The sequence below is a fragment of the Chiloscyllium plagiosum genome, unplaced genomic scaffold, assembly GCF_037043375.1.
Source record: "Chiloscyllium plagiosum isolate Xiang-an unplaced genomic scaffold, Cpla_swu_hap1 HiC_scaffold_7, whole genome shotgun sequence".
In the NCBI taxonomy this organism is placed as follows: domain Eukaryota; kingdom Metazoa; phylum Chordata; class Chondrichthyes; order Orectolobiformes; family Hemiscylliidae; genus Chiloscyllium; species Chiloscyllium plagiosum.
The window spans coordinates 96,549,178-96,765,644 of record NW_028270145.1 but is presented as its reverse complement, the minus strand read 5'-3'; the positions used below and the strand labels follow the sequence as shown (position 1 = coordinate 96,765,644).

General features: G+C 41.8%; 1 long non-coding RNA gene across 1 annotated transcript; it reads right to left on the bottom strand.

Moving 5' to 3' along the window:
- Positions 1-54,187: 54,187 nt before the first annotated feature.
- On the bottom strand, positions 54,188-216,196 carry LOC148149668 (uncharacterized). The gene is made up of 3 exons (XR_015757551.1): positions 216,110-216,196; positions 117,058-117,169; positions 54,188-54,333 (listed from the first exon to the last, which is right to left on the bottom strand). It is a non-coding gene; the product is annotated as an uncharacterized LOC148149668 (long non-coding RNA).
- Between the last annotated feature and the right edge of the window lie 271 nt (positions 216,197-216,467).

Below are 216,467 nucleotides of genomic sequence, written 5' to 3'. Positions count from 1 at the left end.
AAGGAGTAGGAAAATCGACATTTTGGGCAAAATCCCTTCATCAGGAATAGAGGCAGGGAGTCTGCAGGGTGGAGAGATCATCTTGAACTTGCTTGGTTAACTTTTTTGCTTACTTGGTTAACTTGAACTTCACACATAATACTTGTCTTTCAGTTAGGAGGCATGTCATTCATCACAGAGTATTCAAGCTCTGGTATCAATGATATTTTGTGGTATTCTACAAGCTGATATTTGAGGATTATGAGATTCTTGTATTCTACGCAATACCACCATCAACATTTTGTTGTATTTTCAGAAACCATATCACCAGCATGTCGTGATCTGGTTTCTGTAGTTTTTGTGGCTAATCCTTCTTACAATGGTAACAGAAGATGATTGTCGGAGTCTAAAAGTGTGGCGCTGGAAAAGTACAGGAGGTCAGGCAGCATTTGAGGAGCAGGACAGTTGATGTTTCAGGCATAAGCCCTTCATCAGGAATGAAACATCAACTCTCCTGCTCCTCAGTTGCTGCCTGACCTCCTGTGCTTTTCCAGTGCCACACTTTTTGACTCTGATGTCCAGCTTCTGCAGTCCTCAGTTTCTGATGATTAGCTGTTTGGAAGCTAAGAATTAAAATTGAAGCAGTATTCTAACCAAACAGTAACTTGAAGAAAACTTCAGAAAGTAGTTGATTCTAAGTAGGAAGTGTGGTCCGAGTCCGAGTATCTGTATGTCTTTTCTGAAAAATAAAGTTACGCTATGCGGAAGAATCAGGTGACCATGTGGACTATGCTTCTTATCGTACCAAAGAAGAAGAAACAAGGAATGGCCTTAGAACTTTTGCAACAAAAAAAAACAAGGTGAGATTTTTTTTCAGAATTGAAGCCTGATGATTTAGAACTAGGTGAAGATTTGGAATAAGATGTTAACTTTCATGGTTATAGTTCATCAATAAGATGATTTGCTAACTTGAAGATACTGATAAATTTAGATAGGTTATATACAAGATTGCAGAAACTCCAACTGCAGCCTCCTCAGTCCGAGCTGGCATTTAAATTATTAGACTGTATAAAAGTACTCAGCATATACTGACTTTTCCTTTCAATGGGAGTTATATTCACACGAAGACACGTGCTGCTTGAACTAATGTTAGCGATACAGAATAATTTCTTTGGAAAGTATTCCTTTCCAGCAGCGTTCATGGTGAAAATGAGGCAAAATTGCCATAAAACAGAGAAAGGAAGACACACAGTTAATGCGATGATGAGAGCATCTAGATACAATTTGAAGGTGACACAAAGAAAGAAGAAGTTTAACTGAACAGAACGAGAATAGAAATGTTCTTGACAATTTTGAGAAGCAGAGAGAATTTGGGGCTTACGATAAAAGACTGAACCCCAGAAGTACTCCATGTGTTGTTAATCAATTGTTTAGTTGAAATTCAAAACAACATTATGCCACGAACTGTCCAAGATAGTATAAATGAGTTTTCAAAACAAATCCAGTAAATAAATGAATTAGAAGAAGGTGGACGTATGGATCAAAGTCAGGGCATTGTATTGGTCACAAGATGGTGACGGCAGTTGGGGGATAAATGTGTAGGAGACAGAATTATTCAATGGTGCAGTATTAGACAGGAGATGCACATCTGCCGTAAGTGGCTAAAATGTGATCTAGATGTGAATTATTAAGGACTAGAACAAAATAAAGAAATTTGGAAGTTCCACTAATTTTAGGTCTGGGACTGAATTCCACCCAAATTCCTTAGAAAAAGGTCATTCCTTACAAAATAGCTGGAATCAATCATTTTATTAACACAGCTGTAGTATCCAGGGACATACCATTGTTATTAAGTAGGTCATTTGATGAAGAAAGTACAGATGAAACTAGAAACTAGAAAAACTACAAAACCTGTGTTTGAAAAACCTGCGTAATTGCAATTTACACAATTGGAGCAATAATATATTCCTTTAATGGAACACCATGCCAGTCTAGCAATTAAAGAAGTGCTGGAAAAGCACAGCAGGTCAGACAGCATCTGAGGAGCAGGAAAATTGACATTTCTGGCAAAAGCCCTTCATCAGGAGAGGAGGCACTCATTTGGTCAACATCATCCTGGAGAGAATGGTTTGTTTCATTAACACCCTCTTGTTTTATTCTGCTTTTATTCTGCTCTTATCACCCCTTCATTTCCAATCTCCTTTCCTTCCTCCTGCCATCTCTTGACTTGTTTGTATTCTTTGTTCCATGACAATTATCCTCTATGCTGTCTGGTCTTCCTTAACCTGAATATGAGACTTGGTCTGTGTGCCAATGGACCTGTTTAGGTATAATTGTATTTCACTGTGTTTGGACCTGAGTGTATGGTTGGGTTGGGTTGGCCAACAGGTTGCAGCAAATTCCTTGATATTGCTATGATCCTATCTAACTTTTTCTTCTGGTAACTAACATCTAATGTTAATTTTTTAGATTTATTAGAAAAGTCTGGGATTCTGCGTTAGGCTCATGACTCCATCAACGACAATTTCCACCTTCTCCCACCCCCAAACCCCACTCTCCCTCACATCCACAGCTGGTGAATCAATTTTAGGTAGAACAAGAGTCAGTATGGATTGGGATTACCTGCTGATTGGTCATCCTCAACTAAGAGGGAGTACAACCCTCTGACCTCGCAAAATGTACAAAACAAACTACCGGGAAGAAAAGTTTCCATCTGGAGGGAGAAACCATAGGTTGGAATTGTGAGGCCAAACTCTGCAGTCCTGTGTGAGAGCTAAATGGCTAGAGCTTGAGCAGCAAGGTCTGAGAGAAGATGTCTCCCAGAGAGGAATCACAATGTCAGTGCCCACTTAGTAGGGAACCACGGGAAACTGCTGGAGGTAAAGAACAGGTTACTGTGACTGGAACAATAGAAATCAAACCAAAAACCATTTTCAGCAAGGAGTCCTAGTATGAGCATCCAATTAGTAAGCTACTATGAAAAGACTCTCCGGAACAAGGAATCAACTCAACTCAGTAACTCTTTCAAAGTTTTACAGTCATCAAACTGTTATCTCAGAGGAGCTCAGAGGAGTTTGACACATTCAGAGGTCAGAATTGCTAGTCTGAAATTAATCTAGCCATAGGGCTTATCACTTTTCTCTCTTTCTATCTATAACCCAAATATCTAACCTCTACTATTAACCTTCTGTATATTAGGTTTCTGTATATTAGGTTTGGGGGGAAAAGGGGGGTTTGGGGGTAATAGGCTTGATAGTTAGTTAGTTATTTGCTTTAAGAGTTTGCATCATTGCTGTTCCTTGAATTTTATAATGTCCTTTTCATTAATAATGAATAGTTATTCCAGTGTTACATAAAATAAACGTTGTCAGAAGACTTTGTGATGACGTTAGTTCAGGGCCAGTTAATTTCTAGGGACCGATCGATTGGGAGGAGTTATTGTGATAACTTCACAAACGTTTCATCATATTACAGAGCCACAGTTCTCCAGTTTGTGTTTGTCTGTGTGCTTACTTCAGTGCCCGTGACAATGTAGTAATCGTTTAAGTGCAGTGATCTATGAATAAAGCACACCTATTGACATTTGTTTGCCGTATCTTTATTAAAGTAGATATGTGATATGAAAATAAATCCTGATCAATCAGTTTGGATTAGATTAGCTTCCTTTACAATGTGGAAACAGGCCCTTCGGCCCAACAAGTCCACACCAACCCTCCAAAGAATAATCCACCCAGACACATTTCTGTCTGACTAATGCACCTAACACTATGGGCAATTTCTTCCCATTTTAATTCCTTCCTATTTTACTTGAACAGATTATCAGTTTTCTGAAGGTCAATTTTCACTGAAGAACATGTAAGTTAGTTTCCTGCAATGTAAAGTGCTGATTAATTAGTTCTTCCTACATGAGCAGGTGATGCTTACACTTCAAAATGTATTTGGTTAGAGTCTGGCAAAGTATCTTTGCTTTGGCAGTGCCAGACTGCCTCGGTAAATATAATGAACTGATACACTCACTGCTTCATTTTATGCAGCATGTCACTCATGATGTCCCTTCTATTGACAAATGAAGACACAATCTCAAAGTATGAAAGATTTGTGAGATTTCCTATGACTTGTCCTATTACAATTTCTTTTGATTAGCCTTTTGAATCATGAATTTACTTTTTGAAAAAATGAAAGAAATCATGGGGGAGAGTCAGAGTTCTGAGGGGAGAACTTGTAGAAGAAATCTTGATGAGCACTGAGCAAAGGGATTTCTCAGAAATGTTCTCTTAGAACTTAATTCCCAGAAGTGTTTTGTTAAAACACGAGACCAGCTCAAAGACCTCCATAAGGAAGTTGGTGGAAAAGGCAACAGTGAAACAATTTAGAGGTGTGTAAATATTTCATTTAGAATCAGGCGTTAGAAGTTCTCATGCATAAATACTTCATTGAAATTCCAGTAACTGATTTTTTAAAAACATAGCTATGTGGATATCAATTAAAGAGAGATTGTACTTCAAGACTGAATCAATCAAATTGCACTGGGAGGGAATTTTAGGCCAATCAACACTGGATCCTGAATGCTCAAAGACAAATAAAAATAACAGAAGTGCATTTGACAAGGTCTGAATGGTTGTCCTTGTATCAGGAAGCTATACCTTTGAGTTATTTTGCTCAGAATCCAACCATCTCTGGGCTTTAGGCTGAAATCCATTCTATTCTGTTGAGATGAATATCTCCTCTGTCAGCTTAAGTTAGTTTAAAAGGAGTTAAGAGGTGTGAGACTACAAAACCACCAATAAAACCATCAATACTTAAAAAGCATTGCGTTGTCAAATATTGTCAGAGGTAGTGCAGTATTCCAAACCTGATTGAGACAATTTTGGCATACTTGACAAAATCTTCACGAGCTTTAAAACAGGGGGAATACCAGCTCTCTGAAAGTGACTGCAGCTAGTTAATGAGGTAGCTAGTTTAAAGTGATTTTCAGAAGCTTGAAGCATTCATTTTTGCAGGAGGTGGTGGAGAAGTAGCAATGTCATGAATCTAGTAAGCTAGAACACCAGGGCATGGGTTCAAATTCCATCACTTTAAAAAATAAAGGAGCCGAGTAGTGACCATATGAGCCATTTTGTCATAAAAAGCCCATCTGGTTCATTAAGGCCCTTCAGGGAGGGAAATCTGTCATCTTAGCCTGTGTTGGCAAACCTATCATGATGTGGGTGACTTTTAACTTGCCTCTGGGCAATTGGAAATGGCAATAAATGCTGGCCTCATCAGTGAAAATATACAGTGAGAATGAACAAACAAATCAGATTCTCAATGTCCAAAAAATATCAAGGTTTCTTATTAAGTTTTCAACATCGAAATGAGAATCCCGTTTGTATGCAGCGAGGATTGAATGTCCAGACATTTGTATCTCATTCATTGCTAATCTTACCTCATGATTAGTGCATGATTCTTAGAAACTGGACAAACACCAATCCCTAACTTGAAATTCAGAATGATTACCCAGTGGAAGAAATTCACCAATTACTTCTCCAGGCCTCCATGTTTACCTACATTCACCAATGTATTATGGTATTGGCAACGTCCATCCTTTGTCCACAGGACTTATACACTTAATGTGGACAAAGGATGGACGATGGAGTGTTGCCCAATGAAGAAACTTAGAGGTGCAGGTTCATAGCTCCTTGAATGTGGAGTCGCAGGAGACAGGGTGCTGAAGAAGGCGTTTGGTATGTTTGTCTTTATTAGTCAGTGCATTGAGTATAGGAGTTGGGAGGTCATTTTGTGGCTATACAGGATAGTGATTAGGTCACTTTTGGAATACTGCATTCGATTCTGCTCTCTCTGCTATAGGAAATAGGATGTTAAACCTGAGAAGGTTCAGAAAAGATTTACAAGGGTGTTGCCAGGGTTGGGGGATTTGAGCTATAGGGAGAGGCTGAATAGGCTGGGGCTGTTTTCTCTTGAGCGTCAGAGGCTGAGGGATAATCTTATAGTGGATTATAAAATCATGAGGGGCATGGATAGGATAAATAGATAAGGTCTTTTCCCTAGGGTGGGGGGGTCCAGAACTAGAGGGCATAGGTTTAAGTTGAGAGGGGAATGATTTAAAAGGGACCTAAGTGGCAACTTCTTCATGCAGAAGGTGGTGCATGTGTGGAATGAGTTGCCATAGGAAATGATTAGATTAGATTAGATTACTTACAGTGTGGAAACAGGCCCTTCGGCCCAACAAGTCCACACCGACCCGCCGAAGCGTAACCCACCCATTCCCCTACATTTACCCCTTTACCTAACACTACAGGCAATTTAGCATGGCCTAACTCACCTGACCTTTACATCTTTGGACTGTGGGAGGAAACCGGAGCACCCGGAGAAAACCCACACAGGCACAGGGAGAATGTGCAAACTCCACACAGTCAGTCGCCTGAGTCAGGAATTGAACCCGGGTCTCTAGCGCTGTGAGGCAGCAGTGCTAACCACTGTGCCACCGTGCCGCCCACTGCCACTGTGCCGCCCACTATGGTGGAGGCTGGTACAATTACAACATTTAAAAGGCATCTAGATGAGTATGTGAATAGGAAAGGTTTAGAGGGATATGGACCAAATGCTGGAAAATGGGACTACATGAATTTAGGATATCTGGTGGGCATGGACAAGCTGGATGGAAGGATCTGTTTCCATGCTGATTCTAAGTTGGCAATAGTCATACACCAGCCTCTGCCCATCATTATGGCTGATGCCAGACCAACACAGCAGGCATTTTCGCACTTCACTATTGCACTTTGAAGTTTGCAGATACCTTAAATGACAATTCCTTTGCCAGGTCATTCTTTGCACAGGAACATACTCATGTGTCTGAATAGGCTATTACGTTTCTTTCTGAATAATCATTCACTTTGTGCTTACTTGGAGGTTGACAGCATCTCTGCCTTGCCTTGCTTTTTAGCACAGTCGAAAATCTAGGCAATTAGTACTGCGCAGTCCATGGTGTGGATATGTTGCTATATTGTACCATGCTACGTCAGTGACACATTTACACTGCATGTATATCAACCAAATGGCCAGGTCTGAAAGTCAAAAGGGAGATGTCTGTCATTGAATGAATGGGCCTCAATTTCAGTCAATACATGTCCCTACAGCCCTGAACAATGATGTTTCTATGATCAGTCTGAGGGTGCCACTACACCCAGTCAAGGCATCATCCACTCTCAGTCCAGGGTCTTGGCCAAGATCAATTGGGAACTTGATGTGATCAGGGTTTGGGGATTCAAGCCTTTCCATTCTCAGGTTAGGCCACAGTCAGATCGAGTCTGTCCAGTCTGGAGAATGGTTGGGAACTGTACAGGCATCAGTTGGGAGGCTGAACTCTGCTCAGGTAAAAACAATGACTGCAGATGCTGGAAACCAGATTCTGGATTAGTGGTGCTGGAAGAGCACAGCAGTTCAGGCAGCATCTGAGGAGCAGTAAAATCAACGTTTCGGGCAAAAGCCCTTCATCAGGAATACAGGCAGAGAGCCTGAAAGGTGGAGAGAGAAGTGAGAGGAGGGTGGGGATGGGGAGAAAGTAGCATAGAGTACAATAGGTGAGTGGGGGAGGGGATGAAGGTGATAGGTCGGGGGCGGGGGGAGGATGGAGTGGATACGTGGAAAAGAAGATAGGCAGGTAGGAAAAGTCATGGGGACAGTGCTGAGCTGGAAGTTTGGAACTGGGGTGAGGTGGGGGAAGGGGAAATGAGGAAACTGTTGAAGTCCACATTGATGCCCTGGGGTTGAAGTGTTCCGAGGCGAAAGATGAGGCATTCTTCCTCCAGGTGTCTGGTGGTGAGGGAGCAGCGGTGAAGGAGGCCCTGGACCTCCATGTCATCGGCGGAGTGGGAGGGGGAGTTGAAATGTTGGGCCACAGGGCGGTGTGGTTGATTGGTGCGGGTGTCCTGGAGGTGTTCCCTAAAGCGCTCTGCTAGGAGGTGTCCAGTCTCCCCAATGTAGAGGAGATCGCATCGGAAGCAACAGATACAATAAATGATATTGGTGGATGTGCAAGTAAAACTTGGATGGATGTGGAAGGCTCCTTTAGGGCCTTTGATGGAGGTGAGGGAGGAGGTGTGGGTGCAGGTTTTGCAATTCCAGCGGTGGCAGTGAAAGGTGCCAGGATGGGAAGGTGGGTTGTAGGGGGGTGTGGACCTGACCAGGAAGTCACAGAGGGAATGGTCTTTGCGGAAGGCGGAAAGGGGTGGGGAGGGAAATATATTCCTGGTGGTGGGGTCTATTTGGAGGTGGCGGAAATGTCAGTGGATTATTTGGTTTATGCGAAGGTTGGTAGGGTGGAAGGTCAGCACCAGGGGCGTTCTGTCCTTGTTAGGGTTGGAGGGGTGGGGTCTGAGGGCAGAGGTGCAGGATGTGGACGAGATGCATTGGAGGGCATCTTTAACCACTTGGGAAGGGAAATTGCGATCTCTAAAGAAGGAGGGCATCTGGTGTGTTCTGTGGTGGAACTGGTCCTCCTGGGAGCAGATACGGCGGAGGCGGAGGAATTGGGAATACGGGATGGCATTTTTGCAGGAGGTAGGGTGGGAAGAGGTGTAATCCAGGCAGCTGTGGGAGTCGGTGGGTTTGTAAAAAATGTCAGTGTCAAGTCGGTCGTCATTAATTGAGACGGAGAGGTCCAGGAAGGGGAGGGAGGTATCAGACATGGTCCAGGTGAATTTAAGGTCAGGGTGGAATGTGTTGGTGAAGTTGATGAATTGCTCAACCTCCTTGCAGAGCATGAGGTGGCACTAATGCAGTCATAAATGTAGCGGAGGAAGAGGTGGGGAGTAGTGCCGGTGTAATTACGGAAGATCGACTGTTCTACGTAGCCAACAAAGAGACAGGCATAGCTGAGGCCCATACGAGTGCCCATGGCTACCCCTTTGGTCTGGAGGAAGTGGGAGGATTCAAAGGAGAAATTGTTAAAGGTAAGGACCAGTTCGGCCAAACAAATGAGTGTGTTGGTGGAAGGGTACTGTTGGGAACGTCGGGAGAGGAAGAAATGGAGGGCTTGGAGGCCCTGGTCATGGCGTTGGAGATGTAGAGGGATTGGATATCCATGGTGAAGATGAGGCGTTGGGGGCCAGGGAAACGGAAGTCTTGGAGGAGGCGAAGGGCGTGGGTGGTGTCTCGAACGCATGTGGGGAGTTCTTGGACTGGGGGGATAGGACAGTATCGAGGTAGGTAGAAATGAGTTCAGTGGGGCTGGAGCATGCTGAGACAATGTGTCGGCCAGGGTGGTCAGGCTTGTGGATCTTGGGAAGGAGGTAGAACCGGGCAGTGCGGAGTTCCCGGACTATGAGGTTGGAATCTGTGGGTGGGAGATCTCCTGAGGTGATGAGGTTCTGTATGTCTGGGTGATGATGGTTTGGTGATGGGGGGTGGGGTCATGGTCGAGGGGGTGGTAGGAAGAGGTGTCCTCGAGTTGGCGTTTGGCTTCAGCGGTGTAGAGGTCAGTGCGCCAGACTACCACTGCGCCCCCTTTATCTGCTGGTTTGATAGTGAGGTCGGGATTGGAGCAGAGGGATTGGAGGGCTGCGCGTTGCGAGGGTGAGAGGTTGGAGTGGGGGATCGACAGGTTGAGGCGGTTAATGTCCCGGCGGCAGTTGGAAATGAAGAGGTCGAGGGCGGGTAATAGGCAGCACGGGGTGTCCAGGTGGATGCAGTGTGTTAGAGTGGGCGAAGGGGTCTTCGGAAGGTGGGCGGGAGTCCTGACTGTGAAAGTAAGCTCGGAGGCGGCGGAAGAACTGTTCGACATCATGGCGTGTATTAAATTACTTGATGCGTGGACGGAGGGGGATGAAGGTGAGTCCTTTGCTGAGGACTGATCATTCGTCCTGGAGGAAGAACGCCTCATCTTCTGCCTCGGAACATTCCAACCCCAGGGCATCAATGTGGACTTCAACAGTTTCCTCATTTCCCCTTCCCCCACCTCACCCCAGTTCCAAACCTCCAGCTCAGCACTGTCCCCATGACTTGTCCTACCTGCCTATCTTCTTTTCCACCTATCCACTACACCCACCCCCCCCCGACCTTCATCCCCTCCCCCACTCACCTATTGTACTCTATGCTACTTCCTCCCCACCCCCACCCTCCTCTCACTTCACTCTCCACCTTTCAGGCTCTCTGCCTTTATTCCTGATGAAGGGCTTTTGCCCGAAACATCGATTTTACTGCTCCTCGGCTGCTGCCTGATTTGCTGTGCTCTTCCAGCACCACTAATCCATGAACTCTGCTCAATCAAGGCTACCCCCAAAAGTAGGTCTGGGGGTGTGGGCTGGGGATCAGTCCTGGACTTTGAGCAGTAAACATGAAGTGGGGTTATCAATGGGAAATCCACATTGTGCTGTGGATAGCGATCTTTAGAATGGCAATGCAACAGGCCACGGACTGACGGATGGAAATAGAAGATGATCATCAAATTAAAGGGTTAGATGGGAGTATTGGGAGCCACAAAGCTGATGGAGTCAACAGCAGCAGAAAAGGTTACAATGAAGATTGCAGACAGAGTCATGACTTTGGTGTGAGGAGCTTGGAACTCAATTTTAGCCGTGGGTCCCAGATACGAACATTTCTAATACTTTTCAACTTTGCAATAAGGATGAAAGATAGTTGTCAACACATTCACAGTGGGTGGAGTAAGTTTCTGCTTTTGTCTGTGGGGATGGGATGGACATGGACTGAATTTGGATGTTAGTGGATCATTGGATATCAATCATCCTGAAGTGAATGAGTGCTTCCTTGTAAGACAGATAATTGGAATGATTATTTGCCCCTGGAGAAGTGTGTAGGCAAAAATGATCAGGTAAATGATCATACACATAAAGTGGCTGTAAGTGTGAAACATGATGAAGTCAAGCACCTATTACTGTTAAAGACATTCCCATTTGCAATCAGGATCTCCTCACCAATGTCCAATGTCTTGATTGCACTCAAAATGTTACATTTGAAGGATTTCTGAAGTCTGTTGCTATCTCGGATGTTTTTCAGACATGTACTGTGCCTTGTCAATAGAACTTCTATCTCCCTTTGGTGTATGAAGAAGCTGTTTAACTCTGACATGATAGCCACTTACCAGTCCAATAGCTAAAATGACAGTTGATTAGATTCACAATGATTTGAAATGTATATGTATTTACAGATGCTGAGGTTTCAATAGAATGATATGTGTTCCACTCATTTGCCCTCAGAGCATTTTCTGTTTCCTTCTCTCACCACATCCAGGTGCTGTCCTGGGGTCCACATTCGGGATGGGGGGGGGGGGGGGGGGGGGGGTGGTTGTTGGTGGGGGGGGGGGGGGGGGGGGGGGGGGGGGGGTGGAGGGATGGATTCCATGCTCTGTACTGAAGTCTGCTGGTGTGGAAGATTTGGGCAGGGTCCCTCGAGCATTTGTGGCTGGGTTGGGGGGGGGGAGTGACCAGACATGCGAGATTGCCCGGCCCAGATGCAGGCTACACCTTTCACAGGGTTAGGGATTGCAGGCGCGATGAAGAAGGGAGGAGGTGGTTACTGACATCTTGGAGGTGCTCATGGGAGTGCAAGAGCAGGAATCAAGGTGATGTGTCTCCAGTGACTGAGTCGGTAGTGCAGAGGGAAGGAAGACTCAGTGGTTTGGGAGGATGCAGCAGATGAGAATCATTGTGGGAGGATTCTGCATGCAATAATGCGAGTGGTAGACCATTAGCCTTGGTGGGAGGTGGGTACAGTGGCAGAGGTAGCACAGAGAAGATGGTGGCACTTATTCTTGCATTGCGCAAACTTTCATTGACCATCTGCAGGGATTGCTGGGAGTTTCTCCACACAGTGGATACTGTACTGACCTGGCTGACAATCCTGTTTCACATAGGCAGGGTTTGGTACCAAGGCTTTCTTTGCCAGCCCTTCCCTCTGCCACCCCATCTACCAGGACCTCTCAGTCCCTATTCACAAACCAGGGTGCCAACTTCCCTTTTTCCATCTCCTGCAGTATAGCTGACTATGAATGGTAGTTCCTGGGGTCAGTGTTTGAAGTGCTGTGCAGCTGGGATTCCTGAAGAAGGGCTTATGCCCGAAACGTCGATTCTCCTGCTGCTTGGATGCTGCCTGACCTGCTGCACTTTTCCAGCAACACATTTTTCAGCTGGGACTTAAACATGACTACACTGGGAGGTCCCAGCAGCAGTAAAGTTATTCCTCCCCCCCACCTCCCCTCACCCCCCACAACTGCAACATTCAACAAGAAGGAGCCCAGGTGCAGACACCATCAGGTGAGCAGCAGACAACTGCATGAGAAAACTTGCATTGAATCATAGAATTTCTACCATGTGGAAAGAGGACGTTCAGCCTATCAAGTCTGCACTGGCCTTTCGAAGAGCATCCCAGAAACACACAGACACGGGGAGAATGTGCAAACTCCATACAGACAGTCATTCAAGGCTGGAATCGAACCTGGGTCCTTGGCACAGTGAGGCAGCAGTGCTGACCCTGAGAATACCTGAAAATAACACTTAGTCAAGCATGGTCTAACTGGGCTACATGTGTTGCAAACTTGCTTCACATGGATTAGCAACATCAGCCATTAGCAAATGTGCACTTTGTGAAGCTTCCCCATCCCTAATGAATTTGTTTTGCTTCACGGATGGAAGGATGGTGATGAGAAGAAGACATATTTCAAATGGTTTTCACAGCATCACAGGAAAAAGGCTGCAGCGTTGCTCACGGCAGTCTGGGATCATGGACGTGATTGAATGTCCATATCCACCACATCAACAGCATTACCTTCATCAACTCTCTCTGTTATCTTTTCAAAGAATAACAGCAACTTGTTTAAATATGATCTTCCCTTCAGAAATCCTCGTTGGCTCTCCTTAATGAATCCATATTTGTCTTTTTGTAATTATTAATTCAATCCTGAATTATTGTTTGTAGAAATTTCCACACCTTCGAAAGTTGATTTAAATTTTATCGACTGGTCTGTGATTTTTTAATTCTCCAGTCCTCAGGCATGACCCCTGAATCTAAGTTATAAGTTTAATTTAATTTATTTGATAATTAATTGCGGCACACTGTTGTAATTTTTCATTTTGAGTAAGTTATGCAAGGTAATTATAGATGCTTTTGAATTATTGAGATCCACCAGAGTGCTACAATGTATTGTTCCCACAAGTTATATCAGGCCAATCCGTACTAATGTGAATTTCCTGTTATATGCATTGAACAGTTTATATGGAATGGTATCATTTGTCCATGGAACTATTGGATGTTTTTTGTTGTGAACTGTCATCAACAGACAGCCAACAACACAGCTCACCCCGCCTCCTCATGGGCAAGTAGGAAAGGCCCAGCCAGCAATGCCCACATCCCACGAGTGATTAAAAAACATATTTTCAATGGGGAAATATTGAATGTGAGCAAGAGTTTTGAGTATCACGGTAACACATAAAAACCTTTTCTTGAACAAACGTTAAGAACCTAACTGAGACTAGAAAGCTGGCTGCTCACTCACTCATCAATCACCGTGTTCATTCTTTTTGCACACACCTCCAGTATTCATAAGCAAATATGATTTGGTATATGTTAGAACATGGAACATAGAACAGTACAGCACAGGAATGGGCCCTTTCATCCATGATGTTGTGCCGAGCATGACACCAAACCCAATCTGGCCCTTGGTCCATACCCCTCCATTCCTTGCATAATCATGCGTTAATCGAGAAGTCCCTTAAATGCCCCAATTGTAACTGCCTCCACCACCACCCCTGGCAGCACATTCCAGACTCCTATCACTCTCTGTTTAAAAAACTTGCACCTCACATTTCCTTTGACCTTTTCCCCTCTCAACTTAAATGCTTGCCCCCTAGTAATAGACATTTCAACTCTGGGAAAAGGATTCTGACCTGTCTATGCATCGTATAATTTAAGAAACTTCCATCCAGTCTCCCCTCAGCCTCCACTACAACAGAGAAAACAATGCCAGTTTTTCTCGCCTCTTCTTCTAGCTTATATCCTCTAATCCAGGCATCATCCTGGCAAACCTCCTCTACACCCTCTCCACAGACTCCACATCTTTCCTGTAATGTGGCAACCTGAATTGAATGCAATACCCTAAGTGTGGCCTAATTAAAGTCTTATAAAGCTGCAAAATGATGTCCTGACTCATGTACTCAATTCTCCAAACAATAAAGGCAAGCAGGCCATATGCCTTCTTTACCATCCTATCCACTTGAATAACTGGAGTGTACGAAAGTGAGAGGCGACCAGATATAAGTTTATAAAATAATGAGAAGTATAGATAGAGTTAATAATAGTTTTCTTTTCCCTAGGATGGGGGATTTTATGACAAGGGGCATGTTTTTAAGGCAGATTTAAAATATTCATGTGGGGCAAATTTGTTATATAGTTCATGTGTGGAATGAACTTTCTGAGGAAGTGGTGTATGCAGGTACAATTACAATGTTTAAAAGACATTTGGATAAGTACATGAATAGGAGAGGTTTAGAAGGATATGGGCCAGGAGCAGTTAAGTGGAACTCGTTTAGTTTGGGATAATGTTCAGCCTGGGCCAATTAGACCAAAGGGTCTGTTTCCATGCTGTATGACTCGATGACTCAATGACTCTATATATAATCACAAACAGCAGAGATCCCAGTAGAGACCCCTGTGGAACACCACTAATCACGGGCCTCCGGCCTAAGAAACACCCTTCCATCACCATCCTCTGTCTTCTATGGGCAAGCCAATTCTGAATCCAAGCGGCCAAGTCACCATGGATCCCATGTAACTTAACCTTGAGCCTACCATCAGGGACCTTGTCGAAAGCCTTACTATTATCCACGTAGACACCATCAATTGCTTCATTCTCATAGATCATCTTTGTCACCTCCTCGAAAAAGGTATTGTAAGTGTTTGTAGCTTATCAATGTGCGGACTGCTCACTGAGCTTCCCCTACTTGAAAGAACTTGCTGCTGCATCTTGGAGATAGTAATAATAGAGTCATAGAGTCATAGGGATGTACAGCATGGAAATAGACCCTTTGGTCCAACTGGTCCATGCCCACCAGATATCCCAACCCAATCTAGTCCCACTTGCTAGCACCATGCCCATATCCCTCTAAACCCTTCCTATTCATATACCCATCCAAATGTCTTTTAAATGTTGCAATTGTATTAGCCTCCACCACTTCCTCTGACAGTTAATTCCGTACATGTACCACCCTCTACATGAAAAGGTTGCCCCTTAGGTCTCTTTTATATCTTTCCCCTCTCACCCTAAACTATGCCTTCTAGTTCTGGACTGCCCCACCCCAGGGAAAAGACTTTGTCTATTTATCCTATCCATGCCCCTCACGATTTTGTAAACCTCTATAAGGTCACCCCTGAGCCTCTGACGCTCCAGGGAAAACAGCCCCAGCCTGTTCAGCCTCTCCCTATATCTCAAGTCCTCCAACCCTGGCAACATCCTTGCAAATCTTTTCTGAACCCTTTCAAATTTCAAACATCTTTTTGATAGGAAGGAGACCAGAATTGCATGCAATATTCCAACATTGGTTAATGTCCTGTACAGCTGCAACATGACCTCCCAGCTCCGTGTCAATACCCTGACCAATAAAGGAAAGCATACCAAACGCCTTCTTCACTATCCTATCTACCTGCGACTTCACTTTCAAGGAGTTATGAACCTGCACTCCAAGGTCTCTTTGTTAAACTTTGTCATTGACAAAGAATAGTTAATAATGATAATGGGATCTGGTATCCACGTTTTGTTCAATTTAAACTATTTGAATGAGAGCAATTTAACTAGTGGTGGTACTCTGGTGTATCATATATAGTAAAGTCCCTGTTATCTAGTTGCCAAGCATCCAGAATTCCTGTTCAATCAGAAAGGCACTTCCCTACTGCATGTGGTAGCTTTTTCACAATACTAATAATCTGAAAGGGGAATTAGATTTGTAACCGCCTAAAGACTTTATCAAGGCAGAGTGACTGACTTATTGGGACTGCAGAAGGTTTCCTCACCCAGGAAACTGCTCAATTGGTCATATCTCTCTCTCTCTCTCATTTTGTTCAAAACCTCACTGACGCTATTTATGAGCAGCCTTAGCCACTTGTTTTTAAAATGCACATTCATCTTGTGGCAGTGATGAGCTGAGCTCTCCCAGTCACCACTCGTATTTTTCATGGGACTGGCAGATTCATGTAACCGGGTTCTCCCCTGTTCCACGTGTGTGCCGAATGCTGGGGAGATTGCTGTGTATGCTGTGTGTTTTCTGGTAGAAAGAAATCAATGAAATGAAAGTGGAAGTGCATTTTAATTGCATTGATAGTTAAAAGCATTATGTTTTTCAAATAAACATTCCATTCACTAGCTGATATCAGCTGCTCCCTTATGATGCTCTCTGAAATACAACAAATGTGTGAGTTAATTTGTGTTCTTAATGTGTAGAAGTCAAAAAATTGGAAGAACAATCACTGTACAGACAATAAATAAATGCGACTGACATTTATAAAATACATTTCCCAATGTTAAAACTTGTCACTGAAACGTTTCCAATTAAATATATTGTACTCTTTACTCCCATATAGATTTGTTTATTGTAGCTATTCGATTAATTTAAATCTTAATTCAGGAGAACTTAATCTAAAGTGTTGGGTGTTTAAACTGAATTTTGAAGAGCTGTTTCTTTTGAAGATATTTTCTTCTCTTTTAGTTTTTGTTTTGTTTTAAGGTTATTCATTCATTTCAATTGAGAAACCAAGACGAAGGGCTGAGAGCAATGGTGCATGTTTCCTTATTTGGTCAGCTCGGAGCTGGCAAGAGCAGAAATTACAGAATGTTTATGAATCTCTAAATTGCGTTACTGAAAAGTCAAATTTCTGTTTGCCCAGTATGCAGCAAAGCTTCTTTTCCCAAAATGTTGGCTTGGATCAGTGGCCACACTTTCATCTGAATGAGAGGGACATGAGTTTGAGGACTACTCCAAAGGCTTGAGAATGATACTTCATTAGTGTATGCAGTGGAGTCCTGCATTGCTTTGTTAATGTCTTGTGATCTATTAAACGAAACCAAAAAGGTTCCGTAGCACAATTTGAATACAAGCTGGCAAAACCTCCCAGTGTACTGTTTAACTGTGACCAATTATTACTGATTCATCTATTAATCTAATTGATATTTCATTATTTATTTATTGATTGCTTAATGCTGTCTTTCTGATTTGGGCAAAGATATGTCCCCAGTGTTAAAGTTATAAAAGAATGAGGACAATGAAATCAATGGTCAATTAGTTGATGACAAACTTGTATTTTAACTGAAGCCATCAGAAAGGAAAAATGAGACAGCGCTCAGAAGTCCAACTGCTTTGAAAAGCTGGAAGGAAGAAAGTGTGTAACTCTACAATAACCTTGATTTTGGGGTTGTAGATGAAGAATGTGTAAGACAACTGATATGGAATCAGACAGGCAAGTCCTGAGAAGATCTGGTCATAGTTGTAATAGTAAACCAGAAAAGAATAGACTTGTGAACAGAGAGAACAAAGATTAAAGGTTGTAGATGAGACATCAAAACAAGTTATGCGCTAGAGATCAACGGATTGCAAGTGAATAAATATTCCTTGTGTCCAGTTCAGGAGTGGAATCGTTGTTAGAACAGACACCTAGAAATAAGAGTTCGATTTAAAGCTTGGGCAGGCTTCAGCTTTATACTTTGGACTAGGGTTAGGCTTTTAGTCGAGTTGTTGAAAGGAATGGAAGTGATTTTATTCTGTAGCATAAAGCATTCATTACTGTGCAAAACAACTTAACAAAGGAAGCAGTTTTATTTTGTGCTGGAAACAATCATGATGGTGACTATGTCACAGTAATGTATTTGATGAAATTTATAAAATGAGGAGCAATTTGAATCAGCAATATAGATGAAATAAAGACAAATTCACTGTCTTTAATTTTAGACAATTCAGGCTTGGTTTTAATGTTGTGATGAAGTTTAAGTAACTTAACATTGTGCACTAGTCTCTGAATAATCTGTGGTCTCATGTTCACTAGTTGTCTGTGAGACTCTACCAGAAGAGAGTTGACTGCTGTGCTTGCTTTCATAACAACAGTCATTTCATTTCAAAACTAATATTTTGACAGTGAGACTTTAAAATTTACCAAAGGTGTGAAATATGCAATAGAAGCTGTCTTTTCATCCTCTATATGAGTCATATTCCACAATGGGCAGCACACTTAATTTACTATAGAATATAGAACATTACAGCGCAGTACAGACCCTTCGGCCCTCAATGTTGCGCCAACCTGTGGAACCAATCTGAAGCCCAGCTAACCTACACTATCCCATTCTTGTCCATATGCCTATCCAATGACCATTTAAATGCCCTTAAGGATGGTGAGTCTACTACTGCTATTAGATTAGAATACCTACAGTGTGGAAACAGGCCCTTCAGCCCAACAAGTCAGCCCTAATTCCATTAACCGTGCCTCACGAATTGAAAAGTATCATCTTAAAAACAATTGCTAATTTCCCCAAATCTACATACCCAACTCTGTATAGGATCAACTCTAAAAGCAGTGATACAAGCAGGCAACAACTGCATGACTGCTTCTAATTCCTGATGCACTTTTGTGTCAATTCAAACCTGCTCTAAAATTAGTAAGTATATAAGAACATGGTCTTGTATTTGGATAGTGTATAATCAAAAACAAGTGGAAATACAACATTGAGTAATACATTTTTCTGGCTCTTCAGAACAAAGGCACATGCCTTTCTTTTCTTCATAGTGTCAATAATTGACAATTGCTCCCTACCTCAATAAGTGTATAGTAGCACAAGTATTTAAATACCTCAAATAAAATCTTCAAACAAAAATGCAGCAGAAATGACGTGTAGTGTTTAAGAAAGAATTGTTGCATAATTGCATGATTATGTCTGTTTTGTACACATATATATATTTATATATCTTGCATGTATATTGAAGGGTAATACTGCAAACACAGATGATGATGTCCTTTGTTCAATACAGTATTGGCCATTTTTCTTATCTTCCTGTTTGATAAATTAGAATGCCAACAAGCTTGTGGTTAAAGATATTTTCTGGGTCCAATAATTTCTTTGTTTCTAATTTGAAATTTTGTGCCAAAGCTAGCTACTGCAGCCTTTTCATTATTACAGTGACAAGCTGACAGTATAACGTTTGATTAAGTGCACTGTAAACATGCCTGGTGGTATAGTGATTAATTACTTAGAAAAACATATCATTGAACCAAGTTATTTAAAGTATTGTGTTGCCCTGCACCGAACCTACATGCTTTAAGCAGCTACTATCCGCTCACAAGACAGATTCAGACAGTTCACTTAATCAAATAATATTTACCGAAATGCATGACTTTTTTCCACCAAAGTTACTTTCTCTTTTTATTTTTTTCAAGAATCACACCTCCGTGTGACATCATGCAAAGAAAGGACTGGAAATTCTTCACCTATTAATTTTTCAGTGTATTTTATATTCATGCACAAATTCTTATTTCTATTAATTGCTGGACATAAATACTTCCAGATTTGAAAAATGTTAATCTTTTAATTTTTAAAAACTACCCAAATAAAAGATTTTGGCAATTAATTTAGAGGAAGTGTGTGGACTGAACAGCCCATGCAAAATATTAAAAGGCTTTTCTGTTAATAAGTCCTTCATTTTACTTTCTAGCTAACAATGAATAGCTAAAAGTCTTAATTAAGATTACTTTTGAAAGTCCAGTCATTGTGATAAGTGCCAACAGTTTCAGTTTAACCAGCTAAAAATTAATGTTTAAAGTGAAGCTGTTTAATTAGCTACTCTATTGTTTTTGATTCTGCTGTGTTCTTTCTAATTTACTTTTACCTATCTTATTAAAATATTTTCCTTTTTGACTTTTGACAAAGTCCATTTTGGAACACATCCCTTGAAGATCAGGTTTCTAAAGTTGGGTTCCAACTATTGTGTGGCCTTTGCATTGAACTGCATGTATCTGTGTTATGGCTACATCAGTCGATGGCACTTAAAAGCAGTTAAACCAAGAAAGGGCCAATTGGCTTGACAGCATGTGGATGAATATGCTTCCCTTGAGCACTATCAGGCTGTAGTACTTTATTGCTTAAATATATGCCAAATATTAAAACATTGAAGAGATTTCAAATAGCAGGGCTTTACCAGGGTGAGGAGACATGCTGAAACAGACCATCAACAAAATCTCAAAAGTATTCCTTTTTTAACAAAATTCATTCTATTATTAACCAACTTGAATGTGAACACCAATTAGCGTTTTGAAGTAAAGATTTTGAAATCTTTCCAAATCTTTAGCTGCAGATGTAGTTAACCTTTAGGTATAGATTTACAAGCATCTAGACTTGCAGTGGCAGCTAAGCCCCCATGCTGTGGACAAAACGAGTCTTTATCAAGGGGCACATGGAGACTCAGTTAAAAGTTTTCAAATCAACATCCTGAATACACTAGGGGTTTACTGATGCTTTGTTAAGCACTTTCCCCTAAAAAATGGAAAATAGATTAGTTCAATTTGTTCTTGTTGCTGCTTTCTGGCTCTCTTTGTTAAAAATTGCAAAAGGGGAAAACTGAACAACGATCAGAATCTCTGCAGTGTTTTGCTAATGAAAGCAAATACTGTTTGTGATGATCTGATGAGCTGTTAAAATCAAAATGAAATACACCCATTAAAGTTAGGATTTGACTCTGATTTCATGCTGCACTGCCTTATTTATATCCTGTAAAAGTTGTAGCACCTTTAATCCACTGACAAGGAAAGCTTTGATTCTTTAATTGTATCTGCTTTAGCACTATCTGGATGTCATACCTACCCTATTTCCAGCCTGCTCAAATATCATGGCATCAAGGAGTGACTTGTTGGAAATCTATGGGGTTGAGGGGTTTTGACAAGGTAGATGTAGGCAGGATCTTTCTTCATTTGGGATAATCTAGAGTAAGGGTCACTGTTTAAAAATTAGGGATCACCCATTTCATGTGGAGTTTAGGGGAATTTTTTTTCTCTTAGAGAGTCATAAGTCTTTAGAACTCTCTTGCTCAAAAGGTGGTGAAACAGAGATCTTAAAGAGGTAGATAGGTTCTTGTTTAGCAAGGGACAGTATGGTTATTGGGATAGGTAGGATGCAGAACTTGAGATTACATTCATTAAGATTACATTCATTCAGCCATGGTCTTGATGAATGCAGAGCAGATTTGAATGCCAAATGGCTTGTATATATACATATATAATATAAACTGTCCTCTGACAAAATTGTCCACTAATCTAGTATCCTACTAGAAGAAAAAGATAACTATTAGATAATTTTCTATGTCAGTGAAAGGCTCCTCACACATCCCCATCCAAATTCACTGAATTTCAAACAGAAAATCCAAAGGATTAGTGGAATCTTTTATCACCATCAAATTAAGAGCATTAGTGAACTCTTCTTTTCCTTGTCTTGTTACAAACAGGTCCAGAGAGGTGAAAAAATTCCTCTTATCTCATTCCTAATTTTGATTATAACAGAAGTTTTGTTTACTCAATTCACTACGTACTTAACCCCATGAAAAGCTAAACATACAAATAAGCCAGACCGATTTCTTGGGTTAAGTAAAGTTAGATTGCATAAATTCACTCAAGTAAAGCATAAAACTTCTTAAAAAGCCAATGCTGAATCCTGTGGCATATACACTCTAGTATACATCACTTCATCGGAGAGGTGGATTTTTAAAAAGTGAAATTCCATAAGTAAAACTAATTAAACATTCCAAGATTCCTTTGGTGGTCTTTAAGTTCCAGTGGAATTGTAGCCAACGTAAGCTGCTTTTCTGAGCCAGTCTCTCTTGCAGTCAGTTCTTTTCTGAAACGTGTTTGATGGATCTTCATACTCTTTTTCATTTTTCAGTTTTCTGTCTCCGTGGAGTTTTCCAACTTTAACAGAAGGAGGGCAGAAGCTTAAAAAGAAAACTTTTACAGAAAGAGTTACTGTTATTCCATCCTGCGGGCTTTCTTGATGTTACTCTCTTCTGAAAGCAAACAGACAAACTTATTGTTATAGCATTCCATAAGGCTTAATCATGTGACTCCTGACAAAAGGAACTATCCTTCTAAGCAGAGGAGTTTTGATATTCCAGTGTAACAGCTATCAGAATGCTACTGAAACAGCTAGGGGTTTCTTAAGCCTCTCTTTAGATAGTGGGCTTCACTGAGATATTATGAATCATCATTTGGTTGTACAGATCTTGGCTATTCCTGAATAAAGAAAAAGAGCACATTTTATCAATACTTTCCCTATCATCAGGACATTTGTAAGAATACCAAGATAACAGGGGATCAACATCTATGGGTGAAGAGTGCTGATTCGGACATTTTTAAAATTCATTCATTGGATGTGGGTGGCAATAGTTGTGTCAGCATTTATTGTCCATCTTTAACTGCCTTCTGAATAGTTAGGAGTCAATCATATTGCTGTGAGTCTGGAGTCAAATGTAGGCCAGACCAGGTAAAAATGGCAGTTTCGTTCTTTAAAGGACATTAGTGAACGAGATGAGTTTTTATTGACAATTGATTCAAGGCATCATTAAACTCTTAATGAGAATTTTTATTGAAATCAAACTCCACTATCTGCCACAACAGGATTCAAACCTAGGTCCTCAGGACATCAAATGTATTGCTAGCTTATCAGTTCAGTGATAATACCATTAGGCCATCACCTACACTGACTGGTAGAGGCATTTACCATAGAGAATACACTAGCTAGACAATGATTGAGAGCCTTGTTTATGTTTAACCCAAGCAGATTATCTATGATTGTTCAAAGCATTGCATTGAGGAATAGATAAGGGAATGGTTGTCACCTATTATATGCTAATGTACTTAGATACTTATCTCCCAGAGAGCCACACTGCCTGACTTACATTTTAAAATTGATTGCCAGATTAATTCTTAGCATATTCAAAACTATTGAGCAAACACTGTTCAATACCAGAATCACATTTCATGTTGGACTCTGCTGAGGATTTTGCACTTATTGGGTACAGTCAGCAACCTTCCTGTTGCAAACAGCCAAAGTGAACTTCCCCCTGTTTGATACAATTCACCAATTTTGGGGATTTGCCAATCAAGCTGTATTCATTTCTCATTCAATATAAAATGTTGTTCCCCTTTACATTGATAGTTCATGTGGCTATCCTCATGATTGTAAGAGGAAAGGCTTTAATAATGTGACCTTTTCAGCATACTGGGTATTATCACATAAACCTTGTTTTTGGAAGTTTCTGCAAACAAAATAGTTATTGCTGACAATCCTCCATTTATTTCCAGACAATTCAAAGACACGTGTGAATTTCTGCACAGGGACTCCTGTTAATCGATGTCAGATGTTTTTAGAAACTTGGCCATGTTTGGAGGTCAGGTGACTTTGGACCCTTTTTGAAAACAGCAACCCAGCTCATTTAAATGTGTTTTCTTTCAAATGAGAATTTCAGGAAGTCAATTAGTGAGTGGACTAAATAGTTAAGAGTTCACATTTGTAATACTTCTTGGCACTATACAAAACCAAACCTTTTCTGCTCCTTCATACAGCCTTACTCTTGTATCTTTATTTGTATCTTTGAATTATTTAACTCGCACACCCCACCAGGGTCTCTCTGACCCCACATATTGACTAAACTATCAACCTATTGCTTTTGATATGATTAGCAAAAAAAACCTGCCCTCCCAATTCCCTTTCATGGTCTAAATGTGGAATAGCACTACTGGCAGCCTGACTTTACATAGCATCTTCCTCTTTATCAAAACACCATCATCCTGCTGAATTGGAAACACAGTTGACTGTGGTTCCAAATTTGTTGCACATTACAAGTCTAAACAGAAACAGGTTGACAATAGTCATATTATAAATCTGGTGTATACATTCTGAAGTCGTTCTTTTTGCCTTTTTGGGCAAGAAAAGCAAGCAATTCACAGCCCTTTGTTATTGCCAGCTCCCTAGATATTTTAAGCCTTTCCTTTACGATGTTGTTGAAAGAGTGGTCATTATTTATCTCTGTGTGCATGCTGCTATCTCCCACAACTTCCTGTTCAAATCTTTCCAATCCTGTTTCCTGTCTATCCTTCAGAGTGATGCCAAACCAATTGGAAATGGTAGCTGTGGAAGCCTTAATGTGTTGTCTCTCTCCTCATCCTTCATTTCCTCTCTACCATCTTTCACATGGGTAATCAATTTATTCTCTTCCAATTTCTACTCATTTTTCCATCTCAGTTTGATTGTCATTGCTTCTGTTGCATTCTTGCCTATCGGATGTGGTTAGAGCATCTATAACAATGACTTATAGAATTACTGAGTCATAGCACAGAAACAGACCTTTCGGTCCAACCAGTCCATGACGGCCATGTTCGCACACTCACCTGCCTGCACTTGGCCCATATCCCTCCAAGACACAGGACATTGCAAAGGCTTTGAGCCCTGAAAACATTTCAGCAATAGGACTGACAACTTGTACTGATGAACTTGCCATGTCCCTGGCCAAGTTGTTTCAGTACTTCTCCAAGACTTGCATTTACCTGATAATGTGGGATATTTCCTGGATACGTTCTGTACACAAAAAAAGCAGACTAAATCTAACCCAGCCAGTTACTGCTCCATCATTCTATTGACAGTGCTATCAAGCTGCACTTACTCAACAATAACAAGCTCAGTTTAGTTTTAGGCTCACTGAGATCCTGACCTCATAACAGCCCTGAACCAAATACAAACAAACAAGCTGACCTCAATAAGGGAAGTGGGAGTGACTATCCCAGTGTCAAGGTTACAGTTGACCAAGTGGAGTGTCTAGTAGCCCGAGCAGAACCAGCATTAATGGGAGTTGGGGAAAAGCTCGCTGTTGGTTGGAATCGTAGCTGGCACATAGAAAGTTGTTTGTTATTGTCAGAGATCAGTCATCTCAGCTCCAGGACATCTTTGCAAGAACTCCTCAAAGTAGTGTCCTAAGCCTAATCATCTTCAGCTCCTTCAACAATGACCTTCCTCCATCATAAGGTCAGAAGCACATGTATAGTGCCATGTGTTTCTCATTAGATACTGAAGCAGTTGCTGCCCATATGCAGCAAGGCCTAGAGAACATGCAGGCTTGACTTGAAAATTGGCAAGTAACACTTGTGCCAGTCATATGTCAGGCTATGATCATCTCCATCAAGAAAAAAATCCAATCATCACTCCTTGGCATTCAACAGCAATACAATTGCTGAATTTCCCACTATCAACATTCCATCCCATAACCTCTTACAGCCCGAACCTGAAGCGCCATCTTCACCATTCATTCCCTCCACAATCGATGTATATTTTCAACTATGTGGGCCAGATGCATAACAGAAGCTCAGCAAGACTCCTTAGATAGCATGTTCCAAACCTGTAACCTCTACCACGTAGTGCGGAAGAACAATAGATGCATAGCAACACCTCCACCTGCAAATTCCCTCCAAGCCACACGCTATCTTCACTTGGAGTGATATTGCTATTCCTTCACTGTTGCTGTGTCAAAATCTCAGAATGCCCTTTCTACTAGAACTCTGGGTGTTGCTGAACTTCAGGTACTGCAAAAGTTCAAGAAGGCATCTCACCACCAGCGTCTGGGCAACAAGGGATAGAAAACAAATATTGACCTAGATGGTAATGTCCACATCCTATGATTAAATTTTAAAAATGAAACAGTGGGAAAACCAAAGCCAATATCTTTGGCACTCAGAACAACACCTACACCTCTAACTCTGATGTTATCACCCACCTAGCCAATGATTCAGACTGAAGCAGACTGTTCTCAACCTCAGAATCCTACCTGACTCCAAGAAAACCATCAGGTACCATACTTACTGCCAAGTTTTACATAACGTTACCCATCACAGTACATCTGTTGCTAAAACTATCATCAATGCCTTTGCATTCTGTTATGTTCTTCTGGCCACCCTTGACCTGGACTCCATTAATGTCAGCTCATTCAAACTCTGCTGTCCCTTCCAGCTCCAAGTCCCACTTGCTAATCTTCTTGTTGTCTAATATTGACTACCAGTGCTCCAACATTTCATTTAAAAGCATAATACTTGCATTTCAATTCTTACGTGACCATTTCGTTCCCTACCCCTCCAACACTACTCCCTGCCTTCCTCTGATTCTGGTCTCTTTTCTGTCCCTAAATCACAGTACACTAACATTACAATTACTTATTGAGGTAAAATAGTCTGGAATTTCCTTCCAAAATGCCAACTATCTCTTTAAACCTCCAGAGAGAATTCACTTTTTAAAAAATCATCACATAAACCAAGTTTTTGGCCATCCATCCTAATATCCCCTTCTTTGGTACAGCACGAAGTTTAAACTTATGTTTGCATGTAATTTTCATCTCATAAAGCCATTATATAAAGTTATTATTCTCGGTGATGTCCCTGCCAGATCTACATGCAACTAATCACCTTTTTTGAAAGAGGATAATTTCTATGTGGAGCAACTGAAAAATGGGAATGTGCTATTGTGAACTAGCATGTGACCAGAATTAATACTTCTGATGTTACAGCAATTTGTTTCCCGCTTCTGCTGTCATCTTACTAAGCTCTGTTTACATTAGTAATATGCACCAACATTCAGAGTCTCAAATGAATATGCTTTGTTTCAGAGGACTGAGCCTTTCCCAGACATTGAGGTCAGGAGCAATATGTTTTATTTCATCCGGTTATAAAAGTTTTTAAGATAAGGACATGTTGCAATTGGAACAATGGTCACTTGGGATTACTGTTTTGCATATGTTTAGTACCAAAATCCCTTTGGAGAACAGCATTTAAAAGAAAATTTGGAAATACACCAGGACAATATCTACAATGCAGTTGGGGAGAAGCAGGTTTGAAAATGATCGAACAGTAGGAGGATGGAAATATAAGGCCAGGGTAAAAAAAAAATTCTTTTCAAACCAACCATGCTATAACGCACGTCTGTGACAGGTAACTCTCAACACAGATAGTCGAACATGGATGTAGGGGCACTATCACAAGACCCTGAACAAGGAAATCTTTAACTGACTGTGAAAGCAAATATCAAAGTTAACCTACTTTCATTGGACTATATTTTATCAATCTGTTCAGATATGTTAGGACACAGGACCTTCGACTTGAACTTTCAATATTCCTCAAGCAATGTTCCCTGTAATATTATTTGTTGCTGAGCAGACCTTCGAGATCTATGATTGGCAGCAACTTCCAGAAAGCAGAAGCTGTTCATTGGCACAGCGATCGATGTGCATGGAGCTTCCCAACAGCTCCACAGCCCCGCAGAAGGAATATTGGCACGAAAACCTGGACAAAATCCAGGCTTAATCTGACATAAGGCAAATAATATTCACAGCACACAACTGCCCAAACAATGAACGTCATGAACAAGAGAGAATTTAACCTTCACTACTTGACATTCAATGGCATGACCATCACTGAACCGACAACTGCCCTCCCCCTCCCCCCACCTCACCAACACCATTATCCATATCCTGGGGGGTTACCATTGATGAGAAACTGAACTGTACCAGTGACATCAATATTCTGGCTTCACGATCAGGTCAGAGGCTAGAAATTATATAGAGTAACTCTCTGCAGTACCCATGTACTATGTACAAGGCACAAGTCAGGAGTGTGATAGAATACTCCTCACTTGTCTGGATAGACAACACTTAAGAAGCTTGATATTATACAGCACACTTCATTGGTACCACATTGATACCTTCAACATTCTCTCCCTTTACCTTTAACACACACACTGGCATCAGTATGTACCATCTATAATGTTCATTGCAACAACTCACCAGGTTCCTTCAACAGCACATTCCAAAATTGTGACCATATAATGGTGCAAGTTAAAACTAAAGGCTCTGTATTTGAATTCATTCAGTGTTTGCAACAAAATATGTGAGCTGATGGCATCGATAGATAAAAATGAAAACAACTTGATACTTGTAACGGCAGGTGCTTACAGTGGGACCAAGACTGGGAAAGCAATATTCACGAGGATTCAACATTCCAGAAGAATAGGCAGAAAGGAAAAGGAGGTAAGGTAGCTTTGTGAATAAAGGAAGGCATTAGTGCAATGGTGAGTCATGATGTTAAATGCAATTGATCATAGTTTAGAACCAATTTTGATGGAATTCAGGAATGGGAAGGGAAATAATTCATGAGTTGGGAGTTTTCATCTGTGAAGGATTACCTCTCTGAAATGGGACAAAAGTATAAATCGGGAACTAGTGGAGTCATGAATGATTTAAAAGTTGTGAGGATATCATACTGCAGTTACACAGGGCCATGCAGAGATGCACCAAGAATATTGCATGCAGTTTCAGTCCCCCTACTTTTGAAAGAATGCACTGGAACAGAGGTTCACTTGGCTGATATCAGGGATAGGAGGGCATTCTAATGAGAAGACATTGGTTCGATTCGGTCTATATTCATTCAAGTTTTGAAGATTATGAGGGGATCTGATTGAAACATTTAAACTTTTTAGGGATGAACAGCTTAGCATCAGGGAGGATTGGGAAGTCTAGAACAACAGGTCACAGTCTCAGGATTTGGGATAGATCATTTAGGATTGAGATGAGGAAAACTCTCTTCACTCAACGTGAAGTGAACCTATGGGATTCTCTCCCACAGTAGACTATGTAGGCCAGGTAACTGAACGTATTCAAGAATGAAATAAATAAATTACAGATTTTAAAGGCATCGAGGGCATAGAGAGAAACTAGGATATTGCAATGAGATTGAGAATCAATCAAGGTTGTAATGAACAGTTGAGCAGATTCAAAGGTTGAATGACTCACATCTATTTTGAGTTTCTATGTTTATGTTTCTATGTTAAATCTGCACATTGGCTGAATAAATCAGATGTGCAGGGATAACATGGGAGATGAATTTCTAGAATGCATCAGGGATTGCTTCTTACAGTAGTGTGGTATATAACCTACCCGAGAAACAGGATATTTTAGATCTAGCAATGTGTAATGAGATAGGATTAGTAAAAGATCTTATACTTAGGGATAATATAGCTGATAGCAATTCACAACACAGTCAAATTTCAAATTCAGTTTGAGGGAGAGCAATTCTGGTCTAGGGGCAGTACACCAGTAGACTAGTCTCATTTGAGAGTTATGTGTGCCACAAGGGAGACCCAAAGAATAGCAAGAAATGGAAGTATTTTAAAATAGATGGTCTCTTACATTAAATCATGATAACAATTCACCTTCAAATGAAAGTGGTATTTCTGTACTTTGGTAGTGTGGTCACATCAGTGTCAGACTTCCAAACAAAACTTAAACATAAAACCAGGGCAGTAGAAATCAGGCTGACCATTTTGAATCTTGTACATAATGAAAAACAAACTTCCAAGGAAGTTTTAAAATTGTTTTGCTATTGCTCCAATAAATCATAAATAGCTGACACTATTACAATCACAAAACAAGGGTGGCATGGTGGCTCACTGGTTAGCACTGCTGCTTCACAGCACCAGGGACCCAGGTTTGATTCCACCCTTGGGCATGGACGTCTCTGTGGGGTTTGTACATTCTCCCCATGTCTGCGCGAGTTTCTCGGTGCTCCAGTTTCTTCCCGCAGTCCAAACTTGTGTAGGTTAGGTGAATTAGCCAGGGAAATGTAAGGGGACAGGGGTAGGGGGTGTGGGCATGGGTGGGATGCTCTTTGATGTGGAGTTGATGGGCTGAAAGGCCTGCTTCCACACTGTAGGAGTTCTATGATTCATTAGCATGTGCAACAATTAATTAGGAAAAGAAAGAGAATGGTGGCTTTTATTACAAGGAGGTTGGAATATAATATTAGGGAAGTCTTGTCCAGTTCTCACTAGTGAGGCTTCACATGAGGCACTGTGTACAGCTTTAGTCTCATTATTCATGTTTGGATATACTGCATTGGAAGCAGTTCAGAGAAAATTCACCAGTTTGATTCCTGGGATGGAAAGGTTGTACTGTGAGGAAATGTTGAGCAAGCCTTTTTTTTTCTTTTTTGGAATTTAGAAGAATGAGTTATGACATAATTGAAACATATAAGATTCTGAAGAACCTTATCAAGAAAGACACTGAGAGGTCTTTTCCCCCACAGCCATATTATCGGTTACAATCAGCCACAATATTATTAAATGACAAAGTTTGAGGTGTCAAATGATCATTATATTTTGTATAATTTTTTGTACCTCCGAGTTACTTTAATGAGTGATAGACATGTACTCTCGTGTTACATGTTAATGATGCTCTGAATGGATCTCAGATCTGCACAATATTTCTGCCAAATATTTCATTCAGTTTGAATCATCAAAATGTTGACTAAATTTTGAAGTAAGCTCAGACTCATCACAGTTTTCAGTCTGAGTCTCAGACAGGTCTTAATCTTTACAGCTAAAATGATCACAAAAGCTTAATTTAGATGCTGAGAGGTCCTCTCCTCTTAAGAGACAGCGTAGGACCAGAGTTCATAATCTCAGAGTAAGGAATTGAACATTTAAAACTGATGTCGTGTGGATTTTCTTTCCTCCCAATGGGTTATTAATCTGTAGAATTATTTACAGCAGAGGGCTATTGAGGATAGGTCATTCAGTGCATTCATAGCTGAGAGGGACAGATTTTAATTAATAAGGGATTCAAAGGTTATGGCAATAAGGCAGGAAAATGGAGTGTATCATCATTAGATCAGCCATTATTTCAATGAAAGTTGAAGCTGACTTGATGTCCAAATAGCCTACTTCTGCTGTTTTATAATCTTAATACTGTGTATTTCCTTATTTCTGCAAAGTTGTAATAAAATCTTGCTGTGTCCGACATCGAAGTTGTTTTTTATTTGCATGCAACTACAAGTGATGTTGCTTGAATTAATGTTGAAATCTTTTAAAAAGGTTAAAGTGTCATATTTTGCAGCTGCAATGAACAAGTTAGTTAAGATGAGAAGAACAATGTGGGAGAATGAGCCAACTACAAATGTGCAGAACAACAGTCATTTTTGTAAACAAGTGGGATTTGGGAATGGAGCACATTGCAACAGTGTGATGTAAGTTGGTGGCAACTAACATTTTCTTTTCACATAACCTTCACATAAACAAGGTAGTTTCATAAAACAATCTGAGGACAGACATCAGATTTATTTGATGAATCCATTTTCCTTTAGTGTAGCATATGCAAGAAGAAGTGAAGTCCTGAAAAAACAGAGCTGAAGATTGATCTAGACTTAAAATGTTGGCTTGTTATCTCTCAATGGATGCTGCCTGACCCTTTGTGGTCTTCAGCATTTTTTTATTTTCAATACAGATTCCAACATCTGCACCTAGGAAGTGAGGTCTTACTGGCTTCCTGTTCTACCTGACATATAGCAGGAGGATCACTGGGAAAAGTAGATTGACAATGCTTTGGACAGCGAGGAATATTGTAGGAAGGGGAGGTGTCTACAATACAAGTGCCTATGCCCTGAACTTGTTCACTATTTCAGTAATTATGCTTTTATTGCACTGTCTTATTCTAAAAGAGTTAAGGATACTCATGTGAAATGTATTGGATGGCTCAGGAACTATTATTGCGCAGGAGGGATCTTTTTGACAACTTGAGGGAACTGTATTCATCATGTAGAGCTTAGCTCAAGAATTTCCTCCCTTTACACTACTGCTGCACTCCAGAAAAAATAGATTGAGCTTTAGGTGTTCTGTGATCAAGTGATTCTGATGTGAATGGCCAATTTCATTGCTTCAAAAAGCCCTTGAAGTATTATTGATTTCCAGCTTCAGAGATGCTTTTAAACTTAATTTCTTTCCACAGATTTTCCTCACTGAGAGTGGACTGGCCTGATCTCCAGTTTTAATGTCTCATCATACTGTGCTGGATTCTGTGAGAAAATCTTGTAGCTGTTGAGGCAGACCCTAATTGTATTGTAATGGGAAACTGTGAAAGCAAATCGACTCTTCCTGTTTCTGAGGAAGCTATCTCTGAAACAGAGAATTGGAAATCAAATCTTCTGGTTGAAATAATTGAAAAGGATACAGTGCCATTAAAACTTAATGGAGGTTTTTGATGTTAATTTAACAAGTAGTTAAGTTTAGAAGGGAAAAGAGGTGACTGTTGTTAATTGACTAATAGATATCTAGCTAAGGGAACAGCTAGGATTAGGTGAAAGATCTATTGGATTTGTATTTTAATAATTAACCTGTTCAGAGATGTTATTACACACCTCTGGAGATATAGAACGTGAAACTGGGCTACCTGGTCCAGGAGTAGGGACATCACTTTTTCTGAGTATTTAAATATCCTGCATTTATGAGAAAAGATATTCATGAAGGTTGAGGTTACAGTCAAAATTCAGTGAGTCTTTTGCCATTGTATAAGGTCATCCAAAATAAATTTTAATCCAAGTCATGGTATGTTACAAAAGAGAAGGCCAGAGGGAGAGGAAAGTTCTTGATAAAATTATGTATAATGATGGAAAAACAATAATTTTACAACATGGCAATCAGAAAGTTAATTGGCAAAGATTATACATATACAGAATTGGAACATAAAGTAAAGCATCATGTACTTTTCATACAGATATGTTGGACAATTATGAGGAGCAAATTACCGTAAATGCAGGGATGAGCATGGACAAATTAATAACTATGCACATAACCAGGCTACTTATCCTCATGAATAACTACCAAAAGTTAACACTAAAGTATGTCAGAAGGAGTGAGTGAGTTCTAGGTGGAGCAGGGAAAGCAACTCAATTACAAAAAAAATGGTGAAATATACAAGAAGAAGGCCAGGAAGCAATATGAATGGATTGGCAAAGTGAGGTAGAAAAAAATATGAAAGGTCAAAAAAACACATTCTGAAAATAAACCTGGAAATTAACTTAGGGGAGAAAGTGAGGACTGCAGATGCTGGAGATCAGAGCTGAAAATGTGTTGCTGGAAAAGCGCAGCAGGTCAGGCAGCATCCAAGGAGCAGGAGAATCGACGTTTCGGGCATGAGCCCTTCTTCTTTTGGGCTCATGCTCGAAACGTCGATTCTCCTGCTCCTTGGATGCTGCCTGACCTGCTGCGCTTTTCCAGCAACACATTTTCAGCTCTGGAAATTAACTTAGTCTTGGGAAAAATCACAGTCTTGACCATGGACCATGGGAAGACAAGATTTTGTAGTGGTAGACCAGAAAATGATAGGAGGGCGAATAGAAGTCAGAGTCTGACAAGCATAAGGATAATGGAAGAGGCTAGTAATACCATGAGAAAAAGCATGAAGCTCTAGAAGTTACAGGTAAATTAGAAGGCAAGTTACTGAAGGATGCTAAATGAAAAGAGATGGAAAGCAGGAGAGAATTTGATGTTTACACTGAATTGCAAAGGAGGGTATGCTTGGAAAAAGTGTTCCATAATGGTAAATGTAAAGCTAAGGCTTAATTAATGGCTTGGGGTCTCGATGAAAGACTTGTTGATTAAGGTATTAGAATTTATTGCCCTACCACCAGGAAAAATAATCATGAAGATTTTCTTACCTCTTTCAGCAACATATTCTGGGTATTATGCATCAATTGATATAAAGACATCGTTTTTACAAGGAGTGAAATTTTGAATGTAAGTCGTTTTGGAAGCTCGTGAACAGAAAGGGAATAAAAGCAAAAATACCATGAGAAACACATCAGGTCTGACAGCAAATGTAGTGAGAGAAGCAAAATTAATGTCTTGAGTTTTTTCGTATTCTTGAGAAAGAATAGCAAATGTTGTGCATTAGTCTAGGAAGCTAAGAAAATAAAGGGAGTAGCCAAAAACACCCCAGCTGCTGAAAATGTGGCGTGAGTGGAAGCAATACATGCAGGAGTGAATTTGTCTAATTCTTTTGAGGAAAATCCTGTACAAGATACAATCTGAGAAAGAAAAGTGCCCATAGAATGTTATTTGAATAATTGTTTTCTATGGAGCAATGTGCAATTGACAAAGTGTGTTACAAAGAGCAGGTTGAAAATCGATCTTGGTAGATTGAAGAAGATGTTGGAAGGAAAAGGTATTTATAAAATAAAATGATGATGCAAATTACAAATTGTCAGATTGTCCTACAAAGAGAAGTGCTTGTCCTAAGAAATTATTAGGTACCCTTGCTATATTAGAGGAAGAACATGGAAAACTAATTGTTTGGATAGTTTTGTAACTGATTCTTTTTAAAGAAAGAAGGACGAATATGGAAGTGAATTGTATTATAATGCAAGATATAAAACAGGATATATTTTCAATAGATTTTTAAAAGAATTATTTGTTCTGAAAAAATATATTAAAGAGAAATGAATCTGTTAGAATAACAAGTAATTAAGTCTAAAGGGAAATATGTCGTGATTGATAATTCGTTAACTGATCAATAACAGGGGAGCAGCTTTGACTGCACTACTGCACTTGAAGAGACAATAAAGTCCATGGATAATGTCTCTTAGTTTGAATCTATTAACAAATACATCCAGGGTGCAGGAGAGGCAAGCTGAAGATGCCAGAGGCTAGATCCAGGAGTTGAAAGTAAGAAAATACAGCTGCAGCAGCTGTCTCTGTTGCTTTTACACAACCTTATTGGAACTATGTAGTTTAGACAAAAATAAGGATGTTCAGCAAACAAGTGCCATTTTGGGGGAAAAACCTAACCATGATATTGGGTTGGTTATTTGTTACTGTCAGCTTGAAGTCAGACTACATCTTATAAGCAGAGGAACTGAAATGCAGTCATAAGGAAAGCAGAGTTTGGAAGGACTCTGTGACACAGTTTGATTACTTATTTGCTAAACAAACAGCTGAGCTGTTTAAGATGTGTCTTAATTGTATCTGCAATTTAATGTGTAATTTAACGAATAGACTTGAATGCCAGTTGTTCATAATTATTTCCCTGTAGCTAGAATCTATTCATTTGTAATAAAGAGCAATTCCTGTTAAGTACAGGGACTTGGCGCTTGCTTTCAGTCACCCTCGGTCTGGTATGTTGGGAATTTTGTGAACTTCTTGAAAATCTTTAATTTTTGTGACAATTCTGAATCAGACTTGGTTTCCAGTGAGCTACCCCAGTGGTTTAAATTTAGATTTAGGTTTAGATTTTATTGCCACGTGTACTCAAGAACTGAAGTACAGGATACAGTGAAAAGAGCATAATATTGCCACATGGCATCATCTTAGGCACAAAGGTACCGAGGTACAAACAATTTAGGTAGAAAGTAGTTAAAGAAATGAAGCTTAAAATGTTAAGCATTACCTTCCGAGAATAAGTAGAAAAATAAAGAAATAAGGTCCTCCTTAATATTAAAGTCCTCCTTAACATAAAGTGGAAAATAAAGGAATAAAGTTGGAAGTTCAACAATCTTTGATGGTGTAATAGTAGCCACAGAGATAGCAGATGAACTGGTAGCAATCTTGCAAGTTATTTTAAAGATTCCAGAAAAGTCCCAGAGAATTATAATACTGTCAATGTAACACTTTTATTCAAAAAGGGAGGGAGGCAAAAAACAGGTAACTATAAACCTGTGATCTTTCCTCCAGCATTTATAGTGGTTTGAATCTGCCGCTTCCAGTTGTCAGTTCCAGCTGTCCGTTGCAGTGGCCGATATATTGGGTCCAGGTCAATGTGCTTATTGATTGAATCTGTGGATGAGTGCCATGCCTCTAGGAATTCCCTGGCTGTTCTCTGTTTGGCTTGTCCTATAATAGTAGTGTTGTCCCAGTTGATAAGAACTTGATCATACTACCAGCAGACAAAGGCAGAATGACGGTCATCCTGGACAAAGCAGACTACATCCAAAAAGCGCAACAACTACTTGCAGATACCAACACTTACCAAAAGAGGGAGTTTGACCCCACCCACAGCTCACCAATAGGATAAACAACACACTGAGGAACCTATAAAAAAACAGACAGATAACCAGGTTTGACCTACAAAGAATGAAACCTGAAAGCAATATCACCCCCAGATTCTATGGACTACCTAAAGTGCACAAACCAGACATCCCACTCAGACCCATAGTATCACTACCAGGGACACCATCACACAAACTGGCTAAAGAACTACAGCAGAAACTGAAACACCTGATCAGCGGATCCAGACACTCTATACAATCAACACAGGAATTCTTGGACATCATCAGAAATATACACATAGACAAGGAAGAAACCATGGTCTCATTCGATGTAACGGCACTGTTCACCTCTATCGACAAAACCCTAGCCAGAGAAACAATAGCCAACTTGCTGGACAATTTATTGCTGGAACAGCACAGCAGGTTAGGCAGCATCCAGGGAACAGGAGATTCGACGTTTCGGGCACAGGCCCTTCTTCAGGAATCCTGAAGAAGGGCCTGTGCCCGAAACGTCGAATCTCCTGTTCCCTGGATGCTGCCTAACCTGCTGTGCTGTTCCAGCAATAAAGTTTCAACTTTGATCTCCAGCATCTGCAGACCTCACTTTCTCCTCAACCTGCTGGACATACAAAACAGACAACAGGACGTTGAACCTATCAACAAAGACTGCATTCTCAAACTACTGGACCTGTGCCTCACAACACACTTCACATTCAACAACCAAATATATGAACAAATCAATGGCACACTCATGGGCTCACCCATCTCTGTACTCATAGCAGAAGCGGTAATGCAAAGATTAGAACAAACAGTCTTACCGCAAATTCAACCCAAACTCTGGGTCAGATATGTGGATGACACCTTTATAATCATTAAAATCACAGATTTAGAGAACACATACCGGATCATCAACGCCACACTCACAGGAATCCGATTCACTAGAGAGGAAGAAAAGGACAACCAACTCCCATTCCTAGACGTGATGTTACAGAGAATACCTAACAGAGAATTCACTACAAAGGCATACAGGAAAGCCACACACACAGACCAAGTCCTGAACTACGAAAGCAACCACCCCAATACACACAAAAGAAGTTGCATCAAGGCACTATTCAAAAGGGCCACAACACATTGCAGTACACCAGAACTGCAAAAAGAGGAAGAAGAACACCTATACAATGTATTCGCCAAAAACGGATACCCGCGCAATTTCATCAACAGATGCCAAAGGGAAAGACAACGGAACAAGGACATGCCACAACCCAAAGGACTAGCCACACTACCATACATCAAGAGCATTTCCGAACTGACAGCCAGATTACTTCGACCACTAGGACTTATAACAGCACTGAAAATGTGTTGCTGGAAAAGCGCAGCAGGTCAGGCAGCATCCAGGGAACAGGAGAATCGACGTTTTGGGCATAAGCCCTTCTTCAGCCCTCCTGAAGAAGGGCTTATGCCCGAAACGTCGATTCTCCTGTTCCCTGGATGCTGCCTGATCTGCTGAGCTTTTCCAGCAACACATTTTCAGCTCTGATCTCCAGCATCTGCAGACCTCACTTTCTCCTTATAACAGCACACAAACCAACAGCCACTCTCAGACAACAACTCACCAGAACGAAGGACCCGATACCCAGCATGAGCAAAACCAATGTAGTGTACAAAATTCCATGCAAAAACTGCACAAAGCACTACATTGGACAAACAGGAAGACAGCTAACAATCCGCACCCATGAACACCAACTAGCCATGAAACGACATGACCAGCTATCCTTAGTAGCCACACACGCAGATGACAAGCAACATGAATTCGACTGGGACAACACTACTATTATAGGACAAGCCAAACAGAGAACAGCCAGGGAATTCCTAGAGGCATGGCACTCATCCACAGATTCAATCAATAAGCACATTGACCTGGACCCAATATACCGGCCACTGCAACGGACAGCTGGAACTGACAACCGGAAGCGGCAGATTCAAACCACTACAAATGCTGGAGGAAAGATCACAGAAGCACTTCACAGGAGGCTCCCAAGCACTGAGGATGTCACCTAGACAGGGGACGAAACGTCTGCAACACAAATTCCCGGCTCGGTGAACAGAACCACAACAACGAGTACCCGAGCTACAAATCTTCTCACAAACTTTGGGACAAGATGGCAACCACAGGGAGCAGTGTTGGGGCCACAATTATTTACAATATATATTAATGACCTGGAAGAGGGAAGTAAATATGGTATCACTAGGTTTATGGATGACACAAAAATAAATGGGAAGGCAAATGGTGATGATGCTACAAACAACCCACACAGAGATGTAGACAGGTTAAGTAACTGGGCAAAAACATAGCAGATAGAATATAACATAGAAAATTGTGAGGTTACACACTTTGGTCGGCTGAGCAGAGGAGTTGCGTATTATTTAAATGGAGAAAGCTGAAGCACAGAAGGATTTGAGTGTCCTGCATTATTCACAAAAAGCTAGCATCCAGGTTCAGCAGCAAGAAAGAAAGAAATCCAAACATATAAATAGAAAGCAAGAATTTTCAGCATTACTTCACCTGAGGCCCACTGAAGATGTTACCTAGTAGAGTAATGAAACGTCTGGAAATGAACCTTCCAGCTCAGCGAGCAAACCTACATCCAAAAGCAAGAAAGAAGGCAAGTGGAATATTGGCCTTTATTTTCAAAAGAATGGGATATAAAATAGTGAGGTCTTATGAAAATTATACAAGGCACTAGTTAGACCACAGCTAGAATATTGTGAACAGTTCTGATCCCCTTATCTACACTGGAGCCAGTCCACAGAAGGTTCACTAGGTTGATCCCGGGTATAAAGGGAATTATGTTAATGAGGAGAGGTTGAGAAATTTGACACTGTACTCATTGGAATTTAGACAAATGAGAAACCTTACTGAAACTGGGGAGGTGCAGAAAGATTACTGGTCTTGGGGGGGAGAGGTCAGATTAGAAAGCATAAATGCAATGTAATGGATCATTCAATTATGACAGAGCTGAGGAGGAATTTCTTCTCTCTGAGTGTGATGAATCTGTGGAATATTTTGCTGCAGAGGACTGTTGAGGGTTGTGTCATTAGATATACTCAAGGTTGAAATAGACAGATTTTTAATTAGGAGAAAGTGAGGACTGCAGATGCTGGAGATCAGAGCTTAAAAATGTGTTGCTGAAAAAGCGCAGCAGGCTTAGTAAAGAAATCAAGGATTGTGAGGAAAAGACAGGTATGCGAAGTTAAGGGTTATTATAAAAACACAATAACATAAAAGAAGAAGCAAGATTAGGCAAATCAGACCCTTATTTAATACAATCATGACTGATCTCACCTTGCGCTTAGCACCACCTTCCTGCTCACTCTCCATAACCCTTTAACCTGTTGCTAATTAAATATCTGTCTATACCCGCCTTAAATTCCATTATTGTTCACCACAGATTCAGTACAGAATGAATTCCTCCCTTCTCTGTTTTAAATATGCCACCCCCTAGCAAGAATCCATGACCTCTCAATCTAGATTGCCCCACAATATATATCTCAGTTAGATCTCCTTTCATTCTTCTCAACTCTAGCAAGTATAGACTCAAAACCACTCAATTTCTCCTTGTAAGAGGAGACTTTCATCTCTGGAGTTAAAATTAGTGAACGTCTTCTGAACTGTCGCCAATGCAATTACATCCTTTCTAAAGTTAAAAATCACACAACAACAGGTTATAGTCCAACAGGTTTATTTGGACTTCCAAATGTACTTCCAAATAAACCTATTGGACTTTAACCTGGTGATGTGTGATTTTTAACTTTGTCTACCCCAGTCCAACACCGGCATCTCCACATCATCTTTCCTAAATTAAGGCAACCAAAATTATAGACTCCAGATGCGGTCTCACCAATGTCTTGTATGGTTGCAACAATATTTCCCTATTTTTATACACCATTCCTTTAGTAATAATTGCCAAAATTCCATTTGTGTTCTTTCTTACCCGCTGTGCCTACATACGAATTTTTTGCAATTAATGCACAAGGGCTCCTAGATCCCTCTGCACTGAAGCGTTTTGAAGTTTTTCTACATTTAGATAAGAAGTTACTTTATTATTCTTCCCACCACCATGGATAACTTATCCACACTAAATTCCATTTGCCAACTTTTGGCCCATTCACCTAATCTATCCATCCCTTTTCTCTTCATTGCAACTTACTTTCCCACTCTACTTTTACATCTTCTGCAAATTTGGCTATGGTACCATCTATTCATTAATATGGATTGCATTCAACTCCAAGAAGAATGGAACAGATCCGATGAGCCTACTCTTGCAACTACGTCGCATGATTTTGTGGTCTAACATCGCTTATATGCAAATTAGTTTACTCAGGAAATTTGCATTCAGCACCCTCTGCTGGTGAGCAGTGTAATTTTCAACGGACAACCAACCACAATGGACAGTGCGAATGTTCAAGAAAATGTTAGACTCCAATCATTTAGGCAGTCAAATCTTCTTCCCCACATCAAAAATCAGAACCAAAAACCCTAGCTGAGAAGTTAGTGTTGATGATAAAAGCACAGGAGCTCTTGTTGGCATTTGTTTGGCGTTGTTCTGTTGCACTGTGTTAGTGAAGCAATTAACCCATTTATTTTAATGGCCTCACACTCCAACTAAAATAACAGTTGGACGAAAGCTACATACATGTTGAGAGTTTATTGGCAGAGGGTGCTAACAGTTGTTAGCAGATCTATGCAAACTAAGTAATTGAAGAATTATATACCTATCATTGCATTTTTTTACACTGCATTTTCATAATTAAATCTATTAACCAAGTAAGCATTCCAATTTATAAATGCACCCCTTTTTCCTCTTGTAAGTTGCATATTTTCTATTGAGGCTGAGTCTTGGAGTTATGAAAAGAACAGCAAGGATCTTTCTCCTTGACTGTTTTGTGTATTTGCAGTATGCAAGTGTACATTTATGACCCAAATGGCAGCAAAGAAATTCCATATTAAATATGGTCCTTTTAAAATGTGAGCAAGTTTTGTTTGTTATTATTTGACCTTTGATATTGTACAGATACAAGTATATTAAAACCTAGCATTTAATGGGTAACCTTAGAAACTGCCATTACAGATTAATGAATGGCTAGTAGTAGTGTTTTATATGAGTACATATCTATTAAAACAGTATGGCATGTTTTAGATGACTGAAACAACAGATTTATGACTGAATGAGGTCCGAGGAAGATGGAAATTGCACTTGCAAACATAATGACCTAACACTCCAGATACTCTGAATTTACAGAAAATCTTGTGTGTTGGGTTGCATATTTATTTCTCCCAGATGAGTAATGTTTTGTGTAAAAACAGCAAAGGTCCTGAATTATGTTCGTGCTGATGAATGGAGTCTGTTAGTCTGAGTGTTTTGTATGTACTGGCCAATTTGCCAACTCAATGAATAACTTTGACTTAAACAGAAACAGTAAATGTTCTACATTTATATGAGCAGAGCTGAAATTTATTATAAAAAATGTAAATTCTTTGTGTTATTTTATTTTATCCAGTCCTTCTGTAATGGTATATTTGAGTAACGTTCTTCACTTCACAACAGCAACTCCGTCGTTAGTGATGACCTAACACATTGTACTAACTGACAAATGTTACAAATAATATGAAAGGAAGTTGAGTCCCACAGCAAATACATAATAAGAGTTAACTTCAGAGACATTGGGAGTCATTTTGACTTTGGTCTTAGTAGAAGATGTATGGTATTAATTCAACCATCTGTTATATATCTCTCCTGATTCTTCTCTCCATTGGCTTCAATGAGCACATGGGACTCCTGCTTATTTAAAAGCAGGCAGTTGTTTCAATTTGAAATTGGAATATTAAGATCTGTGGGGCTTGTTTGCAATTCTGAAGTTTAAATTGACAGGAATTGCTCTGCAAATACTCTCGTCATTGGGATACTTAAGGACCCCTCCACAAAAGGGTTCCAGACTTCTTACTGTTTGATTTCTGCACTGCTTGGAGGAGTTGGTGAGCTCCCCATGCTTTCAAATTACATTTCTTCCTTCTCCTTAGTGTATTGTAGTGTAGAGTTTCGAATGCATCAGAATGTGCATACAGATTTTGAGAAATTTCATTAAAATGAGATGCATGATCTCTATACTGTCATCATTATGACTTTACAAACAGATGTTCTAACTACCACACAAATGAATAACATGGGACATGAATTTCATTGTCAGTGTGACATTAGGTATGTCACAAAGAATGCCTAATCATGGTGAATAACATATCCCTTCAACGGTTCGTAACAAGCAAGGTACTGACCACACCCACCCAGCCTGTCTTTGCAAAACTCCAAACAGTATCTTGCATCAGATGTGATATGGAAATTGGACAATATTTGTCAAATAATCCAAATGTGTGAAGCATTACATTGACAGCTAACTTTATATTGTCAGTTGGGCTCACAGTCTGACACACCTGTACACATTGCAGGTTACTTATATTAATACTTATGTTAATGCGTAGTGGCCAGTTCTTTGCAGACAGAAGGAATGTACACACATTGCACCTGTTTAAATTCATCAAAGTAGGTGACAACCTTTCTCTGGTTCATTTCTCAGTGCAGAGCCTTGAGGAATCATTTACATTTAAACAAAGGTCAGCAGTGAACTGTCATTCATCACTCAACTGGTGCAATCCCCATTGCAATGCCTTTACCAATCAAAGTACACTTGCCAACCAATCAGCAGTCTCCTTCTCATGCAGTATAAAAGGGGCCAATTTCCCTTTATAACAGTATTTATTATGAATTGTTCTGATGAGTGAAATAAAAATTAAAAACTTCAATAGGATGTGCAATACACATATTTTACTGCATTGCTGTTTTCTTGAAAAACATAAAGAAATAAAATGGACAGTCCAAAGTTCTTCAGTTTCCTCACGAATGACTGACCACTTTTGGTCAGGCTGGTTGCTAATGCCCATGAGACTATGTTACATGGAACTGTCAGCTGGATATGTTAAGTCTTTCATCTTTTAGAATGGGTTGCAGATTTTGGTTCATTAACGTGCAAGTAACAGTCAAATTCTGCTGCATTAATACCTTTCACTTTAGAGACAGGATACAACAGGATTGTTAAGTGCATTGTCTTTCAGACTTTTAGGGGCCACCAATTCTTTCCGTGCCAAAGTGGCGATTGAAAAAGTCTTGCTGCAACCTCTTATTTTATTTGTTCTTGGGATGTTGATGAGACATATCTTCCCTGCCTACTTACCCTCTAGTCTTTCAAATCAATCACAAAATGTCAGAAGAAAAATGCCACTTGTAGTCAGACCAGTTAGTGGGGTTCCCTGAGAGACCTGAGTGAACAGGTTGGGTTTTTCTGACAATGGTCAGTTCTTATGACGAAATTAAGTGAACAAAGTTTCCACAGCTTGCCCTGGTGGGGATTGAAGCCAAAAATTCTGGGTTTTTTTAATTTCATTCACAGGATGTGAGCATCATCATGGTGAGTTGCTGCAGTGCATCTTGTGATGGTACTTACTGGTAACACTGCACATCGGTGGTGGAAATAGGCAAGGTTTACGAGGGTGGATGGGGTACCAATCAAATGGGCTGCTTTGTCCTGGCTAGTTTTGAGCTTTTGAAATGTTGTTGGAGCTACACTCATTCAGGCAAGTGGAGAGGATTCCATCACACTGCTAACATGTTGCTAATAGGTGTAGCAGAACCAATAGATTGGACTGCCGCTAGAATTGACATCAATGAGATTGGGCTCTTTTTGCCTGAAGTTTCCAAATTATGACTTTTTGTTGCATATTATGACTATTAAAGTTCAGGAAATCTGGCTGTGACACACCAGTGTCATTGAAAGGCCAGTTTTGTGACTAAGTAATAATCAGCAGTGAGCCAAGTTTGATCTTACAGATCTGCATCCCAATAAATCAGGTCTGTAATGGACTAAACATTTCAGTCAGCGATTCCCAATTTCCTGACACTTGAAGCCAATGAGCAAGGCTGCAATGTGTAGTCAAACATTGACACTTTTAAATGTACTTCTATGTTTCTAATCCAAAAAATTAAATTTTGTTCAAGTATCCTCTGCCACTGGCCTGGTGATGTTTCAAGGAGTTCAGGATTGTTAGGTTTAAGATTTACTTATTAACGTAGGAATAGTGAATGGCAAAAACAATACTTATCCCTAAAAAGACTCCTCAATTCAATTAATACAAAAGTCAAAATACTGCAGTAGATGGAAATTAGAAACATGATCAGAAATACTCAGACATCCTGAGATGAATAGAATTAATATTTCAAGCCTGGAGTCTTAAATAAGCAGTGGAAAATGGATACCAATCTAACAGGTTTTAAACAAATGCAAGCACTGGGAATTTGAATTGAATTGTTTTGTTTTGATTTGTGATTGTTTATACTTGGCGTTTGTGTGCCATGGTACATAAAGAGGGTGTCCCATGTAGAGAGAATATTTGGAAGCCATTGCCCTGTGTAGTTAATGTTAATTCAGCCTGCATTTCTCCAAGGACACAAAGTCGTACTTAATCACGCAGTCAGGTGCCAAGTGAGAAAGAGAGGGGTGCAGACTCTCTAAGGAAATATTGTTTTGTATGTAATACATCAACACTGAACTCTGCAATCTATCGTCTCACCAGATTGTGAGCATATTTAATGTGAAATAGTGAGTTTCAGTAGCACAATTCCATGCAACTGTCTCATTACCTGAAAAGGTCATAGTTCCCAAGCCTCTTTCAGCGAAGAAAGACTTTTCTTTAAAAGCTGGAATTTCCATCCCAGCATTCGAAAAGATCCAGCAGTTCAACTGCTTCAAAAAAAATTATTGTTGCTCGTATTAGTTCAGAAAGGAAAGTTATTAATCACGAAGAACTATAGGCTCCTCACTCCATTAGAGAGAGACAATTGGTCATAGGTAGTTTAAGGGAAAACACTCTCTGTGGGTATGGGGCAAGGTGAGGTGTCAGGGCTTCATGAACTACCCCAATGGTTATTCCAACATTAGTCTACCTTTAGATTAGATTACTTTACAGTGTGGAAACAGGCCCTTCAGCCAACAAGTCCACACCGACCCGCCGAAGCGCAACCCACCCATACCCCTACATTTACCCCTTACCTAACACTACGGACAATTTAGCATGGCCAATTCACCTGACCTGCACATCTTTGGACTGTGGGAGGAAACCGGAGCACCCGGAGGAAACCCACGCAGACACGGGGAGGACGTACAAACTCCACACAGTCAGTCGCCTGAGGCGGGAATTGAACCCGGGTCTCTGGCGCTGTGAGGCAGCAGTGCTAACCACTGTGCCACCGTGCCGCCCGGCTTTACATTGCAGCAATTGTCTGGAAGATATGGCCATCTCAGTTAAGTACTTTTTGACAAACTGACTTTTTAAAATTCAATCACAGGCTAGGCCAGCAGTTATTGCCCATCCCTAATTGCCCAGAGGGCAGTTTAACAGTCAACCACATTGTTGTGGTTCTGGAGTCACATGTAGGCCAGACCAGGTAAGGATGGCAGTTTCCTTCTCAAGGAAATTAATGAACCAGATGGGCTTTTCCTGACAATCGCCAACAGATTAATTGTCATCATTGAACTTAAAATTCCAGATTTCTATTGGATTCAAAATCAACACTGCACTTGCTGCGGTGGGATTGAACCCAGGCTTTCAGAATATTACCTGGTTCGCTGGATTAGTAGCCCAGTGCCAATACCATGAGGCCATCACCTCCCCTCACTGTAGTGAAGAGTGACTTTCCATTTTAAAAAAATGACAAAGTAAATTTCTTTATACCACATCAGCACTGAGGTAATGTTGGTGACGTAGGACAGGAAATGTTGCACTGGCGTGTGTACCTGTTAGGGAAGGAACAATGCGAATCCCATGAATGGTGTAGATCTTGGTGTGCATTTTGTGTTTTTACCAAGTGTCATGTTCAGCCGTTCCCAGAATTTATCCTGCATCCCTGACACATCTTGGTTTTAATTTAAGATTGCAGCCCAGGAGTAACACCCCCTTTAAGTGCTTCTGACTGTGTACAGTTCTCCAGTTACTGTCATATTGCCTTAGGGAATGTTTGAGGACTGCAGACTAAGCAATAAAAGTATGCCATACTTCCCACCTAGGAGGTTAATTACATTTTCTGGTTAATATTTCTATAAAATTACAATACAATACTTTAAAATTTACGAACAAGGAACAAGGACAGGCCACTAGGCCTTCAAGCCCATTCTCTCATTTAAAAAGATCATGGCTGAGCTGTTTTTAACCTCAACTCATAATGCCTGCATACCTCCAATAAGTTTTCATCCCACTCATAATCACAAAACTAGGTTCTAGGGAAAGACCACTAGAGACGAAATGTTAATTCTGATGTCTCTTCATGGACGCTGCCAGACTGGCTGAGCTTTTCCAGCTACTTCTGTTTTTGTTTCTGATTTACAGCATCCGCAATTCTTGCGTTTTTTTAAGAAACTATTATAAAATAATCTATCGATCTCTGGTTTAAAAATATTAAAAGATTCTGCATGCCTGCCTTTTCAGGAAGACAATTCCAAAGACTTACAACCCTATGAGTGAATTTTATTTTCCTCATCTCAGTTTTAAAAGGATGACCCCATATTTTTAAACAGTGTCTAGATTCTCCCACAAGAGGAGACATCGTTTCAACATGCATCCAGACAAGTCCCCTTAGGATCTTACATGCTTCTATCAAGTTGCCTCTGACTCTTCTCCACTCAGATGATAGAGGCTGATTGGGCTCTAACTGATGACAGAAAAGGTTAAAAGGGTAATTCTAAAGGTTTTGTGCCTTAAAGCATGGAGTGTTCACAGTAAGGCAGATGAATTAGCAGTGCAAATGGATACAAATGGCTATGATTATAGAGACATGTCTGCAGGGTTACTAGGGATGGGAACTAAACACCCAGGGTAATTCTTTATTTAGGAAGGATAGACAAAAAGGGAAAGAGACTGGGTAGCGTTGTTCGCAAAGAGGGATATCAGTGGGGAAAGATATTGCCTTCAAAAATCATAATGTGATATCTATATAAGTAGAGATAAGAAACACCAAGGACAGGAAACAATGTTGGGGCTCTCTGTAAGCCCCAAATCATAGTAATATATTTTAAAAGAACACATTAAATAAGAAACCAGAGGTGCATTCAGTAAGGGTAGTACTGAAATCATGGATGGCTTCAATTTACAAACAGATTGACCAAACCAATTGAGCAATGATATTGTGGAGGAGGATTTCCTGGAGTGTGTCACTTGGGGAAGAGCGGCTATAATATGATAGAGTTCTTCACTAAGATGGAGAGTGAAATAGTCAAATCTGAAACTAAGGTCCTGAAACTAGCTAAAGGGAACAATGAGGGTATAAGATGCAAGTTGGTAAGGTAGACTGGGGACGCTTGCTAAAAAGATTGATAGTAGAAAGGCAATGGTTCTTATTTAAGGAACATATGCATGAATTACAACAACTTTTCACTCCTGACTGGTGTGAAAATGAAAGAGAAAAGGTGGCTCAACTATGCCTTACAAAAGAAATTAGGGATAATATTAGATCCAAAGAGGAGACTTTTGGAATGCCAGAAAAGCAGCAAACCTGAGGACTGGGTGTATTTTAGAATTTAACAAAAAGAGGAAGAATGTTTGATCAGAGGGTGAAAATAGAGCATGAGAATAAAATTGGAAGGAACATAGAAACAGACTGTAAAAACTTCTATAAATATATGAAGCGAAGAAGATTAGCAAATGGAGGTCCTGTATAGTCAGGAGCCAGGAGATCATTTTTATAATGGGAAACAAAGGAATGGCAGAAGAATTTGACACATTTTTTGTTCCTGTTTTCACAGAAGAACTCATGACTAACCTCCCAGACACATTATGGAACCAAGGGTATAGTGAGAGGACAGAATTGAAGGTAATCAGTAATCTGTTCATATCTGACCATCTTCCATTCTTATCATTTTGCATCAGATATTTGTTGAAAGAGCAGCATCCCTGGTTCCTGCATCCTATACAGTGCATGGGTCTGTGTGTAATGTTACTTTCTTTTAAAGGCCCTCCCATGGGTATGTCTGATTTCTCACAGAGGCAACTACCCCACCCACTCTGTGTCTGATCACAGCCATTTTCTTCCCATTATGTACCTTTGAATTCCAGCATGACGGAAGGTGAGCACTCTTGGACTAGTGGCTGGCAGCCTCAGACTATACATGTCATCAAGGACCTAGACATCCAGATCCCCTTCTTGGTAGCCCTCAACATGAACTTCATAGGGTTTTCATCTCGCCAAGTCCCCACCCAACCTGTACACACCCCACTATACACATCCACCTAGCCCCTGGCATATGAGGCGACCATGTGATTTACTTATTCCCCCACTTACAGATAAGCTGCCCTCATTCTCAATTATAATGACCCCTGCCCCCCTCACCACCAAACTCTGCAGTCCCCAATCTAAAATAGGAAAGGTTCCTGAATTCCCTTCTCGCAGTAACATTCCCTATTGCCACAACCATCTCCCTTTCCCTTTAGCTTCTGTGAACCAAACCAATGAACTGACTATGGCCTTACCCCCTTGAGGAACTGACTTGATTGTCCCAGACCAGAAGTGCCCAGATTGATGCCTGTGTTAGCTCTACTCCTGCAATTAGCCACTGTGCAGTCCCAGAACCAAAAAGCTTTCATTCCCAAGAGTACAGAAGACCCCGACTAGACCCCTGACTATGACCAGTCCTCCAGACTGATAGGTCCCTCATGGAATTCAATGAGGTATTAAGACATAGCTCCCTGCTTGCTGCACATGCTGTCTGTTTGCAGTCTAAGCTGCTGTGGAGTAGTGCAGGTGTGAGATTGATGTAGTACACTGCCGTGCAGCATGACATTGGCTCTCTCGACTCAGGACTGATGCCCAGTGAGGCAAGCTGCCTGCATGTGTGCCTGCATTAATTGACACAGCAGAGCTAGGTGAGGCAGGAATACTGTGAAAAGGGCTTTTGCCCAAAACGTCGATTTTCTTGCTCCTCGGATGCTGCCTGACTCCAGCATCACTCTAATCTAGACTCAGGAATACTGTGAGCCATCCAGGGAAGTGAGCATGAAGAAAGCAAATGAGCAGCTCTGAGACGCAGCCTGGTCCAGTCGTGAGCTGTCCCCACAGAGTACAAACTGTCCTTGCTGCAGCCTTTCAATGCTAGTTACTGATGCCCTGTGCAGTGTAGCTCTGTGGATCCCAAGCTGCCTGTAAGTGGATAAGGGATTGCCATGATGTTCATGAAGGGTTGCAAAACGTTGGATGGCAAAGTTGGTGGACGAGGGTTTCATGTGGCTAGTGCCCATGGATAGTGCCCTGACAATGCAGTTTGGTGCTGAAGCTGCCAGGTAGTTGCTCTGACCTCTGAGTGGAGAATACTCAACGTCTAGTTTGCTCGTTGTGTAGACAGGAGGATGAACAATGATCAGGCAAATTAGAGCATTAATAAGGCATTAAAACAGCTATAATCCCCCTTGATGCACCTCACTGCTGCCTTGTGAGTTGAACACCTCACTGTTCAACTAATATGTAAAAGATGCAGCAACTTCAGTAGGCCTTGTTGGATTTCTCCCACAATGCTGCAAGTCTCACCAAAGTTCACATCAATTTGGTTGCTGTAAGATTCTGCCCCAAATCTTTGGAATGGTTTAGCACCCCACCTTTCTGTTTTTGCTTTCAGCTGACCAAAGCTGACCCTAAAATCAAGGATTAGGAGTCTTGTAGGTTTAATATGGTGCATTCCTTTACATGATTTGCAATTTCTGAATCTGAATGAGTGAAAGCAACATTAGCAGACCATAAAGGTAGCGACTTACTTTCTGCCTTTGTATAAAATGAGTGACAATGAATGTGAAATCAGTGTGAAGACAATTGTGGCTGTTGGCAATAGCACTTTTGACATAAATGCCCAAAGTCAAGGTCCAATCTTTATCTTCTGTTTTACTTGTTCATGGGATGTGGACATTGTTGAGACAGCAATAATAGCCCAGCTCTAATTGCCCCTTGGACTGGGTGGCTTGGCAAGGACATTTCAGAAGGTAGGTAAGAGTCTGCCTCATCTATGTAGGCCAGACCTGGTAAAGAGAGAGATTTCCTTCCTTAAAGAACATTTGTGAACCAGATGGATATTTAATGACAATCAACAGTGGTTACATGGTCACCATTAAACCAGCATTTCTATTGAATTCAACTTTCATCGTCTACTATGATGGGATTCAAATGCACGTCCCAGGGCATTAGCCTGAGGTTCTGGATTATTAGTCTAATGACATTACCGCTATGCTACAGCCTCCCCTATTGCTACATTGCTTGCACTTTTAAGAACATTTGTACCTATTTGGACTTTGGATTGATTCAAGAATATTTCATTGTCATGTATTTTGTGTTTGTTTTCCTGCAAAATGCTTTGGGACACTTTCCAAAGTTAAGCACGCTACATAAATACAAATCTTTGACTCTACCAGTCATCTGCGCATTTCCCATGTCCTGATCTTTCTTCCCCCAAATCAACAACTGTTTGCCCTGCCTGCGTGTTTATTACATTTTATTTTGGCCACCAAAGGCCACCAGCATTCTCAAAGATCCATCCCATCCTGGCAATACTTTTCTCGAAGGGCCTTCATTGCTAATGAAGGGCTTTTGTCCAAAATGTTGATTTTCCTGCTCTCCGGATACTGCCTCACCTGCTGTGCTTTTCCAGCACCACTCTAATCTAGATTCTGACCTCCAGCATCTGCAGTCCTCACTTTTGCCTAATGCTTTTCTACAACCTCTACCATCAAGGAGAAGGTATACAAAGAACAATGAACAATGAACAAAGAACAAAGAAAATTTAAAGCCCAGGAACAAGCTCTTCGGCCCTTCAAGCCACAGCCAATCTAAATCTGCTGTCTAAACCTGTTGCCCAATTCCTAAGCATCTGTATCCCTCTGCTCCCCACCTACTCATGAATCTATCCAGACACATCTTAAATTAATCTACCATGCCTGCCTCTACCACCTCTGCTGGCAATGCGTTACAGACGCCCACCACCCTCTGTGTGAAGTATTTGCCACGTGTATCCCCCTTAAACTTTCCACCTCTCACCTTGAAAGTGTGACCTCTCATTATTGAATCCTTCACCCAGGGAAAAAGCTTGTCTCTATCCACCTTGTCTATACCCTTCATGATTTTGTAAACCTCAATCAGGTCCCCCCTCAATCTCCTTTTTTCTAATGAAAACAAACCTAACCTACTCAACCTCTCTACATAGCTAGTACCTCACATACCAAGCAACATCCTCATAAACCTTCTCTGCACCCTCTTCAAAGTGTCCACATCCTTTTGGTAATATGGCGACCAGAACTGTACACAGTATTCTAAATGTGGCCGAACCGATGTCTTGTACAATTTTGACATGACTTGCCAGCTCTTCTACTCAATAGCCCGTCCAATGAAGGCAGAGAGTAAGGACAAAAAGTCTTCTTCAGGTCTTCTTAATCACTCTATCCACCTGTGCAGCAAACTTCAGGGTACAATGGACCTGCACTCCCAGATCTCTCTGCCCATTAACTTTTCCCAAGGCTCTTCTGTTCACTGTATAATTCACTCTAGAATTAGTCTTGCCTAAATGTGTCACCACACATTTGTCTGGATTGAAATCCATTTGCCACTTTTCTGCCCAACTCTCCAGTCTATCTATATCCTCCTGTATTCTTTGACAGTCCCTTATGCTTTCTGCTACTCCACCAATCTTTGTGTCATCTGCAATCTTGCTGATCATACCAACAGTGCCCTCTTCCAGATCATTTATGTATATCACAAACAACAGTGGCCCCAATACTGACCCCTGTGGAACACCACTGGTCACCTTTCTCCATTTCGAGAAACTCCCTTAAACTACTACTGTCTGTCTCCTGTTGCTCAACCAGTTCTTTATCCACCTAGTTAGAACACCCTGCACACCAAATGACTTCACTTTCTCCATTAATCTACCATGGGCAACCTTATCAAACGCCTTCCTGAAGTACATGTATATGATATATATAAAAGGTACAGAAGAGACCAGCCAGTTTCGAAACAGTTTCTACCCTGCTGTTGTTTGAATACTGAATGGACTCACAAACTCTTAACATTCGCCTGTACCTGTGTTTTTGTTTTGCCACTATTTACCTATTACTTATTTATCCATGCTGTTTAACTCTGTGATCTGCCTGTATTGCTCGCAAAACAAAGCTTCTCACTGTGCCTCGGTACACGTGACAATAAATTCAATTCAATTCAATTCAATTCGCTTTCCACAGATTGGTTGAAGTCATTTTGTATTAAAATCAGTATGGGTGCAGCTGTCCGGCCCAACCCTCCCCAGCTCAACATCATCTTGTGGCCAACTTTTTTCTTGCTTCCCCAACCCTTTCCTTAAAACCTGCATGTGATTTCCATCAGATACAACCTGAACGATCACTTTCTTTGATGGTAAATTCTGAATACAGAAGAAACGATGTACACAACTATTTCAAATCATGGAGTTAGTGCTCCACTGCCCATGTCTCTAAATCTCAGGAAATATTACTTTTTTAGTTTTCTGGAACTATTATGTTGTAATTAGTTTCAACACTAGTTTTCACTGGCATCACGTTTATTCATTTTAATCAGTCATCAATTAATAGTTTCCATGAACAATTGAAGACAGGAATTTATAATCATTGTATTGCTGATAGGCTACAGAGTGAGTATGATTCCACTTATGAAGCCAGGGAGTTTATAATGTTGATCTTTGTTGTTTTATTTTCACAAGAAGATAGAGAAATGCTAATTACATTCTTATTCCACTGGATGGCCTTTCCACTATACAGTTTCATTGAAGTCAGAATTAGCAACAGTCATAGTCTGGGTTTACCTGCATTAGTACTTTTTTCCAGTGGTTTAACTGGTGCCAAACAAGTAAGTGAACTGTGCAGAGTACTCGACTTGTACATCATGGTTCACTGATATCGATCTCCTTTGTAGTTAAATGATTCATTTGGAAGTCCAATTCATCCACGTCCTATGAAGTTGAACAAAATATCCAACAGGAAGGACAACAATGAAATATGCAAAGAAACATTCTCATTGAAGGCTATATTTTAATAGTTTACTGCTCATCAGTTTAAATTGTTCCTGAGTGACTGTCATGAGACCATAAGATACAAGAGCAAATTAGGCCATTTGGCCCATTGAATCTACTCTGCCATTTGATCATCACTGACATGTTTCTTAACCCCATTCTCCTACCTTTTCCCCATAACCCTTGGTCCCCTTACTCATCAAGAACTATCTATCCCTGTCTTAAATGCACTTAATGACTCGGCTTCCACAGCTTTCTGCAACAATGAGTTCCACAGATTCACCAACCCACCCACTGAAGAAATTCCTCCTTACCTCAGTTCTAAATGGAGGTCCCTTCATTCTGAGGTTGTGCCCTCATGTCCTAATCTCTCCTACTGATGGAAATATTTTCTCCATGTTGATTAGACCCAGGCATTTCAGTATTCTGTATGCTTCAGTGAGATTCCCCCCTCATCTTTCTAAACTCTATTGAGTATAGGCTCGGAGTCCTCAACCGCTTCTCATATGGTAAGCTTTTCATCCCCGGGATCATTCTTGTAAGCCTCCTCTAGACCCCTCCTGCCAGCCCAAAATTGTCCACAATATACCAAATTTACTTTGATCAGACCCTTATACAGGCTCTGCGGTACTTCTGTGCTCCACTATTCTAGCTCTCTTGCAATGAAGGCTGGCATTGCATTTGCTTTCCCAATTGCCAACTGAACCTGCATGCTAACCTAAAGACAACCCTGAACCAGGACTGCTAATTCCCTTTGTGTTTTAGATTTACAAAGCCTTTCACCATTTTGAAAATTGTCTATGCCTCTATTCTTCCCACCAAAGTGCATAACATCACATTTACCCAGATTGTATTCCATCTGCCACTTCTTTGCTCACTCTCCTATCCCATTCAAGTACCTCTGCAGTGTTCCGACTTCCTCAACACTACCTGTCCCTCCACCCACCTTTTTGTCATCTGTAAACTTAACAACAACTCAGTCCCTTCATCCAGATTATTAATGTTTAACCGGAATAGTTGTGGACTGACCCCTGTGGAACTCCATTAGTCTTCAGCTGCTATCCTGAAGAAGACCCTTTGTCCTTACTGTCTGCCTTCTGATAATCAGCCAATCCTCTAACTATGCCAGTATCTTGCTTATAATACCATAGGCACTTATCTTATTTAGCAGCCTCCTGTGAAGTATCTCGTCAAAGGTCTTCCGGAAATTCAAATGGATCAGTTAGAAGACAGAGGGTGGTGGTAGAAGGTTGCTTTTCAGACTGGAGGCCTGTGATCAGTTGAGTGCCACAAGAATCAGTGCTGGGTCCCCTGCATTTTGTCATTTATATAAATGATTTGGATGTGAACATAAGAGGAATAGTTAGTAAGTTTGCAGGTGACACCAAAATTGGAGGTGTAGTATACAGCAAAGAAGGTTACTTCAGAGTACAATGGGATCTTGGTCAGATGGGCCAATGGGCTGAGAAGTGGCAGATGGAGTTTAATTTAGATAAATGTGAGGTGCTACATTTTGGAAAGACAAATCAGAGCACGATTTATACACTTAATGGTAAGGTCTTGGGGAGTGTTGCTGAACAAAGAGACCTTGGAGTGCAGGGTCATAGTTCCTTAAAAGTGGAGTTGTAGGTAAATAGGATAGTGAAGAAGGCATTTGGTATGCTTTCGTTCATTGGTCAGAGTATTGAGTACAGGAGTTGGGAGGTCATGTTGCAGCTGCACAGAGCATTGGTTAGGCTACTTTTGAAATAGTGTGTGCAATTCTGGTCTCCCTCCTATAGGAAGGATGTTGTGAAACATGAAAGGGTTCAGAAGAAATATACAAGGATGTTGCCATGGTTGGAGGATTTGAGCTATAGGGAGAGGATGGATTGGCTGGGGCTGTTTTGCCTGGAGTGTCAGAGGCTGAGGGGTGACCTTAGAGAGGTTTATATAATCATGAGTGGCATGGATAGGATAAATAGACACAGTCTCTTCCCTGAGGTGGGGGAGTCCAGAACTAGAGGGCATAGGTTTAAGGTGAGGGGAAAAATTTAATAGAAATGTAAGGGGGGAACTTTTCCACACAGAGGGTAGTGTGTGTATCGAATAAGCTGCCGGAGGAAATTATGGAGGCTGGTACAATTATAACATTGAAAAGGTATCTGGATGGGTATATGAGTAGGAAGGATTTAAAGGGATATGGGCCAAATGGTGGCAAATGGAGCTAGCTTAATTTAGGATACCAGGTCGGCATGGATGAGTTGGACCAAATGATTCAATGCTGTACATCTCTATAACTCTATGACTCTAAGAATGCCCAACAGTGAGCCATGTCCCCAGATGGAATCTTATAAGTTGAATTTTGCTGCGGGAAATAGTCTTATTGACTCAGCAGTTTATTTAAGATCTATCTGAATACAGTACATGCAGATCAGTTAGCACATTGCAAGCCATTTCTTTTATCCATTGATAAAAGGAAACTGAAAGGTCTGATACTATTGGAATATTGTTCAGAGGTATACAAGTTTGACTTCACTCTGATTGACCTTTTGACCTGGCAGCCTTTTGTTGGCCAGATTTGGCTAGTTCAACAAGGTTGGCAGATGGGTCAGCTCCTTCTCAGAGAGTGAGAAATGAAACAATGTGAAAGTCCTGTGACAATGAAAGCTACCTCCTCTGACATTGTAGGTGGCAAAGAAGTTCAAAATGAGGACCCTCAAGAATAAAATTTACCAAACGAAATCAGGCTGAATGGAACTTCAATGGGGCAAATAAAAGACTTTAAAATCAAGCAGAAGTGACCAAGGCTGTTTTTAGTCTGATAATATTATTGAAATACAGATCAACCATTAGTGCCTAAAACTGCACAACAGTTTTTTTATATAATTAGCAAATATAATGTTACAAAATTACAAAGGAATCATTATTGATTATAATAGTTATAATTTTATATTAGGTGGCATTTTTTTATAATTAGTAATAAAGGAGTACAGAAAACTGGGAAAACTTCAAACCCCAAGGTATCTTATGCCATCACCTTTTTAAGTGAAGCTGACTTTGTATAATTAATTAATTACTCCTAAAATAATACATTAAGGTGTGTTAATATTTTCGATAATGCCTATGTCACATTGTAATCTGATGGGGATCTGGGGAGAAAATTGGATTCCATGTTGCCATATGAACTGCCTCATTCATAATGAACAGTATTTGCAAGTGGTGCCAAGATTGATAGATCATGCTTTAAAAATTTGTGATAGGCCATTCATTTTTATTATTAGATGCGTAGCATTTTGTTCAAGAATTTCGCAGCTTGTATATCCAGAAAGACAAAATTAATTTATGAATCAATGTTAATCTTAATTCAAAATTGAAATTTCTAACAATGCAGTCAGAGTCCTGTCAATGTGTTATTGTCTATCAGATGTGCAGATTTGTAATCTAATGTGTTACAACTGAGTTTTATATAATGGTTTTTCTAATGCTGGATGTTAAAAATGAATTTCAGGGCTGTCTAAAATGGGCTCCCTTAACATTGTAGTGGTATAGTTTTGCTTTGCATTACTAGGCAATTTAAGGTGCATGTTAAATACTAAAACTCTCTAAATGAAAACTTAGTTCATGAGGAACTAGTTACTAATCATTTTGAGCAGCAACATCGGGTGCCACAACAGTGCAGGTCAGCAGTGTGCAATTTTGTTATGTTTTCCCTTTATTTTACACTCCAATTATATGCTGAAAGTTCTATTTCTTTATTAGATCCTTAACCTACCTGCTAGCACCTTGTGGTGGTCTGAAACTATGCTTAGTGTGTGGGAGAATATATACATGTGTTTAACTGTTCCCGTTGAAATACAAGTGTTCTACAAAGCAAGTTTGAGGTGTCGTTTGCACATTCCTATCTTCACTGCATTTGCTGTGGATCATTTTGACTTGTCAGTGTGCAACAGGCTTACCAGCCTGTTGGGTAGGTACCATGGACTCATTGCCAGCTTTATGATCAACCTTTCAGAAGGTCTGCCTTACCCTGAGTAGGAGGTTGGAGAAAATGCTGGAAATCACATTCTGGTTCTGGTAATTCATGGAAGAGAATTCTAGCAGTTTTGCCAATATTGAGCAAACATTGGCAGAATTTGACCAAGGCAATCAGACATTCCTTTAAAAAGAACCTCTGGGATCTGGATTGCACTGCCAGAGAATGCAATGGGGTTATTTTAGATTCTTGCTTTTCAAATGTAAATTGGATAATTATCCAAAGATAGCAGAGCCAGAGGGGAAAAAAGCAAGGTGGTGTATCTAACTGGTAGCTTTTACAGAGTGCCAGCACCAACATGATGGGCAAAGTGGTCTCCTTCTGTGCTGTGGCCATTTTATAATTCTATCATTCTATGGCCATTGCTGATTCCCAGAGTGAGTTAGAAAAACAAGAACACAACTTGGAAAGAATCAGATTGGAAATCAGATTAAAAAGGAATTATTAATTTGATAGGAAGACATTTTGAGGATTGACTGTAGATTTTTGGATACACCATTTCAAGGAAATAAGAATTGCCTCAAATGCCAAAGCAGTATCATTATGTTTGATTTTATCACTGGCTGTTGAACTTCAAACGGGATTGTGAGGTGGTTAAAATTGCGTGGCATGCTGCCTTCAGCATTCCCACTTGTCATTACTGTAACCATGGGGTCTTCCTGCAGTAGTGGAGTCTTCCCTACATGTTGACATAGGCAGCACTGATATTTAATGACAGGTTCCAATGAACGAAGTATGATCTTAATACCATTATTATTGTTAGCAATGATGTCCAGCATTGTACTTAATGGTGAATTCAATGGTTGAACCCCAGCTATTCATAATATATATGGCTGATTTGAATGAGAGAACTAAACGTAATATATAAAACCTTACATATGACACAAAGCTGGGTGGAAGAGTGAACTGTGTGGAGAAAGCAGTGATGCCAAGTTCAGTCAGTGGAAAAATGCATGACAGATAGAGTATAATATGTGATGTTACCCACTTTGATAGTAAAAACAGAAAGGCAGATTATTACCTGACGAGCGATTGCTTGGGAAAGGATGAGATGTAGCGAGACCCAGGTTTCCACGTCCACCAGTCTCTAACAGCAAGTATGTGCATGGTGTAGAAGGAAAATGGCATGTTGGGAAGGATGTACCCAATGACCAGGGAGTCCAGATCCAAGGTCACAGTCTAACAATTTGGGAGTGGCTATTTACGACTGGAACAAAGAGAAATTTCTTCACCCAGAGAGTGGTGAGCCTGTGAAATTCTCTGCCACAGAAAGCGGTTGAGGCCAAAACATTGAGTGTTTTCAATGAGTTGGATGTGGTTATTAGAGCTAAATAGATCAAAGGGTGTGTGAGTAAAGTGAGACCTGGGTACTGAGTTGGATGACCAGCCATGAACATATTGAATGGAGGGGTAGGCTCAAAGAGTCAAATATGCCTGCTCCTACTTACCATGTTTCAAAAACCCGACTGTCATGTTGCAGCAAGGCTTGGAAAATGTGTAAAATTAATATTTAGTTCCCTTGTCAGCAGGAAGAGTAGGAACGGAAGCAAAGGAAAGTCTTGGACCACATCCAGCTCGAGACTCTTACCCTTCAGAGACCACAAGCCCCTGAACCACCCCTTCCCCACCCAACTCAGGCATTTCCAACAGCCTCTGGTAGTGGCTTCTGCTGCCTGAAATCCTGTTTCTATCTGACCACATGGTAGCAGAACTGCTGGGTTTGGGCTTGAAAGTGAAACATCGGAGTTAAGTTTCTGAGGAAAAACTGGGGAGTGCTGAAAACTTTGACACCCTTCTTGGAACTCACCTGCACAAATCCAACAGCAATAAGTTTCTGAAATCCTGTGGCTTCAGATTGAACCTCAGGCATATTTCAAATTGTTGGGAAAGCTGTTTTTCTGGTTTCACTCTATTAGCAGCAGTTCCAGTTTTCTCCCGGGAGAGGCTGGCTGTTTGTGGCCTGCGTTCCGTGGGTGCCATTTCACATCCGGTGCCTTGGCTCACCATTTGACCATAGCCTGGAGTTCATCAAAACTGAGCCTAATGCTATCCTCATCTGACTTCTATGTGTGTCCTCTTCCAGCAAGAGTGGATTTGGATCAGACAGGACCTTTGGCCAACTTTTCCTTCCCTCATATAGAGGCCCTAAAACTAATAGTAGCTTCTTTATTAACACACAGCTTAAATCATACTAACTCGGCAGCAGTCCAGGACAGAGTCTGGAATTTTCTTGGTTTGCATAGCTCTATTTCACTCTAACCCACTGTCTTACCAAACAGCTATTCTGCACTACTAAATGACACAAATCTGTATAGGGCACAAAAGAAAGTGATTTTTTTATTTTACCTATTGCTATTTATATTTTGCTTAGCAACCATCTTATCTAACCTTATGGCTTCAACCTATATTAAGTGCTGGGCATTTAGACAGATGTAATACCTGTCGTTTAGAGAGATTCATTCTGCTGAGCTAACGTAGAGCCATTAATACTAGGGAGAGCTGGGGGAGGGGGATGCAGTAGTGGTTGGGGGGAGATGAGACATTGGAATTTGTCGGGAATATGGCAACAGTGTGTCGAACATGACCAATGCAATATTATCCTAGCCCATTGTGATTCTTTCTCTTAATTTTATTTTTGAAAGGTATTTGTCAATATAGAAGCTGTGAGCTCTCAAAACACAAGTCCGACAGAAAAAGAGTTGCAGTGGAGTGCTGATGCATGCCCCAATCTGCAAAGAGTTTCCTTCTCTCTCCCTAAGTATGTGTCTCTGCTGTGCTGTTCACAGCTGCAATTCACAACCTTGGCAGTAAATGAGGGACTGGGTCAGTGAAGGCAGCTGTAGCCTATCATCCAGGGAAGTGAGTGGTTGCTTGTGTTACCAGCCAAATCACCCACCACCAGCATGCAATCAGCACAAGCCAGCGATTGCTGTTTCTCTCGCCCTCTCCCTCTCTCCGTTAAATCAACATGTGCTTTTCTCAGCACACTGGAAGCATTCTCTGTTTGTTTAGCAGTTTGAAATAATATGAGCGGTAAGATGACGGCCATTTCCTCCTGAGTAAATTTACAAAGGGTGCGAGTGCATTTAATGGTTTATAATTGCAGTCAAAGGAGGCAATTCATGCAACATGGGTTTGTAAACAGCCTGAGCAAACAGATCCCAAAGTCCTTTGACAATGCTAACCCATCTGACATCGCTAAGTGCTAAGTAAAACATACCAGGAAGCAAAATACCAGTGCCTGATGCCTCACTCCGGTGTCTGATTACTGTAGTAATTATTCTGTTTGAACTTGAACTGGTCTTCTGGTCTAATCCAGATTTTGGGCCAAATCTCATGTTTTTCTGCTGAAGTGCAAGTTATAGAATCATTGAGATGCACAGCATGGAAATACACCCTTTTGTCCAACCAGTCCATGCCGACCAGAATCCTAAATTAATCTAGTCTCATTTGCCTGCATTTGGCCCACATCCTTCTAAGCCTTTCCTATTCATGTAACCACTCAGAGCATTTTAAATGTTGCAATTGTCATGTTCGAGTTGCTTGGAGGGATTCTCACCATGAGGCCGAGCAGGATTTCTCGCCACATCTTACCAAATCTCCCTCACTCACTGACTACCTACCCTACCTTATTGCATCCATCACTTTCGATTCTACCCCTATCTTGCCAAGCACCATTCCAAGAACAACTCATGACTCAACAGATATCCAACAGAAGACTGGCATCCACGATGCCTGTGCTATCTTTAAAAGGTTGTGGGGCACTCAGACAAACAATGGCATTCTGTAGCTGGCCTGCTCACTCAAGAACAGATTGTGAAGATATCGGAGAAGGGGAAACTGGCACTGCCATTCTCCACCAGGGACCTGGAAGACCTGATCAAGGGGATGGAACAAAGGAGGAGGGTCCTCTTCCAGGAGCACTGGCAGAAGAGATTGCAACAGCACGCCCCGGCAGTCTAGCCTGAGCTCGTCAACCACCTCAGTGCCATATTGACAGTGAGGGACAACAGCTAGTAGTACCATAGGATAGTCAATGAACTTCTCCACTCTGCCAGGGTAAGGGTCACATTCTCCTCTTTGCAAACTCTCATTCACTCTATCCCTGCTACCCGCTCTCGCTATCGCCTGAAACATCTTCCCTCACTCACTCTCACTCCACTCCAACGCCCAGGCCAGCCTGATGTCCATGCTGTCTACTCACTTCCTCAGGACATCTCACTACTTCTCCACCATCTGCACCCGCTCTAACCACCACGCCACTGATTTTTGTCTCACTCAATCCATCCCACAGTACAGCTGAAAGGGTTCAGCTGAGTAGGGAGGTGCCCAGCGACAGAGTCCTCGCTCCCAATAAGGAGAGAAATTTGGCCCTAGCAGGAGAATACTGGGACCACTTCTGTCGGGTTGCAGAGATATCCATATCCTCAGCCACTCTTCATTAACCCCTCTGTCGGTCCCATTCATTGTACTCCACTTCTAGCCTCTGGCTGCAATGCCTTCTCTTTCTCTGTCTGTCTCTCTCTCTGTCTCTCTCTCTCTCTCTCTCTGACTTTTGTCTTGCAGGTACCACCAGCATCTCAACTTCCACCTCCACCGTGAAACATCTGGCTCCCTGAGAAGCCATCTCCTCGATCTCTGAGGGAGAGAGTCCCAATGCCTCAGAGGAAGCATTGCCAAGGCTGCCTCCTGCACCCCTCACCAGCCCAAATAATGATACTTCAGTGGACCATTAGTTTTAAAAACTTTGGGTGCTCAAGCTGGTGAGTATCCTATTGGACAGCTCCATAGCTGGCTGAGGAGGAATCTCCTCAGCTCACTGGCATCCAGAGACCAGGCACCTACTCAGCCCCAGCAGGAGAGGACACCGTAGTACCAGCAATCACGGACTTCATCCACATACACAGGGAGGATATGGGATTCTATCTCCATGCTATGGAGAGCCATGCCCTGCTGGAGAGGTGCGTGTCCCCGCACTCCATTCGCTTCGAGATTGGTCCTCAGGACCAAAGACATGGAGACAAGGGCACAGGAACATGGAAAGCACTCCAGTGCCCCTTTCTCAAAAAGAGACTGGTTAGTGCCAGGAGACACTCAATTAGAGGAGGAACCACATGCACATCTCCCAGAATTCTCACTCAGGATACTCTGTAGAATCTCTACAGTGTAGAAAGAGGCGACTTGACTCATCAAGTCTGCATCTCACTTCGCAGAGCATCGTACACGGGCTAATCCACCTAACCTACGCATCCATGGACACTATGGGGAAATTTACCATTGGCAATCCACCTGTTGCACCTACCCAAACTTTATACGTCACTGGACCTGACCTTATGTTGACCATGTCTTTTACCCATGCAGGGCCATTCCCATGGTTCCCACACCAAACTTTGTCCCCTGAGGTAAACTGAATATCTCACTTAGCGGAGTGTTGAACATCTTTGGACTGTGGGAGGACACTGGAGGATCCAGGGGAAACCCAGACAGACATGGGAAGGATGTGCAAACGCCACCCAGACAGTTGCCCAAGGGTGTAATCAATCAATCCAGGGTACCTGGCACTGTGACACAGCAGCGATAACCACAGAGCTACCGTGCCCACTAGAGTTCACTAAGTCCTTCAATTCCACCTTATCTCCTCCCTCCAATTCTTGGAAGTTCACCCTGAGGAGGGTCCATTCCCCTCAGGCAAGAAGACTCTTGGCACCTCTATGTTTTATGACTTTGAATGAATTAATGAATGATTTTGTTGTAAGAGTATTGTACAGTAAGTGTACAACAAAATACAGTGAAAAGCTTTCATCTGTCACCGCAATTCAGCGCCATTTTGAATAATTTAAGAATAAATTAAAAAAGAAAGAGTCCATCAGTACTGAGCCAGCTAATCCCCTCAATGAAGCCTGCGCCACTATTCCTCATCCATCTCTTCACCACAGTCTATACCGGACCCAACCAACAGTGAAGTTGCCGATCCTCAGGTGCCATTTTCCACTGCTGGGACAATACTCCACCACCACTACTTCACTGACGCCTGTGCTAAACCAACCAACAGCAGAGTAGCATCTCTCACTGCTGGGCTCACCTTGTCGATGGCACTGTGATGTGACATCACTTCGTTGCTATCTGTGCTGGACCCAACCAACAACCACTGGGCCTACCTCTACAATGTTGGCTCCACCGATGCAGCAGCTACCAATTCTGATGCCAGGTCCTGTGCTCAACCTGGAAAGGTAAAGAAGGGCTTACTCGAGGTCCGTGCTGGGCCCACTGTCCTCCACTCTGGGCTTGCTCAAGATCTGCATTATGCTTGCTCGAGGTCTGCACGCTGGGCTTATGGTCATGCATCCTTTTGTACCAACCCTGTGTTCTCTTTACAATTTACTTTCCCACCTATCTTCATGTCGTCAGCAAATTTGAGACCTTGCCTTCCATTCGTTTATCAAAGTTGATTATATAAATTGTAAACAGTTGTGGTCCCAGCACTGATCCTTGTGGCACACCACTCATTACACCTTGCCAACCACGAAGTATTTAACCTACTCATTGATTTCTGTTAGCCAATCAATCTTCCATTCATGCCACTATATTACCCCCTACCCTGTGAATTTTTATTTCCCACAGTAATCATTGATACGGTATCTTATTGAAAACCTTTTGGAAATATAAGTATCAGGCATCCACTAGCACCCCTCTATCTAAAGCATGGATCACCTGCTCAAACTCTCAAATATTGGTCAAATATGATTTCATATTCACAAAACTATGTTGACTCTGCCTGATTGTCCTAAAATTCTCCAAGAACTCTGCTATGACTTCTTAAATAACTTCTAACTGTTTCTGTTTGAGCTTTGTTAAGCTAACTGTTGTGTAACTCCCTATGGGTGACATGGTGGCACAGTGGCACAGTGGTTAGCAGTGCTGCCTCACAGTGTCAGAGACCCAGGTTCAATTCCTGCTTCAGGCAACTGTCTGTGTGGAGTTTGCATGTTCTTCCTGTGACTGCGTGGGTTTCCTTCCACAGTCCAAAAATGGGCATTTTAGGTGAATTGGCCATGCTAAATTGCCCATAGTGTTAGGTGTGGGGTAATGGGTCTGGGTGGCTTGCTCTTTGGAAGGTTGTTTGGCCGAAGGGCCTGTTTCCACACTGTAAGCAAACTTTCTGTTCCTGTTTGAATAAAATAGTTACATTGACTATCTGCCAATGCAATGGGACTGTCTCTGACTAAGGAGAGTTTTGGAAAATTATAACCAATGCCTCAAGTACCTCACTAACCATTTCCTTTAAGACCCGCAGATGACCTCCATCATGACCCGTGGACTTGTCAGCTCCTCACAGAGTCTGACTAAATTCACATGCCCACACCACCTCGTGAGTGAACCTTTTCAGGTGATTTTGGTGAGTTGAGGTTAGGAGAGGCAAATTCACAGGTTATTTTGAGTATTGACTTACTAACATTCACTGTAAGCCCAGCCGCTCCCAAAGCCACCTCAATTTAATCTCTTCACACTCTATCCCTTCTAAGGATTCCATTCCAATTTCTCCAATTCTCCATCATTGTTCATCCTATTTTTTACAACAATGCATCCAATGTTTCTTCCTTTTTCTTCAACCAAAGATCCCATCCAAATATCAGGGTCCTTGACCATATCTGACCTAATTCCTGTACTTTGTCCTCACCCTCTTCCTTTCTTCCCAGAACTACAACAGGGTTCTTCTTCTTCTTCTCATTTTCCAGCCCACAAGCCTCAATAGTCAGAGGCTCATCCTCTGCCGTCTCTGTGTCCTCCAGTGGGATGGCACCACCAAACTCACCTTCCCCTGCCTTCCTCTCCTCTGTTAGCTTTCTGAAACACCCTGATCCACACCTCAATCAGCGGCCCAGTACCTTGGTCCCTTTACCACAGCATTCAAACACACAAGGTGTATCATTTGCCCTTTCACCATGATGGCTCAGTGGTTAGCACTGCTGCCTCACAGTGCCAGGGACCCGGATTCAATTCCAGTCTCAGATGACTGTCCATGTGAAGTTTGCGTATTCTCCTCGTGTCTGTGTGGGTTTCCTTTGGGTGCTCCGGTCCTCCCTCAGTCCAAAGATGCGCAGGTTAGGTGGATTGGCCTTGTTAAATTGCCCATGATGTGTCCAGGGATGTGAAGGCTAGGTGGGTTAGCCATGGGAAATGCAGAGTTAAAGGGATAGGGTGTGGGGATGGGTCTGGGTGAGGTACTCATCAGAGGGTCAGTGTGGACCCGATGGGCTGAATGGCCTACTTCCACACTGTAAGGATTTTATGATTTTGGAGACTCTGAAGCATTCCCTTTGGTTATGGATGTATTTGTACATTTTTCAATTCATTCTATTGTATTCACTGTACTCAATTTGGTCTCCCCTGCAGTGTGAAGACTAAACAAAGACAAGGCGACCATTTTGTAGAACATGTTCACTCAGGTCACAAGCAGGACACTGAGTTTCCATTGCAGTTGCTTGCTTCATTCATCACCTTGCTGTCACACTCACATTTCTGTTCATGGCCTTCTGTAGTGTTCCAGTGAAGCTCAGCATCAGTGTGAGGAACAGTACCCTTCACCAGCTTATGGAAGCACAATGGAGTTCAATAACTTCAGACCAGGAAATCTGGCTCCAGTTTGAATTCAGATTTTGTTGCCATTTATTAGTCCGCGTTTTGTTTTTATGTTTTTTGCTTTTGAACAGAGCTGTTCATTATTCTTCCAATCACACTCACTCTGGACAAATGTTTTGTTTCTTTCCTACAACTATTGCCATCCTCTTTGCTTTTTGTTTCATGAAGTCAGAAGTCACACGACACCAGATTATAGTCCAACAGGATTATTTGAAATTACAAGCTTTCGAAGCATAGACCCTTCGTCACCTGATGACCTTGTCCACCCCAGTCCAATACCGGCACCTCCACATTTTGCTTCATGACATCTTTTTATTTCTCCAAACTCCTTTTGTTCTTTCTCACCCTCCCCGTTTCAGTGGCCTAAGTTACTCCACATTTCTAGTATCTTTCATATACAAAAAGTCTCATGTTCAGCACATAGCATTGAGTAGAATCATGCCTTTTCTACATGAAATGTGGAGGGTGAGCCTTAGAGTGGGAGGTACATCTGCTGAGGGGATTGGCCCTTTACTCTTTTAAGCCCATTGTATATGCATTTATGGGATAAACCTCCTGGGCTCCAATGACTCACACCATATTTACTTAGCACCTGGACAGTCTTTGTAGGCCAAAACCATCACTCCACATGATGTTCAGCATTTTTTGCAACTCCCCAAATTCTGAAGCAAACACAACAAGGCTGAAACGTCGATTCTCCTGCTCCTTGGATGCTGCCTGACCTGCTATACTTTTCCAGCACCACACGCTCGACTCTGATCTCCAGCATGTGGAGTCCTCACTTTCTCCGCAACTAGAGCTAGGCAACATTCAGGCTTAGGTTGATAAGTGGCAAGTAATATTTGTTCCACACAAGTATCAGGTAATGGCCATCCCAACCAAGACAGAAACCAACTATGGCCATTCATTTGACATTCACTGGTATTACCATCACTGAATTTTCCACTGTCAATATCTTGGAGGTCACCATTGATTAGAAACTGAACTGGACTCACAATAAAAATACTGTGGCTACAAGAGCAGGTCAGGGGCTGAGAAAATAAGGTGAATAACTGTGACCTCGACCCCGTGGGCGGCACGGTGGCACAGTGGTTAGCACTGTTGCCTCACAGCGCCAGAGATCCGGGTTCAATTCCTGCCTCAGGGACTTACTGTGTGGAGTTTGCACATTCTCCCCGTGTCTGTGTGGGCTTCCTCCGGGTGCTCCAGTTTCCTCCCACAATCCAAAACAATGTGTAGATTAGGCGAATTGGCCATGCTAAATTGCCCGTAGTGTTAGGTGAAGGGGTAAATGTAGGGGAATGGGTCTGGGTGGGTTACGCTTCGGTGGGTCGGTGTGGACTTGTTGGGCCGAAGGGCCTGTTTCTACATTGTAAGTAATCTAATCTAATCTAAAACCCCCTAGAAGGAAAAAGGGTAGCAGACACATGGGAACACGACCAACCACAAGTACCCCTTCAAACCACACACAAAACTGACTTGGAAGTATATCACCATTTCCCCATTACTCTTGCAGGATCAAGAGCCTGAAACTCCCTTTCTTAATAGCATGTGGATTTCCCTACAGCATACAGACTGCATTAGTTCAAGAAGGCAGCTCACCATCACTTTGAACAAGCAACAAAAGCTGGCCTAACCAGTGACGCCCACATCCCAGAAAAGAATAAAGAAAGTGAACACATTGGCCTTTGATATCTTCCTCTGGGCTCACAGATGTCTTTACTTTTCTAAGTGTTTCTGAAACATGTAATTGGGAGTGATTTCTATTAATAAAATGGCTATAACTACTTTGCTTGATTGTGAAACACAAGTACATTTTTGAGTTGCTCATGTGGTTCATGAGCAATAATATTTCCATTGCATTTCCTGCCTAATCTTAACCTTGGGATATATGTGGCTGAGTTAGAAATCAGAGTAAAAGTGAGTAAATTCAGAAGCATCTGATTCAAATTTGCCCTACTTCCCTTGTGTAAACACAGCCAAGATTGAGTAATTCAATCCTCTTTACTAGATTCTTCTCTCATTCCTCCTACAGATATCAGTTGTCCCCATCAGCTGTGTGAGGGGGTGGATAATGGTTTGGGTCACAGACCTTTCTGCAGTCAATGCTGCTTTGTTAATAGACCCCTGAAGGCCTAAATCGAGCACTCTGAATCAGGTTCTCCCAGCTTCCCGTGCTCTGGGAGTCACACCTTACCCTATTAGATCATCAGTGGCAATGACTGGATCTCACCCAAACAAATTAGAGTGACTGGTGGTCTGCAATTTGAGTGTGTGATCTAGAAAGCAAACTGTCAACTTCTCAAACACTCAGGATGCCTGTGTAAAGTTGGAGTTAAAACTATGAAGTCGCCGAGACTAAGCTTGTATTATGAAAGATTCAGGGAGACTAATTGTGCTGTTTAAGATGATTGGATCTATTTCAACAGATTTGATCTATTAATCAGCTTGTAACTATATCTTCTGTTTTGACAGTCTAGAAAAAAAACATAAAATTAGAGCAAGATAGTTCAGGCACACTGTTAAGAATAATTTTCAGGGGCAAAAAATCTGCATATTGCTTTGCAAAAAGCTATTGAGGCAGAGGGAGTCAATTGCAAATTTCCAAATTAACGGTGATAGACTTTAGTTAGGCTAGGATTACAGAAAAATGGTGCAGACCAGTTATGATGCAATCGCATAATGAGACGGGTTTGAGGGGTGAGCGGCTAATTCCTGTTCCCATATAGCTCCAAAGTCTTTTTTAACTAAAACGAGGGCATTAAACAGAGAATTGCACAGGGCCATTAAGATCGTCTTCATAGATAAGCAATCTATGAAAAGTTGTGTAGAGGGATTAAGTTCTATGGACTAAGAAAGCCTTCGATAATATGGCACTTTAGAAACAAATGGAGCTATAGCTAAAGGTCAAATACATTCCACTTACAGCAACTTAAAAGGCCTCGAATATCAGCAAGCTCTTGTTTGCAAGAAGAAAAATCCCATTGTGAAGAATTGCTACACAATTATCTTTCCTGTGTCTATAACAATAACATTTCCTTTAACTTCAATGGCAATATGGAAACATAACTGCATGTGGCTTACAATAAAATGTTGTATCAGCATAATGTTGATTGTCAAATCAGATTGGATATTCCTTGCCAAATTGAGAAACCAAGTTGAAAGACTAGGAGAGAATATAACATGAGAAACATTTTTTAATGGCTAGGTGATGGTAAACTTGAACTTAAATTTGGTGGCTTATGAAGACTGAGGACTGTAAGGATTCAAAATCTCTATTCTGATATTAAAGTTACACTGCAATCTTACACAGGAAGAAATAAATGAGGCATGTAAGGAATATATGCAATAGTCTTAGGTGACTTTAACTATACTTAGATGAAGAAAGTCAGATTGGCAAAGATTGAAAGTGAATTCGTACAGTGAGTTTGAAGCAATTCCTAGGTATGCCTTCACACCTACCAGGAAGCAGCTAATCTGGACCTCATAATGTGCAGTGAGACAAGATTAATCAGTAATCTTGTAGTAAAGGAGCTTTGAGGTAACAGATCATGACATGATAGAATGTCATGTTCAGTTTGTGGGTGAGGAATGTGGGTCTAAAACTAGTATTTTAAAGTTAAATGATGGTAATTATAAGGGCGTGAAGCCAACTTTACTAAGGCAAACAGGGAAATTATGTTAAAGACAGGACAGTAGAAATGCAATAGCAAAACATTCAGAGATATTCAATAACTTTCAGCAAAGATTTATCCCAATGATTAAAAAAAGACTCTTTGAGAAGGATTCAGCATCCATGGCTAAATAAGGAATTTAAGGGTAGTACCAAATGAAAAAAATTTTTACAACTTTGCAAAGGTTCGTAACAGATCAGAAGATTACACAGATTTTAAAAACCTGCAATAATTGACTAAAAATTAATAGACTGGTAGAAATTAAAATATGAGTAAGATATCTAGACAGGTATAAAGGGCAGTAAGAGTTTCTTTGGCTTTTTAGAAAGGAAAGTTAACGAAAGTGAGAGTCTGGGGAATTAATAATGAAAACCAAGGAAATGGTGGATCCATTGAGCAGATGTTTGTGTTTGACTTTACTGTAGAAAACTTAGAAAACTCCATAAAAACTTGAAACTCGAGACAAAAGGGAAGGATGAAATTAAAAATAATCACTTTCACAGGAGAATAGGTATTCTTAAACCTAAAAGTTAACAGGCCCCCAGGACCAAGGCCCAAAGTCTTAAACAGATTGGCTGCAGAGATAATAGAGGCATCACTTATAGTCTTCCCGACTTCTTTAAGTTCTGGAAAGGTCCCAGCAGATAGGAAAGTTGTAAATGTAAATCTTTTATTTAAGAAAAGTGGGGCTTGAGTGGGGTGGGACGAGCAGAAAGGAAGAAAGTATGGGCTGAATTTCACACAGTTTTGTCCAAATCCAAGTTGTGTTGCATTTTTTAGAGAGATTTCCTCATGGGACCTAGCAAGTATTCTCACTGTATCTAACCAGACTCGCCTCATTAACGACCTAATGCCTCTTTGACACATCTGCAGTCATTGTTTTTACCCATCTTACTACGCACCATTCCCAAAACAACTCACCACTCAGCACATATCCCAGAATTCACTGTCATTGCTTGTACCTATGCCATCATAAAAAGCCTATTGTGCAACTAGACAAACACTGCCAGTCCAGAGCTGCCCTGCACCATTCCTGATATTTGCCCCAGACATGGTAGCCAGGTGGAAATTGGCACCTTGCTGTGCAGACAGGGACCTGGGGTTCCTACTGGTTGGGGTGGTGTACAAATGGCATTTCCTCTTCCTCTGGAATGAGCAAAGCTGATCCCAAATTGTCATCTGGATTAAAGCAGTCTCAGCCATCTGGGAAATATACAGCAATTTAAGAACCATTACTATCTCCACTCTACCACTGTAAGTGCCCCTTCTGATGCCTCACATTCACTTTATGTCCGGTACTGTAGCCACACTAAAGCTCACGCTCTACCACTCTAACTATTGCCCGCCACATCTTCCCTCACTCACCTCTCACCGAACCCAATCCCCGACTAATCCTGCATACCTTCTGCACTGCCCACTCACTCACTTGGGACACCTCCCTATCTACACAAACAGCTATGGATGTGCCACTCAATTTCCTCTCCCTTAATACCTGCCTCTCTCATTCCAGAAGGAAAGGGCAGAAAGAGTCAAGACAGATGTGGAGAGAGTCCTGAATCTAACTGCCTGAGTGGCTGACTGACTGTTCAAGTGCCTTCTGGATCAGTGGTGCTGGAAGAGCACAGCAATTCAGGCAGCATCCGAGGACAGGCAAAATCGACGTTTCGGGCAAAAGCCCTTCATCAGGAATAAAGGCAGAGAGCCTGAAGCATGGAGAGATAAGCTAGAGGAGGGTGGGGGTGGGAGAGAGTGGCATAGAGTACAATAGGTCAGTGGGGAAGGAGATGAAGGTGATAGGTCAGGGAGGAGAGGGTGGAGTGGATAGGTGGAAAAGGAGCTGGGCAGGTCTGACAAGTCCGGACAGGTCAGGGGATCGAGTTTCTGGAGGTTAGAAGCTAGGATGAGGTGGGGGAAGGGGAAATGAGGAAACTGTTAAAATCCACATTGATGCCCTGGAGTTGAAGTGTTCCGAGGCGGAAGATGAGGCGTTCTTCCTCCAGGCGTCTGGTGGTGAGGGAGCGGCGGTGGAGGAGGCCCAGCACCTCCATATCCTCGGCAGAGTGGGAGGGGGAGTTGAAATGTTGAGCCACTGGGCGATGTGGTTGATTGGTGCGGGTGTCTCGGAGATGTTCCCTAAAGCGCTCTGCTAGGAGGCGTCCAGTCTCCCCAATGTAGAGGAGACCGCATCGGGAGCAACGGATACAATAGATGATATTAGTGGATGTGCAGGTAAAACTTTGATGGATGTGGAAAGCTCCTTTGGGGCCTTGGATGGAGGTGAGGGAGGAGGTGTGGGCGCAGGTTTTACAGTTCCTGCGGTGGCAGGGGAAAGTGCCAGGATGGGAGGGTGGGTCGTAGGGGGGCGTGGACCTGACCAGGTAGTCACGGAGGGAACGGTCTTTGCGGAAGGCGGAGAGGGGTGGGGAGGGAAATATATCCCTGGTGGTGGGGTCTGTTTGGAGGTGGCGGAAATGTCGGCGGATGATTTGGTTTATGCGAAGGTTGGTAGGGTGGAAGGTGAGCACCAGGGGCGTTCTGTCCTTGTTGCGGTTGGAGGGGTTGGGTCTGAGGGCGGAGGTGCGGGATGTGGATGAGATGCGTTGGAGGGCATCTTTAACCACGTGGGAAGGGAAATTGCGGTCTCTAAAGAAGGAGGCCATCTGGTGTGTTCTATGGTGGAACCGCTCCTCCTGGGAGCAGATACGGCGGAGGCGGAGGAATTGGGAATACGGGATGGCATTTTTGCAAGAGGTAGGGTGGGAAGAGGTGTAATCCAGGTAGCTGTGGGAGTCGGTGGGTTTGTAGAAGATGTCAGTGTCAAGTCGGTCGTCACTGATGGAGATGGAGAGGTCCAGGAAGGGGAGGGAGGTGTCAGAGATGGTCCAGGTAAATTTAAGGTCAGGGTGGAATGTGTTGGTGAAGTTGATGAATTGCTCAACCTCCTCGCGGGAGCACGAGGTGGCGCCAATGCAGTCATCAATGTAGCGGAGGAAGAGGTGGGGAGTGGTGCCGGTGTAATTACGGAAGATCAACTGCTCTACGTAGCCAACAAAGAGACAGGCATAGCTGGGGCCCATACGTGTGCCCATGGCTACCCCTTTGGTCTGGAGGAAGTGGGAGGATTCAAAGGAGAAATTGTTAAGGGTGAGGACCAGTTCGGCCAAACGAATGAGAGTGTCGGTGGAGGGGTACTGTTGGGAACGTCTGGAGAGGAGAAAACGGAGGGCTTGGAGGCCCTGGTCATGGCGGATGGAGGTGTAGAGGGATTGGATATCCATGGTGAAGATGAGGTGTTGGGGGCCAGGGAAACGGAAGTCTTGGAGGAGGTGGAGGGCGTGGGTGGTGTCTCGAACGTATGTGGGGAGTTCCTGGACTAGGGGGGATAGGACAGTGTCGAGGTAGGTAGAGATGAGTTCAGTGGGGCAGGAGCATGCTGAGACAATGGGTCGGCCAGGGTGGCAGTCCTCGGATGCTGCCTGAATTGCTGTGCTCTTCCAGCACCACTGATCCAGAATCTGGTTTCCAGCATCTGCAGTCATTGTTTTTACCTTGTTCAAGTGGCTGACAGTTTCCAAACCCCTGGACTGGTATTAGAGGCTGCCCTTGACTTATAGTGCCAGGGCTCCCTGGGCAAAGGCTGTCTACCTTGACTGGGATCTGCTTACATCCATGACAACCTTCCTTCCTTTGTATTTGCATTAAATAGTAAGGCAAGATAGAGGAATGTGAGGCTTATATCTGTAATGGGGCAAAGAGCAAAAAAGACAAGCTATGCAAGGCAGAGATGCTGTGAGGATCCAGGTCGGCTCAGATTGAGTGAGTACTATGAAACTGGCAAAGAGCCCTGATAGGCAGCCTCGTCAAGTCCATGAGCAGGTTGCATGTCTCAGAAGACGCAATACCCTCATTATAGCATTACACTAACAGAGCTCAAGATCTAGCACTGAAGTATAGAAGCACTCTGGAGGTAGCTCAGAGATGTGCCATGATGCTTCTTAGAGGTTGGCACTTATCAGATGCCAATGTCTGTCAAGGTACATGAATAGGAATGATTTAGTGGGATGTGGGCCAAATGCAGGCAAATAGGACTAATTTAATTTGGGAAACCTGATTGGCATGGGCAAGTTGAACAGAAGGGTCATTTTCCATGTTGTATGACTTTTTGACTCTATGTGGGGTCCATTTGTCTGGTACCCATGGACTGTGCCCTGAGAAGTTGGTGCCTGGTTTCCAAAATGGTGGTCCTTAGGTGCAAGTTCGAATTTACCAGGTAAACTATCCAGCTTCCATGTTGAACTTATTCCACATCTAGCTTGATCAATGTATTTGTTAAGCAAGCTGAATATTAATAATGTGGATTTGGCATTTAACAAGCAATAATTTTCCTTACTTGGAACTCCTATGCTGCTTGTGAAACTCAAAAAGGTGGTGCTCCCGATATCGTGATAGGTTTCATTGGACATGTCTGATTCTGCCCTGAATGGTGTCATAGCCTGGGTTGCTGAGACCCCTATGAGCCAATTAGCAAATGTTTGTCATCGGAGAATTGTTAGAATCCATTATTGAAGAGATTAACACAGGATACTTAGAAAACCATAATGATATCAAACTGAGTCAGCCTGATTTTGTGGAAGTGAAATCATGTTTAAATATTTTTTAGAGTTCTTTGAGGAAGTAACAAGCAATGTGGATAAAGGGGAAGGTGTAAGTTTGCAGTATTTGGATTTCTAAAAGTCTTTTGGTAAGGCTTCATGTCAAAGGTTACTACACCAATAAGAGGTCATGGTATAACAGGTGATATATTACCATGAGTAGAAGACTGGTTAGATAACGTGAACCAGAGAGTAGGAATAAATGAATCGTTTGACATACCAAAGGCTGAAAAGATCAATCCAGAAAGGTCAGGTTGCTTGGGGAGAATGGACATTTCTTTGTTACTTTTTACAGGCATGGGCATCAATTATAACAGCAAAGAGTCAGACACTAATATTAAGGTATGGGCCACTTGTATATAAACAAAAGCTCTGGAGTTTTAGCTGCTGAGTTGTCCTCCATGATTATACAAGAGCGAATAATTACAATTTAACCCAATGGTTTTCATAGCTGGCATCTCAAGAAGCAAATCATTTGTGAGTTTTGATCACAACTCCAAAACAAGACATCTGTAAAGGGTGAGATAAAATAAATAGAGTAAGAGGAGACTTGTCCGGAATGTAGACTTGCCTCTTGGGAAATGCTGGTGAATGAAAAAGGCAACTTTTTTTATTCACTCATGGGACATCGCTGGTTGGGCCGATCGTTATTGCCTATCCCTGGTTACCCTTGAGAAGGTGCTGCTGAGTTACCTTCTTGAACTGCTGCCATCTATGTGCTGCAGGTAGATGCACACTACACTGAGGGAGTGAATTCCAGGATTTTAACCCAGTGATACTGATGCAAAACATTTCCAAGTCAGGATGGCGATAGGTTCAGGGGAACTTGCAGGTAGTAGTGTTCTCATGTATCCACTGTGTTTATCCTTCTGATGATTGTGGGGTGCTGTCTAAGGATCTTTGGTGAATTTCTGCAGTGCATCTTGTACATAGTACACACTGCTGCTACTGCGTGTCGGTGGTGGAGGGAGTGAATGTTTTTTTGGATGTGGTGCCAAAAAAGTGGGCTGCATTGTCCTGGGTCATTTAGGCTTCTTGAGTGTTGTTGGAGCTTCACTCATCCAGGCAAGTGGGGAGTATTCCATCACATTCCTATCTTGTGCTTTATATCTTTGGAGAGTCAGGAGGTAAATTACTCGTCACAGTATTCCTGGCCTCTGATCTGCTCTTAAAGCCACTGAGATTCTTTCACGACTGTGGACTTCAAAATGTCACAATCTTACCCCTGGCACAGACTCATGTAGCAACATAGATCTGAATTCTACTTTAAGCCGTTGCAAATTCAGTTAAGTTATTGAAGTTACTTCTTCATAAATGTTAACAATGGATAGAAAGCACTGTCGTCTTTGCAGTGTAGGCATGGAGTATAACGACTAAAATAAAGTAGTGGGCTACATGGTCAGCATCAGTGCTGTATATTTAGAATGAAATAAATGCATTTTGACAAATGCTCATGAATATTACTTTAGTCAAAGCAGCTATTGCTATATGAATACTGATTGTTTTATTTGTTTACAGGTTGCAGAGTGACATTAGATAGATACAATTAGTGGTCAACCATAATGAATCTCAGAAAATGGTGGGAGACCATATTACTGAATTCTTGTAGTCCTTTTGGTGATGTGGTTACTGCAATAGTAGAAAGGCAATTAGCTTAGAAACACCTCCATTATAATCACAAGGGCTGGTTCTCTGAACTTCGAGTTGCTGCGTCTCCTGAAAGAGCCTCATCATTGCCTGGAGTCCAAAGATTCAACACTACTTTAGTGGGCAGCACGGTGGCACAGTGGTTAGCACTGTTGCCTCACAGCGCCAGAGACCCGGGTTCAATTCCCGCCTCAGGCGACTGACTGTGTGGAGTTTGCACGTTCTCCCCGTGTCTGCGTGGGTTTCCTCCGGGTGCTCTGGTTTCCTCCCACAGTCCAAAGATGTGCAGCTCAGATGAATTGGCCATGCTAAATTGCCCGTAGTGTTAGGTAAGGGGTAAACGTAGGGGTATGGTGTGGGTTGCGCTTCGGCGGGTCGGTGTGGACTTGTTGGGCCGAAGGGCCTGTTTCCACACTGTAATGTAATCTAATCTAAAAACTATTGGTACCATCATAGAAATCCAAACCTGCCACCAACTGGAGGGGTTACTTGGTGGGTCTGCCATATCACGACCTCAACTCCACCTCCTTGAAATGAAAATATGCACCAGCTATGTGTAAAATTATGCCACCACAGAACACGATGATGAATTGAAGGGACTGTGTATTCTGCAATAAAAAGCATTTGTCCTATCTGACAGCAAAAGAATGGAGCCCCATTGAACTATAAAAATGTGTGAGATGATAAATCTGAGCAAGTGTTTAGATTAGATTAGATTACTTACAGTGTGGAAACAGGCCCTTCAGCCCAACAAGTCCACACCGACCCGCCACCCACCCATACCCCTACATTTACCCCTTGTTACCTAACACTAGGGGCAATTTAGCATGGCCAATTCACCTGACCTGCACATCTTTGGACTGTGGGAGGAAACCGGAGCACCCGGAGGAAGCCCACGCAGACACGGGGAGAATCTGCAAACTCCACACAGTCAGTCGCCTGAGGCGGGAATTGAACCCGGGTCTCTGGCGCTGTGAGGCAGCAGTGCTAACCACTGTGCCACCGTGCCGCCCACGAGCTGGGCAAAATCTGATTTTTAGCTGCTTCGAACAAAATCTGATTTTAGTTTGTATTTAAAGGTTGCAATTGTTGGGCGAAACAGCTATCAGGGTTTTGAAACTTGTCAGTGTTAATCTGACTTTGGTATATGAAACTGGGGAAGAAATGCTGAAAATATATTAATATGCATCCATTTAATCAGAATGGCTGGTCGGACTGAAAATTGGCTGCAGTAATTAATCAGGCATTATTTTAGCTGTTTTAATTGCCCTGAGAACAATATTTGGGGAGGCAATTCCTTAGTGGTACTGTATTGTCAGTGGGCTGGTAATCCAGAAACCCATATAATACTCTGGGGGCCCAGGTTTCAATGTTGCAATATCAGACAATGAGACTTGAATACAAAAATTAAGATTTTATAAAGTTCCATGGTGACTATGAAATGATTGTCGTAATAAAATCCAACTGCTTCACTAACGTCTTCAAGGAAGGGCATCTGCTGCCCTTACTTGGCTTGGTGTACATGTAACCTGACAACCACAGCTACTTAGTTGACTCTTACTTGCTCTTAAAAATGGCTAAGCAAGCCATTTAGCTGTTAAAAGCCTTGAACAAAGAATGAAACCAGACAGATCTCTGGACATTGTTCTAGACATCAATAATGGACAACTCAGCCCTGCTCACCCTGCAAAGTCCTCCTTATGAACATTTGGGATCTAGTGCCAATATTGGACCAGACACTTGTCAGATGAATCAAGCAACAGCCTGACATAATCATTTTAACAGAATCATAGCTTGCACGCAATATTGTCATCATCCCTGGGTGCCTCCTGTCCCACCAGTAGGAGAGACTCACTAGAAATATTGGCAAAGCGGTATGCAGTATACAAGGAGTTGTTATGGGAGTCCTCAACATTAACTTCAGGCCCTATCAGTTTCATGGCGTCAGGTCAAACATGGGCACAGAAACCTCCTACTGATTACCACGTACCACACGCTCCTCAGCTCTTGAATCAGTACTCCACCATATTGAACACTAACTGGAGAAATCACTTGGGATGGCAAAGACACAGAAAGTACTCTAGTTGGGTGACTTCAATGTCCACCACGGAGTGGTTTGGCAGACCCACGACTGACCAAGCTAAAGGACATAGCTGCTACACTGGGTTTATGGCAGGTGGTGAGGGAACCAACAAAGGAGAAAAACATACTTGAAACAAAATTAGAAATTTCTGGAAAAACTCAGCAGGTCTGGCAACATCTGTGGAGAGAAAGCAGGGCTAACATGTTGGGTCCAGTGACCCTTCTTCAGAAGAGAGCTTCAAAAATATACCTGATCTCATCCTGACCAAACTGTCAGCTGCTATCCATCACACATCTGTCCATTACAATATTGGTAAGAGTGACCATTGCATAGTCTTTGTGGAGACAAAGTTGGTTTTCATATTGGGGACTCCCTCCTTCCATTGAGGTGTGTGAAACTATGACGTTGGAATAAATTTTAAACAGTTGTGAAACTCTGAGGCACTGTGGGCCATCAGCAGCAGCAGAATTGCACTCAAATACAATATGCAATTTCATGGCCTGCCATACTCCCCACTCAATCATTACTAACAAGCCAGGGGTTCGATCCTGGTTCAATGCAAAGTGCAGGAGGGCATGCCAGGAGGAGAACCAGTCAGACCTAAAAATGTGGCGTCAGCCTGCTGAAGTTACAAAACAGCTCTGTATGCATGCCAAACAGCTTAAGCAACAGGGGATAGACAGAACTAAGCAATTACACAACCAACAGATGAGATCTAAGTTCTGCAGTCGAGTCACATCCAGTTGTCAATGGTGGTGGACAACTATACAGATCCCTGTTGGAGGCTCCACAAATATCTTTATCCTCAATAGGGAAGCATTGTACATCAGTGCAAAGGACAGGCAGAGATATTTATAATACTCTTCAGGCTGAAGTTCCAAGTAGATTGTTCATTTCAGCGAGGTAAAAACAATGACTGCAGATACTGGAAACCAGATTCTGGATTAGTGGTGCTGGAAGAGCACAGCAGTTCAGGCAGCATCCAAGCAGCGAAATCGACGTTTCAGGCAAAAGTCCTTCATCAGGAATAAAGGCAGAGAGCCTGAAGCGTGGAGAGATAAGCTAGGGGAGGGTGGGGGTGGGGAGAAAGTAGCATAGAGTACAATAGGTGAGTGGGGGAGCGGATGAAGGTGATAGATCAGGGAGGAGAGGGTAGAGTGGATAGGTGGAAAAGGAGATAGGCAGGTAGAACAAGTCTGGACAAGTCATGGGGACAGTGCTGAGCTGGAAGTTTGGAACTAGGGTGAGGTGGGGGAAGGGGAAATGAGGAAACTGTTGAAGTCCACATTGATGCCCTGGGGTTGAAGTGTTCCGAGGCGGAAGATGAGGCGTTCTTCCTCCAGGCGTCTGGTGGTGAGGGAGTGGCGTTGAAGGAGGCCCAGGACCACCATGTCCTCGGCAGAGTGGGAGGGGGAGTTGAAATGTTGGGCCACGGGGCGGTGTGGTTGATTGGTGCGGGTGTCCCGGAGATGTTCCCTAAAGCGCTCTGCTAGGAGGCGTCCAGTCTCCCCAATGTAGAGGAGAACGCATCGAGAGCAATGGATACAACAAATGATATTAGTGGATGTGCAGGTAAAACTTTGATGGATGTGGAAGGCTCCTTTAGGGCCTTGGATAGAGGTGAGGGAGGAGGTATGGAAGCAGGTCCACTTAAGGTCCCCAGCATCACCCCAAAGGCTCATTTTCAGCCAATTTGATTCATTCCATGTCAGATCAAGAAACAACTGGAGGCACTCCAAAGGCTGTAGACCCTAACAATATTCCAGCAACTGTGCAGAAACATGTGCTCCAGAACTTGATTTACCAAGGCAAGCTGTTCCAGTACAGCCACAACATTGGCATCTACCCGACAGTAAAGGACATTGTCCAAGAATATTCGGTGTATGAAAAACATGACAATTCAAACCTGTCCAGTTGCTGTCCCATCAGTTTACTCTCGAACATCAATAAAGAGATCAATGGTGTCATCAACTGCTCACTGATGCTCAGTTTGAGTTCAGCCAGGAGCACTCAGCTTATAATGTCATTGTAGCCTTGGCTCAGACATGGACAAAGTAGCTGAATTCCAGAGGTGAGGTGAGAGTCACTGACTTTGATATCAATTTGCATTGACCAAATGTAGCATCAAGGAACCCTAGCAAAACTGGAATCAATGAGATTCAGGAGGAAAACTCTCTGCTTGTTGGAGTCATACCTGGCATATTTGAAGATGGTTGTGGTTGTTGGAGGTCAGTCATCTCAGGGAAAAAGTAAGGACTACAGATGCTGGAGATCAGAGTTAAGAGCTCCAGGACATCTCTGCAAAAGTTCCTCAAGGTAGTGCCCTAGGCCCAACCATCTTCAGCTGCTTCATCAATGACCTTCCCTCCCATCATAAGGTCAGTAATGAGGATATCTGCTGAGGATTCCACAGTGTTCAGCACCATTTGTCACTCCTCAGGTACTGAAGCTGTCCATGTCCAAATGCAGCAAGACTTTGGACAACATCCAGGTTTGTGATGAAAAATAACTAGTAGTATTTACATCACTCAAGCATCAGGCAAAGACCACCTCCTAGGAGAGAACCTAATCGTTAGCCCATGATATTCAATAGCATTGCCATTGTTGTATCCCCCACCATCAACATATCGGGGATTACTATAACCAGAAACTGAGTTGAACTAGCCAAATAAAGACGGCAGCTAGAAGAGCAAATCAGAGATTCGCAATCCTGAAATGTGTAAATAATCCTGTGACTCCCCAAAGCTGTCTACCATCGATAAGGCACAATTCAGGATTGTAGTGGAATAGTCCCTACTTGTGTGGATAGGTGCAGCTCGAACAATGCTCAAGAAGTTTGATACCATTCAGACAAAGCAGCCCATTACGTTGGTACCACATCTGCAAACATTCAATCCCTCATCTACTGATATTCAGTAGCAATTTGTACCATCAAGAATTTCATCAAAGTTTTTTAGATAGTACCTTCCACATCCACAATCACTACCACTTAGAAGGACATTGGCAGCACATATATAGGAACACCAATACCAGAAAGTTCTTCTCCGAGCCACTCACCATCCTAACTTGGAAATATATACCGTTCCCTCAGTGTTGCTATATCAAAATCCTGGAACTGTCTTCCTAATGTGGGTCTACTTACAGCACATGGACTGCAACAATTCAAGCAGGCAGCTCACCACCATCTTCTTAAGGATAACTAAAATAACGGGGCATTAAATGCTGGCCAGCCAATGACACCCCATTCCTCAGATAACAATATAGTGACAACATCACAAAAGGGCGATCAAATAACTCTGTAATGCTTTAGGGTATCCTGAGAATTTTATAGCTTTAACTTCGACTCATTCCCTCCTTTCTGGCTATTTCCATCTGTCAATGCTTATAGAAGCTGTTCTCCCTTTTTTTCTAAAGTCACAGCAAGACGTGGCAGATGCTGGAAATCGGAACTAAAAACAAGAAAGCATTGGAAATTTTAAGCAGATTGTGGAGAGAAGACCTAGCCTTCTTCTGAAAAAGTGTCACTTTCGACCCAATATAGAACTCCTATGTCTCTCTGTGAAGTTCTTTCCCCATTATCCAAACCTTACCACTGACAGACGGACTGAAGTGGAGTTTAAAGAAAAATCGAGGCTTGTTTGACCAACTTCTAACTGCCCTAATCCATGCCAGCCCTTTCCTCAAAGAGAAATGAGGTCATGTACCAGTAGGTGTGCCAATGACTAAGATGTTCTGATCCATCAGTTGCATGTCTCTTTTGCCAACAGCAGAGGCAAGAAGAACCTTTTTAAAATGCTGGCAGCTCATCACTCAAGCATCAACTAATTCCTTTGCAAATTGAAAGTCTTATTTATTCAGAATTAGCCAATCCAGCAGAGTTAGACTTAAGTTTTAAACCTGATCAATATCTGGCCAAATTGTACCTCCAAAATGAATACTAAAGTTCTCACACACCCTGTGACAGCACTTTGGCAGCAATATTGGAATGTGTAGTCAGCAGTGGCTTACGTAAGTCATTTGGCGAGTGAGGGAAAACATTGTTGGGTCATTGAGCTACAAGCTGTTGCTGTTACTTTAGCACAACAGCATATAATTAGGCTTTTAGCTTTCTCTGGTGGTGGCTACCTGCTGCCCTCCATTGGAAACAATGGGGGATTATGTCAAGAGATCCAGTGCATTAAAGGCACTTTGTGATCTTTGGAATCGAGAGTTTGAAATCAACGTTTGCCTGAAGCAAAAGAAACAAATCTGGTCACTTTGCTTTTCTATCCACTAACACCAAACAATTAACAGCCAAACACTTGTTAAACATCTGTGTATTTCTTTGATTATTTGTTTGATGAATACAACACTTTTTTGTACTTAATGTAGTGAAACATCCCAAGGCACTTCACCAAGAAGTGATTATCAAATAAATTGGATTGTGGATAGCTCACTATCACTTTCTCAAGGGCAATTATGGATGACTATTAAATATTTACTCAGAAAACGACTCCCACAGCCCCTTGAAAGCTTTTTCTCTTAAAAGACAAATACATATGAATTTAGGAGTTAAAAGCAGTAATGGCTCACTTACCCCTCAAACCTCCTTCACCATTCGATAAGATCATGGCTGACTTGATCATTCTCACCAACCGTAAATATTTCAACCCCTTGCTCATCAAGAATCAATCCTAAAAATATCCAGGAATCCTCCTTCTCTGCCTTTTGGTGAGTATAAGCTTGATCAAAGAGGCAGTTTTAAAAAATAATTTGAAAAGAGGGAAGTCAGGTGGGAAGGCAGAATTATTGAGGGGGAGAATTTCAGAGCTTAGCACTGAAGGCACTGTAGACACATCTGGCAGTCACTTGCAATTGAATTGGTGGGGAAACACAAGAGGCCAGAATTGAAGGAGTGCGGAGGTCTGAGACTTGGAGGGCTGGAGCAAGTTACAGAGATAGCAAGAGATGAGACCAGAGGGAAGTTTGAACAGAAAGGTGAGAATTTTCATTTTTGGGAATTGTTGGACTGGGAGCCATTGTAAATCAATGAGAACAAGGAAGGTGGATGAAGGGGGTTTGATCTAAGTTTGTCTATGGCACCAGCATTTTGAAGTTCACAGACGATGGTAGGTGGGAAATTGTCAGGAGAACATTTCTGTAGGTAATAAAGATGTGAATAATAACTTTACAATTCAGCTTCTTCTATTCTGTGAAAGCAAACAAGACTTCTACAGAATCATGATTTGGAGATGCCGGTGTTGTACTGGGGTGTACAAAGTTAAAAATCACACAACACCAAGTTATAGTCCAATAGGTTTAATTGGAAACACTAGCTTTCAGAGCGCTGCTCCTTCATCAGGTGGTTGACAGCTAGTGTTTCCAAATAAACCTGTTGGACTACAACCTGGTGTTGTGTGATTTTTAATGTTCTAAGGCAAGAGTGATTGACTTCAGACTTGCCTTAGTGATTGACCAGGATTAATCTGAAAATTAGTGAGTTGGTTAAAAATAAAGATACTTTCAACAGAATGTGTGAAGGAACTGGAACCACACTGTGATGCAACTTAGTCACTCCTTCTATTCCAGGGACTGAATGCAGATCAGTGGCAGCAGAGATGTCTTGCTTAGCAGTTGACATATCTCTTAAATGAGACACATACAGGCAGTCTCAGTCCAGCTTTAAGCAGATGTTAGTCTGCTTCATGCAACTGCCCTCAAATTTGGCACCAATTGGTGTTCATTTTGGAAGCTCATTCAGAGTAGCCTCAGGATGGCAATGTGAGAAAGGGAAATTGGTGAACATTGTGGGGGGAGGCAACAGCATTGGAACTACAGGGGAGCAAATGGTAGCAACATTAAGGGATTTTTTTCCATCGAATTTGCCCGATGCCATACCAGAGTTGGCAGAGCTCAAAGCTGTCAGCAAGTATTTAAGTAAAATATTCCATTACTGACTCTCACCTTGAATTGCATACATATCCTCAAAAATGAAAACATAAAAGAAATGCTAAAATTTCCACAAACTTATACCTGTTCCCATTTATGAGGCATATTAACTTTCATGAGCTTAATACACATCGAGCCTACGCACACTTAAGTATGCAGTGTAACTCAACCATACATCCTGCAGAGTGATATAACCTGCCTTCATATCCTGACACCAGCTTTCTAATATATCTGCAAAATTAACAAGGCTTTCATGAGCAAAATTGAAATAAGCTGTCTCGTTGCTAATTGATATAATCTGCATGTTGAAATAATTGATATAAATATTCATAAATTATATTTATGCTAAAAGGACAGCTGTTCTCAAAAATGTACCATCTGTTTTGACAATTTTACAACAGTTTGCTTTAATTATTAATTCCTGATATCATAAACCTTTATTAAGGCTAATAGGGCTGAAAGTTGTCCATTAACAGTACCCGGTTTAATCCATTACTAGAGTGACACAATTTGGTATCTTTTGTTTAGTCATTGGTGCTGTTCAGTGCCGGTCTCCTTGGTTTCCTGGAATTCTAAGGATTAAAACTTGCGAAGTAAATGCAGGAAAATCTGGAAAACCATGAGGAGACTTGACCAATTTTCCATCCTTTAATTTAAATGGATGGACAAATGGGTAGGTTCGCTCTTGGTCGTGTGATCATTACCAGCTGATTTTGCAGCTTTCCCAGTATCCAAATGATTCAATCGGCCCAGGAACAGAAGCAAGTACGTGTGCCCAATGCTTCCTCGGCATACAGTTCACTCTTACTGTGCATTTTTATATAAAATAGTAATATTTTTGCCTTTGATGGGCATGCTCCTATGTACTGCTGTACACTTAAACTCGTTGTATTTTAAGGGCAGCTTCTCTCATGAATTAAGCCAGCTGAAAGGCAGATGTGGACTTCTTTTGTACCTGTACTTTATGCAAGATAGACAATACATGTCGAGATCATTGCTTGCTTTGTGACCTTTCAACATCACTAGCCAATCAGCAAAGTACCAACAATGGAATCCATTAATATTCACACAAAGTCACTTTACCATAGCAATTCAGATGTGTGACCAGTTTCTGAATCGTTTTCCTCAAACTCAAAAAATTGGCAACACATTCAGGTACGTTTTTGCGCATCTAAATAAATGACATAGTCATCAGATCCCCGCTAGGCTCAGCTCTGAGCAATGTCTTTGTTGGTTACCATGACAACCTTGGCCTCAATGGAATGACCAATGGAATCTACCCCTTATATACTTCCAATATGTATATGGCACATGTAATTTTTGAATCCACAGCAGATTCAAAGAAATTCTTAACAGTTTAATAAAATCCATCATAGAGTCATATACTCATAGAACACAGTAAGAGATCCATCAGTCCAACACGTGTGTACTGATCAGACATCCCAATCTGATCTAGCCCCATTTGCCAGCATTTAGTCGATATTCCCTTGAACCCTTCCTATTCATTTACCCATCCAGATGCCTTGGGGTGGCACGGTGGCTCAGTGGTTAGCACTGCTGCCTCACACCACCAGGCCCAGGTACGACTGTCTGTGTGGAGTTTGCACATTCTCCCCGTGTCTGCGTGGGCTTCCTCCGGTTGCTCCGGTTTCCTCCCACAGTCCAAAGATGTGCAGGTCAGGTGAATTGGCCACGCTAAATTGCCTGTAGAGTTAGGTGCATTAGTCAGGGGGAGTGGGTCTGGGTGGGTTGCTCTTCAGAGGGTCGGTGTGGACTATTGGGCCAAAAGGCCTGTTTCCACACTGTAGGGAATCTAATCTAATCTAAATGTCATAATTGTAACACCCTCTACCACTTCCTCTGGCAGCTCATTCCATACACACGCCACCCTCTACGTGAAAAAGTTCCTCTCAGGTACCTTTTAACTCTTTCCCCTCTCACCTTAAACCTATGCCCTCTAGTTCTGGACTCTGCCACCCTGGCTATTCACTCTATCCAAGCCCTTCATGATTTTATAAACCTCTTTAAGATCACTCAAAGCTCCAGGGAAAATAATCGCAGCTGATTAGCTTCTCCCTGTAGCTCAAACCCTCCCACTCCAGCAACATCATTGTAAATCTTTTCTGTACCCTCTCAAGTTTAACAATATCTTTGCTATAGAAGGGCAACCAAAGAAGCCAGTTGCATTAGGAATGAAGTGAGGAGTAAAAGATAATGCGAAGTGAATCACTGTGAGACCTGGCAAGGCACCTGCCATGAAACTACCTGAAAATAAAAAGTAGCTGAGAAATGGGAGAATCCAGCTTGTGTGTTAATGATCCACTTGACAAGGATTTTGAACATGATCAACAATTGACTCAGCACAATGACAGTTTGAAAGGTACCTTCAGCACATTATAATTCCAGAAAAACTCAACCTAAAATCTATACACTAAAAACCCAAGCATAGTGATATGTCCATCATCAAGGTAGCTTCAAATCACTTCACTCCAGAATAAGATAGATCCCACTCCAAAAAGAAATTAAGAACCCACTTCAGAAATAAGGCAGGACTTCAATCCAGAACCAGTTTAAGACCCCCTCTGGTGTCCTCCCCAGGAGGCACTCCAGAGTCAGATTAGGATCTATTGAAAAATAAAATCAAGACACACTCAGAACAAGATTGAACCTAGTTCAGAACCCGACTAAGACCCTACTCCATAATTAGATCCTGAACCGCTCCAGAACCAGCTCAAGGTTCCACTCCAGATTTAGATCAGGACCCATTTCAGAATTTGATAAAGATTCACTCCTGAATCAGATGACTCACTCCAGAAATCAGTCAGGATCTGAACTGTACCCCACCTTTCAGGATATTGTGATGCAGCAATTCCAGTATAAGAGTTCTATGATTTTGCAGAACTTACTGCAGGACAGAGTGAAAAGACAGATTTTATGTAGACCTAATAATTGATTAGAAATGGTCAATCATATTCATTGACTGCAATGCAGAGCCTCAAGAAAAGAATTTACTTTCACCTGAAATGATGTACCAAATTTTGATATGAAAGGGCTACAAGCATAATGTACTATTAGTAATCTATGAGTTTAATAAATTAAAATATCAGATTCCCCTACAATGTGGAAACAGGCTCTATGGCCCAACAAGTCCACACTGACCCTCCAAAGAATAAGCCACCCAGACCCATTCCCCACTGACTAATGCACCTAGCACGATGGGCAATTTAGCATGGCCAATTCCCCTGACTTGCACATCTTTGGACAATGGGAGGAAACCCATACAGATACAGGGAGAATGTGCAAACTCCACACAGAAAGTCACCCGAGACTGGAATCGAACCTGGGTCCCTGGGGCAGCAGTGCTAACCACTGAGCCACCATGCCGCCCTAAACTGATTAGTATCTTTATTGATACAGCAAATAATTGGGATTTCATATAAGACTGTTAACATGTTCTACTAATTTTGCTCTGTCTGGATTGAACCCTGATGAAGGGCTTTTGCCCGAAATGTCGATTTTCCTGCTCCTCGGATGCTGCCTGACCTGCTGTACTTTTCCAGCACCACTCTGATCTAGTGTGAAGATACAAGTCTGGTGATGTTGATCACAGATGTCATCAAGTATACAACAATGCACAGAGTAATATTGATAAGGGAAAGGAATCTGAGGAGGAGTCATGGAAGTTTAGAGTCCGAGACAACAGAAGGAAACTAAATCAGTCCAATGGAGCTTGTACAGGCTGTTTAACCATGCTATCCAATCAGTCCCATTCCACACATCCCTGCAAATATTTCCTTATATATAAATCCAATTTCCCAGGAATCAAAATTAGGGAGTTAGTTTTATTGTTACTGTAGTGAATGTAATGAGGCCAGCCAGGTGGACCTCTTAGAACATGAATTCCCTGATTGGTCCATTATGGTCCAATGGGAACCCTGGCTGACAGATATAGGAGAATCAGAGGTTCTGTTCACTCTGAGAGCTGGCTCTGAGGGAGCTGTATCAGTGTCAAGGGCTCTCCATGTGTAAATAAATGGTGATTTGGTGATGGGATATTGGCCTTTGAAGTTATTTCAGTTATATCCCTTAGTTAAAAGTATCAAAAATGTAAAACCCTGCATGAGTTCTCTGATATATACAGGCATACACTAGCTTGTAAGTAAACAGAACAAGATACATGGTGAGGGAAGTGCAGATGAAGGAATTAGGTGCTGATCTGGCTCAGTTGTTCTCGAGGATGAGGTTGTATGGAGCAGAATTTACTGCTTTGTAAGAACTTGGTTCATAAGCAGTTTTATCTCAGAGCTGATCGTTTTTCAGAACCTTTAACTTGAAGAAGAGTTCTTCTCTTGCTGTTATTGGGTATAATTCTTTTCTTTTGTTAAAAAAAAAATGCAAGTTTTTAATCATTGTTTCTCACAGGAGGGAGAGGTGATACATAGTAGTAGGGTCACCGGACTAGCAAGCCAGAATCCAGGACAAGGTTCTGGGGACAAACAAAATTGCTCAAAAAACTCAACAGGTCTGGCAGCATCTGTGGAGAGAAAGCAGAGTGAGCATTTCAGATCCAGTGACCCTTCTTCAGAACAGGCATTCTTCAATGTTCTAGGCACATGAGTACAAATTTCAGCACGGCAGATGGCGAAATTTGAATTCAATGAAATCTGGAGCGAAGAGATGACCCAATGGTGATCATGTAACCAATGTCTTTTGTCATTAAAAACCCATCTTATCTCCTTTAGGGAAGGAAATCTGTCACCCTTACCTGGTCTGACCTAAATGTGACTCCAGACCCTCAGCAATGTGGTTAATCCTTAACTCCCCTCTGGTCAATAAATATTGGCTCAGCCAGCAGTGCCTACAACCTATAAACATATATATAAAAAGAGATGGAATTTGATGTTTAAAAAATGGCTACTGTGCCATCATGGGAACAATTTATTTATAAGAAAGAGTTTGATTGGCCATTTTTAGCATTCCTTTGACATAGATAGGGAGGGGAAGGAGTCCACTCCTCTGCTTTGAGATCCAGCTTTAAGCCTTTGTTCCAGTGATACCTGTCGTCTCGATGTTTCATAATACTTGAATATGTCATTCTGAGCTGCACTTTCTAGATGATGAGTTCTAATGTTCAAGTAATTATCCTTAAATAGCCTTTTCTGGATATGGTTGTCGCTTTCAGACATATGATGGTGGACATGGGAAGGGAGTCTAACACTAAAGAGCATTGTTTAAAAATTATGGGTATTGTCTTTTAGCTGAATGTGGAATTCAAAATGCAAACAGATCAGTCATGATCTTAATAAATGCAGTGTCAATGGGCTGAATTGCTGACTTCTCCAAACTTCAACAACCAAATATATGAACAAATCAACGGAACACCCATGGGCTCACCCATCTCTGTACTCATAGCAGAAACGGTAATGCAAAGATTAGAACAAACAGTCTTACCGCAAATTCAACCCAAACTCTGGGTCAGATATGTGGATGACACCTTTGTAATCATTAAAAACACAGAAATAGAGAACACACACCGGATCATCAACGCCACACTCACAGGAATTCGATTCACTAGAGAGGAAGAAAAGGACAACCAACTCCCATTCCTAGACATGATGTTACAGAGAACACCTAACAAAGAATTCACCACAAAGGTATACAGGAAAGCCACACACACAGACCAAGTCCTGAACTATGAAAGCAACCACCCCAACACACACAAACGAAGTTGCATCAAGACACTATTCAAAAGGGCCACAACACACTGCAGCACACCAGAACTGCAAAAAGAGGAAGAGGAACACCTGTACAAGGTATTCGCCAAAAACGGATACCCGCGCAATTTCATCAACAGATGCCTAAGAGAAAGACAACGGAACGAGGACATGCCGCAACCCAAAGGACTAGCCACACTACCATACATCAGGAGCATTTCAGAACTGACAGCCAGACTACTACGACCACTAGGACCACTAGGACCACTGCGACACAAACCAACAGCCACCCTCAGACAACAACTCACCAAAACGAAGGACCCGATACCCAGCATGAGCAAAATTAATGTAGTGTACAAAATCCCATGCTAGGACTGCACAAAACACTACATAGGACAAACAGGAAGACAGCTAACGATCCGCATCCATGAACATCAACTAGCCATGAAACGCCACGACCAGATATCCTTGGTAGCCACACACGCAGACGACAAGCAACATGAATTCGACTGGGACAATACTACCATTATAGGGCAAGCCAAACAAAGAACAGCCAGGGAATTCCTAGAAGCATGGCACTCATCCACAAACTCCATCAACAAACACATCGACCTGGACCCAATATACCGGCCACTAGAGCGGACAGTTGAAACTGACAACCGGAAGCGGCAGGGACAGGCCACTATAAATGCCGGAGGAAACACCACAGAAGCGCTTCACAGGAGGCTCCCAAGCACTGAGGATGTCACCTAGACAGGGGACGAAACATTTGCAACAAAAATTGCCAGCTCAGCGAACAGAACCACAACAACGAGCACCCGAGCTACACATCTTCACCCAAACTTTCAGTGTATTTCAACAACTCGGTATGTCAAAATCAACCTTCTCATCCTGTCTCTTTATACAACAATTTGAAACCTGGATTTTTAACCTTCCTGCCATTGCAATGACTTTCTCTCCAGAACAAAACCTTTCAAAATGTTCAACACCTCAAGTAAATCTTCTCCTCAAACTCGAAGGACAAAAATGCCAGGAAATGGTTGTTAAATTTTGTCCTGGTAGAATTTTGGTTGTGGTTAGGAAAATTAAATGTGTCATGAATATGAAGATTTCTGTGAAATCTCTTACATGTGCATAACATTGCAGATAAAAAAGTGTCTTTGCTTGTGAGTCACATCAAATGCAATGAACGTTAATTACAAAGCAAGATTTTAATGCCACTTAATATCAAGAATTTTGAAATAGAAGTTGTCTATGATAATTAATGGGTTGGATCTGAAGGACAAAGACAGGCAATCTAAATCATTGCCTTTCATTCTGAACTGTCTGAGTTCAAAGTTATTAAATGACCTAAATGATTTCACTGATTCAGGTTTACTGATAACTTGTGAAAGATTACATGGAAGTCACAAAGACCTTTGCAGTTTCTGGCTAGGTGTGAGTCACTGGTAAAGACCGAGAAGTAAGCAATGTTTTGTGATCTTGGATAGGGAATGATGCATGAAAAAGGAAGAACCACAGAGAGAAAGTCATGGCGCAATAAATAAATTCAAAAATTCAAATTCCAACAGGGCTAGACAAGGTGGTGCAGGAAAGATGTTACTGATGATCAGGGAGTCTAGAACCAGGGGTCATGGTTTAAGGATGAGGGGTAAACAATGTAGGACTGAGGTGAAGAGAAATTTCTTCACCCACAGAGAGGTGAGCCTGTGAAATTTGTTACCCACAGAAAACAATTGCAGGCAAAACATTGTATGATTTCAAGAAGGAATTGGTCATAGTACTTGAGGCTAAAGGGATCAAAGTATTTGAAGAAAAAGCAGGAATAGCCAGTTGAGTTGACTGATCAGACTGAACGACAGAGGCAGCTCAAAGGGCTGAATGGCCTACTCCTTCTCCTATTTTCTATGTTTCTATGCTTGCAAACTGATGGTAAACTGATTTTCAAACAAATTCAAAGCTGCAGAAATTGACTGATCAATATGTTGCACCTTGTTTTAACTACTAAATATATGCTGCCCGTGACATTCAAGGGAGCGTCAGCCATGACTGTTATAGAATTGGGAGTAGGGTATGTTAGAGTGAGCAGGGTACATTAGATACTTTGATGTTAATATTCACTCTGTCTCATATTTGCTCACATTAAGAAAGGTCTCCAATAGGAATGTATTTAAGAAGACAAGGAATTGTGGGTTAAGAAATATCATTCAGCTTTCCAAGCTCAGCCTTTTCATGTTCTGCACACCATCAGGGAATTATATAGTGTCACAGCACAAAAGAAAGAAGCCATCCATTTTAGATTAGATTAGATTAGGTTAGATTAGATTAGATTACTTACAGTGTGGAAACAGGCCCTACGCCCTGAAAAGTCCACACCGACCCGTCGAAGCGCAACTCACCCAGACCCATTCCCCTTCACCTAACACTATGGGTAATTTAGCATGGCCAATTCACCTAACCTGCACATTTTTGAACTATGGGAGGAAACCAGAGCACCCGGAGGAAACCCACGCAGACACGGGGAGAATGTGCAAACTCCACACAGTCGCCTGAGGCGGGAATTGAACCTGGGTCAGAGGTTTAAATCCTACCATGGAAGCCTGTGGAATTTATAATTAATTAATTTTTAAAATCTTGAATTGAAAGCAAACCTCTGTAATTATGCCCACAGGCTGAATCTGACACCTTTTTGGCTAAGTCCAAGTTGCAGTAAGTTATTTGGAGGGATTTCCACCTTGGGTCCTGGCGGGTTTTCTCACCATATCTTACCAAATGCACCTGACCAGCTACCTCCTCTGTCCCTAAGGCATCCCTCGCCTCCAATTCCAGCGTCACCTCCTCACATGCCGTTCCCAGAACATCTCACCACTCAGCAGTTATCCTGGAATTTATCAGCACTCCTTGCACCCAAGCCATCTTGAAAAGCCCATTGTGTACCTGGATGAGCACTGTCAATCTACAACAGTCCTGTATGGTTCCTGCCATTTACCGTGGACGTGACAGAAATGGGGAAATCCATGCACCGCTGTGTGGATGGGGCCAGGATTTCCTGCAGTATGGGGACTTCCTTTTCCCTCTGACCAGGAATGGAAACCATGGCACCAGATCATGCCAGCCTAGACCAATAAGCAGTCTCAGCCATCTGGAGGAATGCACAGCACTATATGAAGAAGTCAATAGCCTTGTCCACTTTGCCAGCTTAAGGGGAGATCCAGGAGATGGGAATGTGTTCAGTCCCTGAGCTGGGTGTGTGTCTCTGAGTGTCCCTGAATCTGCAGCATTATGATGATAACTGCCAGTGCCGCCTAAGGTGCAACTCTGACGTATAGAAATGTCCTGTAAATCAATTGGAGATCAGCCATGAGGGTTCTTAGAGGCTGCCACATATGTCTTTGGGGTGATGGAGCAGTGTGTTGGTGTCTCCTACCTCCATAGACAAAGAAGGTTGCAAAAATGAAATGATTTCACATAAATTAATAAGGGAAACATGAATGTTCATTCTTCCTTACATTTCCACTAGTCCACCTTGGCCTATCCTTCTCAAGATGACATCTTTCTGTTCTGCTGACTCCATGTTCTTGAGTATTCAACAAGCTCAAGTCAATAACTGGCCCCAAGACCAATAAATGTGAGTCCAACTCCTAACTAGGGACTTTTGTAGCTCATTATTACATTAAGGTATTTTTTCTGATGTCATTGAATGACTGCTAATAAGATTTCACAGTCATACTCAGGTATATGTATACCTGTTGATAAATTAAGGGTAACTTCTGCTGCTGCCATTGATTTTAAGCACCAAAATCAAAATGGCAGATGGCCACTCGTTTGGTGTGGGTGACTTTGTACAATATCAATCCATAGACAAGGACAGAAATAAACCAGTCAAATAATTAAATATCAACATAATTGGAATTAATGAATGTTCCTGTATCTAATTATGCAGCCTTATAAAGCGTGTACATAATCACTTCATAAATGTGCAGATAGCACCAATTTACCCACAAGGTCCAGCTTTTCAAAACTGAAATGTTAATGAGTAGGACTGATCTTCCTTTACCTTGCACCTGAGAATATTTATTTTTATATATTACTAAAATAAATATGTTATGGACACATGATTTTCAAGTTCCACTCCCTCTGTGTTGCCTTTCTGCCAGGGTTTCCTCAAAAAGATTGCACAGCTGGTCTTTGGTCTTGTTTTGGCTCCAACCATATTCGATTATTCTCCATTCACCAGCTATTAGGTGAATCAGCACTAAATTCTGTGTCAATCCCACACAGATTTAAGGATCATAGCAGGGACTGGAATGAATGCGATAGAACCCAATAAAAGTAAAAGTCTTTCCTTTCAGGTAGCAGGCACTGCCTTTGGAACTCATTGTTTTAACTTGCTTCCCTTAATTCCAAGCACTAAATTACTGCTGAGGAGCAAGTCATGCTTTGGAGATCTTTGGTACATTTAAATGATGTTGTGATTCACTTTAAGAGAGGATGTCCTAATGAGTGGATTACCAGGATGTAGAATGTGTGACCAGTACCTACTGTACTGTCTAACTTACAGCATGTAGTATGAGGGAGTTTTATAAATATGTTTTTTTTTTGTAACAACAATTGCTGAGGGATCATAGAGTCATAGAGATGTACAGCACAGAAACAGATCCTTTGGTCCAACTCGTCCATGCTGACCAGATATCCTAACTTAATCTAGTCCCATTTGCCAGCACTTGGCCCATACCCCTGTTAACCCTTCCAGTTGCCTTTTAAATGTTGCAATATATCTGCAAATAAATATCTAGTTCACCAATCCTGGTATGAGATTAGTCATCTTTTTGCTAGGGAAATATGAAATAACATAATAAGATTATAAGATAATCAGAGGGTTAGATACGGTGGACAGTGAGAGCTTTTTTTTCTCGGATGGTGATGGCTAGCATGACAGGACATAGCTTTAAATTGAAGAGTGATAGATATAGGACAGATGTCAGAGGTAGTTTCTTTACTCAGAGAGTAGTGGGGGCGTGGAAAGCACTGCCTGCAACAGTAGTAGACTTGCTAACTTTAAGGGCATTCTAATGGTCATTGGATAAGCATATGGATGAAAATGGAATAGTGTAGGATCAATGGGCTTCAGATTAGTTCTACAGGTTGGCGCAACATTGAGGGCCAAAGGGCCTGTACTGCGCTCTAATGTTTTTTGTTCTAAAACCACAACATATTAACTCAGGATTATTCGCTAATTATGGTCATGACAGGTGGAGAAAATTTTAGGTATACTGCCTAACTACTGTCCATTTGCAGGGAACCAGGGGAGGAGTTGGGAAATTGAAATGCCCGACCTATCACCCTACAGTTTAAGCAAATATTGTTAATCAGATAATCAAATGCTTGGGGAGTCAGTTCGCTCAGTTAGCTGGCTGGCTTGTGATTCATAGTGATGCCAATAACATGGGTTCCATTTCCACAATGCTTCAGATCACCATGAAAGTCATGCTTTCTCAACCTCGCCTGAGGCACGGTAATGCTCACGTTAAACAAGTTGTCTTTCTCTCTCTCTAATGAGACAGCAGCCCTGTGGTCCTCTGAGACTTTGGGAATGATTAAAATCCTTTGCAACTATCAAGGTAGCTTCACAAAATGTGTGATCCACAGGGTAGGTGTTGAAGCTCATTTAAATAATTAAGGCAATTCTCTTTAAACTGAGGACATCGATTACAACAGTAAGTGTACACATTGAAAAGTGATTAGGAATTAAAATGAGACTGAATCATGTATTAAACTATTCATAAGAGTCTAAGAATCATAAATTCTATTTTTGCTGTACTTCAATGCATGATATTTTATTGTCAGTACCAGCCTATCCCACACATTTATATTTGAGAAATGCTGCAAGGATAGGTTTGGGAAATAGATCATAGAGTACAGTGATTGTGACTGATTAAACACTTGCTATCCAATACGCTATTGATATGGAAAACAGTAGTGTTTAATCAATTTAAAAATAATTCCAATATTGGAAGAAAATCAATACAGTGTTAAAAATGTGTATAAAATCAAAGTGTGAAAATTTAAAACTAACTGTTGCATTTGTCACACAATCAATCCCGAATGATTTCTCATTTTTTTAGCAAGGGGGCAAATCTTGTTGGAAAACTGAGCATGTTAATGATACATACCATTATTAATCTGCAAATTGACCAGCAATCTTGAGGAATGAAGAGTTATGATGTATTATGATAGTGGTAAATATGGACTATTAAATACCATCTCCTGATTGCTATACCTAAGAACTTTTTCAAAAGTCTTTTGAAACAAAGAAACCTAAAATGGTTGCTGTTATCCCTTGACCATTGATTGAGACAAGTGTCATGAAACCTATGTAAGATAAACAAAGCAGTCTACACTGATATCATTTTCACCTAAAGACTCTGAAACTCAACAATTGAGTCAGCATCAAGAATATCACATCCCCCATTTTCATTCACTCCTGTAAGGTAATTTCATGTACTTAGAGATGAAAGGCTCTCCTTCCAGTTAGCCAGCTCAGAAAAACAATGGATCAAGACACGGGATTACACATATAACTATATTTCAACATCTGCTTTTGAGCAACATATCAGGGTGAAGGGAAAACGAATTTGTGAGAAGAACAGCTGGCTCTCTCTCTCTCTTTCTTCCTTTGTCTTTCATCATTTCAGGAGGTAGCAGCTGATGAAGTAGCAAATTGGAAAGTAACCATTCACTGAAAACTCAAAAATATCTGCTGATTCTGCTGTTGCTGAGTGTACATGTCAACTATTAAACAACTGTGGTTTCAGGTTAAAAATCTAATATCACAAGCACTCTAAGAAATTTTCAATTGCGTAACCTTTATTAGGTTATTGATTGGTAAATAATCTCAGACTGGGAGAGGCATTGCCATGGGGAATGCACCCAGTATTATAGATTAACAGTTTTTGTTAAATTTTGAATCAATTTGACTCTAATTTGTCAGGGCATTGCCCCGCAAAAAGAAATAGCAAAGAGCTGTGACCTACTTTATTGATGTGGAGGTGCCGGTGTTAGACTGGGGTGGACAAAGTTAAAAACCACACAACACCATGTTACAGTCCAACAGATTTATTTGGAAGCACTAGGTAGCTAGTGAGGAAGTATTATAGGACAAAAGATCATAGTGTCATACAGCTGATGCTTAGTATTGAACAAATCTACAGTTCCGTTAAGTCTTGAATCATTTAGAATGGGGTTGCAGACTTTGACTCATTAACATGCAAATCCCAGAACTATTTTCAAGTCACATTTCCAAGATAACTTAAGGTTTTATACAAAAAAGGTGACATCTCTGCTCAGACAATAAATTAAAGGTATGAGGTTAGAGTCTGTATCCCAACCTTGAGTCAGTCAAGCACTTCCAAATAAACTTGTTGGACTATAACCTGATGTGATGTGATTTGTAACCTATTTTGTTGTGCGCTGCATGTACAGGCTATTTCTGTCTGCAAAGTACAGGGCTCTGTGTATGAATATATGTAGTTCCCAGTATATTCACTGTGAACCTGACTGACAATCCTAAATTGGTTGTCAATGTAATTTTTCATTCATTCAGCATTATTCTGAATCACATCTGATGAAGGACGATGTGTTTTACAGCTAGTTAGGTATGGTCAATACCTTGCTTATTGTGAACAGCTGAATTATATACTGTTTGATATGATCTGCTAATCTTTACGGTGTACAGTCTACATACCTGGCAGCACACTGACATCAAAATTCCTACACCACTTTAGGCATTTATATGATAGACAGTTTGATCGGCAGCTGTGATAGGCAGTTGTAATACGCAACTGTGATAGGCAGCTGTGATAGGCAGCTGTAATAGGCAGCTGTGATAGGCAACTGTGAAAGACAGCTGTGCAACTGCTTCTGCTAGGTCTGATGGGATCAGACAGGACATATCCAAAGATGGGGATGGTGGTGTTTAAGGCTTCGGCTGTAAGGTACAAACTGCGAGTATGACCATATCAGGCTAACAACTCTGTGGGTCAACTTTACAAACTTTTGCAAAAGCCTTTATACTTTATAGGATGACCAAGGAGGGGTGTTGTTGCCTGAAGTTCTGAAGAAGAGTCACACTGGACTCAAAAAGTTAATTCTGTTTCTCTCTCCATGCTGCTGAGTTTCTCCTGCACTTTCTGTATTTGTTTCAGATTTCCAACATCTGCAGCATTTTGCTTTAACTAATTGGGATGTGCTGTTGTAATTTCTGGTACCTGAGTCAATGCCAGCTAGCTTGCCCTCTTTTAGCACTTTGACAACTGAGTGACTTGGTAACAAAAAACAGAAGCTGCTGGAAAAACTCAGCAGGCCTGGAAGCATCTCAGAGAGTCATAGAATCATGGAGTCCTACAGCATGCAGACAGGCCCTTTGGCCCAGTCTGGTCTGTGCCAACCAAAATGTCTGTCCACGTTAACCCAATTTCCCTACATTTGGCCCATATCCTTCTAATCCTTTCCTATCCATGCATTTGCCCAAATACCTTTTAAATGTTGTTAATGTACCTGCCTCAACCACTTCCACTGGCAACTCATTCCATATGCATACTATTCTCTGTGTAAAAAAAGTTGCCCTTCAGGTTCCCTTTTATTCTTTCCCCTCTAACCTTAATCTGATGCCTTCTAGTCCTTGATTCCCCAACCCCAGGAAAAAAACTGAGTGCATTCACCCTATCCGTGCCTCTCATGATCTTATACATCTCTATAAGGTTCCCCCTCAACCTTCTACGCTCTAAAGAAAAAAGTCCGAGTTTGTCCAAGCTCTCCCTATAACTCAGACTATTGAGTCCAGATAACAGGCTTATAAATTTCTTCTGCATTCTTTCCAGCTTAATAACATCCTTCCTATAGCAAGGTGACCAAAACTGAACACAATACTCCAACTGCGGCCTCAACAATATCCTGTATAACTGCAACGTAATTTGCCGACCTCTATTCTCAATGCCCTGACTGATGAAGGCCAGTGTGCCAAACGTCTTCTTCACTGCCCTCTCTACCTGTGACTCCACTTTCAGAGAACTGTGAACCTGAACTCCAAGGTCCCTCTGTTCTACTTACACTCCTGAAGACCCTATCATTCACCATGAAACTCCTACCTTAATTTGACTTCCAAAATGTAAGATCTCACACTTATCTACAGGGGAACCTCGATTATCTGAACGAGATGGGCAGGCACTATTTTGCTCGGATAATTGATTATTTGGTTAATTGATTCAATGTCTTTCCTCTGGGGCTCAGGGTTTTCTGTTAAGTCCGCTCCCTGTTCAGGAGAAGAGGCAACAGCACACCGAGCATGAGTCCTCACCCCCCAATCCCATCCAACACCGCCCCCACCCTTATCCCTCAGCCCCATCCAACACCATCCCACTCCTGTCCCCCCAACCCTGTCCAACACCACCCCCGTCCACCCCACCCCCACCCCCCAACTCGGTCCAACATTGCTTCCCATCCCCCTTCGCCCACCTCCCCAAGCCCATCCAACACCGTCCCGCCTGCCCCCAAACCCCATTCAACATCTCCCAGATCCACCCTCATTCCTGCCCCCCAAGCTCCATCCAACACCATCCCCATCCGCTCCCATTCCAGCCCCCCCAAACTCCATCCAACACCGCCCCCAAACCCCGTACAACACTGTCCCCCTTTCGCCCCAACCCTCGCCCCCACCCTGTCCAACACTCCCCCCCCGTCCCAACCCCGTCCCAATCCTGTCCAACACAGCCCCCATCTGCCCCCACCCCCGCTCCCATCAATCACTCTTTTGCCTCTATCAATCACTCTATGTTAGTATGAGCTGAATCTACCCAAACAAGAAGAGTAACTTTTGCTCTGACCTACAGAAAAGCCACATTCATGTGATGTTTGGATGAAATCTGGCTTGATTTTAGTGATGACAGAGCACAGCAGGGTCAGAGATGAGCTGCTTCCTTGAATCACTGCAGTTGTAGTTTAGGTATGTCCACAATTATATTTTTTAACAGTTCCAAATTATTGTCCTAATGCAAAGGATATATTTCTAAGTTAAAAATCACACAATGCCAGGTTATAGTCCAACGGTAGAAGTACAAACTTTCAGAGCGTTGCTCCTTCATCAATATATTTCTAAGTCAGCATGGTGTGTGACTTAGGCAGGAACTAGATTTGTAGTGTTCCTCTATATCTGCTAGCATTCCTCTTCTAGATATCAGAGGTCATAAGGTTGGAGTGTGCTACCAAAACTTAATATCTGCTTGAATAAGGGAAGCTGTGCTCCTGAAATCCATAAATCACATAAAAGTACAATATACTCACTTCTAATTTTGACACAACTCTAGTACAGGTAGCTGGGGAGAAATGTTGCAATATCCTTGGGATTTCATTTATCTTTAGGGCTAGTGAAGGCACTGCTTTATGGCCATGATACCCATAACTATTTTGCCTTGGATGTTTTGAGAATCTAACTAAGTATATTGTCTATTATTACCAGTCTTCTAAGTCTTTCTGACTGACCAGGTCCTTAAGCAGAAAAATTTTATATCTCATGCTTAACATCTCTTTTGACAAAAGGTTGTTGCTTTCTGTCTTCAGCCTTCTCCTGTCTTCTCAAAATTAAGATGCCTTTGTAGTGTAAAGTTTAATGGGATGCCACAGGCTTGGATAACTATTGGCACCTTACCTTCACTATAGTGTCAACTTCCTCTAACATGCTCTTTCTCCGTCAGAACCAGTAAGTAGAAAGTAGCTATTTTGCCCACAAGTGCTATGTAGCAAGAACATTATTACTTTTGTATGAATTTTCTAATTCCTACATACACTCGTTGAGATGCAACTTTAAGAAGGTGAGATAATATGACATTAAATCCAAGGCCTGCTTGAAATTAACAGTGAAATCTCAAAACAAATATGTAGGAACATCATGGGGTCATGGAATGAAGCAGCGCAGAAGGAGATCATTTGACCTATCATGCCTTTTCAGGGGCCATCTAATCTGTCCTACTTCCTTGCCCTGCAAAGATTTTTCTTTTGATGCAATATCTAGCTTTAAAGGACAGAAAACAATGAGCCAAGCAGTCAGTATCCATGTTAACAGGATGTTGAGCACATGTATGTTGCATTGTTCAGGCATTGAGAGTACAATGTGGAATGTGAGCCTTATTAGTGTCTTCCTTGTAGTCTAACAAGCTTACTGCCGACCTGTTGCCCGTTCTCCACTAAAGCGTATCTACCTTCAAACAACATGAAACTTGCCTCTTCACCTACCAACACAGGTCAATAAAGGTGTGGGATATTGCATTCTTAGTTCTTAAACTGGAGCAGTTTTGCAGAGGAAGAGCTGGAAAGTTTTAGCTATAAAAGAACACGAGATTGCTATATAGCCCTTCAAACCTGTTCTACTATTACAAGAAATCATGGTTAATTTGCAATAAAGCTCTCTCTGCACACCTTTTCTAAGTATTCCTTGATTTCACTCCTGAAAGTTCTGATTCCAATTTTTAGATTGTGTCGCCATTCCTAAACCCCACAATAAACAGCAGTGTTTACTCCCAATCTACCCTGTCTCGTCCCCTTAATATCCTGAAAACTTTGATCAAATCACACTTGAACCATCTAAATCGCAGGAAATATAAACCTTAGTTTGTATATTCTCTCTTCATGTCTTAATTCACAGAGATCAGGTAGAAAACCTAGTAAAACAAAAGATGGGTTAAAAAATTACTTCTCACCAAAATTGAAAAAAAGTGTCCTCATGAATAACAGCGAATGAAATACGAACAAAAAAATCAATAGGTATTTACTTTTATAAAACAGCCTTCTACAAATAAACTCTAGAGGCAAAATGTGATGCTTGCAATTTCCAGGATTTTGTGTTTGCTAATGCAGTACTAAGAACTGTGAGAAGCCTATAGGGATGGCTCAAAACTCCATCAGGACTTGCAGCACGCAGTGAATTGTATGAATTGGTACAATGTCTTCTTCACAACAATCTCCGAGCTTTTAGCACTCTCAGTGTGCTGTCTGCTTGTGTTAGTGGATTAGACAACTGATGGTAGCAGATGAGACAAGTAAGCAATACAGTGGCAGAATAGGAAGCTGGGTTGCCCTTTTTGGCTGGTGCTAAACATAAGCGGGGAAAGGTGTGATAAGTCTTCCTTTCTCTTGTAATTTCCAAACTGTAAGATGAAAAATTGTGAGTCCTTAGGCCATTGCCATGTAATGAATTATTGCAAGAATTAAGCCTCCAAAATGACAAACTGCAAAGTAATTAATTTCTGTTTCCTTTTAAGAGAGGAAGATTATTGTTTCCACTACTTTTTTTCTGAGTCCAGAAGGGAGTTTACATATTGATTCTAACCACCATCTTGTTATATACGTTTCCCGATAGCTAAGAGTCAACATTTAATATGTGCAAAATTTGAAACTATATTATAATGACTGTAGCCTTAGGTGTTTCAATACACATTACCATTTACTCAAAATCCTTACTGTCATTGGACTTTAAAGCTTTTCAGATGTAATATAACAGCACTGAGTGCACAGGCATCTTTTTGTGGTCAACTGTGGAATTATTTTCATAGTTTATGAAAAGTTTCCATTTTTATAGCAATTTCTGCAAATGCAGAGAGCAACATAGGCAACTTGTGAAGCACTGGATTTATCAGCCAAATGAGGTGGACATGTTGGTGTGCATCTCCATCGTAAGTCAACATCAAAGCATGTTTCTGCAGCTTACACTGCAAAGGTGTTACATGTGTTTTAAACACATGGTCATGATATTTACAAAATACCATGCAAGGACTGTAACAAACACTACATTGGACAAAGAGGAAGAAAACTAGCCACCAGGATACATGAACATCAACTAGCCCCAAAACAACATGACCCTCTCTCAGTACTATCCTTACATACAGAAAAGGAAGGACACCACTTCGACTGGGACAATACACCCATCCTTGGACAAGCCAAACAGAGACACCCACAAGAATTCCTAGAAGCATGGCATTCCAATCGGAACTCTATCAACAAACACATCGAGTTAGACCCCATCTACCGCCCTCTGAGAAAAAGAACCGGAAATGACATCACAACCGGAAATAATGCCACTACTGGAAATGACATCAGCAACCCAAAGAAACCCAAACATATACATAGAAAGCAGGAATTATCAACAGTGCTTCACTTGAAGGCCCACTGAAGATGTTACCTAGTAGGGTGATGAAATGTCTGGAAATGAACCTTCCAGCTCAGCGAGCAAACCTACATCCAGGACTTGATATGTGTGATACTGAGAGTTATAGTCCACTAGCCTTGGTGAGAAGGGTGCACAGTGGCAGATTTAGAGTGAAGTTTGGCTCTGTGATTGTGCTATAGTAGAGAGAGGAAGGCAGCACTTAGCCTTGTGGAACACAGATAATCATTCACCTTTCTCCAAGTTGGCTGGGTGGCCTGTTTTATAAAGGACACTGCTCTGATTCGTGCTGTTATTGGGTTCCAGGCTGGTTGTGTATGATGCTGAAAATGTGTTGCTGGAAAAGCGCAACAGGTCAGGCAGCATCCAAGGAACTGGAGAATCGACGTTTCGGGCATAAGCCCTCCTGAAGAAGGGCTTATGCCCGAAACGTCGATTCTCCTGTTCCTTGGATGCTGCCTGACCTGCTGCGCTTTTCCAGCAATACATTTTCAGCTCTGATCTCCAGCATCTGCAGCCCTCACTTTCTCCTCCTGGTTGTGTATGATGGCATGACTGTAGTGGCAGTGAAACTGGGGAGAAAACTGACCTCTTCTACATCACCCCATCCATCAAAACTTCCTAACCTCTGTCTGTGAAGGAGGGAACAATCTTGCCTTTCCTTCTTTGGTGTTTATGATCAAGCAGCACAGTGTAAGTCCCAGTTCTTGGCTTACCAAATATGTAGAGTTGTATAGCTGGACTTTAAATGTGACTAGAATTCTGAGGACTCCTGGCTGTAGTGACTGCTTCCTCCCAAAAGCACACCCAACATCTCAGGTGCAGAATTAATGCTGGTAACAGCAAATGAGAAAACCTGTTGTTTCTAATTATGCATTACTTCTAAGATCCCAAGAATGAGAGGTTAATAAATGTGGCTGTCGCTCAGCATTCTCAAGCATATTAACCTTCATTCAGAGGATGTAATGAGTCCCCACAGAGCAAGGCAAAGCAAATCTTTTTAAACCTGTGGCTCATTGGTCAGGTCGAAAAATTTGTGGCTTTCAAGTGGGGTTTGGATTATTGTCCAATAATGAAGTGTGGCAGGGTTCATGGGAAAAGGCAGAGGGCTGGGACTAACTGACTGACTCTCAGAGAGATAGGCTGAAAGGCCTGTTGCCTTGATTTTCTGATTCTCTAAATCTATGAAATATTATTGACTTCCCCTTATCTTTCCAAACATTAGTATAAAATAGTGGGGTAGTCAAAATTGATGGTACTGGAATAGAGGAGTGAGGTTGCATTGCTGGGCAGAATATTTCAAATGGTGCATTAGAGAAACATAGCTAAATTGTTATTTGTCATATTTTGCCCTTATTCTTTGACAACAACAAAGTCTCAACAAAGTATATCATTAATACAAATCAAAAATTTTCTCTTTTGTGTTGCAGCGTAGCTCATTCTATAATAATAAAAATAATTACAATATTGCTGTACTAAATGATCAAAAACATTGATTATCTCTGACTAAAGTAAATTAATTCCTTCTCCTGAGTACCATGGTTGTAGATATTGCAAGCAAACTAATGGTTTGATTCAATTATCACATTGTAAGGAGATGTACATGAGAGTAAGACAAATACTGGCCTTTCAGCTCAAATATTTTCTGCACAGGAGAGTTCCAGAATACAGTGAACACCTAAAAATAGGGAGAATTCTTTTCAATCTTGTTACATAGAAAGGAAAATTGGTGTCGCATTTGACACACTTGAGATGGAAATGGATTAGGCTTGAGGAAAGAAACAACAACAAAGGACAGACATCATTTTATTAACAAAATCAACAAGACGTTTGTTGCTTCTTCAGCACACTGCAGAAATTTAGCTTACAGTTATAGTGAACTTGTTGTATACTCTTCCTAAGTCCTACTTTCCCTATTCCCTCTTCTGAGGTAGCATCTGACTGACCAGCAACACAATGGTCTGAATACCTCAAGCTGTGACAATGAATCTTTGATGATCTGGGGATACGTTACAACTGGAAAACACTTGAGAATATGTTCACAATGGACTTTGAGATGTTCACAGCCCTGGAAAACATGTCATTAAGGATAAAAACAAAAATCTGTGGATGCCAGAAATCCGAAACATGAGCAGGAAGTACTGGAAATACCCAGCAAGTGTGGCACCTCTTTGGAGGCAGAGAGTTAGCATTTCAGTTCAAATACTTTTTCTGAGGTCTTGATCTGATTACAGGTATTCAACCCTACGTGTTAACTCTGTTTCTCTCTCCATTAATACTGATGTTTCCAGCATTTTCTGTTTTGTTTATTTTCAATATTTGGAGATTGAGTAATTCAACATAGGCAACCCCAAGTGCTTTTGGTGTCCATTACACACTGATGGTACAACTTTGGGACGTTTTCTTCTGCTTTGGATTTCTTTTTGAAAGACGTAGTATCATGAAATGCAACCATCCCAACAGCAAGTAATTAAGAAGGGAGTCAAGTGCTGTTATTATTGTAAGAGGCATTGAATGTAAAAATAAGGATCGAAAACAGAAATTCTGGAGAAACTCAACAGGCTTGACAGCATCTGTGGAGAGAAAACAGAGTTAATGTTTAGTTTCCTGGAGTCAAAAAATTAACTTTGCTTTCTGTCCGGAGATGATGCCGAACCTGCTGAGTTGCTCCAGAAACTTCAATTTCTGTTTCAGATCCACAGCTCTTTTTCCCGTGAAAGTATAGACACTATATTTCAGATTCTGGATTAGTGGTGCTGGAAGAGCACAGCAGTTCAGGCAGCATCCGAGGAGCAGTAAAATCAATGTTTCGGGCAAAAGCCCTTCATCAGGAATAAAGGCAGAGACCCTGGAGCGTGGAGAGATAAGCTAGAGGAGGGTGGGGGTGGGGAGAAAGTAGCATGGTGTACAATAGGTGAGTGGGGGAGCGGATGAAGGTGATAGGTCGGGGGTGGGGGGAGGGTGGAGTGGATAGGTGGAAAAGAAGATAGGCAGATAGGACAAGTCATGGGGACAGTGCTGAGCTGGAAGTTTGAAACTGGGGTGAGGTGGGGGAAGGGGAAATGAGGAAACTGTTGATGCCCTGGGGTTGAAGTGTTCCGAGGCGGAAGATGAGGCGTTCTTCCTCCAGGTGTCTGGTGGTGAGGGAGCGGCGGTGAAGGAGGCCCAGAACTTCCATGTCCTCAGCAGAGTGGGAGGGGGAGTTGAAATGTCCAGTCTCCCCTCCTAGCAGAGCGCTTTAGGGAACATCTCCGGGACACCCGCACCAATCAACCACACCGCCCCGTGGCCCAACATTTCAACTCCCCCTCCCACTCTGCCGAGGACATGGAGGTCCTGGGCCTCCTTCACCGCCGCTCCCTCACCACCAGACGCCTGGAGGAAGAACGCCTCATCTTCCACCTCGGAACACTTCAACCCCAGGGCATCAATGTGGACTTCAACAGTTTCCTCATCTCCCCTTCCCGCACCTCACCCTAGTTCCAAACCTCCAGCTCAGTACTGTCCCCATGACTTGTCCTACCTGCCTATCTTCTTTTCCACTATCCACTCCACCCTCCCCCGCCCCTGACCTATCACCTTCATCCCCTCCCCCACTCGCCTATTGTACTCTATGCTACTTTCTCCCCACCCCCACCCTCCTCTAGCTTATCTCTCCACACTTCAGGCTCTCTGCCTTTATTCCTGATGAAGGGCTTTTGCCCAAAACGTCGATTTTACTGCTCCTCGGATGCTGCCTGAACTGCTGTGCTCTTCCAGCACCACTAATCCAGAATCTGGTTTCCAGCATCTGCAGTCATTGTTTTTACCTACTATATTTCAGTTATATAGGGTATTGGTAAAACCATATCTTGAATACTGTGTGCAGTTTTGATTTCCTTATTTACAGAAAGATGTAAATGCTTGAAGTAGTTTTATGAGAATGATCACATTGTTTTATGAGGGTCAGTTGGACAGACTATGCAAGCTGGGCTGAAGGGCCTGTTTGAGTGCTGTATGATTAAGAGTATATTTCGAGTTTGGAAGCGTCAGGGGTGATTTAACTGATATACTGTATACAAGATCCTGGAAAGTCTTGAATAAGTAAATGTGGAAATTCTATTTCCTCTTGTGAGCAAGTTCTGATCTCAGGGACAGCATTTAAAAAATAGATATCACTCTTTTAAGTAGATGAATTTTTTTCTTTCCTGGGGTTGTTTGATTTTGGAATGCTCTGCTTTGGAAGATGGTGGAGGAAGGTTTATTAAATAATTTTAAGGCAGAGGCATATAGCTTCTTGTTCAGCAAGAAATCAATGATTATCAAGAGCTGATTGGATTGTGGAATTCAAAACACAAACAGATCTTATTGAATGGGGAGCAGTCTTGGGGGCTGACTGACCTATGATTGCTCCTAATTCATATGTTTGTATGTTCGCATGCAGCAGAAAATATATAAAGGGGTTGGGATAGAGTCTTCTTGAACAGCAGCAGACACAAGCGTATGGACATCAGGAGAGGGCAGGTGAAACATAATTTGAACTTATTTGATTCTAAATCCACATTTTGTGTAATTGGGTTATTGAAGCTCAAAGGGAATCAGAAATCTGAGCTGAGGTGGCTTACTCAACTTCTAACAGAAAGAATATATTGATAAGTCAAAAAAGTGTAGGTGGATTCAGCGGCATTACTTAATTTCTGGTGAGTTTTCTCATGTATTAAACAGAACTCTACTTAAAGCACGTTCAGTATTCCACTGCTATGGTCTTAAAATTCAACTGTATATTGAAGAAATAATCACTGCTGCATTTAAATTCTGCACAACCATGCACCATCATTTCCATTTAAAATACGACATAATAAAAAATGACGTTTGTTATACATAAAACTTACTGTTTAATATTATCCATTCGCCATGCATCCAAATCTATTATGTATCCAATGTAAGGTGACCTTGATATTTGTAAAGTCTGAATTGTTGGAGCATTACTGACATTTATATACCAGTCTGCTGCTTATCTTTCCCTAATGCATAAAGTATAGTTCAGTCTGAGACCAAAGTCAGCACCCTTCATTTCACTAATGCATCATTGCAAAGTCTCAAACCTGTGTGGTACTCGTAACATTAAAAAGCCTGTTTTAAAACTGGGTCTCAAGTCGTAACTTTGCAATATTGGCATTCAAGTTCTTTCAGTGCATCTTCACTATAAAGTTATGAATATCCTAAGCTGGCAAGAAGACTCGTTTTGTGATGAGTGCAGCAATTTCTTTCATTTGGTTCCTATCAGTCTGAGACACGACAGAAACAACAATAAGTTAACTTGGTCAGTGTCTTTCACGGAGCAAACTGCCTGATGGCACTTCACAAGGAGTGCAATTCGAAAAAACCTACAGCCAATGCAGGTTATATTAGAAGGGTACAGCTTGTTCAGGATTTGATTTTTAGGGGCAATATTTAAGAAGAAGAGCAATAGAAGGGCTTAAGGAAGAAATTCAAGATCATGGTTCCTAAATGGATGAAGATAAGACAGCAATACGATGGCAAAGGGAAGGAAAAGCATTAGAAGTCACAGTCTTTTGTGGAGGGAGGTGGAGAGTGCTGCAGGAATTGTAGCACTGCAGGAGGTTACAGGATAAGAACAGAGTGAGGATACATAGGGGGTTAAACACAAAGCTGAAAATTTTAACTTGGAGGCATTGGTGATATTAAAGCCAGCCTGTGAAGAGAGGGCTGATTAGTTGGGATCTCTGAAGAGCGCCTCATCTTCCACCTAGGAACCCTCCAACCAAAAGGGATGAACTCGGATTTCTCCAGTTTCCTCATTTCCCCACCCCCCACCTTGTCTCAGTCAAATCCCTCGAACTCAGCACCGCCTTCCTAACCTGCAATCTTCTTCCTGACCTCTCCGCCCCCACCCCACTCCGGCATATCACCCTCACCTTGACCTCCTTCCACCTATCGCATTTCCAATGCCCCTCCCCCAAGTCCCTCCTCCCTACCTTTTATCTTAGCCTGCTGGACACACTTTCCTCATTCCTGAAGAAGGGCTTATGCCCGAAACGTCAATTCTCCTGTTCCTTGGATGATGCCTGACCTGCTGAGCTTTTCCAGCAACACATTTTCAGCTCTAATCTCCAGCATCTGCAGTCCTCACTTTCTCCTAGTTGGGATCTCTGCAGAGTTTTGATCAAGGAGGAGAAAGTGAGGTCTGCAGATGCTGGAGATCAAAGTTGAAACTTTATTGCTGGAACAGCACAGCAGGTCAGGCAGCATCCAGGGAACAGGAGATTCGACGTTTCGGGCACAGGCCCTTCTTCAGGAATGGATCAACTGAAGTTTTGATCAACTGAAGTTTAGGAAACACAGAGAGTGCAATTCCAGCCAAGAGGGAATTCATATAGTCTGAAGCTGGCCCAAGTAAGCACTTGAGCTGAGGAAGGGTCTGAAGCAAACAAGATTCTACAGTGATGTGCAAGAGGAGGATATAAGATCCAGATCTGTGTGAATTCTATATCCTCACTTCTGGTAAGCTCTTCTGCTCCACCCCTTTTTCTTTTTTTCTCCCCCCTCCTCTCGGTCTCGGATGCCTGGGCTGGTCTCTGATGCAGGATCAGCAGTTGGCAGAGATGCTAGCAGCAGCAGCAGCAGGGACACCAGCAACAAGAGGCCCAGTGTGGAGTAGGGGTAGCATCCCAGTGCAGAGCGTCAGCCAACGGTCAGACCATGTGACAGCTCCCCTGCATTAGTCTGCTGCAGAGAGCCCGAGGAGAGAGTCTGTGATGTTTATCTTCCCAACTTTGCTTCTTGTTTTTCTGACCTATGGTTATACTATGTATAGCTGTAATTTTTTTTCATTATTTCTCTATTCTGTAACTGAGGATTGTACTGAGGTACTCTGTACCTAAGATGGCGCTATAAGTGGCAACTTATAAACTTTTCACCGTATTCATTTGAGTACGTGACAGTAAACCAATTCAGTTCAAATGTGATAAACCCCCAACAAAAGGACACTGCACAGTTAAGCTGCTGAAAACTTTGATCACCCCAACAAAGTCAAGAGAAGACTAGTGGAAGTGGCAGAAGATTAATTCTCAACCTTTAAATGCCCCAATGCCTGGCGGAAAGGGCAAGTTTCAAGATAAGAGCAATTCCAGTGTGAACCCTTTCAGAAGAAGATATTGAAATGTCTTAATGTTGTTGTATGGATTTTGGAAAGTGAATTCACCTCAGGGTAAAGTGTGAGGAAAATATTACAGAAATGAAGCTGCAGAAGTTCTAATTGATATGCATACAGAGAAGAAGATGGCACAGTGTTTGGTATTGCTCAGGGAAGGTATGCAAATTTTTTCAAATTGGCACATATTGGGTAGCTGTTATTTTTCCAACTGCTGCTAAACCCCTTCAATAATTAATGGGTAGTTTAGATGGTGGTCAGATATTGAAAGAGCATGGCAGTGAGATCTTCACGTTGTAGTAGCAGGGTGCTTTTGTACAGCGAAATCTGAAAAACTTTATCCTCTTACGCTTTCAAATGAAACACCGAACCACAGCCCCATCCACCCTCTTAAATGAATGTAAAACATTGTATTGCATTTATTCAAGGAGGAACAGTGGTGTTATCCCTGCTATCCTGACCAATGTTTATGCCCTAACCAATATGATTAAAGAACACATTACCTGTATGCTGTTTGTGGGATCTTGTTTGATGCAAATTGATTGCCACATTTCCTACATTAAACAGTGTCTATTCTTTAAATGTATCTGTTTGGATTTAATTTGGGATGTTCTGAAGTCATGAAAGGCACTATATAAATGCAAGACCTCTTCTCCATAGTGATTAGCAGAGAACGCACACTGCTGTCTGAATGTCATCTCAAGCCTGTTTTGTTTGGATTACAGGATATCAACATCCAAATGCTCACTTCTTGCATCTCCCTTACCCCATGAACAGACATTCCATTTCTCAGAGAGTCATGTGTTTTTGGAACTCTCTTCCTGAAAATGTGCAGAGGGAGAATCTTTGTATATTTTTAAGGCCTATAATGATCAATACTTGGTAAGCAAGTGGGCAAAATCTTTATGGGTTGGGTGTGAATGTGGATTTGAGATTTCAATCAGATCAATTATCATCTTACAAAATGTCAGAATAGGCTCAAGGGGCTGAATGGCCTCCTCCTGCTTCTTGTGTGGAGGTTTGTAATGTTTGCACACAAATATGATTTGAGTCAGTTTTGGAAATGGAGAGCTATAACACAATTGACAATCTCACACAGTTTGAACTAATGAAGAACCAAATATAAAGACCCAGCTAAATCCCAGAAGAATTTTGCAGTGCTCTTAAGTGGTTTCCAGAGTTCTGTTCTTTTTTAACATAACCCATCTGCACCTTGGATCCTAGATTCATTGTTTTTGACATTAATGTTTAGACACAAATGGCAATTTACAGGTTTTAGAAACACTCAGCTGTGAAAGCATTACTTGAAACAAATTTTTCACAATCTGTTCATTAACCCACCTGATGATCTAAATGAAGGCAGGGAGCATGTTGGAGGCAGCAATGGGACACTGCATAGAAGCGAAAATTTAGAGATTATATTAAAGGTAGATTGTCAAAGATTCTGAAAACCTCACAACAAACCTTTTCCAATCCTGAGGGTGGGGAGAGGGGGAAGGGACTAAGAGGAGGCTTGAGAAAAATAAAGGGAAAATAAATTCAAGGTAGGAGGTGCAGGCATGCAATGGTGGAGACCATACCAGGTTGCAATGCTACATGAATGAGTTGTGTGAGAGCGCCACCCACAATCATACATGTCAGCATTATGACTGGATTGCGACATTCCTGCAAAGCAGTGGAAGCTATTTTGAGGCTGCTGCTGACCATTGCTGTCACTGCATGTGCTAAGTCTGACCTGATCTCAAACACGGAGAACACACATACTTAGAAAATAGAGCAGCAGTTAGCCTTCCAGTTTTCCAGCCTGCATTGACTGTCTTCCTAAATTCATCTTCCTATGCAATTCCCAAAGCACATTTTACATTATATTGTCAGCTATCTCTTCTTTAAAATTTCATTTGTTTGCTCTCCCCTACTTTTTAACATTTGTGATATTGGGTTTTGCAAATAATAAGAGAGTTTACATTATTAAGGTCATGTCCAGCAAAATCTTCTCTCTCCATGTTGTATTTTCCACTAATTTTCTCCCCACCCTTCTCCTTCCTTGGTTCCATAGATTTTAACTACTCTCCGAACCTCACGGTAAAGGGCCATACAAGGGGTGAGATCTGAAGCAATAAGTGTTCAAAAGATACATAACTCTGGAGTTTAAGAAAAGTGCATTTGTTCGACCCAGCAAGATTGTCCACATTTTCCAGCAGCAGAGACTGAGATAGCAATTGGAAACAGAAGTAATGATGCGCTCTATTAATCCTTAACACTGGGTACTGGGAGCAATTGCTACTGATTATGCTGACTGTGAATTTGATCTGTGTGCTAACGTTAATAAAACCTTTGAATCTATTCCTTTGTTCATTGTCAATACATTAACAATGTTTGTTATAAAAAGCTGAAAAAATCATTCTGACATACTTGACAAATAATCTCACAGTTTATTTTTTATTGTAAGCTGCTTGACTAAAAATGTGTTTGGGATGTCTTAAGCTCCTAAATCAAAAGGATAAGGAGGTATTGTCATCCTAGCAATGGGAAAGGGGTTTTTTTTTTGGAGTTATTTATGACAACAAAAGCAACTTTGATTTGTTTAGTTCTCTTCATGTTAGTTTAGAATCATAGCATCGTTACAGCACAGAAAAAGACCACTCGATCCATTATGTCTGTACTGATTCTACCAAGGAGTAATTCAGGTACTTCCCCTAGTTATGGACCATGCCAGACCCCCTCAAGATATTTTAAGAAGATAGCCTAGACTGTAACTTTTTCTTATTTTAAAGACAAATGTCAAGTGTCATGGTCAAATTACTCATCAGTAAACAACACACAATTTATTTAAAAACTATAGTTAAAATACAACCAAGGAAGGGGAATTTAGAATAACTTAACGCTCCTGGAAAACTTAATTGATACAGTACCTATTACTGCTTAATTGTTCCAATACATTAACATCCCATAAATGCACTCTTTGGCAAAAAGCAAATTCAGAAAAATAAATTTTGTCTCATATTCAATCTAACAGCCTTGAAAGCGAACCCCAGTTTTTGGCTGTAATCAAGAGAGGGAAAAAAGCTTCCACTTATTCAGGCCCACAACAGCAACTGTTTAAAGCTAAAAAAATAAAGCTAGAAATCCTGGTCTGTGAGAGCTGGCCACACCCATCCAGGTTGCTTCTATTGTTCCAACTTTTAAAAAAAGCCCTGAGGCCTCACAAGCTGTTTGCTTGAGCACAGACAGCACCATACCTCTGTCTTAAAACTGCTGTTAAAAACAAGGACAAGATAACCTCTTAAAGCCACAGCATCATCACACCCGCCTTCGCCCTCTTCCCACATCCTTGCACTTCAGATACTTTGAAGTTTTAGAAAACATAGACAAACATCCAACACAGAAGGAGGCCACCCCTTTTGGTGCACAGGGAGGTGGACAATAATGCCCTGGTCAAATTCCAAAGAGGAAAATCTGGTGTGTAGGATAGGATCCTATCCCATAATTGAAATAAGTAACACCTTTAGTCAATAGACAGAAAATACTCCACAAACAAGAAACCAACATTGATCAGCAGGTCTGGCAACACCCATGTAGAGAATGCAGAGCTAACATTTCAGGTCAGTTGACCCTTCTTCAGAGCTCAAAAAATCTTCAGAAAATTCCAAAAAAAACCATGCTCCAGTAGAAAACAAACAATTCTCCTTGACCATCTCTATTCCTTGCTCTGGTTAAAGACACTGAATACAATTGCCTCAGAAGCAAAGAAACCTTTGCCTGTAATATTGAAACATCCAGTCGCTATATCCTGCAGTGGCAGAAAATGGAGAAAGAGTACTCTGGTTTGATTGTCAAGTATACATAGGTACAGTGAAAAGCTTTGTTTATGAGCAGCATATAGTAAGCAAGGACTTTCAGATCATAGGACGAAAAATAAAATCAGACAGAGGCTCACAAGTTACATCGCACAGGGTGTGTACTCGGCAAGATCAACATTAGTAAGATCAGCATTATTTGAAATCAGACAGTCCGTTCATCAGTCTAATAATAGCAGGGGAAAAAACTGTTCTTGAACCTGTTGATTCATATGTTCAAACTTCTGCATCTTCTACCTGACAGAAGATGTTATAAAAGAGCATTGTCAGGGACAATGGGTCTTTGATGATGTTGACAACCTTTCCACGGCACCAGGCAATGTAAATGGAGTCCATGGATGAAAGGTTGTCTTCTGAGATGATCTGGGCTGTGCACACAACCTTCTGTAGTTTATTCCGGTTCTAGGCACAGCAAATGTCATACCAGGCCGTTAGGCACCCGGACAGTATTCTTTCAATGGTGTATCTGTAAAAGTGGATGAGGGACCTTGTGGAATTGCCAAATTTCTTGAGCCACCTGAGGAAGAAGAGGCATTGTTGTACCTTCTTGACCGTCGTGGCTATGTGGGAAGTCTAGGACAGGTTGTCGATTATCATCACTCCTAGGAACTTGACGCACTCCACCCTCTCAACCTCAGCTCCGTTGATATAGATGGGGGCATGTCTCCTCCCTTCTTTCTGAAGTCAACAATCAGTTCTTTAGTTTTGCCGTCACTGGGCAAGAGGTTGTTCTCATCGCACCACAACACCAAGCCCAATATCTCCTGTCTGTATTCTGACTCATCATTGTTCAATGTTTGTCCTACCACAGTGATATCATCAGCAAACTTGTAGGTGGCGTTCATTCAGAATTTGACAACACAGTCAGGGGAGTACAGGGAGTACAGTAAGGGGCTGAGAACGCACAGAGGGTACATTAAGGGGCTGAGAATGCACCTTTGGGGGGGCTCCAGTGTTGAGTGTTATTGTGGAGGAGGTGCAGTTGTTTATCTTCACTGATTGTGGTTAGTGGGTCAGGAAGCTGAGGGTCCAGTTGCAAAGGCAGAGCTGAGAGCAAGGTCTCAGAGTTTTGAGATCAGTCTGGAAGAGATAATGGTGTTGAAGGCGAAGCTGTAGTCAATGAGCAGGAGTCTGATGTATGTGGCTTTGTTGCCCAGTTGTTCCAGGGATGAATGCAGGGCTAGGGAAATGGCATCCACAGTGGACCTGTTACATTGGTTGGCAAATTGTAGGAGATCGAGACAGGCTGGGAGATGAGAGGAAGGAGACTAGAGGGAATCACAAGAATAATGGCCAGGGAATATGTCAAAGGTAAATTTCCCAGATAGGGATGGAATAATGATATACTATTGCTGTTACATTCTTTTATTTGATTTATGCAAGTCTAATTTGGTTTGTTGTTTTAATAATATTTATTTCCACAGAACCTGGGATAGCTATGTCACCAAATACATGAGGTGGCACAAGTTTAAAATAAAAACACCTAAGAATAACATCCTTTTAATAAGAGCATGAGTATTTGAAGACAGCGATAACTTCAATTTTCAATAACCCATTTCCCTAGTGTCTTCACTGATAAGTGTGCTATATTGAGCTCAGTTTCTGCAGAGGTATCTGATCTTTGCTAGGATTCAATTGAAAGGTGATTTCTTGACTTGACAAAATTTCCAATCGACAGTCTTGAATGATGAAGCTTATTACTGTCAGTGGAAAACTGGAAAACAGAACTTTAGAAGCTGTTGGAGCCATCTTGCCATGGGCAGGTTTAACAGACACAGGGTACTTAGTCCTGACTGCTGGCTAAGATTGTGAACTGGGTACGGGCTCTCAGGATCAGTGCTGATGGTGCCTCTGGTAAAATATGCTGCTGACGCTGTGAATACCACTTATGCTTAATTTTTAGACAGTAGAATAAAAGAAAACAGAAAATGTACTGCTTTTAACCGTGGAAGATGTTTCAGTCTTAAAAACAACCTACTGGAACTCTTTGTGACCATCGCCATTGTGCTGTGTTGCTTTTTTTAAAACAATGCATTCACAGGATATGGGTGTCACCAGCCAGGCCAGCATGTATTGCCCATGGAGCTGTTCCAAGTGCAACCACGTTGCTGTGGGTCTGGACTCAGTTGTCGGCCAAACCAGATAAGAATGGCACCTTCCTTCCTGAAAGGATATTAATGAACACAGATGGGGTTTCCCCCGACATAGCCCGCCATTTGATCATTAAGTCCAGATAGATTTTTATTGAATTTATTGAATTTAAATTCCTCCAAGTACCATAGCACGGTTTGAAGTGTGCGTGTGTGTGTGCACGTGTTTTTGTGTGTATGTGTGCACATGTGTGTTTGTGTGTGTCAAATATAGTTTAACGTACCAGTTGTGTAGCTTTGTGTAGCTTATTAACAATTTATTCATTAGCTCTTGGGTAAGTGGCTAAAGCCTCATATGTCGGCAATAAAGGAGGCGAAAAACAACATTAAGCTAAATCTCTCTCATTTCCTCTTGCGGGGAAAGGTAACACTAAATCTTATTTCTCTATAAACTGCTCTTTGAAAATTCTGTTGTTGAAAGGAAAAGGGTAAAACCATCTTCGGTGACACCCACAGGATGATTCCTTGATCAGTGAATGAAAAAAATGAGAATCGATGCACCCACAACATTGCGTCCTGACCAAAGAGTTGAAAGGAGCTGAAAGCAAACATCTTATTGACATCTCTCATCTAAACTGGTGGCTTCTCTTTCTTTAATTCCTTAATAATTATAATTTGGAGATGCCGGTGTTGGACTGGGGTGTACAAAGTTAAAAATCACACAACATCAGGTTATAGTCCAACAGGTTCCAATTAAACCTGTTGGACTCTAACCTGGTGTTGTGTGATTTTTAACTTAATAATTACATTTTTTCTCCTGTCTTCTTGTGCAGCTGTTTGTATATGTTTGGGAATTTTAAAAAGAGGATAGAGTTTAAGTTACAGAGTTATAAGTTAGCAATTCATGTTTCTATTTTGCCACTGGTTACAAACAGTTTTTTTTAAAAAAGTTTAGATTAGATTACTTACAGCATGGAAACAGGCCCTTCGGCCCAACAAGTCCACACCAACCCGCCGAAGCAGAACCCACCCATACATTTACCCCTTCACCTAACACTGTGGGCAATTTAGCATGGCCAATTCACCTGATCTTGACATTTTTTTTGGACTGCGGGAGGAAACCGGAGCACCCGGAGGAAACCCACGCAGATACGGGGCAAAAGTGCAAACTCCACACAATCAGTCGCCTGAGGCGGGAATTGAACCCAGGTCTCTGGCGCTGTGAGGCAGCAGTGCTAACCACTGTGCAGTTTGCAGACAATAAATTGAGAATTTCTTGTTAATGAAAAATCCTGATTAACATTTTGACCTGAATGAGGCACTTGGGTAAAACGGGGCATTCTGGTAGTTTAATTAAATTTACACGTACCTGACGAGTGCAGGAATAGGAGACGTGTTTTCGAACGCAATACCTCAATGCATTGTGCTCGACTCATTCCTTTTCTTGAGACCAGAAATCAACCCTCCAAATGAATCTGCACCTTTGGAAGGAGAAACAATTGGAAATGATAAAACAAAGAGAATATCAACAAGCTCCCAATGCAAGCTAATACTCAATATACTGTATAAGCAAGCACGTTTCTGAAAACACTAATTCTGTACACATCTGGTGACAACAACTATTGTTAGGGAAGAAATAAAAACATGCATTTTTAATTTTCATAAGCCATTCATCAAATAAAACACAGCACGGAGATGCTATAATTAAATGAAACATGAACACAGTTTTCACAAAGATCTAGCAATATTGAATTTATTAATGCTGAGTATGCACTCCCCAAACCGCAAAAAATGTATTTCTTTCTGTCAGATTGTTTTTGTTGTAACTGTTCAAAGTAATCGTTATCCTTCCATTGCAATGCTTTGTAACAAAGAGAAATGAGAACATTTTGCCGGATGCTGCAACTCCTCCAGGAAAGCACTCAAGGAAATTGGAACAGGATTCTCTAATTCAACAACGAAACACATTGTAAACATGAACATCTTTGCATTGTGATAGGAGTATCGCAATAGACTCATCTGGAATTCTCTCTGCTGCAATACTGAGTGCATTGCTTTATTTTGATGCTAATGTTACTGTTTCCAAGATGACATTGCAAACATAAAATGTCTTCTTATTTAGCTCTCTGTTTGTAGGTCGGTCTGACGCACATCAGCACCACCTCCACCCTACGTAGGGTAAGGAAGAAGTTCCCAAACTCACCAAAGCCAGAATGGCAGTTGATCCCCATGCTATTGGCACCAATCTGATCCATACTGGCTGTCTAGTCAACTAACTCCCCCAAGGAGTCAAAGTTGCAATAGCAACATACACATTTATTTGTGTGTCACAGTCTCAAGACTCATTGTAGAGGCTTGAATTTTTCTTCTATCACATGACTAACCAGGAATCTATCTTACTGTCTGCCGTTGGTCTGTGTTGGAAGGGTTTGCAATACTCAATATATTTGGCATGTTATAAACACACCTTCCTTCAACATCAAGTCCTGAAGAGGGACTTGAACCAAATAGATTCTGGTTCAGAGACCAAGATATTCCCAGAGCCCACAGGAGTTTCTTAAGCCTGAACAGAGGGAACTTGCATTTGTCTCATTCCTGTCACAATCTCAAAAATGCCAAAACCCATTACGTACCTACAAAGTTTATTCACTCTAGTAAAATGATAATAAGCTCTGTATGCACAATCCAAGCCAGAACTCCAGTGAAGTACTGAGACAGCATTGGACTGTTGGCATTTCCATCTTTCAGATGCTTTGTGAAATTCAATTACAGGTTCAGTTAGCGGTCACCCAGCAGATTCCAAGGAGTTCTCCTCGATTCCAGGCCAATTTTCTTTTAATTACCAGCAGGAAAAATACAATATCTTGCTATTGTTGATAGAGAATGCTACTGAAACAGAATGATTGTTGTGTTCATCTGCATAGTATTGAGTGCACTAAAGGTAGTTCATTACATGGTGTATTCGATCTGTTTATAAGGTGGATTAGCTATCTTTTTTCTTCAGTAATTTTTTATTTAGATGCATTTGTATGGCACTTGCTCTCCTGTGGCATCATGAGATCCAACTTAGACTGATGCATAAAACATCCACAAACTTCTATTTCCTCGACCACTGATGCTCAGTAGCAGCAGTGCATGCAAGATGGAATGCAGAACTTCATCAAGGTTCACCTAAACAACAAATCCATAACCATATCCATCCAAAAGGACAAGGGCAGCAGATACATTGGAACACCACCACCTGCAAGTTCCCCTCCAAGCCGCTCACTATCCTGACTTAGAAATATATTGCCACTTTTTCAGTGTCATTTGGTCAAAATCCTGGAATGCCCTTCCTAACCGCTTTGTGGGCCTATCCACAGCACATGGACACCAGCAGTTCAAGCAAGCAGCTCACCATTGCTTCCTGAAGGAGAACATGAGTAGGCAATAAATGCTTGCCCAGCCAGAGATGCTCACATCCCATGAGTGAATTAAATCAAAATAAATATGGATGTGTGTTGGATATTTCTTTCATGACTCAAAGTGTTTCATCCAACTGACCCGAGCCACAAATTCAAAAACATAAAGTGGATCAGAGAGGAATGACAAGAGGTAAGTAGGCAAAGAAATTCTCTTAAAATAATTAAGTCTGTGGAACAATGCAAGAGAATAAAAGAATAGACTTTATGGGCTTTCTCTCAGCTGTTTAAATTTTATAAATGGAATACCCCGCCCTCACCTGGATAAGTGCTGCTCCAACAACACTCAAGGAGCTTGACACCATCCAGGTTAAAACAATCCACTTTAATGAAACCAAATCCACAACCATTAATCCCTCTATCCCTGGTGCTCAGTAGCAGCTGTGTGTACTATCTACATGATGGACTGCAGAATTTCACCAAGGCTCATTCGACACAGGATATAGGCACCACTGACTGGCCAACAATTATTGGCCATCCCTAGTTGGTGTGGATAGACCCACAATGCCACTGGGGGGACAGCTCCTTGGATGCTGCCTGAACTGCTGTGCTCTTCCAGCACCACTAATCCAGAATCTGGTTTCCAGCATCTGCAGTCATTGTTTTTACCCGGACAGCTTTAGGATGTTGATTCAACAGCACTAAAGAAACTACGATATATTTCCAAGTCAGGATGAGAGAGGATAAGACCATAAGACATAGAAGCAGAACATAAGTCATCCAACCCATCCAGTCTGCTCTGCCACTCAATCATGGTTGATAGGTTTCTCAACATCACTGTCCCATTTTCTCCCCGGAATCCTTGATCCCCTAGACAACCAAGAACCTGTCTTTCTCCATCTTAAATATACTCAATGACCTTCCCTCCACAGCCTTCTATAGTATAGAAGTGTATTCCAAAGATTCACCACTCCTTGGCTGAAGAGGTTTCTCCTTACCTCTGTTGTAAAATCTCTTATCTTTACCCCAAGGCCGTGTCCTCAGGTACTCGTCTCTCCTACCAATGGAAACATTTTCCCGACATCCACTCTATCCAGGCCAATCAGTATTCTGTAAGTTCTGATTAGATCCCTCCCTTATCCTTCTAAACTCCATCAAATATAGTCCCAGAGTCCTCAAACTTTCCTCATATGTTAAGCTTTTCATTCCTGGGACCATTCTCGTGAACCTCCTCTGAACCCACTCCAGGGCCAGCACATCCTTCCTGAGATATGGGACCCCAAACTGCACACAATACTCCAAATGTGGTCTGACCAGAGCCTTATAGAGTCTCAGAAGTACATCCCTAATTTTATATTCAAGTCCTTTCAAATAAATGCTAACATTGCATCTGCCTTCCTAACTACTGACTTGAGTTTACCTTGAGAGGATCCTGGACTAGAACTCCCAAGTCTCTTTGCGTTTCAGACTTCCAAATTTTCTCGCCATTTAGAAAATAGTCTATACCTCTATTCTTCCTACCTTTCCCACGTTTTAGCCTAGCTCAGAGTTCGACATGAATCTATGTGGTTTTTGAGCAAAGTGCAATGTAACTTTGTACCAAAAAAATTCACCACACACAATATATATGTGTGCATGTGGGTCTTTGTCTGTCTGTGTGTGTGTCTGTCTGGGGTGGGGGTTGTGAGTGTGAGAAAGTGTGTGTGTATGTGTGTGTGTTTGTGTAGTGAGTGCAGAGTGTCTTAAGTCTGTGAGGGGGTGTATATGTGGGAGTCTGTGTGTTTATAAGGGTGTGTGTGGGTGTCTGTGTGCGCGTCTGTGTGTATCTGTGTCCGTGTGCATGTAAGAGTGTGTGTGTGTGTGTAGGAATATCTGTGTGTGTGTGTGTAGTGTAATGGTGATCACCTGTAATGTGACATGAACCCAAGGTCCCGGTTGAGGCCCTCCCAATGGGTACCGAACTTAGCTATCAGCCTCTGCTTGGCCACTTTCCTCTGCTGCCTGTCCTGAAGTCCACCTTGGAGGATGGTCACCCGAAGGTCCGAGGCTGAATTTCCTGGACCACTGAAGTGTTCCCCAACTGGGAGGGAACCCTCCTGTCTGTTGATTGTTGTGCGGTGCCCATTCATCCGTTGTCGTAGCCTTTGCTCAGTTTCCCCAATGTACCATGCCTCTGGGCATCCCTGCCTGCAACGTATAAGATAGACAATGTTGGCTGAGTCGCATGAGTACCTGCCATGTACACGGTGGGAGGTGTTCCCATGCGTAATAGTGGTATCTATGTCCACAATCTGAAACGTTTTGCAGCGTCCACCGTGACAGGGTTGTATGGAGTTGTCCTGAGAGCCGGGCAGTTTGCTACGAACAATGATCTGTTTGAGGTTTGGCGGTTGTTTAAAGGCAAGTAGTGGAGGTGTGGGGAAGGTCTTGGTGAGGTGCTCATCTCCATTGATAATGTGTTGCAGGTCACGAAGAACATGGCGTAATTTTTCAGCCCCTGGGAAGTACTGAACAACGAAGGGTACCCTGTCAATTGCAGCCCGTGTCTGTCTCCTGAAGAGGTCATTACATCTCCGAAACATTGTCAGTACTAGTTGTCAGGAATGTTTTCCGGGCCCATTACCTTTGCAGCATCCAGTGACTTCACTGTTTTGTGATATCATATGAAGCTCTGCAGACCTGCCATGACCAGTCATGAATGGTGGTGGACAATTAAACAACCCACTGGAGGAGGCTGTCCCAAAAATATCCCCAATCCTCAATGATGGCAGATCAAAGGATAAGGCAATTGCAACAATCTTCAACCAGAAGCGCTGAATGGATGATCCATCTTGATCTCTTCCAGAAACCCCCAATACCATAGACGCCAGCTCACTGTATCAAGAAAAGCAATGACCCTAATAGCAACACCTTGCGAACTCCACTGTACAGCTTCCTTAAGTCCAAAACACTACCATTCACTGCTAAGTTTCATTTTGTGAACCTCGGCCAATTTTGTACCCATGTTGCCATTGTCCCATTTATTCCATTGCCTTTAACTGCACACGTCAATTATTTAGTAAGTGCATTTTTGCAAAAGAGAACTTTGAGAGAACATCTGAAAAAGGTATTCAAAAGCTTGAGGAGCCTGAACATAATAGTTTGGGAGAAACATTTCCCGTTTAGAAGTCTCAGGACATCATATCAATCATATTACTTTCATCACCTCTTTGTAACATTAAAATATTCAAATTTGTTAAAAATAATTTGCTTTTAACAAATCCATGCTGGAGAACATCATTTCAGAATAAGGAGCTGCACTTTCAAGACAGAGATGTGGAGGAATTTCTTCTGTCAGAAAGTTATAAATCTGTGCAATTCTTTACTGCAAAGGGCTGTTAAGGCTGGGGCATTAAGTATATTCAAGATTGAGATAGATTTTTAATCAGTAAGGGAATCAAAGGTTACAGGGAAAAGGCAGGAATTTGGAACTGAAACTTATTGGATCAGTGATAAAGCAGATACGTCGGCTTCTATATCTTATGGCATTATGGTCTGTCCTTAATTAATCCTCAATTATTTAAGTAGCTATTAGTCGTGTTTTGGGTTATAGGTTCAGAAAGCTTGCTAACAAACAAGGGTAAACTGACTGGCCTGTAAGTGCAATTCCGAAGTTCTTTGTCGTCAACCTTGTACCTGAAAGTATTGAACAATAACAATCAATATCACCAGGATTTCCAACCTTATTTTCCACAACTTCTTTAGATGCATCCCATTGGGTCCTGGTGACCTATCAACTTTGGGTAAGTCAACCTTTCTAATGCCTCCACTTTACCAATCTTTAACACTTTCAGTATTGTAACTACCTTCTCTTTACCATGACTTCAGGAGCATCTTCCTCCTGGGTAAGGACAGATGCAAGATATTTATTTAATGCTTCATCACAACTTTAGCTTCATGATCTAAATATGAGCTTTTATAATTTGACACTGAAAACTGGGAAAAATTGAACAGTTGATATAGTTGTTCAATTGAAGAAGGGCTTATGCCCGAAACGTCGATTCTCCTGCTCCTTGGATGCTGCCTCACCCGCTGCGCTTTTCCAGCAACACATTTTTCAGCACTAAAAACATATAAGCAATGCCATGTTACAGTCAACTTAGTAACCTGATTGCTAAGAAAATGACTTTGCATGCTTGTTGTGCATAGATATACAAGATAAATTGTTATTATAGATCATGTTTAACTTGACCATAACAATGAAAATCTTTTGAGGACTTGTAAAAAATAATGAAAATAAAGATTGAGGAAGTAACCAAGTAAGGAACGTTTGCACAGTATGGCTGCCTTTTACTTAGAAACAATGTTGAAGAGAAATACTGTTTCACAAAGGGATTAGATTTAGATTTAAATTTTATTGTTACGTGTACTCGAATACAGAAGTAAAAGAATACAGTGAAAAATGTTTAATGTTACCATACTCACCGCCATCTTAGGTACAAAGGCACCTAGGTACAAAAACCTCAGGCACAAAGAAACAAAGTTAAAAGTTTAAGCATTACAGACCTTCATAGTATAAGTAGAAAAATAAAGAGCTAAAGTAATAGGGACATTACAGGGACATTTATAAGACTGACTGGTTCTGTGATAAACATTACATTTGTCTGCACTCCCTTTCTTATTTCTCAATTCCTCCAACCATCATCCTGTCTTTCAGAATAATTTCAGTCAACATACTGTTCCCAAAAGCTCAGTTTTTGATTGGTGCAAGGAGACTGCTCAATTATTTGAGCCTCACATTAACATTTACAAATTATATCAAAGTGTTGCCTCATGAAGTTATGCACAAAAGTGACAGGACTGAATGGAAGTCATTGTGACAAATGGAGGCTTGAGGACCTAGGTAAACTCACAGCAGATAGTCTTTTAGCTTCAGCATGGGAACTCATGCCTCAAACTATCCAACAACTAATCATGCACATTAGACACACTCAGACCGACTTTCTGCTGAGGGTGTTGTCATTGAGTTAAGTGTAAATTTGCACCCAAGCACAGCGTTATTTTACCTGACATGCAGAAAGGCGTGAGGAAGAAAGTTTTAACAAGTAAAGATAAGTCTATATTAAGCTTAAACATTTAACTTGTAAGCCTTGCACATTAAATACAGCAAGCCAGAAATTAGACCAGAAACATTCAAAAAAACCTGGGTGCAAATATGTTACACAGTTAGTTATGTTACTGCTGGGGTTCTGTCACTATTTCTACACTCACAAGGGGATGTGAAGGCCGAGTGGTATTACCACTGGGCTGTTAATCCAGAAACCCAAGTAATGTTCTGGAGACCTGGGTTTGAATCCTGCCATGGCAACTGCGGGAATTTGAATTCAATAAAATTCTGGAATTAAGAGTCCAGTGATGACCATGAAACCATTGTCGATTGTCAGAAAAACCCATCTGGATCACTAATGCCTTTTATGGAAGGAAAATTGCCGTCCTTATCTGGTCTAGCCTAAATGTAACTCCAGAACCCTCAGCAACATGGTTGACTCTTAACTGCCCTCTGGGCAATGGGGGATGGGCATTAAATGCTGGCAAAGCCAGCAACACCCACATCCCAGAAAAAAGTATCTCTAAACTATGCTCTGCTAATTTTAACTAAGAAGCTGTATGTATGAAATTCCTGCAAACTTTGAATAGTGAGAGTTTAAGTCTAAAACTTTCGATAATGAAGTTGATATTTTCCTTGTATTTCATTGTAATTGTTATTAAAAGAAACAGTCCCATTGCGATGTACATTTTTCTTATTTCTTTGAATGACATGTTAACCTAAAATTCAAAATTACTAACTTGTTTATAGAATTACTTGCTCCTTTTATTCATTTGGTACTGACGGTTTCCATCTGACACATTCACCCTCTACTTTCTCCACTCAAGGTGATTCTGAAGGCATCAGTAAATGTTTCACATTTTCCTGCCTATTAATGGCGTGAGCAGTCACCAAAGAAGTTACAATGCCTCCAATAGAGGTAATTATTTACTGAAGACAGTCATATTTATATTAATGCATGATAGACTCTTGCCTGATGAAGACATTAACTGTCAAAAGCAATTATTAAAACTGTACCACAAAGCAAAAGCAGTAGCTTTTAAGCATCTGATATATTTGACTGAGTTAGAGCACTGGCATACAATTTAGAACAAATGCATTCAAGTTGGGTGACAAACTATCACTAATCCATCAAGATAACAACAATCATTGCATTTCAAAGGAGCTACTAAATGCCTGGAATTATGGCATGATGGGAACTTTTGGGTGGTGCAGGTGTTGATCAATTGACTTTAGTTTTCTAAGTTACTGAATCAACAATAATTGACGTTGTGACTTTGTTAGCAGCCTTGTTTACGTATTTCTACTCAATTTAGAATGAACAATGAATTCTCCATCAGTGGTGTGAGCCTATTAACGATTCCCCTTTTCCCACATTGAATCTCCATTACCAGTTCAAGTTTGATTCATAAAATCCTTGCTTTCATAACCTTCAAAAAAATGACCTCTTCAACATGCTTAATATCCTAGAAAACAAAAAAGCCCTTAAATCCAACTTATCATTTTTGAAAATAATCAATGATTATTTAATGGTGTTGTAACACTTAATGGTGTTGTACAAAGGTAATATAACCTAATTTTGAACTAAACAAGACTAACATATTAACTATCAAGACCTGTGAGTAGTGTTTCTGTCAAACTTTGTATTTGCTGTTTACCTTTAATGCACCTGATCTGGTCTGGAAGCACTTAGTAATTCTATTTAGATGTGAAATAGTAAAGTGCTACCTTGGGCAAATTTCAAATTCCCATAAAGGACGGATAAAGCAATCACCTGTATCCAGAGAAAATGTGATCTCAACAATGAATTAAAGATTCACAAGCTGATGAAAGTGTGTATAAACTGCAACAAAAATGATTCTGACAGGCCCAAAATATGAAGAATAGACTTTTTCTGCCTGTACCAGTCAGTACTCTCATTCATAGATATTTATGCAAAGCGATGCTGAAGCTGTCACTGGGTAATATTTACAGGGATGATAAATGGTGTTTATTTTCTTATGATAGGAAGAAACTGCCTGCTTGACAACAAATGTAATAAAAAAACTGATCAAGCCTATGAAATGATTAAATTACTGGCACTTGATTACATTAATGTCCCTCCTCAGCCCTGTCAGGAATCTGATCTGAGTTTCCAATGACAGCTGGCTTGCATATATCCACCTTCAAAGTTTAACATGTCCTTGTTTGCACAATCATGTGGATTTTGATGGAAGTTTTGATTTTGCCAAACCTGCTGCTCGACCAACCTTGGCAGTGTTTGAACGGGGTACGATAAGTGACTGAAGAGAAGCACACTGTGTGCCCCATTTGGCAGTCTCTGGTTGTATATTCACTAGAAGGATACTACTGTCCTTTAGAGGATAGAGGAGACCAACACTGACAAAACATTGCTGGGAAAGATTACGGAAGTTTTAATTCTATTGTTTTCTTTTTCCGGGTGATCTCTTTATGCTTGCAATAAGGGCCCACAAAGTAGATGTGCTACAAAAAAATGTTAACAATCAGGTTACATACTATCAGCACCAGTTGGTAATGAGGAAGGTGAGAGTTGAAAGGAAAATCACCTTAGGACTTGTAGATGTGTGGATAAATAGGACGCTTTGTGGTGAAAGTTATAACTTAGTCCAAAAGAAAATTGCAAATGTTACTGGATTAAGAAATGTTTCATAAAATAATGAAAAAAGCAAATTGATGGACTTGATACTCTAAAAGGCAGATTATGGTGTATGCATATTAGTGTGTAGGGTGAGCATGTTAGAGCGAAAGCATTTTCCTATGGCTAAAAGTTTGTGCCCCTGAAAATCTATTGTAGATAATGTCATTGGGGTTTGACTAACAGAACATAAGAATTGCAAGATGAAAACAGACCAAAGATCATCAGATGCTCATTTTGCAATCCCGATAGTCAAATGATATGGTGATAATTGAGCAGCTGAATAAAACATGTCATCAATCTCCATCAACAGTGGGCGGCACGGTGGCACAGTGGTGTGGGCGGCACGGTGGCACAATGGTGTGGGCAGCATGGTGGCACAGTGTTGTGGGCAGCACAGTGGCACAGTGGTGTGGGCAGCACGGTGGCACAGTGGTTAGCACTGCTGCCTCACAGCGCCTGAGACCCGGGTTCAATTCCCGCCTCAGACGACTGACTGTGTGGAGTTTGCACGTTCTCCCCGTGTCTGCGTGGGTTTCCTTCGGGTGCACCGGTTTCCTCCCACAATCCAAAGATGTGCAGGTCAGGTGAATTGGCCATGCTAAATTGCCCGTAGTGTTAGGTAATGGGTAAATGTAGGGGTATGGGTGGGTTGCACTTCGGCGGGTCGGTGTGGACTTGTTGGGCCGAAGGGCCTGTTTCCACACTGTAATGTAATCTAATCTAAACACTCTATAGCAGACCCAACTACGGCTGGAGGGAAGTTGGTGGGGAGCTTTGGGAACTATATCTCTAAAATAAATTGTTTCTCTTGTTCTTAAGCCTTACTTTATATCAAAAATGTCTTTATCTGTTGAGTGGGCTGAAACCACTCAATTTTATGGCGTTGACAGCAATTTTTAAGATGGTGAATATTTTTGTAACTGCATCTTGCAAATTACAAAGACATCAGAAAGAGTACGAGCTGTCTGGACCAACAGAGGCAATCAATTTCATTCTGTATCAATGGCCCATCTCCTGAATTCGCAGGCATCAAGACCTGTTAGGTGGGTGTGGGCCAAGCTGTTAGGTATAATCAAAAACATAAATTGCCCGACAAACTCAGCAGGTCTGGCAGAATCTGTGGAGAAAAAGCAGAATTAACGTTTCAGGTCCAGTGACACTTCTTCAGAAAGCTCAGGGTCATTTTTACAGACAGAACTTAGATGTTCTGCAAAGTGGTGTGTATCTAGTTTTTAGTACAACAAATACAATTTCCTTTCTTTTGAAAATTTATAAGAAACCCTGTCAATGCTGGTATTTTACAATCACAGCACTTAAACAGTTAAACATGCACAAAATTTACAATCAAATTATTTTGAAACATTTGTTACTTTCAATCTAGAGGCTAGCTGTTCTACCACTTCTCTCCTGATCGTAATACAGCTAAGAGCACTTAATCAAGTCATGGCTATCTGCTGAGGGTCTCCAAATATTTGGGTAGATATAGACTTTCCACCCAACTTCAGCAAAGTTATTGGTGTAAGAAGAGCAGGGCTACAGGGGGGACTCCAGACCTCAGACTTCCTACGTCCCAGGGTTTTACTGAGTCCTTGATGTAGGATAAATGAAATTGCCTATGCTGATGACATATTAAAAGTCTCGACTTCCAATGTCAAGGCAATTAAGAAGAAGGAGTTTTACAATAAAGCCTTTTAAATAGGATGTTATTGGGGGTAAAATTGCATTGCTGCTGAGCCTAATTGCACCCCTAACCTAGACATCAATGTTGGACTTTTGAAACTTCCTTGGAATGATGGGTACTTGAGATGTACCTAGAGTGGCATGGGTGCCTGCTATTTGAAGGCTGACTGGAGAGCTTCCATTCTACACCAACCACCTCTCTCCACCTCTGTCTCAATCACAAACCCCAAATGGGTTCAGCAGCAAAGATGAGTGTCAACCTTGGCATAAGTTCCTTGTGAAATTTTAAAAATATTAGACTCTGTTGCACAAAAAGGACAAGCAACCACTCCATGAGTAGAGATTCCTTGGTCCTCTGACACAAAGATAACTAAATTCATGAATCTTGCTCATGCGTTGTCTGGCTAATGCAACTAAAGATTAAACAAATGACTGACCTTGAATGTTTCTGCCTGGCCCTAGCATTGTGAGTTCCAACTCCAGCTGTAGGACAGCAAATATGGCAAGTTAGGGTAGGTTCAGTTACCATTGACTGTATTCTGAGTGCACTCTGAGTTGAATTGCTGGCGACCCTGTCAGTACCACCATCAAAGGGTATTGGAACTTGCCGAAGGATTAAAGGGGGAAGTGGGCAGAACAAGTAGCCATTTCCCTCAGCCTTAGAATTCCATGTGCACCCTCCACCACCTTGCACTACATCATGCCCCCACATCTGCCTTCTCACTCTGAGCCCTCTGGCACTGATGCTCTGCTAAGATGGGGATTCAAATTCCAATGCTTCAAGCCATTAAACACTACCTTACAGATATTTCACTGTGACATACCACTGTGTTTAAAATAAATGGGTTCCATTGGCTGAAAATGTGATTGAAGGTTTGAGATAATAGGTGACATGTTGCAGTTGACTGTGGCAGCCCTTGACAATTGAGGGAGGAGCAAATGAGACTAGGTTAATTTCGGATATCTGGTCAGCATGGACAAGTTGGACTGAAGGGTCTGTTTCCGTGCTGTACATCTCTGTGACTCTTTGATTCTCCACTCTGTGTGATTGTTCAATGGTCTTGCTACTTTTGTGGGCACTAGGGGAAGATGGATTGGGGTCGGTGGAGATGTATCCTGTTTGATTAACTCGTTGGTGCTGACTAAGCTCATACAAGGATGTTGGGCTCTTGATAAAGAATTTCGAGGATGCTTGGCATCTGCTGTAACTTTGTGCAGCACTTGACAGCAGCTCAAATAGAGGAAGGGACAACATCATTGGGGTGTGGATGAATAAATGCCAGATAATTCAGTTCTAATCCATTCACCTCTTCATAATAAAGGGAACTGATGTTATGTCTTGTTAATGTTGAACTTCTCCTCCAGCTGCTGAAAGGTCCTTCACTTCCAGATTGTTATGAAGGTGTGGGTGTACTGGATCTTTTCAGAAAAAGCTATCAGAACTACCTGACAGCACCAAGTTTTCTGAATGAGATACAATGTAACCTTTTGGTCCATCAGCTAGTGTAGCTGTTTGCCTGGAGACAAAAATATATTGAATTAGGCCAATCAGTTTAAATTATACCCAAAAAAGATCAAACACCAATCAAGTTTGAATTGAGTATATTGACAATATTAAAAGCCAATGACACAATCTGATGCTTTGGGGATATAAGACTGAGAAAAATTGAACAGTTGATAGAATTGTCAAAAGACCAACATGTAGGCTGCTAGTCAGAACTCTCTCAGAGGTACCTGTCTAGAGAAGGGGTTTGCACTGAGAAAAACATCAACACTGACCTGGAGAGCAAATCTACAGAGGAAGATATAAAGAGAAGATTCGATAGCTGGCTGGTTTGAAAATTGAATTTTCAGTAAATCTTATTTGGCAGTTTTACCAGACTAATATTATAGAAGGGAAAGTAAAAGATAGGTTAGAGGAAGGAGTTGTAAATAGTTGTTAGTTAATTATTCTCTGTTATACTTTAAGAAATAATGTTGTTAATTTTGACTTTAAATAGTTCTTGGCCTCTCAAATTTTCATAGATTACTGCATGGGATAAATCTTTTCTGTGTTGATGGTTTTAAATTAAGCAGGAAGATTTACCCCGTGACATAACACAGATTACAAAAAATACCTGACAAATTCTTGTTTCTAATTTGCTAATTGCCAGCTCAGTGGAACCTGAAAGAGCTTTGAAAGCAGGCGAAAGGCTAAAACTGCATATGTTCTGTGAATGTTAAAGCAGCTCCTTCCTCAGTCACAGAATGCAAACATTATATACTACTGTTAGTGAGACTTGGGAACGGGAAACTCAATTCATCCAGCCTACAATTGTGTTGATGTTGTAAAGTGCGATACAAGTGCAGTGGTTTAGTGCCAAGACCCATTGACAGTCCTAGAAGTGTTCACATTTGTAGTTGGCTCAAAACCATCCCAGTCATTGAGCTGCTGTCATGAGATAACAACCTTGGACATTTAGAGTGGAAAAGTGAATATCTTGTTACCAAATTGTGAGAAAAAGGCAAGTTCTCTTTCATCTGACAGTGCCTGTACCTTACTCAGCTGATGGGCAGCATAAGATTTTTGCAACTTCACAGTTAGATGAATGAGAGCAAGTAGGTGAATGAGGTTGGGAAAAAAAACAGGTGCAACATTAGAAATTTGTCCAAGGCCTCCATTGACCAAGATAACAGTGCCTGGAAATTACCTTGTGCAATATTAATGTACGTTCATACGGCATACCTCATTTAAACAGAGAATTTTCCATTTGTTTTAAATTAACTAAATTAAATTTTCTTAAATGTTATTTGTCCTCAAAACCACACATTGATAATTCTAGCGTTATGTTGCTGTTCCATACAGACCAATATGATCCTGAATCAATTCTTTATCCATGGTGTGTTTGTTGATATAATCGAGACTGGTGAAAAGATCTCAACTCCAATTTTGAGGGAGGGTGGGGAATCAGTCAAGATTCCTGGTTCAACGGGGGAAGGAGGAAATAAACAAAATAAAGAGGGGGAAGAATTACCGTCGCACAAATCTGAAAGGAAATCAACAGAGACATAAAAAAGGCGAACAGAAATTCAAAGAAAATCATTTTAAGAATAATAACCTGGTTTAAGCAGCTTGGTCACAAAATGGTTCTAAACAGAATCTTAACGAAGAAGTGAAAGGGAATTTCAGCATGAGAGAGAGAAGGGACTGAAAGTACAGTGCAAAAAGAGGGGAGGACATACAAAAGGCCTGAGACAAAGTGTTGGAGAGCTCAGGAGTTATGGGGCTGAAGGAGGCCACAGAGAGAACAAAGGTCATGAAGGGCTTTGAATGCATCTTGAGAATTTTACGTTTTAAGGCATTACAATCTGGAAACAATGCAAATTAATGAGTAAAAGGGCAATTGGTGAGGAGACTGGGCTTGGAGTATACACTATTGTGAGCAATGCCCACAGTTACTGCCTGGTTCTAAAATGATTTTCTTTAGATAGATATGCTATTACCAATCAGTCTTTATGCTTAGTCCGATGACATTCTGTTTCTAAGTGGTGAAGATGACCACAGTCCTGGCACATTCTTTGGTCTGCCCAAAACTTGTTAGTCTTCCAGAACAAGGAGTTGAGCTCGAGCGAGTGTGCAGACTGATATATTCCAAGGTCCAGGACTACATGCTGAGGGATGCATTAAATGTTGGGGCAGCTGTTGCGAAGGCACAATGGGGAAACTCCACTGGCTGAGGGCTTCCTACCAAAGTTAAGTGGGGGTCAATTCATTTATCAGACCCTCCTGGTGCCTCAAATACATGTAAATATTGCTTGGTTTAAGTAAGAGGTGCCTTTTGTTTGTTTTGATAGAGTCAAACTCCAATGTTTGTTCGTTTTCTTGATATGTTACCAAACTGCGTTTGTGACTATGTATATATATAAAGTTATTTTTTATGAATAAAGTATCGTTTGAAATTTTTAAAGAGTGACCACACAGTCCTGGCAGAGGACGCTTGTTCTTGAGTAATGCGAAAGGTAAATTACATTGTAAAAAGATAACAATTTTAAAGTTAGACTGGGGAGCTCCAATACACTAGTAGAAGGCATGAGTACGTCCTTAGGGATGCCAGGATAGCCTAAATTACTGGTTATTAATATTAGATTTAAGATTAACAGGTGAAAACAACTATAATGACAACTAGAACTGACTAGCTCCTCCAAGATGCAGTCATATACAAGTAAGTCAGTGGCAGACACAGGCTTCACAATTAACATTTTCAGGCCAACTGTCTTATACAACATTACTCCCTCCCGCTAACTTTCTTTCTCCCAAATGTACCCCACTATATAAAAATGTATGACAAGAATATATCATTTACAAGTATCCTTTCTCCCTGCTAAGTCTCTGATTTAATAAATTTAGACCTGTAAGTGATATCCTGCTTCAGGAAGAATGTTGAACATTGACATCTGGAACAACTGGTGGGTCTTTTATTTCAGCACCACCTTTTACTGTGAAGCTGTATAAATGTTGACATTGGATCACCATCATATTTAGAGAGTCTTTGAATTTTTTTTGGAATGTCCAATAGAAGATGAATGTTGAGGTGTGAGAAGTGATCTTCTCTTTTCAACTTTGTTGCAAATTAGATCTCAATGAGTATCTCCAAGCCTATCATGTCATCATCTTTTGGTTAAAGGGGGCTTTCCTCATTTTCTTGATGAATTCAAAATCTGAAGATATTGTGACAGGTGAAGGATAAGTCAAGAGATCTTCTAATCCTATGACATCAATGTGAAAGATTTATCAAACACAACGTAACTGATTCAATGGTACAAACATCTGCTTGAGTTCAGCGACCATTTCTATGAGGTTTGTAAAGTCTTTTCCTTGAAGTCATTTTATTCAATAGATGTCTACTGAGATGGTTGAATTTGTTTATCAAATTTCAAACTTTTTAGAGCAAAACACACTTTCTTGCTCTGAAGTGATGTTTGCTTCCATTGTAGGAGAGACTAGGATCTGAGGGCACAGCCTTTGAGTAAAGGGAAGAGCTTTTAGAACATAAATAAGGAGAAACTTCTTCACCCAGAGTGTGGTGAATCTATGGAATTCGCTGCCACAGAAGGCTGTGGAGGCCAGGTCATTGAAAACATTTAAGGAGGAGATAGATAGGTTCTTGATTGTAATGGGGATCTAAGGTTAAGGGGAGAAAGCAGAAGAATGGGATTGAGAAACCTATCAGCCATGATTGAAAGACAGAGCAGACTCGATGGGCTGAGTGACCTAATTTTTGCTCCAATGTCTTATGATCTTATGGTCTTGTTGATTAAGAAAGGCATACGCAGGTTCTCAGTGGTGGGCAGATTAGGAGAATCAACACTGGGAGATAGGATTACCAATTACATGGAAAGGCTTGGCTTAATCAGGAATAGTCAGCATGGTCTTACCACCTTTGAATTTTTGAGGAGGTAACAAGAAGAATTAAGGAGGATAGTGCAGTGAATGTTGTCTATATAAGTTTTAGAAAGGCATTTGACAAGGTCTCACATAGCAAACTGACCATAAATATCAAAACCCATAGGACACAGGGGAATGTAGAAAATTGGATCTAAAATTGATTAAGTGACAGGAAACAAAGGGTAATGGACAATGGACATTTTTACAAATGGAAAGCAGTTTACAATCGTGTTCACAGGGTTCAGTGTTGGGTTCCTGGTGGTATATTTTAATGATGTCAACTTCCATGTCAGAGGTATGGTTCAAACGTTTACAGATGACACAAGTTATTGTTCTGGACAAAATTGGCCAATTAGTTGAGAGTGCAGAGGATGGTTGTCGACAATATGAGTATATCACCAATTTGGTTAAGTGGGTGGCAAAGTGTCAAATAGAATTCAATTCAAATAAGTGCTAGGTTATTCATTTGAGAATGTCATACAAAGCAAATGAATACACAATAAACAGAGAGGATATTGAGAAGGGTACAGGAAGTAAGGGACTTTGGAGTACATGGTTACACTCCTCTGAAAGTGGTAGATGAGTAGATAATGTTTTCAAGAAGGCATGTGGGAAGCATCCTTCATTGGGTAAGATATTGATGATAACAGCGGGGATGTAATGCTGGAGCTGAGAAGACACTGCTTAGGTCACAGCTGGTGTTTAGTGAACATTTCTCCACTTTATAGGAAGGTTATAACTTATCGCATGACAATACAGAGGATATTTACAAGAATGTTTCCAGGTTTGGAAATTCCAGATATGATGAAGCTTTGGATAGGCTAGGGTTGTTTTCACGTGAACAGGAGAGGCTGGGGTGACTTGATTGAGGCGTACAAAGTAATAAGTGGCGTACAAGGAAGTCATGTTTCCACCAGCAGAGCGAGCAATAACCAGGGGGCACAGATTTAAGGCAGGATTAAATGGGACACAAAGAAATATTTTTTTACCCAGAGGGTGGAGGTTTTCTAGGATTCACTGCCCTGTTTGGTGATGGAGGCAGAAATCCACAAGGAATCTGGATCTATGCCTGAAGTAATATTTGGCGAAAGGCTACGGAACAGGCACTGGAAAGTGGAATTAGAGTAGGTGTCTGGTTTATTCAGCTGACATAGACATAGAAACATAGAAGACAAGAGCAGGAGTAGGCCATTCGGCCCCTCGAGCCTGGTTCGCTATTCATTATGATAATGACTATTCATCAAGCTCAATGCCCTAATCACACCCTCCCCTTGATCCCTTTAGCCCTAAGAGCTATATACACCTCCTGCTGGAAAACGCATAATGTTTTGGCCTCAACCACTTTTTGTAATAGTGAATTCCACAGGCTCACCACTCTCTGGGTGAAGTAATTTCTCCTCACCTCAATCTGAAAATGTTTGGCCTATATCTATAAGCTATGACTGATCTCCCCCACCATTGGAAATATCCTTCCTGCATCTAACCTGTCCTTTAGAATTTCATAGGTTTCTATAAGACATCCCCTCATTCTTCTAAACCTCAGTGAATATAATCCGAAACAATTTAATCTCTCCTAATACATCAGTCCTGCCACCCCAAAAACCAATGTGGTAAATCTTCGCTGCACTTACTTCATAGCAAGAACATCTATCCTCAAATAAGGAGACCAAGCTGAACACAGTACACCGAATGTGGCATCACCAATGTCCTGCATTATTGCAGCAAGACATCCTTGTTCCTGTACTCAAATCCTCTTGCTATGAAGGCCATCATACAGTTTGCTCTCTTTACTGCTTACTGCATGTTTACATTCAGTGACTGGTGCGTGAGAAGACCCAGTTCTCATTGAACATTCCCCTCTCTCAATTTACAGTCATTCAAACCAGAATCTTCAATGATGGACTGAAAGGCCTCTTTCAAAGCCATATAGAGGCTGACCAGCTCTGTTCCTCTTTTCAAAAGTTGCTGAAGTTGTAAAGAGGCAGCCCACTTTTGCTAGAAATCTTTCATCTCTTGGCTGTGGATTCTTGCACTGCTGATGATTTCTTCAATCTGGAAACAGTTCATGTTACATGGCTACACGATGTAAGATAGTTAGATGAAATCCCCATGGCTGCCACCATTTTGTGAGAAATGCCCACAAATAGCACCTGGTTCTGAAACGATCTTCTGCCACCATACCATCTTCTTTGGTATTGGTCTAGAAATGTCCTAATACTAAGTTGTGAAAGATGACCAGAAAAAGTCTTATCAAAAGAGTTTTGTTCTTGACTAACAAGATACATGATAATAAGATAGCAAGTTACATCAGAGGAAAACTAGATAACTGCATTACAATGATAGAGGATTAAGAGATACTCTTTTCTTGAGTTGGTGCCTATTATGCTAAATAAATGCAAAATATGGTGGATGTTGAAAATCTGAATTAAAGCAGAAAATACTGGAGCAATTCAAGAGGTCTGGCAGCATCTGAGGAGAGAGAAACTTAAGTAGAAGTAGAAGTTCTGAAATAGGTCATAATGTTAAATTTCTTTCCCCCTCCCCTAATGCTGTCAGACCCAACATTTCTCTAGCATTTCTAGTTTTATTTTATCAATTTTTTATTCATTCACAGGATGAGAGCATCACTTGCAAGACCAACATTTATTACCCATCCCAGAGGGTAGTTAAGAGTTAACAACATTGCTGTGGGTCTGGAGTCACATGTAGACCAGATAAGGATGGCAGTTTCCTTCCTGAAAGGACATGACTGAACCAGATGGGCGTTTCCCCCTGACAATTGGATTATTAATTCCATAATCTTTTGTTCAAATGAATTCAAATTCCACCAGCTGCTATGACAGGATTTGAACCCAGGTCCCCAGGCATTGCCTGGGTTTCTGGGATCCAGTGATAATACCACTAGACCATTGCCTCCTTCAAGGCAAGAACCTCTTCTCATTCGATTAACAGGTTGTTCTGTCACACTTGGCCAACCAAGCCCCTCTGTAGACTGCCATCAGGAAAGAGGATGGCAGCAGTATATGCTGCTCACAAGGAAGAGCTGTGGCTCTGCTTCATCTACAACAATAGCAGGGTGGAAGCTTGATAGGAAGTATTCAAGCACAGAGTTGGGTGAAATACAGACATAGATTTAAGAGGTGAATACATGTTTCAAACAGAGACTTTCAAGAGGAAAGAAGAATTAAAATGCAGTGGTAGGTTGCAAGGTTGGAGGGCCAATTAAATCCCGTCATTGCCTTTATACAAAGCATTTCAAGATGCTGTTTAAAACAAGCAGGATTGTTTTTTTATAAATATTCATTCATGGATGCGGATATCATTAGCGAGGCCAGCATTTGTTGACCATCCTAACTGTTCAGATGGCAGTTAACGGTCCACCAGATTGGTGAGGGTCTGGAGACATATGTAGGCCAAACCAGATAAAGATGGCAGATTTATTTCAAAAAGGAGCATTACCAAACAGGATGGGTTTTTAATAACAATTGACAATGATTATCATTAAGCTAGCTTATTATTCCAGGCATTTTTTTAAAAATTGAAATCCAAATAACCCAATTGCTATGGTAGGTCTTAAACACTTTAGGGTAGCACAGTGGCTCAGTGGTTAGCACTGCTGCATCTCAATGCCAGGGACCTGGGTTTGATTCTAGCCTCCGGTGATTCTGTGTGTAGTTTGCACGTTCTCCCAGTGTCTGGCTGAGTTTCCTCCAGGTCCTTCGATTTCCTCCCACAGTGCAAAGATGTGCAGGCTAGGTGGGTTAGCCATGGTAGTTACAGAGATAGGGTAATGGGCTGGGTCCGGGTGGGATACTCTTCAGAGGGTTAGTGCAGATCCAATGGACCAAGTGTCCTCTTCCCACACAATATTCTATGTTTCTTTATCCCCAGAACATTAGGGCGGCATGGTGGCACAGTGGTTAGCACTGCTGCCTCACAGCGCCAGAGACCCGGGTTCAATTCCTGCCTCAGGCGACTGACTGGGTGGAGTTTGCACATTCTCCCCGTGTCTGCGTGGGTTTCCTCCGGGTGCTCCGGTTTCCTCCCACAGTCCAAAGATGTGCAGGTCAGGTGAATTGGCCATGCTAAATTCCCCGTAGTGTTAGGTAAGGGGTAAACGTAGGGATATGGGTGGGTTGCGCTTCGGCGGGTCGGTGTGGACTTGTTGGGCCGAAAGGCCTGTTTCCACACTGTAATGTAATGTAAAAAAATGTAATGTAAAATGTAATTAGAGTGGGGATCTGCATTGATAGCCCAGAGACATCGCCACTCCACCATTACTTTCTCATATGTGAGGCTCAAATATGGCTAGACACATTATCCAAGTATCTGGAAACCTTGTATAGCTTTGAGGTATAAAAATTCATCCTAATAACAGTGAAAGGATTTCACTCCTTAGCATCAAGAATGTCACCGAGAAGCTACAGGATGTTCTTTCCGGAGAGGGTGAAGATCCAGAAGCTGTGGTCCACATTGACACCAATGGAATAGGTAGAGAAAAGGATGAGAGCTTGGGAGTGGAAGTTAGGAATCTGGGAATGCACTGAAAAATGGGACTTCTAAAGCAGTCATGTCAGGATTGCTCCTTAAACCACATGCTGGTGGAAGATTGAGTGAATGAACATATGGCTGGAAGAAATATGTAGGATGGAGGTCTTTGAAATCCCTAGGGCACTGGGACAGTTCTGATGGAATATAGTGTGAGAAAATGTGAAGTTGTTTACTTTGGCAGGAAGAATGAGAAAGCAGAGTATTACTTAAATGGAAAACAACTGTGCAACTCCGAGCTGCAGAGGATGTAGAAATCTATGATTCTATAACTCCAAAAATCAAAGATAAGGTATAAGTCACAAAATGTTAGCACACAGGTACAGAACAGAATTAAGGGATACTATTCTTTATTGCAAAAGGAATTGAACATAAAAGTAAGGATGTTATGTAGCAGTTATAGAAGGCACTGTTGAGATGACTACTCGAGTACTGAGTACAGTTTGGTCTCCTTAATTAAGGAAGGATGGAAATATATTGGGAATAGTCCAGGAGAGGCTTAATAAATTTCTGTGTGGAATGAGTGAGTTGTCTCCTGAGCATTGGTTGAACAAGATGGGCTTGTTACCACTGAAGTTTAGAACTGTGAGGAGGGGTGTTTGATGATCCTGAATGATCTTGGCAAGTTGGGTGTAGGAAGGGTTTTTCCCTCAGTGGGTGAGTCCAGAAACAAGGAGCACTATTTTCAAATTAGGGATCACCTTTTCAGGTCAGAGCTGAGGAAGAATTTTTTTTTCTCAGGAGAATGTGCAACTGCGTCAGAAGACAGTGGAGTCAGTGTCGTGAAGTATTGTTAAGGCAGAGGTAGATCAATTCTTATCAGGTAGGGAAATCAAAGGTTATTGAGGGCAAATGCGGATATGGAATTTGAAACAAGAACACATCGACTATTATCTTATTGAATGGCAAAGACAGCTCACACTTCCCCTCCCATTTTGTATGTTTGCCTGTTTTAGAGCAGGTGGGAGCTGTACAAGGAGGTGAGGTTACACTCTATAGGGTTAGGACACATATCCTAATGGGCGGATGTGCTGGTGCTGTTGGGGAGGCTTTAAACTAGGCAGGGGGAGAGATGGTGAGGAAACCTCAGAGACAATTCAGATAGAGGCAGTACTCAGCTACAGTTACAACATATAAAAGACATTTGGACAGGTACCTGAATAGGAAGGGTTTAGAGGGATATGGGCTATACACAGCAAATAGGACTGGTTCGGTTTAAGATACCTTGTCAACATGGACAAGTTGGACCAAAGGGTCTGTTTACAAACTGTAGAACTCCATGATTCTATAACTCCAAAAACCAAAGATAGTTGCGTTTAGTAGAAAAGCAGAATCCAATTCTACAATCAGCCAGGGTCAAATTACGGAATAGTGTTAAAAAAGCAGGAGGGCTTCAAACCTGAGTCCCCAAAGCATTATCTGAGTATCTTGGTTAATAGTCTATTGATAATACCATCACCATAGCCTCCCTGCAGTCATGGCAAGAGACTGACCAAGACCCAGAACTGAATACGAAAGAATATTCTACATTTCAGAAGGATCAGAAAAAAAGAAAAGGAGGTTGGAATAATAAATGAGAGGATCAGTGATTTAATAATGTGCTGAGAGAATTTCTGATTGCAAGATCAGGATATAGAATCTGTTTGGATCGAGTTAAGCAACAGCAAGGAGCAGCAAACATGGTGGAGTGGCATACTAGGGTTGTAGACAGGGCTTTAAACTAAATGGGGTATGGGGGGAGCACGCTCAGTTATCGGAGAAATTAAAACACCCGTATTAAAGGAGGAAAGAGTGCGGTTCTCAGGAGAGGTGATGAATATCTCCAGCACAAGCTGAAGTAGGACAGAGTGTATGGAAAGGGTTAGCAATCAAACTTCAAGCACAGTGGACAAATGAATGACAATGAGAAGAGGGTGATTAGTACAGGACTGAAGGTGTGATATCTGAATGCATGCAGAATAAGGAATAAGGTAAATGCGCTTGTGGCGCAGATCAAAATTGGCGGGTATGACATGCTGGGTATCATGGAGACATGGCTGCAAGGGGATCAGTATTGGGAACTGAATATTCAAGGATTTACATTCTATTGCAAAGATAGGCAGGTGGGCAGAGAGGTTAGGGTTGCCTTATTTGTAAGAAATGAAATTAAATCAATAGTAAGAAACGAACTAGGGTCTGATGGTGTAGAATCTATGTGGGTAAAATTGAGGAACCGCAAAGGTTAAAAAAATCATATTTAGAGTTATGTACCAACCTCCAAATAGTAGTCAGGAGCTGGGACACACGATACACCAGGAGATTGAAAGGATGTGTAGGAAAAGCAAAGTTACAGTGGTCATGGGGGATTTCAATATGCAGGTGGACTGGGAAAATCAGGTCGGTAGTGAATTGTAAGAAAAGGAATTTGTGGAATGTCTATGAGATGGCTTTTTTGGAGCAGCTTGTGGCGGAGCCCACAAGGGAACAGGCAATATTGGGTTTCGTGTTGTGCAATGAGGCAGACTTGAGGGAGCTTAAAGTGAAGGAACCCTTCAGAAGCAGTGATCATAATATAATTGAATTTACTCTGCAATTTGAGAGGGAGAAAATAGAATCAAAGGTAACGGTATTACAGCTTATTAAAGGCAACCAAGTGACATGAGGGAGGAGCTGGGTATAATTGATGGTACAGGAGCCTAGCAGGAAAGACAGTGGAACAGCAATAGCAGGAGTTTCTGGGAGTAATTCAGGAGACACAGCAGAGATTCATCCCAAGGTAAAAGAAGCATGGTACAGGGAGGATGAGGCAACTATGGCTGACTAGGGAAGTCAGGGATAGCATAAAAGGAAAGCAGAAAGCAGATAGTGTGGTGAAGGGCAGTGGGAAACCAGAGGATTGAGAAACTTACAAAGACTAACAGAGGGCAACAAAAAAGAAATAAGGAGGAAGAAGATTAAGTACGAGGATAAGCTAGCCAGTAATATAAAGGAAGACTGTAAGAGTTTCTTCTGATAAATAAAGGCTAAAAGAGAGGCAAAAGTGGACATTGGGTTGCTGGAAAATGGCAAGCAAAGACAGTCTTGGGGAACAAGGAAATGGCTAAGGAACTGAATAATTACTTTGTATCAGTCTTCACGGTGGAAGAAACCATAATATCCCAAACATTTAAGAGAGTGATGGGACAGAGTTGAGTATGGTGGCCATCACTAAGGAGCAGATGCTCGAAAGACCGAATGGCCTGAAGGTGAATAAATCACCTGGACCAGATGGCCTTCATCCCAGAGTTCTGAGGGAGATAGCCAAAGAGATAGTGGAGGCATTAGGAGTCGCTCACATCACAAAGGGTCCCAGAGAACTGGAAAATCACTAATGTGACACCTCTGTTTAAGAAGGCAGTGAGGTTAAGACAGAAAATGACAGACTGATTAGCCTAACCAGTCATGGGTAAGATTCTGGAATGCATTGAGAAGGATGAGATTTCTGAATACTTGGAAATGTATGGTAATATAGGGCAAAGTCAGCATGGTTTCATCAAAGGGAGGTCATGCCTGACAAATCTTCTGGAATTTTTTGAGAGAGTAACGAGCAGGTTGGACCAAGGAGAGTCAATGGATGTTATCCACCTGTACTTCAAGAAGGCATTTAACAAGGTGACATACAGGAGGCTACTGAGTAAGATAAGGGCCCATGGTGTCAGAGGCAAGATGCTAGCATAGATTGAAGCTTGGCTGTCTGGCAGGAAGCAGAGAATGGGGATAAAAGGGTCCTTCTCAAGGTGGCAGTTGGTGATAAGTGGTGTTCTGTAAGTCTCAGTATTAGGACCACAGCTTTTCACTTTATACATTAACAATCTAGATGAAGGAACTGAGGGCATTCTGGTTAAGTTTGCAGATGATTCAAAGATAGGTAGAGGGCCAGGTAGTAATGAGGAGGTGGGGGGGGGGGTGCTGCAGAGAATTTGGACAAGTCAGGAGAGTGGGCAAATAAGTGACAGATGGAGTATAACATGGGAAAGTGTGAGGTCATGCACTTTGGTATGAAGAATAGAGGCATGGACTATTTTCTAAATGGGCAGAAAATTCAGAAGTCTAAAATGCAAAGAGAGTTGGGAATTCTAGTCCAGGATTCTCTCAGGGGAAACAGGCAGATTGAGACAGTAGTTAGGAAAGCAAATGCATTGATGGCATTTAGTTTGAGAGGAATTCAATATAAAAGCAGGGATGTACTTTTGAGGCTCTATAAGGTTCTGGTCAGACTGTATTTGGAGTATTGTGCCCAGTTTTGGGCCCCATATCTCAGGAAGGATGTACTGCCCCTGGAGCATGTTCAGAGAAGGTTCACGAGAATGGTCCCAGGAATGAAAATCTTAACATATGAGGAACGTTTGAGGACTTTGGGTTTACACTCAATGGAGTTTAGAGGATGAGGGGGTATCTAATTGAAACTTACAGAATATTGAATGGCATTGACAAAGTAGATGTTAGAAAGTTGTTTCCATTGGTAGGAGAGACTGGGACCCAAGGGCATAGTCTGCAAGTAAATGGAAGACCTTTTAGAATAGAGATAAGGAGAAACCTCTTCAGGCAAAGAGTGATGAATTTATGGAATTCATCGCCACAGAAGGCTGTGGAGGTCAATTCTTTGAGTATACTTAAGACTGAGATAGATAAGTTCTTGAGTATTAAGGGGGTCAAGAGGAACAGGGATTAAGCAGGAGAATGGGGTTAAGAAACTCATCAGCCATGATTGAATGGCAGAGTGGATTCGATGGAGTGAATGATCTAATTTCTGCTCCTGTATCTTATGGTCTTATAGGCCATAAAACAGAAGTAATGTTTAGTGTGATATAAATTAGAAAATTAAAGGTGCATATAGCAAGGGGAATGCATGGAACCTGCATGATTTCAATCTAGACTGGATAAATTTAATGGGCACCAATGCTGTAGAGGAAGAATTCCTGGATTTTGTTCAATATTGCTTTCTGGAGCAAGATGTTGACCAACCAACTAGAGCACAGGCCATTTTAGATGGCAAGGATCATTAAAATAGAATGTAAAAGCTTCAATAGGTACGCAGAAAGAAAAGATCAGCAAAGACAAATATGGGTCTATTACGGGCAAAGACATAATTAAGAACTCAGTGTTTAGGGACTGAAAGTTTTTAAATACCCAGGACATTTACCGTGGAGTGTTTAAAGTGACAGCTACAGAGGTAGTGTCGACATTGGTGATCATGTTTTGAAATTGCATTAATTCTGCAATGGTGTCTGTAGATTGGAACTGCAAATGTAACCATGCCATTTAAGAAAAGGAGATACAGGAGGAACCATAGACCTGTTAGCCTGGTGTTAGTAGCAGGGAAAATACAATATTAGAATGGGTGTGATCTTGGATATTTGCAAAATAATTATCTGATTGGACACAGCCAACACAGATTTATGATGGAGAAATCATATTTGACAAATCTGATGATTTTTGCGATGTTACAAACAGAATCAATAAGGGGAATTGAGCGGATGTGGGTTTTCAGAAAGTTTTTCATGATGTCTCATGCAGGAGGTCAGTAAACAAAATTAAAGTGATCATAATATATTTGTATGGATTGAGGAAGAGGTAAAAGGCAAATTGAAGAGAGCGTGGGCGGCACGGTGGCCCAGTGGTTAGCACTGCTGCCTCACAGCGCCTGTAGACCCGGGTTCAATTCCCGACTCAGGCGACTGACTGTGTGGAGTTTGCACATTCTCCCCGTGTCTGCGTGGGTTTCCTCCGGGTGCTCCGGTTTCCTCCCACAGTCACAAAAGATGTGCGGGTCAGGTGAATTGGCCATGCTAAATTGCCCGTAGTGTTAGGTTAAAGGGGTAAAGGTAGGGGTATGGGTGGGTTGCGCTTCGGCGGGTCGGTGTGGACTTGTTGGGCCGAAGGGCCTGTTTCCACACTGTAAGTAATCTAATCTAATCTAATCAAATGTCAGTAGGTATTTCTCAAGTTTGCAGGCTGTGACTAGTGGGATATTGCAAGATTCAGTGCTTGGACTCTAGCTGGTCACAATATCACAATCTGTATCAATGAATTCGACATGGGCAGACCATTTTAACTCCATTTTGATGAAGCCCCCTCCCTTTCTCCCTCACCTTTGGTGTTATAACATTGCCCTTGCTGGACATTGCATGTAAAATTGATAATTAATTGGAAACAGTGGTGATTTGCTGGTGGTGGTTAAAGGTGCAAAGTAACGCAAATGCTTTGTAGTTGGGGAAAAAAGTGTTCAGTTTTGTGTAAAAGAACTTCTGGTTATAAAAATGAACAACAGATGTGGGGGGGCAGTTGTAATGTTTTCCAAGTTTGGACACGATGGAAAGCTTGGTGGAAATGTGAATTGTGAGGAGGATGCCAAGAGGTTTCAAGGGGATTGAAACAGTTCAAATGAGTGGGCAAGGGAATAGCATAGGGAATATAACATAATGGGGATAAATGTGATGTTTTGCACAATGATAGGAGGAACACAGGTGCAGGGGAAGAGATCGGAATGTCTTGATGTCCTGTGGAACCTGGAAATCTTTGTTCATAAGTCACCAAAAGCTAGCATGTAGGTTCAGAAAGCAATTCAGAGGCCACATAGTATGTTAGCTAACATTGCAAGATTTCAGGACCAAAGAGGCTTTGTATCGAACTGGTGTGCAATTCTGGACCCCTTGCCTATAGAAGGACATACTTGCCACTGAAAAAATGAAGTAAAGGTTTACCAAACTGATTCTTCAGATGGTGGGAGTGTTCTATGAGGTGAGATTGAGGAAACTGGGGCACTGGGGTTGGGGTTTCTGAGTGTTCTTCGATGTTTAGAAGATTGAGAGACAATCTGACGTAAATATATAAAATTCTGAGAGGGATAGACAGACTGCAAAAGGGATGTTTCCCCTGGCCGTGTGGTCTAGAAACAGGAAACATGGTCTCAGAATGCAAGGAAAGCCATTTAGACTTGAGATGAAGAGGAACTTCTTCACTCAGAGATTTTGGACTTTTCTACCCCGTAGGGCTGTGGAACATCAATCATTAATTAAGTTCAAGACAAAGTTGGATCGATTTCTAATGGGAATGGATATATGGTGTTATGGTCAACCATTATCTAGAATGACAGAGCAGGCTAAAATGGGTGAATAGTCTTCTCCTGCTCCTATGTTCCTATAAAGGTAGATGAGTAATATTACAATAACTTCTTTAAGATTTCAGTTTCAAACTGACAACCTTTGTAACTGGTGGTTTATTCCTGCTACCTATTTTCTTTTCTTAGTGCACTGTATAATGCTGTCATGAGCTGTAGAGTCATGGTCATAGTCATACAGCATGGAAGCAGACCCTTCGGTCCAATTAGTCCACGCCGATCATGTTCCCAAACTAAACTAGCCCCACTTGCCTGCATTTGACCCATATCCCTCCAAACCTTTCCTATTCATGAACTTATCCAAATGTCTTTTAAATGTTGTAACTGTACATGTATTCACCACTTCCTCTGCCAATTTGTTCCACACATGAACCACCCTTTATTGTAAAAAGTTGCCCCTCATGTCCTATTTAAAACTTTCTTCTATTACCTGAAAAACACCAAGTTTTGAACTTCCCACCCTATGGAAACGACCATTGCTATCTATTCCCGTCATGAATTTATAAGCCTCCATAAGATAGGAAGCCAAAATTATTCTGCGATACTGATTAGCCTACTGGCTTTGTAGAGTTTTTCCACTGAGCGGAGAGATCATAATTTGCCAGGCAGGTATCGGATACAAATATAAGGTGTTACAAGGAGGGTTACCTTCCATAGCCAGCAGTAACTACAGCAAACACAAAAACAGCTTATCTCTGTTTTTCTTTGTGTCCACACAGCATTTTTAATCCCTTCCCCCAGATCCCACAAAGTCCTTGAACTTGTGAGGAACATTAGCAGATGTTCATTAGCGTGTGGGCAACCAGAGGATTAAAGCCATTTGTTGGTGTTGTCCTGCATGAATGAGTACTTAAAAGTGTTCTTTGGGGGATTAGCATGTCTGGTTCATAGCCAGTTGGACAGATAAACAAAAACTGTACTAGGCCTGATGGGGCCTCTTCATTTCCCTTTTGGTGTGGGCCAACCAAAAAATGTACATTTCCTGTTCTACACTGTAATTCAAGGTCTATAAGTCTCTGTTTTATATACAAAGCTTTATATCCCTGGTTGATGCAGTTTTGCTGTTGGAGACTAAAAGATAAATGTTCTGCAAACTATCTGGCATAACTACAAAATCAAGGCAAATATGGAAAAACGTTAGGATTACTGTTCAAATGCTGTATACTCCAATCGCTTTTGAATCAGTAAAGTCTGTTTTTTGATTAAAGTAATTTTACTTCCAGCATTCACATTTGTCAGCATAAAAATAAGTTCTGGAGAATGATTTTAGCTCCATGTTAGTCTCAAGGATCTTTATTATAGTTTTACAGTTTTGAAGAATAATAAGTTAGACAATACTGTACAATAATACGATGCAATTCAATATAACACAGCACAGCAACAGGCCCTTCGGCCCACCAAGCCTGTGCCGATTCCTAGTCTTTATTTAGACCCACTACTTATTCCCCGTACACAGTTTCTATCTCTTTGTTTGCCTCCCGTACATGTGTCTATCAAGATATACCTTAAACTTGGCTAATGTTCCTGCGTCCACCACCTTCACTGGCAGTGTGTTCCAGGCACCGAAATTTTTCCCACATTTCTCCCTAAACTTTCCATCTCTCACCTTGAACCTGTGCAGTCTTGTAGGTGACCTATCTAGCATGAAAAAAGCCTCTGAACATCCACCCTATCTATGCCTCGCATAATTTTGTAGAACTCTATCAGGTCGCTCATCAACCTCTGTCTTTCCATTGCTAACAATTTGAGTTTATCCAAACTCTCCCATAACTAAAACCCTCCAGACCAAACAATATCCTGGTAAACCTTCTCTGCACCATCTGCAAAGCATCCACATCCTTTAGGTGGTGTGGCTATCAGAACTGCCTGCGATATTCCAAATGTGGCCTAACTAAAGTTGGATACAAAGTAAAACAATGACTGCAGATGCTGGAAACCAGATTCTGGATCAATGGTGCTGGAAGAGCACAGCAGTTCAGGCAGCATCGAGGACCTTCAGCAAAATCAACGTTTCGGGCAAAAGCCCTTCATCAGGAATAAAGGCAGAGAGCCTTTTGATCCAGAATCTGGTTTCCAGCATCTGCAGTCATTGTTTTTACTTTGTTGATTTTAACCCTACTACGAATCCTCTTGCAAGGATGCCTGCCTTGAAGAAGTTTTTCTCCTCTCTCTACAAGAATCTCAGGGAGTCCCTCTCCCACTGCAACTCCCAGGTCATTTACTCTATGCTACTCTCTCCCCACCCCCACCCTCCCCTAGCTTATCTCTCCACACTTCAGACTCTCTGCCTTTATTCCTGATGAAGGGCTTTTGCCCGAAACGTCGATTTTGCTGAAGCTCCTCGGATGCTGCCTGAACTAAAGTTGGATACAGCTGTAACGTTACTTGCCAAATTTAATATTCAATGCTCTGGCTGGTGAAGGAAAGCATGCTGTGTGCCTTGTTGACCACCTTATCCACCTTGGGTTGCCACTTTCAGAGATCTGTGGATCTGTAAGCACAGATATCTCTGTATGTCAATGCTCCGAAGGGTTTTGCCATTTATTATATAATTTGCATCTGAATCTGATCTTCCAAAATGCATCACCTTACACGTGTTTGGATTAAACTCCATCTGTCATTTCTCTACCCAGAGCTGCAACGTATCTACATCTCTCTGTATCCTTTAACAAACCTCCTCGCTATCTGCAACTCTGCCAACTTTGGTGTCTTCTGCAAACTTACTAATCAGACCACCTACATTTTCCTCTAGATCATTTACATATATCAGAAACAACAAAGGTTGATCCCTGTGGAACATCACTAGTTACAGAACTCCATTCAAAAAGCATCCTTTCACTGCTACTCTCTACCTTCTATGACCAAGCCTGTTCTCTATCCATCGAGCCAGCACATCCCAGATCCCATGAGACTCTACCCTTTTACCAGCAAATGCCTTACTAAAGTCCATTAAAAAATATCCACTGCCCTTCCCTCATCAATCATCGACACCTCCTCAAGAAACTCAATCCAGTTGGTGACGCATAGTCTTCGAGGAGAAAGTGAGGACTGCAGATGCTGGAGATCAGAGCTGAAAATGTGTTGCTGGAAAAGCGCAGCAGGTCAGGCAGCATCCAAGGAGCAGGAGAATCTCAGAGCTGAAAATGTGTTGCTGGAAAAGCGCAGCAGGTCAGGCAGCATCCAAGGAGCAGGAGAATCTCAGAGCTGAAAATGTGTTGCTGGAAAAGCACAGCAGGTCAGGCAGCATCCAAGGAGCAGGAGAATCTCAGAGCTGAAAATGTGTTGCTGGAAAAGCGCAGCAGGTCAGGCAGCATCCAAGGAACAGGAGAATCTCAGAGCTGAAAATGTGTTGCTGGAAAAGCGCAGCAGGTCAGGCAGCATCCAAGGAGCAGGAGAATCTCAGAGCTGAAAATGTGTTGCTGGAAAAGCGCAGCAGGTCAGGCAGCATCCAAGGAGCAGGAGAATCTCAGAGCTGAAAATGTGTTGCTGGAAAAGCACAGCAGGTCAGGCAGCATCCAAGGAGCAGGAGAATCTCAGAGCTGAAAATGTGTTGCTGGAAAAGCGCAGCAGGTCAGGCAGCATCCAAGGAACAGGAGAATCTCAGAGCTGAAAATGTGTTGCTGGAAAAGCGCTGCAGGTCAGGCAGCATCCAAGGAGCCTGACCTGCTGCGCTTTTCCAGCAACACATTTTCAGCGACGCATAGTCTTCCCCATACAAACCCATGCTGCCTATCAGTAACCCAAAGTCAATCCGCTTCCAAATGTGAATAAACCCTGCCTCTCAATACCTTCTCCAACAGCTTCCCCACTAATGACATCAGGCTCACCAGCCTATAATTACCTGGATTATCTTTGTTTCCCATCTTAACAATGGAACAACATTAGCCATTCTCCAGTCTTCTGGAACCTCACCTGAGGCCAAAGAGGATTTGTTAAGGCCCCTGTTATTTCTTCCCTTGCCTTTCTCAGTATCTTGGCTTAGAACCCATCTGGCCCTGGGGACCTATTTACTTTAATACATTTCAACACTTCCTGTTTCATTGTGTTGACCTGCTTGAGAGTATTCACACACCTTTTCCTAATCTCAACATCTCTCTCATCCCTCTCTTTGGTGAATACTAATGCAAAGTACCCATTTAAGGATCTCACCCATTTCCTGTGGTTCCACAAACAATTTCCCTCCTTCATCCTTGAATCATTCTTTCCCAAGCTACTCTCTTGCTCCTAACATAGATATAAAATGTCGGGATTCTCCTTAACCATTCTAACCAAGGACATTTCATCACCCCTTTCAGCAGTCTGTCTGAGCTCTTTCCAACTTTCTCTGCATTCTTCATAGACATTGTCTGTTTTTAGTTGCTTAGAACTGAGGTATACTTTTTTTTGGATTAAGTTGATCATTTCCTCTATCAGCAAAGGTTCCCAAATCCTGCCATTCCTGTCCTTCATTTTTACAGGAACATGACTGTCTTGCGCTCAAATCAACAAGTTCAGGAAATTTATAAATCCTTTCCCCAGATTTTGTTTTTCTCCTTTTATGTGTTTTAGCTTGATTATTCCGTCACAGATTTAAGGCGCATCATCCCAAATTATTTTGCTACAATTCTGACCAATTAACATTTCCCTGCCTTCCAAGTGTGGAACTTGGAGGTGTATCATGGGTCAAAGCATCTTCCACAGCTTGCAGAGTCTCAGCTGTGTTGTATTGAGAGCAGTTGGTGCAGCCAGTCTGCTGTCCTTAAAAGCAGTCTGTCCCTTGCAAAGATAAGCTGCACTGAATGGTATGAGACTGTTGCTGAATACTATTGCTGCATTTCTAAACAAGTGAAATGGACCACTATATGGGCAAAGAGGATATTCCAGTTGTGTAACTTGAAGTAGTAATTGTGCAGTGGAATGGAAGGAGAAAGGTTGTGGTCCCATGGCGGGGGGCAACATTCAATCGGGAGTGGGATCTCGTGGTCAAGGAGATTGAATTCAGGTGTCAGGGCCTGAGGTCCTCAAGATTTTACGCAATCAATCAAGTTTAGGATTGCATCTTGTAATTGATAAGATCATGAGAAATCAGAATAGGAATAGGCCGTTCGGCCATCAAGCCTGCTTTGCTGTTCAATATGATCACAGCTGATCTGACATTCCACTCTCCTGCCCTTTCCCCATAACCCTTGATTCCCCTACTGATTAAAAATCCATGTACCTCAGCCCTAAAAATGCAGAGACTTGGCCCCCATACCGCTCTGTGGTAAGGAGTTCTAGAGACTCATGATTATCTGAGAGAAGAAATTCCTCCTCATCTTAGTCTTAAATTGACACTCTGTCATTCTGTGATTATGGCCTCTCGACCTAGGCTCTCCCGTGAGGCGAAACATCCCCATCTCAGTATTTATCCTGTCCAGTGTCTTAAGAATCCTGTATCTTTCAATGAGATCACCTCTCATTCTGCTGAAACCAGGGAATCCCAACCTGTTTCGCTTTTGTTCACAAGACAATCCCGCCATCATCCCTGTAAACCTGGCCTCAAATGAAATGATATTTTTCCTTATATAAGGGGATGAAAACTGCTAACAATACTCCAGATGTGGTCTCACCAGCATCTTGTTCAGTTGCTGTAAGATTTGTCTATTCTCATAGTCCAACCCCAAAGAAGGTTAACATTCCATGTGCCTTCCTGACTACTGACTGCATTTGTGTGCTAGCTTTCTGTGTTATGTGCACAAGTATCCCCAAGTTCCATTGTGTTGCAGCTTTCTGCAGATTTTCACTCTTCAAATAATCATTCTTTTGTTCTCCCTTCCAAAATGAATGATTTCCCATTTTCCCACATTATATTCCATTTGCCAAATTCTTGCCCCTTATTTAACCTATTGATATCTTTCGGTAAACTGTTTGTTTACCACTTACAAACTGCCTTTCCATCTTTTTTATTGTCATCTACAAATTCAGCTCCAGTATATTCACCTCCTTCCTTTAGGACATGATTAATAAGCATATTGTAAACAATTGCAATCCTAGCACTAGTCCCTGTGGAAGCTCTCTGGTCATGGGTAGCCAGCCTGAAAAAGAACCCTTTATCCCCATTCACTGTTTCCAGCCCATGAGCCAATTCTCCTCCCCATTCCTTCACCAACCTTTCACACTACACCATTACCACCATCACTCACCAACACCAATCCCTTGCAGTCAGCAGTCATGCCAAACATCCAGATACTCCACCTCACCCCTTACACAATTGTCAGTGCTACCAGCCTCATGCAGATCACTCCCTAATTGCATTGCTGCCAACTAGGCAGCCATACCATTCATGCTACATGATCACAGACATTATTTCCCCCTTTTAGAATGAGCTAGCTCATGGTGGAGGTGAGCACAGCGGACCCAGCAGGGGGCAAGGAAGGAGGAGCTGATTCTCAGTATCATGGGCCCAGTGTACATGACATCCGATGTCATCAAAATGATTGACTATTGTTCCTTATGCCTCTTCTGAACTCCCAGCTGACCCAGATTTTGAATGCTGAGCAAGCTGTACATGGTGTCATCATGGACCTCTTCTTCCCAATTCACCAAAGCATAGAGTTAGTCCTTCACCCAAACTCTATGCCTCCTCAGATGATCCTCTGCTTTCAGATACCCCAAATCAATTGCCTGCTCAGTCTTAGGAGGAGGAGAAGAAGAAAGAGCAATGACATAGGAGGATATAAAATAGGAACAGTAGCAGGCCATTCAGCCCCTCAGACCTGTTATGCCATTCATAAGGTCAGAGTTCATCAGCTTGTTTTTTAAATGCCACATTCCCCATTCCCTTCTCACCCTGAATAACCTTTGATTATTTCACCTGACAAGAATCTGTCTCCTTTGCCTCTAAAACTTTCAAAGACCCTGCCTTCACCACCATCTGAAGCAGAGAGTTCCAAAGTCATGCAATCCTCTGAGAGACAAAAGTTCTTAACTCTGTCCTAAAAGGGATCCCCTAATACATAAACTGTGGTCCATTGTAATATGGAAACTGTGGTCCATAGTAATATGTAAACTGGGCTCCATAGTAATGTGTAAACTGGGCTCCATAGTAATGTGGAAACTGTGCCCCATAGTAACATGGAGACTGTGCCCCATAGTAATATGTTAACTAGGCTTCAGGAATCCTGAAGAAGGGCTCATGCCCAAAACGTCGATTCTCCTGCTCCTTGGATGCTGCCTGACCTGCTGCGCTTTTCCAGCAACACATTTTCAGCAATTATTTTAGTCAGACCAATATATTATGGAAAAGAAAATGGAAATCACGGAAGAAGATATATCACAGTCAGGAATCATCCCCACAAGTAATTTTAATGTTTTTGTGTGAGATTTTCCTCAACATAATGGTAATTTTTGTGTCAACATCACAATAAATCATCAAACAAATACAGATGAATAATTATCTGCAAGGTTTAAACTCCAGTTTAAGCTACCTTGCTCCATTACCCCACCCCATTTATTTCTCAGTGTCCTTTCTCATTTCCCCCACATTCCTGATGAAGGACTTTTGCCCATAATGTCGACTCTCCTGCTCATTGGATGCTGCCTGACCTGCTGTGCTTTTCCAGCGCTACACTTTTTGACTCTGATCTCCAGCATCTACAGTCCTCACTTTCTCCTTAAACTCCAGTCAACTGATTTAGCTGGAAATTAAGATTCAATAATTGTTTTCTCCTTCCCCTCTTAGTTTCTTTTGACAAACAGACTAAATATGTGTAAAAAAGTCTGTGGCATCACAACTGACATACAGGGCATGTTACTTTTAACAGGAAGAAAAATAGCAAAAGAATGATTCAGCTTCAAGACAAAGCTCAACCCAATCATATCCACATTGTCAAAGAAAAGGTCATCAAGGCTAAATCAGCCTTCAGACCAATCTGACCTCTAATGTGCTATGTGTGAGAAAGTCATCACACAAGAGTATCCTTCCACCACCTGCATACAGTTGAAGATGAATCATAGATTGGCATAATCAACAACAATAACTGTGGAGTAAAGGGTTAATTATGCATTCAATCTTAGAATACAAAAGGAGCTATGCTGTAGTGATGTGAGAACAAATCGGACTGAGTCTGTAAGATACCAGATAGGAAGCCCTCTTTCATGATGCCTTGTAAATAATTACATTTAATAAGGCCTCTTCATTTTCACTCACATGAGTCAGGATCTCACATCACTATGTAAGGACAACAGCGATCAGATCCACACAGAGTCCGAGGCAAGTGGCAAGAAGCACTCAAAGTGAAGCCCAGAGTACAGTGCAATGGGTGAAACTTGAGGCTGATACAGTAATCTGACCACAAAGGTGGAGGAAATATCACAACAGAAACTCAGTGATGACAGGAAGCAGCAAGCAATGTACTTCAAATCCCTTCTAGTTACCGAAAGTCGAGTGAGAAAGCTTGTAAGAAGATGAAAAAGCATGGGAGAAATCTCAAAACAAGAATTGAGAAAAAATAAATCAGCCACATTGAGTTGAACACTACTGATAATTGGATGCACTTATAGAGTTGGAAGAGAAACTCAGAAAATTCACCCACAGTAAGCACATGAAGAAACATGTGGGAATTCAACCAAACCATTTTTATAAAGGGGTCATGATTGCCAAGAAAGAGACCATGTCACACTTGTAGCAGCAGCACATAAAATTAACCACAAACCAAAGAAAGCTGTAGGTACCCCAGTATGAAATGACACAAAGAGACAGGATGAACCCTTCTTGTCTCTATGTACGAAGAGAGACTTCTCTTCTTACTGCAAAACTTCAACTCCTTTGATTTACACAAGATGAATTCCGGTATATAGATATCACAGTAACCATCAGGAAAACTAATTATATTTGGATGTAGGGCAAATGTATCGATTCTTTCAGAGGCTAGGTGTGGTTAAAGTATAAAATTAGCAGATTAGTCTCTTTTCAATTTTGCGGCCCAGGAGTTATTAAAATCAGAGTGAAAGAGTAGGTACATTGTATTCTTCACTAAAAACAGAGAAAGAGCACAGAAACCCACATATTTCTAACGACAATGCTTCTTTATGAAGGGAAACTCTCAAAATTCAGAAATGGCCTATCAAGGGAAGTTAAACAATTTAAAGATGCTTTCTTTCTCTAACTCCATATTGCCTGTTTTATAGAACATAGAACAGTACAACATAGGAACAGGCCCTTCGACCCATGATGTTGTGCTGAACATATCTTTATCGCTGTACAGATAGTCCTCCATCCTTCCTAAAAAATAAGTTATTTTAGCCTAATGAAAACAAAATTCAGAAAAGATTATGATAAATATGAAAGGAATGTCAAAGCTAACCGGAAGAACAGAGTCTAGTGTGTTACTCTAGGCCATTTGACCCTTTCAGATTATACTAGTTCTTCACATATAATCAGTTCCTATAGCCACTTTTCCCGATAACACTGCATTATTTTCCTTTGCAAATATATATCTAATTTCATCTTTGAATCTGTGTCCATCATCCTTTTAGGTAATGCTTTCCAGATCATAACAATTCTTAGCAACTCAAAAACCACAAAAATATATTTCCTCACCTCATTCCTGAATTCTTAAAATAATTATCATAAACTTTATGCCTTTTGGGCTATTGACCTTACTATCTATTCCTATTTCACAATTTTGAATGTCTGCAATAATTCTTTCCTTCAGTTTCTCTATTCAGTCACCCTAGTTTGTTCATCTAACTTAAAATTCTTGTTCTTTTCCCATTTGAGTCAGTTCCCTTTACTCGATTCCTGAGGGTCTTATTTAACAAATATGTTATGAGAAAAACAAATATGTTATGAAAGCGAACATGGGAATGCAGAGAGATGCAGGTGAGGTGAGGCAACAGCAGACATGTCAAATTAATATTTTGTCTTCATTTTCACAGACAAGAATGGGGACAAATACTAGCAATATGTGAAAACTCAAGATAATTCAAGGGGAAAATGTCAGTGGATTTAGTATTGGTCAAAATATGTTCTTGGATGAAATATTGTAACTTCATAAAGAAATATCACCAGGACAAAATGATTTTTTGCCTCAAAACATTAAAAGAAATAGGTAAGGAATTTACAGATGTATTATTCATAATTGTTCAGCAATTCCGATTCTGGAATCATGCCTTTTGCATTGCCAAAGTACATATGTTATTTATTGAAAAGCAGAATACTGCAGATGATGGAAATGTTCAATAGGTCAGGCAGCATCTACGAAGAGAGGTCTAGTCAATATCCTTTCATCATAACTAAGAAAAGTTAAGAGATGTAATGGGATTTGAGCAAATGGTGGATGGATGGATGAATGGATGGATGGATAGATGGATGAATGGATGGATGGATGGATAGAACAAAGGCAAAGGATGACAGAGGAGGTTGAGTGACAGAAGAGTTTTGTCTCCCAAGGCCAAAGGAAATGGTGACAGGGAAAAAAAAACAAAAGGTCTGGCTTGGACAGTTGTGCTGCCAACTGAAAGTAAAAATAAGAGAGAAACTGGAAAGTGCAAAAAAAAGAAACAAAATAGGGGAAACGATTTTACAGTCTGAAATGTTAAACTCAATGTTGAGCTGAAAGGTTGTGAAATGTCCAATGGAAAGATGAGGTGCTGTTCCTCAAGCTTCTATTTAACTTCATTGGAACTGTGCAGGAGGCCAAGGACAGAGATGTCAACATGACAACAAGATAGGGGATTAAAATGACAGGCCACAAGCTCAGGGCCACGCTGTCACACTGAACAGAAGAGATCTGCAAAGTGCACTCAATCTGCATTTGGACTTCCCAATCAGAGGGAGACCTCACTATGAGCAATGAGTGCAGTATAATAAACTGGAAGAAGTGTATATAAGTTGCCGCTTCATCTGGAAGGAATTCTTAAGGCCTTGGAAGTTATTGGTATAGGAGGTAAAAATACAGGTGATGTACTTTCTGCATGTGCACGCAAAGGTATTCTCAGATGGCTATTGGAGGTGATTGAAGATTGGATTATGCAGGGTATAACAGAGGAAACAATCCATCAGAGGGTAGGAGGGGGAGATGTATATCATAGTGACTGCGAGTGTGGAACGAGGAACCATGCTCTGGTTAGAGGTGACAAGTAATGTTTACCAGGGACTAATGCTGCCCTTCACCATATATCATAATGGGCTGGAACATCCCCTAGGCAGCTTTCTATTTGTTAGACACATTAACAACTTGGATGTGAATGTCGAAGGTATAATTAGCAAGTGTGTGGCTGACATGAAAATTGGTTAATAATGAGGAGGATGGTCTCGATTTACAGTCGGATATTGATAAGCTGATAAATTATTCAGTGCAATGGCAGATGGAATTTAGTTCTAATAAGTGTGAAGTGATGCATTTTGGGAGGTTTAATAAGGAAAGATATACACAATGAATGATATGTCGCTAGGGAGTACTGAGGAACAAATGTGCCTTGGTATACAAGTCCAGAGATCCTTGAAGTAGTTACTCCTAGGCACGAAGAAAGCTGGATGACTGTTTGAATAGGGAAAAAACAGTCAGTGGAGGGATCCCCTGTGGTTGTTCCCCTGAAAAACATGTATACCGTTTTGGATACTGTTGAGGGGGATGACTTACCAGGGGTATGCAGTGGGGCCCAGGTCTCTGGCACAGAGCCTGTCCCTGTTGCACAGAAGGGAAGGAGGGAAAGGAGGAGAGTGTTAGTCATTGGAGACTCAATAGTTAGAGGCTCAGATAGAAGGTTTGTTGGGAACGAACGAGACTCACGGTTGGTGTGTTGCCTCCCAGGTGCCAGGGTCCGTGATGTCTCGGATCGTGTCTTTGGGGTTCTGAAGGGAAGGGTGACCAGCTTCAAGTGGTTGTCCATGTAGGTACCAATGACGTAGGTAGAAAGATGTAAGGCAGGATTTCAAGGAGCTAGGGTGGAAGTTGAGAGCTAGAACAAACAGAGTTGTTATCTCTGGTTTGTTACCTGTGCCATGTGATAGAGAGGCAAGGAATAGGGAGAGATATCAGCTGAACATGTGGTTGCAAGGATGGTGCAGGAGGGAGGGTTTCAGGTTCTTGGATAATTGAGGTTCATTCTGGGGAAGGTGGGACTTGTACAAACAGGACGGTCATCACTTGAACCTGAGGGGTACTAATATCCTGGACGGAAAATTTGCTGGTACTATTTGGGTGGGTTTAAACTAGCTCAGCAGGGGGATGGGAACCTGAGGTGCAGCTGCAAGTGCACAGGAGGATGAGAATAGGGAAGACAGGGACAGGATTTCACAGTCACAGGAATGTGCTGGCAGACAGCAAACTGGTTTGAAGTGTGTTTACTTCAACATCAGAAGTATCAGAAATTAGGTAGGTGAGTTGTAGCATGGATAGGTACCTGGGACTTCAATGTTGTGGCCATTTTGGAGACATGGATAGAACAGGGTGAGGAATGGATGTTGCAGGTTCCAGGGATTAGATCTTTCATTAAAAACAGGCAAATAGTAAAAGAGGGGGAGGCATGGCCTTGTTAGTCAAGGATAGTATATAGGTGGCTGAGAGAACTTTTGATGAGTACTTGTCTACTGAGGTAGTGTGGGCTAAGGTTAGAAACAGGAGTTTTTTTATGGGCCTCTGCAGAGTTCCAGCGAGGTGGAAGAGAGGATTGGCAAAATTATTCTGGGTCGAAGTGAAAGGAACAGGGTGGTCATTATGGGGGACTTTAACTTCCCCAACATTGACTGGAATTGATATAACTCTAGTACGTCGGATAGGTCCTTTTTGTCCAATGTTTACAGGAGGGTTTCCTGACACAGTATGTCGAAGGGCCGACAAGAGGGGAGGCTACATTGGATCTGGTGCTTGGTAATGAAACAGGCCAGGTGTTTGATTTAGTTGTAGGTGAGCACTTTGGAGAGACTGACCATAATTCAGTTACGTTTAGTTTAGCGATGGAAAGGGATAGGTACATGCCACAGGTCAAGAGTTAATGATGGGGCAAGGGCAATTATAATGCGATTAGGCAAGAATTAGGATGCATAGAATGGGGTAGCAAAATGCAGGGGATGCAGACAATGGAAATGTGTAGCTAGTTTAAGGAACAGATATTGTGTGTCCTTGATAGGTATGTCTCTGTCAGGCAGGAGGAAGTGATAAGGTAAGGGAACCATGGTTTACTACAGAAATTGTACCTCTTGTTACGAAGAAGGAGGCTTATGTGTTGATGAGGCAAGGTGGTTCAGATGAGGCAATGGAGAGTTACAGATCAGCTAGAAAGGATTTAAAGAGAGAGTTAAGAAGAGCAAAGAGAGGACACGAGCAGTCTTTAGTAAATAGAATAAAGAAGAACCGTAAAGCTTTCTATAAGTATGTGAGGTATAAAAGGATGACTTGGGTAGGAATAGGGCCAGTCAAAGACAGAAGTAGGAAGTTAACTGTGGACCCTGTGGAGATCAGAGAGGTGTTAAACGAACATTTCTCATCGGTTTTCACTCAGGAAAAGGAGAATATTGTAGAGGAGAAGAATGAGATACGAGATATTAGACTAGAAAGGATCGAGGTTAGTTACACACAGGTGTTATTAATTCTAGAAGGAGTGAAAGTAGATAAGTCCCCTGGGCTGGATGGAATTTATCCAAGGATTCTCTGGAAAGATAGGGAGGAGATAGCAGAGCCTTTGGCTTTGATATTTGAGTCGTCATTGTCTACAGGTTTGGTACCAGTGGGCTGGAGGATTGAAAATGTTGTGTCCTTGTTCAAGAAGGGCAGTAGAGAAGACCCAGGTAATTATACACCAGTGAGCCTTACTTCTGTTGTAGGAAAGGTTTGGGAAAGGATTATAAGAGATAAGATTTGTAATCATCTTGCAAACAACAATTTGATTTCAGATCATCAACATGGTTTCATCGAGGGCAGGTCATGTCTCACAAACCTCATTGAGTTTTTTGAGAAGGTGACCAAGCATGTAGATGAGGGTAGGGCAGTTGACGTGGTATACATGGACTTCAGTAAAGCCTTTGATAAGGTTCCACATGGTAGGCTGTTGGACAAAATGCAGAGGCATGGAATTGAGGGTAATTTAGCAGTTTGGATTAGAAACTAGCTTTCTGGAAGAAGGCAGTGAGTGGTGGTTGAGGGAAAATATTCAGCCTGGAGTCTGGTTACTAGTGGTGTGCCACAAGGATCTGTTTTGGGACCACTGCTGTTTCTCACTTTTATAAATGACTTTAGACTCAGGCATAGGTGGATGGATTAGTAAATTTGCAGTCGACACTAAAGTCGGTGGAGTAGTGGACAGTGTTGAAGAATGTGCGAGTGCGAACTTTTTGACACAGCAAGCAGGCACCACTGGGATTCGAACCCAGGATCTCCTGTTTACTAGACAGACGCTTTAACCATCTAAGGGTGTTGAAGAATATTGCAGGTTGTAGGGGGACTTGGATAAACTGCAGAATTGGGCTGAGAGCTGGCAAATGGAGTTCAATGCAGCTAAATGTGAGGTGATGCACTTTAGGAAGAATAACAGAAAGGCAGAGTACTGGGTCAATGGAAAGATTCTTGGTAGTGTGGATGAGCAGAGGGATCTTGGAGTCGATGTACATAGATCCCTGAAAGTGGAGAGTGCTGTTAAAAAGGCATACGGTATGTTAGATTTCACTCGTAGAGGGATTGAGTTCCGGAGCCGCAATATCATGCTGCAACAATACAAAACGCTGGTCCGACCACACTTGGAATATTGTGTACAGTTCTGGTCCCCATATTTCGGGAAGGGTGTGGAAGCATTGGAAAAGGTGCAGAGGAGAATTACCAGGATGTTGCCTGGTCTGGAGGGAAGGTTTTATGAGGAACGGCTGAGACACTTGGGTCTGTTCTCATTGGAAAGAAGAAGGCGAAGAGGAATTTTGATAGAGACATACAAGATGATCAGAGGATTAGATAGGGTAGACAGTGAAAGTCTTTTTCCTAGGATGATGACGTCAGCGTGTATGAGGGGGCATAACTACAAATTGAGGGGTGATAGATTTAAGTCAGAGGCAGGTTCTTTACACAGAGTGTGGTAAGGGCGTGGAATGCCCTACCTGCTAATGTAGTCAACTCAGCCACATTAGGGAGATTTAAACAATCCTTAGATAAGCACATGGATGATTTTGGGATACTGTAGGGGGACGAGCTGAGAATAGTTCACAGATCGGCGCAATATTGAGGGCCGAAGGGCCTGTTCTATGTTCTATGTTCTAAGGTGTTAGCACTAGAAGACAGGGTGGTGAAGACAACATACGGGATATTTGGCCATCATTGGCCAGGGCATATAAGATAGGAGCAGGGAAGTCTTTATAAAACATTGGTTAGGTCACAGATGGAATACTATGTGCAGTTCTGGTCACCACATTCTCAGAAGGACGTGATTGCACTGAAAAAGGTGCAGGCTAGATTTAACAGGATGTTGCCTGGTATAAAATGTCTGAGTTATGAGGAGAGACTGGATAGGCTGTGCTTGATTTCCCTGGAACAGAGGAGGAACTGATTGAGATATACAAAATTATGAGAGGCATAGAACAGGCTAGATCATGAGAAACTTCTCCCCATCCATTCCATGGCAGGCTCTGTCTAAGACCAGAGGGCAGAAGTTTAAGGTGAAGAATAAGTGGTTTGTTGGGATCTTAAGGGCTTTTTTAAATTGGTCAGTACAACGGCAGATGGGATTTAGTCCTAATGAGTGTGAGGTGACCCATTTTAGGAGGTCGAATAAGGAAAGACATACATAATGAATGGCATGTCCCTAGGATGTAATGAAGAACAAATATGCCTTGTTGTACAAGTCCATAGATCCCTTGAAATGGCTGAGACAAAGTTGCCTTTGGTTTTCTTGCACACTCACTAAAGGATGGGCCTTGATTCAATCCTGGGAGAAGGTGAGGACTGCAGATGCTGGAGATCAGAGTGGAGAGTGTGGTGCTGGCAAAGCACAGCAGGTCAGGCAGTATCCATGGAGCAAGAAAATCGATGTTTCAGGCAAGAGTCTTTAATCAGCCCTTCCTGATGAAGGGCTTATGCCCAAAACGTTGATTATCCTGCTCTCGGATGCTGCCTGACCTGTTGTGCTTGATTCAATCCTGTCAGTTTGATAAGCTCAATTCAGATGAGGCAGCAGGTTCATTAATTCATGGTTGGACTATCACCAGAAAGGCCTGCACTTCGTTTTCTTTCGAAGTTGCCCCCCAGAAGCTGGCGTTGGCACCTGCTTGAACTCTCCGTGCATGGGCAAGCTCATCTGAAGAACTTTGCAAGAGGATATTTTCCAGGGTTTGAGTCAGTGATGGTGAAGGGATGATGATACAATGCCAAGGAAGGACACTTTGGGATTTGAATTGTGTCAGGGCTGGAGGTAAAACCACAATACCACTAGGTCTGAAAGATGAAATCACCTAAGATCCACTCCTGTTGACTGTAGAGAAAGGCCCTCCGTGCATTGGTGTGACCACTATGTGCCATTGCCCTTGAATGTCAGGCAACCTGCCCACACTAACTTCAAGTGACAGAACATAAATGAATAGTGACCATTGGACAAGATTCAGGAGCACCCTAGGTGCTCAAGGGAGTCATGTCTGACTGAAGGGACAAGATGTCAACTGGGAAAATTGATAGAAAAGAATGTGGAAAGATTGAATCTACAAGGCCCTAGATAAAGTGAAGGATGATGGCCATCACCTTGCCTTCTGATTAATGCTGCTAGATATCTTTTACATATTTTAGCACATTGTGTGGTTCAATCAATTTGCGAATACAAAGTCTCTAAATATTACGTCAGGCCTTGCTGCTTCCACTGTGGAATCCCAGCAACACTAAAGATTAAGCAGCTAAATCTTTTTTTTTTCATTTCCTTTGCACTCGAAGACTCCCAATGTGCATTCCTGACAGGAACTGAACTGAAAAAAAAGCATTCAAATCAAGGAGCTCAGATTTCAGGGATTTTCAAATATAGGGCTCGCACAATTTTGACTCATGGAAATGGGGGAGGGGAATGCAGTGTGTACTGTCTGCCTGGGGAAGGGGGTAGGGGTGGGGATTATGATAATGTGCTCAGCACTAACTAGTTGAATCTAAGTATGTGAAATTATTCTGAAAGAGCAATGGTTCCTACTGGAGCCTTTCCTTTCCACTGACTATCTGTTCACTATCAAAGAGCAAGTAAGAGCAGGTTCCTGAGGAGACTATCCATTACACATACAGTATAATCCTGCATCAGCAATCGATTTCCCCAGTTGATAATGGAAGCATCAGAGGGAGGCAAGACATTTAATCTTGAAGATAACTGCGTCACTGACGATTTTGTATCTTTCAAAGGCCACTGATAATCTCAGTGGTATGGTTGTGCCAAGCTGAGGCTTTTCACCGTAATGTTGCAACTTCAGGAGAATAAGTTCCACAATCACAACTGGCTGCACCTTCTAAGAGCTGTTTGATTTTCAAGCTCATAAAAACGTGGCCAGTTATCAGTCAGAATCAGCCAGTCAACTATTCCTCTTGCACACATGGTGTTCTCACTGATGCATGTGAGATCAGGGCATAGGTTGTGAAAGTATGGCAACAACTGCTTCCAAAGAGGATAGATTCAGATCAGTTCAGACTTGAATTAATCAGTCATCTTACTCACCACTAGAAAAGAGTGCATTATAGTACAGATACTTTGTCAGGAATGAGTTTACAACAGCAGGTCAGAATTCTGATGGGGCATATGATTCTTCCTGACTCCCAGCGCCTGTCTCCTATCTCTAGGATTGGGTTGGAATTCTCTCCACTTGCCTCGATGTATGTGACTCCAACTGTACTCAAGGGGCTTGACACCGTCCAGGACAAAGAAGCCACTTGATCAGCATGTCATCACATTCTTCACCATTCACTTCCTTTACCACTGATACACAGCAGCAGCAGTATGCACCACAGAGGAGATCCTCTGCAGTCACTCACTAAGGCTTAGTGACAGCACCTTCCAAGGTTGCAACCTCTACCATCCAAAAGAACAATGGCAATCAACGCATGTGGTATCACCTGCAGGTCTCCCTCTAAAAAACACATCATACTGACTTGAGACTATTTCATTGTTCCTTCACTGTCGCTGGATCAAAAACCTGGAATTCCCCCTGTAACAGCACTAAGTGAACATAAACCATACGGACAAGATAAAAGAGACACCTACCATCTTTTCAAAGGCAGTTAGGGACGGGCAATAAATGTTCACTTTGCCAGCAATGTCCCATCCCATTAATAAATAATAAAACATCAATTCTCAATTACTTTTCATTTACTGTTATTTATTAACATTATTCGTATTGGTTGTAATCTTTAAAAAAAACGAATATCCATTTTTTACATTAAAACTGTATTTAATCATTTCAAAATTGCGGAGGCTATTCATTAAAACTGGGTGTGGTAGCTGTGTTTAACCGGTCACTATTCATCTGAGGATAAGCTGAAGCACTGCCAGTGTATTGTAATCACTGTACAACAAAAGCAGATGTTATGCAGCAGACAACTATTATCACAGTATCTTAGAGATCATAATCTGTCTCCTATCAGTCTTTAAAATAGTTTAAACATTGCAGGAATACATTTCACTTTACCCGTATTAAGTAATGACAGAGAGAGCTTTGTGTGTTTTAACAATATTTTTCCATGAGAACTGAAAGGGAAAGTCAGCTTTTATGCTTCATTTCTGACCTATATATGACTTATTGGCTGTTCCGAACTTTTTATACTGATGACTCAATTAATTGTCTTTGGTGCAAATATGCTTTAAGAAAATATTTAATCTAATGACTAATAGGCCACCAATAACAGCAAAGAACAGGGAATTGTAAAAGAATAGGGAAATGGGATTAAAGTGGGGTGGTTTGGACACAGCATTACTCCTCACACTTGGTCCAAATGGTGTCCTTTCATGCACTGTGGGCTATGATTCTGAAAACAACCAAATGATCTGTGCTTTACATTGTTTTAGAAGGTCATTCGTTCTCTTTGCAATGCCTATAGTCTCTATGTAGCAGCATTTTAATAAAGCAACTTGCTGGAAGATTTGAAGACAGCAGAGAATTAAAATGCACAGAACAGAAAGTTGAAATATGTTTTAACTATCAGAGCAGACCAGTGCAACTAAACCTATTTCTAGTTAAGCCTCCGTGAAAATAATGAATATGCTCTGAAAGTGCTCTAAAATTAAAATTTACAGTATACAAATTTCACAGGAATGAAATGTAACAGGTACAGTTACTCAATTCTTTTAGTAAATTTTATGCAAGTGCGAATCCCTTAGATTTTTCTTAGAACAGTTAGATTTGTGCATTTTTCCCAACCCTCCCCCTTCACCAATACAATTGGTTTGACCTCATTCTCAGTCTTATAGGGTGTGCCATTTATTACAGCTCCTTTCAAAATTTCAACCATTAATTTAAATGAATGAAAAGTCAGATAAGCATTGTTATGGACATGAACTAATCCTCCAACCTCTCCCTTTTCCCCTGCAATTTTCCCAGTGCAAGAACAATCCAATTGCGCCATGCAGAAGGGCAGGAAATTCTGTACCCTGGGGTCCTAGCATCGCACAGTCCTGTTTTATAGAAAAGAAGACAATACAATAGAACTTCATTAGTATCTATTTTAACATGCACATGCTAAGTTATTCTGATCCAAAGACTATTCTTAAGTTTATAATGCATTCTTTGTGACACAATAGTTCTGTTTATTGGACATTGATTGCAATAGTTAAAGAAAATAGATGTTTTAGCAAAAGAATTGAAAGTAAGAATTACGCAAGATTTAATTTCAGGCCAATTATCTGGGTTTAGACTTGTTAACAAAGATGAGTGAATCCCGAATGCAAAAATGTTCAATGTACCCCTCCTGCCTGCACACTATTTGTTAATTGAATGAAAGTTAACAGCATCACAATGATAAAGGGAATAAAGAACCATGAAGCTATAATTCTTGAGTAGGTAATTGGATTTTATTTTTTCTCTGCCTTCATTAGCTCTAGAATGACTTACTCCAAACATTTTCCAGGTCAGATTCTGATATTAAAGTTACCACAAACTTGAGGTTATCCACAAGCATATCATATCCAACATCAGGTCTCATTCACCTATCATGGTTTACTTCCTCCATCACTGGTTCCGAACCCAGTTGACATCATGCTTTTAAAATTTGTGTCCTTCTTGAAAGATTCCCTCCATGGTCACTCTCCCAGTAATTTTAATTCTATCCCTCTGAGATTCTTGTATTCCTCCAGTTCTGGGCTGTCTCCTACCCCCTGATCTCCATTACCTCACCACGGATGGCCTTGCTTTCAGCTGCCTGAGCTACCGGTTCTGAATTTCCCTCCAAAAACCTCTCCTCCCCCACAACTCTGTTTCCTCATGCAAGATGCTTCTTAAAAGAAAACTGCCACTAAGCTCAAGCTTTAGTTTATCTATTTCAGTATCTTCTGGTGTGTCCAAATTGGTCTCCTATATACAGCACCTTCGGATGTTTTACCATAATAGAGGTGATGTGTGAATGCAGGTTATTGTTGTTGTTGCATTTGACTTCAGAATGTTTAACTGACAGCCTTAATAACTTCTTTTTGCATATTCACAGCCTTTGTCAGTGGTTCATTTTGAATTCTTAGGCTTTAATAGGGTTAGGATAAATTACATAAAATTACGTGAACCTTGTAACTATTTGTCAGAGTTGAATGCTGTACGTGAGGGAAAGCTCTAAGCAATGGATGGTTGTGGAATTTATAACAGAGATAAAAGAAAAAGCCACAATGCCTGGAATTTTGAGATAACAACTGAAAACATCAGAAAGGCTCAGCAGGGCAGGCCCTTCACTGAAATACTAACCCTGCGTTAGAATCTTCAGGGTCCAATGCTGGGTCCTACCCCTGCATTGACATTTCTCCTTCCCTTGTTGGTTGGATGGAACAGTGTAAAGATCATAGCATTTTTCTGCAGACCTTGCTAGACATTTACAGCTTCCTTCAACATTGCAGGAATGGGTTAATCAGGAAATTCCACTTGCCTGACAACATCTCAATAACTGTACACTAGACAGCTTTTTTAATTTCCTGACGGTCAGACAAGGTTGTTGTATGGTAAGCAGGGATGTCAATAGTTTCTCTTCTCTCACACTTCTCTTTCATGTGTGGACCCAACACAGCTGTGGAAGTCAGTACAGAGTAGTTCTATTCCCAGCACACACGCACACACAAGCCTTGCAGCATCTGTGCAACTCTGTAATGTGGAAGCAGATTCCATAATAATTTTCCAAAGGAAATTGGTTAAACACTTGCATTGGGGTGGCAGCGTTGGTGGGGGGGGGGGGGGGGAGGGTAGGGGGCTGGGGGGGAGGGGTGGAATTGCTGGGCTATGGGGAAAGAGTCAGGGTGTTAGCCAAATTTGACAGGTCCTTCAAAGGGCAAGCACAGGCATGGTGGGCCAGTTGACCTCTCTCTGTGCTGTGGTTCTGCAACTGCTTTTGGATTTGTGGTTCTGGATTCAAATAGCAACCAGGGCTTGAGCTCAAAAATCCCTCAAGGCGAATACCGGGATAGTGTTGTACTGCAGGAGGTGCTGTCTTTACGATGACATGTTACCCATCTGCATGCTCTGATGGATGTGACTGATCTCAATGGCACAATTTCATTGGAAAACAGGGAAGTTATTCCCGGTGACTCCTTCAATCAACAGACCACAAGTAAACTGGTCATTATCACACTGCTCTTTGTATGTGTTAGCTGTGCATATGACATAGCTGTCACAAGTCCTACAGTACAACTGTGACAGCACTTCCAAACTACGTTAGTAAATGCAAAAATGTTCTGAGGTATCCAGTGACTGAGAAAGGCACTACATAAATGCAAATCTTTCTTTATCGTACTTTATTTGAAAAATGACTATGGAAATCACATTGGAGATGAATGTCTATGTGGAAATGAGTGTTATAAGAATGAGTTATCATCAGCTACCCCAGTTCTTTGTATGTTAAAATGAGATGTGGAGAAGACACCCCTCAATCTGCATTACTGAAACAAAAAGTTGCAGAGAAACAAGTTATTCTGTTAAAAAGCTCATCAGTGCCACCTAGGGGAGAAAGAATGTTTTTTCGGGTTGATCGGTGCTAAAACAGCGTTTCGAAACTTTTTCTCTAAACTGACTTTTATACTTGGAATACATATTGTGAACTTACAAACATTTCCTAACATCAAATCCAATTAATACATTCAAAGATAGCGTGGAAATCAGCCAGATATATACACCGAATTTTTGAATTGCCAACCATATTAAACCTTTCCAGTTCCCAGACAGTAGTCCTGTATTTCATTTCCACTAATCATTATAATATGTACATAATCTCTATTTCAAAATGATTTGTGCATTATTATGACATAGTTGTGTGACAATTCCTGATGATGCAGCCTTCCAAAGTATTGTGTCTATTGTCCTCAGTGGTAAGATAAAGGAGCCGAAACGGACCATTCAGTCCCTTGTATTGGCTGCACCATAGAAACAGGGAATTTGATTAGATTCCTTACAGTGTGGAAACAGGCCCTTCGGCCCAACAAATCCACACTGACCCTCTGAAGAGCAACCCACCCAGACCTATTCCCCTACATTTACCCCTGACTAATGCAATTTAGAAACACCAACAAGCTATTCAGTTCTTCGAGCCCGCTTTGCCATTCAATATGATCATGGTTGATCATCTAACTCAGTACCTTGTCTGACTTTCGCCCTGTATCCTTTGATAACCTTTGTCCCAAGAACTATATCCACATCTTTCTTGAAAGTCTACAATGTTTTGGCATTGGATTTCCTGTGCCAGACAATTCCACAAGTTCACAACTGTCTCGGCGAAGAAATTACTGCTCATCTTCGTCCTTAAAGGACCAGTTCTGGACTCCCTGGACATCCTTCCTACATGTTCCTTAATTAATCCTGTGAGAATTTTATTGGCTTCTAAGAGAATCATGATAAATTTATGGTCAATTTGTTTGTGGGCTTATTTCTACTTTTGTGCCATAACCCTTGACTTCATTGTTGATCAGAAATAGTGTAACTCAACTTTGATTATACTCAATCAGTTAACCTCCACTAACCCTCTGGGTAACAGCCTAGGGAACCTTTTTGAACAGTGTCCATTGCAAATATATCCCTGATTAAGTAGGCGAATCAAAACTGTGCACGGTACTTCTATGTGGTCTCAGCAATGCAGTCAATAGCTATAGCAAACATCCATACTTTTATATTTGATCCCTCTTACACTGGAGAACAACAATCCATTGCCTTCCTAAATACTTGCTGTACTTGCACCCTAACTTCTTATGATTCACATATTAGAACACTCAGACACTCAGACTCAGCATTGTCTCTATTTAAACAATAGTCTGACTTTCTATTCTTTCTGCCAAAGTGGATAACCTCACATTTTCCCACATTATATTCCAGCTGCTGTATTTTTGCCTACTCATATATCCCTTTTCAGACACTTCATAAACTCCTCACAATTTATTTTCCTACTGATCTTTGTGTCATCAGTAAATTTGGCTCAAATACAGTCAGTCCCTTCAGTCAAGTCATTAATATAGATCATAAAAAGTTGAGGTCCCAGCACTGATCCCTGCAGCACTCCAACCTGAAAATAATCCATTATCTCAATTATCTCTTTCCTGTTAGTCAGTCAATCTGCTATTCAGACTAAGATATCACCACCAACACCATGAGCTCTTATCTTATGTAGTATCATTTTGCATGGCACTTTGTTGAATGCCTTTTGGGAATTCAGATAGAGCACATTTTTATCCACCCTGCTTGTTACAGCGCGTTTGAAATATGCTGTTAAAGTTTTAAAGCTTCAGGCATGTGCATAAGGGCTTGGTGGAGCATTTAATTGCTGATCATGAGGATTCTGGTTCAAAGCCAAGGATCCCCTCATTAAATTAATGCCCTTCAAGTGAAGTGGAAGCTGTTCATCTTTTCCATAATAACAGTGAGGCAATGCCACACCATTGAAGCTGTTCCTGTCCAGTGTTTACCAGAGCTTTCCAATTCAGCTCTTTGCAAAGAACGAAGAACAATACAGTGCAAGAACAGACGCTTTGGCATACTAAGACTTAGCCAATGTATGTTGCCGTTCTAAACTAAAAACATTTTTCCTCTATGTGGTCCGTATCCCTTTACTCCCTGTTTATTCATGTATCTGTCAGGATGCTCCTTAAACATTGCAATGCTATCCACCCCCATCACCTCCCCTGGCAGTGCATTCCAGGCACTTTACACCCTCTGTGTAAAGAACCTGCTTCTTATATCTCCTTTAAATTTACCTTCTTTTACCTTAAATCTACGTCCTCTCATAATTGACATTCCTACCCTGAGAAAAAGAGTCCAACTATCCATTCTATCACTGCCTCTCATAAATTTGTAATCGTCTAACAGGTCACTCCTCATCCTTCGACATTCACATGAAAACAAACCAAATTTGTCCAACCTCGCCTCATAGCTGATACCCTCCAATCCTGGTAAACAGGTCTGTACCCTCTCCAATGTCTCCAAATCCTTCTAGAACTATTCAAAATGTCATCTACCTAAAGTTTTATACAGCTGCAACATGCCTTGCTATTTTTATATACTGTGTTTCTTGACAGATGAAGGCAAGCAGGCCATATGCTCAAAGTTTGTGAGAAGATTTGTAGCTCGGGTGCTCGTTGTTGTGGTTCTGTTCGCCGAGCTGGGAATTTGTGTTGCAGACGTTTCGTCCCCTGTCTAGGTGACATCCTCAGTGCTTGGGAGCCTCCTGTGAAGCACTTCTGTGATGTTTCCTCCGGCATTTATCGTGGTTTGTCTCTGCCACTTCCAGTTGTCAGTTCCAGCTGTCCGCTGCAGTGGCCGGTATACTGGGTCCAGGTCGATGTGTTTGTTAATAGAATCTGTAGATGAGTGCCATACCTCTAGGAATTCCCTGGCTGTTCTCTGTTTGGCCTGTCCTATAATAGTAGTGTTGCCCCAGTCGAACACCTTTTGTATCAGCCTGCTATGAGGGACCTTGTCAAAGGCCTTGCTAAAGTCCATATAGACAACATCTACAACCCTTCCCTCATCAATCACCTTTGTCAGTTCCTCAAAGAACTCAGTTAAGACAAGACCTTCTCCACACAATGTCATGCTGCCTGTTACAAATAAGTCTATATTTTTCCAAATTTGAGTTAATCCCATCCCTCACAGTCGTCTCCAATAATTTCCCTACCACTGACTCCACGCTCGCCAGCCTGTAAATTCTCAGAATATCCCTGTTGCCCTTCTTAAACAAAGGAACAATGTTGGCTATTCTCCAGTCTTATAGGACCCACCTGCAGTGTCCTCCCTTTCTCCTTCAGTATCTTGAGATAGATAGATCCCATCAGTTCCTGGTGACTCATTTGCCTTAATGTGTTTCAAGACACTTAATAACTCCTCCTTCTTAATATTGACATGCCTTCGAGTATCAACAAGGGTTGGTGATGATTCCCCATGGCAGATTCGCCGCCAATGATTAGCCACTGCCAGTTCACCACCAGCGTTTCTCCACTGGGGTCATTTGATTTCTGGAGACTATTTGCCACCGGAAATATACATATGTACTGATTGTTTTCCCTCCCGCCTGTTCTTTCATACTTCCCAGTCCCTTTATTTATACAACTACATACTACATATTGATAAAAAAAGAGGTAAAATAAATATCATTTTCTTGGTTTATATATAAAAATGAGTTACAAACTTTAACCAGAAAAAGGAAATATATTTTAAAAATCTTTATAATGGCAGTAAAATCTCACATTGATATTAAACAATGAAATTTTAGTTAATTTGATAGTCATGCACTATTTATTTATAAAGATAAAAGCCAAAGCAATTATCATTTTTGCTTTTAAAGCATGATCAGGATCAGTGTTGTATTGACGAGTTGCTCCAACTGCAGCAATATGTCTATACATACTTTGTGCCAAATGAAAGAAACAGCCCCTAATTCTAACTTCAGGAAAACATTCTCTCATGGCACTGATAGTTGCCTGCTTAAAGTCACAATGGATATACTGTAGTCTGGGATTAGGTACCAAGGACTTCACTATTTCAAACATGCATACATACATTGAACGCTGCTTATTTGGTAGAAGTATATACACTATTGGATGGTCAAGGAAGTAATCGCATAATCATATTTGGTAGGGAATCTTGGATACATCATTTAGCAGAATCGACGTGGTTTGTGGATGGTACATTCAACATAGCCCCTATTTTATTCTCTCAGGTATATTGTATTTTAGCAAAAAGACTTAATGGGGTTCATCCAATATTGTACATACTCCTATTTGCGGTATTTGCGGCGGCGAATTGTCTTCAGTGGCCAATGGCCGGTGGCTATGCGTCCGCGGTGATCAAAGGGCAGTGGCTAATCATCAGCGGTGAACCTGCTGTGGCGAACGGTCCCATCCCGATCAACAAACCCCTCTCTAAACTTACCACCACCTATTTCCGTGGTGTACCACTCTATGACGCTATACTCTTCTTCCTGGTGAATACCAATTGCAAAATAACATTGAGATTGAGATATCTGGTCGGCATGGACAAGTTGGATGGAAGGATCTGTTTCCGTGCTCTACATCTCTATTACTCTAAGTACTTCACCCTCTTGCTCTGACTGTACACATTAATTCACTTCTTTCCCATTGAGTAGACCTACCCTTTCCCAAGTTATCCTAGTCCTTTGTGAATACTGATGCAAGGTGTTACTTAAGGAACTTGCCCACTTCCTCTGAATCAATGCATAAATTCCCTCTTTCGACGTTGAGTGGATCTACCCTTCTCTAGCTACACCCTTGCTCCTTTTATATGTATAAAGTGCCTTGGGATTTTCCTTAATCCTGCTTGGCAAAGACATTTCATGCTGGAAAAGCGCAGCAGGTCAGGCAGCATCCAAGGAACAGGAGAATCGACGTTTCGGGCATAAGCCCTTCCTCAGGGTTTATGCCCGAAACGTCGATTCTCCTGTTCCTTGGATGCTGCCTGACCTGCTGCGCTTTTCCAGCAACACCTTTTCAGTTCTGATCTCCAGCATCTGCAGTCCTCACTTTCTCCTCAAAGACATTTCATGGCCTGTTTTAGCCCTACTAATTCCTTGTTGGAATTCTTTCCTATCTGTCTTCCTTTTTGACTAAGCTCTCAATTTCTCATGCCATCAAAGGAATCTTGCCATTCTTATCTTTCATTTTCTCAGGAACATGCTGATCCTAAACTCTTATCATTTGGCCTTGAAAAGATTCCCACATGCCAGGGGTGGATTTGCCCTGAAACAGCCACTCCCATTCTATTTCCCCAGTTCCCGCCTCATACTGCAGCAGTTAGCCTTTGTCCAATTAATACTTTCATCCAAGGACTACCCTTGTTCTGATCCAAAAATAACTTTAAACTTATAGAATTATGGTCACTGTTCCCAAATATTTCCACACTGCAACTTTGATCACCTGACCTAGTCCATTCCTCAATACCAGGTCCAGTACGGCCTCTTACCTCATTAGACGATTTACAAAAATCCTCCTCAACACATTTAACAAATTCTGCTGTTCCCCCATCCAAACCCCATCCCCTGGCACTGAGTGAGCTCCAGTCAATATCGGAGAAGTTAAAATCATCCACATTTATGCTCTTTTGTGTTTATATTTTTCCATCATTTGTCCACATATCTGTTTCTCTGACATCCACTGGCAGGTGGAAGGGCTTGTAGTACAATCCATCAAAAGTGATTGCACCCTTCCTATTCCTGAGCTGTACCCTTATGGCCTCACTGGATGAACCTGCCAAGGTGTCCTCCCTTGGGTACAACTGTAATATTCTCCCTAATCAGTCACAGAAACTCCTCCACCTCATTTACATCCCTCTCTATCTCACCTGAAAAGTCTCAATCCAACTACTCTCCATGAACTTATTGGTCAATTCAAGGAAAGCCTCGATGTGGCTGCTTTCCAGATAGCGTGTATTTCTGATCCTATTTGAGCCTGACAGCTAGCTCCCGAAGCCTACAGAAGAACCCTACCCCAATCCATGCTGAAATAGTTCGACTCGAGTATGAAACCTTCTGAGCAGTTTGAGAATCAAGACTAAAAACAAAAGACTTCCATTTGCACAGTGCCTTTCATGTCCCAAATATTTTACTGCAGATTAAGCAGCTTTGAAATGTAATCATTATTTCAAACGTGGACAGTACAGCATTCATAAGACCATAAGGCCATAGGATATAAGAGCAGAACTAGGCCATTTTGCTCATTGAGGCCATTCAATCACAGCTGTTGTTTCTCAACCCCATTCTCCTGCCTTCTCCCCATAATCCTTGATCCCGTTACTAATCAAGAACCTATCTATCTCTGTCTTCAATACACTCAATGACTTGACCTCCACAGCGTTCTGCAGCAATGAGTTCTACAGATTCACCACCCTTTGGCAGAAGAAATTCCTCCTTATTTTAGTTCTAAATGGTTGTGCCCTCACTCTGAGTTTGTGCCCTTGTATCCTAATTTCTCCAACCAATTGAAACATGTTTGCCATGTCCACTCTATCAAGACTTCTCAGTATTTTCTAAGTTTCAGTGAGATACCCCCTCATCTTTCTAAACTACATTGAGTACAGACTCAGAATCCTCAACCACTCCTCACATGACAAGCCCTTCATTCCAGGATAATTTTTGTATACCTCATCTGGACCCCTCCAATGTCAGCTCATCATTCCTTATACACTGGGCCAAAAACTGCTCACAATGTTCCAAATGCAGTCTGGCCAGAGCCTTATACAGTCTCAGCAGTTTCTTATATCCCATCCCTCTTAAAATTTATGCTAATATTGCATTTGCCTTTCTAACTGCCAATTAAACGTGCCTACTAACCTTAAAAGAATCCTGAACTATAACTCCCTTTGCGCTTCAGATTTCCAAAGCCTTTCCCCGTTTAAAAATAATCTCTATTCTTCCTACCAAAGTGCATAAACTCACCCACTCCTATCTTGTATTCCATCTACCACTTCTTTGCCCACTGTCCTACCTGTTCCAAGTCCTTCTGCAGCCTTCCCACTTAGCAGCACTGCTTTCAATTTCTTCATCCAGATTCAATTGTGACAAACTACAATAAAATAAATTACCATTTATCTGGTCATCTGTTTTAACTATTGGTAGTTCAGGACAAGGAGTAAAATCTTCTTCTGTTCTTCAAATTCTGCCTTGGAACATTTTATGTAGGATGGAGACAATGGTATAGTTGTGGTGTCATAGGATTAGTAATCCAGAAGTCCAGGATAATGCCAGAGCACCAAGGGCCCAAAGCCCATCAAGGCAGCTGCTGGAATTTAAATTCAATCAATAAAATCTGGAATTGAAAGACAGTCTCAGTCATGGTGACCATGAAACTACCATTGATTATCCATCTGCTTCATGAACATCCTTTCAGGAAGGAAAAATGCTATCCCTACCTGCTCTGACCAAATGTGAACCCAGGTCTATAGCACTGTAGGTGGCCTTTGAAAGAGCCTAGCAAGCTGCTGAGTTCAAGGCCAGTTATAGACGGTCAACAAATGTCAGCCTTGCTGCACTAAAACCAGGAGGACAGTCAGGGTCTCCTCCAAATAAATGTGCCTCCATTAGGGCAGCACTTCCTCAGTACCACCCTGAAGTGCCAGCCCAGATTATATAATCAGTATCTGGAATGGAGCATGAATCCTTAGCCTTCTGATTGAGAGATGAACTAAGGGTGACATGGTAACCGTGAAATTATGGACCTATCTCTGACCCATTTGAGAGGTAGCACACCAGCCACAGAATCATGGATATTTCCTGCTGTAAAACAAAACCACATTCTGAGGGTCTTAGCTGAATGTTTGGGCAGTAAAGTGGTTGATAGTGCACTTGTATTACAGGCACTAATCAGGGATACCTCATCACTCAATATGGTGAAGTGGTATGCTCATCCCTGTTACATCCCATTAAATTGGATCCTTTATAGGTTCTAGACATGCTGGAGTGGTGGTCTTAGTTTGGTATGGCAGTCTCCAGGTTTGACGGGTCTTGTTCCGGCATGGAGGTCTCGTTGGTGTAGAGGTCTTCATCAGCGGCGGCTTCCTGAATTCCAGAGTTTGTCATGTTAATCGTCTTTTCCCAAATAGAAATTGACCTGAGTAGAAAGTGAGGACTGCAGATGCTGGAGATCAGAGTCGCTGGAAAGGCACAGCAGGTCAGGCAGCATCCAAGGAGCAGGAGAATCGATGTTTCAGGCATAAGCCTTTCATCAGGAATGGGGCTTGTGGGCCGGGGCTGCTGAGAGATAAATGGGAGGGGGATGGGGTTTGGAGAAAGGTAGCTGATAAAGTGAGAAGAAGGTGGAAGAAGGTGAGGGATTCAGCAGTGTAGAGGTCAGTGTGCCACACTACTACTGCACCCCCCTTCTCTGCGGGTTTGATGATGAGGTTGGGGTTGGAGCAGAGGGAGTGGATGGCTGTGCGTTGTTAGGGTGGGAGGTTGGAGTGAGTGAGGCGGTTGGAGAGATTGAGGCTGACGATGTGACAGTGGCAGTTTGAAATGAAGAGGGACCTGAGATGAGCTCTGTCTTAATTTTTACTTTTTCTTCTTATCAATGACTTCTGCCATTAAAACAGGCACCATAGTATGGCAACTTAGAAAACTTTTCACTTTTTTTTTATAAACATACACGTGACAATAAATTGCTATTCTATTCTATTCTAAACGTTTGTAAAAATATTTAAATAAAAAGCATACATACCTCTTTTTTTCTGAAAATGGGTTGGCCTTGCACTTGACCGGCCTCATAGTAAACCAATTTGGTAGCAAAAAGACCTTTTTATCAGCGTGATTTAAAGGCTTATCCATTTCATACAAGATATTGCTTTCTTTCTTTCTTTGCGTAAGGATTAGTGCTTGTTTGTGTTTTTCGGCTGCCAATTAACTCGCTTTATTTTGGCCTATTTTCTGACTATTCTTTCTACCAATTAATTCTGACTTATGAGAATGTTTTTGCTCATGCTTCAGGCTGCTTTTGAAACAGTTACACCGCAGTCATGGGTGGTCTGGCTGAGCTGCCTTTGGGGCTGAAGGATGAGGACGAGCAGCCAAAAAGACAGGAGAGAACAGGAGCAGCTGGGAGGAGGAGGAGGAGGAGGCACTGCACAGGACGCCAAAACCACAGCCAGCGTTTAGGGAGCCCTTCTCCCTTCCGAACCGTGCTGAGCTGCAATCTCCCAAGCTCCTTTGCTTTACAAACTACATACAACTGAATTATATCACTTGTTGCAGACTCAGCTTGAACCAGGACCCGGACAGACGGCCTGCCCAGGGTCACTGTGGCTATTAACTTCAATGCAAGGAGCTCCTTCTATGGTAATATATAACTGTCATACATGGGTCTGAAAGGGTTAATACTTACCATTGTAAACACCACCCCTATGATGAGAGGTCATATGAGCTTGTGGGCAGAATAGCTTAAAAGTGAGACACGACATCTGGTCCTCCTCAAAGTCTCCATAACTATATCTATCATATCAATGTAACCCCGGAACAAGTTGCTGACATGAGATAAGTCATATCTTGTTAAGTACAAGATGATCTTCTAGTTATGCCAGGAAGGAGCTTTCCTCTCCTACACTGGACCAATCAGGCCCTATAAGGCTTTATAGCCAATGAAGAACTATTTTGCAAAGTTGTAATACAGGAAACATGTCAGTCAATTTGCACACAGCAAGCTCCCACAATAGTAGCATAATACTAACCTGATAATCTATTTGAGTGATGGTGATGTTTAAATCAACCATTAGATTGAATATTTTAAGCATTTCCATACAACTATTGCTTTCTGTCTGCTAAACTGTCAGGATACATTTGAAATATGATTAATTATTTTAGTATCCAAAAAGCTGTGATCAATAGTTTATAACCTTGTCACACCCTTTGTGTGACAGTACATGGTGCAGGTTTCCCAGTGGGTGAAAGTAATTAATGCTTATATATTTTCCAGGTTCGATAACTGGATCTGCAAATGAACCATATCTCAGGGATCAGATCCCTACATCCAGTCTCAGCAGTTCAGGTTGTTTCTCTGCAGGTTAGGCAAACCTCCAGGATTGTCCCACAGTTAACACGAATTATTAACTATCCTCCAGCACACTGCAGTGAACAAACAGGAGAGAGGTCACCAGGGGTGCTAACTCTTCTCAGAAGTTTTCTTTGAACCGTTTTATTAGTTAGCAAAATATCAAACATAGAGAGAATTCTTTTTCACCCCTACAGTGTGATAGTAGGTCATTCAGCCCATCAACTCCAAACTGACTCTCTGAAGAGCATCCCACCCATACCGACTCTACCCCTGCATTTCCCAAGGGCAATCCACCGAGCCTGCGCACTATGGGAAATTTAGAAGGCAATCTACCTGACCTGCACATCTTTGGACTGTGGGAGGAAACCAGAAGGAAATCCACATGGACATGGGAGAATGTGCAAACTCCACACAGACAGACGCCCAAGGCTGGAATCGAACCTGGGTCCTTGGTGCTGTGAGGTAGCAGTACCAACCACTGATCCACAATGTCTCCACCTAAGAAGATTGTCTTGAAATATGAAACCACCTTGTAAATGGACATTTCAGGGACAAATGATAGGTCAATAGAGAGGAACATCTTGGAGCAAAAAGGTCACCTGATGAGACATTCAGGAATACTTACAACCAGAGATGGGAACCCAAGTCCTCTGTCAATATGTTTCAGCTCCTGACTGTTGCCTCCACTTCCTTCTCAGTGAATGTGCTCTGCATCCATTCAGTACTCCCTCTTCCAAGCAGCTAACCAATTTTCCTTAATAGATCAGAAAAAAGATCTGCAGTCCTGCCAAATTCATTGTAAATGTTAGTGAATAATCAAACAATTTCCGGGAGGAAGAGGCAGAGGCTAGAGGTTACGGGAGAAGGCAGGAGAATGGGGTTGAGAAACATATAAGCCATGATCAAATGGTGGAGCAGACCCAATGGGCTCAGTGACCTAATTCTGCTCATATACCTTATGTTCTTATAGTCTTATGGTCATCACTGAGCTCCTAACCACATGGTGACTTGTTCCAGGGCATAGACAAAAATTTTAAATTCCAGAGGTGAGGTAAGAATGACTTCACTTAAGATCAAGACAGCGTTTGACCAAATATGGCATCCAGAAGCCGTGGCTGAATTCTAAGTCAATGATATTAAGAAGGATGTTCTCCACTAACTGGAGTCAAACCTAATACACAAAGAAGTTGTGATTGTTGGAGACCAGTCATCCCAATCCCAGGACATTGTTGCTTGAGCTTGCAATGCTAACAATTGCCAATGTGTAGATAGATTGTTGCCACGTTGGTCTGGCTGAGTCTATGAGATCAACTTGGTCAAAAGTGATAGAGGAAAGCCAATTGATAGTCAATCAAGAAGAGATTGTCTGAAACAAGGTATAGTTATCAGGGTACAAGTTAGACAATCAGAAGCAAGATTTTAAAAAGCTTATTTTATGGAATGTAGTCAACACTGGCAAAACCAGCATTTGTTGTTCATCCCATTTAATAGAACGATTTACTCAGCTGTTTCATAGGGCAGTTAAAGTCAACCAATGTTGTATGGTGTTGCTGTGGGCCTGGATGACAGACCAGGTGAGAATGACAGATTTTCTTCCCTAAAAGACATAAAGTGATCAGATGTGCTAAATGTGCATGGTGTTGGGAATTGTATATTAGCATGGGAAAGGACTGACTAATACAAATCAGAGAGTAGGGATTAGATTAGATTCCCTATAGTGTGGAAACAGGCCCTTCAGCCCAACCAGTCCACACCGACCCTCCGAAGAGTAACCCACCCAGACCCGTTTCCCTAATGCACCTAACATTATGGGCAATTTAGCATGGCCAATTCACCTGACCTGCACATATTTGGACTGTGGGAGGAAACCAGAGTGCCCAGAGGAAACCCACACAGACACAGGGAGAATGTGCAAACTCCACACAGACAGTTGCCCAAGGCTGGAATTGAACCTGGGATCCTGGTGCTGGGAGGCAGCAGTGCTAACCACTGAGCCACCGTGCCATCATTTTCAGGATCACAACCTGTAAGTCTTGGTGAGAAGAGGCATATCGACAAATTAAGTGATTGGGCAAAAACTTGATAGGTGGTATATAATTTAAGAAAATGTGAAGTTATGAACTTTATTAGGAATAACAAAGAAGCTGATATTGTTTAAATGGGGAAAGATGCATAAAGCTACAAAGCACAAAACTCTAGCATCCAACTTCAGTGGATAATAGGGAAGGCAAATGGATTCTGTATTTCAAATGGAATAGAGTATAAAAGTAGGAAAGTTTTTTTTAAACTCTACAATGAACCAGTTAGACCACAATTGGAATACTGTGAACAGTTTTGGAACCTTTATGTAAGAAAAGAAATTCTGGTATTGGAGGCAGTCCAGGGATGGAGGGATTATTTTATGAGGAGAGTTTAAGTAAACTGGGCCTGTACTCACTGGAATTTAGAAGAATGAGAGGCAATCTTAATGAAACATATAAGATTCTTGGAAAATATGGAAAGGTTGTTTCTCTTGTGGGGAAGTCTAAGGCCAGGGACCTTAACCTCCAAATAAGCAGTTGTACATTTGTTTACAGTTTACATAAACTGTTTACAATTTACACAGATGACTTAGAGTTGGGGACCAAGTGTAGTGTGTCAAACTTCGCAGATGAACCGAAATGAGTTGTAGAGCAAAGTGTGCAGAGGGCACTGAAAGCTGCAGAGGCGTATAGAGGAGGTTAATTGAGTGGGAAAGGGTCTGGAAGACGGAGTACAATGTTGGTGAATGTGAGGCCATCCATTTTGATAGGAATAACAGCGAAATAGACTATTATTTAAATGGTGAAAATTGTAGTATGCTGCTGTGCAGAGGGACCTGGGTGTCCTTGTGCATGAATCACAAAAAGTTGGTTTGCAGGTGCAGCAGGTAATTAAGAAGGCAAATGGAATTTTGTCCTTCATTGCTAAAGGGATTGAGTTTAAATATAGGAAGATTATGCTGCAGGGGCCACACCTGGAGTACTGTGTACAGTTTTGGTCTCCTTTCCTGAGAAAGGATGTACTGGCACTGCAGGGGGTGCAGAGGAGGTTCACTTGGTTGATTCCAGAGTTGAGAGGATTGGCTTAATAGGAAAGATTGAGTAGACTGGGAATGTACTCATTAGAATTTAGAAGAATGAGGAGGGATCTTATCGAAATATATAAAATTATGAAGGGAACAGATAACAAAGAAGTAGGGAGGTTCTTCCCACTGGTGGGTGAAACTAGAGCTCGGGGGCAGAGCCTCAAAATAAGGGGGACCAGATTTAGAACTTAGTTGAGGAGGAACTTCTTCACCCCAAGGGTTGTGACTCTGTGGAATTCCCTGCCCAGTGAAGCAATTGAACGTTTTTAAGATCAAGATAGACAAATTTTTGACCAGTAAGGGGATTAAGGGTTATGGTGAGCAGGCGGGTAAGTGGAGCTGAGTCCATGAAAAAAATCAACCATGACCTTGTTGAACAGCAGAGCAGGCTCGAAGGGCTAGATGGCCTACTCCTCCTCCTGGTTCTTATGTTCTTACATTTTTAAAGACACCGATGAAGAGGAATTTCTTCTCTCAGAGTATCATGAATCTGTGGAATGTTTTACCACAAATGCCTGTTGAAGCTGAGTCCTTAAGTATAATCAAGGCTGAAATAGATAGATTTTTAATCAGTGAGGGTATCAGTGGTTCTGGGGAAAAGGCAGAAAAGTGGAGCTGGGGGTGGTTATCAGATCAGCCATGTTCTCACTAAAATACAGAGGAAACTCCTCAATGGTCAGAATATGTCTTGTAGTTTTAGATGGGTTCTTACAATAGTCAATGGTAAGTTCATGGTTACCATCTTATAGATTAGCTTTCAATTCCATCTGGACTGAACCCAATTAGCACCAGTTGCTGTGAAGGGCTTTAAACCCAGTGCACTGAGCACAGTACCACACCGCCCTGTGGCCCAACATTTTAACTCCCCTCCCACTCTGCCAAGGACATGGAGGTCCTGGGCCTCCTTCACTGCCGCTCCCTCACCACCAGACGCCTGGAGGAAGAACGCCTCATTTTCTGCCTCGGAATACTTCAACCCCAGGGCATCAATGTGGACTTCAACAGTTTCCTCATTTCCCCTTCCCCCACCTCACCCCAGTTCCAAACTTCCAGCTCAGCACTGTCCCCATGACTTGTCCTATCTGCCTATCTTCTTTTCCACTTATCGACTCCGCCCTCCCCCCACCCCTGACCTATCACCTTCATCCCTTCCCCCACTTACCTATTGTACTCTATGCTACTTTCTCCCCACCCCCACCCTCCTCTAGCTTATCTCTCCTTGCTTCAGGCTCTCTGCCTGTATTCCTGATGAAGGGCTTTTGCCCGAAACGTCGATTTTACTGCTCCTCGGATGCTGCCTGAACTGCTGTGCTTTTCCAGCACCACTAATCCAGAATCTGGTTTCCAGCATCTGCAGTCATTGTTTTTACCTTGGCTGTCTGGATTACCAGCCCAATAACATTGACACTGTGTCACCATTTTCCCCCAGATAGACATTGTTACAATAACTATTGGGAAACATAGGATAGTAGGTCTGTCCATTTTGAGTCCTAAGATGTTCTGCTTCTTCCCACACAAGTCTATGTGCTATGTAAAGGTTAGAGTGCAGTTTAATGCAGTCACTGCATTAACCTATTCCGAACCATTACATTGTACAACTGACACTGCTGCAAGATCTCTTTTGTTTTGCCTTAGCTCCAACCATCTCCAACTCTTTCAGCAATAAACTTTCATTCAGAATGAGACCAGAAGTGGAGACTGGAAATACTTTGCCATAGTTATTCATCATCAGTGCGTAAGATCCTGCAATTTCCTGCTTAACAACATTGCACCTTTGCCATAGGAATCGCAGCCATTCAAGACCATGATTCAATACCACTTCCTCAAGGACAGCTAGGAATGGACATTAATAGTTGACCTTGTCAGAGATGTGCACACCCTGTGAAAGCATGAATTTTTTAAAAACCAACCCATTTATACTGGAACTCATGTGAGTGAACAATGCGACATGGGGTAAAGTACAACAGACACAACAGGCCTTTGGGAAGCAAATAACAAAACACTTTCAAAGGCAGGCTGTGAGAGACCTCTTCTGGCAGAGCTACATCACATGAGATTTGTGTGTCATTGAATGATTCATTGAATGAGTGGGAGGAACAAAAAAATAAGCAAACAATTGTACTGCTGCCGAGCATGGTAGACAACTGTGACCTCATCTATCCTCACTCCCTTATAAACTCTGGCTCTAAAGATGAAGTCTGCCCTACTCATAGGGAATCAATTAACCGCAGTCGGAAGGAATTGCATCTGTTTGTGCCTAATACATGAAGCCTATTCCTGCAAACACATACAAAACATTCACGGTACAGGGAAACAGTGGCTTTGTAATTATGTCAATAGCCTAGTAATCCAGAGGTCCAGGTTAACGGTCCGAGGACAGAGGTTGAAATCCTACTGCAGCAGCCAGGGGCTATTAAATTCAGTTACTATAAGCAACAGCCTGACATAATCACTTTTACTGACAATATTCCAGGTACAGCCAAAATTATCCCTGAGTATGTCTTGTCTAACCAGCAGGGATGGCAGCCTAGTGGCATGCAATTAAGAAATAGTTACGCTTGGAGACCACACCATTGACTCTGGACTTCATGGCACCAGGTCAAACATAGGAAAGGAAACCTGCTGCTGATTTATCACTTACACTGCCCCTGCTCAGCTGATGAATCTGAATACTCCTCCGATGTGGAGAGGATGGAAATGATTTTCTCTCTCCATGGTGCATATTAATCTCATTTAAACCAACACTGGATCAGGAAATCGTGCCATTGGTGTCATCAATGTGCACCCATGATGTGGAGATACCGGTGTTGGACTGGGCTAGACAAAGTCAGAAGTCGTGCAACACCAGAATATAGTCCAACAAGTTCATTGAAATCACAAGCTTTCGGCGTGCTGCTCCTTCAGACTTCACCTGACGAAGGAGCAGTGCTCCGAAAGATCGTGATTTCAATTAACCTGGTGTCATGTGACTCCTGATAATGTGCGCCCACACCACACTGAAACCAGAACCATAATCAGAAATTGAATTGTTACCAAAACCAGAATCAGAACTGAAATATGATCTGAAACCAAATCTGGAACCAGAGCCAAAACCAGAACTCAAATTGGATCCAGAACCGGAGCCGAAAGCAGAACTGAAACTGAATCTAAAACTAGCTCCAAAAACAGAACTGAAACTGATCTGGAACCAGAGCCAAAAGCAGAAATGAAACTGAATCTGGAACCAGAGCTGGAAGTAGAACTGAAACTGAATCGGAACCAGAACCGAAAGCAGAACTGAAACTAAATCTGGAGGCAGAGTGGAGCCCAACTAAGAGCACCCAATGTTCTGCCTCTCCTATGTCATTTCATTGTCTGCTGTTTTCTCTCTTCTCCATTGATCATGGCCCTTACATTTGCTGGTCTTGCTGTCTATCCTGACCCCTAGCATCCTGATCCCACCCATCTTCCTGCCTCCCCATTATCCTGCTCTATTCACAACATCCTGCCGTCCTACTGTGCCCCTGTAGCTATCCTGTTGCCTCCTCACCATTCTACTGAGCCCTCTCCTCATTGCTGACCCCCCAATTCCAGCCCCTCTCCTTGTTGCTATCCTGTGCCCCTGTAGCTATCCTGCCCCTCCTCCCCATTGCTGAACCCTCTCATAATACAGCCCCTCTTCTCATTGCTAATCCCCTCATAATCTTGCCCCTCCTTCTCAGTGCTGTTCCCCCCAATAATCCTGCCCCTCCTCCTCATTGCTGACCCCCCCCATAATCCTACCCCTCCTCAGTGCTGACCTCCCCATAATCCTTCCCCCTCTCCTCATTGCTGACCCCCCATAATCCTTCCTCTCTCCTCATTGCTGACTGCCCCATAATCCTGTCCCCTCCTCCTCATTGCTGGCTCCCCATAATCCTGCCCCTCTCCTCATTACTGAACCCCCATAATCCTGCCCCCTCCTCATTGCTGACTCCCCATAATCCTGCCCCTCTCCTCATTGCTGACCATCCCATAATCCTGCCCCTCTCCTCGTTGTTGACCCCCCATAATCCTGCCCCTCTCCTCATTGCTGACCATCCCATAATCCTTCCCCCCTCCTCATTGCTGACTCCCCATAATCCTGCCCCTTTCCTCATTGCTGAACGCCTCCATAATCCTGCACCCCCTCCTCATTGCTGACCCCCCCCAAAATCCTGCCCCCTCCTCCTCATTGCTGACCCTCCCATAACCCTGCCAATCTCCTCATTGCTGACCCTCCCACAATCCTGCTTATCTCCTCATTGCTGACGCCCCATAAGTCCTGCTAGCCCCATTGCTGATCTCTTCCACAATCCTTCCCCTCCTCTCATTGCGGACCCCTCCCCCCCACCCCTGCAATCTTGCCTCCTCCCCATTGCTTACTTCCCCAGCATTCCTGGCCCCTTCTAATTGCTGGCCTTCCCCACAATGCTGGTCAAGGGACCCTACAAACTCAGGCATCAACATCGACTTCACCAGTTTCAAAACTCCCCTTCCCCCACCTCATCCCAGATCCAACCCTCCAACTCGGCACCGCCCTCTTGAACTGTCCTACCTGTCCATCTTCCTTCCTACCTCTCCAGTCCACCCTCCCCCTGACCTATCACCATCACCCCCCCACCTGCATCCACCTATTTCTTCCTACCTAACTCCCCCAGGCCTCCCCTACCCCACTATTTATCTTCAGCCCCCTTCCCTCTCCATATTTCTGATGAAGTGCTTATGTCCGAAATGTCAACTGTCTTGCTCCTCAGATGCTACCTGGTCTGCTGTGCCTTTCCAGCGCCACACCTTTTGACACATGAGGCAATAAGTCTGACCAGACAACAGACCTGTTGTTTGAGTTCTCCAATTCATTCCAAACACTCACCAACCCAGAGACTTGCATGGGTGATGTGGAGGTGATGTATTTAGGGAGGTCAAACAAGACAAAGAAATACACAATTAACAAGAGAATGTGGACAGATGTAGAGAAAAAAATGGACTTTGGATTGAATGCCCACAGATCCCTGAAGGTAGCAGCAGTACAGATCCCCATAGAACCCTTTTCTATATTAGCCAGGGCATTGAATATAAGAGCAGGGAAGATATGCTGGAATATATGAAACATTAAATCACAACTTGAGTACTGTGTACATTTCTGGTCAACTCAATGCAAAAATGAGATATTTGCTGTCGAGAAGATACAAAGTAGATCTATGAGAGTTTGTCGTCCTGAGGACAGAGTTAGCTGAATAAAAATTTGATTGCGATGTGCAAAACTGTGAGGGACCTGGATAGAGTGGATGAGAAAGGTCCGCAAACAAGTCAGTAACTAGAGGATTGTGTTTAAACTGATTGGTAGAAGGGTAAGAGGGAAAATGAGGAACAATTTTTCAGCATGAGGGTGTTAGAGGTCTGGAAGTCATTGCCTGAGGAGGTAATAGAGGCAGAAATCCATTCAAAGGGGCTGGCGATCTGCAGCTCAAGTGCCATAACCTGCTGACTAAGGCTAGACTGTGTGATGAAGCTGTGTGTCTGATTAGTTATCTATCACAGACACAACAAGCCAAGTGGTCTCTTCCTGGGCTGTCAGCTTCCTATAATTCAAAGATTTGGCTACACTGTATTTTGGACAGCGAGTGCTTGTCCTTTACAGCTGTCATTTATCACATATGTGGTTTTGGTCGGTATGACGGAAAATCCATAAACAATACTTGGACATGAATGTACTGGTTGCACTGGACCTCATTTTATTGCATGTTTCACTGGTTGTTCATTCTGGTCCAAAGCGGGAGATGGAGAGGCGGTAAATTATAATTGGATCACAGCAAATAATTTCATGGTTGCCAGTTACTGTTCACAGATCAACTGTACATCAAGGCTAAAGACAGAAAATTACAGACTGATTACGCTAACCTTGGTCGTTTGTAAGATCCTGGAATCCATTGTGAAGGATGAGATTTCTGAATACTTAGAAGTGGATGGTAAAATAGGGCAAAGTCAGCGTGGTTTCATCAAGGGAAGGTCATGCCAAAAAAATTTGATAGAATTCTTCAAGGAAGTAATAAGCAGATTAGACCAAGGAAAGCAAATGGATGTTATCTACTTGGACTTCAAGATGACCTTTGACAAGATGCCGCACAAAAGGCTACTGAGTAAGATAAGGGCCCATGGTTCAAAGGCAATGTGTTAGCATGCATAGAAGCTTGGCTGTCTGGCAGAAAGCAGATAGTGGGGATAAAAGGGTCCTTCTTAGGATGGCAGTTGGTGACAAGTGGTGTTCCATAATACTCAGTGTTGGGACCACAACTACTCACTTTATACATTAACGATCTGGATGAAGGCACTGAGGGCATTCTGGCTAAGTTTGCAGACGATACAAAGATAAGTAGAGGGAGAGGTAGCATTGAGGAGGTGGGGGGAGGATGCTGCAGAAGGATTTGGACATGCTATGAGAGTGGGCAAAGAAGTGGCAGATGGAGTACAACGTGGGAAAGTGTGAGGTCATGCACTTTGGTAGGAAGAATAGAGGCATGGACTATTTTCTAAATGAGGAGAAAATTAAGAAGTCTGAAGTGCAAAGAGACTTGGGAATTTTAGTCCAGGATCTTCTCAAGGTAAACTTGCATATTGAGTCAATAGTTAGGAAGGCAAATGCAGTGATTTTTTTTGGGAGAGGACTTGAATATAAAATCAGGGATGCATTTCTAAGGATCTATAAGGTTCTGGTCAGACCACATTTGGAGTATTGTGTGCAGTTTTGGGCCCCATATCTCAGGAAGTATGTACTGACATTGGAATGTGTTCAGAGGAGGTTCATGAGAGTGGTCCTAGGAATTATAGGCTTAACATATGAGGAATGTTTGGGAATCAATGGAGTTTAGAAGGATGAAGGGGAATCTAATTGAAACATACAGAATACTGAATGGCCTAGGCAGAATAGATATTGGGAAGATGTTTCAATTGGTAGGAGGGATGAGGACTTGACAGCATAACCTTAGAGTAAAGAGAAGACCTTTTAAACAGAGATAAGGAGAAACCTCTTCAGCCAGAGAGAGGTGAATCTCTGGAATTCATTGCCACAGAAGGCTATGGAGGCCGATCATTGAATACATTTAAGACTGTGATACATAGGTTCTTGAGTATCAAGGGGATCAAGGGTTACAGGGAAAAAGTGAGAAATGGGGTTGAGAATCTTCCTGTTGAAGGGCTTATGCCCGAAACATCAATTCGCCTGCTGCTCAGATGCTGCCTGACCTGCTGTGCTTTTCCAGCACTACACTCTCCACTCTGATCTCCAGCATCTGCAGTCCTCAGTTTCTCCTGGTTGAGAAACTTATCTGCCATGATTGAATGGTGGAGCAGGTGAATAGCCTAATTTCTGCACCTATGTCTTATGGAATGGAAGCTCTTACAATTCATGGAGAGCATGGCCTTGTTTGCAGGGCATATGATAAGGCCCTGGACTGCAATGTGTATGGACTACAGATACCTATCTTATGGATTAAGCTGTCCACAGGAAATGCTATCAACCTACTGTAACATCAGTCACCTGTTTAATACAGGCATGGACTGCAGGTTGAAGAAAGTATCTGATATTTCCTGTTGCTATCTCAAAGAAACAATGAAGTTAATGGCTGTTGCAACTTTAAGCATAATAGGCACTGTTGTGTTACTACTCGTTTTCCTCTTTGTCTCGCTAGAATAGAATAGAGTCATAGTGTCACAGAGAAGTACAGCACAGACACAGATACTTCAATCCAACTCGTCCTCCTAACTAGATATCCTAACCTAATCTAGTCCCATTTGCCAACACTTGGCCCATATCCCTCTAAACCCTTCCCATTCATATACCCATCCAGATGCCTTTTAAATGCTGTAATTGTACCAAGCGCCATCACTTCCTCTGCCAGCTCATTCCATACAAGCACCACCCTCTGTGTGAAAAAGTTGCCCTTAGGTCCCTTTTATATCTTTCCCCTCTCACCCTAAGCCAATGCCCTCTAGTTCTGGACTTGCCCAGGGAAAAGACCTTGTGTATTTATCCTATCCATTCCCCTCATGATTATATGAACCTCTGTAAGGTCACCTCTCAGCCTCCAATGCTCCAGGCAAAACAGTCCCAGTCTATTCAGCCTCTCCCTGTAGCTCAAATCCTCCAACAATTGCTATCTCAAAGAAACAATGAAGTTAATGGCTGTAAATCTTTGTAAATCTTTAATGAACTGTTTCAAGTTTCACAATCCTTCCAATAGAAAGGAGACCAGAATTGCACGCAATATTCCAAAAGTGGCCCAACCAATGTCCTGTAGAGCCACAACATGACCTCTCAACACCTTTACTCAATGCTCTGGCCAATAAAAGAAAGCATACAAATGCCTTCTTCACTATCCAATCTACCTGCGACTGCAAGGAGCTATGAACCTGCACTCCAAGGTCTCTTTGCTCAGCATTAAGTGAATAAATCCTGCTCTGATTTGCTTTTCCAAAATCAGCACTGCACATTTATCTAAATTAAACTCCATCTGCCACTCCTCAGCCCATTGACCCAAGTGATTCAAGATCCTGTTGTACTCTGAGGGAACGATCTTTGCTGTTCGCTACACCTCCAATTTTGGCGTCAACTGCAAACTTACTAACTATACGTCCTATGTTTATATCCAAATCATTTATATAAATGACGAAAAGCAATGGTTCCAGCACTTGTGCCACATCACTGGTCACAGGCCTCCAGTCTGAAAAGCAACCCTGCATCACCATCCTCTGTCTTCTACCTTCGAGCTAGATCTGTATCCAAATGGCTAGTACTCCCTATATTCCATGAGATCTAACCTTGCTAATGGGTCTTCCATGAGGAACCTTGTCGAATGCCTTCGTGAAGTCCGTATGGATCCATATAGGAATGGCAGGAACATTTCAGTTTTTGGAACTGGTTAGTGTTTCTGCCTTCCATTCTCTTTCCCACTTAAAGTTGATGTGTGTTTATTGTGAATTCAATGACATTGAATCCTAACGAAAGAGCATTTGGATCAATAATACATTATTTTATTACAGTAAGTATTCTGCATGATAAGAGAGTGTTGATAGGTTGGCAAAGTGGTCTCTAATTGGTAAAGCACGACCATGGCGAATGCAGCTTAATTGGTGCTTACTTCAGGGCAATATCTCTACTAATCACATTCTACTTGCCAACCAACCAGAACCTCCTTAGCATTCAGAATGTGACAAAATGATTGTTATTCCTTTTACAACTTAGTATTATTGTGATTCTGTCCTTATTAAGTGTGAGACAAAAACTTCAGCAGCATGTCTGTTTTTCAGCAACAGTACTAAGAAATCACAGCAACCTATCCCTTATGATTCTTGATTTTCTTGTCCAGAGATTGGAGATAGTCTACACACAGTAATGAAATGATGACCTATCACATATTCCGCATTGAAATGCCCATTTTGTCAGATTCAGTGTGCTCACTGTTACTTCCTCAACCCACCCACAAATCATGAGGTGGCGCAGGGTGAAAGGTGATTAATTCCAGTGCTACTGAAAAAGGCACTTGCCTGTTGTCATTAAAGTCACTACAATCTGTTTGGCTTGCATTTTTGCTGTTAAATTATACAGGTTGCAACACTCAAGTTCTGTATTACCAAGTTACTTTTTAAAATTAGGTCATTGGAATACTGCTATCAATTGTGGTCTCCCTTCTGTAGGGAAGACGTTGTTGAACTTAAAAAGTTTCAGAAAAGATTTACAAGGGTGTTGCCAGAATTGGAGAGTTTGAGTTACAGAAAGAGGCTGAATAGGCTGGGGCTATTTTTTCTGGAGCTTCAGAGGCTGATTAGATTAGATTAGATTACAGTGTGGAAACAGGCCCTTCGGCCCAACAAGTCCACACCGACCCGCCGAAGCGAAACCCACCCCTACCCCTACATTTACCCCTTACCTAACACTACAGGCAATTTAGTATGGCCAATTCACCTGACCCTGCACATCTTTGGATGGTGGGAGGAAACCGGAGCACCCGGAGGAAACCCACACAGACACGGGGAGAACGTGCAAACTCCACACAGTCAGTCGCCTGAGGCGGGAATTGAACCCGGGTCTCTGGCGCTGTGAAGCAGCAGTGCTAACCACTGTGCCACCGTGCTGCCCAAGCTGAGGGGTGACCTTACAGAAGTTTATGAAATCATGAGGGATATGGATAGGGTGAATACTCACAGTCTTTTCCCCAGGGTAGGGGAGTCCAAAACTGGAGGGCATAAGTTTAAGGTGAGAGAGAAGGGATTTTAAAAAGACCTGAGGGATAATTCTTTTCACACAGAGTGTGGTGAGTGTATGGAATGAACTGCAAGAGGGAGTGGTGGAGGCTGATACAATTACAGCATTTAAAAGGATGGGTATGTGAATAGGAAGGGATGAGAGGGATATGGGCCAAAAGGTGGCAGTTGAGACTAGATTATGGTCGGCATGGACAAGTTGGACTGAAGGGTCTATTTCCACACTGTACATCTCTATGACTCTAACTGCCCACCTATCTTATTCATGCCAAAAAATGGGTCAGTGGGTAGATCAAGGTAAGCCCCAATATCAAGGTGGTAGTGCCTTTCACCCCTCTGATCTGAGTTCAAGTTAGGTGCCACAAGTTGGTAGCAATCTTGGTGCTCCTCAACTTCCAGATTATGTCTAACATTGAAGTATATTTCTCTGCCAGCTGCAATGCAGGCCCTGGCGTAACATAGACATGTACGTGCATATGTCATCCAGGCGGGTGGTTAGTTGTCTGCTTTGCATGTCACCTCTGTGATAGCATAACTAAATGCCGAATTACTTTGCTAAATAACTAGGTTAGGTACGAGTCACTAACATCTTGGAGTACTGGAGTACTGGAGTATTGTGTTCTAAACACTGTGTAAGGAAGAAAGGGAAGAACAAGGGTGAAAATTGATACAGATAAAGGCAATTCTTTTACAGATTCAAAGAAAGAATGAGGGAAACACTTGTTCACTGAATGGTTTGAATTGGTCAGGGGACAGGCTACAGGAGATTTTGAGATGATCAACTTCATGTTTTACTCAGCCCAAGGTATACAATCAATAAAGCTAACAGAATGTTGAGCTATACTGCCCAGTTAATACAATCTGAATGGAATAGCCTTATTCTGAACTCAGGGGCTGCTGGCCAGTGTATTTTAAAGGCAAAATGCTGTGCAATTCAGCAAATAACATTAATAGTTAATTTCAGATGCTCCAGAAATAAATTCTAGTGAAGTACAGGGGTGAAAAACAATGTATCTTCGAATTAGATAAATGCATTTAAAAGAAATTTAGGTATACATGTGAGAGAGTAAGATATGAAAGGTTTATGGTAGAGAGAAGCAAAGGGAGGTTGATGTGGAGCATAAATAAATGGCTATAGATTTTGCATAAAATTCCAGCCTACATAGTGTGAAGTGTTCCTTGGCTTCACACCCATGCAGGGCTATGCTCGGGTTAACAATAATTTCGCTATTCCTTCCATGTGCCTGCACCACCTAGGCACCTCTCAGATTCCAGTCAGTTCAGGGACTGTGAAACACCTCTGAGAGTACCTTTATTGAGGGCTAACCCCTGGAATATGTGAGAGGTTTGCCTTTAAATCCCCGTCAAAATAGCCTGAAATAAAAAGTACTTTCCAATCAATCTTAAGACATTGTGGACAGGTCCTAGATATGGGCTTTGTGGCAACACTTGCTGACACGCTGCACATCTGCTTTCACTGTCACACTTGGACTGTTGACAGGTTCTTGATCTGCCGTTGCAGTCTGGATAAACTTGCTCTGGCTGACAGAGACAGTGGAGAAAATGATTATTTTTCAACTGGTGACGTGCTCTCTTTTCCTAAATGGAGTTGTCGATTTATTCTCTTAATGACTTCTGCCAGTGAAGTGCTCCGTTTTAACACCACAATAGATTGACATCAAGAGTATGACATTATTATTAGAAAGGAGTATCATGCCGAGACCCCAGGTAAGCTTCTCCACTTTGTTATGACTCTAGTCAGGAAAACCCAAATCATTAAGCTCCAAGAGTTAGAAATGATGACCTGAATCCCATCTTTTATTCAGTCTCTCCCTCATTTGGTCACAACACTGTTGATTTAAAAGTAGAACTCTTCCTTTGTAGGTATTGTTCTCCTAGACACAAATGACCCTTTGTTTATAAAGGAGGCAATTTAACCATGATTTCTTGAACATGCAAAGTGTGAATTGACGAAATGCAAGAACCATTACTAACACAAATCACATCCACAGATTAGAAGTGAGATGATAAAATGTCCAAAAGGATTAAAAGAAAATATCTAGGGATGTTTCCCTGTATTGTTCACAAAGAGTGATGAGTTGAACGTTGCAGCCATTGCATTGGCGATTACTAGTGGCATCATTGTTGGCAGATAAACAGCTTTCACAATCCTTAGTTTTGCTGATGGTTGAGATTCTGTAGTTCTGATTCTTTTTGATCAAGATAGAAATCCAGCATTCAAGATGAGAGAGAGTCCTTTTGTTATCTTGTTTCTCTTTTGTCTGGTTGCGAGCTAGCATTCAGAATGAGAGAAGTTTTTTTTACCTGCTTCACAGGAGTGACTGGGATCTCAGAGGATGGTTCTTTAACTCTGACCTTCACAACATGTTAACACTTGAATCCAGGTTAGTACACATGTGAATGTGAATTACTAGCACACTCAGTAGCATTTGAACTAGCTTTTTAACCCCTTGCGCATTCCTAAAAGGAAAAACACAAAATGTTTCGAATGTAATACCCAGCAGTGTCTTCTCGTATGAAGAGGTTTATTGGATCATCATGATCTTTGTGGTCACAAGTAATCCCACAGTCAGTCTGCTTGAAGTTTCCTTGACACCTTTAGTTGTTAACACCATAAGTCACAGGAACAGAAGTAGGCTATTCAGCCCATCATGACTGCTCAAGGCTAATTTCATAATCATGAACTCCACTTTTGTGCCTTTTTCCCATCATGCTTGATTCTCTTACTGATTAAAAATTTGTTGATCACAACCTTGAACACACTTCACTACCCAGCCTTGCAGGCCTCCATGTTAAAGAAATCTGCAGATTCATTATCCTCAGAGAGAAGGAACTCCCTCCACATCTCTGTCTTAAACTGGCGACCCTTTGCTCTGAGATTCTTCCTCTGATCCTAGGCTTTCCCAGAAGCGGAAACAACCTTTCCACATTTAACCTGTCAAGCACCCTAAGAACATGTACACACTCAGTTCTTCCATAATGTGATGGGTGCATTCTTGTGCAACACCACGTATAGAAAAATTGCACTTTCAAAGCAGCTCTTAAAGTGTTGGTGCTGTAATTGGGTTACAACCAACACACGTTTTAAAAGTTTGTGCTATAGAAACAGTGTCCCCAGTTTGTCAGTTGCATTACAGTGAATTTGCGTCTATGAAACAAAACTAAAAACAGAACCACCTGGACTTCAATAAGGCCATATCTCATTCTTCTAAACTCCAATGAGTACAGATCCAACCTACTCAATGTCTCCTCATAAGAAAACTTCTCCATGCCTGGGAACTACCCAGTGCACCTTATCTGGACTACATGCAATGCCAGCATGCATTTCCTTAGATAAAGACAACAAATCGTTCACAATATTCAAGGCCCAATCGTTTTTATTTATTCATTCATGGGCAAGACGCATGTGGGCATCATCAGCTGGCCAGCATTTATTGCCTGTTCCTAGTTGCCCTTGAGAAGGTCATAGTGAGCTGCCTCCTTGAACCGCTGCAGTCCACCTGCTGTGGGTTGACCCACAATGCTATTCGGAGAGAATTCCAGGGTTTTGACTCAGTGACTGTAAGGAATGGTTATATATTTCCAAGGCAAAATAGTGAGAGTCTTGGAAGGGAATTTGCAGGTAGTGGTGTTCCCATGTGTCTGCTGTCTTTATCTTTCTAGATGGAAGTGGTCATGGGTTTGGAAGGTGCTACCTGAAAATCTTGTAGATGGTACATATTGCTACTACTGAGTTTTAATGGTGGAAAGAGTAGATGCTTGTGAATGTGGTATCAATTGAGCAGGCTGCTTCATCCTGGATGGTGTCAAGCTTCGTGAGTGTTGATGGAGCACCAACCATCCAGGCAAGTGGGGAGTATCCCATCAAACTCCTGACTTGTGCCTTGTAGATGATGGATAGGCTTTGGGGATTCGGGAGGTGAGTTAATCATTGCAATATTCCTAGCCTCTGGCCTGCTCTTGTTGCCATTGTGTTTATGTGGTGAGTCCAGTTAAGTTTCTGACTGATAGAACATAGAAGAACATAGAAGAATACAGCGCAGTACAGGCCCTTTGGCCCTCGATGTTGCGCCGATCCAAGCCCACCTAACCTACACTAGCCCACTATCCTCCATATGACTATCCAATGCCCGCTTAAATGCCCATAAAGAGGGAGAGCCCACCACTGCTACTGGCAGGGCATTCCATGAACTCACAACTCGCTGAGTAAAGAACCTACCCCTAACATCTGTCCTATACCTACCCCCCCTTAATTTAAAGCTATGCCCCCTCGTAATAGCTGACTCCATATGTGGAAAAAGGTTCTCACGGTCAACCCTATCTAAACCCCTAATCATCTTGTACACCTCTATCAAGTCACCCCTAAACCTTCTTTTCTCCAATGAAAACAACCCCAAGTGCCTCAGCCTTTCCTCATACGATCTTCCTACCATACCAGGCAACATCCTGGTAAACCTCCTCTGCACCCGTTCCAGTGCCTCCACATCCTTCCTATAGTATGGCGACCAAAACTGCACACAATACTCCAGATGCGGCCGCTCTCAACTCCGAGGATGTTGAGAGTGAGGGATTTCAGTGATAGTAACCACACTGAATGTCAAGGGGAGGTGATTAAGTTGGTTCTCATTGGAGTCATTGCCTGGCTTTTGTGTGACAAGAATGTTACTTGCCACTTGTCAGTCCAATCCTGGATATTGTCCAGATCTTGTTACATTTGGACACAGACTGCTTCAGAATCTGAGGAGTCACAAATGGTGCTGAACGTAGTGCAATCATTGGTAAATACCCCCATTTCTGACCTTGTAATAGAGGGAAAGTCATTGATGAAGCAGCTGAAGGACACTATCCTGAGAAACTCCTGCAGAGATATCCTGGAGCTAAGATGACTGACCTCCAACAACCATAATCATCTTCCTATGTTCCGGATATGACTTCAACAAGCAGAGAATTGGCCCTGATACTCATTGATTCCAGTCTTGTTAGGGCTCCTTGATGTCACACTTGGTTGAATTCAATCTTGATGTAAAGGGCTGTTGCTCTCACCTCACCATTGGAATTTAGCTCTTTTGTTCATGTTTGAACCAAGGCTGTAATGGGGGCAGGAGCTGAATGGCTCTGGTGGAACCCAAACTGGGTGTCACTGAGCAGGTTATTACTGAGCAGGTGCTGCTTGATAGACACTGACACTTACCTTTCAATGTGGAAAATTGCCCAGGTATGCCCAGTATATAAAAAGCAGGTCAAATCTAGCCCAGCCAATTAATGCCCCATTATTCTATTCTTGATCATCAGTAAAGTGATGAAAGGTGTCGTCAACAGTTCTATCAAGCAGTATCTGCTCAGCAGCAACCTGCTCAGTGATGCCCAGTTTGGGTTCTGCCAGGGCCAGTCAGCTCCTGGCCTCGGTTCAAACATGGACAAAAGAGCTGAATTCCAGAGGCAGGGTGAGAGTGACACGCCTTAATATCAAGGTTGCATTCAACTGAGTGTGGCGTCAAGACGTTGTAGCAATTGACACAACTGAGTGGCTTGCTAGGCCATTTCAGAGGGCAGTTCAGAGTCAACCACATTGCTGTGGATCTGGAGTCACATAGAGGCCAAACCAGGTGAGGATGGCAGAATTTCTTCACTGAAGGACATAAGTGAACAAGGTGGGTTTTTGTCCAACAATCAATAATGGTTACATGTTCATCAGCTGATTTTTAATTCCAGATATGTTTTATTGAATTCAAATTCCACCATCTGCCATGGTGAGATTCAATCCCAGGTGCCCAGAACATTAGCTGAGTTTCTGGATTAATAATTGAGCGATAATACCACTAAGCCGTCTCCTTAGCAACACTTACCTAGCTTCCCTTTGAAATAAAGGCTACAATGAATTTTCTTTCCTATTACACAGTGAACTTAGATGAAATGCTTGTAATTAATGCACAAGGGCTCCCAAATCCATCCTGATGTAGATAATATTCATCTCTTCTAATCTTCCTGTTAAAATGTTTAACTTCGCGTTCCTCCACATGATTTTCCATCTGCCAACTTTTTGCCCACTCACGAACCTTTCTACATCCTTAAACACCTTGTGCCAATTTCTCCACTTGCCTTCCCATCTATTCTTGGGTCATCCACAAACTTAGCTGGAGAAAATTCACTTCCTTTATCCAAGTCATTAATATACATTGTAATAATTATTTGTGGTCCCAGCAATGATCTCTGTGGTATTCCACTAATTAAAGATTACTCTCCTGAAAATAATACTTTTATACCAAATTTCCATCTTCTATTAGTTAGCAAATTCTCTATCCAAGCTAAACTTTAATAAAGCTTTATGGGTGGTATGGTGGCTCAGTGGTTAGCACTGCTGCCTCACAGCACCAGGCACACGGTGTTCAATTCCCATCTCAGGCAACTGTGTGGAGTTTGCCCATTCTCCACTGTGTCTGCATAGGTTTCCTCCCACAGTCCAAGGATGTGCAGGTCATGTGAATTGGCCATGCTAAATTCTCCATAGAGTTAGGTACATTACTCAGAGGTAAATATAGGGTAGGGGAATGGGTCTGGGTGGATTACTCTTTGGAGGGTCAGTGTTGACTTGTTGGGCCAAAGGACCTGTTTTCATACTATAGGGAATCTAATCTAAGCCACTACTATCAACATCATTAGCTTATCTTATTAAGTAGCCTTTTCTGCAGTATCTTATCAAATGTCTTTTGAAAATACAAATTTCCTACATCCACTAGTTGCCCTATCTCTGACCTGCTTCCTCAAAGAATTCTATTATACTGGTTAAGCATGAATTTCCATTCATAGAGCCAGGCTGATTCTGCTTGATTATGTTATCCATTTCTAAATGCTCTCCTGTTTCATCCTTTAAAATAGACACCAATATTGTTCAATCATCAGATATCAACCTGAGTGATCTATTGTTACCTGATTTTTGTTTCTCTCCCTTCTGTAATAATTGTGTTTCATTAACCATTTATCCAGGACACATCTAGAATTTCAGGATTCTCAGAAGACTGACACAATAGACAATAGACAATGGGTGCAGGAGTAGGCCATTCTGCCCTTCGAGCCTGCACCAACATTCAATATGATCATGGCTGATCATCCATAATCAGTATCCTGTTCCTGCCTTATCTCCATAACCCCTGATTCCACTATCCTTGAGAGCTCTATCCAACTCTTTCTTAAATGAATCCAGAGACTGGGCCTCCACTGCCCTCTGGGGAAGAGCATTCCACACAGCCACCACTCTCTGGGTGAAGAAGTTTATCCTCATCTCTGTCCTAAATGGTCTACCCTGTATTTTTAAACTGTGTCCTCTGGTTCGGCACTCACCCATCAGCGGAAACATGTTTCCTGCCTCCAGAGTGTCCAATCCTTTAATAATCTTATATGTCTCAATCAGATCCCCTCTCAGTCTTCTAAACTCAAGGGTACACAAGCCCAGTCGCTCCAGTCTTTCAGCATAAGGTAGTCCCGCCATTCCAGGAGTTGACTCCAATTAATCCACTATCTCTGTGGTTACTTTCTTTAAAATCTGAGGATACAAGCCATCAGTCAAGGGGACGTTTAGCCCCATTAGTTCCCCTGGTACTTTTTCTATAGCAATATTGAATTTATTTCCTCCCCACGCTTTGTCTCTTTGTTTAGTAATTTTGGAATGCTATTACTGGCTTCTACTATGAAGACTGATGGAAAGTATTTATTCAACTCCTCTGCCATTTCTACATTATTATTTCCCCAGCCTCATTCTCCAAGGGACCTATGCATATTTTTGCCTCTCTCTTCCTTTTTATATATTTAAAGAAGATCTTACTGTCCGTTTTGATGTTACTTATCAGTTTATCTTCATTGTTTATTGTCTTCCTCTTTATTTATATCTTGGTCACCTTTTGTTGGCTTTGATACTTTCCCAATCTTCTAGTTTACCACTAATCTTTGCCCCATTATATGTTTTTTTCTTTTAATTTGATACTATCCTTAACTTCTTTGGATAACCATTGGCTAGTTTATTGCTTTGCTACAATCTATGTTGCTAACTGCTAAGGATCTTTGTTGTAAGTCATTAATTACTTTTTTAAACATCCACCTTTGTTCATCAACCATTTTTTCTTCTCAAGTCCTTTTTCAATCCTGTCCTACAACTCTGCCCTCATTCCTTTGTAATTTCCCTTATTTAAGTTTGGCACAGTTGTTTCTGACCAAGTTTCTCACTCTCAAACTGAATGCTAAAGTCTAACATGATTCGGAGATGCCGGTGTTGGACTGGGGTGTACAAAGTTAAAAATCACACAACACCAGGTTATAGTCCAACAGGTTTAATTGGAAGCACATTAGCTTTCGGAGTGACGCTCCTTCATCAGGTGATTGTGGAGGGCTCGATCGTAACACAGAATTTATAGCAAAAATTTGCAGTGTGATGTAACTGAAATTATACATTGAAGAATAGATTGTCTGTTAAGCCTTTCATCTGTTATAATACAGATGACGTCCCATCGTGTCGGGAAATGGGACCCTATGTGAGAATCTCTCTGGCTATGTGGAAGGCATCTTGAAACCTATTGTACAGGGGATCCCCAGCTTCTGTCACGACACTACGGATTTCTTACAGAAACTCAGCACCCATGGACCAGTCGAGCCAGGAACATTCCTCGTCACAATGGATGTTTCCGCATTCTACACCATCATCCCCCACAAGGATGGCATCGCGGCAACAGCCTCAGTACTCAACACCAACAACTGCCAGTCTCCAAACACTATCCTACAACTCATCCGCTTTATCCTCGATCAAAACGTCTTCACCTTTGACAACCAATTCTTCATCCAGACACACGGAACAGCCATGGGGACCAAATTTGCACCCCAATATATCAACATTTTTATGCACAGGTTCGAACAAGATTTCTTCTCTATGCAGGATCTCCAACCAACATTGTACACCAGGTACATTGATGACATTTTCTTCCTCTGGACCCATGGCGAGGAGTCACTGATAAAACTACACAGTGACATCAACAAGTTTCATCCCACCATCAAACTCACCATGGACTACTCTCGACTGTCTGTCTCATTCTTGGACACGTGTGTCTCCATCAAGGACGGACACCTCAGCACCACACTCTACCGCAAACCCACAGACAACCTCACAATGCTACACTTCTCCAGCTTCCACCCAAAACAGATGAAAACAGCCATTCCCTATGGACAAGCCCTACGCATACACCGGATCTGCTCAGATGAGGAGGAACGTGACGGACACCTGGAAGTACTCAAGGATGCCCTCACAAGAACGGGGTACAATGTTCAACTCATCGACCGCCAGTTCCGACGTGCCACAGCAAGGAACCATAATGACCTCCTCAGGAGACAGACACGGGCTGCAATTGACAGGGTACCCTTCATTGTTCAGTACTTCCCAGGGGCTGAAAAATTACGCCATGTTCTTCGTGACCCGCAACACATTATCAATGGATATGAGCACCTCACCAAGACCTTCCCCACACCTCCACTACTTGCCTTTAAACAACCGCCAAACCTCAAACAGATCATTAGATTAGATTACATTACAGTGTGGCAACAGGCCCTTCGGCCCAACAAGTCCACACCGCCCCGCCGAAGCGAAACCCACCCATACCCCTACATTTACCCCTTACCTAACACTGCGGGCAATTTAGCATGGCCAATTCACCTGACCTGCATTGTTCGTAGCAAACTGCCTGGCTCTCAGGACAGCTCCATACAACCCTGTCACGGTGGACGCTGCAAAACGCGTCAGATTGTGGACATAGATACCACTATTACGCATGGGAACACCTCCCACCGTGTACATGGCAGGTACTCATGTGACTCAGCCAACATTGTCTATCTTATACGTTGCAGGCCGGGATGCCCAGAGGCATGGTACATTGGGGAAACTGAGCAAAGGCTACGACAATGGATGAATGGGCACCGCACAACAATCAACAGACAGGAGGGTTCCCTCCCAGTTGGGGAACACTTCAGTGGTCCAGGACATTCAGCCTCGGACCTTCGGGTGACCATCCTCCAAGGTGGACTTTGGGACGGGCAGCAGAGGAAAGTGGCTGAGCAGAGGCTGATAGCTAAGTTCAGTACCCATAGGGAGGGCCTCAACCGGGACCTTGGGTTCATGTCACATTACAGGTGATCACCATTGCACTACACACACACACACACCAATATTCCTACACACACACACATTCTCACATGCACACGGACACAGATACACACAGACGTGCACACAGACACACACACACACCCTTATAGACACACAGACTCCCACACATACACCCCCTCACAGACTTAAGACACTCTGAACTCACTACACACACACACACACACTTTCTCACACTCACAACCCCCACCCCAGACAGACACACACACAGACAAACAAAGACCCCCATGCACACATATATATTGTGTGTGGTGAATTTTTTTGGTACAAAGTTACATTGCACTTTGCTCAAAAACCACATAGATTCATGTCGAACTCTGAGCTCAAAAACTGCATGAATTTATGTAAAACTCTGTTATTTCACTTTTTAGATTGTAATCAATCTAAACATCAGGTCATAGACAGAGAACACAGGGGGCTAACACCTTCAACATATTGTCTAGCTATCACCATTGTTAACAGCTAACCCGAGAATGCAACTTTAAAAAAAAGGGTTTTGTGATTTACACATGAAAGAATTGAAACTATCACTGTATTCTAACAGATGAAAGGCTTAACAAACAATCAATTCTTCAATGTATAATTTCAGTTACATGACACTGCAAATTTTTGCTATAAATTCTGTGTTACGATCGAGCCTTCCACAATCACCTGATGAAGGAGTGTCGCTCCAAAAGCTAGTGTGCTTCCAATTAAACCTGTTGGACTATAACCTGGTGTTGTGTGATTTTTAACAAAGTCTAACATGTTATGGTCACTGTTTCCAAGAGGGATCTTTTACTCTGATATCCAAAATAGCCTGACCCTTGGTTAGTTCTACAACATATTTATTAGGAAATCATCTTAAATATACTCTATGAATTCATTTTCTAATGTAGTTCTGTCAGTCTTGATTTTCCCAATCTGCCTATAGATTAAAGTGACCCATGATTAATTTATTGCCATTTTTACATGCCTTGAATATCTCCTAAATTATTCTCAGTCCTACAGCAGATCTGTTGTTTGGGATTTCTTGACGGGGCTGGCAGGTGGGACTAGATTGGGTTGGCATATCTGGTCGGCGTGGACGGGTTGGATCGAAGGGTCTGTTTCCATGCTGTACGTCTCTGTGACTCTATGACTACTCCCATCAGTTCATTCTTCCCTTGTTCTTTTGTACTTGTGCCCAGTTCAAATCTACTTCATCGAATTCTAGATCATTTCTTTCTATTGCCCTTATTTTGTCCCATGGAAACAAAGCTACCCCAACATACTTTCTGTCTATCCTTTCAAAAAGTCACATCTCTTTAAACATTTAGTTCCGAGCTTTGATCTCCTCGTAACCATGCCTCCGTAATGGCAAAGAGATTATATTCATTAGTCTCTACTAATACCATTAATTCATTGAATAGAATACATAAAGAACAATTAAATTTGTCATGCTCCCCCCTTTGACTGCAAGTGCTGCTTTTTATAATGTTTGTCCCTTTCTGTCCCACTCTGAGCAACATTAGATAAATCCACATCCTTTTGCTTTCTAATCGTAACTATCTTCTCCATGGAACTCTTACACCCCATCAGTCCCAAACAAAATCTTTACCAGGCAGCTACTGAAATTACACTGTAATTATTTTCTTATCTGCAGCAGATCCTTTATTAAATACACAGGTTTTGGAATTAAGGCCTAAAAAGGCTCAATATTTCAGGATTCTAACCCATTGTTATTAAACACAAAATAATGTTGGAATGGTTGTGCCCACTCTCCATGTATCTTAAGTTTAATTAGCTCTGCCCATTGCTGTCATATTATCCACATGAATGGGGTCATTGAGTGTCACCACTGTAATAAGATCAGTTAATCAGTCCCAATTTTAGGTAAGGTTGACATTACAACTGGATGAAATTATAAACCACTTGCAACCCAAATTGACAGTGTGCATGTGTAATCACAATGTAAATGCCTCAGTCGTGCTTAACACCCCCCCCCCCCCCAGTATGGTGTATCACTATAGGCTGCTATGATAGAATTGCTTTCAGCTAGGTTGATCCCCATAGTTAAATAGTCTCTTATCATTGACTTCTCACAAACCTGTGAGGAGCAGCTATTTGCCTGAGCTGGTAAAGCTTGTAGCCAGCAGTGGGTCTGATATAACAGTCTGGCTTCAGGAGAGGAGAGATAAGGATGGAAATCAATGGGAAAAGCAAGAGGTTAAAGGCAGATTTATGAGGTGCAATCTGACCTCCATGAATTTTCATTTAATGTGTTTACTTTTGATTGGTCCTCTTGAATTAGTACTGTTGCAGTAGATTTCAATATCTTTTACACTATAAACCTCAGGCTAACAGTTTTATTATTCCCAAAATCATGCTATTGATCCATATAAATAGATTGGAAAACATTTTACTGACTTCCAGTATAGTGATGATTTCCCGCTTAGCAAATTGATTGCATGTTTTCCAAACTTCTTAGTCCTTACTGATTTCCAGAATTTTGGGTTTTGCACCTCCAATTGCCAGGACACAGCTTTCTATCTGTTTGGGCCAAGACTTTAACATTGGGGGTCAAATGGGGGTCCCAGACACATACTGTTGTCAGGGATTCTCCCAATTCGGACAGTTGGGGACCAGAGGACAGGCTTGCCATCCACTTAAGGATGACAAGCAGTTTATCGAAGCTGGTGAGTCAACAGTGGGCCATCCAGCATTGAAGATGGACCAGCTCACAGTTCATGAGTGACATAGAAAGAGGGTGTCTCCATTTTGGCATTCCCTCTCTCTAAATGCTCAATTATTTCAAATTCTAATGTGCCTCCTGCAACTGAGCCACTATTATAGAGGTGTTGCAATGCCATCGCCATCCATGCTCTCAAAACCAAATACAACATTGTCATCAAACCAGCAGATAAAGGAGAAGCCATCGTCATTCAGAGTAGAACAGATTACTACAAGGAAGTGCACCGATAGCAGAACAACCAGGAACACCACAGGCAACTACCAGCCTATCCGACCAAAGACAACATCCGTGAACTAAACACATTGATCAGGACTTTGGATCCAGTCCTTCAGTGTTCCCTACACACCCTCATCCCACATACTTTTCGCATAGGTGACTTCTACTGCCTTCTGAAGATACACAAGGCCAACACACCAGGCCGTCCCGTCATATCAAGCAATGGGAGCCTGTGTGAGAACCTCTCTGGCTATGTCGAAGGCATCTTGAAATCCATTATACAGGGGGCCCCCAGCTTCTGTCGTGACAGTCCAGATTTCTTATAGAAACTCAGCACCCACGGACCAGTCGAACCAAGAACATTCCTAGTCACAATGGACGTTTCAGCACTCTACACCAGCATCCCCCACAATGATGTTATCATGGCAACAGCCTCAATACTCAACACCAACAACTGCCAATCTCTGAGCAGCATCCTACAACTCATCCACTACTTCATCCAGTTCTTCATCCAGACACATGGAACAGCCATGAGGACCACATTTGCATACCAGTATGCCAACATTTTCATGCACAGGTTTGAACAAGACTTCTCTACACAGGACCTCCAACCAACACTATACAGGTATATTGACAACATTTTCTTCCGCTGGACCCATGATAAGGAATCACTGAAACAACTACACAGTGATATCAATGAGTTTCATCCCACCATCTAACTCACCATGGACTTCTCTCTACTATCTGTCTCATTCTTGGACACATGTACCTCCATCAAGGATGGGCACCTCAGCATCACCCTGTTCCGCAAACCCACAGATAACCTCACGATGTTACACTTCTCCAGCGTCCACTCGAAACATAGTAAAACAACCATCCCCTACGGACAAGTCCTATGCATACACAGGATCTGTTCAGATGAGGAGGAACATGACGGGCACTTGGATGAACTCAAAGATGCCCTCATAAGAACAGGGTACAATGCCCAATTCATCGACCGCCAGTTCCAACGTGCCACAGCGAGAAACAGTAATGACCTCCTCAGGAGACAGACACCAGCTGCAACTGACAGAGTACCCTTCATTGTCCAGAAGTTCCCAGGAGTCGAAAAACGATGCCATGTTTTTCGCAGCCTGCAACACATTATCAATGAGATGAGCACCTCACCAAGACCTTCCCCACACCTCCACTTCTCTCCTTTAAACAACCACCAAACCTTAAACAGATCATTGTTCGTTGCAAACTGCTCAGCTTTCAGGACAACACCATACAACCACGTCATGGCCGATGCTGCAAGATGTGTCAGAGTGTCGACACGGATACCACCATTACACGTGGGGACACCTCCCACCATGTACGTAGCAAGTACTCATGCGACTCAGCCAACATTGTCTATCTCATACGCTGCAAGCAAGGATGCCCTGAGGCATGGTACATTGGTGAGACTGAGCAAAGGCTATGGCAACAGATGAATAGACACCGCACAACAATCAACAGACAGGACCGTTCCCTCCCAGTCAAAGAACATTCAGCGGTCTGGGACATTCGACCTCGGACCTTCGGGTGACCGTCCTCCAAGGCAGACTTCGGGACAGGCAACAACGAAAAGTGGCAGAGCAGAGGCTGATAGCCAATTTCGGTACCCATGGGGATGGCGTCAACCGGGACCTTGGGTTCATGCCACACAACAGGTGACCCCACTGCACCACACAACATGCACACACGCACACACACAGACTGACATGCACTCACAGACAGACACACACACACAGCTACTCCTACAAATCCATACACACAAAAAGACACTCTCTCATACACAAGATCTCTCTCTCATACGCTCACACACCTACTCCCACACTCTCACACGCACCCTCCTACAGACTTATACTCCTTTACATTCACACTTATACATATACACATATACTCTCACAGACACTCATTCCTACATGCACACACACATATGTAAGTTTGTGTGGTGAATTTGTACCTGCAGAATTACATTTTGTTTTGCTCAAACACTGCATGAATCCATATAAGATTCTATAAATCCCCATTTTAGATTAGAATCAGCCTGAACATTGGGACACAGACAGCCTCACACAGAGCACCTCACACCTTCAATGCATTATCTGAGCCAACATGGCACCTATTGTTAAAGTTCACTTGAGAATGTAACTTTAAGAAAGTTCTGGAATTTACATATGAAAGAACTGAAACCAATATGCCCAGTCGAAAAGATGAGACTTAACAAACAATCCAGGTCTTTTTCAACATATAATTTCAGTTTCAGCACACTGTAAATGTTTGCTATAAATTCTGTGTCCTACAATCTTATAAATCACAATAACCTGATGTTGTGTGATTTTTAATGTCATTGATAGATATAGCGATCTCTTACTTGCAACATGGTTTTATTGAAGGATATACAAAAGCTGACTGCGAATGTAAATTCAGTGTCTGTCTGGAGAAAGGGTCTCTGGAATATTTGCCAAAGTGTCAAGGATGTTTCAAAATAATAAACTTAAGAAGGAGAAATGGACAACAAACTGAACTGTAATCTCCTGAAAGTTATTTCAGACCGTCAACATTTTGGGAGTAAACACAAAAATCTGCGTAAAAGACATACTTTGAGTTTTCATTTTCAGGAATATATAAGAGGAGGAGTTAAAAGTCAATTCAACCCTAGTCTGGATGTGCTGGTGCAGGAAGGAGTACCATTGAGCGGAGATACTTGTGTGCCAATGGACTGGATTCAAGCGGTAGGGGGTTCACAATTGAAGAAACATCCACCCATCACCCCAACATTGCAGATAAAGGATTCCTTATTCAGAGTGCTAAATGCCAGCTTGTCAGCAAACCAGTGAAAAGGAAACAGGACCAAAGAATTTCAACTAACAATTCAAACTAGCAAGGTCAAGAATTCTAAAGTAGATTGTTCCATTACCTACTCTTTGTAAACAACCATAGAAACTGATAATTGTTCTGTAGGGCTCACTTCTTATTTTTAATATGTGTGTGTATGGGTGTTGCATTACTATTTATTCTCACACTTAGTACCTACTAAACAGACTCTTTTAAAAACTCAAGAAAACTCAGCTAAATTGATTCTTTCATAAACATAAATTAATTTGGTCTGGGATGAACTCGCTTCTTTGGAAACGAATTTATGTGTGAACAAATGAGGGGCAGGTGAATAAAGAAATAGAGCAGGTTCATTCCTCCTAAGTTGGGAGCTTGACAATTTGAGCATTCTGTCTCAACCCATAAGAACTTAAGGAACCTTGCTGGAGGTATAGGCATAACGGATGTGCCAGTAAGCCAACGAAAAGTATAAATGTACATGATCACCTTCCTCAGTATGCAACCCCCCCCATTGGACTCCCAACAGTCCTGCCTTTTTTGGTTTCAAGCAACAAATAAACAAAATATTGGTCCACTATTACCTTCATATTTGCATCCAGAGACCGGAATAGTTAGAATACAAAGATGTTGGCACTGAGGGAGTTTTGTGCACAATAAAAATATTTGGCAATGCACAACTGGCTTAACATCAGGAGACAGAGTGGTGGTGGTGGTGGTGGTGGAGTGTTGCTTTTTGGACTGGAGGTTTTTGACCAGCAGTATTCCACAGGGATGGTTTCTGGGTCCTCTTTTGTTTGTCATCTATATAAATGATTTGGATGAGAATACAGAAGGCATGTTCAGTAAGTTTGTGGATGACCTCAAAGTTGGTGGTAGAGTACTGAGTGAAGAAGGTTTTCTAAGATTACAAAGGGATTTTGATCAAATGGGTCAATGAACTGAAAAATGGCAGATAGAGTTCAAACTGGATAAATCCAAGCTATTGCATTTTGGTCCAACAAACAAGGGTAGGGCTTACACAGTGTGTTGGAGAACAGAGGGACCTAGGGGTTCAGGTACATTACTCTTTGAAGTTTGCACCACATATAGACAGGATGGTTAAAAAGTCATTTGGCATGCTTGCCTTCATTACTCAGTCCTTTGTGTGTAGGAGTTGGGATGTCATGTTGAGGTTGTACAGGACATTAGTGAGGCCTCTTCTGGAGTACTATGTCCAGTTCTGGTCCCAGTTATAGGGAAGGATATCATTAACTGGAGAAGATTCAGCAGAGATGTACCAGAATGTTGCCGGGTATGGGAGGCTTAAGTTATAAAGAAAGGCTGGGACTTTTTTCACTGGAGCATAGGAATTGAGAGGCAACCTTAGAGGAGTTTATAAAAAGACGAGGGTATAAATGGAGTTGATGATAGCTGTATTTTCCCTAGAATGGGGGACTTCAACACTCAGGCGCAGATGCTGGAATTTTAAGGTGAGAGGAGAGAAATTTTAAAAAGACATGAAGAACAAATTGTTTACACTGAGGGTAGCTCACAAGTGCAGTGAACTTCCTGAGGAAGTAGTGTATGTGGGCACAATTCCAACATTTAAAAGATATTTGGATAAGTATATGAATAGGAAAGGTTTGGAGGGATAGGGGCCAGGTGTAGGCAAGTGGGCAGGTTTTACTTTGGGATTATGTTAGGCGTGGACTGGATGGACCGAAGGGTCATGTTTCCGTGCTGTATAACTCAATGACTGCTTGATTCTTTTATGATTGTTTATCAATGCCTTCTCCAAAACAAATTAATTGTATTTGTAATGTCTACAGTGGAATAAAGACACAAAGCATTAAATTTGCACAACTGTCTATCACAAAGTTAACAAAGTTAACTTGGTGGAACATCTAATCAAGAGGAAGGAGGAAACTTACTTAAGGTTGAGGAGGCAAAGATCAGACAGGGCTTTAGAGGGTTACAAGGTAGCCAGGACAGTGCTGAAGAATGGATTTAGGAGAGCTAGAAGGGGGCATGACAAACTTTAGCAGGATTAAGGAAAATGCTAAGACATTGTATACTTATTTGAGGAACAAGAGGATGGCCAAAGGGAGGGTAGGGCCGATCAGGAACAGTGGAGGGAACTTGTGCCTGGAGTCGGAGGAATTAGGGGAGGTCCTTAATGAATATTTTGCTTCAGTATTCACTACTGAGAGGGGCCTTGATGTTTCTGAGGACAGCATGAAACAGACAGATTTGCTTGAACAGATTAATGCTAAGAAGGAGGATGTGTTGAAAATTTTGAAAATCTAAAGGATAGATAATTCCCCTGGACCAGTTGGGAAGAGATTGCTGCACTTTTGGTGAAGATCTTTGCATCCTCACCATCCACTGGAGTACTTCCAGATGATTGGAGGGTGGCAAATGTTATTCCCTTAGCTCAAGAAAGGGAATAGGGATAATCCTGGGAATTACAGACCAGCCAATCTCATGTCTGTTGTGGGTAAAGTATTGGAGAGGATTCTGAGAGACAGGATTTATGATTACTTGGAAAACCATAGTTTGATTAGAGATAGTCAGCATGGCTTTGTGAGGTAGACAGGCAGGAGGCTGAAAGAACACAGCAAGCCAGGCAGCATTAGGAGATGGGGAAGTTTCAGGTGTAAGAAGGGTTACACCCAAAATGTCAACTTCTCCACCCCCTGATGCTGCCTGGCTTGCTGTGTTCTTCCAGCCTCCTGCCTGTCTACTTTGGATTCCAGCATCTGCAGTTTGTTTTTATCTCTAAGTTGACTTTGTGAGGGGAAGGTCATGCCTCACAAACCTTATTGAATTCTTTGAGGACGTAAGAAAACATATTGATGAAGGTAAAGTCGTGGATGTGGTCTACATGGATCTTAATAAAGCATTTGATAAGGTTCCCTCTGGTAGGCTCATTCAGAAAGGAAAGAGGTGTGGAATACAGGGAAACCTGGCTGTCTGGTTACAGAATTGACTAGCCCATAGAGACAGAAGGTGGTGGTAGATGAAAAGTACAGAACCTGGAGCTTGGTGACTAGCGGTGTTCCTCAGGAATCAATTCTGAGACCTCTGTTCTTTGTGATTTTTAGAAATAAGTTGGATGAGGAAGTGGAAGGGTGGGTTAGTAAGTTTGCCAATGACACGAAGGTTGGTGGAGTGGTAGATAGTGTGGAGGGCTGTTGCAGATTGCAAAGGACATTGACAGGATGCAGAATTGGGCTGATAAGAGGCAGATGGAATTCAACCTGGAAAAGTGTGAAATGATTCATTTTGGAAGGTCAAATTTCAAGGCAGAAAACAGGGTTAAAGGCAGGATTCTTGGGAATGTGGAGGAACAGAGGGATCTTAGGGACTATGTCCATAGATCCTTCAAAGTTGCCACCCAAGTTGATTAGGTTGTCAAGAAGGCATATGGTTTGCTGGCTTTCATTAGCAGGGGAATCTAGTTTATGAGCCATGAGGTTATGCTGAGTTCAACAAGGCTCTGGTTAGATCACACTTGGAATATGGTGTTCACTTCTGGTCACTTCATTATAGGAAGGATGTGAAAGATTTAGAGGGGGTGCAGAGGACATTTGCCAGGATGCTGCCTGGACTGGAGGATATGTCTTAGGAAGAAGGGTCAAGAGAGCTAGGGCTTTTCTTATTGGAGCAAAGAAAGGTGAGAAGAGACTTGATAGAAATGTACAAGTTGATGAGAGGCATAGATAGAGTGGAGAGTCAGAGACTTGCTTCCAGGGCCAAAATGGCTATCACGAGGGGAATAATTTTAAGGTGATTGGAGGAAGGTTTAGGGGAGATGTCAGAAGTAGGTTCTTTACACAGAGTGCTGGGTGTGTGGAATGCACTGCCAGCGGTGGTAGCTGTGTCAGATACATTCAGGACATTTAAGCAGCTCTTGGATAGGCAAATGGAATGTAGTACAGTAAAGGGTGTGTAGGTTCATCTAATCTTAGAGTAGGATAAAAGGTCGGCACAACATCAAGGACAGAAGGGCCTGTACTGTTCTATGTTCTATGTTCTATAGGTAACATTGCCCTGGAGTGCAGGTGAAACATAATCTGATCGTATCAAAGACTCCCTTCTGAGTTAGATGTCAGGTGAGAGGCTCAGTTATTAGCACGCTCATCTCTGAGTCTGAACATCAGATCCACTATTGAGACATTTGGCAGCAAAACCATGATGAAATTCCAGTACAGTACTGAGGGAGTTCCATACTGAAGGAGTTCCATACTGAGGGAGTGCAGTACTGAGGGATTGCAGTACTGAGGGAGTGCAGTACTGAGGGACTGCAGTACTGAGGGAGTGCAGTACTGAGGGAGTGCTGTACTGAGGGAGTGCAGTACTGAGGAACTGCAGTACTGAGGGAGTGCAGTACTGAGGGAGTGCTGTACTGAGGGAGTGCAGTACTGAGGAACTGCAATACTGAGCGAGTGCCGTACCAAGGCTGGGCCATTCTAAGAGAGTGCAGCACTGAGGGAGTGCCATACTGAGGGAGGGCCGTAATGAGTGAGTGCAGTTCTGAGGGAGTGCCGTCCTGAGGGAGTGCAGCACTGAGGGAGTGCAGTACCGAGGGAGTGCAGTACTGAGGGAGTGCAGTACTGAGGGATGGCCGTTCTGAGAGAGTGCAGCATTGAGGGTGTGCAGTACCAAGGGTGTGCCATACAGAGGGTGCAGTACTGAGGGAGTGCAGCACTGAGGGAGTGCAGCACTGAGGGAGTGCCATACTGAGAGAGAAACAGAGAAACCTTCTGCCCTCTCAAGAGGAAGATAAAGATCTCGCACAATGTTCCAAAGAAGGATAGGAAAGTTCGACCCAATATTTTTACCTCAACCAGTGTCACTAGTAAAGATTATCCTGTTACCATCTCACTTCAATTTCTGCAGATAGTGCAAATTTTGCTCTAGGAAAAGTAAACTCATTAAGTCATTTTGCAGTTGTTTCATCTCTCAATTTGCATGGTAATTGGGAAGAATCAAACATCGTTGTTTTTGAGTTCTTCCATGACCCACTGCTTCTTATATCCTCTGTCAACATTGTCAACTCCTGGAACTGATTTAATTTGAGTAATGAGAGAAAGCCATTAGTGTGTAGATATCAAAATCAACCTTTGGTGTCACAGAATGGAAACCACTCTTATCAGGCTGTAAAAGTGATTGTGTGCACAGTGTTATCAAGCACATCTGATACTTTGAGTTGGACCATGGACAGTCCAGGGAAGCTGTTGTGGTTCTGTTCGCCGAGCTGGGAATTTGTGTTGCAGATGTTTCGTCCCCTGTCTAGGTGACATCCTCAGTTCTTGGGAACCTCCAGTGAAGCACTTCTGTGGTGTTTCCTCTGGCATTTATGGTGGGGAAGTCCAGGGAAGCAGCTACCTGTTTCTCTTTATTCACTGTTTTGTCTTCATATAAGTATTTCTGTCCTTGATAACATAAACCACAAGTGACTGTCAAATTGAGCAGAACTTTACATTTAACTAGCCTTGCAGTTTGTCCTTGAGGCAAAAAAATGGCTTCAATCACATAAGAAACCAAAAAAAGCCATCGAAGCCAAATAATGAGCGCACTTCCTGCCAAATACATATTTATAGTCTCTTGACCTTTCCATGCTGATTGAAAAGATGGAATTTAAATATAATTACTAAAATCCCAATTACCTTTACTGGCTTGATCCCCTTCAGATGCAGGTTTTGGTACTGACGTCTTTTTATTTAAGCTCCAGTTTTCAACTGACAACATTAAGAGTCCTGGTGCCAATTTATTTCTGTTCTTAAAAGAGCATTATATTCACAAAGAAAAGACGTCAGAAAATAAACAGTTTTCTAATACTATAAACCACATGTTTAAAACTTCTAGGAATAGAAAATTCATTTACAAAAAGCATTTGCTTTGTGTGTTATTTATTATCTATTCCTTGAGGAGGTTTCAAAAACAGAAATTGCTGGAGAGACTCAGCAGGTTTGCCAGCATCTGTGGAGGGACAGCACAGTTAATGTTTCAGATCTAGTGACCCTTCTTCAGAACTTCAGAGCATTTCTGTTCTCATTTCAGATCTTCAGCATCCACAGTTCATTGTTTTTTATTGCCCCCATCAGGCTTTCTCGGCACTTGTGCTGACCTCAAACTCTATTACAGTACCGTAACCCGTACAAAGTCCTGATCATTCATCACATCCGCCCTGATGCTTGGACCATCAAATTAAACTAATCAGAACTGGTACAGGCACAATGGGCTGAATGGCCTCCTTCAGAACTGGATGATTCTGTAACCTCTACTAAAAAAAGTAACACACACTCAACAGCAAATGCATCAAAATAGTGAAGGAAGAAATCGGAGCACAGCAAATGCTTGTTGATACTGCAGGCATGTGAAAAAGTGCAGTGTTAAATAGGCCGTCTGTCAATTAACACACACAGATTGTAAGTAGTGCTGAGGTTCTGGGAACACATTTCCTGGACATGAGCTGCTGTATTGCACCAGGCAACAACTGGCCACCAGCTGCCACTCCAGGTCTGAATGTGGTGTTCCACGTCAAAAAAATTGATCCAGTCACATCCATGATAGAAAAGGTCTATTTCTGAGAATCAAGCCTTTCAATTAACTAGCATATTGCTTTTCCAACAGTGTTCAGCAAAGGAGCACTTAGTTGGGGAAAATATAATGCTTTCTCTCACTTCGGAGTGTGGCAGTGGGGAGCTTATGGAAAAGACTTGCATTTGTCGTGTCTTTCATGACACCAACTTCTTCCAAAATGTTTTACAGTCAATTATATACTTTTTTTTAATCAGCATAGTTATTTTTGTAATGTAGGAAAATACAAGAAATAAGGCTGCCAATTTGCTCATAGCAAACTCTCACAAACAGCAATGTGATACCCAGCTAAAGAATCAGTTTTATTTAGCAAAGTTGGTCACAAATTACAGAATAATTTAGAAAGAGTAGAACTGAAGAAGTTTAATTAAAATGAAAATTCTAGGAATTTTGGTTGAAGGGCAGAGACAAGCTAAGACAAGATGAGCGTTTAAATGCTTCTTTGTGTAAAATTAGGTTGAAGTTAGTGCTTCATGTTAATAGCACACTGCTTGATGCTTGACTGACTTCTTACACTAGGGGTAAATGTAGGGGAATGGGTCTGGGTGAGTTGCTCTTCGGAGGGTCGGTGTGGACTTGTTGGGCCGAAGGGCCTGTTTCGACACTGTAGGGAATCTAAAGTATGTTAAGAGCAAAAGAGGAACTAGGAAGAGAATAGGGCCCCTAAAAAATCAATGAAATTATCTATGCATGGAACCACAGAAGATGGGAGAGATATTAAACAAACATTCAATGGACAGCACAGTGGCTCAGTGGTTAGCTTGCAGCCTCACAGCACCAAGATCCCTGGTTCAATTTCAGCCTCAGGTGACTGTCTGTGTGGAGTTTGCACATTCTCCTCGTGTCTGCGTGGGTTTCCTCCGGGTGCTCCGGTTTCCTCCCACAGTCCAAAAATATGCAGGTCAGGTGAATTGACCTTGCTAAATTGCCCATAGTGTTAGGTGCATTAGTCAGAGGGAAATGGGTCCGGATGGGTTACTCTTTGGCGGGTCGGTGTGGACTGGTTGGGCCGAAGGGCCTGTTTCTACACTGTAGGGAATCAAATCTAATCTACTAATGTGTGTCTGTAAAGGAATGGGTGATACTTTAATGGTGAATTACACAGAAGTCTATTCTTAATGTTAATATCACAGTGCTAGGGTTGTTCATGATGGCTGAGTAACTTATTTTGAAATTAGTTAATGTTTGTAAAGGAAGTGATAGGGTCTAAAGGTGACTATATGGTACTGATGATGCACTTTGCTGCGACTGATAACACTGAACAAAAATCATCTAAAATCCCTGAAATCAAAATGAAGGATGTCAGGTTGAAAGAGGCATTGTGAGACAATCCACAGCGCAAAGCAGTCAGAGGTGAGCGGATATGTTCCTGCTTTTTAACAGCCTACACATCTCCTTTTTATCAGGGAATAACTGCCAGAAGATGGTTAGAGAGCGGAGTCGCTGTGTCAGATCTCTGGTGGATCTGGTCCACCAAGGAGTGACCTTTTATTCTTGCCCCCCCCGTCTGTTCCAGTGCACTGCTCCCATCATGCACGTACATGTCACTTCCCTTGAGCTTGTGTTTGCTTCTGCCATCTGCTGTGATTTATCGAAAATGTGCAGTGATTTATGGGCCAATCAATCCACAATGAAGCCAGTTTCTTTTATTCACCTGGCCTCTGCCCTCTTCCTGTAGTCCCAGGCAGGTTTAGAAAATATGTATTAATCATTCACTAAAACAATATTTAACAGTGTTTGACTGGTTGCTGGGGAATTTTGACCTTTACCGAACTAATTTTCAGCAGAAATACATGCTAATTATAATATGAAACAAATTGGCTGTTTGCTTAAAATGACAACGAGCCACCAGAGAGAGAAGCATAGTGGGTCATTTTCCATTAACGTGGCTTGATACTGTCCACCTTTCATAGATTCGTAAAATTAGGTGATTGTACAGAAATATCGTGTCCACCTTGATTTTGAACTCCTGCAGGCCAGCAAACCAATATGAGTGTTGAATGGCCGTGTCTCCATCATGATGTGCGCGTGAGAAAACATAGCAAAAATCTGGAAATTTTGTGGGTTGTGTGTGAACCGATTATTGATGATTGAGTACTGCTTTTTAAATGGGACAAATGTTTGGTACCTAAAGTAAACAAACAATCAGGATTACGTAATCCTTTCCCAAGGCCAATGTGTCACTTTGGAAGTGTAGACTCATTTTATGTTTGGACAATCAGATTGACCAATTTGAGCCCACTGTAAGGAGTCATAAATCACAACCAGGAGGAATGATCAGTTCATCTCTTTTTATGGTCTTGGTTAAAGGTAAATGTTTGTTCACAAGACCAAGAAAACTTAGCGAATGCCTAGAAAACCAAGAAGCTTCCAACTGTCCCTGTCCCCACAGAGAAAATTTCAAACATTACCTTACATCTGCAGTTTTCTGTTCTTATTCACACCAGTCTTTACCTTCACCCACTTTGGCCAACCTTAAAATCACATTTGGAGCCCAGTGACCCTGGAGAACAGACGTAAATTAGGAAATCTGCCATCTTTGTGACATTGCAGTTAAGCGTTAACAACCCAAAGATTTTACTTAACCCCTATCTGGGCAAAAAGGGTAAAGGGTGAGATATAAACAATGAAAAAATGTGAAAGCTTAATTAGATTTCAATATTATGGCTGTGTTCCATGCAATGTAGATTCCATAAAATTTCAAAAATTTCAGCTTGTTGCCTTAAGTATGCCTAAACCTTTGATTGGACATCCATTAACACAAGTGAA